The sequence below is a fragment of the Balaenoptera physalus genome (genome assembly GCF_965194825.1).
Source record: "Balaenoptera physalus genome assembly, chromosome: 1".
NCBI classification, from domain to species: domain Eukaryota; kingdom Metazoa; phylum Chordata; class Mammalia; order Artiodactyla; family Balaenopteridae; genus Balaenoptera; species Balaenoptera physalus.
The window spans coordinates 44,504,359-44,792,716 of NC_138882.1; the positions used below are offsets into that span (position 1 = coordinate 44,504,359).

The following is a 288,358-nucleotide window of genomic DNA, read 5'->3' on the forward strand; positions in this document are numbered from 1 at the left end:
AAATTATAGGGATCCCAGAAGAAGAAGAGAAAAAGAAAGGGACTGAGAAAATATTTGAAGAGATTAGAGTTGAAAACTTCTGTAATATGGGAAAGGAAATAGTGAATCAAGTCCAGGAAGTGCAGAGAGTCCCATACAGGATAAATCCAAGGAGGAACACCCCGAGACACATAGTAATTAAATTGGCAAAAATTAAAGACAAAGAAAAATTATTGAAAGCAGCAAGGGAAAAACAACAAATAACATACAAGGGAATCCCCATAAGGTTAACAGCTGATCTTTCAGAAGAAACTCTGTAAGCCAGAAGGGAGTGGCAGGACATATTTAAAGTGATGAAAGGGAAAAACCTACGACCAATATTACTCTACCCAGCAAGGACCTCACTCAGATTTGGCGGAGAAATTAAAACCTTTACAGAGAAGCAAAAGTTAAGAGAATTCAGCACCACCAAACCAGCTTTACAACAAAATGCTAAAGGAACTTCTTGAGGCAGGAAACACAAGAAAAAGAAAAGACCTACAATAACAAACCAAAAACAATTAAGAAAATGATAGTAAGAACACACATATCTATAATAACCTTATTATCTTAATTTTTAACAGATTAAATGCTCCAACCAAAAGACATAGACTGGCTGAATGGATACAAAAACAAGACCCATATATATGCTGTCTACAAGAGACCCATTTCAGACCTAGGGACACATACAGACTGAAAGTGAGGGGATGGAAAAAGATATTCCATGCAAATGGAAATCAAAAGAAAGCTGGAGTAGCAATTCTCATATCAGACAAAATAGACTTTAAAATAAAGACTATTACAAGAGACAAAGAAGGACACTACAAAATGATCAAGGGATCAATCCAAGAAGAAGATATAACAATTGTAAATATTTATGCACCCTATATAGGAGCACCTCAATGAATAAGGCTAATGCTAACAGCCATAAAAGGGGAAATCAACAGTAACACAATCATAGTAGGGGACTTTAACACCCCACTTTCACCAATGGATAGATCATCCAAAATGAAAATAAATAAGGAAACACAAGCTTTAAATGATACATTAAACAAGATGGACTTAATTGATATTTATAGGACATTTCATCCAAAAACAGCAGATTATACTTTCTTCTCAAGTGCTCATAGAACATTCTCCAGGATAGATCATATCTTGAGTCACAAATCAAGCCTTGGTAAATTTAAGAAAATTGAAATCGTATCAAGTATCTTTTCCGACCACAACGCTATGAGACTAGATATCAATTACAGGAAAATACCTGTAAAAAATACAAACACATGGAGGCTAAACAATACACTACTTAATAACCAAGAGATCATGGAAAAATCAAAGAGGAAATCAAAAAATACCTAGAAACAAATGACAATGAAAACACGATGACCCAAAACCCAAAGGATGCAGCAAAAGCATTTCTGAGAGGGAAGTTTATAGCAATACAGTCCTACCTTAAGAAACAAGAAACATCTCAAATAAACAACCTAACCTTACACCTAAAGCAATTAGAGAAAGAAGAATAAAAAAAACCCCAAAGTTAGCAGAAGGAAAGAAATCTTAAAGATCAGATCAGAAATAAATGAAAAAGAAATGAAGGAAACAGTAGCAAAGATCAATAAAACTAAAAGCTGCTTCTTTGAGAAGATAAACAAAATTGATAAACCATTAGCCAGACGTATCAAGAAAAAAAGGGAGAAGACTCAAATCTATAGAATTAGAAACAAAAAAGGAGAAGTAACAACGGACACGGCAGAAATACAAAGGATCATGAGACATTACTACAAGCAACTATATGCCAATAAAATGGACAACCTGGAACAAATGGACAAATTCTTAGAAAAGCACAACCTTCCAAGACTGAACCAGGAAGAAATAGAAAATATGAACAGACCAATCACAAGCACTGAAATTGAAACTGTGATTAAAACTCTTCCAACAAAAAAAGCCCAGGACCAGATGGCTTCACAGGCGAATTCTATCAAACATTTAGAGAAGAGCTAACACCTATCTTTCTCAAACTCTTCCAAAATATAGCAGAGGGAGGAACACTCCCAAATGCATTCTAAGAGGCCACAATCACCCTAATACCAAAACCAGACAAAGATGTCACAAAGAAAGAAAAATATAGGCCAATATCACTGATGAACATAGATGCAAAAATCCTCAACAAAATACTAGCAAACAGAATCCAACAGCACATTGAAAGGATCGTATAGCACGATCAAGTGGTGTTTATCCCAGGAATGCAAGGATTCTTCAATATATGCAAATCAATCAATGTGATACACCATACTAACAAATTGAAGGAGAAAAACCATATGATCATCTCAATAGATGCAGAAAAAGCTTTTGACAGAATTCAACACCCATTTATGACAAAAACCCTCCAGAAAGTAGGCATAGAGGGAACTTACCTCAACATAATAAAGGCCATATATGACAAACCCACAGCCAACATCGTTCTCAATGGTGAAAAACTGAAACCATTTCCACTAAGATCAGGAATAAGACAAGGTTGCCCACTCTCACCACTATTATTCAACATAATTTTGGAAGTTTTAGCCACAGCAATCAGAGAAGAAAAAGAAATAGAAGGAATCCACATCAGAAAAGAAGAAGTAAAGCTGTCACTCTTTGCAGATAACATGATACTGTACATAGAGAATCCTAAAGATGCTACCAGAAAAGTACTAGAGCCAATCAATGAATTTGGTAAGGTAGCAGGATACAAAATTAATGCACAGAAAGCTCTAGCATTTCTATACACTAATGATGAAAAATCTGAAAGTGAAATTAATGAAACACTCCCATTTACCATTTAACAAAAGGAATAAAATACCTAGGAATAAACCTACCTAAGGAGACAAAAGACCTATATGCAGAAAACTATAAGACACTGATGAAAGAAATTAAAGATGATACAGTCAGATGGAGAGATATACCATGTTCTTGGATTGGAAGTATCAACATTGTGAAAATGACTATACTATCCAAAGCAATCAACAGATTCAATGAAATCCCTATCAAACTACCACTGGCATTTTTCACAGAACTAGAACAAAAAATTTCACAATTTGTATGGAAACACAAAAGACCCCGAATAGCCAAAGCAATCTTGAGAAAGCAAAACAGAGCTGGAGGAATCAGGCTCCCTGACTTCAGACTATATTACAAAGCTATGGTAATCAAGACAGTATGGTAGTGGCACAAAAACAGAAAGATAGACCAATGGAACAGGATAGAAAGCCCAGAGATAAACCCACGCACATATGGTCACCTTATTTTTGATAAAGGAGACAAGAATATACAATGGAGAAAAGACAGCCTCTTCATTAAGTGGTGCTTGGAAAACTGGACAGCTACATGTAAAAGAATGAAATTAGAACACTCCCTAACACCACACACAAAAATAAACTCAAAATGGATTAAAGACCTAAATGTAAGGCCAGACACTATCAAACTCTTAGAGGAAAACATAGGCAGAACACTCTATGACATAAATCACAGCAGGATCCTTTTTGACCCACCTTCTAGAGAAATGGAAACAAAAACAAAAATAAACCAATGGGACATAATGAAACTTAAAAACTTTTGTACAGCAAAGGAAACCATACACAAGACGAAAAGAGAACCCTCTGAATGGAGAAAATATTTACAAATGAAGCAACTGACAAAGGATTAATCTCCAAAATTTACAAGCAGCTCATGCAGCTCAATATCAAAAAAACAAACAACCCAATCCAAAAAACGGGCAGAAGATGTAAATAGACATTTCTCCAAAGAAGATATACAGATTGCCAATAAACACAAGAAAGTATGCTCAACATCACTAATCATTAGAGAAATGCAAATCAAAACTACAATGAGATATCACCTCACACGAGTCAGAATGCCATCATCAAAAAATCTACAAACAATAAATGCTGGAGAGGGTGTGGAGAAAAGGGAACCCTCTTGCACTGTTGGTGGGAATGTAAATTGATACAGGCACTATGGAGAACAGTATGGAGCTTCCTTAAAAAACTAAAAATACAACTACCATACGACCCAGCAATTCCACTATTGGGCATATACCCTGAGAAAGCCATAATTCAAAAAGAGTCATGTACCACAATGTTCATTGCAGCTCTACTTACAATAGCCAGGACATGGAAGCAACCTAAGTGTCCATCGACAGATGAATGGATAAAGATGATGTGACACATATATGCAATGGAATATTACTCAGCCATAAAAAGAAATGAAATTGAGTTATTTGTAGTGAGATGGATGTACATAGAGTCTGTCATACAGAGTGAAGTAAGTCAGAAAGAGAAAAACAAATACTGTATGCTAACACACATATATGGAATCTAAAAAAAAAAAAAAAAAAGTGGTCATGAAGAACCTAGGGGCAGGATGGGAATAAAGACACAGACCTACTAGAGAACGGACTTGAGGACCCAGGGAGGGGGAAGGGTAAGCTGGGACAAAGTGAGAGAGTGGCATGTATGTATCTACACTACCAAATGTAAAATCAATAGCTAGTGGGAAGCAGCCTCATAGCACAGGGAGATGATCTCGGTGCTTTGTGACCACCTAGAGGGGTGGGGTAGGGACGGTGGGAGGGAGGGAGATGCAAGAGGGAGGAGATATTGGGATATATGTATATGTATAGCTGATTCACTTTTTTATAAAGCAGAAACTAACACACCATTGTAAAGCAATTATACTCCAATAAAGATGTTAAAAAATAAATAAATACATTAATTAATTTTAAAAAAATATAATAGAGTAAGAAATTCACCTAAGGTTTCCATACAAAAAATTGACTCATGTCAGGACAATCCAGTTCTTATGTTCCTTTTTCTTGATGCATTAGAGGCTTGTTTCATCATTAACTCTCTTGGTAAAGTTATGGATCCTTTATATGACGTGAATAATATCTATTTTGTGAGTTTGGAATTTGGAAGTTATGAGGTTTTCATAATGTAATGTATTAGTCAGCATAGGCTAATTGATGCCAGGGTATCAACCCCTAAATCCCAGGGATTTCACACAATAAAAGTGTATTTCTCATCTTGGCTCAGCAGTAACTGATATCACATCTGCTTGCATTTCATCAGGCTAGGCTGCAGGGGAATGGAAAATGAACAGGAGCAAATTAAAATTTGGGGGAGGATTACTGCCTGCCACAGGAGATATATAGTCTGTTTTTTCGTTTATTAATGTGTATATAAAGTAAGGCTTTGGGATCATTTGGGTTTGCAAAACATTACTGTGCTTTTAATTCTGTTTTGCTTTGTTGTGTTTCTGTAGAGGACCTCAGGATCACAGAATTGTTTTCATCTTCATCCTTGGCTCATGGCTTTCTTATGGATGGTACATGCATGACCCTCTTCTATGTATGTATATATGCCTGCATGTGTGTATTTAATAACGTAATAAGCACCTGTGGACTTAATAGCGAATATGAAAGCTCAGACTTTGGCAATAAGTTACATCCAGCTGTGTGGTCCCCGCTCCATCCATCTGCAGATCAACACACACTCCCTGAGCCAGTGGTGAGTCACCTCACATCTGACAAATGGACCAAGCTCAGTTTCATCTCTGCACCTCTGTTCATGCAGTTTCTCCAACTTAGAAGGTTCTCCTAACTTCTCATGGCTTCCTTGAGAAGGAGAGCAAATAAGCAAATCATCCATATATTGCCACAAGGTAGAACCGAGGGAACTTTATATCATCCAGATCAGCCTTCAGGATTTGTGAGAAATAAGGACTTTCATTCAGTAAGTTGAGGCATTACTGTCCAGGTGAATTGTTGTTTTCCCAAGTGAAAGCAAAAGATATTGGCTATCTCCATTAACTGGAATGCTAAAGAATGCACTGCATAAATCAATTACAATAAAGTATTTGCTTCCAGGGAAAATGGATGTCAGTAGCACATGAGAGATAAGAAAAACAGGGTGTAGAGGAATAACAATGTTTATTGCTCAGAGGTCCTAGACAAACCTCCACCCTCAGCACTTTTTTTTAGCCCATGATTTATTTCTTTGGCTTTCATTCAGTATAGAAAAAATAGGATTTACAGTGATCATCTGTAAGAAGAGTTAAAAGAAAAAAACATGGATATAAAATGAAAGCGACTCATGTAAACCTCTTTAATTCTTTGAGAATCCTCCAACTGAGATTCTGCTGCCAAAATTTTAATTTTAACGTTTTGAAACAGTGCCAAGCTTACAGAAATGTCGCAAGTAGAATTCGAAGACATTGTTTTTCCTTTGTGAGTCATTTGAAAGTAGGTTGCCAGCATGATGTTCTATCACGTAAAAATATTAATGTGTATTTAATACAAACAAGGATAATCTGCTACATAGCCACAATACAACAATCAAAATCAGGATATTAATAATGATAGCTTACTATGATCCAATCCTCAGAACTCATTCAAGTTTCAACAGCTATCCTGATGATGTCCTTCATCGCAATAAGAATTCAGGTCAGAATGAAACGTCTTCAGTTGTCATGTCTCTTTCATCTTCAATCTAGAACAGTTCTTTAGTCTTTCCCTGATTTCCCTGACCTTAACAATTTTGAATATTACAGACAATTATGCTTGAAATTTCTCTCACTTGGGCTTTCATGATATTTATTCAAGAACAAACTCAGGTGATGCATCTTTTTTTAAAAAATTTTTATTGGGGTATATTTAATTTACAATGTTGTGTTAGTTTCTGCCCTACAGCAAAGTGAATCAGTTATACATATACCTATATCCACTCCTTTTTAGATTCTTTTCCCATATAGGTCATTACAGAGTACTGACTGAGTAGAGTTCCCTGTGCTATTCAGTAGGTCCTTATTAGTTATCTATTTTGTATATAGTAGTGTGTATATGTCAATCCCAATCTCCCAATTTATCCCCCGTACCCCGCTTTCCCCCCTGGTAACCATATGATATTGCTTATATGTGGAATCTAAAACATGGTACAAATGAACTTATTTACGAAAGAGAAATAGAGTCGCAGATGTAGAAAGCAGGTGACACATCTTTGACAGGACTACTGCAGAAGTGATTCTGCATTCTTCTCATTGCCTTCTATCAGGTGTGCAAGATTTCAATTTGTCCTGTTACTCATCATATTCATTTTTATTACTTAGCCTGCCTGGTTTCTCCATTGTAAAGTTACTCTTATTTCCCTTTGTAATAAATATGTACTTTGCAAAAGGACATACTTTGAGATGTTGTAAATATCTGATTCCATATTAAACCATAAACTTATTTACCTATTTATCAAGATGGAGTCATGGTTTCCAATATTATTCAACGAGTCATAATCTCTTCCTATCAATGTTTATTTTAATGCTCAATTTCCCCAAATGGAGCCAGTGGGTGTTCCTTCAATCTGGATTCTGTGAGTTTTTGACATGTCCCTATCATTCTTTGAGCACTTCTTTGCTTTCTGACGAATAAAATGGTCTAGGATCATTTTATACTTTTCTTTTCCCAGCCCTGGAATCAAGTTCTCCAAGGAGCCTGGGTTTCTTTTAGTAAATAATGGGATTTAAAGGCCAAGATCTGGGCACCAGTGTTCTCCTTGTTCTTGGGGTGTCACTGCTCCTATGTCTTCTCACCGACCTACCTAGGGAATCTCTCTCTCTCTCTCTCTCTCTCTCTCTCTCTCTCTATATATATATATGCTTTCAATTTCAACCTAATACTACAGAATACATTCTGGTTTTCATTTTCATATTTGTTGAGAACTTCATCATTTGTTGAGAAACCTGGCTTCCACTACATTTAATACATTTAATTATTCGATTAATCTCCATGTGTGTAACCAATCTACATTGTCATTGCTCTTCCTCTGCCTGCATGCCCCCTTGACACTTCATGTTCTCATGTCCTACTTTGATTCATTGTGGTTCCGTGACCACCACCACCCCCGCCTACTTGTCTCTGCCCCACCTAATGGTTTTAGGATCAAATAGTTTAGGAAGTAAAAAGAGAGGAGGGGGGAAAGAAAAGGAAGAAGAACGATTACCAAAATTTTTTTTTTTTTTTTTTTTTTTTTTTTAAAATAAGTTTCTTTTGCTGTTTTTATTTATTTATTTATTTATTTATTTATGGCTGTGTTGGGTCTTCGTTTCTGTGTGAGGGCTTTCTCTAGTTGCGGGCAAGTGGGGGCCACTCTTCATCGCGGTGCGCGGGCCTCTCACTATCGTGGCCTCTCCCGTTGCGGAGCACAGGCTCCAGACGCGCAGGCTCAGCAATTGCGGCTCACGGGCTTAGTCGCTCCGCGGCATGTGGGATCTTCCCAGACCAGGGCTCGAACCCGTGTCCCCTGCATTGGCAGGCAGACTCTCAACCACTGCGCCACCAGGGAAGCCCCCAAAATTTTTTAATGAAGTTTTTTAATATTAGAACAGAAGTATTTGTGTCTAACATTTTCTTTTTCAGAAGGAATGAAATATGTGTATATGTATACACACACACACACACATACATACACACACACTAAACTTTTATCTTAGTGTTTTTATTACTTACCAAAAAATTACCTGAAAATGATCAGATTGCACCAGATTAAGTAAAGTAGGATCCTGGTCATAGGCATGAACAACAGGCAAATGCTTATGTCAAAAAGGCAAAGAACTAAGCCAAAATCACTAAGGCATGTGGATGGTTTGCAGGAAGACTAAGAGGACATTTCACTTACCAGTCATTCATTGAGACAGAGATAGAATGAAAAAATAAATGTATAGATTTAACTTGTCATCAAAATGTATTTTTATAAAATCAGAACTCTAGCAAATTTATAAATGAACAAATTGGTAACACTGAACTAGTTAAGGAGCCTCTGGTATTGGCGTTAAGAAACTGAAAGCATGTGAACAAAGAAAAAGCAAGGACCCTAGATCATTCCAGTTTTATAATCAATAGTCTTTAAAGTGTTCATCTAGTTAGTTTCTGGGAAGCACTGTCAATTGTGATATAAAGGCCATGAGGTCACGAGCATAGGACTCCAGCTCAGACTTTACTAACCTTGGACAAGTCTCTTAACCTCTCTTGGTCCTGTTATTTCACAGGGGTATTTTGAAGGACAAATTAAATATAAACAGTATTGCCATGTCTTGAATAAATAAGTGAAAATTAATTTGTTACCCCTCCCACTCCGCTCTGGGCACATTGGTCTCTTTCCTGTTCCTGGAACATGCTTGGCAGTCCACCTAAGAGCATTTGCATTTGCTATTCCCTCTGCCGGGAATGCTCTTCCCTTAAATATCCACAGGTCCTGCCCCCTCAGCTCTTTCACATCTTTAATCTGATGTAACTTTCTCATTGTGATCTTCCCCTGGGCCCCATTTAAAATTATACACCCCCAATATTTTCCATCTCTTTCTTTCCCTTCTTTAATTTTCTCCTTAGGACTTATCATTAACATTCTAGAAACTTATTTGTATTGTTTATTGTTGGTCACCTCCACTAGAATGTAAGGTCCTTGAAGGCAGGCAATTTTGTCAGTTTTGTCCAATGCTGTATCCCCAGACCCTACAACATGCCTGGTGGCCTGTAGTGGGCATTCATTTGCTGTGTGCATTAATCAACCAATGAAAGAATGAACTTTCAAGTGTTCCCTTCCTGTTACATTTTTGGTCTTTCTTCACAAGTAGAAATGTAAATGAAATGCGAGAGGAAAAATAGACATGAACAAAGAGATTAAAGAAAGGTAGACTCAAAGAAAGAAGAATGAGGAAGCCCTTATATATGGAACACTAACTCTGAAACTTAGCAGTTCAATGGTAACAAACCACAGTCATGCAATACAGATTGTCCCTAAGATAAGCCTTGCAGATACAGCCCTTGTCACTCTTCTGGATTCTTCTCTGAGGTCAACTGCTCTCTGTTGGACAAACAGGGTAATATCAGCAAAGTAAACTAGAAGTGGTTAAATTTTTTTTCTACACTTTGAATAAATGTATGCCATTTGCTCAACAAATTATACATACTTTCTAAGAAAAATCACCATGATTGAAAATGACGTTTCACATTTGAGTTTAGGTTTAACAACTTTTGCGTTTGAAAGCCATGAATCTGAGCATCTGTCATAGCAATGGTGCAATATTTCATTAAAGATACCAAACAAAAACTCAGTTACCTCTTGCTCATTTGTATATAGATGTATTTATTTCATATATGTATCTATGCATATATAAATAAAAAATAGTGTTGTCTCATGGCACAAATAAATCCAGTCAGTGACTTACATTCACACACAATACAAAGAATTACGTATTGAGACTGAACCGTTAAATAGTCTAAAAAAGAAACCACATTTTTAAAAAGGGAACACATAAGATAGTTGGTGAGGAATGTCTAAAAATACAGCATATGTCCCTACATTTGCATCAGGAAATTCATACTGATAGAAAATGTAGCTAAGTATATTTTTACGCAATTGACATCACCTGTCAATCTAACAAACATTTAAGGGTATTATTCTCATGCAGCTAAATAACTGCAACTTTGAGTATTAACCAGTCTCTTGAGACCAGTGCTAATATCTGTCCTGTGCTTTTAAATCCAGTTGTCATGGAATCTCAGACTGCCTCCGCATCAGAAATTGCTACGCTTTCCAGTACACAAACTATGCTGTGGGTTTGCTTAGAAACTCCTTGTTGAAGAATCTTCTTGCCTCAACACTACTGAGGGAAACAGAGCAACGAGATGGATTCTGTCTTCTATATTCAATGCTTTCAACTATGGCATTCTTTATTACCTGTGAATAGAAGCAAAAGATGTATAATTAGTGCTGTTCTGAACTCATTGAAACATTTGTTTGGTCAAAAAATATATACATAATTAATCTTTTTATTATAGTATTCTCTTTGAAATAGAAAGAGAAATCTCTGAGTCATTCATGTATATATTTATTTATTTTATTTTATTTTATTATTTATTTATTTATCTATTTGGTTGCATCAGGTCTTAGTTGCGGCTCGTGGGCTCCTTAGTTGCAGCTTACTGGCTCCTTAGTTGTGGCACGTGAACCCTTAATTGCGGCATGCATGTGGGATCTAGTTCCCGGACCAGTGATCAAACCCAGGACGCCTGCATTGGGAGCAAGGAGTCTTAGCCACTGCACCACTAGGGAAGTCCCGCATGTATATATTTAAATTCAACATCTCTATTACACTTAAAAAATTTTTTTTAAATTAATGTATAGTTGACTTACAATGTTGTGTTAGTTTCAGGTGTACAGCAAAGTGATTCACTTATATATATATATATTCCTTTTTTCAGTTATCTACCTATCTATCATCTATCTATCTATCTATTCTTTTTCAGTTTCTTTTCCATTATAGGTTATTAGAAGATATTGAATATAGTTCCCTGTGCTATACAGTATGTCCTTGTTGTATATCCATTTTATATACAGTAGTGTGTATCTGCTAATTCCAAACTCCTAATTTATGCCCCCCCTTCCCCTTTGGTAACCATAAGTTTGTCTTCTATGTCTGTGAGTCTATTTCTGCCTTGTAAATAAGTTCATTTGTACTACGTTTTTAGATTCCACATATAACTGATACCATATGATGTTTGTCTTTCTCTGTGCACATTACACTCTTGTTCAGTTCATAACCAGGTACTATTCCTTCCCCCAGCAGAGAAAGAACTATTGTGGGAGTGTTTCAGATTTTTTTTTTAATTTATTTTTATTTATTTATTTTTGGCTGCGTTGGGTCTTTGTTGCTGTGTGCGGCTTTCTCTAGTTGCAGCGAGCGGAGGCTACTCTTCCTTGCGGTGCATGGGTTTCTCATTGTGGTGGCGTCTCTTGTTGCGAAGCACAGGCTCTAGGCGCACAGGCTTCAGTAGCTGTGGCATGTGGGCTCAGTAGTTGTGGCTCACGGGCTCTAGAGCACAGGTTCAGTAGTTGTGGTGCACAGGCTTAGTTGCTCCACGGCATGCGGAATCTTCCCAGACCAAGGCTCGAACCCGTGTTCCCTGTGTTGGCAGGCGGATTCTTAACCACTGTGCCACCAGGGAAGCCCCTGTTTCAGATTTTTTGCTGTTAAAATAGGGAATAAAATGTGTGTAACATGGTAAATTTATCTTCGTTCTGTCCTTCATGGGGAAGGTAGTAAGAGGGAAGAAATAAGTAATTACTAAATCTAGAATTTATGTCCTTTATAGTTAGTAGATAAGCAGAAATGAGAGACCACAAGGAAGTACAAGACTTTCCCTAATCCTAATGAGAAAAGAAATTGCTGGAGAATTGCCCTGCTTTCTCAGTGAAACAAATACAGTTATAAAACATGGATATCCTCTATCTAGGAAACACCACACTTTGTGATTTTATTGATGATGGCTATTCTTTATTCAGAATAATCTTTGCATATACCCAAATTAATGGTGAATACAACCTCTAAGAATTGCTATTGTAATTATCATATACTTTTTTGGTATGACGTTAACCTAGTTAGGAACATTTGGAATGAAGAGAAAATCTGGAATTTGGTTGAAGCAGTTATTGCAGAACAATGGGAATGGGCTTTTGGAAGAGAGGCCTGGATAGTAACCTTGGCTCTGCTGCTGTTTTTGAACCCTGACAAAATCAGGTAGACTCCATTCCCAGGATAGGACTATACAATTTCATCGTTTTTTTTTTTTTAATTAATTTTTATTGGAGTATAGTTGCTTTACAATGTTGTGTTAGTTTCTGCTGTACAGCAAGGTGAATCAGTTACACGTATATGTATATCCACTAATGAGATAGAAGTTTCAGGGCCAGAGGCAAGTCACATCGATATGCCACGATTCACTTTATTCCCTTCCCCAGGGATTGTGAGGCCATGTTAAGGTATTAGACACATGATTTTCAGCCCACTGCCATGAGCAGGAATACTTGGCAAGTCTGAGAAGTTTAGAACACCATGGCCCCTCCCACCCAGAGCTGGTGTGGCCCTCGACCTTGGAGATGTGTACACAGTAGGGTTTTCCCATTTCACATCCAATCTAACTCGGCAAGCTGGGTTCAGTACCTGGAGGCGAGAAATGTTTGACTTGGGTGACACTAACATGCAGTTAATATTCTGTGACTTTATGTAAGGCCCAATGGGCAGGGCCCTCTATTCTCTAATGTTAACTTTAAACAAACTGTCATATTCTAGAAAGAGGGACTTATCACAGGAATGTGACACCTTTGTTTGCTTTATGATTTTTAATTTTATATATATTTTCCCCAGAAGACAATTATATATATATTATAACTATATATATATATATAATTGTCTTCTGGGGAAAATATAAAATACACATATTTATTTTAAATAAATATATAAATACTTATATATCTATATTATAAATATATAATTATATTATATATAACATTATGTAAATATAAAATTATATATATAATTATATATATATAATGGTCTTCTGGGAAAAATGGGCTCAAATGTTACTGAGTCTTTTAAGCAAAGCAGATATTCGCTGACCCCATCTTCCCATGAGTAAGGGAAACATAATTCTATGGAGACAGAAGAGGGGGCTTCAAGCCTATGAAGCACACCTTGATAGAGGGCCTCCAGGCACAGTCACTTCTTGACTGTGTGAGATCAAGGGGAATTAACTTATATCCTTAAGCCTGTTTCCTCTTCTTTAAAATGGAAATAATAATACTAATCTTGGCTTTTGTGGGAACTGGAGATCATTTATATAAAGCACTTTGCACAATGCCTGGCACATAGGAAACATTCCACAACTAGCATCTATTTATTGTTGGTATTTTTAAACTGACCACATGTGAGGAAATTTAGGAGCTTAAAATTAGATGTGAGGCTGTAAAGCTTACTAGAAACAAAGGCACCATGTATAGCCAATAGCGGGCTTATTATATGATAAAGTCAGCAAATCAATTCTGCTATCAAATGTGTCCTACTACATCTTCTTTTAATAATCTCCCTGTCTTTCTAGAGACCATGTCAGCAAGTTTTTGGTTGGTTTTTCCTTCTGAAAGGAGCACCAAAGCAACATTTGACACACCAACCCTCATTGCAGAGAAGTACCCAAGTAAAACTAAAAATCATTTCTTTTCTTTCCAAACACCCAAAAAGCTATAAAATATATTAAAAAACAAAACAACAACAAAAAAACTACAGGGGACATTGTACTAATCATGACTGCTGTCAACTCCTTTACAATGAATTCATGAGCACAAAAAGATCAACAATACCAATATTATGAACTAGTGGGTTTATCATAGTTGGCCCTTGGAAGGTGTTTTTAGTAAACAGGCCATTCTTTTAAAGGAAAATGGATATTCACATTTATAACGGAAAAACCCAAATAATATGCAATTAGAATGTGCATTTCGAACCACTAGGTGGCACATTAACACTATGAAACCATTAACCAGGTTTTTCAGATTACCCGTTTGTTGTGATGTGTAACAGCGGTCCCCAACCTTCTTGGCACCAGGGACCGGTTTCATGGAAGACGATTTTTCCTAAGACCTGGCAGGGGGGTGGGGGGGGATGGTTTCGGGATGATTCAAGTGCATTACATTTATTGTGCGCTTTATTTCTATTACTATTACACTGTACTATATAATGAAATAATTATGCAACTCACCATAATGCAAAATCAGTGGGAGCCCTGAGCTTGTTTTTCCACAACTAGATGGTCCCATCTGGGAGTGATGGGAGACAGTGACACCCAAAGTGTGTTGCTTATGTCCAGTCTACTCCGTAAGATGCAGCTGAATTGTCACTCGCTACTCACTGATAGGGTTTTGATATGAGTCTGCAAGCAACTGACTTATTATGGTCTCTGTGCAGTCAGACCTCTCTGCTAATGATAATCTGTATTTGCAGCCGTTCCCCAGCGTTAGCATCAACGCCTCAGCTCCACCTCAGATCGTCAGGCATTAGATTCTCATAAGGAACCTAGATCCCTCGCATGCGCAGTTCACAGTAGGGTTCACGCTCCTATGAGAATCTAATGCCGCTGCTGATCCGACAGGAGGCGGAGCTCAGGCGGCGATGCAAGCGATGGGGAGCGGCTGTAAATACAGATGAAGCTTCGCTCGCTCACCCGCCGCTCACCTCCTGCTGTGTGGCCCGGTTCCTAACAGGCACTGGTCCTGGCCCGGGGGTTGGGGACCCCTGATGTATAATCCTGTGATGTAAACAGAAGTGGCTGAGCTCAGCATTACATCAGTTGCTAAATTCAAACCTTTCGGCATGACACAGGGTACAATAGGATGTGTTCGAAAAGGCGATATGTTATATTTGAGTCTTCCTATTTTTTAAAATTATACTAGGAGTAATCGTCAATAGTATTGACATCTAATTTCCTCTTTCATTCCCCCCAAAAGTCATTGAGATACCAAATCCTTCCCGTCAGTTTTATCCTCGCAGGGGTCCTTATATCTCAACCCTCTTCATCCCCACCACCTATCCCCAAATAAGACTGGTGTCATCTTTCACTTGTGCCATTTAATAGTCTCCCAATTTGCCAGATCCTTTAAATATTTGGCAGTAAAGGCATAAAGAAAAAAAAGAAAACATGAAAAATGTAATCTTTCCCCAAAAGGAACAAATTTAGAGATGTGAGATTGGAAGCACTCCACAAATAAGTATTGGATTTGCACAACAGAAAATTTAAAATGAGCCTTAAAAGAAAGTTACAGTATATTTTGAGAGAGAAATAAAAATTATAAATATAGCAGAATGCAAGAAGATATTCTGGAGTAAATTACTGTGGATTTACTGGCTAATGCCTGCTTCCTAATAAAAACTAAAGTGTCATGAAAGTAGGGGCCTTAAGTAGTCTTGTCATTTTTTATCCCAGCACTTAGAACATGGAAGGGGAAGAATAAAAATTTGTGAAATTAATGACTGCCCAGAAGGTGCTCAGTGGAGGTCAGTTAAACAGGATAAGGCTCAACTCATGGAGACAATGAGATTTGAGTTGAGTTGAAGCACAAGCAGGATTTGATAAGTGGAGTGGAAAGACCGGGCATTCTCAGTAAAAGGATAATCTCATAAAGAGGCTGAAGATGGAAGGTCATGGCATGTATAGGAAACATCTGGGAAGTGGTTTGGCTGGAAAGGAAGCTGTGTTTGGGGTATACTAGGAAATAAGGCTTCTTGAAAGATAGATGGTTCAAAAGGTAGGAAAGAGTGAGAAAAAACCTTTGGCCCCATCTCAGCTCCTCAACATAACAGTGTGACTTCCAGCAATCAGCCTACCTAATCCATGATTCGGTTTCCTCACGTAGAAATAAAAAATACCTACCTCATAGGCCAGTTGTGAATGCTGAATATTTGAAAAGGAAATATCTGGCTTATATTAAGCACTCAAAAGTTTTCCTTGTTCTTTAGGTTTTGTGCATTGTTGTATCCTTAGTTCCTAAGGATACAACACAGTAGATACTCAATAAATATGTATTGAATTAATAAATAAATAAGATACAAAAAGATTATAGGTAGCATTAAAGGTAAATGAATTTGGGCCTGATATAGAAGGCCATGAAAACCAACAAGGACATACTGTATAGCACAGGGAACTATACTCAATATTTTGTAATAACCTAAAAGGGAAAAAAAACCTGAAAGGGAACATATATAGAGATATAGATATAGATATAGATATAGATATAGATATCCATATAGGTATAACTGAATCACTGTGCTATACACCTGAAACTAACACAGTATTGTAAACCAGCTATACTTCAATTAAAATGAAAAAGAAATGCCTAGAGATATCACATAAAAAAATAAGGCTATGATACATAATAAGCTTCTAAATTATTTTGTGAAAGATAAAAACTTTAACTTGTACCTAGACTCTCTTAACATGATGATGAAATATCAGTAAATGAAGAAGTAAATACCAGTACTTCTGGATATACACTTTTCCTCACTTTAATTAACACTTAATATTTAACACTTTACAGGATCACTAGAGAAAGAATTTTAAAAGCTCGTGATTATGCAGCATTGGCATATGCTGTCACTGTCTTTAGAATATGCCAACAGAATGAATAAATTGAATGAGTGAGACTGCATAACAGTACATTTTCCTGTGATAACTGGTCCTGGAAAAGAGACCTCAGAAAGTGTATTTCCTCTAGATCGAGGTGGTAGTTTATGGGTACAGCATGTAGTCACACTACCTGGCCAGGCATACATTGCCTGGAGATTCTCCACAGTCAGGCATCTGCCTCCCACCAGCAGGCCCTGTATCCTGACACTCACCACTCATTCCTCCTATTACATTAAACTCTTCAACAGTTTCAGTCAGTAAGTCGATGACATTTTTTAAACGATTTATGAAAATTTTGTTGCATATTTATTTTAGGTGCCGGGCATTGTGATCAGTACCTCTGGAGGATACAAGGTAAATAAGGCAAGTCATTGTTTTTAAAGGGTTTAAATTTATAATTAAAAGCAGAAGAAAAATATGGACACGGATAATAATTATTATCATTAACATATTACCTGTTTCAATAGAGTGTCTCATACACACCAAGCTCTTAAATTATATTCTTTTACTTAATCCTCATCCCAATCCTATAAAAATCTGTATCATTGTTTCCTTTTACAAATGAGGAAAGTAAAATTTGTAAAGGTTAATCAACATGCCCAACGTCACCTAGTGAAGAGGCAAAAGCAAAAATCTGAGTACCCAATTTGGTTTAACTCGAAAGCCTCTGCATTTTGCACATACCACATGTCTACCAGTGTAAGTCACTATATATTAGGTTTCTTAAAATAAAAAAAAAAAAGACAAAAAAAAAAAACAACATGAAATGTTGCCATTGTAAAAAACACTTGGGCAACGTTCAGTGAAAAGGAATTTGGGAGGACTGAGTAAGTGCAGAAACCCGACACTAATGAGAAACTCAGCCTGCTGTCATGAAGTGAGCAGAAACAGGACAGAAGTTCTCCAAAGATGAACTGGAATTTAGCTTCAGCAAAGCAGGGTTGCTAGAATCTCTGGGGAAAATGAAGCAACAGAAGCACAGCAACAGAGCTGTCAGAGACAGGTTGACATTTTCAGAGTAAAGATTTAAGTCAGAATGTGAATTGAAGATGAAAATTTGCCTTAAGTCATGGTGGTGGTGGCCACAAAGTTGAAAACTGCCTCCATGGGATTGGCGGTCAGATGTCTTTGCATCAGAAGAGTTTATATACACAGTGTCCACAATTGGTGAACAACTCTGACAGTCTGTGGCAAGTAAACATGTGTCGTGTTGCTGCAGCGTGAATACGTCACCTACTCTCGTCAAATCGTGTGAGAATGAGTGATTTGGCTCATGATTGAGCCTCGTGACCCAGCATCCTACCTCAGAGTTTGGCTGTTCTTTATTTATCAGCACTTACCAAGAAGCTTTGTTTCTGATAAAATGTGTTTTCCTGGTTAAAAGCGGGGTGTGGGAGTCATCAAGGGAGAGATAACTGAAGTCTTACCTGGGTATGAGGCACACACACGCACACATATACACAACCAAGAATCACTTGAACAGAAGTCTCAATGGTCATATAATTTAAGAGGAAGCCTACATTCATTCATTCAAAAAATATATGTGTTTACTGCCTAGGCTGCCATTACCTATATTGACTTGTCTATATTCTTAATTCTGGGCATTTGCAAAGGTCTTGAGGTGTATCCATCGCGGTACGGGATATAGACACACATAGTTATGGTTCCCGTGTATTAAGCAGCTTCTGTTTGCAGGGCACTGTTCATACATCACCTGATTCAAGATTCACTACTGCCACTATGATAGGTGCTGACACCTGTTTCAGAGGTGAGGAAACTGAGGCTCAAAAAGTTTAAGTAGCTTATTCAAAGTCACACAAATAGCCCATCTAAAAGCTAAACATGATATAAAGTCTATGACCTTGCTTCTACTTACTGTGTCAGAAAACTTCTTAGGAGCAATTAAAACCTGTTTAATTAAACGGCTTGTGAAAAATCTATATCTGATGAGCTCAGGAGAGTTATTTTGGAATTCAGTCTGGTTTTGTTCAGGCTTTAACTGTTTCATCTATGTGTCAAACAAATTACTTTGAAGAATGTTTGTAAAATATATAAATAGAACTATATCATTCTTTACAGACAATAGCTTACAAGGTTTTACATAAACCAAAACTGAAAACAATGAGAGAAATGCAGTTGTGTAAGTTACATATATATATAGACATACATGTATATATACATGCATGTCTATATACAGATATACTTTTGTGTATGTGTCCTTTTATTTTCCCAAGTCCAATAGGGTATTTATATATTCCTATAAGCTATTTTTTTTCCATTTGAGGACAACTGATCAAGTTTAATACATTTCATCCCAAGGAGTACAAAATATGATTTTGAGTTTATTGGCTTCATACTGGAAATATAGGATTACTCCTGTATTAACCCTTAGTTCATTTCTGTTTTAACAGCATGAGGTTTCATAAAACACAACTCCATTTTGAGAATGCCTGTTTGTTCCCTATGAATCATAGATTAAAATGCTGATTTTCTCTTAATATTCTTTAAATTTTCACCATCACCACAGAAACAATGTAGCATATGGGTTTCAGATTTTCACTGAATAATATAAAAGAGAAAGAAAAGGAATAAATCTATTTAGACAATGATATATGCTATAAATGTTGCTAAGCATGTTTTACTTGAATTATCACATATTCACAAATGAAGGCTGACAAGAAACATTTTAGAGTTGCAGAAACTGAAGGTTATTGGGAAAAATTTTATATGCTTACAAAAATTAAAGACATTGATTAATAAACGTATTATGGTGTAACTGTTATAACTGCACACAATTGATCATTACTAGTTTCAGACCAAACTAAACAAACAAGCAAACTAGATGTGCCAGTATTCTATTAGATCACAAAATGTAATTAAATCTCATATGCACGGAAGACTCATTCGCATGGTACATTCTTTTACTCCATTCATACAGTCTCCAAAAAGACTGACAAATCAGGCATGATACCTTTCTCTCTCCATTTGATTTCTTTCTTTCTTTTTCTTTTATTCTTTTTTTCTAATGTGCAAAATCCAATTAGGCCAATGAACTTGGGCTTTTACGACTGATAACCATTTGTCAGACACTATGATGTGGAACCGCAAGCCAACATGATTCCAATTACACAATAGTGGTCCTAAATGGTGAGTTAGCAGCTAAAGAATTTTACACAGAGACAGAATCTTAGCAGCAGATAAACTAGTGATAGGAATAATACTGAAGAGAATGACTTGTTTCTAATATTTCTGAAGCAAAGCATACCTGATATCTCCAGGGCTAAAAATGGAGAGACTGCTACTTTGAGAGACATTTCCAAGATCCACAAAAATAAAGACATTTAAAAGCATGAGTGTATCCATTAAAATTCATGCTATTTTTGCAGGTTAACTACACTTCTGGTTACACTCACTTTCTCACTCTTATATTTCCATTTTATCAATTTTCTTCCTAATTAAAATTTATTTTTTCATATGATAAATACACTAGATACTTTGGGAAAGAAGCTGAGGATAACTATCCTTCAATCAAATAATATTATAAAATGTGGGCTCTGCCAATTTGGAGGCATTTGTTTTCTTATTTGTGAATGTTATGGGGTTCTTCTGGAGATTAATAGGATAATTCATGAAAAATAAAATGGTACAGTTTGGGTGGTGTCGTTCATAAACCTTATTTTTATTTTTAATTAATTAAAATGAGGTATTGCTATGTTCATGTTATATGGAAGTATTTGACATTGTCAATGATTGTAGGAGATACTTACATTGATGTTGTTCAGGGTATTGAAGTACATCAGATCATGCAGCCTTTTGAATGCTTGATTTGGGTATTGAAAGTTGAAGGTTGAAAACGGTGATTCAGGGTCATCAAAAATATCAAAATCAGCTATTTCTTTCTCTTCCTGAGTTTCTCTTGGAACACCTAATATAAGAGTCTCAAATGGTGTTATTTTGAAAACCACAAATTATCTCTAAAATCCAGGGCATAAAACATACAAATAGCCAGAAACACAACATAGGTAGCCCCTTCAGGGGTCATATAATCCTTAGTATACACTATTAGGCCTCTGCCTATATTTCCTGGACTTGACCATTTTCGTATGTTCTGACTGGGCAACTTCCAATTGCCAATATCAGCATCTCTGTGCCTAAGAGCTTTCTACTCCTCCCTGTAACCGTTCAAGGCTGCTTTGCTCACTAGCATTAGGCTGGAAATTCCAGTAAATAATACTCTGTCCCAGGAAGCAGTCAACCAAAGACTCTATGCTGTTGGTATATAAGTTCCCCAGTTCCCTTGCCGCTTACTGTGTAAGTGGGAAGGATGATTCCAGACCATAGGTTCTATTTCATTTCCTAGAGTTTCCCAGCAGGATCAGGTTCTCCTAGTGGTAGCAGCTTACTAACACATCTTTTGTTGTCTGCCTTTCTTCCCTTTATCAGTTCCCTGCTCTCTTACTAAGGTTTCCTAGCTCACCCAAATAAACCATTTGCACTTGAACCCTTTGCTTGGAATCTGCTTCTGGTAGAACCCAAATCCAAACATTGATTAATTGTCTTCATGTCACAGGAATCCCCTCCACATCCTATTTTTGAGAATTAATAGTGATAGAAAATTCAAAATTTTCTAGGTTTTAAGTATTCCACTGTTCAATAACTAGAAATGCCAACAAATTCTTCCTTCTTTTGTGTTGAAGTATGACTCATAATAATCTCCATCTCTATTGATTTTTTCTCTGACTTCCTCCACTATCTAGAAGAAGATCACTGTCTTCTCTATAGTCTCCATGACTAGTTTTTGTCTTTCCTTTCACAGCTACATTTTCTGGTCCTAAAATAATATGATTTTGAGGCATTTAGCATCTTGCCTGTCAATCTCTAGATCTCCTTTTGTTAATCAATATCTTCCAGGATACAGAAGAGTCTATAGACTCCTCCAGATGTGGCAAAACAAAATGCCTGTGCCTTAAATTTGATTCTCTTTTTTTTTATGAAATATAACATGGCAAGCTGAAATTACTAGCCATATCGTACTGCTAGATAACATTAATTTTTATGGTCAGTTAACATTCCCAGAATTTTTTGCATGATTTGTTCTGAAACAAAGCCTCCCTTTCAAGGGTAGTATTTAAAATATTTAACAATGCCTATGACAAGGGTACCAATCAATCAGAACAAATACAATCTGAGGTTGTGGAGTAAAGCCCCAGAGATTTTTACTGAGCTAGTTGTTCACCCTTCAGTTTCTGAATTATGAGGAGCCAGGGGATCTTGGGCTAAGAAAGAGGGAGAGTACTCGGGGTCTCAGGATAGTAGCCATTTATCAAGGTAAGGGAAGTGTTCAGTGTTGTAATAGCTGGTATGGCAATGTCAGCATGAACCAGCTTAATGTTAGTCTTTATCAGATTTCTACTTTACAGAATATAACTCCCAATGTACCTGGAGCCTTGTACTTTCTGAAGTTGATGTTGGCCAGAACAAAGTGGATGATAGTTGGGCAATCTTTCTCGACATCAGGATTCTTGGGTTTAAAGACATAGCATTCCTTCAGTCCTTCTCGATCAAACACATAAGGATCGATCTTTGGAAAGGGGAGCTTATTCATTTTAGCCCACTTTTCTGCAAGTAGAAGTTCCTATGGAAGAGAGGGAAAGATCATTTGTTCAGTTGGTCTGCACATTATTCAATACTAGTTAGGTGTCTACTATGTGCTAGCTGTATGCTTCTTGCTAGGATGAAAAATGACCCTGTTCTTAAGAAGCTTATCAATCTCAAAAGATATAAAATTACTCCATAAACAAACTCACTATTATTTTGTCAACTTTTTGTATAGGGCTAGTTCCATAGGAGGCATTGAAAAATTATTAATGAACTGAACTGAATGAAATTACGTCGATGCAATTGCTAGAGAAATAAGTATATATTATGAGTTCTGGGCATTTATAAGCCAAGTGAATGCTTTTTAACCCTTCAGAGTCAAAATAAATCTGTTGAAACAGAATGAGGAGCACTCTTGTTACTGATTTTTTACCTGCATCTTCTCCACAAAACTGATTAAAAATTAATAAATTTTCTGAACGCAAAAACATTGAGTTGCCCTGAACTAGCTTTTTTTTCTTTTTTCTTTTTTTTTTTTTTTTGCTTTTGTTTATGAAAAGAAACTGAGCTTCTGGCATCGTTTGTTATTCTATGTGCAGTGGCCAAGAACTGGCCATACAGGGGAACCAAGAGTTAGTTAACGGGCGTGGCAGATTGTCATTGCTTCCACATATGAACTTCCTTCCGGGTAAAAAGGCTTATACATCCCCACTGGAATGAGAAGACACCTGGCACACAGCCACAGCAGTTGATTTGCATCTACTGACATGTAACGTGACCAAGAAATACAAGTTTGCTGTCGACTACTGAGGTTTCAGGTTTGTTTCTGCATCAAGGCTGACTAACACAATGGGTAAGCACAAAAAATAATTAAATTTAAACTAAAGAACATAAATCAATACAGAGAGGTGCAGCGAATAGAGCTTATTTCTACTGAAATGCAGCTGAAGGGCAAAAGGGACAAATAAGAAGCAGACTGTGGTAGTGGGAAAAGCACCAGCTCTGGGGCCAGATTGCCTGAGTTGAAGTGCAAGCTCTGGGACTTTGGGCATGTTCCTTAATGTCTCCACACTCAATATCCTCAAATATAAAGTAAAGATGGCAATGATAGTACATATTTCATAAGACTGCTGTTAGAATTAAATAAATTAATATGAGTGCAGTATTTAGAACCATGCCTGTCACATATTTCATGCTATACAAATATTTGACAAATAAATGCCAGTAAAGAGAAGAAAAGAAATGGAAGGGGAAAAGTGAAGAAAGAAAAGAGGAAAAAGAAAGAGGGATAGCAATGGTATTGGGGAAATCCCTAAAGAGGGGAAGTTTTAGAGAAATGATCACTATCATCTTAAGTTTTTGAACTACTCTTGTCATCACATTGATTCATTCAGTGATAATCATTAGTTGCCAATCTAAGTTCCATGCTAGGAGGTGGGGACATAACACTGAGTGAAACTCTTGTTCTTATGGGATGTACATAACCTGGTAGGTGAGAGATAGTAATCAAATAACACTTCAGGTTTAAAACTGTGGCAAATGCTATGAAAAAAGTATTTATTTGCCATGAGATTTTGCAGTATACCTGGACTATTTCCTCAGAGTGCTTATTAATTCATTCAACGTTATAATTGAGCACCTATGTTCTAGGCATAAGAGAGAGGCTGTCCTTGGATACTTAGGGATTATAAATCAATGGGAAAGATAAAAAATAGATATGATAGTGCAGTATGGAAGAGGCAGGGAACATGATGGATGGCTTCATGCCTGGGCTGTGCAGCCTGAAAGGTCCAGCACATCTTGACTTCCAAGCTCGGTGATCTGAGACAAACCGCTTATCACTACAGCTAAACAGGGAAGAAATTATTTTGTGGGAGGAATTATGCAGTGATGCTCTCCTAATGGCACCATAGGGATCATAAATAACAACAAACGCACATGGACCAGGTTGTGTACTATCCTTGAAATAGCAGGCTCCCAATCCCATTTTATCTACATTTCAGCTGTTTCTTATTTCTCAGCAACTCATATATACATAAATGAGTTGTAAAATAAAGTTAGCACTATTATCTTCCTGAACATTGCTGTGAGGATTAAATGAGATCATGTATTTTTAAAAACTCAGTAATTTATATTTAAGAAAACAAGTACTTTAAAATAGCACCTTATGCTTTGTGACCACCTAGAGGGGTGGGATAGGGAGGGTGGGAGGGAGACGCAAGAGGGAGGAGATATGGGGATATATGTATATGTATAGCTGATTCACTTTGTTATACAGCAGAAACTAATACACCATTGTAAAGCAATTATACTCCAATAAAGATGTTAAAAATAAATAAATAAATAAATAAAATAAAAAAATAAAATAGCACCTTAAATTCAGAGAAAAATATGTTTTTCATTGAACTTTCACTGTTCCTGATGCTTCTAGAATGTCGTGAATTTTAAGTTGATCGACTCTCTCAATGCCATTTACTGAGAAATAAAAATCTGGGAGAACAAAGGATTTGATTTATATTAAAGCGTTTGTTTCATAAACTGTTAAGCTAAATGTGATTATATTTCACTGAAAATCCCATACATATATATGAATAATTGCTTGTTTGAAACTTGAGAAAACTTTTATCTCTAAATCATTTTTCTTCCTGTTCAGTTGAATTATTCAGCCTGTTATTTCTTGTCTAGCACTGTTCACAGTTATTCATTAAGGATTATTCAACATCAAAATAAAACTAAAAGTTCACGCTGTGGAATTGCGTGAGAACAAGGAAAAGAAGGAGCTTTCTAGTGTTTACAAACATGACTCAAGGGTATGACCAGTGATGTGTGGATGTGTGGAGAAAGAGGAAAAGGGGAATTGCGTGAGGTAAAAGACCGAGCTATTTTTAGATAAATATTTTACGCTGGAATCAGGAAGTGATGGAAACTTTCCCTTTCCTTATATGATTCTGACATGGAAAAGATTAAAAACTGATGACTGTAAAGGCAGTGATTACAGGATGGAAAAGCCATCTCCTCTCTGATGTCTTGTTTCTCTGTTTGTAATGGCTAAGAAACAATGACACAACTATAAGTAGAGCAGACGAGTTTGAAAAGAGTATTTTAGAAGAATGCAGTGAGCAAAAAAATTGCTGCTCCACAAATTACAGCAATATGCCAGAACTGTGTTCTAACCAACCATTTTGGTTATTGTTTGACACTGCAGACACTTCAGATTTCCACAGACTAATTCATGGTAAATTTACATAGTACTAACTAAAATGATTTTCTGTGGAGATAAAAACTTGATAGTGTCCTTCCAAGTGATACTTTGTAAGATATTTGTGCTCATTTTTAAGTACTAAAACATCTTGAAGGATAGGAAAAACAATCTAAATAACATAGAAATATATTCAAACTATAGTGTTAATGGCATATATATGCCATTTTATTTATATATGTAAATAAATATATACTTAAATTAAATTTAATCTATATATGTATAATAAATTAGCTTTTCTCTAGAGGAAATGAGGGGTTTTTTTCCTGTATAAACCTAGGCTATGTGTTTTCTAAGATATTTCTCATTATTCAAAATCTATTTTTAGATTGGGGAGAGGTATGGAGTATAATTGTGCAAATAAGTTTACAGAATTTTAAAAAATTATTGAAGCAACAATTGTATAAGATACAATGGATATAAACGACAATTTAGAATTTATTATTTTGTGGTTATGGTCATTCTCACTTCCAAAAAGTGTATTATATTAGGTTCCAAGAGCTTTATAATGCAGTAGAGATGAAATAATTTTCTATATCTAACAGTGTATAGAACTTACAGAGCACTTTGTACTTCTTAGTTCTTTTTTGCTAAGAGGTTACTATACATTCACCAAAATATGTAAGGAGAAATTAATGTTGGGTATATTTCCTCATCACAAGGCATCTGATCCTCCATGACCAATACAGGTGTAATGGGTTGAATGGTGGCCCTTCAAAAGACAAGTCCATGCCCTCAACCCCCAAGACCTGTGAATGCAACCTCATTTGGAGAAGGGGTTTTTGCAAATGTAATTAAGGGTCTGGAGATGAGATCATTGTGGATTAGCTGGGTGAGCCATAAATCGAAAGACAAATGTTCTTACAAGAACACACACGCAGAGGAGAAGGCCATAGGAAGACAGGGGCTGAGATTGGAGTTATACAGCCACAAGCCAAGGAAAGCCTGGAGTTGCTAGAAACTGGAAAAGGCAAGGAAGAATTCTCCTGTAGAGCTTTTGGAGGGAGTGTGGCCCCGAGGACACCTTGATCTCGATTTCTGGCCTCCAGAACTGTGAGAGAATATACTTCTGTTGTTTTAAGCCACCATGTTTGTGGTAATTTGTTACTGCAGCCCCAGGAAACTAACATAAGAGGTAAATCTGTAAATGCTTCATTTAATAACATGCAGTTCCTTTCATCAGCCATGGTGGACTGACGCCCACAGAGCTAACACTTGGATTGGTTTGGCCATGCTGGTTTCATCCAACCTAAAAACTATAAGTACATCATATACAGAGGTTCTAAACCAAGGATCATGCCATAAGGTCAATAAATAAATCAAGTTAGTGTGGAAAAATACAGATTCTTTTTTTGTGTTATTTGTGGGTAACTGAAATTTTGACCTTGAATGAAAATATAGGGAGATAAAGTTAATTTAGATATATTACTTCTATAATTTGTAAAGACTGGCTCATTTCAAATTTTCCTTGCTTCTTTCTTCTTTTTCTCCTTCCTTCTTTGCCTCCTTCTCTCCTTCCTTCTTTCCTTTTATTTTTATTTATTTTTTATTTTATTTTATTTTTTTGGCTGTGCCACACGGCTTGTGGGATCTTAGTTCCCCGACCAGGGATTGAACCTGGGCCCTTGGCAGTGAGAACTCGGCATCCTAACCACTGCACCCCCAGGGAATTCCCCTTTCTTTCTCTTTTATTTTTAAGAGAATGAACCCATTGTTCTGGCTTCTGGTCATTGAGCATTTAAAAAGGCCTGAAAAACAGTGAGATTTATGTCCAATATACAGCAACATAATATAAAATAATATAATTTATGGCATAACAACCCAAATCTATTATTCTCCATAAAATTTTGTAAGGTAAAGGAAAAAACTCTCCAGTAGTAAACTAAATTTCCCTATATTCTTTGTTTTCTCCTCAAGACATCCAAAATTATTTCCCCCTTAAATTTAGTCTGTTTATTTTGCAGACTTGAATATGAAGACCCTGGTTTATTTTTATGACCAAAATTAAAGATAATCCTATTAAAATTTTCCCTGGATGGATCCTACTGGTAAAATGAATTTGGATAGCATATATCTAAGTTCCAAATGGTTAACAAAAAGAAACTTGACAAAATGAAACACAGAGCTGTTTTTCTTAAATCATTTAATAACACTATTTAGAGTCATGAGGCTCTTTATAGTTGGACTATTATTAGGGTGTGTGCCCACTAATCTAAAAAAAAACAAAAGAACTCCAGTATCACTGACATTGACGTCATGACCTTTCAAGGCCAGTTATAAAATATAATATGAACTTTGTTGCCTTTATCAAAAGCCATGATATCCATCATTCTCTATCTCCCTGACAAAATCTGAGATTTAACTATACTTATGAAATAAAGTTAATGGTTCTAATTTTTTGCTCTACTCTTTAATTTCAAATGGTATCGATATTTTAGTCTCAAAAATAGAAAATTATTCACTATTTAATCACCTTAATAAAATCATATTGCTTATATCCAGGTATTGCATTGGAGCTTCTCCCTTTCTATCAAAAACTTTGATGTAGATTCAATTTTTAAACCTTACAATATTATACCTAAAATAACTATTCTACTTTAGCGTTAATAGTATATTTTTATTAATTTAAAAACTATATTTGAGTAATCTTTTAGATCCATATTGAAATGCATATTATTATAATGACACTCTATATAACAACACTCATAAGTTTAAAACATCATTTTCAGTATTCCAAATGAGCCTGAAAAGTTCATTTTGTTCACTTTGAATTTCCTGAAGTTCATTTTTGGAGGAAAAAATGTATTACATATAATATATTGCAATTTCCTTTATATTAAGTCTCTGATTCATTCCAGAATTATAGGCTTTGTGCTATACTAAACCAATAGTTAAAGGATAGTTGAAGGTTAGTTAAGGGATATATTAACCAATAACCAATTGTTATTGGTTAAAGGATATATTAACCAATAACCAATTTAACCAATAGTTAAAGGATAGTTAAAGTATATATTCACATATGAGGAAGAGGGGTAGGATGTAAGGGGTAGGATGACAAAATAATTCTAAAGCACATCTATTAGCATGCACAGCTGTAATATTTTTTTCATGCCAGCAAAGCTGTGTAAAACAAGGGCTTGCATGTACAATCTAATATAGTAATGTAAAACGGTGCAGCTTTTTAAGAAAGTGATCTGGAAATACTTATTAAAAATCTTAACTAATGCATATCTAAGAAGCCAACTAAAGAAATAATAAAAAGTGTGATTAAAGATTCATGCACAAGGATGATCATTAGAGGAAAAAGGTGACAAGATAGCAATAACCTAAAAGGTGAAAAGAGAGCATTGTTAAATAAATTCATGCATACCCACATATAAAGATACCATGCTGTGCTTAAAATTATGTTTTTTAAAATATTTAATGGCATAGTAAAATGCTCACAATGTAACTTTAGGTAGAAAGAAGCAAAAATATATGACCCTAGTGTTAATAAACACACACACATGCACGCACGCACACAGTGAAGAGAGAAAAAAAGTAAAAACCAAAATATCAGTAGCCATTGTCTATGAATAGCAGAAGCACTTGATGTATATTCCAAATTTCCAAATTTTTTACAAGTATTCTTCTTAATTGGAAATAGTGAATCAAAGTATGTTTAAAAACTAGACAAAGTACAATGGTTCTTTTTAGAGGTAGAAAGTAATATTCTAAAACCTTCTTCCAATATCAGTTCATTAATGTAGTGGAGCTTTGATTCATATATAAAATGATGGCTTTGACATTTTACACTCCCATTGGTGAAATGAATAATCAGCTTCTCTTACCACCAGAATGAGCTTCTAAACTATCATGGTAGCGTCATCCATTGAAACTAACCTGCCATTGCTGCTCATGGGTCATCAAATCCTGCTCTTGGTTTTCACAGTCACCTGTCCTGGTTCAGTACTTCACTGTCCTATGCTTGCATTACAGTAAATCTCTCTTAATTTTAATCTTTTGTTCTCCATCCTCCAATTCATCCTACTCTCCATTGCCAGATTAATCATGCTAAAATTCCAATTTCATAAAGTCATTTGTCTGCTGGAAACGCTTCACTGATTCTCTGTTTGCTATCATCCAACCGTAAACTCCTAACGGGAGTGTAATATCTATCACTCTAATCAGATCACTCCTCAGATGTGCTCATTGACATTTCTGTGCCATTTTCATCCTATTTCATTTATTTCCCTGTTCATCTACTCCAGGACACACCAATCTATTTTCGTATGGATCTCCTATAATACACCTAGTTATATAAACCCAAGTAACTATTTAACAATAAGTTACTTAACTTCCTTCCAAATGACTTTGTGTATAAAAGTCTTCGCCCCCACCAAAAGCTAAAATTTTATCAAGATCAAGAACCATATTTTGGGCTTCCTTGGTGGCTCGGTGGTTAAGAATCCACCTGTCAATGCAGGGGAAACAGGTTCGAGACCTGGTCCGGGAAGATCCCACATGCTGCGGAGCAACTAAGCCCATGCACCACAACTACTGAGCCTGCGCTCTAGAGCCTGCAAGCCACAACTACTGAGCCCTCGTGCCACAACTACTGATGACCGCTCACCTAGAGCCCGTGCTCTGCAACAAGAGAAGCCACTGCAATGAGAAGGCCACGCACCACAATGAAGAGTAGCCCCCCCTCGCCGCAACTAGAGAAAGCCTGCGCGCAACAAAGAAGACCCAACGTAGCCAAAAATAAAATAAATAAATAAAAATAAATTTAAAAAATAAACAAAGATATTACATAGTTATGAAAAAAAAAAGAACTATATTTACCATTAACTGCTGTGCACAGCACATAGCACACAGTGCAGGGAAAAGTACACACACAGTGTGTACAAAGGAGGCAGCTAGTGAAAGGAGAAGAACATTACATTTTCATTCTGGAGCCTTAGAATTTGGTCCAACTTGACTACTTCTTAACTAGCACTTTCCTAGCCAGATCCTGAGCTATGCTCTTTTCACCCATTATCTTATTTAATTTGTTGATGTGATGAGATTTCTTATCTCATCAATCCTTGTTTCTTTGTCTGAATACCACTGACTGCCTCAAAAAAGGTAAAATATGAAAGCACTTTTAAAATATGAGGTTTAGGGGACTTCCCCTAGCGATTCAGTGGTTAAGACTCTGTGCTTCCACTGCAGGGAGCATGGGTTCGATCACTGGTCGGGGAACTAAGATCCCACATGCCCTGCGGCATGGCCAAAAATTAAAAAAAAAAAAAACAAATAGAAATTAAATAAAATATGAGGTTTATATATATATTAAAGCATTATTATAACCATTATTAGTCTTGCAAACAGTTTAATCATGTACAATATAAAGGAAAACAGATGTCTGAGACCTGGGTTATCACTGACTCTTCCTGGTTGGGAGATCATGAACTATGTCACTTAATTTCTGTGAGTTTCCATTTCTTAATCTATGAAATTGGAATAATAACTTCATATCTATTATAGCATTTCATTCATTCACCCACAAAAAGTGTCCTACATACTCATAATTTGGGCTAGCACTTATAAAGCAATTAGAACCAAATGATTAACATACACACACACACACACACACACACACACACACACACACACAATGAGTATTCTAGTTCCCAAGGAGTTCACAGACAGTGGAAGCAATATGATGTAAACAAATATGGAGAGTAGAACATGAAAATCGCTGTTAGACGAATTTACTAAGTCCTTTGTACTAAAACTATACCTGTGGAGGTCAAGAAAGGTAACATTTGAGCTGCATCTAAAGAAAGTTTGAGGCAAAAGGAACAAATAACATTCGTGGTCTCACTTGAGTGCTGCCCAGCAATTGTTCTACATTGCCCTAGTCAGAACTTTTCCTCGTTTCTTCATATAGGCAGACTTTTACTATCATCATACCCTGGCTCCACTTCCTCCATTCTCTCACCCTCAAAAGATAATGCTGACTCCTAATTCCTCTAAAAGTTAGAAGTTATCAAGTGAGTACTTTCCCATCTTCCCTTCTCAGTGCCTAACAGCTAAACTCCATCCATAGCCATAATTTCCCCCCTTCTCTCTTGCCCAATACAGACATTTCCAGACTCCTCTCCACCTGTATTTTTGTATCTTCCTTCCACTCCGTACCCCTGTAACCTTCCCAGGGGTGTAACTCTATCATGTATGTCATCTCTCCATTCTCCAATAACATTTCTTCATTCATGAGTCCTAACCATCGAAACATTTAAACACACTCGAGTACCTCCGACACACCCCTCCACACACACAATTTTCTTATTCTCCACATCCTCGTGCAGATATAGCCCATCTCCTTCTTCCTTGAACAGTTTATAGAATTGTCTCCATTTTCTTAACTTCCACTTAACCCTCCAATCACTGCAGTATGACTTCTGCCCTCTCAACCCTATTGAAACTGCTTTTCACCAAAGACTTCCTGTTGCTAAATATCTTGACTTGGTTTTATAACACTGCACATTTCCTTGGTCTGTGTCCTTTTCCCCTGATATTATTGTTGAATCATCAAGATACTATTTTACGTCCTCTTCTCTTCTCATAGTATACACTCCCCGTGCATCGTTTTACTTATCTTTTACCTGCTAACTCCCAAATTTCAGCCTAATTTGCTTCATGAACTTTAGATATATTGCATCATTCTTGTCCTGCTCAGGACTATGAACTTGAACAAGGGTCATGGGAAGTCATTTAAAAGTTTTTTTAAGCAGGGAAGTGACTGAACCACATCTGTGTTTTGGAAATATTACTGAAAATAATGTAGAAAATAGGCTAAAGGGATAAGAAATTGGGAGGACTAAGATAGCTACAAGACAATGCAAAAGAATGTGGCAGATAATGGAATGCTACATAAATTCTCCTTACCTTGAACGGAGGACTGGAGTCACTTGGCCTTGCAGAAAAGTCAAAGGAGATGATGAGATCAACTCCTCTCTGAGGTCTCAGGATCAAGGGGTATGGCAGGTTAAATGTGAGGCCACTGTCCACCACATGAATCTTTTTCCTTTTGACATCCAGAGGCTCATATATCTGCTCAAATTCATCAGGATCTTTAAAAAGGATAGAAAAGAAAAGAATGAATTAAACAATCATTTAACATTATTTAGAATATTAAAACTATTTGTTATGTAAATGTGTGAGAAGAATTCCCTATGGTTAGGCCCTCAGGGCTTGGAGACTTTTGGTTTCTTCATCTGTAATATCAGAATAAAAGATTCTATCAACAAGGTTGCTGTGAGGATTAAGTGGGATGATACATGGAAAGTGCAAGCAAGGCTCAGGCCCTAGTAGTAACCCTACTCTGTGCACCATGATCCCTGTTGTAGCATTACTTCACATTACATAGATCTTTAGTGTTTAAAAACATTTCCTCATGCATTATCTTGCTTAAGTCTTAGAACAGACGTGAGATAGAGGATATCTATAAATGGAGGATGAAATACATTAAATTCATCTCTAAAATGACACAACTTGGGAGTGGCAGAGTCTGAAGGGATCCCACACAGCACCTCTCTAGGTGATGGGAGTCTAAGAGAATAATCCAGCTGACACATTAAGCAAACATGTATTGTCTGCTACTCTTCAGGCACTACTCCAGGTGCTGAACAAGAGAGATGCAAACTCTTCTCCAATGGAGCACACTGCTGGTAAATCAGTAAACAAATATATTAAAAGATGGTTCAGGCAGTGATAAATGCAATGAAGGAAATAATAGAGGGTAATAGGATAAGGAGGAACTTCAGGTAGGTAGTCAGGAGAGACCTCTCTGAGAAGACTTTGAGAGCAGATTCACAAGAGAGAATTGGCCATCTAAGGATTTGGAGGGTGTGGTATTTTTTTCCAGGGAGAGGGAAGAACTAGAGCAAAGGCCCCAAGGCAAAGTAAGGAGTGGTATGTTTGAGGAAGTACAGTGTGACTACAACTTAAGAGGAGAGTAGGATGAGATGGCAAGGGATCTGAAGGAAAGCAGGGCCTAGAGATCATTAGTTTTATGAACAAATAATATTGATAACATGTTTCTGTTCACATTTATGTGTGGTGCTCCTAATCCTCTTCCTAGGAGAAAGAAATGTGATCAGAATTAAATTGATTTGAGCTGAATGAAATGACATGCAATTATTTTGTTCTGTCCCCTTGCCCTCACACTTGTTCCCACTTGTTCTGTTAGAAAGAAGGGCAGCAAAGCTCAAGAGGGAGGTTTACTACAGTAGGATAGAGTGAAGGTGCTCATGCTAGACATGCATTATGACCTCTGAGCAAGATTTTAAATTCCACTGGTGAGCATTTTCATAGAGGAAACAACAAAAACTAGAGGATCAGAGCAATCTGTGTTTATACAATCACCTATAAAATGCAGTTAATACCTATTACCCAGGAAAATGTTCAGTACATGGTAGAAACCCATCACATGTTAATTCCCTCTATATATTTCAAAATAAGAATGATGCTGATTATAATTCTCTCACAGTCGATTTTATCACTACATTGTAAGAGCAAGAGATCAAAGAGGAAAGTAAATCTTTAAATTCTTAATGTCTGATTAAAATCTATAGTCCTCATCATCACTAGAAGCTGAAACTAAAACACCAATGAGATAATTAGCCAGAACACTTATTCAATGTGAATTGAAACAGTTCTCAATTAGACTTTGGTTTAGTTACTTAAGAAAACATTAATATCCTTACAAGTTTCTACAGTTAACAGTCATTGTTTTCTTCTCTCATATCTATAAAGAATTTCTCATCTCTCAAATACTGAATAACAAATGAATGTTAGAAACATTTACTAGTGATGTCTGTAAATAAAGTGGAAAAGAGTTTACATCTGAGGTGATGTGTACTGAAGGAAAGTAGGAAGGTGTGAAAAACGGTCTTAGACGAAAAACACATATGCTAAAAAAGAAAACCAAGAAACAATGGGGGACGGAGGTGTTAAACAAGAATAAGGTCATGTAACTGAATGAAAAGGCAGGTCAAGTTAAAAAGAAAAAAAAAAGTCTTGCTATGTCCAGGGTGAATACCTAGGCCAAAAAGGAGAGAGCAGAGATACCATTCTTTAAATAATTATCTTCAGGTTAATGTTATTTTCTTATCAAGTATCTATGTAGTGACAATGTACTTTGCCACCAGCCAGAATTCTAAATATCTATCTATCACAGAACCTGAAACTTAAGAATTGTAAAATTGAAATATATATATATTATATATATATATATTATCAAACCCAACTGTAACATCTATTCCTCTGAAATTTTTATTGTTTACAAATTACATATGTGAACTTTTTTAAAAGGTGAAGAATTATGAGTCTTTATCTTATATTAGTTTTAAAATATTTTACTAATAAACTAGAAATTTATATTTGGGTACTTTTATTTCTCCTAAAAGCAGCTTTATTTTGAGTATCTATAATCTATTAGAAATTTCATAGGTAAGATTTATCATCCTTAGAAGACAAAAGAGGTATTATTAGTATCATTTTAAAGATAAGGAAATGAGGCCCTAAGAGGTTCAGTTTCACACTGTGAGAGTCAAGGTTCCAAGCCAGGTCCAGGAAGTCTAAACCCTACACACAGTGTCACACTGTTACTTCAGAAAGTGGCACAGCCATAAGACTAAAAGGTTTTGAAATGGGTAATTTAAAAAACAATAACTGGGGATTTCCCTGGTGGTCCAGTGGTTAAGACTTTGCCTTCCAATGCAGGGGGTGCAGGTTCGATCCCTGGTAGGGGAGCTAAGATCCCATATGCCTCACAGCCAAAAAACCAAAACATAGAACAGAAGCAGTGTTGTAACAAATTCAATAAAGACTTTAAAAAAATGGTCCATCAAAAAAAAAATCTTAAAAAAAAAGCAATAAGTACAATGTATAGAGGCAATCTACACATGCATCTATCAATCATGAAAACCACATTGATATGTGTTTTTTATCACAATTAAGAATAAAAAATTAAAAACACATTAATGGGAATTTTTTTTACAATGACATGATTTTCCCTAAAATAATAAAGTACAATAATAATTCACAAATATTTTTCTCTGGTTTTATAAACTGATGCTTTAAATTTTAGCTAAAAGATTAACCAGAAACAGACTATTTCTCTCCTATTCTGTTTGAGTTCCCCCTTCTCATCATGAAGCTGATAGTCTCCTTTTTCCTGTTTTAAATCCAAGATTACATTTGAGAGAAAAATCATCATGTGGACCAATTCCCAGCTCTGGCATGTAGCTAAACACCATGGTTCCAACCTTCCATATAAACTGACGGGAAGTAATGTTTCCTAATTGTGTTGTAAAAAAAAAATAGTTTTGCAAGATATTAACAGATATTCTATATACAAATTAAGAGTTCCATGATCAAATAGGTTTGGGAAACATAAGATTCAACAACTTAAAATAATAACAAATTATAATGCATGTTCCCTATTTTCCTTACTATGCCTTGGACTAATACTACTTTTTAGTGGAGATGCCACTTAATCCTGACAATAACTCTATAAGATAGGTAACAATTGTTTCTGTTTTATAAGTTAACCATTGGAGTAAACAATGAAGATTGTTGCTTCCTCACTAACCTATGGTTCCATCAGGATCAGGTTGTTGGTTTTTAGTTTCATTCTACTTTTCTATCGTTGTTAGCAGAGGTTATGCTAAGTAATGGCTCAGGACTGTCCAGCTAATAAATGACACAGTTGGGATTCAAATGCAAGTGAAGCTGCTTTTAAAGTACTATACTTGAGGCATCTTTAAGTAGGATTTCTCAAACTCATTAGGGTATCCCATGGCATTGTGAAGGGGGGGATGGAGTTGTTAGTTTTTCCAAATTTATTTGAACTTGAACCCTATTTATTAATATCTACTAAAACGTCATAGAAAGTTTGATGAATGCCCCTATGAAAGAACATCCTCCCGTAAATTAAAGTTTACATGGTTTCCCAACCTGTGAATGAGTTAATCAGGTTCTTTGATAGGTACGGAAACAATCTCTGTTTTATAATTATGAACCATTTCCTTAACAGTTCAGCTGTGGAATTTTACAGTGGTTGTTTTACAAATACATCACACAGATTCAATTTATAATGTACAAATATTTGGATGTTTGTGTTTTGAACTCTGTCCTAAATGAACTCATGTCTTGATTTCTTATTCCAGATGGTGTATGTCACAGTAAATAATATAAACACAAAAGTAAACAGGAAAGAAGTCATGTAACTAGTGAGCAGCTTCTCTAAAATTAGTTTCCACAGGTATACAACTATTTTGAAGTAAACAAATGAGGGGAATTTTTTCATCTTATTTCTCTTGTTTTCAAAAGATGGTCTGCAAGGTGAAGCAATAAGCATAAAAGTAATACACTAACTTTTTCTCATTTTAGGTTGAGAGATTATTCTAAATGCTCGAATTTTAATCTGTATAAACAAAATCCATATAAACAAAATAGTGAACTAAATGTAAGATTTTTCCCAACATAATACTAGATAAGATTTTAAAAAATCTCTAAAAATAAAAGAGAAATAACCTTAATTAATGTTTTAATTGTGGTATTTTAACTGTATAATAAATAAAAGTTTTAATGACGATTTTATGAACAACGTTGATAATATTTTATGATAAATCTTTTAACTTTTCATTTCAAACATATAGTTTTATTCTAAAATTTGGAAATAACCAGAGGGAGATAAAAAGGGTCTATTTTGGTAAGGGCTTTGTCTGAAAAAGCACTAATCAATTCAGTATATTCAGTCTAAAATGCAGTCATTTTTAGCAATGTTGGTTCATAAGCAACAAACTTGAATGAACTTGTCACTCACTGAACTGGATTTTTGACTAAAGTCAACATGCTGTATACATTTTTTCAATCAGATAAATATAAAGTGACTGAAGTGTAATTTAATGAGATACACACTGAGAAATAATATTTAAAGTTCCTTCTGAAGCTCATTAATCTAAAACAATTTTAGGTTAGAACATTTCAATATATCTCAACAAAAGAAATATTCAACCTGTGTAATATCATATTTTAGGATGATTAATATTTTCTATCTCTTCATGTCATTTTATGAAAACTGTCCCTGACTCTTTTTTCAAAAGGCACCGAATAAAGAAGTCAGATAAGGTGATGCACAACTATTATCCTCCAAGCACTAGAGGGACGGCAAATGAAGATCATGCATCCTCGCGGACCTACAATCGCATCAGGATCAGGGTTGCTGGCTTTTAGTTTTACCGTACTTTTCTATCATTGTTAAATAAAGTATATAAGTCCCTCCAAGAATCAAATTTTCAAGGAAGGGTCATGAAATGATTTTAATCTTCATGAGGGCAAGGACTGCATGTCTTGTTGACAGCTGGATCCCTAGTGCCATGCACACTGAAGGAGCTCTGTAAATACTGTGGCAATGCAAGAACGAACAAAGGAAAGAAGAAAGATGAAAATGAAGAACAATCTGACATATGGTGAGAATAATGAAAGAGGCAGGCTTCCTAAGGGTACCAAATATATCTAATAAAAACGTAGGATGCCCAGTTAAGTTTAAATTTCAGATAAACAGCAAACAATTTTTATACAAGGATGTCCCAAATGTTATAAGGGGCATACTTATATTCTCTCTCTCTCTCTCTCTCTCTCTCTCTCTCTCTCTCTCTCTATATATATATATATATATATAAATTGAAATTCAAATTTAACTGAGCACTGTATTTTTCCGAGCAACGCTAACACTTCCAAATCTACATAAACTATTGCAAAACCACCAGGAAGCTGTTAAAATGTCGAGTGCAGGACTTGTGCTGTGCAAACCACAGAAGGAGCTATGCTTGGTATTGTGATTAAAGTAATAACATAAAACAGACGTAATAAGTACACACAAGGAAACTTCCATTTTTACATCAGCAAGACGATGACTAATAAAACCAAGGGCTATGAGGAAGAGAATGAGCGGAAGGGAAAGGCTTCTGAGCAATGTCAAGAAGCCTGTTCAAGTGTCCCAATTCTAGCTCAGCTGAGCAATTCTAGGTAAACATGATGCTATCTTCTTTGATCTTCCTTTTCTATGGAGTAAAATAACTAACGGTTCTTTCTAGTCCTAAATGCTCTATGAGGCTGAGTTTTTTTGTTGGTTTGTTTGTTTGTTTAAGCCCATCATAATTCATCCATAAAGCCTGTTTCTAAAGAAGATACATTTAATTGGTATTGTAATAGCAATAAGTTAAATCATAAGTAACACACAAAAAAATAACATCACTGATGGTATGGTCAAGTGTTTTTATTTTGGATGAATTTAAAAAGAGACACTGACTTTATCACAAATAGACTTTTATTATAGTTCATGTGAAAGGGTTTGCATTGCAGGTATATAATCATGTCCTAGACTTTGATGCCACAAACATAATGCAAAATATAGTGAGTTTCTACTCCTCTTGTTTAAAAAACAGGGGTAACTTTTGCTTCTGCAATTTCCCTTAAGCTCAAGCAACAAACAGAAACAGCATTACCTAAACAATAATAAGATCTAAAGCCATGTCTAATTTTTATAGGTAGAATCCTTAAACAGTAGTAGAAAGTTTTTTGGAAAAATTTCCATTTACATTCTCATAGCCTCCTGTCAATGTTCTTAGGTAGAAATGATTGAGAAATGACATTTGGGCAGTTAAGGGGAAAAAGATGGTATGAAGAAGTAGAAAAAATGTAAGATGCCAGGAGCATTATAAGAAAGATAATTATGTAGTGATTAGTCACCAAGACAAATTTACCTTTTAATTTGGAACATGCATGGAACCGAAGAATCAAGGCAAGTATTCTTTGGAGTTTGGTTAAGTGACAAACCTGAAAGTGAGTGGGTTCTTATGAGGTTCTTAAGTGGCCTTAAGAAAGTTACCTAACCTTTCAGAGAACTGGAAGGACAGATTCAGTAGCCTGAGGGACACTGCAGATGGGCAAACTCAACTCCACTCACACCCCTAGGGGGCACACATTACTGCTCTGCACTGGAGACATAGGCTGAGGACCACGTGTACCAGATTCCCTCCCAGCTCTGGATCTGCTGAGACCTATCCTCTGCCAAGGAGAAACACCCACGTGAGATTTGAAGGAGGAAATGAGACAGAGGCTATGTTTCTGCTATTTCTACTGCCAAGCACCGTTGTGGGGAGCGTTTGTGGGGGTGATCCTGAAGTGTTTCTGGAGTCATTCCGAGATGCTCAGCCTGGAGCTTGCTCCTCCAAGCCCTGGAACAATTTTGTAAGCACCTACTTTAAACCTCTTTTGCTTAAACAAGGGAGAGGGTTTCCTGTTTGTTGTGAGTGAACCTTGACCAATATAGAGAGGAGCAAAGTCCCCCTCAATATTTCAATGAAAACTGTTTATGCTGACATGACGATGCCACTTCCTGCCCAATGTATTTTTTCTTCCAAAAAAACAACTCAGAGCCCTTCATACATTAAATGCATGTTTTAAAATTTGATTGTAAATTAATTACTATTAATAATTAAAATGCTCCTCCCCAGAGAAGGAAGAAAGATCTCCTGAATTAGCGTCCATGGATTACATTTTGTGTACTTACCTGCTACAGCTGCATCCAATTCATCTTCCTCCAAGGACTCCTGGGTGGTAAAGTTTCTCAAAGGAGACATCGGATAGGATGTATTGAGATTCAAGCCCAGCATGAAGTTGTGCACCTTCCCAGCTCGTCCTTCTCTGGTATTAAACAAAGCTGAGTCACTCACCAAGGCCATTATCATACGTTGGACCCAACTTGCTTGATTATCATTTTGATATTCTCTTTCTGCTTCTTCATTTTCAGTGCCTAAGGAGAAAGAAAAGATCATTATGCAGATTCCGAAAATCCATAATAACGAAAAAGATCTTTGGGCGATGGAATGTTAACATTAATGATGAAGCTCTACAGCTTTTGATTCAATAAACATTTGTGTAAATTATAGTAAATATTTCCGTTAATCATTTTTGTTCTTAACTTATTTTTACTGTACTGTTTACCGGTAGTCAGTCTAAAGGCTGTATTCTCGGCAGTGTTGCTTGGCCTATTCTTTAATTTCCAGAGAAACTTCTGTTTTTCCCTTTCCCCAATTCTTTTCTTTCTTTTCCCTGGCTACACACACATACACACACACACATACACACATACACACACATACACACAGAGGGAATATCCACAGTAGCTAATCCCCTTCCTTTCCCAAGTTTCCTTCCCTGTCCTGTTTAATAAACGTCCAGAAATCATGCAGACTGAGAGCAGACAACTGAAGGATTCAACATATATTTGCCCTCTGAACTGTCATTTCATTCTTGCTTATAAAGTTTGGGGTTTAAAAGTCTGTAAATTAAACATATGTTTTAAAATGTGTTAAAATTCAGGAATCTTCCAAAAGAAGCCATTTTCAATGATTTTTCCTTAAAATCTATGCACTCATCACTACTACTGGGAAGCCATATTGTGTAGTTATTTAGAGCAGTGGCTCCAGAACCAGACTACCCTGATTCCAATCTTCTCTCCACTGTTTACTAGTTAGTTGACCCTTCTCAGTCTTCATTTCCTCATCAGAAAACCTCATAGGGTTGTTGTGAGGATAAACTAAGTTAATGCATTCATGTAAATTTCTTAGAAAAATTTAAGCCCACGTTAAATTCTCAATAAACACTAGTTGGTAGTAGAAATAGTTGTAATAGCAGCAGTGTCATAATCCTCATCATCAATATTATTCATTCATAACTCAAATCTAAGAACACTGTATGGTAGAGTACAATCTCCCCTACCTAAATCCCTTCTGTTCAGATTTCTGGGAACCCTGGATATAAATATATATGCATATATAAATCTATATGTGTATGTGTGTGTGTGTGTTGAGAGAAGAAAAAAAGAATCTATGTTCAAACTTCATAATTTTCAATAAATGGTAACTAAACATACATAAGACCATAATAAATATTGATTTTTATCTTCAAAAGATTAACTTAACTGAACTCAGTAAATGGAGGGATCTTTCTCTCAATAAACAATGCAGATGACTGCCTAGTCATGAAAAAATAAATATACAGTCTTTTCTACTCCCACATTTTTCTAATGCCAAGTATAACAAAGAAAATCTTTCAATAGAATGAATCAGGCTCTAAAATGAATGATTTATATCTTAGTTACACAGGATATGAATAAGACACTCAATCATTTTCCAAAGGTTTGGAGCTCCCTCCTCTTTTTCTTCTTCTTCTTCATCATCACTGTTGTTGTTATTATTATTATTATTAAATTTATCCCACTTCTATACCAGCAGTGGATCTACTTTCCTTATGATGTATTTGGAAATGGCATCATTTGTGGGACGAACCCAAAAGTCAACAGATAAATCATATGTATTGCTTATTAGCTATAATTCTAATAGTTAATTTCTATTTATTAGCCCTTTACAACTTAAAACCCTTTGTATGCACTTGCTAATTTGATGATTACAGCAATTCTGTGAGCGCAGGTAAAATGACGCCAGCACAGATTTGAAAAAACTAAAGTTGAAAATGCCTAAAGACCTTGCTCAAAATCACGTGACTAAAAATGAAGGGGCATCAAGAGAAGGAGAAGACAAGCCACAGACTGGGAGAAAATATTTGCAAAAGACACATCTGGGGAGATCCCTGGTGGCCTAGTAGTTAGGATTCCGGGCTTTCACTGCCATGGCCCGTGTTCAATCCCTGGTCAAGGAACTGAGATCCCACAAGCCGTGTGGGGTGGCCAAAAAAAAAAGAGAATCGATTAACCCTTCAATTAAAAAAAAAAAAAGACAATTAAAAAAAAGAATTCTATTCAAAGTAAAACATTGTTTAACTAAACTGTTAACTGCTCATCCTCCCCAAAACTGAAAAAAAAAAAAAGACACATCTGATAATGGACTGTTACCCAAAATATACAAAGAACTTTTAAAACTCATCAATAAGAAAACAAACATCTCAATTTAAAAATGGGCAAAAGACCTTAGTAGTCACCTCACCAAAGAAGACATATAGATGGCAAGTAAGTATATGAAAAGATGTTCCATGTCACATGTCATCAAGGAAATGCAGATTAAAACACCAAGATGACACTACACAGCTATTAGAAATGTCAAAATCCAAAACACTGACAGCACCGAATGCTGGTGAGGATGTGGAGCAACAGGAACTCTCATACATTGCTGGTGGAAACACAAAATGGAACAATTACTTTGCAAGACAGTTTGGAAGTTTCTTACAAAACTTTGTTATCACATGATACAGAAATCATGCTTCTTGATTTTTTACCCAAAGGAGTTGAAAACATATCCAGACAAAAATCTGAACATGGATGTTTATAGCAGCATTATTCATAACTGCCAAAATTTGAAAGCCACCAAGATATTCTTCAGCAGGTAACCAGATAAACTATGGTATATCCAGACAATGAAATGTTATTCAGTGCTAAAAAGAAATGAGCTATCAAGCCATGAAAAGACATGGAGGAAACTTAAATGCATATTACTAAGTGAAAGAAGCCAATCTGAAAAGGCTACACACTGTATGATTCCAACTATATAACATTCTAGAAAGGCAAAATGATGGAGACAGTAAGAAAATCAGTGGTTGCCAGGGGCTGGGGGTGGGAAGCAGAGGGATAAATAGAGCACAGAAGATTTTAGGGCAGGGAAAGTACTCTGTATGATACTATAAAGGTAGATACATGTCATTATACATTTGTGAAGACCTGTAGAATATACAACACCAAGAATGAATCCTAAAGCTTGGACTTTGGGTGATAACGATGTGTCAGTACAGGTTCATTGATTGTAATAAATGTACCACTCTGGTATAAGATGCTGAAAGTGGTGAAGGCTATATGTGGGTGCAGGAAATATATGGGAACTCTGTACTTTTTGCTCAATTTTGCTGTGAGTCTAAAACTACTCTAATAAATAAAGGCTATTTTAAAAAAATGAATATTAAGAGCTAATAAGAAATCCTCAGAAACATCCTAAATATCATTCTCCAATGTAGGCTGGCACTAAAACAAAAACAGCCATATTCAGAGGGTCCTTGAACTTCTCAGCCTTAAGATAACAAGCTAGTACTGCAGAGGTGATCAAATGTACTGATCATTTTGGCAATTTACTTAATAATTGATAAACCATTATTACATCTACTTGATAGTCCCCAAATCAATACATAATTAATTCTAGAAATGCTAGGCATATGCTATTTATCCCCTTTGTACTATCTCCCTTCATTAAAAAGAAATTCAAAATAAAAAAAAAAAAGACCGGAACAACTGAAAAATAACAGCCCAGCTATGAAAAGAGAACTTTAATTTTAGTGTTGATTCAGCAAAGATTAAACAGGCTCTTCCAATATCTATACCTTGGCTGGTGGAGTTCTTTAGGTTTTGGACAAGAAAGCATTTAATATCTTTTAAAATCTAGATGATTGTATTCAAACTATAACAGGACATGTTCACCCAGTTGTTATAAAAGCTTCTCTTTGTTTTTTGTTTATTTGTTTTGGCTTTTGAGCTATTAGGAACATTTGTACCAATGGCTGTGTCAAAATGTAAAATCATTCCATTTTACCACATAACAATTGCAACAAATATCCGTGATCCTTGCCTTATCTCTTCCCGACTCCCCATTGACTATCGGGATCCACACAAAGCTAAAAACCGCCTTGTTAAGGTGTAAAAGTACTCACTTGTACTACAAAGTAATATACAAAACAAAAATTTCTCAATAATTCTACTCCACTTCATCACTGATCCCTTCCTGAGAGATAAAATGTTGGCAACGGGATAAGGCTCAGGAATGGAGTGAGAACATCATTTTCTACAGGTTACTTAATAATAAGATTTTAAAAGATTAAATTTTAGTTATTAAAGCCATGTAAAATGTTCCCAAATCACAATTTCCATGTTGAGAAGCCTGGTGCTCTAATCAGACTTGACACAGAATTTGGTATTTCTACCATCTCAGTTTGTTCTCTGTTCAACTGATAATATTTTTGAGGTATTTAAAAGAAATGAAATAAGGGATACTTGTGTTGCATATTTTATTACATATATGGCATTAATTCTTGCTCTGAATTGAAAGCTACCATTCTATAACTCAATGCCTTAAGCAGAGACTACCATTAGCATCTTGAGTGAGAAAATCAGACAAAACATTCATGTCCTTTCTTAATCCACTTCTGCCAGAGGAGGTTCCAGCTCTCTTACCTTTGGGTTCTTGTGATTCATCATCACTATCCGAGCTATCATTACTCACAATATGCTTTGCTGTAATATTTTCTGCAGAAAGAAAACGAAACAATTGAAGAATCTCAGGTGTCAAGACTCACAATGAAATTTACTGTAAGGAAGTAATCGCAGCAAAACCACAGTGAGGTCTATTAGATTTACTGGTATAAATCTAGATCAATTTAGTAAATCTAAATGTCTTAGCTTTACTAGTATTTTCAAATTTCTCATTTGAAAGCAAAATTTCCCAGGATATGAAAAATTAGTTTAGAATTATCCATACATGATTTTAAAGGGGAGAATTTTTTTTGTTTATCTTAATTCTGACAGAAAGAATAACTTGATTATATAATTCTTATTATATCAAAAAATTTTTTCTTCAATTAAATATGTTGAAATGATGTTTATGAAGGTCAATACAGGGTAAAGCCAAAATTTACAAGGGGGCCACAAAATTGTTTCATCAAAATGAATGAAGCTACTAATATATCTTTTGATTTTAATAATACTGAATATTGTCCTTTGAAATGTCTGTTTTGGTATCAGTTTATGCTTCCTCGGAACATATTAAGAGAGCAGTTATAAAAACTAAAATAGAAACCATAAATCCGTAAAACAAAAACAAGAATAAAATCTAGCATAACTTGTTGTCTTTTTTCAAGTAAGAAGCACTCAAATTATGGAGCACACAAACCATTTTATAATCGACATTTGTAGAAAAATCAAACAGTTTTTGGACATGTACATGAAATCTTTATCTGTAGAGTGATTTTTTTTTCCTTCTGTTAGTCAATAGAATTTTTTTTTTTAATCCTAAGAAACTGACTCCAAATTGATAACTTTCAGTAATAGAGAGCCCTTTGGGCTTTTAAACTGAGAGAAATATAAGTATAACATTTGGTTTCCCCATATTATGCTCCAATTTACCTTAAAGTGTTTCTTTGAAAGAGAGGAAAACAAAACAAAAACCACCTTTGAACACCACTTTAAGAGGTAGACTTTAGTCGGCCAGTGGATGAAAGGGTCACCAGGAGTCCTCAGATTCCCCTCAGTCACCACTCTGGTCTCATTTCTGGAAACCCTTACCTAATCTGAGGTAACACGCATCCTGCTGGCCGGTGGTTCTCAAGGACACAATATTCCCCTTAAGTCTGACACACAGAGAAAGTAAATAAGCTGCCAAACCACTGGTCTCAAAGGGGGTGTCTCACAACAAAGAATATTCAAGACTATTGAGTATAAACATTCTCCTTTTCCTTGGCCGTCAGCCATTGTCTCATCCACCTTCAGATGTGTTATTTCAGTCCTATTCTCTTCCTGCCTTAGAAGGAAAAAGCAGCAAACCCTGGGTTTATCTGGATTATTTAACATAGAAGAAAACAGAGAAGCAAGCCTCATAAGAGGTGGTACTTCTGTTCTTTTTCTCTTCTTTTTTTCTGAACTCTTCACATCTTAGAGGAGAGTTAGTTATTCCCACAAAGTTAGAGTTGAGAACAGGTTATTCATCTGGGATATAATGTTCATTCAAATAAATCAAGTCAGAGCTTTTCAGCATTACGCACTTTGCCTTTCAGTTACCCTTAAGAGCATGTGGCTCGGACGGGAATAAAGACACAGACCTACTAGAGAATGGACTTGAGGATATGGGGAGGGGGTGGGGTGAGATGTGACAGGGTAAGAGAGTGTCATGGACATACATACACTACCAAATGTAAAATAGATAACTAGTGGGAAGCAGCCGCATAGCACAGGGAGATCAGCTCGGTGCTTTGTGACCACCTAGAGGGATGGGATGGGGAGGGTGGGAGGGAGGGAGATGCAAGAGGGAAGAGAAATGGGAACATATTGTATATGTATAACTGATTCACTTTGTTATAAAGCAGAAGCTAACACACCATTGTAAGGCAATTATACTTCAATAAAGATGTTAAAAAAAAAAAAAAAAAGAGCATGTGGCTCTGTAGTTAAGGTCAGAGAACACTCAAAAGTTCCACCAACCTTGGCTGCTTATTCACTGAGTGATGCTCGGAGGACAGGAGCAAGTTCAAGGACAAAGTGTCTTTTTGGTTGTTTTTATTTTTATATTAAAATCTTTGGCTCTATTGCAATCATAAGATTACTTCTCCATTATTTACTAAGAACTACCCCCAAAAATTAAGGACTATAGCAAGTTACTGCACTTAATATAAATATCACATATCTAAAATCAATTCTCACAGGAAGAGTGATCATACTACTTGTAAGCCAATTTGTAGTGCATTAATTAAAGTACAATTATATTTTTGTTTTGCATATAAAGCTTAATTAAATAAACTGTCTGTCTGCAATAACTAAGGATGGCTTGTCAGAAAAATCCTACAGTAAGTTTTTTACATGCAAGTATTCTTCAGATAAATTGGTTGTTGAGAAAGTCATTTATGCTGTTCTGTTAAGTCTGTCCTCAAATAAATGTGTGATACTTCACACACAGAGAAGAGGTAGTAGGTAGGTAGTATGCTGATAATCTATAGGACCCTTCTCCCCAGCCTTAGCTAGGCTGGCCCCAAATTCAAATTTAGCATCTCCCTGCTCCATCCCACCGCCAGTCAAAATAGCCATAAAAAATTTAGTGTTGATTGAGCTACAGATGGCAAGACATTTAGGAGATATTGAATGCATGTTTTGTTTCGTTTACTTTAAATCAAATTTATTCATTAAAGAAAACATGTGTTTCTATGGTATAAATATTATAACAAATGAATACTGCTGGTCCTCAATTGAGTTCATCTACTTTTTCAAGCTTTGTAAATATAATTTTTAATTTATTGTGGGGTAGTGAGTTAGATTTAAAGAAAATCATTGGTGTTAATTTATTAGATGTGATTAGAAACATTTTTTCCATCTTTTTTGGTATGAATAAGCTGTGAGAAGTGAGGTAGTATTTAAGAGGTAAATGAACTGGCAAGCATGAATTTAAGTGTTACACTGCGTTCAATCGTTGTTGAATCTAATCTTCAAAAAGCTACCCTTACTGATAAAAGGAGTACAGATCTTCCTCAAATTACAATGGGGTTATGTCCCAATAAACCCACTGTAAATTGAAAATTTTGCAAGATGCACATGCATTGAATATATCTAATCTACTGACCACCACAGCTTAGCCTAGCCTACTTTAGAACAATTACAATCTTTATGATGATTTAATTTTCTCTCAACATATGTGTTAATGAAATTTACCAATATAGTGTAATTATTATCAATGTAAGCATGTTTTTACAATACCTAGTTCTTCTTCCATTGTGGAACCTTTACTTTGTGAGCCAGAAACTCCCAAGACTCTGTTGAACAATATAGAAAAGGCACTCCCCCAGACACCTAAAATAAAGCAAAAACAGAGAATAACTTAGAATGCACCAGGATTTAAAACAGTCAAACAAACTTATGGTAGATTTTTATCACTTACCCATTAAGAAATGCAAGGGGTTTTCTTCATATTTCTTTACAACTGTTCCCATAAAAAATTTACTTCCAAATAAGTCAGGAGCCATAAAAGTACCATATTTAGCCATGCCAATCTCATATGGACTAAATTCAACCCAATCTGAAATCATTTTAAAAAATGCAATCCATTAATAGGGAAATACTACGGAGATGTGCACAAAGATTACTTCAACATTGTCATGATTATTCTCATTCATTTATTTAAAATATTCTTAAAAAATTAACCAAATACCTATTATGCATATGGCATTGTATAGGAGAAGTTGGGAGGGGAAAGCTTACCGATGAATAAAATAAGAACACAAAGGATCCCTTAATTTGCACAAATTGAATACCTTTTCACGTTTAAAAACTCAGACATCTTTTATAAAGTCCATCTTACTTCTAAAGAAGGGAAAACTTTAGACTCAGTTTTAAAACTGCTGGCTCAGATGTTTAAAATCTGTGCAATTTTGGGTAGATTACTTGTATTCTCTGTGTTTTAGTTCCTTAATCTGTAAAGTGTGAATAAAATCAGTAGATAGTTTGTAGAATTGTTGTGAAGATCTAACGAGTTAAGAAACTTAAAGAACTTAGAAGAGGACATAGCACATTCTAATCACTCAATAAATAGTAGCCCCTATTATATTTCATGTATTCCTGTGGCTATAACTATGCTTAATAATTATCTGAATCTTAATCTATCCAAAAAGAATTCCTGGTTTTTGACTCCCATTTCCTTGCCATTCTTTGTCTTCCCCTGTTTGGTAAATGGTACTACTTTTCATATATTCATACCACTATCCATACTTTAGAATTATTCTTGATGGTCCTCTTTCTCTTATATCTCAAATACAAAAAATCAAGTTCTGAAGGCTCCATCATCAGATGTGGTTAGAAGCGGGCTACTTATCCATTTGTTCACCATGACCATACTGGTACAAGCTGCCATACTCTCTCCTGGATCTCCACAATAGCCTCTTAAAACTTTCTCTATTCCCCTACTATCTTGTTGATATCCTGTAGCCAGATGGATTTTTAAAAATATAAATCACACCACACCAGTGCCAGCTGAAAGCTTTCCAATGGCTTCCCATTACACTGAAAATAAAGACATGGCTGAGAAGTCCTCACGATGGTCTGGCCCATGCTCCTTGTCTGACTACATATCTTAACCAATCTCCTATCACATTTTGTCTTACTTATTCCACTTCAGCCACACACCTTCTTCATGTTCCTCCAAGAAACCAAGCTCATTCCTATCTCACAGCCCTTATGCTTGCGATTCCCTTCTGTAACCATAAGGCTTGCTCCTTCCTAACTTTAGGTCAAAGTCTTTGTTGACCATCTTCTATGGAGTCCCACTACCATGCACCCCTGCCTAACACCAAACTCTCTGTCTGCCTTTATTTTTTTTTCAGTTTTCCCCTTTCTAAAATTATTGCATGTCAATAACTCTTTATCCAACAATCCAAAATCCAAATAACTCCAAAACCCACAAGTTTTTTGCTATTCATTTGGTAGTAAAACCTGACCTGAACTCATTTAGCAGAAAAACCAGTCTTGAAAAGATGTGAGGCTTAATCTTTAGATATCCCATGGAATGTGAATATCAATACATTCCATTGGAGAAATCACTCTATTTGATTATAAGACCCCAGTGGGGTATTATGTAATATATAGTATATTTTTTAACTTCAAAATCTAAAATATTCTGAATTTTAAAACATCTGTCCTCAAAGTTTTGGAAAAGGAATTGTGGATATGTATATATTTATTATTTACTCAATAGTATAGGTTAGAACATTCTATTTTTGTGAAACAAGTTATAAAATCACAATTGTGATGAGAACACATTATAATTCATTTCACATCAAAGCCAAATGGTGCATATACCCTTCATGACAAAGTGGTGTGTTTTATAATGACTTACATGGAGTTAGTGAGACATGACTAGCAATGAATCAGAGGCCATTAGGAAAATTTCTATATCACTGTGAGTAATTTCTTATCTCTGAATTTAACACCCCTCTCCAGGGTACTAAAGCGTAAAGACCTCCTGGTTCCTACTTCTCTAGCAATCTCTTCTTGATTAATGTTGTGGTTTGTGTACACAGTAATGAGAGACATTCTCAAGAGGTAGATTTGTTCTCTAATCCTCACTGCAGAACTCACTATGGTACTTTGACTACTATTTCTCTGCTGCTGATTCCTACATTTCAAACTTGAACCTCTCTCCTGAGCCTCCATCTACTCATTTCCATCTTCTTGTTGTACGCTTGAGTATGCTGTCATCATACCCTGCTACACTTGCCTGGAAAGGAGCTCATCACCTTGCTTCCCAGTCTAGCTTACCTGTTTCTGTAAACCACGCTACCACCGCCCAGAAAAAAAAATTTTTCTTAACTGAAATCACTCTTAAACCCACTTACATCGAATCCATCCATCACACATTTCACTGGCAACCTTTAAGCTTTTCACATCCATCTTCTCCTCTCTTTCCTTATCAGTTTCTCCCTAGTTTCAGGACCTTATTTAAAGAAACACAGTAATATCACTGCTTCTGGTTTCCTTCTTACCAATCTACCCATATGAATCACCAAAATACTTTTTTTCAAAAACACTATTTAAATAATTTTATTGCCCTACCAAAAATCATTAAGTATTTCCCATTATCATAACTGAATAAAAACATTTCTGTCTGGAATTCAAAGCTTTCTATAACTTGGCACTAATGGTTTTCCCAAATATACCACTACTCTTCACCAGTTCACGCATGAGACCAAGGCTAGTGTCTCTTTACTGCTCCCCAAAATATACCTTTGGCTTCCCTTCTGAACATTTTCTTATACTGTTCACACAAAGTTGACTTTTCACCCCCAATTGTTAGATCTTTCCAAGTTCAACTTAAATCTGAGTTCCATCACCCTCATGAAGTCTTTCTTATGACTATACTAAATCTCTAATATCTTACAATTTATGTCAGTTCTACATACTCTAAAAGATAGTAGTATTCTATGTGTATGGGCTACTAATTTTTCATGTTTTCTTTTTGTCTCGTTAATGGGACTATAGACTTCTTGAGGAAGTACTATATTTTTACTTCTATAGTGTCTGTTAAAGAACTTAACATGTTGTTAAGTCTATAAATTATGCTCAGTAAATGCAATTTACTGACCAATGGAAACTTTAAAATGAAAGTTTGAAATCCTACTAGAAATGTAGTGAAGTGGAGGAACCAAAAATATCTAACCATTTAAACAACTAATATTTATGTGTTTAAAGTCTTCAAAAGGGGAAAGTGTTTAAAACTTTTCTAAGAGGGAAGATAAACATTCTCTGGTATTGTTGAAGTAAAGTTGATAAAACTTCTGTAAGGTAATTTGGGTCTTTGACTTTTTATAATATAATTCAAATAATATTTTAACTTGTTTTTCTTGAATATCCATTTTAATCTAAGCAAATTTAAAGGCATAAAGTATAGACATGTCTCCTTTTTCTTTTTCCCCAATAACTCAAGCTACCAAACACTCATAACATGCCCCTTTGAATGTCTTATCTGGGTACAAGATCAACATAACTAACGTTTGATGGTTTTGTCCAACTCTGTTGGAAGAAACAGCTTGAACCTCTTCATCATAGAAACTTAACAATGAAGGTTAATGGGGCTTCTCTCATCTCAGTAACAATATTGAAATTAGGCAGTTGGCCCAAATCAGACACATCCAGGTTGAAAGACTACTAACTGCACATAAGACAGCCGTTTCTCACTCTAGATGAATCCAAAATATTCACTCGCTGGAAATATTATTTATTCTTTAATTATTGTAGTCAGATTTTCTCTTGAGAAAGGCTGCTGGCTAAAACTTCAGAATAGAAAGAGACAACTGTGAAAATGCCGTTCACAATCGTAACAGTAACAATAAAACTATTATATTTTTATGTCCCTTTATCATATTCAGTATTATCCCTATCTCATGCAGTTGGCTTAATAGCTCTGTACGATAAAACTGATGTTTATTAATATCCTTCTTTTTAATAATGAGGAAAATAAGAATCAGAGAGATTAAATGATCCATCCAAGGTATTTCAGCTTAGAAGTAAGACAAGGCTTCCAAATTAGTTTAATGCTTGTTTAACTAAATCATAATGCTTCTGGGGTAAAAGAAGCCTTGTTTGGCTATGCACAAATTTGACTGGCATGCTAGTGGTATTTACCAACCAATTTCCAAGCATTCCAAGACCTCATAAGACAATAGCTATGGGAAAGCAAAAACAAAACAAAACCAAACCACCAACAAGAAAAAAACAATTTATCATGGCCCTTACTTTTCATATATGATAGAATCTTAACTCTCCCTATGAACTCCATCACAAAGTGTGGTTCCTCATTGTTGCTGAGTATGCCATGGTTATCCGACACTCTTACTGCATGCCTGAACCCCCCATCCAAGAATTAAATTTGCCTTTCATATACAAATTCTATTCATCTTCAGACCTTTGACTCTTCTCATACAGCTTTCATAGAACACTCCACATTGTTAAGATTTATTGAAACTTGATTTGGGCCTGCAATTGTTTTAAGTACTTTACATACTTTACCTCATTTATTTAGCAAAATACTATAAGGAGAGTCTCATCCTCATTTAACAGATGAGAAAACTGAGGCTAAAAGGTGTCACACAACTTGGTCAAGGAAACAGTGCATAGTAACATTCTGTTCTCTCTTGTGCTTTAACTTCTTTAATAACTATTGTAAATTTCTCAAACATACTATCAGGTCTTACAGAAAAAGGGTAATATACTGTGGAGGGGAAGGGAGTTCATGTTCAGCACCTGGCATACTATATTCTACATCATCAGTAATCAGAGAAGCCAATATTTTTATAAAAAGAACAAAGTATTTCAAGACCAATTCTCAACTCTGCTACTTACTTTCTATGTGGCAATGTGCAAATCACTGAATCTTTCTGAGGTTTTATTTTATTTTTTTCTGTGAAGCAGAGATAAAAATACCTCCTTCCCTCCCTGGGTTGTAGTAAATATTGAATAAGACAATAAATATGATAAGTGCTTTCTGAACCATAAGCATGAGAAACATTTTAGCCAAGATAATTGATAAACACTTGTTGAATGAATGAATTCCAGGTGCACTGCTTTTATAAACTATTCAAAATTCTTGCTTGACAGTAGTCGGTTGAAGAAAAAGTGAGACTTGGTAAAACTGCAAAAGAATTCTAGATATAAATCTAGTAATTACATGCTATTCACAATGATTTTTTTAAGCTCATGGTGTGACTGATGTCACTGAGATACTTTTCATAAAAATACAGTGAACCCTACTAGCCACAGTCAGAAATTCTACCACACTGCAGACTCAGACTGGCAGTGGCCCGGAGAAGTAGGACGTCACATACTTTTAGAGCACCCAACAAGAAACAGAGCTACAGAAGAAATAAATGTTTACCTCTGAGATTTAACAAAATGAGGCATTTTGTTCACCAGCTGCCACAAGTACAGACTAGTACTTTTAAGGTGCTGAATTATAAAAATTAGAATAGTGTTTTGAATGATAAACAGGTATCATGTTACCCAATTTAATGAACAGATAAGCAGCAAACAAAAATATATGCCTTGCCTAAAAGCCCTAGGCATAGTATTTTGTTAAAAATCCTTGAGAAATGAATAATTAAAATTGAATATTGATTATATTCATGATTTAATTTTATATCTTCTTTTCCACTAATTTGAATGAAGATATACTAGTAACTAGTTTCATAGGATAGTCCCTACAACCAGAAAATCATCTAGCTTAAAATATTCTTATATTTTCAAAAGTTTTTATGTTACAGAAAATATATTAAAATAAGCAACTAAAATTGCTTATGATCTTCCTCTAAAGAAAATCATTAGAAACCACAGTTCAAAGTTTCCAGGAAATGTTTTGCAAGAGGAAATTCCATACCTGCAAACATCAGCTCTGAGACATCGGGTTTGACATGGAGACAGGTGAAAAGAGGCAAAGGGCACTGTCCAGTATTGACTTTTTCCTTCAAACTACTCAAGGTAGTGTTCATTCTCTGTCCACAGAAGAAAGAAAAGGTTTTACATATACAAACAGATACAGATTTTAAAAAACTATGTAAAATAGTACTTCTAATCAAGACACAAAATTTTTGTAATAAAAATAGTCTTATGACTTCTAGGAACCTCTGATCCTGAAAAACAACAAAAAGTAAGCTCTATGGAGGTAATTACCTTCATTCTAAAAAGAGCTATACGTCTCGGGACTGTCGATGTTTGGCAGCTAGGGAGCCCAGAAGGAATTGAGCCCCCAGATTCCCTGGCACAAACTCTACCCGCCCTGTTTCATGTTCAGATAAAATGTCGCTCTGTTGTCATGTGTCGAATGGGTTTCTTCCATGTGATTCACTCCTTTTTTTCCTGACTCTCTCCAGGCAAGCTCCATTCTTCTTCTGCTATTTAAATATTACTTGTATTCACCTCTTTATCTAAAAAGATTGCTATTTGGGCAGAATGGGCAGTTAAGGGTTAAAATGTGTATTTTTCCAAAGAAAAGGAATACAAAAGTATTTCCCTATATATCAAAACTGACACGTAGGGAGTTCGCTGGCAGTCCAGCGTTTAGGACTCTGTGCTCTCACTGCCGAGGGCTCGGGTTCAATCCCTGGTCGCGGAACTAAGATCCCGCAAGCCGCGCGGTGTGGCCAAAAAAAACCCAAAAAAAACAAAAAACAACAACAAAACTGACACATAGTTAGAATAAATTAGTAAGCTGGTAAGAACTAATGTAATGTAGAATGAAACGTATTATAGAAGAGTTATGTCTGGCAGGGAGTATGTACTCAGTACATGTTGATAGGATAAGGTGAGTCAACTGACTTTTACAAAATGTATCGTATTTTGTTTTATTTAAAACATTACGGTATACATGGTCTTCTTGTATTAAAAGGATTGTAGACTGAGCCAAGGCTTACATTGTGAATTAGTGTTTCTCCTATTAACATCCCAAAGATATCAGTAAAGGTGACAGGTTGTCCAGAGCTTTTCTTCTTCCATAAAGACTCAATGTATCTTTTAATTTTCTGTGGTGTGAGAAGTAAAAGAGGGTTGTGGCTAACACTTTTCATTAGCTCTTCGTTAATCTCCTCTGGCCCTTTCTCTGGAAAATCAGGGTGAGAATATAAAGTTGACATGTACCTGTAAAGAAAACAAAAGACAATCAGTAACGATAAAGGGCATCACACAGTAAATAGTCTCCAAAGAAAGCAGTCATCTTTGTCATCAGAAAATGAAAGAATAATAGAAATAGTTGGTTAACTGATTTTCTGATTGACGATATTAACTCATTTCAGGAAAGGATGCAACAATCAGAATATAGCTGTTCTACAATGGAAGTAAAGGAGAGGTCTCAGAGGAAACACTGGACTTCTCCTGCACAGTCCAGAGGAGAGGATGCCCTATTGGGCCAACTCTTCACTGTCTAGTCTCCAGGAATGGGTATCCCTATCAGACCATCAGAGACTGATGACACAACACAGTGAGAGCCATGTAAATAAATTGACTTGCTGGATAAAATACTAGCCAAGCAATTTGATAATTTGACTTTCCATTATGATTATCTATAGGTAGAAAATGTGCTGTGCAAACAATTGTGAATGCCTAATTCTCCTGACAATTGTGTGTGTGTGTGTTGTTATTTTTTTTAATTGTCCATTAGCCAACTAGACAGAATCCCAAGCCTTGCCAACTGTAGGTCTCAGAATTTCTGAGCATACAAATCTAATGGTGAAATCATGGAGAGGAGTAGGTCTGAAAGATAAACGCTTTCTTGTGAAGATTCTTGGCCAACAGCCATTTGGCCACTTCTAGTGATGCTGGAAATCACCATATGCCTTGGTATTTGATATTAGATAGTAAACATTAAGTTATGATCCTCCCGGGAACCAATATCTCTAATATTGTAGCTCTCAAACTAAATATTAATTATTAGTTTACTTATCTGTCTCCGCTAATTAGTTGTGACCATCTGCAAGGAAAACTTTGCTTATTTATCTTTTTTAGTCTCAATGATTAGCAAATGCCTAGTATACGACAAGCACAGTATATTGAACTGTTGAACTGAGAGCACAAACTAATGAAAGAAATACTCTACCACTTCACCCAACCAAAGAGAATGTAGCACATATTTAAATCTCCTGTCTCCCTGACATTCATATCAAAATGCCACCATAGTGATTTATCTTCCCTTCATGGAGGGGAGAAAACTAACTGTTATTGAGTCTTGGAATGTTCTAGGCCTGTGCTGGCTAATTGCTCATAAGCTGTTGTCTTGAAGACGTGTGATAGCTTTCAATTCTTCTATTTTAAAGATAAGCAGAGGACTGATGAATTTAAATAACATGTTCATGGAAGCAACCTAAGTGTCCGTCAACAGATGAATGGATAAAGAAGATGTGGCACATATATACAATGGAATATTACTCAGTCATAAAAAGAAATGAAACTGAGTTATTTGTAGTGAGGTGGATGGACCTAGAGTCTGTCATACAGAATGAAGTAAGTCAGAAAGAGAAAAACAAATACCGTATGCTAACACATATATATGGAATCTAAGAAAAAAAAAAAGGTCATGAAGAACCTAGGGGCAAGACAGGAATAAAGACACAGACTTACTAGAGAATGGACTTGAGGATATGGGGAGGGGGAAGGGTAAGCTGTGACAAAGTGAGAGAGTGGCATGGACATATATACACTACCAAACGTAAAATAGATAGCTAGTGGGAAGCAGCCGCATAGCAAAGGGAGATCAGCTCGGTGCTTTGTGACCACCTAGAGGGGTGGGATAGGGAGGGTTTGAGGGAGGGAGACGCAAGAGGGAAGAGATATGGGAACATATGTATATGTATAACTGATTCACTTTGTTATAAAGCAGAAACTAACACACCATTGTAAAGCAATTATACTCCAATAAAGATGTTAAAAAAAAAAACTATCACAGAAAAAATAAATAATAATAATAAATAAATAACATGTTCACAGTTCCCCAATTAATAATAGAACTCAAATTTAAAATCTGTTCTCTCCCCTGATAGCCTTTATTTTTAAAAAATCTTGAAAGTAAGATTTCAGTTCTTAGAGACCAAACTACTCCCACTTAACATTAAATTAGAATTTCTTGTTGGATTCAGAGTTCTTTAGAGACAAACTGAGAATAATTAAAACTTAACAAATGAAGAGTGATGACAGACCTAAAATGGAACACATGTTCTGCAAAAAAAATTAAACATTCTTAAAAGGTCTTTATTATATAAACTGGATTCTTAACATTTCTCACAACATGAGATAATGATAAATCAGATAGACTTACTCTGAACTCAAGCCTGATATAATCACCAAATATCTATTAAAAATACAGCTGAGATTGCTAGAAAGATGCAGAGTCCATCCATTCCTATAGTTATTCCAAGGTCTACCACATGATTCATCTAGATGAACAAAGGTCTGATTCTGGACCTCATCATGCTTTTCAATAAATGCACACATTGGTGTAATGATATTGGTTTACATTTAAGGATACAATAAAAATGGGAAAATAAAACTTCTTTTTGAATCTCTAAGTGATCAGTTCTGGAACTATTCAGGATATGTTTCATTCTTTATGAGAACATTAAGAAATTCTTTACTGGTCTTAGTATCAAGAATAATTTCTACATCCATGGATCATTGGCTTGCCCTTAACTTATTAAAAATGTGCATTATATAACTGTGCATAGTTTGGATTTTGCCTTGAATTCTAGAAACCTGAAACCAAAGTCTGTGTCTCATGCCTCCCAAAGCTACAGGTTATAGCATGAACTTTTAATCTAGTTTCTAGTTTTATACATATATATATTACACACACACAAACATATACTTTTTTCCACTTCTATCTTTATTGTATGCAATCCAGTTTTACTTTATTATTAAGATACATCAAATCCTTTCTTTAATGAAGCAGGATTAAAAACAAGGAAAAGAATCAAACAAACAATGTCAGCAGAAATCAATTTAGCCACAGAATTTTTTTTTTTAAGGTAGGTGAAGAGGAAATGATATGATCATTCTGCTATTGGAAGTTGTCATTTCTAACTGTTCAGCAGAATGATGTCATTACTCACATCTCATCCACGTTATTTAAGACTTCTCTTCTCCATCTCTATTTAGTTGGTCTTTAAAATGAATCAATGTAAGATTCTAACAAGTACCTCAGCCTCATGGATTTCCTCCAGCAAGATCTGGAGGCTCCTCTTTTCTCTTCCCTTCCTCCCAATGTTCGCCATTGGATCTAGACTAAGAAAATCCTTCCTCTGAGGTTCAGAGATTGCTCAAAACCTAGGAATCTGTGCCACAGTTTCAGAGGCAGATCATTTTAAGAGGTCAAGTGCATATGCATGTCAGTCCAATTCTCTCTTTTTTGCTCCATGTAGAACGGTAGCAGTCCATTTCTGCTCTCTAAAGGTTGAAGTAAACTCATTCACTTGGGGAGTCTCTCTCTCCCCCTTTCTCTCTTTCTTTCCCTCCCACGAAGCGGTTGGCTCGAGTATACAAGCCCTATGGAAAGACAGAAAGACCTAGAATACCTCAACCATTTGCATTGGGGCTAAGGTTCTCTGCTTGTTCAGCATGTATGAGCCCATTTTCCTTAGAAGTAACAAGTGTGAATTGGATAGACATTTCATGACATCATTATGGTAACATCTAAGACTTGGATTTTGGCTTTGGTGACAGCTAAAGATGGAATAGCAGGCAATGGTCAGTTTTCCTTAAATTGCTTTTTTTGCTTTTCGTTTGTTTGTTTGTTTCTTTGATTGCACCAAGGCAGAATTCAGCTATCATGAGCTTCTGTGGACATATTACCATCTAAAGCATACAAGCCTCAACTCTGTAGTTAAGCCTTAATTTTCATCTCTTCACCAATAAGTGACTCCCAATTATACCAATCAAGTTTCAAAAACTAAGTGTCTTAGACATAGCAGGGCCTCTATAAATAATTATTGAATGAAAGGGTCTTCAATTTATTTCTCTATAAATCTGAAAATATTCACCTCTAATTTTTCAATATATTTATATGATGGGACACCTCATTCTCCATATGAATGCATTTTAGGCTAAGTACAAAGTTAAAAATAAAACTTTAAATTATGCCAGAGAACAAGGAATTCTCAGTTCACTTCCTGCCTCCAAATCACAGAGTCAAAATTTTAAAATATCAGTGTCTGGCTCCCCAGGACCTTCCTAATCAGAATCTTCAGGGGTAAACATTTAGAATTTCTCTGCTTAAAAAAGTGCCAGAAGTGATTCTCATATGCAGTAAAGGTTTGGAATGTCTTAACAAGACCCTCGACATTGTGAAGCAAATATCCTGAAATCCTAAAGAAATTCCTAGATTAGTTTTTCCCCAAAATGTAGTTGCTTATGCAAGGCTTCATTTAGTCATTAAACACGTGACAAGTGGGAGAGGTTCGTTAGCACAGTCTTCACCTCAAACAACATATTTTCTCTAACATAATCTTGATCTTTTAGCCTATCATTTCTTACAGGTCAGCTCCTACTAAAATTGGTTCATTTTTCAATGTCCCATGAATTCTTCAGATGCTAAACTGAAAGTTTCCATTCTTGAATTCTTTTTTATAGCTTAATGAATTGGGTCCCATTGCCTATAGACACAGAGCTGCTCTCATTTCTCTTTAGACGGTAATGTCATACAAACACAGCAGTCGAAATCCAATAGCCCTGTGACACCACAAATGAACAGCTGTGCTGAGGAAGACAGCTGTGCTCACTGAGCAAAATAACACAGGATTACTGTCACTAGTTCACTCAGGCCAGTTCTCCTGCTTGGCTAATTCTTACATTTAACAAATAACAACTATCATCCAAAAATAATTTCAGAAATAATTATCATAAAGATAGTAGCAATTATAAGAAAAGCTTTGTCTTACATAAAATTCTCTTTTGTGATCACAGAAAACTTTACGGGAGGTCCAAGCCTTCTCCAGATATTTCCGTATTACCTAATTTGTGCCAGGTAATGGTCATGTATCAGCAGAATATAAAAACTTATACAACACAAGAGTGTACTTTCTTTTTCCAAGTGTTTCCGAATTCCTTCCTTTGAACTTTCTACCTTCTCACCTATACTGTTTGAGAGAAAATTGTTAATATGAATCATCCTGACCACCTTTTCTTTTGTCTCAGGAAGTGTCTCTTTTCTCCATGGTTAATAGCTTCACTTGTGCTTTTTATCTTGTCCTGTCCTGTCTCTGCCCGAATCTCTTTATATCCAAGATCCATCTATTTCTTTATCTTCCATCTATCCCTCTATACTATTACCTTCACCTCAGACTTCTACAAAAATGCTCTAGTCTTTTATATTCTGAAAACAAAATAAAACAAAAACATTTCCTGGGTCCTATATTCCCCATCTTGAAATAATAGATGGCTCCTACTAAGGTTCACATTCCCACCTTTCTTTCTTTCATCGCCTATTCATTTCTTATTTGTAATTTCATGATCAAAAGTGCCTTTCATTTACTTTATCTAGTAATTTTCGCTAAAACCATGAAATCTCCAAACCCAGTTCTAAGCGAAGCTTCTCATAGATCTTTCCTCTATTAAAATACCCACTACTTTGTGAAGCACTCCCATGCTTGACCTCTGCAAACCCATCTTCCCTTGATTCTCTTCTCTGATGGCTACTTTGCATTGTCCATTAGGGTTTTCTTTCTCCCTTCCTTCTTCCCTCCCTTCCTTCCTTCCTCTCTTTCTTTCTTTCCTTCCTTCCTTCCTTCTTTCTTTCTTTCTTTTTCTTTCCTCCCTCTCTCCCTCCCTCCCTCCCTCCCTCCTTCCTTCCTTCCTTCCTTCCTTCCTTCCTTCCTTCCTTCCTTCCTTCCTTCCTTTCTTTTCTTTCTTTCTTTCTTTCTTTCTTTCTTTCTTTCTTTCTTTCTTTCTTTCTTTCTTTCTTTCTTTCTTTCTTTCTTTCTTTCTTTCTCCCTTCCTTCCTTCCTTCCTTCCTTCCTTCCTTCCTTCCTTCCTTTCTTGCTTGCTTTTCTTCCAGTAAGTTTTTGGATGTTTTGAAGAACTACAAATTAAATTATTGATGGTAATAACTGAAGTGGTACAAATTGGTGAAATTACCAAGGGAAGGGAGGATGTGTTGATATAATAGAAAAAAGGGGAGGGCCTGGAGGAAAGCTCATTTTAAGGAGAAAAGTAGTGGAAGTAGAAAAGACAGCTATGAGGAGAGAGCAATCAGAGAGGATGGGGGGGAAAAGGCATGGTAGGAGGGATTTGAAAGAGGGACAATTGAACGTGTGAAATATCTCAACTCCCAACTTCATCCTCCCTGACTCCCCCCAAAAGTTGAGGAGAATAAGAACTTCAAAAGACACCATTATATTTGGAAATTATGTGGCCTCTTGGTGAAAAATGATTGTAGGATTTTAGGAGTACATGGATTTTAAGGAAATAGAATAACTAAGAAAAGGCTTCAGCTCAGTGCTTTGTGACCACCTAAAGGGGTGGGATAGGGAGGGTGGGAGGGAGACACAAGAGGGAGGGGATATGGGTATATATGTATACATATAGCTGATTCACTTTGTTATACAGCAGAAACTAACACACCATTGTAAAAGCAATTATACTCCATTAAAGATGTTAAAAAAAAAAAGAGATAGGCTAATTCTAAAGTCAACTTCCTGCAACATTAAAATGTATACATTTTAAAAAAAAAAAAAGAAAAGGCTAACCTTTGAGGAAATTAAACACTGAAGGATAGAGCAGGAATTTAAGGTGGCCTATAGTATTTAAATGATTGGCCTGTAACATCTAAAATTCTCTTAATTACATTTTGTACGACTTGTTTTCAGAACCCTGACAGGGGATCTTTGATGTTTTCCCAAATCTATAACCAAAGCAATGACTGCAGCTGTAATTAAACACAAATATACACTATTACAGCACTAAAATAGCACTCAAGGCCTGGTCTTTCTTTGTTAGATGAATTTAAGGAAGCAAGCTTCTTGCAATATATTAGTCAGTGATGGACCACAGGGATCTAAAAATCAGTGAATACAGATAAAGAAAACTACCTGAAGAGTAATAATAAAATGCTTGAATAGATGAATTAATCTAAGGGTCCAAGTTTTTCCATCACATTCATATTACTCATTAAACAGGCAGGTGCATGCTCTTTCCTTCAAGGGGAAGAATAATGATGGGCTACACCTTTCTTTCAAAAAAGACAAATCATTTTGAGAGTACATACAAAGAAGGTGGCAACCATGGTTCTAAGTTTTTGTTTTTTAACTAAAGAATCTGGTTCAAAATATTTAAGAAACTATAGACTCTTTAAATGTGAATCTCTATGTAGAACAGGGGTCCCCAACCCCTGGGTCGCAGACCGTTAGGAACCAGGCCACGCAGCAGGAGGTGAGCATTAGGCGAGTGAGTGAAGCTTCATCTGCCTCTCCCCATCGCTGGCATTACCTCCTGAACCATCTTCCCCCCAGTGGAAAAATTGTCTTCCATGAAACCGGTCCCTGGTGCCAAAAAGCTTAGGGACCACTGATATAGAATATATAGCTGTCCAAGAGAAGGTTCTGGTTTAGTTGAAAGAACCTAGAGTAGGGGATCGAAATCCTAAGTCTATATGTTGGCTCTGCTAGTGATCTTGGACAAACCACTTGCCTTCTGAATCATATTTTCTTTACTTGAAAGATGAAGAAACTCATAGCCATCTCACAGGATGAGAAGACACAGAAATTTTAAAATATAGACATATATAATATATATTATTATATATATTGTAATTATATGATATATACTTATATAATACATATGTTATATATTTATATATAATAAAATATTATAAAAGATAAGTTTTACCATGGCTGAGTGACTAAAAGGCCTTATAAGCCAATATCAGAAGTTCTATGATAAGGTGATACTTTTATTTGAGACATCTAAGCAAGGACTAAATATTTGATTTTCAATGTGCTTATGTGAGGTAAGCAAACCAAAAAGTACATAGTATTGTCTTTGAAAATGTTTTATAAATATATTCTTGAAAATGCAAATCTACAGTATACAAATATTATACATGCAGATGCTTTAACTCTGTCTCCAAATTTAGCTGAGCTTAGATACATTTAAAGGATTAATTTCATAATTAGATATAAATCAGTGAAATTTATTGCATTTCTTCATTCAAAAGTTGTTTCCTTCTTCTGTATACTAAGGTATCTTGCATTTCATTCTATTTGCCTTAAAGAAGAAAATGAATACCTAGTGAATCATGTAGACTTAGACATGATCGCTGCAAGATTACAAATCAGTAAATTATAGGAAGATTAAATTAATTATGGGCAGAGTATGTTATTCCACTTCTGAGATATTACTATAGAATTATTTCAATTGACCTATTTTTTTGTTTTATGTTTAACTACATTTTAAGTCACAAATGGGCTTAAAGGGAGAAAACTTATGACAACAGTCATCATTAGGTATGAATTTGCCTTAAAAAATATTTTTAAGAAACAAATTATTGCATCAAGCTGGAATATTTCAGTAATTTGAAGTTAATGTCAATTTTCTAAATCCTCATTTCTTTTCTAAGTTTCAGGTAGATAAACGCTAAGCATTTAGGATGACAAAACTAAGATTTAAAATGTATACTAACCACGTAGATCCAGAAAGACCAGCAATGTAGGTAGCGCAATCTAAAATGCCTGATTCATACAGTGCCTTCATCACACCAGAGAATCCTACCATGGCTCGGAACCCCCCGCCTGAGCCCAGTATGGCCACCACAGGCACCTGGAATGATGAAACACAAGAGATCATTTGTAAAGTAAAATCATAAAATATGTCATTTTCATTTCAGTTTTTCTATGTCCCACATTTGGTAACAAAGAATTGTAGGTTCACTCATACCTTGATAATATCTAACTGTTAAAAAAGAAGAAAATAATGTTTCATTTAAGAAAATCAAGAATTAATGTCATTAGAAAGCAGACATTATTAAAATAGCCAACTAACTGTTTGATAACAACAACAATAGCAACAACAATCCTTTGTATTTGCTTGACTCCTCGCAGTTTGGGGCTTGTTTTGGGGTGTAGTATTTTTTTATTTGATCCTCTCAAAATTGCTGTAAAATGAGCAAAAAAGTATTTGCTCATTTTTCAGAGGGAAGTTCTGAAAGGATGCTATTACTTGTATAAGATCTATTAGCTGGTAATCTGCAGTTGAGTAAGCACCTTGCCTTCTTGGTCCAGAATTCTTAGCACTCCTTTATGCTGACCCATTTCAAAAATATGCTATTATTTAAGCCATCAAAAAGAACTTAATGAACTACAAAAAAACCTACAAAATTTATTTCTTCATTCTTTAATTCATTCATCAGTCTGATTAAGTGGTCTCTATGTTTCAAGTATCCCCAGGATGGATCTGGGGAATATAGTTAATTTAAGTGAGGCAGAAATGTAATAATAATTATGACAACAAGAAACACAGGAATAGATGATATTCACTGAGCTCTTATTATCTGGTAGGAACTGTTAGTATTTTACAGAAATTGTCTTATTTAATCTTCACAAAATCACTATGAGGTTTCCATTTTACAGATGAGGAAACCAATGCACTTAAAACCAAGACCTTGATGCACAGTTATTCCATAGGGAGAGATGAGGGCAGGGAAGGCGGCTGTTCTGGAGATGGGAGCAGCATAAGCCAATGAAGAGTTTTTGCAGTAAAATAGGCTGTCTGTAACGTGACTGAAATGCAAGGGTGTTTCTTTGAAGAGGGAGATATTGTCATTTTCCTTGTGGTCCTGAACCATTATTGCCTAAGAGAGCTGGTTGTTTCCCTATACCCAGCAGTTCTCAAAGTGTGCATAGTTTTTAGGGGGTCCACAAGGTCAAAACTATTTTCATAATAGCAGGAAGATCTTATCTTCCTTTTTTTCATTTGCATTCTCTCATGAGCGTACAAAGTGTTTTTCAGAGACTACATGATGTGTGATATAGCTACATTTGAATTTAAAAGCAGATATGAGAATACACCTGCATTGTGTTCCCAGCACTTGGATCCTGACTCTTGGGTGTCACTCACCAATGTGATAAATATATATATATATATATATATATATATATATATATATATATATATATATATATACACAGAATCATTATTTTAGAACTAAAAAGACGAAAAAGGCTATAGAATTCTTTCATAGAGAAAGGGAAGTCTCTAGAGGTTAGGTATTATTGGAGGTAGAACAATGAATAGCAGGACACCTAGCACTAATTTCCAAATTCAGGGCTCTTCTCTAATACTCAGTGGCAAACAAATCAGATGCAAATTGAAGACCACATTAATGAAAACACAGTCTACCAGTTCAGTGCAATGCAGCAATTTAAATGGCTTTGAACCTGTGGATGTTCAGATGAACAGAATGCTCTCAAACATAGTTTTAAAATTGTAAATAAAGTAAAATATATAAGTTCTTAAAAACTTCTATGGAGAGGGAGGAAAGCTAAAATAGGAAACTAAAGTGGGTTATAAAGTGGGTGAATAGAGTATAATATAGTATTAATATTAAGAGTAGATGTAAGGAAGCCAGATTAGAAATTAGGAGAAGGAGGAGGGATTTCGATTAGGCCTTGAATGAAGGGTTGAGTTTATAGGCAATACAATAATAGTGATAATAATAATAATAGTAAACCATTTATTGTTACTATGTGCCAAACACTGGGCCTAAGGTCAGGCCAAGATAGGCACAAATAAGAAAGGGTATGTGATTTTGAGATGAAAAGACCAGCCTTCTTATTGTAGCAGGAGTATACTAGGGAGTTGGGGAAAATAAGACTATGAAGGGCTTTAAGGGGAAAAGAAGTCAGAGGGGATTTTAAGCCTGTTGATTTGGTTACTTGCAACACTAACATTAAACCCAATACAAGTCAGGTAGTTCAGAGTAAAAAAATTCTTAGTAACAGATTACACTGTTTCATGTCAACATATAACACACAACCTGTGCTATTGTTCAGAGAGAGATTTCATAAGAGAAGTTGGAAAATTGAACATAAAGCCTCTTTAATCCTGAGAAAACAACTCCCCAGATGTCCTTCTTCATGTGCCAGTAGCCCAACACATATTTATGGATGACTATTTTATGTTAGGAATTTTATGTTAGGAATTTTCTGGAAACAGCTACTTATTAAACCGGGATTCATGTGTTATGTAACCCATTGTTTTCATTATTGCTTTACACTAATTCTTAAAGAGAGTTTTCAGGTAAGATATTTAAGTCAGAAATCTGGGTTGCTATCAGATGAAAGTGTCATACTCTTTGTACATAAAAATTGAATAATGAAATAATTGAATGATTGTACACATTATAATTTATCCTTTATTTATTGCACATGAATTAATCTGTTTTTATGCATCATTTAATTTTCACAACTCTATGAGATATATATTATTACCATTTTATATGTATAATTTCTGGTCTATTTCCTTTTTCTTTTTGCTTGCAAGATCTTAGTTCCCCAACCAGGGATTGAACCTGGGCCCCAGGAGTGAAAGCCCAGAATCCTTACCACTAGGCTGTCAGGGAACTCCTTATTACCATTTTAAAGATAAAGGAACTGAAACACAAAGAAGATAATTTTTCCGCTGTCTCAAATCTAGAAAGTGGTATCTTGTGGCTTTAGAGCCAGGTCTGTCAGACTCCAAAGCTCTTAATTCACTCTGCTCCATTCTGTCTCTGAAAGCTTCCCCTACAGCTAGGGGGACCTAGGTAAAGAAAATCCTCTTTGGACTCTTTACTTATATGTAAAAATATTGGGTAGAATTAATGAATTTGAAGCTTTTTGCTACTGGTAGCATTCTAAATTCTATAACTCATACAGAATATGAATTATTAAACTATAAAATTATAAATTTTTATTAACTATAAAAAAGAAAGGGAAATTAGACTTATGAAGAAAATTTATTTCATTTAATCTTCTCATCCCTCATTGGGAGATTGGGATTGACATATATACACTAACATGTATAAAAGAGATAAGCAATAAGAACCTGCTGTATAAAAAATAAATAAATAAAATTCAAAAACAAAAAATCTTCTCATCCCTCAAAAATCATTATTATTTTCACATCTCAGAAGAGGAGGTATGGAGTGCACACATATAATACCTTGTTCACATCCGGATTGCTGATAACCAGGATGTGAGCTGAGGTGTCACTGACATATAATTCATACTCTTTCCTTTTCCCCATTATTCAGAAAGAAAAGAGTCATCTTTATTGAGAGAAACCATTTGATATTTAGCTAAATTACATTTCAGATTCATGTATCACTTAAGATGATAGCACAATGTTATGCAATAAATAGACTAACTTTGGATGTTTTAATAGTGATTGTTATTCTGAAATAACTCAAAGAATAACTGAGGACTTATAAGGTGCAGCTGTTAGTCTGGGCTTTAAATCTAAAAAAATCAAACAAATTAAGGTTGCCAAGAGTTTTTAGGTTATACTTAGACTTAAGTGCACCAATATTTGTGTATAAATGATATCAATGAATATTACTCATACTTCTCTCATACGATTACAGGAAATGAATTTTTATTTACCAAAGACGCTGTGTTTTGATTAAATTATCTTCATGCATTGGCTTGCAGATAGTATTAATTTCCTCCCTCACAAAAGAAAATTCTAAAGTGCTCAAGGATTGTTTTTTATGTTTTCATAGATTTTAAGTTCTGACAATTATATAAAGACTTTTGCCTCCCTGGTTCCTGTATTAGTCAGGGTTCTCCAGAGAAATGGAACCAATAAGTAGGTAGATACATAGGAAGGTAGGCTATCTATCTATCTATCTATGGAACTGGATCACACAGGTGTGAAGAATGACAAGTCGAAATTTGCAGTATGGGACAGCAGCCTCCAAACTCTGGAGAGTCAATAATGCAGTTTTAGTCCAAACACCAGCAGGCAGAGACCCAGGAGAGCTGATGCCTCAGATGAAGTCCAAGGGTAGTCTGCTGGAGAATTCCCTCTTGCTTGGTGAGGTTGGTCTTTTTGTTCTACTCAGGCCTTTGACTGATTAGATTGGGGCCCACCCACATTCTAGATGACAACCTGATTACGTAAATTTCACTGACTTAAATATTAATTGCATCAAAAAACATCCTCCAAGTTGATGCAAATTGACCATCACAAGTCCACCCCTCTCAACTCGGCAGCCATATACATCTCCTTCAACCATACTTAATATCCAAAGAAAGACAATAACAAGGTCATACTCCTGGCTAACATGATACAGACATCCTGTGTACAACTGGAAATGCACTAATCCTTTCCCCAGAAAAGGATACAAAGTCCTTAAACAATGCTTATTCTTCTCATTGATACTTCACAACTTAAATATGAATCTGTTTTTGTATTTCTGTGTGTACATGCACACACACACACACACACAAACATATTCATAACAAACTAAGGAAGAAAAAGTCATGGCAAATACAGTCTCATTTCTGTAATTGGTCATCTGGTCATAGCTGGTATTTATAACTACCTTCTTTCACCATCCATTCTGTATTTTCTTTGCCTTCAACAAGCACCTCAGCTGATGAGTAACCAAACCTTCATTCCTGAAGGGTCTGGGTCATTAGTAGTCCTTCCTGGATTGGGTTCTTATAGTTTTCCATTGACTCAACTCATGGCATGATAATACTAAGAGACACCACAGCGGATCTCTTGTATTCCAGACATACTCTTCATTACCTCCACCTTAGAGGAGTAGTCCAATCTCCCTTTAATAGTCAGAATCAACCACCCCAGCCAAGAGAGTAGCTCCCTTCTTTGCCTCTTGGTTCAGAGGCATGAGGAGCCAAAAAAGGTCAGGCAGCAGTATTAAATTACAGTTCAGTAGAATCATTGCTCCACTTCTGGTGGAAGCATTCCTTCCTTCAGAACTAAGACCTCTAAGTCAGAAGACTATAAGGTCACACAGACAGGAAACAAATATTTTGCTAGTGGGTCACTAGGGGTAATAGTGAGTGGTGTCACTCCCACTTCCACTCCTGGACCCATGAATCCTGGGGATAAAGAGCACCAATATTGGATGCTGAGTCAGAGCATTTACAGCCTCCTGGAAAACCGTGTTCCAGCCCTGCAGGATATTGCCACAAAGCTCGCACTATAACTGAGTCTTCAAAAGGTATTCTACCATTCTATCAAGCTAGTTACTTCATGATGGTGGAGAACATGGTAAGGCTGGTAAATTCCATTGCCATACTTCCTTTGCTGTGAGGTGAGTTCCTTGATCAGAATGCTGTGTGGAATATTGTGACTAAGGCATTTTGTATATCTATAGATGGTAGTTTTGGCAGAATCCTTGAGTGCAGGGAAGGCAAATCTGCATCCAGAATAAGTGTTTATTCAGGTAGAAACAAAGCATGCCCCTTCCAGGATGGCAGAAGTCCAGTGTAATCAATCTGCCACCAGGTAGCTGACTGATGACCCATAGGAATGCTGCTACATTGGGGACTCAGTGTTGCTGGGGACTCTGGTGCCGGCCAATTGAGTACTCAGCAGCTGCTGTAGCCAGCTCAGCCTTGGCGAATGGAAGACCACGTTGCTGAGCCCTGCAGCTGTCCTCTTACAGGTGGTGCCTAAATAGCGTGTACAATCACCTCTAACAAGGCCCAAGTTTTCTCTCCTTTTGTCAACTGATCGTAGGGCTCTCCCCCATGAGGCTCTGGGTGGAGGATGGAAAAGAGAAGGCAGTGTAACAGGAATGGGGAACATGGACATTTGGGCCACTTCTTCATGGAACTTATTTGTATCTTCAGGGCCTGTTCAGCCCAATTTCATATACTCCACTTCCACCTGATGATGGAGTGCATCTGTGCACACCCAATTTTATGGCTTGGTGGGTCAGATAACATGATGGTCAGCTCAGGTCACCTGATAACTTGGTCACCCATGGTTAAGCATTCAATCTCTACTATGGCCCAGTAAGCAGGCCAAAAGCTATTTTTCAAAGGACGGTAGTTATCCACAGAGGATGGCAAGGCCTAGCACCAAAGGTGCCTATGCTGCAATTCACCTACCACAGCATCCCTATCTGCCACACACACTTCAAGCATCAGTGGATCTGAATGGTCACATGGCCCAAGGGGCAGAGCAGCTTACGCAGTAACTGAGTCCTGTTGGAGAGCCTTCCCTTGCTCTGGGTCCCATTCAAAACTAGCTAAGGGGAGTTCAAACTGTTTGCCCAAAAATGTTTACAATCTAAAAGGAATAAGATTTGACACAGCAAAGTGCTATTGTCATAATGAAGGTGGAAGCAAGAGGAAGAATATTGTAGATGAAGAAAACAAAATAAACAAAGGAATAAAAATTCTTATTGACAACTCAAGGTCTATTTCTATTACCTCCTGCAGAAACTATTTTGCTTGGCCTCCCCCTCTGTCACTAGACAGTCTCTTTTTTCTCTAGTTTTTCACTTAATTTATCTGACAAACTTAAGTACAGAATAGCAGTCTATATAATAGATTATATTATTTAAGGACCACTTTATACTTCTATTTTCATCCAAAGCTATCTAATTGTATATCCCTTATATTCTGCCTTGACAGGAAACATTTCCTCCTTTATTCTTTGATGAAGGTTGGAGTAAAATTTCCTTCTCTCATTTCCCTGCTATTCTAATTCCAGATCTGAGTCCCCCAACCAGCTTTGCTCCCTTTATGGTCAGTTATGTGGAGACATGAAAACTGTAAAGCAGCATATCACTTCACAGAAGAGACTGTAATCTGGAAACTACATCTGACCAAAAGCTATTTTGGAACAAGAAAATTTAAAAGAAGTGGCCTCAAAAATTCCCATGCACAAAGTGTTACAGATCTTACTATAGGAATGATCTCAGCCCTTTATGGAGAAATTATACTAATCAGAGACACTGTTCTAACAACAAGCTTACTTATCAGATTTTAATTCCACAACCATAAAGTTGAAAGAGAAAGGGGTGATTTGAAGAAATTACTTCAAGGGAATATATAGAGCATGGAGAAATGGCAGTTGATTGCAAAGGCCACAGACATGAGAGCACTTAAATCAGTTCAGTCTGGGCAAAGGATTAAGTTTTTTAGAACGACTTCCATCCAAATGATTAAAATCAATACATTTTAAACTTTTTTTTTTTTATTGAGAGTAATTTTTTTAAAGTCTTAGTACTTAAGAGAAGAAACTCTTGGATTACTAGAAACCTTAACTATTTAACTAATTCATTATCCAAGTAGGAAAGCTAAGGTTTTATTGAATTTGACATTGCCCTGGGGTGTTACATAACAGCAACACCCATGTATTGGTTTAATAGCTACTATCGTATTGAGTAACTAAGATGTGCCTTACACATTGTTCGGGCTGCTTAGTACTCATCCTTTTAACTGAATGAGACATTGTCTCCATTTCACAAGTGAAGTAGAGGAAAGAAGCAAGGCGCCCAAATGCCTACTGCCCAAGTTCATTCAACATTTTAATTTGACACTGATGTCCTAAACTGGATGCTGCAAACCATTTGTTGAAAATTGGGAACAAGACAGGCACCGTCTCTGCATCGAGAATTGAGTAGGGCTGTTCCGTCTTAGACAAGGTGTCGCTCCTCCTTACCTTCAGGAGGCCAACCAGCCAGCACTGAAAGTGAAAGGGAAGAAAGTGAAGATCTTGGCAGGGAGCAAGGGAAATGGGAGTTTAAGAGGCCCTTGGCCAAGGAGAAACACAAAATAGGAAAACGATATTTGTGTTATGGGAATGGGCGGTGCTGAATATATCTAAACAGATGATTTCTGCCAAAAGAAAAAAATGGCTCGACCAAATCCAAAACAACAACATCAAAAGTTTTAATTTGAGGAATGACTTCCAAAAACATGAGTTTAATATTTTTGAAGACTAGTCCAGAGAAAAGCATAATTACCTCATTCTCCATCTGCTGCAGAAAAGCCAATCTGTATGAATATTAGGCCAAATTTCATTTTCCCAGAAAGATTCCTTTTCACAAAAGGAGGAGTGCCTGGGAGGTGAGGCAGAAACTTTCCTTTCGAAAAGGAAAACCTAAGACCAAAGGCTACTGGACATCTGCGCCAATATGCCCCACAGACTTTCTAATGCAACCATTCAAACTGGGATCTTTTCATCCAAGCCTTCTCCTCAACCTGTCTCCTCCCTAACAACCTGATGCAAGTGTTCCCCAGTTGTGAGCCCCTGATGCCTCTCTAGTGAAGCCATCCCCTGGCTGAAATGTCAAGCCACTGCCTACACTTGTGCTCTGATCCTCACAACACAAGATTTCCCAAGGCTCTGCCACGAGTCAGGAGCTGAGCTGGTGCTGGGAATATAAAGGTGAAAAACACAGACACTGCCCTGGTCCTCATGAAAATTATATTCTAATGGAGAAAAAAAGACGTTAAATGAGTATCTATACAAATATATATTTTTTTATATACAAATATTTTTAAGTATGATTGTGGGAAATGCGGAGAAGATCACGTGCATATTTGTGCTATGAAAGAACATGACTGAGAGACCTAACTTGGACCTGGAGGGAGGGAGGAATGGATGAGGAAGACTGTCTGAATAAGTGACATGTGCACTGGTTCAAGAATGGGAGGCTGGCATAGCATAGGGAGATCAGCTGGGTGCTTTGTGACCACCTAGAGGGGTGGGATAGGGAGGGTGAGAGGGATACGCAAGAGGGAGGGGATATGGGGATATATGCATACGTATAGCTGATTCACTTTGTTATAAAGCAGAAACTAACACACCATTGTAAAGCAATTATACTCCAATAAAGATGTTAAAAAAAAAAAAAAGAATGGGAGGCTGTTAGTTAACTGAAAAGGGGGTGGGGTGGAGGGAGGGAGGGGAGGGTGAGGGCTAAGCAGAGAGAAGCAACAATGCATGCAAGAGCGTCACCTGGGAAGGGTTCTGCAGAGACCTGGAACCAAGAGGCACTTAGAGGAGGGGGCGTGGGAGATTTGAGATGAACCAGCAACACATGAAGCTGTAGAGATGCTGTGAGGCCAGTCCTAAGAGCAGTGGAAGGATTTTAAGCTTGGCTTGGATAGAATCAGATTTGTGTCTTGAAAAGATCACTCTGAATTCAGTGTGAACAGAAAGTGGAAAGAAAGAGGACAGGCGTCGGTAGAACTATAGAGACCAGAGGATTTTGTGTACAGATTCAGACATGCTGAGGGTGAGATGTTAAGAATACAAGTGAAGGAATCAGAAAGAAGAGGTATAGATATTCGGGTGTGAATCTCAGAAGAGAGATTCTAGGTTGTTGATATACGTGTGAAAGTTCTTAGCCCAAATGTGCTGGGTGACACATGGAAGGGAGAGAAAATTCTTGAGAGGGGCTAAGGCTGAGTCTTGAAGAACTCACATTTAAATAATGCACAGAGGAAGAAGATCTGGTAAAGAGAACCAGAAAGGCATGATGAAAATAAAGGGAAGACGGTAAGGGAAGGGTAGCGAATGATTAAAATAGTAGGAAAACATGAGTCATTTGCAGCTACAGAATTAGGGAACACAGGGCCAGAAGATCCTTTGCATTTGTTAGCTGGTACCTGTGACTAGTAAAGCAGTTGCTGTAGAGTCATGAGGGCAGAAGCCTGAGGAAAGCAAGGAAGTAGAATGAGATTGTCTACGAAACTCTGGAAAAGTTTGTGAAGATAAGGAGAGAAGCAGAGCGGAAAGGAGAAGGGAATGTACATTCCATGGGGATTTTTTGGGTTCCTTTTTTCTCTCTCTATATCAGAGTTTAGAGCAGGAAAATTTCATACAAACATGGAGGCAGACAGCAGAGGTGGGGAGCAGCCCTGGGAGGACTGGACAGAGTTGCTATGTTGGGGCTCGTAACGGGGGTTTGCAATCCATATCTGAGATGATGTGACTCTGGAAAGAAAAGGAGCTGTTTCCTCCATTGAGCTCAGAGGGAAGTGGCAAAGGGTAGGCCCGGGTTATGAAACATGTCAATCCTATGGCAAGAAATGAAAGATGTGTCACCTGACGACTTTTAATCTCTCTAATTAGGAGGCAAGTCTATCAGCTGTGAGGGAGGCAGAGGGTGGCTCAGCACCTGGGAGTGAAACAAAAAGAATTTTAAATAAATGGAAAGCAACTAGGCTGGGAAACGCTGAGACGGCCAGCATGGGTCTCCCAAATGAAGTTGATGACCATGAATTAACAGAGGTATCCATTTCCATCACTGAGTCATCTGCTGAAATGGCTTTCTCCCCAGCTACGCTTTAAACTCACCAAGGAAAGTGACTGTTTGGTATCACCCATTTCAGTTTTATTCACCTCAAGTTCCCAGCACAGTGTCTCAACAAATGAGAAATGACAGAAATCAAAAAAACTTGAAATATCATTTCTCTGCTCCAAGGGCATAACAATGCCAAACAAGGATGGGGACAAAAAGATGGTGTAGAATTGTTGATGGAAGGTTTACTGCAGAAAAACAAACCAACAAACAGAACACCCAAAAAGACTTCCCAGGAAGCTAGAAACTTCTGAGTAATACATACAGAAGGATGTGTCTTCAAGGACTCATTAGCCGGAGACAATAAGCAACCACAAGATGCATGATTGAAGAGCAGTCTCTTCTTTTTAAAAAGAAGCTTCAATGGAGGTTTTGCTTCTCCTCCAAGCTTCCTTTTAGCAAAAATCCCCATCAGCAATATTTTACCTTAGAGTTTGCTCCCATAGTACCAAAAGCCACTCTAGAAGCCCAGACTGGCTTTCGACCCCTGCTACACCCACCTAGAAACACATTTAGAAATGTGCCATCACATGTGGGACAGGGGTACCCATCTGGCCCCGTTACTCAGAATTTATTTCTTATTTCCAGTGACATTTTGTCCTTAATCTACAGTAATCTTTAATCCCTGGTCTGTGTGTACATGTATGGGGGTAAATATATATGCTTATAAATAGATATAAAATATATATTGACTTACACATTTAATGAAAATATCTTTCTAAAAATAAATTATGTTCATCTAAAATATTTAGTTAACAGAAAAGCTCAAAGAAATAAGTAAAAAAAAAATTACCTGATATGCCGCTAAGAAGAAATTTCATTATCATCTGATGAGCATCATTGCAGCAATTTATTTTTTAAATTTTGTTTTATTGAGGTATAATTGACATACATTATATTAGTTTCAGGTGTACAACATAATGATTTGATATGTGTATGTATTGTGAAATGATCACCACAATAAGTCTAGTTAATATCTGTCCCCACATACGGTTACAAAATTCTTTTCTTGTGATGAGGACTTTTAATATCTACTCTCTTAGCAACTTTAAAATATATAATACAGTATTATTAACTATGGCAGCAATTTATCTTTGTAGATTTCAGAAAGAAGGATAGACCTTTGGATGGATGGATGGGTGGATGAATGGACAGGTAGGTAGGTAGATAGGCAGATAGATAGGTAGACAGACAGACAGATACATGAGTGAAGGGATAAATGAATAGACAAATAGACAAAAACTGGATTGTATAATACAAGTTACTGAATAATAAATGACATTTACTTTGCTGGAATTTAAGGGAAGAAAAAGAAATTAAAGTACAATTGAAGGATTGTACTTTCAATATTTGTTGACGAAAATATTTCAATTTTAACATCTCTCTATAATTAGGATTATGAAAAATATTAAAATGTGGAGGTTATTGTTTTAACTAGTTGGCCAATTTTGGATGATATCTTTTCACTCCCTGCTATGAAATAGTAATAATTTGAAACATTTCTTTTTATCTCCCTATTCACATCTTTTAAGAAAATTTTTTGTTAATTGTTGTCATTAAGATTTATAACACTTTGTTCTTGTTCAGTAATGATAAGTCCCACAATTGTTTAATCTTAGTCTGTATTAAAATGAATTCAATGATCATTTTATATCCTTTTATAGGTTAAACTTTTGTTACTTATGAAATGAACATCTTGTGTGTGCATCAGTCCTATTCCTCTTTTAAAATCTATATATGATAAACATTACCAAATATGGGCAGCATTTGTGATGATCTTCCTCAAAGAGTTTCTGTTTATGAAAGACTTACCTTATCTTAAAAAGATAGAGAAATAATGCTTAATCACAATATTGTCACATTTGGGTGGAATTATTTGGGAGAAAGTACAAACAAAATTATTATTAAGTTGCAATAAAATTTGAAAAATTTCCAACTCACATCACGTGTAGAATACAAGCCTTCACTATTCTTTGGACCCAGGAGTTTCTTCATGTTTTCCTTTATGTTTTCTTTTCTCTGTTGTCGGAAGACTTTCTCCTGATCACACAGAGCCATACTAAATCGGAGGTCTGGGGATGAACTGTATATAAAATAGAGATCATGAACCAATGTCCCCAGTAGCCTTGTATTTTACATTACACATTTAGGTCTAAATAATATATAGAGTCACTTTACAGGTTTTTAATTTTCGTATAAATGCTATCAACTGTATGTATTCTGCAAAACATTTTTTTCCATTGAACATTTTGTTTTTGAGATTCATCTGTGTTTATAAGTAGAACTAATTCAAATATATTTACTATTATGGAGTATTTTCATTATATAATTAGAGCACAATTTATGTATCCATAAATATTGACATTATGTCCAATTTTTTTAAACTACTACAAACAGTACCACCACAAATATGTGTATACATGTGGAAAAGTTTCCTATAATACATGCTCTTTAGAAAGAACACCTCACTATATCATCACAATAGATATAAAGTACTTTTCTTATTTTACAAATGAGTAAAAAAGTAATTAGAAATCTTTCAACTGTTAACAAAATTAGCAAGTAGGTATTTAAATCCAGGGCTTCTCATTCTGGAACTCATGTTCCTTGTAATGTACTATGTTGATCATTATCCTACATTAAGCACCAGAAGCATGATTTTTAAAAGATCTACAAATAAAGCAATGAACATAGATGTTTAGAAGATATCAGTACAAAACTATCTAAAAGAAAATTCAAAATATGTTGAGCAATTTTATAAATATAGTAACAGACATATGGCTTATGTGTGTCTTCTTTTATGTACTATCTTTAACTCTCTAATTACTTTCCTGATTTTATTTTATATTTAATGGAAGACATTCCATGAAAAATTGAGTTTTCCTTTAATGAACATTTCATTTTATTTACTTTATTTTACTTTATTTTATTTTATTTATTTATTTTTTTGGGCTGTCTTGGGGTCTTCGTTGCTGTGCACAGGCTTTCTCTAGTTGCGGTGAGCGGGGGCTACTTTTCATCACAGTGTGCAGGCTTTTCATTGCGGCGGCTTCTTTTGTTGTGGAGCACAGGCTCTCGGCACTCGGGCTTCAGTAGCTGCAGTGCATGGGCTCAGTAGTTGTGGCATACGGGCTTGGTTGCTCCATGGCATGTGGGAATCTTCCCAGACCAGGGATTGAACCCATGTCCCTTGCATTGGCAGGTGGATTCTTTTTTTTTAAAATAGATCTCTATTGGAGTATAATTGCTTCACAATACTGTGTTAGTTTCTGTTGTACAACAAAATGAATCAGCCCTATGTATACATATATCCCCATATCCCCTCTCTCTTGAGCCTCCCTCCCACCCTCCCTATCCCACCTCTCTAGGTCATCGCAAAGCACCAAGCTGATCTCCCTGTGCTATGATGCTGCTTCCCGGTAGCTAACTATTGTACATTCGGTAGTGTATATATGTTGATGCTACTCTCACTTCGCCCCAGCTTCCCTCTCCCCTCCCCCGCCATGTCCTCAAGTCCATTCTCTACGTCTATGTCTTTACTCCTGCCCTGCCATTAGGTTCATCAGTACCTTTTTTTTTTTTAGATTCCATATATATGTGTTAGCATATGGTATTTGTTTTTCTCTTTCTGAATTACTTCACTCTGGTAGGCAGATTCTTAATCACCACGAGGGAAGTCCAACATTTCATTTTAGAGTCAAGACAAATTAATATATAAAAATAGAGTTTGATTAAAGTTCACTGTAAATATATAGTAAATTGCTTCTGGACCTATGTATACATTTAGCTGAGGTTTTCTTCCCTACATTTTTTTGATAACTCTGCTTTATTAAAGCATAATATTGTCCTAATTACACCAGTGGAGATCATTTCCCATTAAGACAAATGGCATTACTTTCATAGTCAAGTAACAAAAATATTTCTAATCTCATGCCAAAATATACTACTTGTAAGCAAGAATCGATGTAATTGAAAATAACACAACTAAAAAAGTTGGACTGTCCTTTGATACATGCTGACATATATTGAATGATAGTAGTAATTTATGTAATAATTTTTTAAGTTGAACCAACATTTTCTGGGGATCAAAATAAGAGAAGAAATACCTAAACCCAATGTCAATGTATCCATCATCATTCATTTAGCAAATCATAAGAAATGAGAATGCTACACTAATTTTGTGATGTTCGTCTAAATAAAATGTGTACTAGTAACTCTGGTAAAACCCACTTCAGGGCTTCCCTGGTGGCGCAGTGGTTGAGAATCTGCCTGCCAATGCAGGGAACACGGGTTCGAGCCCTGGTCTGGGAAGATCCCATGTGCCGCGGAGGAGCTGGGCCCGTGAGCCACAGCTACTGAGCCTGCGCATCTGGAGCCTGTGCCCCACAACAAGAGAGGCCACGACAGTGAAAGGCCCGCGCACCGCGATGAAGAGTGGCCCCCACTTGCCGCAACTAGAGAAAGCCCTCGCACAGAAACGAAGACCCAACACAGCCAAAAATAAATAAATAAATAAATTAAAAAAAAAAAAAAAACCACTTCAACAGGGAGTTCAAAGAGATGCAGAGAGGTTGAGGGAGGTGGGATCTATCAACCTCAGCATGAGGTCAGAGATGAGCTAATTCTCAAGGCAGGCCTGACTCCCCTAAGACTCACCATATGAAAATAAATAAATGAATTTCCAACATTCATTTATGGAGACCACTTTGAAAGAGCAACACACATCATGGAACTTAACCATTTATTTTCCTGATGATCATTATGAACAAAGACAGTCTCAATTTTCAGTTTTTCCTCTTATCGTTTCCTGTGTATGTTCACTGTCATACTTTTTAATACCTATCTGAATCAGCAATGAAAATAGGCTTCAATAGCTGTATTTATTTCTATGGGAATATATATTTAACTTGAGGAAGAGCCCCTTCTAAAGGCTCTTCTTCTGACATTTATGATTTAACTACCAAACTACTGGAAAACTAAACAAAGAATATTAGTTGTTGTTTTTTTTTTTAATGCTGTAGTTATTAGGAGAGAGCTAAGGAAAACCAAAGTACATTTAATGCATTTTTGATACTCAAAGGTGTCAGAGTTATTTCATATATTAAAAGTGCACTCTTCAACAATTAAAATCAGTCAGTGGATCACTCATAATATTTTCCATCCAACGAAATAAATGGACTTACCAAACTTCAAGAGACATTTCCAGAATCATTTCAGTGACCTAGTATAGATATATTAGTCAGATTAGGGTCATAAAATGGAAGTGTATTATATATAATGCAAACAAAGTCAAAATAATTTTTGAGTGACAGATTATTTTTAACCTAAAAATATACTAAAAATAAAAGTAACATAGCTCCATGAAGACCCGAAATTACAGGTGTATTTCAATAAATAATTTTTTGTTATTTTTCATGAGATAAGCCTACTTTATACATCATTTGCACCATGCGGCATGTGAGATCTTAATTTCCCAACCAGGAATTGAACCTGTTCCCCCTGCAGTGGAAGCACAGAGTCTTAACCACTGGACTGCCAGGGAAATCCTATACGTCAGCGATCCCCAACGTTTCTGGCACCAGGGACCGGTTTTATGGAAGACAATTTTTCCACAGATTGGCAGGGGGGGATTGTTTTGGGATGATTCAAGCGCATTACATTTACTGTGCATTTTATTTCCATTATTATTACATTGTAATATCTAATAAAATAATTACACAACTCACCATAATGCTGACAGGAGACGGAGCTCAGGCAGTAATGCGAGTGATGGGGAGCAGCTGTAAATACAGATGAAGCTTTGCTCACTCGCCTGCAGCTCGCCTCCTGCTGTGCGGCCTGGTTCTTAACAGGCCACAGACTGGTACTGGTCTGTGGCCCAGGGGTTGGGGACCCTGCTATACATCATTTTAACAAGCATAAGGATTGTCTTGGCATGGTTGTTTTCCTTCTTCATTAAAAAGAAGCAGTGCATACCAAAATCATTACTCAAAAATCGTAAAAACTTCCTGAGATCTAAAAACTATGAAGATGTGTATCATTATTCTGGGGCTGTCCCTGGGCCTCAAAATCAGAGGTCAAAGTTAAAGAAAACCTGGGTGAAAATTAACACCTGTGCATTTGTGACAAGTGCAGGCTATAGTAAACTGAAGACAGAATGCCTATCCAAGGTGGACAGCAGGGCCCAGGGGCCAACCCACTGTGGTCAGCTTAAGAAACATCTACAAATGGGATGTGGGGCTCAGGTTTTATTTTTTCAACACTATATGAACCAACCAAACTTATGGGAGGAATCCATCCTGTCAGTGGCCCAATTTGTGTTTAATGAAAAAAAGAATGAGTAATATCCACAGAGAAAAGGGGTATTAAAAGATGTCTTTCCAGAGGCTATAAATCTGTTGTATAGAAAGGCCTTCTCAATACTATCCCTGCCATTAGTTATGAATAATGTAACTTTAGATTGTTGTGAGAACCAAATGAGGAAATGTTTCGAAGTTTGCTGCACAAGTGTAAGATGGTGCTATTATTTTTATTACATCAGTTACCATAAGAATATAGCTAGAATGAACCTGTTGAATACCTTCAAATAGAACGGAACTAGGATATGCCTCTTAAATTGGGAAGAGGATATTTTTTGAGCCAACAGAAAATGCTATAGATTATTGGCTTTTTCTTTTTTGGTTTCAGGGGATGGAAAAAAACAAACTAGATGGAGCTTTACAAAATGTTAAAATAAGCTCATGAATAATTCTTAGTACTGAATTTTATTAGTAAGAAAAAGGTATGGAAATTAACTGTACAAAAATTTGCCTTTCCCACTAAGTCATAAGCTCTGTCTTAAATAGGTCTCTATTACAAGTTCATTGCACAGTATTTGGCATACAACATACAATCAATAAGTATCCGTTGAATTACTGTGTATGTGTGTGTGTGGAGCGGGAGCACATCAGGCATCTTTTCCTGTCAAGAAATATCTCATTGGGAGATTGGTTCAAGATGGCAGAATAGAAGGACGTGTGCTCACTCCCTCTTGCAAGAGGACCAGAATCCCAACTAACTGCTGAACAATCATTGACAGGAAGACACTGGAACTCAACAAAAAAGATACCCCACATCCAAAGACAATGGAGAAGCCGCAATGAGATGGTAAGAGGGGTGCAATCACAATAAAATCAAATCCCATAACCACTGGGTGGGGGACTCACAAACTGGAGAACAATTATACCACAGAAGTCCACCCACTGGAGTAAAGGATCTGAGCCCCACGTCAGTCTTCCCAACCTGGGGGTCTGGCAACAGGAGGAGGAATTCCCAGATAATCAGACTTTGAAGGGTAGTGGGATTTGATTGCAGGACATCGACAGGACTGGGGGAAACAGAGACTCCACTCTTGGAGGGCAAACACAAAGTACTGTGTGCATCAGGACCCGGGGGAAGGAGAGTAACTCCATAGGAGACTGAACCAGACCTACCTACTAGTGTTGGAGGATCTCCTGCAGAGGTGGGGGGTGTCTCTGGCTCACCGCGGGGACAAGGACACTGGCAGCAGGAGTTCTGGGAGGTACTCCTTGGCATAAGCCCTCCCGGAGTCTGCCATTAGCCCCACCAAAGAGCCTGTAGCCTCCCACACTGAGTCGCCTCAGGCCAAATAACCAACAGAGAGGGAACTCACCCCACTCATCAGCAGAAAAGCAGATTAAAGTTTTACTGAGCTCTGCCAACCAGAGCAACACCCAGCTCTACCCACCACCAGTCCCTCCCATCAGGTAGTTTGCACAAGCCTCTTAGATAGCCTCATCCTCCAGAGGGCAGACAGCAGAAAGAAGAACTACAGTACTACAGCGTGTGGAACAAAAACCACATTCACAGAAAGATAGACAAAATGAAAAGGTAGAGGACTATGAGAGAACAAGATACAATCCCAGAAAAACAACTAAATGAAGTGGAGCTAGGCAACCTTCCAGAAAAAGAATTCAGAATAATGATAGTGAAGATGATCCAGGACCTCAGAAAAAGAATGGAGGCAAAGACTGAGAAGATGCAAGAAATGTTTAACAAAGACCTAGAAGGATTAAAGAAAAAACACTTAGAAGAATTAAAGAAGAAACAAACAGAGATGAACAATACAATAACTGAAATGAAAAATACACTAGATGGAATCAATAGTAGAATAACTGAGGCAGAAGAATGGATAGCTGACCTGGAAGACAGAATAGTGGAAATCACTGCCACGGAACAGAATAAAGAAAAAAGAATGAAAAGAAATGAAGACAGACTAAGAGACCTCTGGGACAACATTAAACGCACCAACATTCACATTATAAGGGTCCCAGAGGAGAAGAGAGAGAGAAAGGGCCTGGGAAAATACTTGAAGAGATTATAGTCGAAAACTTCCCTAACATGGGAAAGGAAATAGCCACCCAAGTCCAGGAAGCGCAGAGAGTCCCAGGCAGGATAAACGCAAGGAGAAACAGGCCGAGACACATAGTAATCACGTTGACAAGAATTAAAAACAAAGAAAAATTATTAAAAGCAACAAGGGAAAAATGACAAATACCATACAAGGGAACTCCCAAAAGGTTAACAGCTGATTTCTCAGCAGAAACTCTACAAGCCAGAAGGGAGTGGCATGATATATTTAAAGTGATGAAAGGGAAGAACCTACAACCAAGATTACTCTACCCAGCACGGATCTCATTCAGATTTGATGGAGAAATCAAAAGCTTTACAGACAAGTAAAAGCTAAGAGAATTCAGCACCACCAAACCAGCTCTAGAACAAATGCTAAAGGAACTTCTCTAAGTGGGAAACATTAGAGAAGAAAAGGACCTACAAAAACCAAACCCAAAACAATTAAGAAAATGGTAATAGGAACATACATATCAATAATCACCTTAAATATGAATGGATTAAATGCTCCAACCAAAAGACACAGGCTTACTGAATGGATACAAAAACAAGACCCATATATATGCTGTCTACAAGAGACCCACTTCAGACCTAGGGACACATACAGACTGAAAGTAAAGGGATGGAAAAGATATTCCATGCAATTGGAAATCAAAAGAAAGCTCTAGTAGCAATACTCATATCAGATAAAATAGACTTTAAAATAAAAATGTTACAAGAGACAAGGAAGGACACTACATAATGACCAAGGGATCAATCCAAGAAGAAGATATACCAATTATAAATATATATGCACCCAACATAGGAGTGCCTCAATACACAAGGCAAATGCTAACAGCTCTAAAAGAGGAAATCGACAGTAACACAATAATAGTGGGGGACTTTAATACCTCACTTACACCAATGGACAGATCACCAGACAGAAAATTAATAAGGAAACACAAGCTTTAAATGACACAATAGACCAGGTATATTTAATTGATATTTATAGGACATTCCATCCGAAAACTGCAGATTACAGTTTTGTCTCAAGTGCACATGGAACATTCTCCAGGAAAGACCACATCTTGGGTCACAAATCAATCCGTGGTAAATTTAAGAAAACTGAAATCAAATCAAGCATCTCCTCTGACCACAACACTCTGAAATTAGAAATCAATTACAGGGAAAAAAACGTAAAAAACACAAACACATGGAGGCTAAACAATGCGTTACTAAACAACCAATAGATCACTGAAGAAATAAAAGAGGAAGTCAAAACATACCTAGAGACAAATGACAACAAAAACACGACAATCCAAAACCTATGGGATGCAGCAAAAGCAGTTCTAAGAGGGAAGTTTATAGCAACACAATCCTACCTGAAGAAACAAGAAAAATCACAAATAAACAATCTAACCTTACACCTTAAGGAACTAGACAAAGAAGAACAAACAAAACCCAAAGTTAGTAGAAGGAAAGAAATCATAAATATCAGAGCAGAAATAAATGAAATAGAAACAAAGAAAACAATAGATCAATAAAACTAAAAGCTGTTTCTTTGAAGAGATAAACAAAATTGATAAACCTTTAGCCAGACTCATCAAGATAAAGAGGGAGAGGACTCAAATCAATAAAATTAGAAAGGAAAAAGCAGAAGTTACAATGGACACCACAGAAATACAAAGCATCCTAAGAGACTACTACAAGCAACTCTATGCCAATAAAATGGACAACCTGGAAGAAATGGACAAATTCTTAGAAAGGTATAACCTTCCAAGACTGAACCAGGAAGAAATAGAAAATATGAACAGACCAATCTAAAGTAATGAAATTGAAACTGGGATTAAATATCTTCCAACAAACAAAAGTCCAGGACCAGATGGCTTCACAGGTGAATTCTATCAAACATTTAGAGAATAGCTAACACCCATCCTTCTCAAGCTCTTCCAAAAAATTGCAGAGGAAAGAACACTCCTAAACTCATTCTACAAGGTCAGCATCACCCTGATACCAAAACCAGACAAAGATACTACAAAGAAAGAAAATTACAGACCAATATCACTGATGAATATAGATGCAAAACTCCTCAACAAAATACTAGCAGACAGAATCCAACAACACATTTAAAGGATCATACACCATGATCAAGTGGGATTTATCCCAGGGGTGCAAGGATTCTTCAATATACACAAATTAATCAATGTGATACACTATACTAACATATTGAGGAATAAAAACCATATGATCATCTCAATAGATGCAGAAAAAACTTTTGACAAAATTCAACACCCATTTATGATAAAAATTCTCCTGAAAGTGGGCACAGAGGGAACCTACCTCAACATAATAAAGGCCATATATGACAAACCCACAGCAAACATAATTTTCAATGGTGAAAAACAGAATGCATTTCCTATAAGATCAGGAACGAGACAAGCATGTTGACACTCGTCACCATTATTCAACATAGTTTTGGAAGTCCTAGCTACAGTAATTAGAGAAGAAAAAATAATAAAAGGAATACAAATTGGAAAAGTAGAAGTAAAACTGTCACTGTTTGCAGATGACATGATACTATACATAGAGAATCCTAAAGATGCCACCAGAAAACTACAGAGCTAATAAATGAATTTGGTAAAGTTGCAGGATACAAAATTAATGTACAGAAATCTCTTGCATTCCTATACACTAACAATGAAAGATCAGAAGGAGAAATTAAGGAAACACTCCCATTTACCATTGCAACAAAATGAATAAAATACCTAGAAATAAACCTACCTAAGGAGGTAAAAGATCTGTACTCAGAAGACTATGAGACACTGATGAAAGAAATCATAGATGACACAAACAGATGGAGAGCTATACCATGTTCTTGGATTGGAAGAGTCAGTACTGTGAAAATGACTATACTACCCAAAGCAATCAACCGATTCAATGCAATCCCTATCAAATTACCAATGGCATTTTTTTACGGAACTAGAACAAAAAATCTTAAAATTTGTATGGAGACAGAAAAGACCCCGAATAGCCAAAGCAATCTTGAGGGGAAAAAAACGGAGCTGGAGGAATCAGGCTCCCTGACTTCAGACTATACTACAAAGCTACAGTAATCAAGACAATATGGTACTGGCACAAAAACAGAAATATAGATCAATGGAACAGGATACAAAACCCAAAGATAAACCCACACACCTATGGTCAACTAATCTATGACAAAGGAGGTAAGGGTATACAATGGAGAAGACAGTGTCTTCAATAAGTGGTGCTGATAAAACTGGGCAGCTACACATAAAAGAATGAAATTAGAACACTCTGTAACACCTTACACAAAAATAAACTCAAAATGGATTAAAGACCTAAATGTAAGACCAGACACTATAAAACTCTTAGAGGAAAACATAGGAAGAACAGTCTGACATAAATCACAGCAAGATCTTTTGTGACCCACCTCCTAGGGTAATGGAAATAAAAACAAAAATACGCAAATGGGACCTAATGAAACTTGAAAGCTTTTGCACAGCAAAGGAAACCATAAACAAGACAAAAAGACAACCCTCAGAATGGGAGAAAATATTTGCAAATGAATCAATGGACGAAGGATTAATCTCCAAAATATATAAACAGCTCATGCAGCTCAATATTAAAAAAAACCAAACAACCCAATCAATAAATGGGCAGAAGACCTAAATGGACACTTCTGCAAACAAGACATACAGATGTCCAAGAGGTACATGGAAAGCTGCTCAACATCACCCATTATTAGAGAAATGCAAATCAAAACTACAATGAGGTATCACCTCACACTGGTTAGAATGGGCATCATCAAAAAATCTACAAACAACAAATGCTGGAGAGGGTGTGGAGAAAAGGGAACCCTCTTGCACTTTTGGTGGGAATGTAAATTGATACAGCCACTATGGAGAACAGTAAGGAGGTTCCTTAAAAAACTAAAAATAGAATTACCTTATGACACAGCAATCCCACTACTGGGCATATACCCAGAGAAAACCATAATTCAAAAAGACACATGCACCCCAATGTTCATTGCCGCATTATTTACAATAGCCAGGTCATGGAAGCAATCTAAATGCCCATCGACAGACGAATGGATAAAAAACATGTGGTACATATATACAATGGAATATTACTCAGCCATAAAAAGGAACGAAATTGGTCATTTGTAGAGATGTGGTTGGACTTGTCATACAGAGTGAAGTAAGTCAGAAAAAGAAAAACAAATACTGTATATTAACACATATATGTGGAATCCAGAAAAATGGTGCAGATGAACGTGTTTGCAAGGCAGAAATAGAGACACAGATGTAGAGAAGAAACGTATGGACACCAAGGGGGAAAAGTGGCAGAGCGGGATGATGGTGTGATGAATTGGGAGATTGGGATTGACATATATACACTAATACGTATAAAATAGATAACAAATAAGAACCTGCTGTATAAAAAAATTAAATTAAATTTAAAAAAATTTCATTGCTGCTAGTGATAAAATCATGGGCTGGTCCCACCCAGACAGCAGTTCCTGTGTATGGAATTCTATGAATAGAAATATTGCTTTGAAGTTAATAAAATAATCAAGAATCCTAGTACAAATGGAATTTATACATGCCCAGATGAACTGTAGTTCAGTTTTAAGTCAAAAAGATAATTGGCTTCTAAACAATTAATGTAATTGCTGTGCATTCTATCAATGAAAGCACTGCTCAGACCACATCCCAGCACATCCCCATTTCCACTTTCAAATGGAGTCTTTCCCAAAGAGGGCTTGGAAAACATTTTATATTGAATGAGGTCACTTCTTCAGATATTTAGTTAGAAAAATGAGACATGGGTAAAACACAGTCTGCTTGTTTTAAAGAAATACATGAAAGCTGCTATTAAAATGAGACTAGATTTACTGTTTTTATCTCCAAAGGGCAAAAGCACCAAGGAAGAATGGAAATTAAAAGAACAAGAATACAGCTCAATATGAAGTTTGAGCTGAGTTTGAGCTCAATATTTAGTTTCCAATCTAACAAATGGAAAGATTCAAAGATGGAATGGCCTTCCTATTCCCATGTGTGCCATCTCATGACAGAAAATGGTTGGGAAAAAGCTGGCTTCTCAACTGGCAGATCCCTAAACATTTTACATTTTAAAATATCTGATGCCTCAGAATTCCCTGGCAGTCCAGTGGTTAGGACTCTGTGCTTTCCCTTCTGAGGGTATGGGTTCAATCTCTGGTTGGGGAACTAAGATCCCACAAGCTGTGCAGCACAGCCAAAAAAAAAAAAAGAAAAGAAAAAAAATCTGATGCCTGAATATGTCTAATGCCTACTTGTTCCAACAATTTAACAAAAGGAAAATTAACTGTGCTATGTTTATGGTCATATTTGTCTTCTCCATAAGAATATCCCTTCTACGTCCATCTGCAACATTTCTTGACTGAGACATTCATGATCCTAGACAGACTGCTAAGACTCTTTAAATGAAAGCAGGAGGAGAGAAGAGAAAACACAGGATTTTTCTGCCATTCGGAGTGTTATAGAAGGTGCTGCCATGTTTCTTGTCACATGGATTCTGATCTTTACTTCCATGTGTTGCCCAAGTAGACCACTCACAACATGGAGGAAATTTAAAATTTTCCCTCTTGATGCATTATGTTCAGACATGCTATGAAGACGGACATTCACAATCTCTCTGCATCTTTCACCTGGAACACGTCATTCAGATAAAAGTGCCACAAAAATATGTGCTTCCTGTGAGACATTTAACAATTATTGTAAACTCCTTGCCACACACTCCATGAAGCATCTCTGCATCGCACTCTTCCAGGTGGCTTGCATTATCAAGGCAATTAGAAGGAAAGGTGATCAAATTTCCCTGGGTCTCCCCCACCCCATAATACTTAGCCAGGAACAAGGACAATGAGGAGAGCTCCACCTCTTCTAGGAATTATTAATGTGAGAAGCAGGCTGTACTCATTGTATGTTCTTGGGGGGGAACAACAATCTCTTCTTTGAATTCCACAGTGGAATGCAATTTTAGATGCTTACAATGGGAGATGTTCAGTTGGGGCAGGGGAGGAGAACTATAGGAGAGAAACTAAAAAAAAGCCATTTCAGACTTAAAAATAATTTAAAAAGTATCTAACCCACTAATTCTCTTGCAAACTTCCCAGGGTCATTTTGAAGTAATAAAGCTAATGCAACAAGCATAGTGCCTGGCATTAAGGAAGTCATTTAAAATTATTATTTCCAAAAGATGCACACCGTCAAATAATTTTTAACTTGAAAATCTATCCTATTAGTAAAGAGCTCATCAAATATGCCATGCCTTCTCTTATCAAAATACTCCAGTATTTACAAACTTTACTTTCAATAAAACTTTTATTTTGAATTCTGATCCCTCCTGAGTCAATTTACTCTTTTTTCCCTCCTTGGTAGAAACAAAGAGCGACTTATGACCATGTTGATTCAATAATCATTTATATTTTTCAAGAGAATTACATAATATTTTTTGCTTTGCCTGTATTTACCTGCCCTATGCAAGATAGCAAATAAAATTATATCCAAAAAAGGGCAACTTTTGCAAAATATCATGTTTCCATAAACTGTAACTTCATCCTATGAAGAAGTAATCATATGTGGATCTAACAAATAGGCAATTCAAGTGCAGAGTAGAAGTTACAATCCCACCAATACAAACAGGGTCACAACTAAATAAATTTTGCATGTTTAAAATTGAATGATACACTGCTAAAATCATCTTTTTAAACACATGTGACTTTTTGATAACACTAAAAACTAACATTTTTTTGACTGATATAATTTCCATATAACATATTAGTTTCAGGTATGTAACATAATGATTCAATATTTGTATATAATGCAAAATGATCACCACAGTAAGTCTAGTTAATATATCTAATTTCTTAATTAATTTAGGCTTTATTACCAAGAATCATATAATCCATCACCCAAGAGTTCAGGATAATTGTGTCTCCCCAGATATCCCAGACAGTCTTAAAAGATTTGAAATATTAAAAAGTACACTATTTTCCCTGTAGCCATGTTTCACTCTATCACACAGAGTTTTCTTCCTTTTATTTGACAACAATCTCTTTGTTCTTAATTTAAGGTCCCTTTTCTTTATGTGGACATTGGAAATTCAGAAAGAGCTGTGTAATCATCAGCTATCATACAATAAACCAGGTTTCCTAGAGCACTAGTACCAAGCCAAAATACTATCTTTTTTTCTCCAAATGGAAATCTCTCACATTCTTAAGTTTTTCTCTTTTTTAAACTTCATTTACTTTCATTATGCCCGTCTGAGCACTTCCCAGATTTTCTATATTTCCCATAAGTGCATTCAGAAAAGAAAGTGTCTGATGTGTGTCAGGCTGGGTAACGACAGTAAATAGGCTGAAAGTGTTCTAGTCCCTGACGGAGCTTAGGTCCAGAAGAGAACCCCAAGGATACAAGAGCACTCTAAAATGCCCTGTAATTTAAAAGTTATAAACTGTAGAAGTATGAAAACAGACTCACTTGAGTTTCCATTGCTAGTGTTCCAAAATAAAAATGCATTCTCTCATAAAGCCAGGAATTGTTTGACCTACGTCTGAACTCTGCCCTGCATCAATGTAATGGCATTCACATCTTAGCCAAAGATCTCCCAAGTTTCTCACAAAATTATATATTTTTCTTGTTTTCCCTCCAAAGTCTGCTTGGTCTCATTCACTTTGCTAAATTGTAGTCTTTGCCTTCACACATCAATACATGGTTTTCCAATGAAATCATCCTGATACTGACTCACCATCAAAACGCCCATTTTTTACAAGTTTTGTCACTATCTCTTCTATAGAACTCTCTCATTCATTTTCAAGTTGCAATCAGGAATGAGCAAAGATCAAAGAACGCATTCAGCCAAAATTAGATACCACAGAAACCATGAGACATGGCTATTTTTAAACAATAACACTAACTTCTAAATAAATATGTCAAATTAAAACGCTACACAGTGGAAAATCAGAGGCTACCTTCCTCAGAATATTGGCCAAGATAAAGATTCATCTAGAGAATAAAGAAGTGTAATTTTTCCCTGTCTTACTTCAAAATCTTAGCATGTTCATGATTTTCTGGAAGTGGGCTACTTTATTTACACAAAACACACTAAATTTGGAAGAAACTCTTTCTGCTTTAAAATGGGATATTGCAACCCAAAACCACACTTAATATATTCAGTAACGGGTGACTAGAGCATTCTTGATTTTGAACTGTGTTGAAACAAATGATTACTAAATTTATAGGCTCTACCCGTATATAAATAAGTTGATTTCGATCAGTAAGTTCAAACAAATAAGTAAGTGTAATAGTCAGTTAAGTTAGTTTCATGAAGCGCTTGACAAATAGTTCAATCTGGCCAGTATAATTAAATGAGAATATCTAATATTTATTTACTGTTTACTGGGCCAGGCACTGTTCTAAAACTCTCCATGTATTAACGCATTTAACCATAACCACAACCTTTAGAGGTAGGTATGATACACATACAGCTCTGTTTCACAAATGGGCATGCAAGGTGAAGAGAAAAAAAAAAATAACTCGTCTGACATCACACAGTGAATAAGTAGTCGAATCATGATTCCAACCCAGACGGTGGCTGTCTGACTCTGAGCCTGGGATCAAAAGCTGCACGTCCCACCAGGTTCTCTCAAATGACAACTCTGACACTCTCTAAACTTAGGATTCCAACAGGCACAACCTAACCCGGATTTTATAAATGTTAGCTGGGAAACAAAACTGTGGACCCAAATTGGCTTTCTCCTTAAACAAATAAAATAAATAAAAATTTAAAAAAGAGAGAGAGAGCATTCTGAAATTGAGTTGAATGATAAATCATAGTCTCAGGAAAAGCTGAAAAAATTCCTGCTTTCCAACTTTAGCTGATCTTCACTGCCACTAAGCAATCATTCCATTCCACTCTTACTGACACATTAAAGCTAATGCTACACGTTGTTCAAGTCGCCCCGTATTCCTCATACCTGCCACTTTCGACAGAGGTAGTCTGCTAAAGCTGCATCAGCCTTCTTATTTTCAATATCAAACATTCTTTATCTTTACCTACCAACTTTTGGTTTAGTAATACGTCTGAGGAAAAAACCAAATCCTGTTTGCTCTAAATTCCCCATTACCTGGTCAAAAACCTTCCATGACTCACTGCTGTCAATAAGATAATATCTAAATCCAGCTTCCTGAATTTGGGCTCTGCTAAAGTTTGATCCCCATGTACCTGTTCTTCCTTCACGTACAAATGCTCTGCTCCCCTGGCACTTGTCTAGACACCATTTCCTGAACATGCGTGTCTTTTCTAGTCTCAGAACTGAGAGCAAAGGCTCAGGCTGTTCTCTCCACCAGAATGGCCTTCCACCCCTTTAGTGATCCAACCACATCCTTCCTTTAGGAACAAGCCCATACCATTGATATCCACTGTAACCCACAATGGTCCACTGTAACCCCATGCCCCGTCCTCATCTCCTACTACTCTCCCTACTACTCTCTGTGTTCCAGCCATGCTCTCCTCCTTGCTGTTACTCAACAAGCCAGGCAAACTCCTGCTTCAGGACCTTCCTACTCAGAGTGGCTTCTCCCCTCAGGTATCATCAGAGATGCTTTTCTCAGCCACAGTTTTGGAACTGCATTTGCAACCCTCTTCACACACATATGCATACTCTCCTCTCCTCCTTCCTCGGTTTATTTAGCACTTATCTCTATCACTATCCAACACAGGCATCCTTTACTTATTTATCTTACTAAGTAGAATATAAGTTCCAGGAGGGTAGGGATTCCTGTTTGTTTTATTTATTTCTGAATAGGTAGTGCCTAAAGACTGTCTGACACACAGTAAGTGCTCAATAGTTATTTGTGAAATGAATGAATGGATGAATAATTCCTTCTTATAACTCTCATTGTATACATTGTTTACACGATTTATTTAGCACTTACAATTATAAATTTGTAAATAATGAACTCTAGTTGATGATATGCTGAAGTCTTTAGGGATGAGGCATACTATTGTCTGCAGTTTGTGTTTCAATGTATCAAGATGGGGAATTCCCTGGCGGTCCAGTGGTTAGGACTCCACAGTTTCACTGCAGAGGGCCCGGGTTCCATCCCTGGTCGGGGCACTAAGATCCCACAAGCCACACGGCACGGCCACAAAAACAAACAAACAAATAAATAAATAAATAATGTATCAAAATGGTTTGATGGATGGACAGATAGAAAGATATGTGAAAAGCAAGTAGAATAAAATGTTAATTGTAGAAACTAGGTAGCAGTTATATGGGTAACCAATGTAGAAATATTTCAACTTTGTATATGCTTGAAAATTTTGATAATAAAATTTGAAGCAAAATATAATACCTTAGAAAGGCCTTTTTTGACTATTTAAACTCACTTGCCCACCAACTGTTCTCTACCACATCCCTCTATTTTATTTTTTTCATAGTATTTATCACTAGCCAATATTGTGTTGATTATCCTTTTGCTTCCTGTGGCCTATTTACTTTCCCCATCAGCACGCAAGCTCCCTGGGAACCATCATCCACCATGTCCTCTGCTGTTTGCCCATCACCTAGAATATTGCCTGGAACACACGCAGTGTTTAATAAATAACTCCGAAGTAGGTAAATCAATGAATAGATGCCTCATGAGACTGCTTATTATATTACTTACCAGCTTATACGTGAATGCCTACTCCTTTCCAAACAGACTATTAGTTCCTTGAAAATGAAACTTGTCATAGCTTTCTTAATATTAATCAAAGTTTTAGGTACACAATAAAGGCTCAAATTCTCATATTAAAAAATAATCTATGGATAGGTCAATAATAAAATTGCATAATAAAGATTTTTTTAATACATTATCATGTTTTTCCATATCTGTAAAATGGGAAGCATTGAAAACTTCTGGGTAAATATAGTCAAGTGAAAAATAAGATATTCTTTCTAAAGCACAGAATTTTATAAATTAAAAAGCATTTAGAAATAAGTTAATGGAGGGACTACCCTAGTGGTCCAGTGGTTAAGACTGTGCACTTCCACTGCAGGGGGCGTGGGTTCCATCCCTGGTCTGGGATCTAAGATCCCACATGCCTCCCAGTATGCTCCCTCCAAAAAAGTTAATGGAAACCTTCATTTTAGTGATGAAGCAAATAAGACTCAGAGAGAAAGAATGACAACTCAAACACTCTAGAGGGAGGTTAGTAACAGACAAAATGAGAGCCCAGGTTTCCTGGTTCCCAGTTTCTACCCTGAGTGGGTAGAGCAGGACCCTGGGAATCTGGAAATCTCCATTTGGAGGTTCCTGTTCTTTCTCCAGCTGGCTCCTGGCCACAGAAATCCCTCTATGTTGACTCAGTACGAACTTCTGGATGACAAAATTTTGAAGGAGTTTTTGCTAATGTCTTGGCTTGAAGCATAAGTCCTTCCTTTGCCAAACTCAAGTTATACCAGATTGCCTTAACCATCTCCAAGAACTGTTTATAAATCTCCTCTCCCACATGATTCCCTCGCAACTTGTTTTCTCTTATAACCTCTGTGAACACTGTAGACAAAAGACAGTCCTCCTCTGAAAGATGGGGATTCAGGGATGAGGAGAGGCTGGATGGCTTGCTTAGGGCACACCACATGGTCTGGGGGGGGACAAATGGGGGTTCTCCCCAACCAGCCATTATGCATTTACTTTTCTCCCACTACCATCACGGGTCACCAACTCAAAGAATTGTCATTCAGATGAAAACTACAAAGGACTCTTGAGAACAGTGTAATGAAAGAAAGCTGTTTGGCCAACTGTTTTCTCAAGCACACTAAAGAAAATAATTATGTAAGTTACTTTAAATTCAGGAATGTAGAAAACCTTTTTTAGAGCCCCAGGGTTACACACCTAAGCATAGGAAATGACAGGAGGAGAGGAAATGCATGTTTTCCTACAGTATCTTCTCTTAAAATCAGTCTTTGTGTCATAGACTGAAGGGCAGAAAAAAAACATTATATTTCAGAAAGGCCAATTGTGCTTATGAAGCCCTCAGCAAGGGTTTATTGAGAACCAATCCTAGCAACATGCCATAGGTAAGGTCTGCAGATGTCATAACATTTAGCCACTTCTAACTCTCTATCCCAATGCTCACCAACATGTACTTGCCAAGCCATGTAACTTGTCATACCTTAGCTTGTTTTATTCTTTCAAAACTCCATGCCTTTGCACTTTCTACTAGAAAGTAGAATGCTCATAACTGCTTCTCTGCCTACTGAAATTCTATTCTTCACAAACATTTATATGCTGCTTAAGCACTATATGTATGTACAGATACATCTATGTGAGTATTATATATATTACTATAATCAATTATTGTTATATGTTTTATATGTAATGTTATATACTTAATATATAAACTAAGTAATATATAACCATATTTTATATAAAATTATATAAATTATAATTAAATAATTACATCTAAATATATTTAAATGTAATATACATTATAATCTATAATTATATGGATATATTATATATAAATATAACTAACTCATATAATCATAATGATTCTCCTGTGAGATATAATCTCCATTTTACAGATGAGCAAATTGAGATTCAGAGGAACTAAGTGATTTCCCCAGGATGAAACAAATGGTAAGAAACAGAGCTGGGATTTAAACACCAAACAACCTGGCTTCAAACGACAAAGTATTAACCACTATGTTCACTGTTTGACCTGCTCAAAATCATCTACTGCTATGGAGCCATCTCTGGCCTCCTCTCACAACATAATCTTTCTTTATTCTGTCTTCCCCCTGCACTCTGAACACACCTCATTGATACTTATCTTACCGTACAGTGGTTTCTTTTCATCACATGTATCTCCCTATGTTCATTTCCTTTTCCAACCCCTACCTCACCTCCACCCCAGATGAAGATAATTGAGGGAAGAGCTTCCTGTACCATATTCTTCTTTATGTGCCTTGAACACAACACAGTGGTTGGTAGACTCCAATAAATATTTGAAAGAAGAATGAATGAAATAACTTTAAAAGAGGTAAACAGAAATGTGGGCAGTGTGTCTCTTAGCACTGGGTAGAAAACATACAGAAGACATGCTTCCTGGAGCAGCTAAAGGTATGAGCAGGGAGTATGTGACTGGAGTGTCCTCAAGGCAACTGGGTCACTCTGATTACATGAACTGGTCAGGTAGTCCTTTGGGCTTAAGTCAGTTTCTAAATAGGTATATGCTCATGGAATAAATATAAACTATGTATTAGGTCTGTAATTAGGCATGCATAACCAGTATTCCAGTTTCCTGACCAGGATTTGAGTTTGAACAGTTTAAATGATTCAGTCCCAATGAACAACACATAATTATCACGGGGGTTCAGGAAGAGGTCATTTGGGATGCTAACAGTTAGGAAAGGAGGTAAGAGTTAAGGGATAAGCAGATGTGGGTGAGGGGAGAGATTTGAAAATCATTCCAAGGGACAAAAACACCAAGCTGCTCCCAAAAAGAAGAAATTAATACATTAACCAGCTTTCTGAATCCTGGTCTACCAGTTGCTTACATTTCTCACTGTAAACTACTACACTAGTTTCCTGTAAAATTCAGAATCCAATGTTTGCTCTGTATAAATAATTTCTCTAGGGTTTTATTAATCTTAAATAAATTATTGAAATTTCAGAAATGCAGCAAACCTAAGAAAGAAAGAAAGAAGGAAAGGAAGGCAGAAAGGAAGAAAGACTAGGAAGGAAGGAAGCAAAGGAAGGATTTCCAAACATTAAACTCCAACTTTCCAGGTTAAATAGATTTTATCTGACATAAGGTTGAAAAATAATTCTGTTGTGCTGCTTACTTCGTTGAAAGTAAAAGGAACCTCTTTCTTCTCTCCCACTTTCATAGAAGATATGGGAAATATTGCTGTCCCGAGCGTTTCATCCATGACGTAATTGGCATCCATCAACGTGATCTATAGAGAGTAAAAGGTAGAGCAGAGGTATCAAATTTTTCTGGAATCTTTGGAAATTATATCTATAATCTCCATCACACTTAAAAAATGAAAGTTCTCAAGTGATATTTAACAGTCATTTGAAATCCTCAATATTCAACTGGTAACAAGACTTTGTCTTTTGTTTCTGAATGCCACATTTGTTTCTAACATAATAATTAATTTTTCACTTTCCTCATTGACATTATCATACTTTGAAAAATGAAACTTTATCCCCTCTCAGGGGAAATGCTATTTTTGGAATATGAGAAAGAAATTAATGTAGAAAATCCATGCAACTATTTTGGAAAAGATCTATGTGAACTTATTTTAAAGCTAATTATTTGAACTTTAAGCCAATAAAGTTAATTTATTTTAAAGTCCTAATCAATTGACAATATTTTTATTCTATTGTACTTGGATCCTCCTCTTTCTAACAGAACGAATATTTTCTCCAAAGCACTTGAGGAGGATAACAGATTCTTCCCAGCCCCACCTAACTCCTGTATTTCCCACTGGACACTCACATAGCTTGATGTGCAGTAGCTAGAAGCTCATCTACCATATACTGCACAGCGGGACTCCAACTACATCAAACTGAGAAGAATGAAGGCAGTGAGGGGACAAACTCAAGCATCAACCTCAACATGATGATGGCCATCTCACTGTCCCCAAATGACTCACTTACCTCCAAAACATTGTCCTGATTAGGATCCAAAATAAATTCAAAGGTTTCATTCCACACAGGGTTTATGTCATTATTGAAGTGTTTTGTTCTCTTCCTGCTGTCAGGGGTTGAGGAGATGAAAAGTTCCACATAGGGGTCTGGAGTGTCAACTATAGACAGTAAACACAAATGAGAAGGGGGGCAAAAACGTGATTAATTCCTAATTTGTTTTTATTAATATGTGTTATCAGATTATTTTCAATGAATCTGCAATAACATATTCAAAATGTCTGAGACAAAATGATATATAATAGAAGAACGTCATAGGTTATATACTTTTTACATATTATGTCCCTGCACTTCCCAACAGTCCTGTGAGAGGGAATCATTTATTTGGTACTTTATTCAGAATTCCTCTGTCCACCTAGAGGGCACGGTCACTGCAATCAACAACTCAGTCCAACTGCTAGACAATGATAACAATCTCACTCAGCTAACCACAGCATAACCTTTACCCCAGGACTATGATGGCAACAAGATCATGAGTTCAGGATCATCATGATTGTTTATATTAGAAAAAAAATTAACCTACTATGTTATTTGCCAAACAAAATAATGAAAGTCAGTGTGGCGTAAGTATTGCTTGTAGTTATAAGGCTGCCTTGTATGGTTGTACAGGTTGTGCACTGAAGAACTCTAAAGGGAGGCATTTACATTAGTAGTCAACATATATTTCTCTGTTTATTATGGTGGTATTCAATAAGATGGAAGTGGACATCTCAAGGAAGTGACAGCTTTTTCTGTTACACATAAAGATCCCCTGAGGGCATGATATGGGTGCCATTTTAAATAGAAAGGAACAACTGCAAATAATGGAACTATTTAAATTTCCTCCCACTATACACATACTTAACAACAAGGCAACTGACCCTGAATGTGGAAATATTGATTACTCCCCCTTTTTTTTTTAATAGATCTTTATTGGAGTATAATTGCTTCACAATACCATGTTAGTTTTTGTTGCACAACAAAGCGAATCAGCCATATGCATACACGTCTCCATATCCCCTCCCTCTTGAGCCTCCCTCCCATCTTCCCTATTCCGCCCCTCTAGATCATTGCAAAACACCGAGCCGATCTCCCTGTGCTATGCTGCTGCTTCCCACCAGCTAACTATTTTATATCCGGTAGTGTATATATGTCAATGCTACTCTCACTTCGCCCCAGCTTCGCCCTCCCACCCCATGTCATCAAGTCCATTCTCTATGTCTACTCTTTATTCCTGCCCTGCAACTAGGTTCATCAGTACCATTTTTTTTTGTTTTTAGATTCCATATATATGCTTTAGCATACGGTATTTTTCTCTTTCTGACTTACTTCTCTCCCTTTTAATGGCTCCTTTGAATCCTTCATCTGACAGCATTGCACATACTATATTTTATAAAGGAAACTACACATCTATCTGTCTTTTCCTACAAGACCGTCAACAACTTGAGGTTAGGAACCAAGTCTTACTCATCTTTATATCTTCAGAACCTAACAACTATCACAATATTTAAGGTCTCCTCACTTAAGGACTCGACTTTTCTCTTTAACACATCCTTTCCCATGTGGCCATTACAACTCATAACCACAAAAACCAACCATCAAGTGATGCCTGATAGGATCTCTGTTGAGCACTTCACATACATGAGTCTCATTCTAATCTCACAACAGCACTATAAGGTAAGTACTTTTAGTGTTGAGGCAACAAGAACTGAGAGATGTTAAGCAATCTGTCCAATATCACACAGCTTGTAAGTATCAGAGCAAGATGGGACTGCAACACTCATCCTCTCAATGACATCATGCTCCTAAGTGCTGAAGATGTGATCATAAGGTATGGCTTGTTATGGAAAGAGGAGATGGAAAAGAGCTTTGGAGAAGAAGAGGAAGGGAGATAAGCAGGAAGAAAAGAGGAGGGAAGGGGTAAGGATGGAAAGAGAGAGAGGAAGAGAGAGAGGTGCAGAGGTTCATAAAAAAAGATACAAAAATTGAAAACAAAGGAAAAGCAAAAATAATAGTTCTTAAATGATTGGCTTTCAAAGAATAGTTTTTAAAAAAATAATTTAAAACATATACTTTGTCCTTTCACAATAGTTATGGTCAAATAATGTCATCAATGTCCTTCACAGCTCTTCTATGTGGTCATCAGATTTTTTAAGGGCTTTTTTACTGTTAAGTGGGAAGATCTACAAATGAGGTATTAGCATTTGGGATTGTCGTTTAGTTAATTTTTCCACTTGCAGCTTATGCATCATTGGTCAAGGGCAGGGGAGTCTCAAAAGTGAGAGTGCAAGGTAAATGCCTAGGGAAAACTAACCACCACACATTTCAGGGCCTCTCGCCTTCTGAGATGGCCCACACTCTGTCTGTGGAGTGTGTTTTCCCCCAAGGCCCTTCTCGCCTTTTGAGATGGACCTCATTGTGTCTATGGAATGTGTATTTCTCTAAATAAACCTACAAGAAAAAAAGAAAGGAAGGAAGGAAGGAAGGAAGAAGGAAGAGGGAAAGAAAGAAAAGAAAAGAAAAGAGAAGAAAAAACATAAATGCCTAGGGTTCTGATTAAAAATACAGACCCTTGACCCACATCCCATAAGACCCATAATCAGGAGATCTGTAGTGGGACTAGGGATCTGCACTTTTCAACAATTATTCTAGTTGATCTGATGTAGGTCATGTTCTGTTCACACTTTTGATATCTTATTTTAGGGGGAAATAGCTAGTTATTCCCATTTCATTTATTTATTTATTCATATTGAGATATAATTGATATATAACATCGTGTAAGTGTAAGCTATACAATGTGTTGGTTTGATACATTTACATACAGCAATTTCTAACTCAATGTTTTTCTCTCTCAATGGGACCATGGAAGACAAATTAGAAAACAAAAGACTTGGCAGGAAGGATGGCAAGAGGAAATGGGCTAAAGAAGAGAAGGACATGCTACAAGGGGACTCAACTCACTCCTCAACCAAGAGGTGACTGTTCCTTTTCCTTAACCATGTTTCTGCCACGTCTCCAGTACTCAGGGTTGCAAACCACAAATAAAACTACATGTTTAGAATAGCAGGTAGTAGAAGACTATAAAGAAAAATATTTTTCCTTTTTTGAATGGAGGTAGATAGGTGCTTTTAAAGAGAATATTCAATGGCACTTCACATTAAATGTAGAAAAATAAAAATGTTGCCCTTCCTCATCTCATAAGGCTGGTTCTTTCTTACGGGATTAATGCCCTTTTATATGTTTTCCCCAAAATATTAGAAAACACAAAACCAAGCAAAAGCTAATCTAGAAAACAGAAAGTGTGCCAGGAAGGAGAAGCATGCAGATGGTAAACATCATTCATTCATTCAACAAATATTTGGGTGCCTACTATATGCCAGGAACTGCCCATCAAGAAGCAGTTTGGCCAGCACATCTATGTTACTTGACTTGGATCACACAGCTGGTGAGTGTGGAAGCTGGAATTATATTTGTTCTGAGGAACTGCCTGCCCTGGGAACCAACCCTTTAGGGACCATTATGACAGTTTGCACAAAAAAGCATCCCATGGACTCCTACTTGTTCCAAAAAATGGCCCGCCACAAAAAGCCCTTGCCTCTAACTCAGAACAATCCTTCCTCTATTGAAATATTCTAACTTGCTTGTTTATACCTTTGCAGCCAAAGACTACCAAATGTATCTAAAGGCCAAAGATCATTTCCAAAAATCTCACCTTAATAGAACGCTTGCAGATCACTGATTTTCTCAGGAATTCCTCTTTTTAATCTATAGCACTTACACTCGCTCTTCTAACACCTTGGAAGTCTTGCCAAAACACAGCAAATAGGTTCACTTGCTGCAAGTTTATGAATAAATAGCCTTTGTTAATTGTGTCAAAAAAAGAAGGGAAAAAAAAAAAAGCAGTTTGGCTTGGCTTGGCTTGGCTTGGATAGGGAGCCAAACACAAAAGTGCAGATTTGAAATATGGAAGTGAGTCAAATGCTAATAGCCTAATTTTAGAGGCAAGAGTAAATGGAAGACAAGCAGATACACTCCACCAATGACTAATAACTCAGTCACCCAGGTTATTACACACACATAAAGTCAAATCGTAGGTGGAGAAATGGCCTTTTGAGGCTTAATCTTCATTTGAATCTTTGAACAAGAGGAAAGACAGGTTTTCTTGGGTCAAACAAGAAAGAGAAAGTAGAAAGTAAAGTTCCTTGGGAGGAACCAGATACGGACAGGATGCAGCAAATTGAAGTGGTATAAGTCAACCAGTGATATTACCATCTTCTCAGCCATTTTGGACTCTCAGTGGGTCATATGCTTTTCCAAATTCTAACTGACAAAATAATAAAGAAATTACCATACAGCAAGATGCCAACCTTATGTTTATATGTCAAAACATCAACAGACTTCTTTTAAAAATTGGAATCCAGTCCAAAGCTGTCATTTTAGTTTCTTATTTTTACTTCTAAAAAAAGTCAGTACTCTAAAATTTTTCTCAAGACTGGTGGTTTTTCTAGTTTCTCCTCTTGCTTCATTGATAAGAGACACCAAAGGGTGCTAAACAGTGGAAAACCACTGACGGCTGTGAACTGTGATACTGCAATCTGCATCATTGCTAATCTTTGCAAGTTAAGAAACAGCTGTAGCAGTGGTAGATACCACAGGATGAAAAGAAGTTTTAAGAAGCTATTTTAAAATTGGATTAAGATAATCACATATCTCTGTTCAGTTTTTTTTTTTTAACATAATCTATAATCTTCATTGGCATGGTAGCGCGTGGAAACTTTGAAAGGGGAAGGCAGTCCATTTTGACAGCAAAACTTAGCCCAATGCTTTAGAGAAGTTCCTAGAAATGCATTGAGGGAAAAAAAAAAAAGTCAAACACAGGAAAAGAAATTTTTTTTTCTCGCCTTTGTACTTATTTCATGCCTTTGTGAATTAATGCCTATAGGGTAACTGGGTGTTGAGTCACTGATCCAGCTTCACCTTGATTAGCTCCAGCGAAAACAGGTGGTAAGGTAAAGACATAATGTGTGGGTAAAGACTTACATCTTATCCTTTTATCTAAATCTTGACTAACAAAAATGTTGGGGGTGTGGGATACAGATCTGATGTGTGTAGACATGAAATTACAGGCACCACAAATAGCTTCAGAGTTCCCGGGTTATAAAACTTCTTATAAATTTCAGTAGTTGAAGGAGCGCCCGCCTAAAGTCATAACAGGTCCATCTGTCATTTTGGCTTTGTCTGAGTAATATATTATATGATTCATCACAGGAGCTGATGGCAGCTTCTCAACTCCAAGTTCGATTTAAAATATGCTCCGTTTGCTTTCTCATATCCATTTTGCTCAGTAGCAACTTAAACCCTTTGCTTCACATAAAGACCACCCATAACCTGTTACAATTCATGCGATATACAGCAAAAAAAAACCCAAAGGAAAAGTCCTCCCAAATCCACAGTCAAAATGTCTTATTCTGAATAGCTATGTCCACTGATGGTGAGCATAAAGCAGTGTTTTCCAAAACATAGTCCACTAGAGTATCTTCACAGTATCATCTGGAGTGTTAAAAATGCAGACACCTTGCATTTTCAGTCTTCAGTGAGGGCTTGGGAATCTGCATTTTTAACAACTTGACCAGATGATATTTATGCACACAAGTTTGAAAAATGGGATTTAAAGTATATTATGACAATCAAATACAGAACAATGGTATAATAACACCCACAGAAGAGTAGAAACATTTCGGCATTGAGAAGTCAACAGCCTTCGTCGTGGATAGTCTGCCCATAGACTATATTAAGCACAATCCAGTAATTCACGTCTGTTTCTCTGAAGCCATTAAATACATTTTCAAGTGACCACACGAAAACAAATCCAAGAATAAAGTATATGTGGGTGCATGAGTTAGCAATCTATTTAAGGTGATGGACTGATATTCAAGTGTTCTGCTTCATTATCACCAAACTAGGAATGCCATAGTAAGACCAAAAATTAAATGATAATTTGTTGAAAGAATGCCTCTGAATACTATTTTCCAATGTGGTCACTCCTTTAAATGTTTATGATTTAGTGATAATGATAATTACACGGTGAACTTAAAGCTTTTAAACATAAAGGCTGAAAAACTTAAATGTTTTATGATTGCCAACTTTTTCACTATCCCTGCCCTATGCCAGCAGAGTTGCTGGTATAAACCCTAGGAAAGTGATGGTTAGCCCCACTATAAACGTATGAATTTCCATAACAGTTTAGTTCTTTTCTTAATGTAACGTTTTTATTGAAGGATAAGATACATGTAGAAAAATTAGATGATTTTAACCATACAGTTTGTTGAATTTTCATAAAATGAACTCACGCAGGATACCACCACCCAGATCAAGATATAGAACATTGCCAGCACTCCAGAAGCCTTCCTCACCTCCCTCCAGAAGGGTGACCACTACCCTACCTTCTACCACCAAATAATATTTTTACCTGTTTTTTATCTTTATATAAATAGAATCAAGAATAGTATATATTCCTAGGTCTGGCTTATTCTGCTCACCATTAAGTTTGTAAGATTCATCCATGTTGGCATGTGCAGAATAACACATTCATTAATTACTAATATAAACTGTTTCACTGTATGAGCATTCCATAAAATATTTATCCATTCCACTGTTAGTGGACATATGGATTGTTTCTAGTTTGGGCTATTACTAATGGTGCTGCTATGAACATTCTTGTACATGGCATTTGGTGCACACATTTTTATGTTTCTGTTGTGAAATTCCTAAGAATGGAATTACTTGGACATGGAATTATAATGCCATTGTACACCCTGATGTTGATATTTACATGGCAGCAATCATTCTTAATATTTAATAGTCAGTTTTGTAATTTAAACATCTGGTGGCTATGTAATGGTATCTCAGTATGGATTTAATTCACACATCTTGGATGACAATATGAGGTTGTATATTCCTTTATGTATTTTTATTGGATAGTCTCTTGTGTGAAAGGCATACTCAAATTTTCCATTTGCTTCTTTTCTGTATAACTGGTTCCCTGGTAAAATTCTCCACCTTGCCAACTATATTCTTGAACATATTAATCTTAGTTATTTTAAAGTCCATATCCAGTACTTGGGGATCTATTTATTTTTCTTGATCTTACTTTTTTGGTCTACCTGGCAATTCTTGACTGAATGCCAGAACTTTTCATGATAAATTGTTCGGGAGCTAGACCTACCTCCTCAGAGGACCCATCTTATTCTCTGGCAGGCAGTGTGAATGGGATGGATCTACTCAGTTTAATCAAAAATTGAATTGACTTAAAACTTTGTAAAATTTAGTCTACTTCTTATTCACTCCCACCCAAAGCTTTTCAACTGAGAGCCTGGGGTGTTTTCTAGGCCCCTTTTATCTGGCAGTTCTGATATCCAATTTTTTCCCCTCTTAGCACTGTGAGACTACCAATAACTCTTCTTTGCTTTTCTCATATTTTACGTTTGCTTCTTAGTCTGTTGCCCTGCACAGGTTACGAATTTGGCTCCTGCACATGGTGAAGGCACTGACTTGCAAGCTTCTCTAGGCTTCCCTTCTCTCAGGGATCTTGTCCCTCAAATTCTAACTGACTTGGTTCTGAAATCCAGTTTTTATGTCCACAAGTCCTTTGAGATTGCCAAAGCTCTAGTAGATTCCCTGACTCTTCACTGCTTGGCCACGTCTCACATCCCCATCACCCCCAAAGCCACCTAGATTACACAGTGGATTGAGAGGAAAGTGGCTTGCAGAATACGGGGCCTACTTCAATGAATTCTCTCCTCTCTGAGATCCTGGTCCCTCAAATCCCAGTTGACTCAGCAGCTTTTCAATCCTTCAGACATTTTTAAAACTTAATTTAATCTGTGTTTTCTAAATTTATCTTAGGAGAAAGGAATGCTCTGCTATTAGTTACTTCAGCATAGTCCAATGACCATTTAACTGTTAACTTGACCAAACATATACTAATCCCTATTCTTTTTTATTTCCATCCTCCACATGGCTGTTCAAACTTTTACTGCTTTTCTCAAGTCACTACTCACTATTCCTCATCTAAGAAAACAACTCAGGTTCACACTTCACTAGGAAAACAAAAGGAGAGGATTAAATGTTCTCTTCCAGTTTCTCTTCCTTATACTTCACAATTTAAAAAATATATTTATAATTGAAAATTGTATTTATTCATACTTAAGTTCTTTTCTGATGTCTTAGAAGAAAAAGTTTCCATACACTCTTCTCTCAATTTCAAACTATTACACCTCCTCTCAGAGATTTCTCATTTATTTACCCCCAACCCGAAATTTAATCTGTAAATATTTGCTTGGGCCTGGCTACTTCCTCTCAACCAATAAATATAAACAAATATTGATTATCCTAAAAAATAAATACAACTTTAATTAATTCTGCCAATTCCTCAAGATCTTTCCTCTCCTCCATTAAAGCTTTTGGAAAAATAAATACAGTTTATATTTACTGCTTCTAAATCCCATCACCTATAAATTCCTAACCTACTATGCTCTGCCTTATTCTAGTACCATAATCAGTCTATTCTCTCTATTGTAACTTTTTTTGGTAGCTTTATTGAGATGTAATTGACATATCACATTGTATAAGTGTGAGGCATACGACATGATTATTTGATACACTTACCTACTGCCAAATGATCACCACAGTAGAGTTAGTTAACACCTCCATCACCTCACATAATTGCCGTTTCTTTTTTGTGGTGAGAACATTTAAGACCTATTCTCTTGGGACTTCCCTGGTGGTGCAGTGGTTAAGAGTCCACCTGCCAATTCAGGGGACACGGGTTCGAGCCCTGGTCTGGGAAGATCTCACATGCCACGGAGCAACTGGGCCTACGCGCCACAACTGCTGAGCCTGTGCTCTAGAGCCCACGAGCCACATCTACTGAGCCTGAGTGCCATAACTACTGAAGCCCAGGAGCCTAGAGCCCATGCTCCACAACAAAGAGAGGCCACCGCAATGAGAAGCCCGAGCACCACGACGAGGAGTGGACCCTGCTCGCCGAAGCTGGAGAAGGCCCGTGCGCAGCAACGATGACCCAATGCAGCCAAAAAATAAATTAAAAAAAAAAAAAAAAAAGACCTACTCTCTTAGCAATTTCAGGAATATAATACAGTATTATTAACTGTAGTCACCATGCTGTACATTACATCCCCAGAACTTACTCTTCTTATAACTGGAAGTGTGTACCTTTTGATGGACATCTCCCTATATCAAACCCCTCCCCTCCCCAGCTCCTGGCAATCACCATGCCCCTATCATAACTTCAGTATAAAATTCAATGAGCTTTTTCTCAATTTTCATCAGATTTGGCATATATGCAATGCCCTTTGTGCAATTATCTCCTTCTTTTGTGCCCAAGGTATCATTTTTTTTCTGATTCCCTAACTACCTCTCTAAATGTTTCCTCATTGTATCTTAATTTTTCCCCCCAAAACTTGCCACTAAATTGTAGACTTTCTCTTCATAGCTGTTACAAATCTCCACTAGAATGTTTCAGAAGGAAATGAACACTTTAAAAAATTTAGTGCTCATGTAGTCAAAACCAATTTGAAAAGGAATTATCACAGTTATTTATACGGTCTTTTTTTTTTTTTTTTTTTTGGCCACGCCACGCAGCATGTGGGATCTTAGTTCCCCGACCAGGCATCAAACCCATGTCCCCTGCAGTGGACGCTCAGAGTCCTAACCACTGGCCCACCAGGGAAGTCCTGTATAGTCTTAAGAATATTCGATGTGCACCCTTCAAGTCACATGGCACACATCAATCCTATAGTATAATTATTCTTGGATCCTTTAAAGCTGATCATATTCAGGTTTAAATGGTAGCCATCATGCATTCCTTCATTTCCTCAAGGCTTCAAGGAGGAAGCAGTACAAACATGACAAATATAAGATTCTTGATTACATGTCCATATATAATCTATTGCTAAGTAATCCATTTTGAATTTTTCCCTAAATGCAAAAGAAAAGAAAAACAAAGCAAAACAAAACCAAAAAACTAAAATAAAAACATGTTCTTCTTCCTGACTTTCTTATTTTATTTCATGGTACCATATTTCTTGCTGTCTGAGCCAGAAACGTGAGAGTCATTCTCTTTTCCTCATAGTTCCTGTATCCTATCTGTCTCCAGCTTTTACCTATTTCACCTCTAACATGCTGGTTCCTCAATTCCTCTCAAAATATCACTTACCCAGTTCAATTGGACTATTCACATAATTTCGTAGTTGCTTATTCTCCCACGTTCAAGCCACTCTCCATAATGCTGCTATAGTCGTCTTTGTGAAACACTTTTGACTCTTGCTGCCTACAAAGGCAGGCCTAATCTCTGTGATAAAAGGCCTACAAGTCCCCCTCACCCACCGGACCCTGGGTTTCCTTCCAGGCAGTGACCCTCCTCCACCAGGCATGGGAACATCGCTCTCGCAAGTCAACATTCAGGCCACGGAGCATCTATGAAATCCACACATTTCAAACATTCCGCACCGTCATACTGGTGGCAGAAGTATCTGTCCTGTCCAAGAGAACATTGCTTCTCTTTTACTTATGTGTATCATTATGTTTTCATTTGACGCTTTAGCTGATAACTAAACACGGGTAATTCATAACTAAATGTTATTCAAGTTGTTGTCCTTGTCCTAAGACTACCCAAGATAAGGGTCCAAAGACTGTACACTTAAAGGATGAGTGGAATGAGATGTTCTCTCTATGCTTCCCTTATCTAGTTCATAAGTCAACTAGTTGTTCTATTTTCCTATCGGGTTAAATTGGTCACTGCCAATCGTGTCTCCTAGTAGCTTCATCTACGTAAATCTGCATAAAAATAATTCCACTTCAACTTGCTGATTTAGGTATTATTATTCTCAACTTGTAGGTAAGGGAATTGAAACTCCCTTGAGGCATTTAGTAAGTTGAGCAAGGTCATTTAGGAACAGGAGTTTAACCTAGTCTTTCTGAAGCCAAATTCCTTGTTCTTTCAAATATACCAACACTAACAACTCTTACCTATTTTTGCCTCTATTAAACTGTAAACTTCATGATAGCAGAAACCACATCCTTCCAAATTACTATTGGATCCAAGAGTCTAGCACAAAGTCTGAAACATTATAGGGACATAATAAATATTATTGAAGTAATGGGCAATGGACTAGCCCTGAGCAATACTGTAGAAGAGGTCACCTTTGTTATAGGCACAACAATCTCCCCTAACTTCTTTTTACTCTTTGTTAGTATGTCTCAACCTTCCTAGTGCTTTGTCCCACCCCATTTATTTGTATTTTAATATACAAATATCATTGTCAATCATTTAATATATCAATGTCAGTTATGTTTTTCCAAGTGCATTTGTATTTAACCTTTATTTCCAAGTACTAAATGTGAAAGTAAATAAATGAACAAACAAACAGATCTTCAAATCCCAATGTGCCTTCCTTAATAACTCTATAGGGTAAAGTGCCAAACGACTTATTTATGAGTAGCAGCCCCTGCTCCCTCCAGAATGGGCTCAAAATTGGAATTGTTATGGCTATAGGTGCTGAAGGGCAGTCCCTGCAAATTGCTGGAAATGCAGAAGCTGGAAACGTTAGTGAAAAATTCAATGTGGTTTAGTGAAACAGAACTTTGGCAGTAATTCTCTGTATATTGGAGAGAGAAGTGCAAAACCCTTATACCAAGGCAGCATTCTCTAGGAACTCAATCATAGAATACCTTTTCCTCATTTGAAATTACGAAGCTGTTTTGTTAACACTGTTTTGGGATCCCTTTATCAGGCAGAGTGTCCGGTTTGAACGCCTCCTATTTTTCATTTTCCTTTTGCTCACAGCCTCTGATCTAGCACGGTATTTTCTCAGTGTCACATGTTTCCTTTTGTAAATGAACATGAAGCTATCAGAATGTACCATCAGCCAAATGAATGCCAGGAAGAAAGTCTATAGCATCTACTCACAATCGACTTGGTACATTTTGTACTAACAATTGACTTACTACAGTAATGAAGCAGGCTACCACCCAGCATACAGTAAAAGTGACTTATTATAAAGAATGCTGATATTCATGAGAGAACAGAGAAAGATACATGGAAAATGACCCAAAGAAAGTTAAATGAAGATCTAAAACAGAACAGAAAATTTTGTCGTTGCCTGCATTGCCCTTTTACTTAAATCTCTATGATACCTTTTTGGAAGGAAACAAAAATACTTCTGTTATCAGTGTTTCTGCTTGGAATGGTTTAAAGATTTATAACCTAGGGATGTTTTTTGGAATCCCTTTAGGTTGGAGAGAAAGTAATTCTCCAGAAGTTCTTATGTAGTATTATAAAACATATTAATTTATTTATATTATTAATTTTAGCTATATGGATTTAGCTATATATTTGGATTCCACTCTATGCAAGAATAATTCTTTTTCATTAAAACAGGAGTTCTTAACCTTGACAATATTGACATTTGGGGCTAGACAATCCTTTGCTCTGGGGTACTGTCTGTGACCTCTACCCACTAGATGCCAGTAGGATCCCCCAACTGTGACAACTAAAAATGTCTCCAGGGACTTCCCTGGCAGTCCATTGGTTAAGACTCCATGCTTCCAATGTAGGGGGCGCGGGTTCCATCCCTGGTCTGGGAACTAAGATTCCCACATGCCTTGCGGTGTGGCCAAAAAATAAAAAAATAAAATAAAATAAAATATAAAAATAAAAAATGTCTCCAGATATTGCCCAATGTGCCTGGGAACAAAATTGATCCCCAGTTTAGAAACACTGCACTAGAGCAGGGCATTATCCCTGCTACCTGACATTTATTCCTAGGGCAAACCATTAAAAATTAGCTAAATTCCCTAAATAATATAATTAGAAGTGTTGTATCAATCCCATTTTTAAAATATTTTCTTATTTTTTTTTCCAAATTGAAATGTCCCACATCCATTCCATACATTAGTACTCTACTTAAGTTATAAAACCCATCTCAGTCTCCATTCAAGCTATAAAGTCTTCTCAGAAGCTTATTGTCAACACTTTTCAAAATTAGTAATACTGTATAATCTAAACACACAATTACTGAGTAGATACTCTCTTGGATTGACTTTCCAAAGAGTTATTTACACTCATTTCATCTTCCCAGCTAGACCATAAGTAGCTCAAAGGCAAAGGTGCTGCACGAGTAGACACCGGAGTGAGACAGGCTTGAGTTCTAGCCCCAAAACAGAAGAGCTGTGTGATTTTGGACTATTTATTTAATGTCTTTAAACAAATCCCTATATTGGTAAAATTAAAATAAAAAGATCACATATCTCGTAGTGTTACTGAAATGAGTAAATGAAATATAAAGTCCTAAGACCTCTGCTTAGCATTTTTGTTTATTCATTTAACAAACACACTGTGTACATTATGCATCAATCACTTTTCTAAGCACTTATAATCTAATTTAGTCCTCATTAAAAAATCTAGGAGGTAGGAGGGATAAATTAGGAGTTTGGGATTAACATATACATGCTACTGTATATAAAATAGATAACCAACAAGGTCCTACTGTATAGCACAGGGAACTATACTCAGTATTTTATAATAACCTATAAGGGAAAAGAATCTGAAAAAAAACATATATATGTATGTATAACTGAATCACTTTGCTGTACATCTGAAACTGACACAATACTGTAAATCAACTATACGTCAATTAAAAAACAATCTAGGAGGAAGGTATAATTATTACCCTATATTTAATGTTGAGGAAATTGAGACCTAGGAAGGCTAAATAACTTGCCCAAATTCACATGGTTAATAAAGGAGAAGGGAGATGTGAATCCAAGTAAGCCAGTTCCAGAGTCCTTGTCCTAACCATTAAGCCATGCTTCCTTGTGGGTATGAAACAGGCACTCACTAAAGTTATCTACCATAAGTATTGCATTCATTTTTTTTTTTTTTTTGTACTTCTTCAAGGCACTGAATGAGTACTAAGAAAATGAGAATATTTGCAACTCCATAATGAGCCTTGCTGGGATAAGCACTGGGTTTTATTTCTTTAACATTTCTTTTCCAAAGTTAAAATTTCAAAACTGTTATTTCATTTTGCATCTGGAGGCTTAGATTACCCTTGTACATCAAGTTAAAATAATTTTGTCTAGGATTTTATCTAAAATATTTTATTAAAAACTTACTGATACATCAAATGAGGAGTAAGAATGGAAAAGTGCTTCCAAAGAATCAGTAAAATTTACAGAACCCCTCAGGCTATACCTCAGCTAAGTTTAACTAGTCATTTCAATCTCTATGTCATATAATTTTATTTTTAAGAAAACAGTTAAAATATTAAAATATACTAAAATAACATACATGATAAGAGTTTTCCCATAAATTTTAGACCAGCAGAGTTTTTCTCTTTGAAATAAAAACTTTAATAGCATACTTTTCTTTGGAAATTTAAGAAACATTTAACCTGTTTTTTAATTTAATTCCATTAGGTATTAATTGCACCTGTTCAATATAGAAGTGGTACATTGATTTCTGGCAAAGAGCATTTACTTAACACATGATGAGAAGGTGGCATATCACTCAGCTTTAAAAAAGTTTTTTAAATTAAGTTTGTTTTCTTTAATTTTAGAAAACTAAAGAAACTATAGAACATTAACATGTTAAAGTATATATATGAAAAATATGAAAACTATTTTAAGATGAAGAAGCTCAAGTGTAAGATATATGCGATAAAGAATTCCCTGGCAGACTAAATGAGTAGGATCCATCACTAATAGGTCTTGAAAAAATAAAAAGAGAGGGGGCTTCCCTGGCGGTGCAGTGGTTGAGAATCTGCCTGCGAATGCAGGGGACACGGGTTCGAGCCCTGGTCTGGGAAGATCACACATGCCACGGAGCAACTAGGCCCGTGAGCCACAGCTACTGAGCCTGCGCGTCTGGGGCCTGTGCTCTGCAACAAGAGAGGCCGCGATAGTGAGAGGCCCGCGCACCGCGATGAAGAGTGGCCCCCGCTTGCCGCAACTGGAGAAAGCCCTCCCACAGAAACGAAGACCCAACACAGCCAAAAATAATTAAATAAATTAATTTAAAATAATAATAATAATAATAAATTTTAAAAAAATAAAAATAAAAAAATAATAAAAAGAGAATATGTGGATTTTGTCCCTATTAGTACTGGTAATGTACTCTTCACTTTGACGGGAACCTGCATTACTGCCAAATATACCACTGGAATATAGCTCCATTTATCTTATTGAATAAATGTGGTGAAAATCCACACAAGGATCAATTGATGTTAACAAAATATAAAATAGTATCATTCACTACATTTATCAGAACTAAAACACACAAATACATACATGTAAACGAACAAAAAAATCTACTGAAATTTAAATAGAAAGGAAAAAGACTAACCATACTCACAAAACCATTTGACAGCTTAATAAACTGCATGACATTCTAAATGAGTGAGGAACAGGAGTGCCTTCCTAACACATTCTATTTCCCTACCACATAGAGAATACAAGACAAGATATAAGAGACAGACATGCATTCTGGAATATTTTACTCATCTTGAAATTATTTTCCATAAAAGCCCCCTGGGAAGTTATTTCAGATTTTTTAGAATTGTGGGTGGCTACTCAAAAACATTACAAAAATATTTAGTAAACCAAAATTCATGTTCAGTCACAACTGACCTCAGGGAAATGTTTGATTCAGAAAAGATGACAGCAGCAGCGCCATTTATAAAAAAGAATATTTGCAACTCCATAATTAATCCAAGAAAAGATCAATTATGTTATAAATTAATCCAAGATCTTATAAAATTTGAAACCCATGATAATTCTAGATAGCTTATGGATAGAAATCACAGAGGTATTTATAATCTACAAAAATGGAGTATAAAATTATTTTTTTAATTCTCTCTCCATTGAGGCAAAAAAGGAAGCAATATCCTAGAAGAAAGGTAAAGTTACACATATTTATGTATTTTATTCATTCATCCAAAATTCTCTGAGATTTTCCTACTATACCAGGCTCAAGACTAAGCACTTATTTTCTAAAAAGTGAAGAATAGGCCCCAAAGTACATGTGACAAGTGTTTCATGGGGCATTTTTTGTTTTGCTTTTTTTGTTTGTTTGGTTGTTTTTTTGGGCTGCACCGTATGGCTTGAGGAATCTTAGTTCCCAGACCAGGGATGGAACCTGGGCCCCCACCACCCCTCAGTGGAAGTGCGATCCCTAACTACTGGACCACCAGGGAAGTCCCACATGAGACAGGTGTTAAGCAGAGGTCTGGATAGCTGTCACGGGAGCAAAGGAGTGAACTGTGCCCAAGAGTATCAAAAAGACAGTGGAAGTACCATTCTACTGTTTCTCTCGAGCTGAAAAAATGAAGGATCCAATAATCTGCTCAACACAGAAATTCAGAATGGAAATTTCTTGTTTCCAAGGTAAAAAACTGAAAATAATCTCAAGTGCCCAAACTACCTAAACAGAAAATACTTTGGCTCATATAAAGATTATATGTAAAAAATAAATGTCTTCTTATGTTGATATCTGAAATCATGTTAACAATAATAGATAATATTCATTGAGCAATTACTATGCATGAGGAATGTAATGCTTCACATATGTCAACTCATTGAATTCTCTCAACGTCTCTAAGATGAGAAAAAAGAAGACGGAGAGAGGAAACTTGCCTGAAGACACAAGACCAGTGAGTAGTGCTTTGCCTCTGAAGACCATGTTCTTTCATAAATATATTCTGCCTCCTCCCTGGAGATTCTGATGACTGTGGAATTCAGGAATGGCTACAGGAGTGGATAATGTATTTTCATAGTAATTTCTACATTGCCCTTGCTGCTAACACAGATTCTCAGAAGATTACATAGATGATGTTTCTCTACATACAGACTCAACACTATGCCTCTTGCCCCAACATGTGCAAATAGGAAGGATGAATTCTAACTTCCTTTCCCAAGGAATTATTAACACTTTGTGTTGAGAGTCATGTCCTCCGAAGAGGCTTAATCCTCTGGATGGTCTCGAGGTGAGGGGATTTGAGACTGCTGCTTTGGAGAGACAAGACTGGAGGAAACAGGGCTACCTTTCTTAAAACTCAAATGTGTTTGGGTTTTCTTAAATTTCTACAAGTGTTGGAAAGTCACGCTTCTGGTGCACTGTGGGTGGCGTGATGTCTACAGGATGGTCATGGAGTCTGGACTCTAAGCACCGTAGCCTTGAGCTCAGGGCTAGAGTCTCTCTGGCGTGGCATGTGATCTCTGGGAAGACTACTCTGAGAGGTGTCCCAGTGCTTGCCAAAAGTGGAAAGCCAGGATCCATGCAAACAACATTTAGCCAAAGGTTGGATGCCAATGATTGCAGCCACCAAGGCTTATGGCAGGACCCACTCCTAATTTACAGGCAACTCTAAGTGCCTAGAATACCTGTAGGACCCTGGGGAGGGGGAGGTCACCCACACTCCCCCACCTATTCTAGTGAATGGGGGCTCAGAATCAAAATTAATGCGATTTAGAAAAATCATATAGGTGAGATTTCATGGACCTGAGTAATGTGGAGAATATTCATTTCACTACACAGTGATGTGTGAACTCTTGCAGTAATTACTCCATAGGACTGAAAGACATAAAAAACAACACAGAATGATTCAAAAAGAATCGGACACTTGCAAATAATTAGTATCTGATGCCTGGTTTATATATGAATAGGTAGTAAAAATAGGTAGTCAAAAAAAAATTTGTAAACGAACTTTCATGTTTAGTTTGCACAGTCTTAGAGATTGGTAAGATGGTCCACATGCATCCCCCAGATCACAAGTCCCCCATCAGTACTGATGCTGATTCATCCTCAACCCCACATCACCTCTGAAGGTAGGAGTGAAGCCACAGTGTGTTTCTTCTTTCCTCAAGACCACGAAGGGGTACAAACCCAAGGTTCTTCCTGAATCCCCACCAGAAGTCAGGTGGTCTAGAATATTTTAAAAGTCTTCCATTCTGTTTGAATCACCCTGTTTTTGTACTTACATTCTTTGACAATATGTGAAAGATGACAACTTAAACTTCCTTTGTGAAGAACAGCCAGTAACAATAAGCATTTATCCAAACTTCTTTCAGTCAACACACTTATAGTACACAACTCAACCAAAGCTCTTTGCAGGGGAGAGGGAGATAGTATTTCACAATATTAGAGTAATGAAAAGCAGGGTACGTAGAGTTACCCTGCCTGGGTTCTTAGAAATGTCCTAAATAAAATCACAGATTAGTAAGTTGAGGGAGCATTAAACCATATTAAAATATTTATGGAGGATATATCTATGTATATGAGAGGAAGAGTATATTTATGTACATGAGGGAAAGAGTACACTATATTCATATGGGTATATGCAAACTACTTCTTTTTAAAATAAGACTATGGTGAGTCAGATGTAAATTTGAACTTCAAACTACCTCTTCATATGACGTGAACATAAGAATACAGGGAAGGGCTGGCACCGGGGCACTGGGAAAAAATGTACATGATATATTTGAACAAACTGAGATTAGCAAGGATGTCTCGGAAGGGGCTGTTCTTGTTCTTGGCTTGCCCAGTGCTCTGAAGTGAAAACAAGGAAGTGAGTGAGATGTTATGATTCAAATGTCAGCTCTGACTCCTCTAAAGATAGTTTATGGGGTGCTGCTGACGGTATTATGATGTTCTAGCAATGCAGTATGGTATTTCTAAAAGAAGCTAGTTAGAATAGGATGAATAATAAAAATAAAATAATCTTGGTATTATATTTTTTAAAAAAGCAGATATAGGACTTCCCTGGTGGTCCAGTGGTTGAGACGCCACGCTTCCACTGCCGGGGGTGCGAGTTCGATTCCTGGTCAGGGAACTAAGATCCCACAAGTTGCGCAGTGTGGCCAAAAAAAATTTTTCAAAAGTAAAGCAGATATAGGTGTCAACACTTTGATTCATGTGGCACCCTTGAGAAAGCCCCTACATACACAGGTAAAGCTGAGAAACCAAATAGTAATCTGTCATTCTTTACCAACATGCAAAACTTTATGGAAATTTGCCTTTTTAAATAAATGTAGACACTATCAACAACAGAAGAGAGTGTAGTTTTCTGTCATCCTTTTCAGATCTTAGGACATTGTTTATCGTTCTATCCTTGTCTATCTTTAGAGAACTTCTGTATACAAACATCCCAAATTCTGCTTACTTGGTAATCTGTATAGATCAAGCTCACCAAGTAATATCAAAACTCCTCTTAGAAAAGTGACAGCTAACACCCATGCCTTTTCTCACTATAATCGCCTACAACTTCTCAAAAATAAATTGTTTGGCACTGTATATTGTCCCTCTACTTTTTCTTACCAACCTTATCATTGAATTTATTTCTCTAAGACTCTCTTTTGTTCTTTTTATCTCCTCCTGATTTCCTGTAAAGTCAACAAGATGATATCAAGGGCTGGCAATGATCTCCTCCTCCCCCCAAAAAATTTAATTCAAGAAAAATAAAATCAAATTACAAATGCTGAATAGAAATGTTAACAGAATGTCACAACACTATCCTTTCTCCAACAGTGATTAACCTCCAGTGGCTATTCCTTCCAAGCATCCTTCACTTTAAAAAGGAAGCTTTCGGGAATTCCCTGGCAGTCCAGTGGTTAGGACCCCGTGCTCTCACTGCCGGGGCCGGGGTTCAATCCCTGGTCTGGGAATTAAGATCCCGCAAGCTGTGAGGTGTGGCCAAAAGAATAAAAATTAAAAAAATATAAAGGAAGCTTTTTGGAAATCAAGGGTCCAACCTGTGTTGTGTACACTGTGGGGATCCAAACTGTTCCCTATTTCATTAGATGAATTAATATCTCATGTTCATTTTTAAGTAATATTATCAATATCAACTCAAATAGATTTAAAATGACACTTGCAGCATTACTCTCTCTCTTCCCTGTCCTAATTACAATAAATAAGCACGGGCAAAGTGCCTGGGGCCTATGGGGAAAGTAGCTAAGAAATGAGATTCATACCAGTTGAAGGTGACTCAGCATAGAATTTGACCTGCTGTAGGACTCATCTCAAGCATGGTAAAAACCATTCTCTCTCTGAGACAGAGCTCTGCACTGATAGTCAAATTAAAGTCAAATTAGGTCAGTAACTTGCATGGCTGGCGAGTCACTGACATAGCCTTTAGCTGAATTATGAATGGCTTTTCTAACTAACAGTACAACCTCTAGAGTTGTAAGGCATGCCCTTTTCTCAAGGTCATGGGGGTACCACTTTTTTTTAATCTTTTTTTAACATCTTTATTGGAGTATAATTGCTTTACAATATTGTGTTAGTTTCTGCTTTATTACAAAGTGAATCAGCTATACATATACATATATCCCCTTATCCCCTCCCTCTTGCATCTCCTTCCCACCCCACCCCACCCCACCCCACCTCTCTAGGTGGTCACAAAGCACAGAGCTGATCTCCCTGTGCTATGCGGCTGCTTCCCACTAGCTAGTTATTTTACATATGGTAGTGTATGGCTTCCGATTTGGATTCTCTTTCTTCTTTTTTTTTAAAATAAATTTATTTATTTTATTTATTTATTTTTGGCTGCCTTGGGTCTTCGTTGCTGTGCGCAGGCTTTCTCTAGTTGCGGCGAGCGGGGGCTACTCTTCATTGCGGTGCGCAGGCTTCTCATTGCGGTGGCTTCTCTTGTTGCGGAGCATAGGCTCTAGGTGCATGGGTTTCAGTAATTGTGGCACATGGGCTCAGTAGTTGTGGCTCACAAGCTCTAGAGCGCAGGCTCAGTACTTGGGGTGCACGGGCTTACTTGCTCTGCGGCATATGGGATCTTCCCAGACCAGGGCTCGAACCCGTGTCCCCTGAATTGGCAGGCGGATCTTAACCACTGTGCCACCAGGGAAGTCCCTGGCTTCTCTTTCACAGGAGCCTTTCTTCCAGTGAACTCTCGTTTAATTGATGAAAATGCAAAGAATTATAAAAAGCAAAAGGATAACTTAAGAAAAGCTTTGGCAAAGGAGTGATTAAATGGGGTAGATTGATGTATGAGATAAAATTTAGAAAATAAACCCCTGGTTCAGACTAGATGTGAAGAAATTGTCCTTGTTCCCGTCACCCCTCCTGAGAAGCACTGTTCATCAAAAACTCTTGCCATTAGATTCCACCTCCTGGCCCCCTCCTTCCGACTTTTACCAATTTCCTGGACACCCTTCATTCACTGAAGGCTTGAGCCCAGAGCCCAAATTCTTCATTCCTTAATATTTAACCTCTCTCTATTGGTCCATTTTCATTGCGATTTCAACAAGCTCAAGTCCCTCCTATTCTTTTTTTTTTTTAACATCTTTATTGGAGTATAATTGCTTTACAATGGTGTGTTAATTTCTGCTTTCCCTCTTATTCTTTTTTTTTTTTTTTAAGGAATTCCTTTTTATTTTTATTTATTTATTTTTGGCTGTGTTGGGTCTTCGTTTCTGTGCAAGGGTTTCCTCTAGTTGCGGCAAGCGGGGGCCACTCTTCATCGCGGTGCGTGGGCCTCTCAGTATCGTGGCCTCTCTTGTTGCGGAGCACAGGCTCCAGACGCGCAGGCTCAGTAGTTGTGGCTCACGGGCCTAGTTGCTCCGCGGCATGTGGGATCTTCCCAGACCAGGGCTCGAACCCATGTCCCCTGCATTCGCAGGCAGATTCTCAACCACTGTGCCACCAGGGAAGCCCCCCCTCTTATTCTTAAATATAAAAAGCATATTCTATAGTCACCTCCAATATATTTAACATACTATGGCCAGAACAAATATTTTTTAAAATAAAGAGCCAATCCTGTGACTTGTGACTCAAACGCCATCAAATTCTTCCCACTGCATTTCTGATAAAATCTCAATCTCGTTGTATGCGTGCTTGTCCTCCTTCACCTTTGCTGTGTGTCTCTAACAGTTTGGGACCTCACAAGCAATCTGCCCTTCGCTCGTCTTTGAACATGCTGTTTTCTCTGCCTGGGATTCTCCCCGCTCTCAGCACTAAGATTTTCTTTCAAGAACCAGTGTAAATGCCATTTCAGTCAGAAAGACTTCCCTGTTCCCCAGAATGGTAAATTGCAATCTCCGTTCTTTCCCCCAAACCCGTTATGAGGGGTAAATTGCCATTCCCATATTTTAGCAATAATCTACAACTTTACCCAATTCGTTGTCACAATACTTATCCATCCTTCTTTGTATTCCCACCTCCATTACCCTTAGTCATCTGCATGGTAAGATTAACCAGGAAAACTGCATTTTAAAACGTAGAAGGATACTGCCACCAAATTAATTCAACATTATCCTCAGGCTTTGGTTCATATCATTTGAAGCTGTCCCACACCAGTTTCTATAGCTATTTGCACACATAATAAACACACTTAAAGCCATAAGAATTAAACTGCATTTTTAAAAAATCCAAAGGCACAATACCTCACAGAGGCAGCTAGTTTAAAGTCTTGACTCAGCCGTCTTTCCAAAATAAAATGGAAATGTCTTTGAAATCCAAAACTCTATCCTAGGACAGTCATTTTATCTGATCCCAAGTACTCCCAATTAATGTAAAGTCAAGGTAAAACACTATTCTGACAGATAAAAGAGCATCAGAGAACCATTCAAAATGTTATCATTCAAAGATGTAGACAAAGATTATCACATCTGAAAAAGGGACAGCCCCTGGTTTGTCAAGGAACACAGGCAACTAAAGAGTGAATCATAATGACATATTTTCAACAGAAAAGCAAATAAGGGCACTTACGCATGTCACCAAAGGCCCCCTTTGTCACTTTCGTGGCACCTAACACCACTACTGTGAACTTGTGGGAATAATGGTGCTCCACCTGGAAAAAAAAAACATAATGAATTTAAAATAAGCCTGTAATATAGGATCCAGGTAAATTGTTTTCATAGTTTCCTTGAGACTAATTGAAAACATTCCAGTTGAAAGGAAGTAACATGCATACCAGAAACATTCTTTGATCATGAGGCTTTTCCTTTTTTGATCCTTTCCTCTCTCCGGCACAGAATGATTGAGAAGTTTATATCATGCTTTAAAATGTCACTGCAGCTTGACTGTTAGGACTTCTTTGCAGTCCCTGCTTTACAGGATTTACCAAGCCCTTGAGAAAAATGTAAATCAGGACTGCAGGCTTTCTAGGTGCACAATCAGGCTTTGTACTAGGTGAGAAGCAAGACCTGCCTTAGAAAGGTGAAGTCAGAGCAAGATGTTTGCATTATCTAAATGTGTTTGTTTTTATTGTTACTGTTCAATGAAAGTCTTTTTTTGGTATAACATTTCCAGAGCAGTTTTCAAAATCCTTTGGATCCAAAGCAATAACCAGCAAGCTACTTATATTAATTTTAATTTATTTGTTAAAACCATATGTGACAATGTTAAAAGTTTCTATTAACCTAATAGCTTGCATGCACATAAGAAGTATTAACAGGTAGAAGACTTTATTAAACACTTCACGTAACTGGATATTAGTTCTCAAATGATTCTACTCACCAAAACAGAATGGGAAAGCAGAAACTCACAAAGTTCTCTGAGCAACTGAAAAAATTACAAACTCTTTATCTAAAGCTCAAGCATTTTTGTTTAATCTTAGGAGAGGCCCACATTTATAAGTTACTCCTACCTTTCATAATTTTAATAGACTTGCTTAACTGGTTAAAAAGTCCATAACTAATTAAAAAGAAGCTAAGATACTGACAATACTGAGAAGTGAGTCTAAAAGTAAGGAAGCAGAAAAAAATTATAAAAATGGACTCATAAGGACCAGCAGTAGTGGGATATAGGAGCAAAAGTTATACAGCATTCAACAGTTTCTGAAGATATCACTCTATGAACAGAGTAATTTATGTCCAGATTTATAACACAGCATTAAGAAGAGGTGAAGTCATGAATACTGAGCATACCTTGTTTAAAAAGGCAGAGAAGCATATAAAATCTTTCAAGATAATTCTTATTCAAGTTTATTGTCAAAGAGAAATGCCTTCTGTATTCAGAAGGGCTCTGAATAGCCAAAGTTTTATTCTACATACATGAAATTATCAATCATAAAAAAAATGAATGCTTAAAAAATGGCATATTGCCTTATACTACAACCAAAAATCACATGCACTCCTCCCACCAAAAAAAAAAAAAAAAAGAGGGAAAGAGAGAGAGAATCCAGAGAATTCCCTGGCGGTCCAGTGATTAGAACTCCATGCTTCCACTGCAGGGGGTACAGGTTCATTCCTGGCTGGGGAACTAAGATTCCGCATGCCACGCTGTGGCAAAAAAAAAAAAAAAAAGAGAGAGAGAATCCACTATCATAATTAGAAACTTCAACACCCCTCTATCAGAAATGAACAGATGCAGTAGGCAAAAAATCAGTAAGGACAGAGTTGAACTCAACAGCACCATCAGTCAACTAGATATAATTAACACTTATAGACTAATTCATCCAACAACAGCAGAATACATATTATTCTTAAGCTAACATGGAACAAAACTGCAATGTCTACTCTCACAATGGAATTAAACTAGAAATCAGTAACAGAATAATAGCTAAAAAAATCACAAAGTACTTGGAGATTAAACAACTTCTAAATAACATAAGTGTCAAACAAGAAGTCTCAAGAGAAATTTTTAAATATTTGGAACTAAATGAAAATGCAACTACAACTTATCAAAGTTTAGCGGGATGCAGTGAAAGTAGTGCTTAGAGGGAAATTTACAGCACTGAAACATATGTGTGTGTGTGTGTGTGTGTGTGTGTGTGTGTATATATATATATATATATATATATACATACATACATACATACATATATATGAAAGACCTAAAATCAATCATCTAAGTGTCTACTTTAGGGAACTAGAAAAAGAAGGGCAAATTAAATCTCCAGTAAGCAGAAGAAAAATTGTAAGAACTTGAGGAGTGAATAAAATTAAAAATGGAAAATCAATAGAGAAAATCAATGAAACCAAAATTTGAAAAGATCAGTAAAATCGATAAGCCTTTAGCAAGGCTACATAAGAAAAAACCAGAGAGAACACAAATTATAAATATCATAATTGAATAAAGGAAGTTAATTACAGATCATATGGACATTAAAAGAATAATAAAGGAACACTATGAACAATTCTAAGTCCACAATTTCAAAACCTAGATGAAATGGGCCAATTCCTTGAAAGACAAAATATGCCCAAATTCACACAAGTAGAAATAGACAATCTTAATAGGCCTATGTTTATAAAGAAATTGAGTCAAAATTTAACCTTTCAAAACAGAAAACACCAGGCCCAGATGGATTCACTGGTAAATTCTACCAAACACTTAAGGAAGAAATTACACCAATGTTCTCCAATCTCTTCCAGAAGATAGTAGAGAGAATAGTTCCTAATTCATGGTATGAAGCCAGCTTTATCCTGATAGCAAAACCATACAGAGGCACTGCAAGAAAAGAAAACTGCAGACCAATATCTCTAATAAACAAAGATATAAAAATTCTCAACAAACTATTAGCAAATAAAACCCAACAATGTATAAAAGGAATTGTAACCACAACCACATAGGATTTATCCCAGGTATGGAAGACTGGTTCAGCATTTGAAAAGTAATTATTGTAATCCATCATATTAACAGTCTGAAGAAGAAAAATCACATGATCATATCAATAGACACAAAAAAAGTATTTGACAAAATTCAATACCTATTCATGATGAAAACTCTCAGCAACCTAAAAATAGATGGAAACTTTTTCAACTGGATAAAGAACACCTATAAAAATCCTACAGACAATATCATAGTTAATGGTGTGAAACTAGAAGTTTTCCTGAAAAGATCAAGACAAGGATGTCCCCTCTTACCACTTCTTTCAACATTGTACTGGATGTCCTAGCTAATGCAAGAAGACAAGAAAGGGAAATATAAGATGTATGGATAGTGAAGGAAGAAATAAAACTGCCTCTGTTCACGGATGACATGATTGTCTATGTAGAAAACCCAAGTGAATTGATTTTTAAAACTCCTGGAATTAGAAGTGATTATAGCAAGGTTGTAGGATATAAGTTTAATATGCAAAATTCAATCTCTTTCCTATATACCAACAATGAATAGGTGGAATTTGAAATTAAAACACAATACCATTTACATTAGCATCCCCCCCACACACAAAAAAAAATTGAAAAACTTAGGTATAAATCTAAAAAAAATGTACAAGGTCTATATAAGGAAAACTACAAAACTTTGATGAATGAAAGCAATCAAGAACTAAATAAAAAGAGAAATATTCCATGTTCATGGATAGAAGACTGAATATTGTCAAGATATCAGTTCTCTCCAAATTGATCTATAGATTCAAGGCCATCCCAATCAAAATCTCAGCAAGTTATTTTGTAGATATCAACAAACTGATTCTAAAGTTTATATGGAAAGACAAAAGACCCCAGAATAGCCAACATAATGTTGAAGGAGAAGAATAAACTTGTAGGACTGATGCTACCTGACATCCAGACTTACTATAATGCTACAGTAATCAAAACAGTATTGCATTAATGAAAGAATAAACAAATAGATCAATGGAACAGAATAGAGAGCCCCAAAATACACCAACACACATATAGTCAACTGATCTTTTACAAAGGAGCTAAGGCCATACAATGGAAAAAAGATAGCCTTTTCATCAAATGGTGCTGGAACAACTAGACAGCCACATTAAAAAAAAAAAAAAAAGAGAGAGAGAGAGACAAATGATATCTGAGCCTGAAAGAGAATAAGAAAATATTCTTGAAAATCCAATTTAGGGATTAGCTTTCTCCACTAAAGAGAACTTTTCAATAATTATCATATATAATAGTACCTACTCCCCAAATCATCTATGCTCTTTTTCCATATCCTAGAGCTTTTAATACCATATGGGTTTTCAAATGCCTAAAAACTCCCTCATAGAATAAAAATGATTAGCAATGCTCATCTATTATTTAACATTTTTTGAAACTGTTACAAATGTATTCATATGTCAAATGTTTATTAATAACATGTACAGAAAGATGAAATTTTTATTAGAAGGATTCATTGAGTATGAACCATCTGTTACACATTCTAATAGATGCAAATTCTCATTTTCACAACAACCCGATAAAATAGATGTTATTATATGTATTTATAGATGAGTAAAGTGAGAGGTTAAGTAATTTCCCAGTATCTCACAGACAGTAAAAGTTAAAATTGAATTAGAATCCAGTCTTCCTGTCCCCAATGTCTTTACTCTTTCTATATTCCTTTACTTATAGAGAATAATAATATCAACATCAATACCTAATAGCAAAAAAGGTTATTTCCATTTATTAAAGTTGTACAGATATTTAAAATCTAGTGCATTATATCTGTAGTTGATCTAAAGTCTCTCTAGAGGAGACCTTCAAGATGGCGGAAGAGTAAGAAGTGGAGATCACCTTCCTCCCCACAAATACATCAGAAATACATCTACATGTGGAACAACTCCTATAGAACACCTACTGAACACTAGCAGAAGACCGCAGACTTCCCAAAAAGCAAGAAACTCCCCACATACCTGGGTAGGGCAAAAGAAAAAAGAAAAAACAGAGACAAAAGAATAGGGATGGGACCTGCACCAGTGGGAGGGAGTTGTGAAGGAGGAAAAGTTTCCACATACTAGGAAGTCCCTTCACTAGCGGAGATGGGGGGCGGCGGGGGGGAAGCTTCGGAGCCATGGAGGACAGCGCAGCAATAGGGGTGCAGAGGGCAAAGCGGAGAGATTCCCACACAGAGAATCGGTGCCGACCAGCACTCACCAGCCCGAGAGGCTTGTCTGCTCACCCGCCAGGGTGGGTGGGGGCTGGGAGCTGAGGCTTGGGCTTCAGAGGTCAGATCCCAGGGAGAGGACTGGGGTTGGCTGCATGAACACAGCCTGAACGGGGCTAGTGTGTGACAGCTAGCAGGGAGTGAGTCCGGGAAAAAGTCTGGAACTGCCTAAAAGGCAAGAGATCATTGTTTCGGGGTGGGCAAGGAGAAGGGATTCAGAGCACTGCCTAAACAAGCTCCAGAGATGGGTGTGAGCTGCGGCTATCAGTGTGGACACCAGAGACAGGCATGAAATGCTAAGGCTGCTGCTACAGCCACCAAGAATTTTGTGTACAAGCACAGGTCACTATCTACACCACCCCTCCTGGGAGCCTCTGCAGCCCACCACTGTCAGGGTCCTGTGATCCAGCGACCACTTCCCCAGAAGAACACATGGCACACCTCAGGCTGTTGCAACGTCATGCTGGCCTCCGCCACCGCAGGCTCGCCCCACATTCTGTACCACTCCTTCACCCTGGCTTGAGTGAGCCAGAGCCCCTGAATCAGCTTCTCCTTTAACCCCATCCTGTCTGAGCAGAAAAACAGATGCCCTCAGGCGACCTACACGCAGAGGCGGGGCCAAATCCAAAGCTGAACCTAAGGAGCTGTGCGAACAAAGAAGAGAAAGGGAAATTCCTCCCAGCAGCCTCAGGAGCAGTGGATTAAATCTTCACAATCAACTTGATATACCTGCATCACTGGAATACCTGAATAGACAATGATTCATCCCAAATTTGAGGCAGTGGACTTTGGGAGCAACTGTAGACTTGAGGTTTGCTTTCTGCATCTAATTTGTTCCTGGTTTTATGTTTATCGTAGTTGAGTATTTAGAGTTTATTATCATTGGTAGATTTGGTTATTGATTCGGTTGCTCTCTTCCTTTATAGATAGATAGATAGATAGATAGATAGATAGATAGATAGATAGATAGATAGATATAGATATATAGATATTTTTTCCTTTTCCTCTTTTTGTGAGTTTGTATGTTATGCTTCTTTCAGTGATTTTCTCTGTATGGCTTTGCTTTTACCATTTGTCCTAGGGTTCTGTCTGTCCGGTTTTTTTTTTTCTTTTCTTTTCTTATTTATTACCTTTTAATTATTCTACTTTTTAATAATTTTTTTATTTTAATAACTTTATTTTATTCTTTCTTTCTTTCTTTCTCTCTTTTCTTCTGAGCCGTGTGGTGCACAGGGTATTGGACCTCCAGCCGGATGTGAGGCCTGTGCCTCTGAGGTGGGAGAGCTTAGTTAAGGACATTGGTCCACCAGAGACCACCCGGCTCCATGTAATATCAAATGGCAAAAGCTCTCCCAGAGATCTCCATCTCAACACTAAGACACAGCTCCACTCAACGACCAGCAAGCTACAGTGCTGGACACCCTATGCCAAACAACTAGCAAGACAGGAACACAACCACACCCATTAGCAGAGAGGCTGCTAAACTCATAATAAGGTCACAGACACCACATAACACACCACCGGATGGGGTCCTGCTACCAGAAAGACAAGATCCAGCCTCACCCACAAGAACACAGGCACCAGTCCCCCCCACCAGGAAGCCTACACAACCCACTGAACCAACCTTAGTTACTGGGGGCAGACACCAAAAACATGGGAACTACGAACCTGCAGCCTGTGAAAATCAGACCCCAAAAACAGTAAGTTAAGCAAAATGAGAAGACAGAGAAACACAGAGCAGATGAAGGAGCAAGGTAAAAACCCATCAGACCAGACAAACGAAGAGGAAATAGGCAGTCTACCTGAAAAAGAATTCAGAATAATGATAGTAAAGATGATCGAAAATCTTGGAAATAGAATGGAGAAAATACAAGAAACATTTAACAAGGACCTAGAAGAACTAAAGAGCAAACAAACAATGATGAATAACACAATAAATGAAATTTTAAATTCTCTAGAAGGAATCAATAGCAGAATAACTGAGGCAGAAGAACGGATAAGTGACCTGGAATAAAATAGTGGAAATAACTCCTGCAGAGCAGAATAAAGAAAAAAGAATGAGAAGAATTGAGGGCAGCTCAGAGACCTCTGGGACAACATTAAATGCACCAACATTCGAATTATAGGGGTCCCAGAAGAAGAAGAGAAAAAGAAAGGGACTGAGAAGATATTTGAAGAGATTATAGTTGAAAACTTCCATAATATGGGAAAAGAGATAATCAAGCCCAGGAAGCACAAAGAGTCCCATACAGGATAAATCCAAGGAGAAACACGCCAAGACACATGTTAATCAAACTATCAAAAATTAACTACAAAGAAAAAATTTTAAAAGCAGGAAAAACAACAAATAACATACAAGGGAATCCCCAAGGGTTAACAGCTGATCTTTCAGCAGAAACTCTGCAAGCCAGAAGGGAGTGGCACAATATATTTAAAATGATGAAAGGGAAAAACCTACAACCAAGATTACTCTACCCAGCAAGGATCTCATTCAGATTCGACGGAGAAATTAAAACATTTACAGACAAGCAAAAGCTAAGAGAATTCAGCACCACCAAACTAGCTTTAAAACAAATGCTAAAGGAACTTCTCTAGGCAAGAAACACAAGAGAAGGAAAAGACCTACAATAAAAAACACAAAACAATTAAGAAAATGGTAATAGGAACATACATATCGATAATAACCATAAATGTAAATCGATTAAATGCTCCAACCAAAAGACATAGACTGGCTGAATGGATACAAAAACAAGACCCATATATATATGCTGTCTACAAGAGACCCACTTCAGACCCAGGGAAACATACAGACTGAAAGTGACGGGATGGAAAAAGATATTCCATGCAAACGGAAATCAAAAGAAAGCTGGAGTAGCAATTCTCATATCTGACAAAATACACTTTAAAATAAAGACTATAACAAGAGACAAAGAAGGATACTACATAATGATCAAGGGATCAATCCAAGAAGAAGATATCACAGTTGTAAATATTTATGCACCCAAAATAGGAGCACCTCAATATGTAAGGCAAATGCTAACAGCCATAAAAGGGGAAATCGACAGTAACACAATCATAGTAGGGGACTTTAACACCCCACTTTCACCAACGGACAGATCATCCAAAATGAAAACAAATAAGGAAACACGAGCTTTACATGATACATTAAACAAGATGGACTTAATTGATATTTATAGGACATTCCATCCAAAAACAGCAGATTACACTTTCTTCTTAAGTGCTCATGGAACATTCTCCAGGATAGATCATATCTTGGGTCACAAATCAAGCCTTGGTAAATTTAAGAAAATTGAAAACGTATCAAGTATCTTTTCCGACCACAATGCTATGAGACTAGATATCAATTACAGGAAAAGATCTGTAAAAAATACAAACACATGGAGGCTAAACAATACACTACTAAATAACCAAGAGATCATTGAAGAAATCAAAGAAGAAATCAAAAAATACCTGGAAACAAATGACAATGAAAACACACGACCCAAAACCTATGGGATCCAGCAAAAGCAGTTCTAAGATGGGAGTTTATAGAAATAAACTCCTACCTCAAGAAACAACAAACATCTCAAATAAAGAACCTAACCTTACACCTAAAGCAATTAGAGAAAGAAGAACAAAAAAACCCCCAAAATTAGCAGAAGGAAAGAAATCATAAAAATCAGATCAGAAACAAATGAAAAAGAAATGAAGGAAACAATAGCAAAGATCAATAAAACCAAAAGGTGGTTCTTTGAGAAGATAAACAAAATTGATAAACCATTAAGTACACTCACCAAGAAAAAAAGGGAGAAGACTCAAATCAATAGAATTAGAAATAAAAATGGAGAAGTAACAACTGACACTGCAGAAACAAAGGATCATGAGAGATTACTACAAGCAACTAGATGAAATGGACAAATTCTTATAAAAGCACAACCTTCCGAGACTGAACCAGGAAGAAATAGAAAATATAAACAGACCAATCACAAGCACTAAAATTGAAACTGTGATTAAAAATCTTCCAACAAACAAAAGCCAGGACCAGTTGGCTTCACAGGTAACTTTTATCAAACATTTAGAGAAGAGCTAACACCTATCCTTCTCAAACTCTTCCAAAATATAGCAGAGGGAGGAACACTCCCAAACTCATTCTACTAGGCCACCATCACCCTGATATCAAAACCAGACAAAGATGTCACAAAGAAAGAAAACTACAGGCCAATATCACTGATGAACATAGATGCAAAAATCCTCAGCAAAATATTAGCAAACAGAATCCAACAGCACATTAAAAGGATCATACACCATGACCAAGTGGGGTTTATCCCAGGAATGCAAGGATTCTTCAATATACGCAAATCAATCAATGTGATAAACCATATTAACAAATTGAAGGAGAAAAACCACATGATCATCTCAATAGATGCAGAAAAAGCTTTCGACAGAATTCAACACCCAGTTATGATAAAAACTCTCTAGAAAGTAGACATAGAGGGAACTTACCTCAACATAATAAAGGCCGTAGATGACAAACCCACAGCCAACATTGTTCTCAATGGTGAAAAACTGAAACCATTTCCTCTAAGATCAGGAACAAACCAAAGTTGTCCAATCTCACCACTATTGTTCAACATAATTTTGGAAGTTTTAGCCACAGCAATCAGAGAAGAGAAAAATATAAAAAGGAATCCAAATCGGAAAAGACAAAATAAAGCTGTCACTGTTTGCAGATGACATGATACTATACACAGAGAACCATAAAGATGCTACCAGGAAACTACTAGAGCGAATCCATGAATTTGGTAAAGTAGCAGGATACAAAATTAATGCACAGAAATCTCTTGCATTCCTATACACTAATGACACTAATCATGAAAAATCTGAAAGACAAATTAAGGGGACATTCCCATTTACCACTGCAACAAAAAGAACAAAATACCTAGGAATAAACCGACCTAAAGAGACAAAAGACCTGTATGCAGAAAACTATAAGACACTGATGAAAGAAATTAAAGATGATACAAACAGATGGAGAGATATACCATGTTCTTGGATTGGAAGAATCAACATTGTGAAAATGACTATACTACCCAAAGCAATCTACAGATTCAATGCAATCCCTATCAAACTACCACTGGCATTTTTCACAGAACTAGAACAAAAAATTTCACAATGTGTATGGAAACACAAAAGACCCCAAATAGCCAAAGCAATCTTGAGAAAGAAAAACTGAGCTGGAGGAATCAGGCTCCCAGATTTCAGACTATACTACAAAGCTACAGTAATCGAGATAGTATGGTACTGGCACAAAAACAGAAATATAGATCAATGGAACAGGATAGAAGGCCCAGAGATAAACCCACGCACATATGGTCACCTTATCTCTGGCAAAAGAAGAAAGAATATACAATGGAGAAAAGACAGCCTCTTCAATAAGTGGTGCTGGGAAAACTGGACAGCTACATGTAAAAGAATGAAATTAGAACACTCCCTAACACCATACACAAAAATAAACTCAAAATGGATTAGAGACCTAAATGTAAGGCCAGACACTATTAAACTCTTAGAGGAAAACATAGGAAGAACACTCCATGACATAAATCACAGCAAGATCCTTTTTGACCCACCTCGTAGAGAAATGGAAATAAAACCAAAAATAAACAAATGGGACCTAATGAAACTTAAAAGCTTTTGCACAGCAAAGGAAACCATAAACAAGATGAAAAGACAACCCTCAGAATGGGAGAAAATATTTGCAAATGAAGTAAGTGACAAAGGGTTAATCTCCAAAATATACAAGCAGCTCATGCAGCTCAATATTAAAAAAACAAACAACCCAATCCAAAAATGGGTAGAAGATCTAAATAGACATTTCTCCAAAGAAGATATACAGATTGCCAACAAAGACATGAAAGGATGGTCAACATCACTAATCGTTAGAGAAATGCAAATGAAAACTACAATGAGGTATCACCTCACACCAGTCAGAATGGCCATCATCAGAAAATCTACAAACAATAAATGCTGGAGAGGGTGTGGAGAAAAGGGAACTCTCTTGCACTGTCGGTGGGGATGTAAATTGATACAGCCACTATGGAGAACAGTATGGAGGTTACTTAAAAAACTAAAAATAGAACTACCATATGACCCAGCAATCCCACTACTGGGCATATACCCTGAGAAAACCAAAATTCAGAAAGAGTCATGTACCACAATGTTCACTGCAGCTCTATTTACAATAGCCAGGACATGGAAGCAACCTAAGTGTCCATCAACAGATGAATGGATAAAGAAAATGTGACACATATATACAATGGAATATTACTCAGCCATAAAAAGAAACGAAATTGAGTTATTTGTAGTGAGGTGGATGGACATAGAGTCTGTCATACAGAGTGAAGTAAGTCAGAGAGAGAAAATCAAATACCATATGCTAACACATATATATGGAATCTAAAAAAAAAAAAAAGGTTCTGAAGAACCTTTGGGCAGGACAGGAATAAAGACGCAGACGTAGAGAATGGACTTGAGGACACGGCGAGTGGGAACAGTAAGCTGGGATGAAGTGAGAGATTGGCACGGACATATATACACTACCAAGTGTGAAATAATAGCTAGTGGGAAGCAGCTGCACAGCACAGGGAGATCAGCTAGGTGCTCTCTGACCACCTAGAGGCGTGGGATAGGGAGGGTGGGAGGGAGACGCAAGAGGGAGGGGATATGGGGATATATGTATATGTATGGCTGATTCACTTTGTTATAAAGCAGAAACTAACATACCATTGTACAGCAATTATACTCCAATAAAGATTTTTAAACAAATAAGTAAATAAATGATGAATTAATAAATGAATGAATAAATAAAGTCTCTCTAGTAATTGGGTTATTTTTTCTAGCATTCAACTCTCCATTTTTAATCTGCTTTTATTTCCATCAGCCTCAATTCTGTCTGCCTAACTACAATGAATGTGAACTTGCATACTGTTCACAGGAAATAAGGAGCAAATTGACCACTTCCTTGTTTTTTTTTTTTTTTTCCCTTGGTTTTTATAAGTTAATTTTGGAAACATTAAAAATCTTCAGGTGACGTGTAAACTACTTCAAAACAGGATTATCAAAATCATGCCCCTCTCTTTCTAAGTGCTGTAAAGAGCCATGTTTCCTGGAGCCAATATCACATATAATTTCAAACTAGTATGGACTGGGCTAGCTTCCGACTTGGATAAGTGACTTATGGTTATGTCTCAGGGATGGTGCCAGAGGAAATAATGTTACTGAATACAAAACCAGTGTTCCCTAGGGGGGAACCTAATGGCTCAGCACAATGCTACTTGGTAGTTGACAAAAAGAGATGCCATATTTAAATTGAGATGTCAAATATAAGCTTAATACCCTGATTTAGTCAACAAGATTAAGCCTTGCCTTCAGGTCTTGAATTACCTTACTCTGAGTGTCTTTCTTTATCCATAATCTTTTTCATGGTGAAAATCATGACCCTTTTTTTTTTCACAGTTACAATTTCAAGTCATCATGAAAACTGCTACTGTATTAAATTCATTCTGGAGAATTATATTGACGTCAGTAACTAAAATGATTGGTCACTGGAAAAAAGAACCAGTCAATTTATGCAAAATCAATTTGATGATTGTCCTATTCTGTTGAAAGTTCTACTGTTACAAAGAAGAACCAAAGAACAATCATAAAACAAATCTGATGGAAGAGAAGGTAGATTCTGCATACAAATATTATTTTTCTATTCAACTGCCATTGCCTAATTTAACTCAAATTAAAACTAAAGACTGTTAGTACGATAAGGACTACAGAATCTCATTACTGAATACAGAGATCACCATAATCACCAACAGGCAGCTTCAAACAGATATCAGCAATTTTAAAAAGAACGGCTGCTTTGATGTCATCCAAGAGTGAAGATACTTTTTTAGATAAGATACTTATTTTCAGTGTCACTTCCTGGTGTGGTTTCATTCTAATACATTTAAGAGGCACAAACATCATGCTACTATTCTCCCACATTTTTTAAAGAGCAATCAGTTTTTCTACTGAAAATCAACAGCGCTATCTAAACTTGCTTTAAGAACTGTCAGTCATGGATTGGCTATATGTACAAATGTCCAAAATTGGCTATATGTCCAAAACACCCACCTAATTTGGCAACAGAATTTAACTTTAGCAAATATCATTAAAGAAAATTATAATCAGAAATATGACTTAAGTTTCTTCTCCCTTGTGAACAAGAAATTTTCCATTTGCACAATAAGTACATCTGTCAAATATAGTAATAACATTGTATTATAATATATGTATCTTTAAATATTCAAGTAAACAGAGAGTTCATTTTCACGGAAATTAGAAGATTTTAGGTCCTATTTTAATCAGGATTACTGGGGCTGCTCTAGCAGTGAAACCAGTACCAAAAAAAAAAAAAAAAAAATTGATGGTGATAACTTGGGTCTAAAATACTCATTTAATGACATATTCACCATGAATGTGACTTTAATATCTTCAAGATACCCAAAATAAATAATCACCCAAATTTTTAACACCTAAATTTTAATTGATATAGATTCTAGTCCAATGGTAATTAAGCAGCTATACTACCACAAAAAAAATTTTTTTTAACATTAGCTTTTTTCTTCCCTCAATACTGTAAGCAGATAGGGTAGGGGGTCCCTGAAGGAAAAGAACTAGGTATGGCTTTCATGACATAAGAGAAGCCATTTTTGGCCTAAGCCATTTTGAGATCTAAGCCTGGCCACAATGCTTGTCCTTGAACAGGTCTCAGTAATTAATGATCTTAAGAGAAAAAAAGAATGAAGAGACAAAGGATTGTCATCAGGCAAGAGAAATAACAAAAGCAAAGATAATATATCAGTTATTAAGTACTCCCAGTTCTGTTTCAATGGTAAAGATAAGCCTGAAGCACTCAACCACCAGATCAACTAGAACCTAGGGGAAGATGATGTTGACCTTTTCTGACCTTCGTGACTTCAATCAACTAAAGCTTGGACTCTGTTGACCTCTTCTGCAATTCTATACTGAATTCTCCTCTGCTTAAGCCCCTTCATGAAGATGCATGCACCCTTAGCTTAAAACTTCCCTGACTTTGTTGTTTGGGAGACAGCTCTTTGGGAAAGATCCCCTGTGTTCTCCTTACTTACTGCAAGTAATAAATCCTTTCTTCTCTTGATCTTTTGCTTGGTTGTGTCTTTTGGTTCGACACCCACCAAGAGGTGAACCCAGTTTTCAGGTCACAATAATCCTGAAAAAACCTACACCCTCCTAGGAGTAATTATGGCTGAGTTAAGGCCTGTGAAGTATAGGTATACCTTCGCCCTCCTGGAGGGGCTCACTAGAACACATGAAGTAGCATGTGCACTTGAAAAATTCTCCCCATACATCATTAAAGTCCTTTGGGTGGCAGAGATACTTACTTGGTTTAGAATTACTGACCTAGGTGATATGTCATGTTCATTAAAATCTAAGATGTCTTTGCATTGATGATTTTCAGATATGAGTTTTAAATTAGTAGATCTAACAAACTTGGAAATATGGATATACTTACTATTTTGGAGAATATATCCTTATTTTAAGGGACTTCTTAAAAACCTCTTTGTCTTACTTGTTCTTTTCATTAAGTGAAAAGTGATTAAAAGACACAGACATGAGTCAGAAGGGTATTTACAATACAGTGCTTTATATTCTCTATCTCGGTTTTCTACCCTTGCAATACTGTGATTTATAGGAAAAATATATATTTGGTTATTCAGATGATCAAATATATATCAATATATTTTTTTATAATATAATTTTATAATTATATATTTTATAATTATAGAATTGAGTTGAATTCTTCATCACTCTGCCAGTCTCCAAGAATTGCTTGTTGGTGTAAAGAAGGCTCCACGCACATGTTGGAATTGGGTCCAGGAACCCCTTTCAGCCTTGGTTTCTTCATCTGTAAAATGGCAATTATAATATTACCAACTACATGGGATTTTTCAAGGGTCTCCTGATACAAATCCAGATTCCAATATTAGAATTTCACATAAGGCAATATTGAACATCAATTTTGGGGGATAATTTTACCATCTGTGGAAATCTTTTAAGATGAGATGATTATCTATTTTCTTGGAATTATCTAGAGGCATTAGTGATTTAGAGCAAAAGAATTAGTTGAATTCCACTTGTGATAATGGCAGACTAAATAATCTGGGTTACCACTTCCCACAGAAAATAAATAAAAACTGGATAAGGTTTTACAAAATAAGTAAACATTTTCCTAAAAGTAACTGTGATGGTTAATTTTATTTGTCAGCTTGACTGGCCACAAGGTGCTCAGTTTAAACATTATTTCTGTGTGTGTCTATGAGGGTGCTTCCAGATGAGATCAGCACTTGAATCAGTGGACTCAGGAAAGGAAAGTACCATCCCCAGTGTGGGTTGGCCTCCAATCTGTTGAGGGCCTGAAAAGAATAAAAGGAGGAATTTGCCCCCTTTTTTCCTGTCTCACTGCTTGAGCTGAGACATCTCATTTTATCTCCTGACTTGAACTGAATTACACCCTTGTCTGCCCTGGGTCTCCAGTTTGCAGATGGCAGACTGTGGGACTTCCCAGTCTCCATAACCTCATAAGACAATTCTTCACAATAAATCTCGTGTCTAGATCAATCTATCTGTTATGGTCTGAATGTTTGTGTCCTCCCAAAATACATGTGGAAATCCTAAGCCCCCAAAGATGATGGTATTAGGAGATGGGATATTTGGGAGGGGCAAGGAACCCCCATGAATGGATAAGTGCCTTTATAAAAGAATCCAGAGAGATTCCTTGCGCCTTCCACCTTGTGGACACCGTGGCTAAAGCCCTCATCAAAAGCAACCATTCCAGTGTCTCAGTCTTGGACTTCCCAGACTCCATAAGTATGACCAATAAATTTCTGCTGTTCATAAGCTACCCAGTCTGTGGTATTGTTACGGCAGCCCAAATGAATTAAGACATTATCTATCTATCTATCTATCTAACTATCTATCTATCTATCTACCTCCTACTGGTTCTGTTTCTAATCAATCAGAGAACCCTGATTAATACAGTAACACAGAAGTAACAAGATGGGAAGGCCTTAACTCCCAGGACAGAGATCAAGGGGAGCAAAGAAACACAGGTTTTGCCACAGGGGCATTTGTTGATCCAGAGAGGAGGAGGCTGAGGGATTAGGACCCTTCTAAGGATAAGGACCCTAGTAAGCCACTCCCTTGTTTCAAGCCTAAAACTCTACAGATTGCACCATAGGAATAAGTATGAACAGCCCCTCCACATACTGGCAGCCTCTTTTAGTGTCATCCAGGGGACCCAGAAAACAACTGACTTGAAACTAGGAATATATTTGTCCCAGACTGCTAGCTTCCCGAGCAGCCTGACAGAAACCAATAAAATTCTGAAGAATTATTTCTATAGATAATTTTTCATTATAATAATGTTAAGCAAAATCAAAGATAATTAGGAACACAAGGAGGTATGACACCAAGACTACAAACCAGCACAATTAATTAACAGGCACAGAAACAGCCCCTTCCATGAAACAGCCACACTACACTTAACCATGTCTAAGGAAATGGAAGTCAAACTTAAGTATGACTACATGAAACTGGAAACTATAAAAAATGGCTCAGAAGTTTTAAAAGAGAACCAAATCGAAATTCAAGAACTGAGAAGTAAACTTGGTGACCTTCTAGGGATCTCTAATCTGTGCTCTGTGTTGAAGAAGCAGAAATATGGACCTTACTTTAAATGTGTGTACTTCTGCCTCAGGTTAGAGGCTTGTGGCAGGGAATGGCTGGTATCAGGAAAAGGTTAGAAGCTTATTCCTAACTGCCCTGTTCCTCACTTGTCTAGAATTTGTTAGTGCTCACAAAAAATATGCTATTTGCCATAAAACTCATTATTCCTTTGTGCACAGTGCTGTGATTTTGTAATAGTTTTGTCACCTTTATATTTCTGATTTCCCAGCAGCACTATCTCACCTTCTGATGCCCCCTAGAAATATCCTACCTTATTAAGTTTCTAAAGAATGCTTGTGTACATAATGATTTATTATTTATAAAAGCCCCGTGGAACAGACACAGCAGGTACTACTCATACTCCATATGAAGCAGCTAAAAGTCAGTTTAAGTGCTCAAGAGCACGTAACTAAAGTCTGGAACTACCACTAAAACACTAGTTCTTTGATTACCTACTCCAGTGTTTTTTTTTTTCCCCCCCCCCCATGTTTCCATAATAATCTAGAATAATAGCTTTCTACTTTTTTGGTAACATTTCCAGTCATCCTACAATGACCTTTTTCAAATGTCCCTGTATTTTAGCAGGCAGTCATGCTCGCATACCCAGGTGGTTGACCTCAGTGTGGACACAACCTCAGTTTTCCGTGGATGTGGGGCAGTGGCCCTCCATTGCTAATTGGTGGTGGGAAGAGCTCTAGATTTTTTTTCACTCCAGGGAAGTGACTCATCTTTTCAGAGTAAAAAGATGGAAATTTTTTATAAGTATTTTATATTTGATCTATCTTTGCAATATTGATATCTTCCTGGTCCAAAAGAACTTCAGTAGATTCTGGAGACACAAATACCCTTCAGAATGGAAAGTACCTCAGAACAACTCTAGACCTATGGGAACTGCATTGTGCCATATATGTATTACTCCATTTTCTCCTACATTCTTAAAAGCTGGCACCATTGGAGACAAGAGAACTTGCTGCATCAGCCCACAGGATTCTCCAACATGTCCCTGCATTACAGGTGTGGTGAGGATGAGTCCAGTCTTCACCGCCTTGAGGCAGACAAAACTGCGTCGGCCTGTCTGGCACCCTTCATTACTAGTAAGTTGGCTCAGTTTTCCCCATCTTTCCTTTTTAATAAAAGTATTCTCGGTTATATATTTTGAAAAGTATCCTTCTGTGAAAACTAGAGCAGGAAATTTTGTCACTAAAACAATTTACACACACATATGCACAGTTTTTTTCCACACACACAGCAAAAACAAGCATGAATGAAAGTATAAAGCTCGTAGGACCCTCTCACTGAAGAGGGCTATACACCGGAACGCTAATTGATTGTCCAATTCTGATGCTGGAGAAGGTCAAGAAAAATGTGATACAGATATGTGGTTTTAGCATGCTTCATCATATTAAGATGCCACATAGGTAATTATTATGGCCTAAATATTTGTCTATAGTTAACAAAATTTGCAAGAAAAGGTGACAGAAATGAGTCTTAAAACGTCCAGATGCAATTTGGTTTTAAATATGCTCTGCCGTGTTAAAAAAAGAAACTAAATAGCCGGTTAGCACAGTCATCTGACATGAGACATGTGAGGCCTGCATAGCAGTTAGTAATAAGGCCTGGTCATATTAGGCAGAAAAGTGAAGATCATTTGAAATAATAATTTCTTTGAAATGTATTATGCTCCAGCCATACGGAAATTCTTTCATTTCCTTACATCATGTACTTTCTCACCTCCAGACTACTTCACATAAGCTTTTCCCAATCCAGAAAAGTCATTTTCTCTCTCTTCACCTAACTTCTACTAAACCTTCAGGTCTGTGCTTCCATGTCACTTCCTTTAGGAATTCCAGAAGGATCCCTGTTATTAGTTATTCATGTTGTATATTCCCAGAGTAATCTTCATTGTCTCCTATCAGAGCCCTTACGGTTATTATAAGTTATTTTGCTGCTAGACATAAGCTCAATTCAAGGATTATTTTGATTTCCCAGCGCCTACTGACAGGGAGTAGTACACAATGGGCATTCAATAAATGGTGATAAGTGCTCAGAAAAAAATATTAAAATAGATTTGGAGATAAACTGAATTGAAAGTATAAATGTTAAGATTTAGAATTATTATTGGTCTTTGTCTCAAGCTCAGGGCTATACACCTTAACCTTATCTTCCTTCTCAGTTTCAAGTGCCAGATTTCATGTTAAGGTTTAAGAATGAACACTTTGATTGAATTCTCTGAGTTATAGAAATTATCCATCTCTCTTGAGGTGGTAGGGTAAGAAAAAACTAATCTGCACCTGCCTTCATTGTTTAAATTCATCTACAGAACACCATAACGGAAGGAAAACTGGAATTATTCACTGATAACAGGAATGTGTAAGTTGAAAATCTAAAAAAACTTCAAACTATTAGAATTAATAAAGAAATTCTGTAAGTTCACTGGATCTATAAAAAACACTTGTATTTCCATATAAATACAACGTTAGTTTTTTAGTTTCTAGTGAAACATTAGTTTAACATTAGTTTCATGATTGTAAATGGATTGGAAGATTCAATATTACTATCATGTCATCTCCCCTAACCCATCTACAGAATAATTTCAGTATTAATAAAAATCCCAGCATTTGTGTGTGCGTGTGTATGTTGACAAATTGATTTAAAAACCTATATGGAAATGCAGAGGCCTAAGAAAAGCCAAGACAATCCTGAAGAAGAAAAAGTTGGAGGATTTACACTACCATACATAAAGACACATTTCAAAGCTATAGACATTAAGATAGATTGGTACTGGGGCAAACAAAGACTAATAGACCAATAGAACAGAAAAGAAACCAAGCCACACATATATGGTTGCCTGATATTTAGCAAAGGCACCATTGCCATTTGGTGAGGACATGAGGGTTATCAGTAGACTAGATAAATAGTTTGTGGTATACCGTATTCAGATAATGAGATACTACATGGCAACGTAGAAGTGTGGAATTCTGCTACTCACAATAACATGAATGAATCTCGCAGACAAAATGTTGAATGCAGACATCTACATGAGGGTCAAGAACAGGAAACCTGATCTTTGGTAATAGAAGACAAATATTGGTTAGTTTTGTGGAGTTTATTGACTGGAAGGGACCTGAACAACTCTTCCAGGGTACTTATAATGTGTATTTTTATCTGTATGATGGTTTCATGGTTGGAATACATATGTAAAAATCCATCAAGCTGAACAATTAAAATTTATGCACTTTATATATGCTATGCCTCGGTTTAAAAAAGGAGTCAAACGTTAAGAGAAGCTTGCAAAAAAAAAAAAAAAATTTTTTAAGGAGTTTTAAGAAGAGCAGAATGACCACCAGAGATGGGGGTGGGGGAGGGGACCTGAAGAATCTATTTGATTCAGCACCAAAGAGGCCCTTGATGAGACCTTTTCATAAAGTAGAAAACCTGAGTCCAGTTTTCAACGATTCAAGTTGTGAAAGGAAAAAAGAACTACAAAAAATTATAGTACATTAATCTTTGCTATCCAAGCAGGGAAAGAAAGAGGATGGCACCTCGAAAGGGCTGTAGGGTAAGAGAAGAGTGTTTCATTCTGAATAAAAATGAGGCTTTGTATTATTCCTCAATATCTATAAAAACTATTTCTAGTCCATATAAATCTAACTGGATCTCAAGTGTTAAATTCAGCAAAGAAATTTTTCTCCTCTGCTTTTTTGATCAGAAGAGAGAGTGTACACTTCCAACGGAGTTTGGAAAATTACATACCAAAATTTGAATTATTCAACTTTTTATTAAAAATTGCCCACCTATAAAAGAGTTTCCTTAAATATATCTAACTAAGGGAGAGTTTACAAAATTAATTACTCTGAAAATGCATACCAAAATATAGCCCTTAACTCAATAATTATTTTATCTTCTCTCTTTCAATTCATGTGAAGTGTGCAGGCTGATAATTGCTGAGTGATAACTACACTTTTTACTGTTCCATGAATGTTCAATACTGTTACATATGTTTTGGTATTATTTCCCTCCAAGTCCCTCTTTTCTGTAAACTTACAGTGATAAAAAGAGGAGATGAGTTACTTTTATTACAGATTCTACCTTATTTGAACCACACTAAGTTCATATGATTTTCATAAAAAATGCAAGGCTTTTCATAGAGTTTTATACTTTACTAGCAACAGCACCAATACTCATGCACAAAAGTATGTCTGCCCCCTCCCAGAAGAATATATAAACAGTAAATGACTTACTATAATGTGCTGATAAGGATCTATAAATGACATGTTGGTTTCAATTACAGGAAATCTCTTCACACTTCAAAAGTCTTCTCTGGCACTCTAGCTTCTTTAAAACCTACAAAATAAACAATCCTTATTGTTAAGCCTTCTCTTGGATGTATTCCCAAGATTTAGACGATAATGGGTGTGAACCTTAGGAAGTAAAACTCTACCCAAGGGGACCAGTTAGATTGAGCTCCCTAATTGTTTATATGCATGGGTATACTCACATAATTTAAGAAAGGATAAACATATTCTGATAGTACTTCTTAATTTCCATATTTCTTTGTTCAAATTTATTCTGTGAGTAATTATTGGGAAACTCCAAGATTTTTTTTTTTGCATTTGCCAAGTATTTCATGAGAAATATATTGAAATTACAGAAAATTAAAATTGTTTTTGTACTATTTATAATTTAAAAACCACATGCCACTGTTTGTTTTCTTAACTGGATCAGTATCACACAAATTCACAATAAAAAAGGAACATTTTTCGCTTTAGCTATTTGTTAAGAATTTTAAAAACATATTCATGTTAAATTTTAATTTTAATGCTGATGTTTTAAAAGAAATGTTTGTTCATTCTGAAGTACCAGTTTAACTTGAAAGAAGCTAAATGAAATATTAAACAATTAGAAACAGTGCTGTACAAAATGATGGAAACAAGCAAAAAAGTGGAACTAGAGAATAACCTGAGAACTGATCTCTGGAAAGGAGCTAACTATAGACGGTGAGGCGGAGTGAATTTAGAATATAATGTTCCAGGCGGGCAATTTGAGGAACTGAGAGAAGACAAGTGGCTAGTGAATGGTGAGCAAGAGTGAAAATGGCTTATGATGAGTTTGGAAATAATAGGCATGGACAGATCATGTACAGCCTTGTAGGCAACTGTTCATCTAGATATAGCTCACCCATTCTCCAGGACACAGCTTAAATGTCACCTCGACAGAGAAGCCTTCCATGACTTTCAGAGTATGTTTGGTCTGCCTGTTACTGGTTCCATTTATACCTTGTACTTCTCTTTCAAGCCTTTCATTCCACTTATACAATGTCTGCCTTTCCTGAGAGAATTAAAGATGCATAAAGTCGGTGACCACATTTATCTTGTTCATAGAGTTATCCATCCCTACTGCCTAGCACTATGCCTAAAAATATAGTAGGTTCAGGATAAGTATTTGTTGGATAGATGGGTGGATGGATGGATGGATATTACATTATGTCAGGTTTATATATGAAGGAAATTCACAGACTAGCACTGACACTCTCTTTTGATGTCTCTCTTTTTCATTCCTAACTATCCTTAATGTCAAAGGATGTTAAATATCACTCTCTAATTAAAAAAAAAAAAAAAAAAAGCAGAATAAGTGAAATTCCAGAAGGTGAAAGACTAGTACTCAAAGTGTTTAGAGGAAATTTGTTACTGGCGCCCAAAGTTTGGTGTCAGCAACTTTATTTCCTCTTCTCATTTCTAGCAACTCCATTCATAACCCCTGTGTTTACCACCCAACTATTCACCACTACTACTGTCACTACCATATCCTGCATCAAGACCTGGATAGAGGCTCTCTATATATTAAAGCCAAAAGTAGGAAGCATGTGTACAACAGCTAACTGCCCAGGTCGATTAGGTTAGAAACTACAAGGCAAATAGATATTTAAAAACATCACTCATGGCACTTAATCCTAGAGCAACATCCTTTTGTTCTTTAAATCCATTCAGGGGTATCTCTTTTCCTACCTTACTAAGCTTAAAAATAAAAACAAGAATGGAAAATAACTGAGCTGACACAGAGTCTGAACGTTGTAGGGGAAGACTCCATAGAACAAGCTGAGGAAAGTCACTAAAACAAACAAATAAACAGCAACAGTAACCTTCCCAGAGAAAGGATCAGAATCCATGAGTTGCTATAATATATAATCTAAAATACCCAGTTTCCAGCAACAACACCACTAAAAACAAAAAAGAAAAACAGGAAATTGTGACCTCTTGAGCCACACACAGGAAAAAAAGCAGTCAAAGTAACTATCTCTGAAGGACCCCAGATTATGAACATCAGAAATATTTCACACCATCTGTTATACGTTCACAGAACAAAAGGAAAGCATGAATTAAAGGAAAGTATGATGCAATAACATATCAAATAGAAAATAGCAATAAAGAAATATAGACATTAGAAAAAATAACCAAATGGAAAATCTGGAGTTAAAACATAACTGAGGACTTCCCTGGTTGCACAGTGGTTAAGAATCCACCTGCCAATGCAGCAGACACAGGTTCGAGCCCTGGTTGGGGAAGATCCCACATGCCGCGGAGCAACTAAGCCCGTGCACCACAACTACTGAGCCTGCGCTCTACAGCCCGTGAGCCACAATTACTGAGCCCGTGTACTACAACTCTGAAGTCCATGTGCTTAGAGCCCGTGCTCCACAACAAGAGAAGCCTGTGCACCACAATGAAGAGTAGCCCCTGCTTGCCGCAACTAGAGAAAGCTCGCACGCAGCAACGAAGACCCAACACAGCCAAAAAAAATAATAATAATTAATTAATTTTAAAAATAACTGAAAATTTTACTAGAGAGGATAAACAGATGTGAGCTTGTAGAAGAATCAGTGAATTGAAAGATGCCTCAATAGAGATTATTCAATCTGAAGAACAGAAAAATAAAATTAAAATAATGAAGAAAAAGCCTCAAAGACTGGGGACAACATCAACTACACTAATGTATATGCAAGTGGAATCTCAGAGGGGAGAGAAAAAAAGGAAAGAAAAAATATTTGAAGAAATAGTGGCTGAAAATTTCCCAAGTTTGATTAAAAACATGTTGAAAAGCTCAACCAATTCCAAGTGGGAAAAATACAAAGAGATCCAAACCTAGACATATTCTATCTGTTGAGTATCCAAGACAAAAATAAAATAAAATCTTGGAAGTTACAGAAGAAAAAAGGTTCATCACGTACAAAGTAACCAAAATAAGATTAATAGATGACTTCTCATCAATGGAGCTTGAAGGCAATTGGATGACATATTCAAAGTGCTGAAAGAATAAAACTGTCAACCAAGGATACTATATCCAATAAAATTATCCTTCAAGAAAAGAAGGAAAAAAAAAGACATTCCCACATCAATACAGACTGAGAATATTTTTGCTAGGAGATAGGCATTACAAGAAATAGTGGAAAAAGTTCAGGTTGAAAGGGAGTGACACCAGATAGTAACTCAAATCCACACAAAGAAATAGAGAGCACTGATAAAGGTAAGTATATAGAAAATTTTAAATGATTGTATAAATACATTTTTTTTCCTCTTCTCTTAACTGATTTAGAAGTCAATTACATAAAATAATAATAATAAAATTGTGTTGTTGGACTTAAAGATGTAATATATATGAAAATAATAGTACAAAAGAGGGGAAGAAATTGGGGCTATAATGGAATAAGGAAAGAACACAAGATGGTAATTGAATCCATAGGAAGAAAGAAATTGTAAATAAATACATCAATATAAAACATTTTATAAAAACAATTTTTCTCTTTTCTTCTTAATCTTCTTTAAAAGAAATGGAATATGTAAAGCAATAAATTACAATACTGTATTGTTGGGTTTACAACATATATAGAATTAATATATATGATAATAATAGCACAAAGGAGTGGGGAGGGATTGGAACTATATTAGAGCAAAGTTTCTATATTTTACTGGAATTAAGTTATTATTTGCATAAAGTAGATTGTAATAAATTAAGGTGCACCTAGAAATAATTCCTAGAGTAACCACTAGGAAAATCACTCAAAAATATAGTTAAAACATCAACAAAGGAACTAAAATGGTCTGCTAGAATATACCAACTTAACACAAGAACAGAGGAACAAAAAAAGAAATGAGACATATAGAAAACAGAAAGCAAAATGGCAGATGGAAATCCAACCATAACTATAATATAGTAGTCCCTTCTTATCTGCTGTTTCCCTTTCCAAAGTTTCAGTTACCTGTGGTCAACTGAAGTCCAAAAATATTAAGTGGAAAATTCCAGAAATAAACAATTCATAAGTTTAAAATTTTGCACTGTTCTGAGCAACATGATGAAATCTCATAATATCCTGCTCAATCCCACCCGGAATATGAATCATCCCTTTGTCCAAAGTATTCTACCCATTAGCCACTTAGTAGCCATCCTGGTTATAAAATTGACTGTTGCAGTATCTCAGTGTTTGAATTCAAGTAACCCTTATTTCACTTAATAATGGTCCCAAAGCACAAGAGTAGTGATGCTGGCAATTCGGATATGCCAAAGAGAAACTGTAAAGTTCTTCCTATAAATGAAAAGGTGAATCTTCTCAACTTAAGGAAAGAAAAAAAAATTGTATGCTGAGGGTGCTAAGACCTACAGTAAGAAGGAATCTTTTATCTGTGAAACTGTGAAGAAGAAAAAAGAAATCCGTGCTAGTTTTGCTGTCATACCTCAAACTGCAAAAGTTACTGCCACAGTGCAGATAGGTGCTTAGCTAAGATGGAAAAAGTATTAAATTTATACCATAAAATACTTTGAGAGAGACCAAATTCATATAACTTTCATTACATATATTGCTATAATTGTTCTATTTTATTATTAGTTATTGTTGGTAAACTCTTACTGTGCCTAATTTATAAATTAAACTTTATCATAGGTGTGTATAAGAAAAAACATAATATATGTAGGATACAGCATACCTGAGATTTCAGTCATCCACCAGGAGTCTTGGAACATAACCACTGCAGATAAGGGGGGATAACTATAATATTAAATGTGAATGAATTTTACCCTCCAATCAAAAGGCAGAGGTTGTCAGGCTGGATAAAATCTAATACATACAAAAGACTAATAAAATCCAAATAAGGTTTGTAGTTTAGTTAATATCATTCTACCAATGTCAGTTTCCTGGTTTTGATAATGTACTATGGCTATTTAAGATATTATATTGGGGAAATCTGGGTAAAGAATATATGGAAGTTTTTTTTGCAATTTTTTTTGATGTGGACCATTTTAAAAAAGTCTTTATTAAACTTGTTACAATATTGCTTCTGTTTTGTGTTTTGGTTTTTCGGCTGTGAGGCATGTGGGATCTCAGCTCACTGACCAGAGGTCAAACCCACACCCTCCACATTGGAAGGCAAAGTCTTAACCACTGGACCACCAGGGAAGTCCCATATTTTTGCAATTTCTTACCTTAAATTATTTCAAAATAAAAAATTAGTTTAAAAGTCCAATACACGAGGATAGATGTAATTTATATGTACAATTTTCATTCCAAAGTTATGTTCAAAAGAAGTAACAAAGGAGTCATATGGGAAAATTATTGGGTAAGGTCCACTTTCTTCAGAATAAAATCATTGGTCATTATTGCCAGACAGTGATGACATTTTCAGTTCCAGTTACAAATGGGCACCCATTCATCCTTTTTCCCCCTAAACTGTTAATAGTAACAGTAGATATTTTAGGTTTCAGTGAAATTAAGGCATTTCTGTCCACCTAACCACATTAAATACTGGGAAAATATCTTCCCCCAAACAACTAGCTTAGCCTGGAGACATTATTGCAACGAATTTGCATAACCACTATCATGAATGATGTATCATGAATGATATCATGAATGAATACTCATAGAACAGCAGTTTTGGGGTTTTTTGTTTTTTATAACTAAGCTGAATAACCAGTCTTGGTGAGTGTACAGTCTTTTAAGTCTGAAGCAAGAGATATGAAGCTCATAGTTTCTTTTTTTTCTTTCTTTCTTTTTTTTTTCCTTGGCTGCCCTGTAATTTGAAACTTCCTGAACACTAATGAAAGGGAAATGCAGATACACTTTCCAACACACACTGGCCTGTGCAATGCAACTGTTGACTTTCAGTGAATGCTTCATATTGTGTGGTCTGTCCAAAACCCTGTTAGTCACATTGTCAGGGCAAGATGGACTTCTCTGGGAAAGGTGAAAAACAAACAAACAAACAAACAAAAACACAGACTAGAGTGTTTTGTCATTCTCTTTCCCTGCCTAGAGTTACAGGACAACAGGAAAATAAGAGGTTATCACAATTATACCACAGAGATATTGCAGGTTTGGTTCCAGACCACCACAACAAAGCAAATATCTCAATAAACAGAGTCACAAAATTTTTTTGGTTTTCCAGTGCATATAAAAGTTATGTTTACATTGTAATGTAGTCTATTAAGTGTGCAGTAGCATTGTATCCAAAAGAACAATGTACAAACCTTAATTCAAAATACTTTATGGCTAACCATCATCTCAGCGTTTAGCAAATCATAATCTTTTGCTGGTGGAGGGTCTAGCCTCGATGTTGATGGCTGCTGACTGATCAGGATGGTGGTTTCTGAAGGTTGGGGTGACTATGGCAATTTCTTTTTTGTGTGTGTAGTAATTTCTTAAAATGAGACAACGATGAAGTTTACTGCATCAATTGCCTCTTCCTTACACGAAGAATTTCTCTGTAGCATGCAATGCTGTTTGAGAACATTTTACCCACAGTAGAACTTCTTTCAAATTTTGAGTCAAGGGACTTCCCTGGTGGTCCAGTGGTTGAGAATCAGCCTTCCAGTGCAGGGGACATTGGTTCGATCCCTGGTTGGGGAACTAACATCCCACATGCTGCGGGGCCACCAAGCCCACGCACTGCAACTACTAAGCACGCAGACCACAACTAGAAAGCCCACGTGCCACAACTACAGAGCCTGCATGCTGCAACTACTGAGTCTGTGTGCCACAACTAAGACCCGACATAGCCCCCTCCAAAAAATTAAATAAATAAATATTAAAACAAAACAAAATTGGAGTCAATCCTCTCAAACCCTGCTACTGCTTTATCAACTAAGTTTATGTAATGTTTTAAACTTTTTACTGTCATTTCAACAATCTTCACAGCATCTTCACCAGGAGTAGATTCGACCTCAAGAAACCACTTTCTTTGCTCATCCATAAGAAGCAACTCGTCATCCTTTCAAGTTTTATCATGGGATTGCCAAAATCCAGTCACATCTTCAGGCTCCACTTCTAATTCTAGTTCTCTTGTTATTTCCACCACATCTGCAGTTACTTCCTCCACTGAAATCTTGAACTCCTCAAAGTCATCCATGAAGGTTAGAATCAACTTCTTATAAACTTCCTTTAATGTTGATATTGTGACCTCTTCCCATGAATCACAAATGTTCTTCATGGAATCTAGAATGGTGAATCCCTTCCAGAAAGTTTTCCATTGCCTTTGCCCAGATCCATCAGAGGAATCATTATCATCTATGGCAGCTATAGCCTTACAAAAATGTATACTTCTTAAAGAATAAGACTTGAAAGTCAAATGAATTGATGTTGTGTCATCAGGCATAAAAACATTAATTTCATTGTACATCTCTGTCAGAGCTCTTGGGTGACCAGGTGCATTGTCAGTGAGCAGTAGTAATATTTTGAAAGGCATCCTTTTTTTTGAGAAGTAGGTCTCAACAATAGGCTTAAAATATTCAGTAAATCATGTTCTAAACAGATATGCTATCACCCAGGCTTTGTGTTTCCATTTATAGAGTACAGGCAGAGTAGATTCAGCATAATTCTTAAGGGCCCTGGGATTTTCAGAATGGTACATGAGCACTGGCTTCAACTTAAAGTCACCAGATGCATTAGCCCCTAACAATAAAATCAGCCTTTCCTTTGAAACTTTGAAGCCAGGCATTGACTTCTCCTCTCTAGCTATGAAAATCCTAGATGGCATCTTCCTCCATTAGAATGTTGTTTCATCTCCATTGAAAATCAGTTGTTTGGTGTAACCACCTTTATTAATGATCTCAGCTAGATCCTCTGGATAACTTGCTGCAGCTTCTACATCAGCATTTGCTGCTTCATCTTGCACTTTGACGTTTTAGAGATGGCTTCTTTCCTGAAACCTCATGAAACAACCTCTGCTAGATTCAAACTTTTCTTCTGCAGCTTCCTCACTTCTCTCAGTCTTCATAGAATTGAAGAGAGTTAGAGCCTTGCTCAGTATTAGGCTCTGGCTGAAGGAAATGTGGCTAGTTGGATCTTCTATCCATTCCACTAAAACTTTCTCCATATCAGCAATAAGGCTGTTTCACTTTCTTATCATTCATGTGTTCACTAGCGTAGCATTTTTATTTCCTCAAGAACTTTTCCTTTGCATTTACAACTTAGCTAACTGTTTGGTACAAGAGGCCTAGCTTTTGACTGATCTCAACTTTCAACATGCCTTCCTCACTAAGTTTAAACTTATTTCTAGCTTTTGATTTAAAATGAGAGACACATGACTTTTCCTTTCACCTGAACACTTAAAGACCATTGTAGGGTTATTCATTGGCCTAATTTCAATATTGTTGTGTCTTAGGGGATAGGAAGGCCTGAAGAGAGGGAGAGAGATGGGAAACAGATAATGCGTGGAGCATCAGAACACACACAACATTGATCAGTTAAGTTTGCTGTCTTATATGGGTGCAGTTCATGGAGCCCCAAAACAATTACGATTGTTTCTTTCTCTATAAAATAGGGGAAATGGTCCCCGCACCTCACAGAGGCAGTGGGGGGATGAAATGAGAAAAAGTATGTCAATCATTAAGCATCGTACCTAGTGGGTCATAAATATACAAAATTATCATTTGTTATTGTTTTTTAGGAAACTGATGCTTTCCCCCAAGTTCCTGAGACTTATTTGGTTCTATGGAGATTTCTAAGAAATTCAAGTAGGCAAATTTGTTGAGCACATTTTATAAAGACTGTGTACTTTATCACACTCAACAATGAGTTTTAATAGAGATTAAAGATCCTGCTGTTCCTGATCCATTACATTTTATATATATATATATATATGTATATACAAACATATGTGTGTGTGTGTATATATATATATATATATGGCTCTGATTTATCTGCTTCAAAATTCAAAGCTTTCTCCATTATTCTGGATATAGAAAGATGTTCTAAAAGCATGAAGGCATGAAGTGCATTATTGTTTCCATCATCATCATTCATATATACCAAGGCATTACTAAAGTTACTAGGGCATTAATAAAGTTTTAAATTCTTAAATTATTTTGCTGTTGCTTTTTTAAAACCTAGGCTAAGCAAAGAGTGTGATATCATCCACAGGCAGAGAGGAATGAAGAAACAATAAGAATTAAGTACATGAGCTGCTTTATATTAGAACTGTCTCTCAGGCTGTACCCTAAGTTTAATACAGAAAACCTGTTAAGAGAACTGCCCTGTTCCCAAGGAAATAGAGAAGCATGCCATCAGATACAAAGGCACAGATTAATGAACTGGGTCTATTTCTCAAGCCAGGAACCCAAGAGTATGGTACATGCCTCTCAGGTCCCACAGTGAGATGTGTGGTCCCTCACTAATGTCCATCCACACTATTCCTTTTGAATTGAATTTTTCCACTCTGTTTTTATTCCTAGGCCACTGACACTGCTTCTTCATCTCTCAAATTTGTATTATTGAAAGTTCATTATTTAACTTGACAAATATATATGGAATATCTATATATTCCAGTTTCAGAGCAGAGAAAGATTCAACTGGTTTAAAATAAACAAGGCTTGCTAGAAAAGGCAAATACCTGAGCTGATATTTGAAACCACAAAAGGGCCTAGATGTCTAGAAAAGGGGGTAGAAACATGTGCTCTAGGAAAAGGCCATGAGCAGCAAGCTGCAGCCACAGTGGAGATGCCCCATCCCATCTCAGGCTCTCACCGGTGCCACCCAGCCACCCAAAACCCTCCTTACCTCTCTCCCACATACCTTTTCTTTTTTGGCCACGCTGCGTGTGACCTGTGGGATTTTAGTTCCTGGACCAGGAATCAAACCCAGGTCTTGGCAGTGAAAGGCGAACCACTGGACCACCAGGGAACTCTCTCCCACACACACCTTCTGTGCAGGATAGTCTCTTCCTGTCCTTGAGGATTCTGTATAAACTCACTCTCTGAAGTAAACCATCTCTTTATCTACATGGTTAGGACCCTTGTATTTCTCCTTGATATCTCCTACCGCAGTGTTATGTACTCTATTACCATTATTTAGAGGCTCTGTCTCCTCTAGCTGTGAACGACAAGAGGGAAGTTTTGTCTCCTTCTCCCTGTATTCTTGTTGGGCCCTGAGTGATCACCCAATTACTATTTACTAAAGGATGAATGAACAAACTTGGAATTTATATGGATTACTGGGGAAAACTGATTAGACCATAGACGAGGTTTTGGGTTGAGAAATAATCAAGGGGAAGTACAGCGTAATTATAGAACCTGGAATGACAAGCTGGAAGATATCTCAGCAATTACTAATCTGAACGCTTAATTTCAAAAGTTCACATTATGCGTTTCCCAGATGCCAGTGTTATTGTGCTAAGTGATTTATATACGCCATCTTGTTTTGTCTTCGTAATAAGAGAGGGATTATTATGCCATTTTAGAGATAAAGCGTGAGTGATTTGTCTAAAAATCACTGAAAACTCAAACTGAGGCAGATGGTCCCCCTTACTCACACTTTACAAGAGAATATTGCCTCCCAGAAAGACTAAGCAACATTCCCCAGGTCATCTGGGTGAGAAACGTTGAGTTGGCCCTAGAATCCTGACCCTCTGACTCATACCAGGTTTTCTTTCTACATCATTCTGTCATTCTGCCATTCTACAAAAGCCTCTAAAGGACAGGAAGAGAGAGGGGGCAGGGTGGAAGTGACACTTTGTATTAGTTTGCCAGGGCTACTATAATTAAACACCACAACCTACATGGCTTAAACAACAGAAACATTTTCTGACAGTTCTAGAGGCCAGAAGGCTAAGATCAAAGTGTCCAGCAGGTTTGGTTTCTTCTGAGGCCTTTCTTCTTGGTTTGAAGATACTATCTTCTCCCTGAATCCTCACATGGTCTTTCCTCTGTACCCATGCTCCCCTAGTGTCTCGTAGGGTGCCCAAATTTCCTCTTGTTATAATCACACCAGTCAACTGGATGAGGGCTCATCCTAAGGGTCTCATTTTAACTCAATCACCTCTTTAAAGGCCTAATCTCCAAATACAGTCACATTCTCAGGGACTGGGGGTTAGGACTTCAATATATGAATGGGGAGGGGCACAATTCAGTCTATAACACAGTTCAATAATATAAATATAACAGTTAAACAAAGATGCATACAGTTGTTAATGGAGAAAGGTGGCATTTGAGGAGGGAAGGGCAACCAGCCAGAGGAGTCCAGATATCATACAACAGGCACCTAAACTAGGATTGTGAGGAGATAAAGAAGAAGAGAGAGCACAGCATTATTTAGATGGACCAGCCTCCCTCATCCCCATCTGGTTATTTTGAAAGTGCACAGAAACACACACACACACACACAGCGTACATAAATGAAACACAATGCATAATATAATTTATTTTACCACTTCACAATTGGGAAGTACAAATCCAGATAAACCTATTTTAAGGGCCAGAAAACTGGCTGGCCCAGTTTCATACGTTGCATGACAGACAAAGCAAGAATGTCTCCTCAGTCCAGAGACAGTTTTCTGGTTTTCTTTCTCTGACCTTCCAGTTTGCTGTTATTTTCCATCGTTTCACCTCTTCAGTGGCCAAAAACAAGCAGCCACTCTGGCTGTATTTTAAGGTCAGAAAATTTTGGAGTTGGAAGAAACAGTCATAATCACCACCTAGACAGACCTTGTGCAAATTTGTAAGCTGAGGTCTAAAGATATAAACAAACCTAGAGAGTTCACCCAGTTAGGGAAACAGCTGAACTCGTCTCGCCACTCTCAACCAGGTGCCCTTTCTTTACACCCTCTCCTCTCCCCGCCGCCATCCCCAACCAGCATACTTAGGCTAAAAAGGGAATTTAGCCAAAATTAAAAGAGCATTTGTATACAATTTAGTTTGACCAAATGGCCAAGTTATTGTCTGGTGGTGTGAAGTAGGCTCAAGATATGAATCTGAAGGAAATGAACAACTGAATTTCTCTCTGTGATTGGTCAAATAAAGCTTAAAAAGAGCCATTTTCATCTTTTAGATTTTTCTAGATGTGAATCATAGTTATAAGATGTTGACTTACAAATGCAACATGGATTGTTTTTAAAAATTCCTCTTCCCCCACAGACCACTACGGAATAATACCACATTGACAAGTGTTTATTATGTTCATTTTCAGAAAGTGGAAAATGTTTTACCTTCTACTTAAAAGAAACTGATAATGGAGAGGTATCAGTGTTAACGCTTTTGAAATATACCTAACAATGTGGCACAAAATGCCAGGAAAAGGAATGGGCTTTGAAAAGTGCATTTACTTCTGCAACTTTCTTTCTCCAGACCAGATGGTTTGCAAATATGCTCCCCTAGGGAGTATTTGTGTTTTGTTGAGGGTTCCACTCCCTCCTTAATTGCTGCCTCTTTTTATGACGTACCCAAGATTGCCACAGCAGGGAAAGCCATATCTTTTTCTAAAGAAAACAGTCCAGGGAAAACCCCCAGGAAAACCGTCATGCTGGCTTAAGTGTTTCATGAGAGCCATTTTATTACTGGGTGAGTTATAACATTTTGAAGTTGTTTTACTTCTCAACTAACATGATAACTATTTCAAGCAGCCCATGAGGTTGATCTTGTAATTAAAATATGAATGTTGACTATGATCTTGAAGTGGAAAAAAATGACAAAAAAAATAGCAGGAGCTGTGGAAGATCAGAGGCACTGTACACCCACCCATCTCATGGGTTACTGGGAAGTTAAACCACTAACCATGACAGGAGCATTCTACAAGTCCTGGATTGTGTAATGTACAATAGGAATTCAAGTTCATCATTCTTTTTTCAGGTTGTAAGAAGTTTTAGAAACGTGCTTCTAGACACTGTGAATGGCAATTCACTTTTGAAATAAACAGGAAATTCAGTCTTTTGCAGGATTAAGAACTCTGTACATAGAAAGTATGCATTTGAGGGGAAATTCTCAGGAGTTCTTAATATGTTTTATGCCTTGGATCCCTTTGGCAGTCTGATGAAGCCTACACGCCCCATGATATAGTCTGACACTATAAAGTTCTTAAAATAAAAACTCTGGATTACAAAGGAAGCCAATTATATTGAAATGCATGGAATCTATGCAGTGTAGTAGACCTCTTAAACGGTCTCAATGTATGCATTGAAGGGTTTTCTCTCTCTACTTCTGTGGAGTAGTACATCTATGCAAGTCTAAAGTTCAATGTAAAGTTTTTTAAGACAGAAGAACTTTCAGCACTATAAAGGGTAAAGCAATAGAAAACTAAGTTATTTTTGTACTATCTACCTCTGCTAGCACCATAATAAACATGTAAGCCCAACCTGAATATTTAGGTGTTACATATAATAAACACAGGTTGAAATGAACTAGAAATACTCATTTGCTCCAAATTGTGAAATATACATTTCCTCAACCTTTGATCAACAATGGAGAACAGTGCCAAGGATATTAATAAAATCTGTAAGAATGTTTCAGTTGAGCTTCTGCTGATGAGATATAATGCCTCAATGGGTTTTGTAAAAATAGGAAATTAACAAAAGCAATGTTACACTCTCCCCTTCATTTTGGAGAGGAAGAAGTTCGATAACTATATCTATACCACAGCCTAAGGAAATATGGGCAGAACCAGGAATAAAGCGTAGGATGACTTTCCAACACATGATAGACATGTCTTATTGAGGTAGAGAGGGAAGGAGGACAAAGAGGCATCTCCTGAGTGCCAGGCAGCGCATCTGGGAAACATCTGAGCCAGAAGCAAACTCAAGTGCATCTGATCACAAGGAGTTTCCCCTCCCCACCTCCCTGCCCAGCCTGAGCCACACAGACTCACTGCTTCCATTCATGGAAGCACCTGGCCATCCACAGTGTAAAACTAAAGCACTTCAGTAGAAGGATTTATGAGAAATGGCTAATGAATTAAAAATTTATTAAAACAAGATATTTTTAAACTTCAAGGAAATACGAGAGTCCGTATTTCAATGAAATTGTTTTAGTTCTTAAAAAAAAATATCAGTTTGATTATGGTGATTATGATAACCAGCTGTTCTCTAAAACTCTAAAGATTGAAAAAAAAGAAGGAAATGACTTTTAGTTGCAAAATGAAGGATTTTTGTCAGGTTGAAGAAAGAATATCCTGCTAACAGAGCTGTAAAAGAAAGACCCTCTTTTTCGATGGTTGATTATTACTACTGAATGTTTCAGCCCTCTTTACATTGCAGAGTTGTAATGGTTCCAAGTCTACAAAGCACTGTCTTTCAGGGAGCACTAAGGTGGCCTTAGTGCAGGAGTAAAGTAGGCAAAGTTGAGGGGTAAGATATAAACTCTACACAAGAACTTAGCTAGATATCCAAGAAAGGCAGGCAAGGCCACGGTTAAACATTCAGAACTGAAAACAATTCTAGCAACTAGGAAGGAAACGGAACCTAGCATGATGGCTCTTGGAACAGGTAAAGGCATTGAGATTCGCTCAAGTGTAGAACTGCGCCTAGCAGTTGGCTAGGCAAGGAAACCAAGAGTTTGAAAGGAACAAAGACTGAATCCCTGCTGACTAAATGCTGGAAATCAAGCCAATTTGTGACTGTTCCTTACTAGTTAATAATTATCCTAGATAAAAAGATCTGTATTCTACAAGTTCATGAATTTCTACGCATTTTTGTTTTAGGTGTTTTGTTTTGTTTGCTTAGTGTATTGGTTGTTCATTTTAAGGGTTTCCAGATTTTCTTTCTTTAAAAACTCACACTCAAAAAAAAAAGAAAAACAAAAAACCCCACTCTAGCAAAACTCAGCCATTCTGGCTTCTCTGGGTTTGCTCCTAGCATTTAAACATAGCTGGAGAAAAACGACCTAAACTGGCAGACTGGTTTTTAATCTTAGGTTTACATTCTCAGAACTCAAAGAGGCTCTCACCACTACACAACGCCTTTCTAAGTTTTTCTGGTGCCCTTGAGGTCCCACGCTAGAAAGACTTTCCTCTCCCCCTCAAGTCTCTTGCCTCACCCCACCCTCACTATTGGCTGTGACCTCATCTCCCTTCGCTGAGAAAACAGAAGGCACCAGGGGGAAGTTCCCATCTTCCCACCAGCAAATCTGCAAACTCCTCTGCCCAGGCACTTGGGTTCTCCTTCTCCCTGGCACGAAGGAGGCAGAGTTCCTCCTTGTGTTGCGGACCTAGCCCCACACGTGGCTCTCTAGACGCAAAATCCCTCTATCTTCTTCAAGTACTTCCCTCTGACGGCCATGCCTTTTTTTTTTTTTTTTAATTTATTTTATTTATTTTTGGCTGCGCTGGGTCTTCGTTTCTGTGCGAGGGCTTTCTCTAGTTGTGGCAAGCGGGGGCCACTCTTCATCGCGGTGCGCGGGGCCTCTCACTATCGCGGCCTCTCTTGCTGCGGAGCACAGGCTCCAGACGCGCAGGCTCAGTAGTTGTGGCTCACGGGCCTAGTTGCTCCGCGGCATGTGGGATCTTCCCAGACCAGGGCTCGAACCCGTGTCCCCTGCATTAGCAGGCAGACTCCAAACCACTGCGCCACCAGGGAAGCCCAATGCCTTTCTTTTCTGAATCATCAACCTTTACCATCTACTGGAAAATCTGATTGGCTAGCTTTGTTACAGTCTTCCTTAACTCCATATTCCTTTTCCCTCCATGTCTCCATTTTTATGCTGGGTTTCACTGACAGATTTCTCTAAAGGGCCATTTGTTCCCACTGTACCTATCCATGTCCCCAGAGTCCTCCACTCCTATCCCTTTTGCCATCTCACTGCGTCCCCACCTCTCCACTGGAACTGCTCTTATCAAGACCACTAACGAGGGACTTCCTTGGTGGTCCAGTGGTTAAGACTCCATGCTCCCAACGCAGGGGGCCCAGGTTCGATCCCTGGTCAGGGAACTAGATCCCGCATGCCGCAACTAAGACCTGGCGCAGCCAAATAAATAAATATTAAAAAAAAAAAAAAAAAAAAGACCGCTAATGACCTCCAAGTTTTCAAATATGGTCGTCACTTTCCTATCCTCTGTTTCTCTGGAAGCACTTTCCCTCCTTTGTTCCCATGGCATCATCCTTACTACTGGTTTTCCATCTGATTTCTTGGTTGTTCCTTTGCAGGCTCATTTAAAAATGCTGTTCTCTGCCTGGAACCCCCATCTGAGCCACACTACCCTCACTCTAGGCACCTCCCACACCTGGCTTCTCATCCCTCACATCTCGGCTTAAATTTTACCTCGCAGGGAAACCTTTCCATCCTTCACCTCCCCAGGTTAGCCTGTACTATTAAAGTCCATTTGCTTCTTTTATTATTTGTTTATTATTTGCTTAATTATCATCTCTCTCCTCCAAGAGGGAATTGACTCTTTATTCACCCATGTGTGCCCTAAATGTAGGACAGTGCCTAGCATGTAGTTAGTATTAATTAAAACATACTGAACTGGTGAAGGAATAAATGCACATAGCCCAGTGATCAAAAATTCCTGGATTATATTAGCATCTGCCTTTTTTTTTCTTGGCCCAACAGGTAAAATTCTTAAGTGAAAAAGAGAGTACAGACTATCTAAATTGCTTCTAATACCTCTTCTTTTTCTAAGTATTTAAAAAGGTACATTTTTCCTACTCTTTTCCTAGGCATGCTACATATATTCATGAAATAGTATCTAGAAATTCTTTTCTTCACAGAAAATTGTAATTTATACAAGAATGCTCTTTTCATTGTGACAATAGCTCATAAGGTATTAATCAACCAACCCAACTTGTCAATTTAACACATAATTTAAGCAGATAGTAAAATTTTCTGCAAACACTGAATGAGTTTCACAAAACTGATTCTTTTATTGCTTTTCATTGACAACAGAGGGATCGTCAGTGATAAGGATAAGAAAAAAAAACTCATATAAACATTGTGGACTTCTATATATTTTAAATATAAATCCCTCATTGTCACTACCTCAAAAAATAAGTACCAAGCAGCAGATTATAAGCAACCATCTTAATATTTTGCAACTAAATTTTTAATTAATTAAGAAATCTCTTTAAATTAGAATTTAAATTTGCTGTGAGAAGTCTTCCTAAAATGTTAATAGCATCTTCTACTAATCAATGATATAATGATACTTTGAAGTTATATTTGAACATGAATTCCCATTGTACACTGAAAGTAGTGATTTTGAAGACTACTCCATGAAATGCCCTAATGTTACCTCTTTGAGATCTAAGTTCATGACCTCAACCAGTTTTAAACTCATCTGCCTCTTCTTCATGACAGTTAAATGGAAAGGAAGTGGATACCTGTTTGAGCTTTGTGGTAGATAATAACAACGGACTGATGGATATTAAGATATCTTAATTATAGATGCCAGAATCTACACAGCATATCCTCATAACCACATGCATCTTTAGATACTTTTCCCCAGAGTACTTTTCTATAAATTCTTACTTAATTGCTCTAAATTACTTTTCTTACTACTTTCATAATATTGCATCAACTACATGTAAACAGTCCACAAAATGGATTACCCTTTTGTTTCAAGTAGTAAAAAATGAGAGCCTGGGGACTTCCCTGGAGGTCCAGTGGTTAAGACTCCGCACTTCCACTGCAGGGGCACTGGTTCGATCCCTGGTTAGGGAATTAAGACCCTGCATGCCATGCAGCACGGCCAATAAATAAATAAATAAATAAATAAATAAATAAGAGAGAACCTGAAGAAAACTTAAAGACACCATTTTCCTGCCCGTAGACTAACCCAGGCAGACATTGTCTCTTCTACAATTACAGATCCAGGAATCCCACAAGAATACATACGGAGTCTAACATCCCAGTTTATTGCCGAGGTACTGCGCCCAACTTGCTTATCTTGTTAAAGCTGTGGATGTAAAAGTATGGGGCAAATAGGAAGTGTGTCAATTTACTGACTGAAATTCAGAAGCCATTTGCTGACCTAACGTTTCTAGTGGTGCAGTTGCATCACAGTCAAACATGACTTTCTATGTATTATTTATTATGAAGTTATACATATGTGTAATAAGCCAACGTTATAACTAAAGTTGATTTTTACTCCTGAAAAGGAATATCTGGTATACCATAAGCTACTGGGTTGTTCAGAAAGGTAAAATAATAATTTTTTTCTACAAATGATAAATCCAAGGTCAGAGTAACCATTTTGATACAAATGCTTTATGCCAACCACCAGGATTAATAAGAGCCAAAAAGAACCCTAGGCTCTGTAGGTTATACTCAGCATATTCTAAAAAAATGCTCTATTACCAAATGAAAGTAAAACTGTTGGTAGAATTAGTGTTTCTTATACAACTCAGAATACGTCTCTTTTGTATTTTTGGATTAAAGTTCATATACTTTATTGCCTTAAAGTGGCATATATCTTTATAAAATTCTAAATAGTTTACAAAATAAGAAATTCTAAATCATATGCTACTTCTTCAATCATTCTTAAATTTGTGCAACTTCCTCTATTATGTCAATCAGTAATCCAGTTATAAGAACAGAACAATTGAGTTAATATGGAAACGTGCATTAGGATGTGTACTTTCTGGTTCTTCCCCTATAATTTTTCTGATATTAACAAATAGGAGGAGATTGACAGTCTTAAATAACACGCATCAAAACTGGAAATACAGGGCTTCCCTGGTGGCGCAGTGGTTAAGAATCTGCCTGCCAATTCAGGGGACACGGGTTCGAGCCCTGGCCTGGGAGGATCCCACATGCCGCGGAGCAACTGGGCCCGTGAGCCACAATTACTGAGCCTGCGCGTCTGGAGCCTGTGCTCCGCAACAAGAGAGACCGCGACAGTGAGAGGCCTGCACACCGCGATGAGGAGTGGCCCCCACTTGTCGCAGCTGGAGAAAGCCCTCGCACAGAAGCGAAGACCCAACACAGCCATAAAATAAATAAATTAATTAATCAATTAATTAATTAAAAAAAAAGAACCTTCCTTGAACTTAAAAAAACAAAACAAAACTGGAAATATAAACCAATCAATTAGTTAATTGAAGCATACAAAATGCATCAAAATGGAAATCATAAGACTCGGATATTAAATAAGCTATTTAACTTTCCAACACTTCTCTTTTCACATCTACAAAATGTGAATATCTGCTCTGCTAACCTACATGGTTATTATGGGAATATAGTTCTTGAGCAATCTCTTTATAAACCACAAAATGCTATGCAAACGAAAGGGATTATTGTCCCTCTGATTTTTTTTTTCAAACTAGGTAATCAGAAAACAGATTGTAAATTAAATAATAAAATGAAAAACTAACCTGAGTGTTATAAATACCTGAGTTTTTCGTACTATGGAATACTGAAATTACACATATTATGGATATTTGTTTTCTAATTCAAAACACTGTTACCTAAAATACCTAAATTTCCCTATAGACTCCAGAAGTCAAACAAATGAAGAGGAAGATTAAGGAAAAGGGAGCAGCTGATTTACAAGTGCATTCCCTTCCCCCTAAGAAGGGAATGGAAGGAAAATGAGTGCACCTTGGTCTCTCAGCCCTTCATCTTTGACTCAGTGGTTACTGAACTCTGACCGGGATCACTTACAGGTGATTGCTGAGTTTCTCTAAAGCTATTTGAATTCATTCAATAAGTGATCAGACTGGTGGTGCAGCTTCATAAATCTGCTTATGGCGAGCACTGAATTATCAATATTTAAGCTTATTTTATATTTGTATAGGGGAGAGATAAACTGTATTTTCAAAGAACTGTTCTGAGGGTAGACTAAGAATCACAGAGAATCCAAAAAACTGAGAATCACGGAGTGGCAAGAGTAGCAAAATTTGGGCACATCTCTTTTTCTCAGGCAAGTAGTGGTATCAAAAGGCAGGAACAATATCTGCTCTATTCAATGTCTTCTTTGGAAAGAACCCCTGAACCAACCTTTTGGTTCTCCCAACTGTCACTGCCCTAGTCGCCAAGGAGTACAAGATGAACGGCCTAAAGCTTATATTCATTTTCTCTAAGTTGGTTCTTGACAAACATGGACACCATTTTTCTTACAAAACCTTTCAAAAGAATCATCCTGTAACCTTTAGACCTATCTCTAGCTCCATCTTCTTGCATTAAGCAAGTCTGGATGTTCCTAAAGCTGTGGGAGATTCTACAAGGGTTTTGGCCCTCTTCTCGGAAACCTCTTTAAGTTCCCTGAATTTTGTAGAAGCTGACAGACTGTGAGAATAAGAATGACTTGCTTTCATTTTTCTATACATCTCACCCATTGTTAAAGAAAAGGTATCAGGAAACAATAAGAACAATCCTCTAAACTTGAAAAAAGCAATGTTTACAGAATTTCTATTTCCATTTCAAAATTTAGCCTTTCATGTTAAGACCCCTAACACTCTTCAGAATTATTGAGGACCCCAAAGGGCGTTTGATTATGTGAGTTATATCCATTGATATTTACCATATTAGCAATTAAAACTGAAAAAAGATTTAAAAATCACATTGAAAGATGCAATTCGTAAACATAGGCATACAAGTGTCCACCATGAAAATTGTTCAACCTTATTCCTGAAAAAAAATGCGAATTTAAACAAGATACCATTTTCATATAACAATTGTCTCAGTTTTTGGATTTGTTGTTGTTTGTTCTGTTTGAGTGATAACACAATGTTGGCTTAGGGAAATTCTACTCTCTTATACTACTGATAAATGGATCCAATCTTTCTCAAGAGCAAAATGGCAATAACAAGTACTCTACAATATTTTGCTAAATGCTTTTTAAATCCTCCAGATACTCAATTATTATTATTATTATTATTATTATTGTTATTATTATTATTCTTTTACAGCTGAGAAAAGAAAATTTTGATAAAGCATTTGGCTTATGATCTCATAACCTGTAATTAGTGGAACTTTTGTTAGAACTTGAAAAATGCATTTTAAGAATCTATCCAAAGGAAATAAACAAAGATGTATACAAACATTTATACTGAGGTCCTAAATGAAACACTATTTATAATAGTAGAAAACTTTAATCCACCTAAATATCCAGCAATTTATAATCAGCCAATACAACATGTCCATAGACTAAAAATTAGATCTTAGAACCATACTCTCTTGCTCATGGCTAGATTGCCATCACTTGCATAGTGCCTGACACATAGTAGGGACTTAGTAATATTTAAGATATGAATGAATATAAAATAAGGCATGAATATAAAAATATGTTTTAAGAGAAAATCTCATGATTGAGTGGAAGCATGTTATGAAACAGCATCAGCAGTGTGCTAAATTAATTAAACAAGGAGGCCATTAGACTAAGGTGACTCAAATGCCACTGCAGCCTACATCAGCAAACCAAACTCTAAACCAGTAAATGCCTCGAAGGTACAAAATTGAAACATAAGGACAGTCATTCACAAACAGCCAACTAAGCTTCTGTAGCCAATCCATAAATTCCTTACTTTGCTTCTGCTTTTTCTCTATAAAATTCTCTCCCACATATCATGTCAGTGAAGTGCTCCTGACCACTTCTGGTTGGGCACTGCCCCATGCCAATCAATTTTTGCTCAAATGAACTCAAAATTTTTAATATGCCTCAGTTTATCTTTTAACAAGTGTGATCACAACTTTGTAAAATCTACATGTGAGTGTATGTGTAGAAAAATGTCTAGAAGCATAAATAGATGTATATACATGAATTCCTTGTCTCTGTGCTGATGCATGCTAGTTACCCAATAAATATTTTGATTGAATGAATAACATTTTAAAAGTAGTTACCCCTTGCAACTAAGAGTTCGCATGCCACAACTAAGGAGCCCGCCTGCCTCGACTAAGGAGCCCATGTGCCACAACTAAGGAGGTCATCTGCCTCTAACTAAGGAGCCCACGAGCTGCAACTAAGGATCCCACCTGCCACAACGAAGACCCAGAACAACCAAATAAATAAATTAAAAAAAAAAAAAAAAAAAAAGTAGTTACTGGGCTTCCCTGGTGGCGCAGTGGTTGAGAGTCCGCCTGCCGATGCAGGGAACACGGGTTCAAGCCCTGGTCTGGGAGGATCCCACATGCCGCGGAGCCACTAGGCCCGTGAGCCACAACTACTGAGCCTGCGTGTCTGGAGCCTGTGCTCCACAACAAGAGAGGCCGCGATAGTGAGAGGCGCGCGCACCGCGATGAAGAGTGGCCCCCACTTGCCGCAGCTGGAGAAAGCCCTCTCACAGAAACGAAGACCCAACACAGCCATAAATAAATAAATAAATAAAATTTAAAATAAAATAAAAACAAAATTAAAGTGAACTAAAATTAAATAAATTAAAAAAAAAAAGTAGTTACCCCTTTTGGGAACTATATGTTCAATTTTCCTTTTCTTCTTTGCAATTTCTATATGTAACAGGATTTAAACAGTAAGCATGAATTATCTTTGTAATAAACAAGAATGTTATAAAACATAATTATGCTGGGAAATATCATTCGGAATTTTGGAACAAAAGCAGCAAATATAGACATCCCACAGTCCAATAAAAAATAACTTGTATTAAAAAAAAAATAAATAACTTGTATCTTACTTCCCTATTATGTTTTACTTATTGCATTCAGCAATAAAAAATATAAGATGTTATAGAAAAATGGCAAGCTTAATATTGTACAGCTAATTACTATCGGGGTGGAGTCTAAAATCTAGGTCATTTGGTTTCCAGGCAGCAGTTTTTCCATTACACCAATTACTTAGAGTTCCAGAACACTAACTGAATACATGCAATATTCACTGTGAGGCAGTTCTTTACTCATAAGTAAAATAATTTGCTAATTATTTGAAATCGTCAGAAAGCTCTGAAATTCTAAGAAATACTATGTTTTCACACGACATGAATCGTTTTGGGGGATTTGTGAAATTCCTAAAGGTGTTTCAAAATTTGTGCATGTTTGAGGAGCAAAAGTGTCATTATTCTAGGAAGGAGTCTACAGCTTTCATAAGATTTGTAAAAGGGTCTGTGATAAACAAACAAAAAAGAAGAAGCTGAGAATAACTAACGCTATAAAATCTGCAAGCAAGAGGAAGAAAACAACTGATGGTAAATAAAAAGGCATAAAAGAGGAAAAGGAAACAGCTAATTCTGTCTTCCTCTTTTTTATTCCTGGAAGATATTTTTTTTTAAATGCAAATGATTTCATTTTATGACTTTGCTTTCTAAGCAGAGACACTAGGAATGATACTGATGGGTTAAAAATTTACACAGGCCAAAGTATCTCTGTGGGATGACCTTTATCAGGTACTATTAGCAAGAAACTGATAAACGTAAAATGTAAAAAAAAAAAAAAAAAAAAGCATTTTAATATTGCAAGTCACTTTTGAGATATTTTTCATTTATGTTTAACTGGGACAAGGAAAATTACTAAATAGGTTTCATAGTTTCTTATCCCATAAAATGTGCTTCCCCTACAGGAAGTTTGTAAAGCTGCTTTGAGCAAATGCAGATTAAACACTTCTCTATGCATTTCACAATTATTGCTTAATTTAAAATTTAACTCTTCCTCTGCTCACTGAAAGAAACAAATACCTGTTGTTTAATCTCAATATCAAACTTGACTGGAAAGGTCTAGAGATCTCTAGAACATAATTTTAAAACTCTTAACAAGGTTTCTTTCACTACTATTCCCTGCAAACATCTCTTAGGCTACAATTCCAAATTTATGCAACAAACAGACACAAAACAAAACAGAAATTCTCCTTGAACCCAAAGGGTCATATATGTAAATGTCATAACTTAGAAATGACACCCATCCAAATGGTCCGCCTCTAGTATTCTCCATCTGCCTTAGATGAATAAGTGCTTACATCATCAACCAACATAAAGAGCATTTCTTGTCCTAGTTTTTGAGGTAAAAATGACTAATTTTAAGATTAAAATGAGTACAAGTTATAGGAAACTTAAGTTAAACCACTATTATTTCAAATCCAAATGCCTTTTTTTTTTTTTTTACAAATGCTTCCAATACAAAATTACTAAAATAGTATTCACACTCAAAACTTAGCTTTCTTATTTGAGCAAATCTTTTCCAATATCTTGTTTCGATCTCTGTTCTCCTGGCATGTCAAATAACTTAGAAGGACGAATCAGAATACCAGTCAGTATACAATTAATTTTTCAGTGTTGTTTGTTTTTTCGGATAACACTGCCACACATTTGCATAAGTAACCGAAATGACTATTTTTTAATTAAACCTTAAATTAGTTGATAAATTTCTTCGCTAAAGATCCTTAGGGCTGTCAAAGATCAAGCTGTTCAATAATGGGAATAGGCAACCACCGGGTGGCATCACGTGGAGCGCTAAGTAGAGCCCCCTTACTGCCTTTCTGAACGTTCGCTTTCTTTCGGCGCTGTACATGAAGGAAATCCTTATCGTCGGATTCCACAGTGCATTTAGACCCCGGAAAGCAAACTGGCATTTCTTAGAAGGAAATTAAGGTCCCTGATCTGTATCTCATTTCAAAACTCAGAAGACATGCAGACTTTTCACAGCGGTGAATCCTAGGCTTCCCTTCGTCCTTTCTTCCTTCCAAGCAAGATACAATCTAAAAGCTAGGGAGGGCGGGAGAGAGAAGTGGAGTGAGCGAGGGAAGAGTAAATATATTGCTTACAGTTCCCAGAGTTACAATGAGATTCCTCAGGCTCCTTTACGCCTCTAGCTTTCTGTCAGGATCCTTTCTCAGCCCGGGACCACAGAGAAGTTCAAGTCTTATCCTTGGTAGGAGGGGCTAAAATGTGAGCTGGTTTCCTTTCGTCTTTGCAGATGTGTTAAGGTGGAATTAAGGAGGAAGGGAGGAAAAGCGTTGTTCTCAGAGCAGCTGAAATCTTAAATGTACATGTTTACTTATTAGAACTAGGAGTTTGAAGTCAGAAAACACGCTTAAATAATATGTAAGTTAAACAGTCCTAAATTACATGGAGTCTATGTATGCGTGTGTCTGAAAATACTTCTTGTCCTTAAGTAGTTACTGCTTCCTCCTTTTTTTCCAAACAAGTAAGAACTCAATTGAAAAGATGGATAACCCAGAGCATACTAGAGAATGTAATACATATGTTGAGATTTAGGGGGAAAAATCAAATCAGGTTAAATTAGAAATATGCTAAGTAAATTCAAATACCTGATATCACTGTAACCAAGAAGGTATATTGTTTAAATTTATCCAAATTCTGCAAGAATCAATTAGTGTCTTTACAAGATGACTTCTTTCTTTTTATTCTTTATCAATCATCCATGAGATGTTATAATGCAATTAACTATGAATTATAACAGAAACTTGAGGGGTTTTTTTGTTTTTTGTTTTTGCAAAGTTAGAATAAATGATCTGGGACTTCCCTGGTGGTCTAGTGGTTAAGACTCTGCACTTCCAACTTCCACTGCAGGGGGCATGGGTTCAAACACTGGTTGGGGAACTAAGATACCACATGTCACAGGGCGCAGCCAAAAAAACTTATATTACTTATATTACTAAAATCAATTTCATGTATAAAAAAAAGAATGTGACTGTTTAATTTAACTTTTTACTATTAATCTGTAGCTAATATGAACACCATAATAATTAGTCATTACATTTAGCTTTTTCTGAATATCAAACTCTGAGCAACTAAATATATTTGAAGATAAAAAATTTAAAATGTGGTGGTTACCAAGGGCTGAGGGGAAGGGGTCATGGGGAGTTACAAATCAGTGAGCATAAAGTTTCAGTTAAGCAAGATGAGGAAGTTGGAGAGATCTGCTGTACCACATTATATCTATAGTCAACCATAATGTGGGGTACACTTAAAAATTTAAGGGGGTTGATTTCATGTTAATTGTTCTTACTGCAATAAAATAAAATTTTAAAACAAAAACAAACAAAAAAAATTAGTGTCTTTAAAGACTGACACACTAATTTAGTGTGTCTTGTTTTTCAAACACAGGATCTTCTAATTTTGTCTTTAATCTAACATTGAGCACACTCTCCTATCTCTCTCTCTTTTTTTTTTTTCTAAAGTATTTGTTTATTTATTTTATTTATGGTTGTGTTGGGTCTTCGTTTCTGTGCGAGGGCTTTCTCTAGTTGTGGCAAGTGGGGGCCACTCTTCATCGCGGTGCGTGGGCCTCTCACTATCGCGGCCTCTCTTGTTGTGGAGCATAGGCTCCAGATGTGCAGGCTCAGTAATTGTGGCTCACGGGCCCAGCCGCTCCACGGCACGTGGGATCTTCCCAGACCAGAGCTCAAACCCATGTCCCCTGCATTGGCAGGCAGATTCTCAACCACTGCGTCACCAGGGAAGACCCTCTCCTATCTCTCTTATAACATTTTCAAAGAATATAATTTCTGCAGACCCCATCATTAAATCTTCTGGATTATCTGCTTTCTGTAGCTCAGAATTCAACTCCTTTTTGTCTTGATTTTCTCCTATAAATTCAACCTGTTACACTATCAATCTCACCTTCCTAAAAAAAGGCCTGTGGTGTCTCAGGAAGTCAAGATTGTTTTCTTTCCAAAGCAGATCCTGAATTTCTGAAAGGTTAAGTGTGCTAAGTAGAGGAACAGAGAGCACACTACTATTTTTTTTACCTTTTTCCCCAGGTAAAGAAAGAATATGTTTTGCAGGGCACATTCATCCTAAGACCCTGGTGAAGAAAGACTCCTTTGAAAAGCAGCTTCACAGTGCTCGGGTCAGTTTGATAATAAAAAGTTGTAGCTCGGTATTTGGAGGGGATATCCAATAGTGTGTAACCTGTTAAAGATAAGAAAAAGTTTTGATTAAATACTTTCAAAGAGAATTTCAGGATATGTTATGGCTAGGGTTAAAACATATGAGGAGATATTTGCCTCTTTTCAGCCTTACTAAATTGGGCTGACTTATCTCCATCCTTATAGTGAATAAAATCTACTGCAGGTATGTCTGTCCCTCTCTGGAACGGATATCCGGACCACCTCCCATTGCCCACATTCAGTTCAGTTTGGCTCCCTACCTATGATCTCATTGTTTACATAGACCCCTAGATGAATGATACCTATTCAGATTCACTATCCTCACTTTGTCCTAATTCCTCCAAAAATATTTCCAACATTAACCTACTAGTTCAAGAATCTCCACCTTAGGTAAGAAAGCCCCTGCTTTCATAGCCTGCCTCAGTCTGTAGGATGAATTGGTCAGAAGACCCCTCTTTTCCAGGCCTATCCATCAAGAAGATCTGTTAGGAGAAGGAATACAGGTAGGACCCATCTGAAACTGAGTATGTAGCAGCCTCTTTGAGTCCAATCCCACCTTGTGCGTTATTGCTAGTCAATAAGTTTCAGACCCTTTACCATTAATTATCAATATTTTCAAAAATTTAGATGGAGGATAACAAGCTAATTTAAGCACTGGATAATTAAGCAAAAGGAATGGCCTAAAAACTGGCCAGATTAACTACAACTGGCCAGATTTGACTACTTACTTGTCAAAACCCATGGCTTAAAAAGCAGAAAAGAAAAACCTGAAGTTTTCATGATTGATTTTTCTTCCTCTATATGCAGTTGCTTTCTATTGTCTTTTTCACTGCTTCCACTTCACCTATCCTGTATTCTAACTATATGAAAGTGATCTGTCTCCCATAAACTTACTTGGACTTGAGGAATGAGGTACTGCTTGGTAGTTAAATCCATACATCCAATGAAAATTATTAGCCGGCATGGTATGCTGAACGGGGAAATCTAATCCAGATTGCAGATAGAAACAGGGAAGGTTCTCAATGGTCACCAATTAACCAATTTACTTATAATAATATGTCCCTCTTTTCCACTGCTACACTTGCATGTTCTAGTTCATAATGCAACTATAGTGATAGTAAAACAATAAATTGGTATTCTTACTATTTATCTGTCTGTGAATACAATTAATATGAGTCATTCCTCTCTTTATGTATTAACAAAATCAAGTTAGTATGACACCCTAATCAAAGAAAAGGAAAGTAATTCTCACCTGTGAATTTTTTGGCATCCAGCTAATTAACTCTCATCTTTCATTCAGACTACCACAGAGACTAATCTCCTTGCACACCTTTCCCTTAAATTCTACTAAAATAACCCTACTTACTCTGCAAGGCTTAGCTCAGTTATACCTTGTCTGGAAAATTTCTCTACCCACTCCCCTTTCCAGCATAATTAATCTTTCAGTTTCAGTAAGAACACTTATTAAAGGAAAAATATTTTATGCTACATGATGGTAGGAAACAAGCTTTCTTAATTTTAGTAAACCCTCTTGGCACACAAAGTCCATAACATATTAGGAGTTCAAAGGATGTTTGCTGAATTTGTTATCCATGGTATGAGGTTCAAAGATATCTTAAACCTGACACCCAAATAGCACCCTACTGCCACCTTACTGCCATTTCCATCTGTACTAAAGAAGAGGAAGTTTATTTTTTTATGCCCTGACAGACACTAATAAAATTCCTGGAAATATGAAGCTAATCAGAGATAAGGGTGAAATGGACCCTAATTAAAATATATTTACAATTAATTTAAAAATTAGATGTCATGGGAGTTCCCTGGTGGCCTAGTGGTTAGGAATCTGGGCTTTCACTGATATGACCAGGGTTCAATCCCAGGTCGGGGAACTGAGATCCCGCAAGCTGCACGGCATGACCAAATAAATAAATAAAATAAAAAATTTTAAAAATAAATAAAACTTAGCTGGGTTGAAAGCACAGATCTAGAGATAGCATATTTATGAACAATAAGAACTCTATTTTAATAGCTAGATATCTACTAGGACTCATCATCTGTACCTTCAATATACATTTTCTATACCCATATGTTTGCATCAATATTTTTGACCTGAAAAATGGAAGCAATAATTTTCTCTTAATTATTCTTTTTTTAATAGTTCATTTTTTTTACATTATTTATTTATTTATTTGGAGTATAATTGCTTTACAATGTTGTGTTAGTTTCTGCTGTACAATGCAGTGAATCAGCTATATGTATACCTATAATCCCTCCCTCTTGGACTTCCCTCCCACCCACCCCCATCCCACCCATCTAGGTCGTCACAGAGCACCAAGCTGAGCTTCCTGTGCTTTTCTTTTTTTTAATATAAATTTATTTATTTATTTTTGGCTGCGTTGGGTCTTTGTTGCTGCACACGGGCTTTCTCTAGTTGCAGCGAGCGGGGGCTACTCTTCGATGTGGTGCACGGGCTTCTCATTGAGGTGGCTTCTCTTGCTGTGGAGCACGGGCTCTAGGCGCGCAGGCTTCAGTATGTGGTGCACGGGCTTAGTTGCTCCGCAGCATGTAGGATCTTCCCGGGCCAGGGCTCGAACCCGTGTCCCTGCATCGGCAGGTGGATTCTCAACCACTGCACCACCAGGGAAGCCCTTCCTGTGCTTTATAGCTTGTTCCCACTAGCTATCTATTTTGCACATGGTAGTGTATATATGTCCATCTTAATCTCCCAATTTGTCCCACCCTCCTCTTCCCCACCCTGTGTTAATTATTCTTCTTTTAATTGAACATGTTAGGCAGATTATTACTACTTTATTAAACTTTTTCCTCCTCAGTGTTTTTTTTAAATATATTAAGAGGACTATACCAAATAAAGCAATAGTAATATCATTGTTGCTCCTTATATAAAGCCTATATTGGGCCACATACTTTGTATTATCACTACATTTGCAGTATCATTAACCACTATATTCATGAAATTATGCATTACTCTCTTTATTTAGAATCCTAAGCACACAAAATCAGTAGTGAAGCCAGAATTTCAATCCAAGTCTGTCCGACAATTTTTTCAGTGTATTTTTTTTGTTTTGTTTGACCATCTTTTCAGCCTATCCCAAATCAGCCAAATCCCTGACTTGCAAATTTATATTATACAAATGGAGTCATATTGTCAGTGATTTAACATGACTTAATACACAGTAGAATATTTGACTACAAATACACCATGTTCAGGAACTTTTGACAAAACCAAGTTGTCCTAATTCATTTTACTTACTTGTGGCAATAATGTATAGTTAGCTAGTGGGAAGCAGCAGCATAGCACAGGGAGATCAGTTCGGTGCTTTGTGACGACCTAGAGGGGTGGGATAGGGAAGGTGGGAGGGAGGCTCAAGAGGGAGGGGATATGGGGATGTATGTGTGAATGTGGCTGATTCACTTTGTTGTGCAACAGAGGCTAGTGCAGTATTGTGAAGCAGTTATACTCCAATAAAGATCTATTAAAAAAAAAAATAAGACCCTTGACTTTAGGGGCTATAATGAATGTAATTATTTTCAAAAAAAATAATAATAATGTACAAGCTGTTTTCTGCTCTCCAAGATCCCTCTAAATTTGGTAAAGCAAGCGCATGTCTAATTTCAGCAGTTCTTCAGAATGGGCACAAGCCCAATCACACAGCTCAGAAACTGACTTGCAGACACTTTATAGGGTTTTAAAAATTCCTGTGCTCTTGGAATTTAAATGTACTGGCAACCATGCAAGAGGTTGAGCACATGTCTTTTGCTTTGAAGGCAATCCTGATTAGGAAGAATTACTGCTAAGCAAATGTCCAGAGTTCCTCAACTAACTGAGCTCCAAAGATGTCAGTAGAGGAATTCCATTAGAGGATGAAGATAATAGCATTCCTATACTTATGTTTATAAAACCAGTGACTAAGTATCTCAAAAGCACTTTTGTTATTTGACTTTTCAAATACGTTGTCAGGACCAACATGTTCTCTTTGGAAAAATCTGTTTGGAAAAATCTGTTTTCCTTCATTCCATATATATATATATAAAATCCATATATATATAAAATCTTTCTCTGATTGGAAACACAATAAAGACAACTCTTAATCTTCACCCAAATAACAAAAATAGTCACATAACAAAATTTAATTTCATTACATTTATAATCTAGCCTTAAATCCCAGTTCGTCCCAAATTTATGTTTTAGGATAGAGTAAAATTTGATAATTTATAACCACAACAACAAAAATCCAAAAGCTGCTATAAAAAATAAAAATTTCTGCTAATCTAATTCATTCCAAATTAGCAAAATGATCCAACTGTTTTCTACATATAGATAGGACTATTAAAGAAAACATTGTTGACTCAACAAATTAAATATTTCCTAATTAATATGCTACTGAGGTATTTTTACTTTCCTGAAAATAGCAGTGGTCCAAGAACTGAAATAAAAATAAAATATTAGACTAATATCCTAAACAGTTGTAAGTCCATTACTGCTTATAACTTGCTACATTTAAAGAAAGCACTGCAATAACATATAATACTTTGATTTATCACTAAAATAGGGAGAAAGAAGAAGGTATGATTATTTTGCTATAAATCATAGTTCTAGAAAAACAATCTCCCTTTCGTTTGGCTCTCTAGATATTTCTATTTCCCTTAACAGCCATTCTGCTACTTGTAATAAATGCATGGTAAAGTAATTCAATTTTATATATATATATACACGCACACACACACAAATAGGACCTACCTATACAGTAGGTCCTTGTTGGTTACTACTACTACTATATATAAAATAGGTAACCAACAAGGACCTACTGTATAGGTAGGTCCTATTTGTGTGTGTGTGTGTGTGTGTGTGTGTGTGTGTGTGTATATATAAACTTGAGTTACTTTGCTGTACACTTGAAACTAAGACAATGGGACTTCCCTGGTGGCGCAGTGGTTAAGAATCTGCCTGCCAATGCAGGGGACATGGGTTCAAACCCTGGTCCAGGAAGACCTCATATGCTGTGGAGCAACTAAGCCTGTGAGCCACAACTACTGAGCTTGTGCTCTACAGCCCACGAGCCACAACTACTGAGCCCGCATGCCACAACTACTGAAGCCCCTGTGCTTAGAGCCCGTGCTCTGCAACAAGAGAAGCCACTGCAGTGAGAAGCCTGAGCACCGCAATGAAGAGTAGCCCCCACTCACCGCAACTAGAGAAAGCCCGTGCGCAGCAACGAAGACCCAACGCAGCCAAAAATTTAAAAAAAAAGAAACTAACACAACATTATAAATCAACTACACTTCAATTAAAAAAATAAAATTTTAAAAAAAGAGAATAAATAAATGTAATGGCAAATTTGAAAAAAAAAAAGAAAGAAATTTCCCAGCTATCAAAGATGGTAGTGGTTAGTTGCGCTATTCTGTTTTGAATATGGTAGTTGATTGTCAGAGATGGGTGTTGGTTTCTTGGCTCTTAGCAAGGGAATGACATTATTAACCTGGTATTTAGTAAGATAGCAGCATAGACTGAAGAATGGAGACAGTAATGTGAGGAGGGGGAAAACCTGAGTGATTACTGTGTCAAGAAGGAATGGTGAACTCCCTGTATGGGAGGAGACTTATCAAGATGAGAAAGATGAATTGGAAGGTTGAGACAATTTGACAAAACTCAACTACAGGAGTAAACCAAACCACATGGCATAAGAAGATAATCTGTAACAGAATGATGATTCAGAGACTCAATCTAGAGTTAGAGACAATGTCTTATACATGGTATGTATTTAATGTTTTATTAAGATTTAAGATTGAATCTTCAACTTGCTGCTTACCTCATATAGTTATGTCTGAACAAGTCAGTCAGTTTATTCTTAGTTGGGATCAGTTTTGCCAACTGAAAGTTGTGAAAAACAATTTGGGGAAGCAGATTTGGGATTATAAAATGTGTCCTCTGCTTTTAAGTCCGCGGAGAGGCAGACATGATTCCTTAGAGAAGAAACTCTTCCCAGTGTACTGGAGTCATCTGATGGAGTTGCATGCAACCTCTGGGATTAACTGGCCATCCTGGTAGCATTGCCCCAGCCTTGCAGAGTAGGTGATTTACCCAAAAGTGAACATCAGAGTCAAAGTTTAAACCAAACCTTTGACCTCAAATTACATATCTCTTTCTATAGCTCTTTCCCATCGCCTATTTACAGATAAACTAATTGAGCCTTAGAAGTCAAGAAAAAGCTCCCAAGTAAATAAGAAATGGGAAAGTTTTGAGTTTTTATAAACACATGCTTTGTTTTGTTGCCTGATAGCTGTTTTTTTTTTTGGAAAATTCATATTAGAAAGGTAAAAATTTCACTGTTGAACATTTTGAAAATGCATGTGCCATCATTTTGTGTTTAGTCCTCAGGGCTGTGGGTATTTTTTCTTCTCTACTCCAAATCATGGTATTGCGTTCCCTTAACAAATAATCTTTTAAGAAGTATAACCACTAAAGCAGCCACTATAAAGCATGGAGAAGATTACTCCCCTGTACTCCCCACTTTCCTCCATGTCTTTTCCCAATATGTTTGCAAAGTGCAAGTTCTTATAGGGAATTATGAAAGGGAGCAAATGTGAAGACAAGGTAGAAAGGATCCAGGTGATTTGTGTATTTACAGAGTGCTGGTAACCCCATCCCTCAGATCAAGAGCAGGTAGAAAGACTTCTGGGGAATGGCTACCTGGTCGCATGGTAGAAGATAATTTGTATAAGATTGATGGTTCAGAGACTCCATTTAAAATTAAGGATTCTAGTGTCTTATACAATAATAATACATATTATTACATAGTAGTATATAAGTAATACATAGTGCTACATAATAAGTATGCATTTAATAGTGTATATTTAGATTTCATCTTCGAATTTCCACTTACGTCATGAATTAATACCTGAATACGGAAGCTAGTTTATTCTTAGTGGGAAACAGTTTTGCCATGTGAAAATAAGAAAAACAATTTGAGGAGGAATGAAAAGATTTGGGATTACAAAATGCACAGTGCCTAGGGTAACATTGGACTATATCTGCAGGAGTTTGTAGGACTCAAGCTGGGCCCAGAAGAAAGAGAAAATTTCTTAGATTTAAAGGCATGATGTGGCTTGGGCATGGGCTTATCATGGGTAATGGGGATACAACAAAACGTGAAGATTCTATTTAAATGTTTGGAACTTTACAAGATCCACAGGACACTTGCACAAACTTGGACAATTTTAAGAGGAAAGAAGTTTCAATAGTGCTTGAAATTAAATGTCCTAGCCAGATGGGGACCAGGAGCAGTTTAATTTTGACTAGGAAAATAAAAGAAATGTCACATTTCTTACATCCTGTCTCATAGAAGTCATAGCCACTGGCCTAGTTATTTAGAAGAAAGAGAATAAAAAGTCACACATCCCACCATCCAGAGATAACAATTGTTAACATTTGTTGTATATCATTCCGGTTTTTTATTCTATGCATGTACATATGATTTTTCATATCATTATACTGTATACATTGCTTTATTTCTATTTTTCCCTATCCACAGCATGTTGGAAATATTTTTCCATGCCAATAAGATATTTTTAATGGTTGTGTAACATTACAATATATGAGTACACTGGAATTTATTAAAGGATAACTTATTTTAAGATATTATGCTGTTTCCAACATTTTCCACTATTATAAACAAAATTTTGTTAAATATTTTTGTAACTAAAACTCAGTTCAAATCCACAATTAATCGAAAAGGCAAACTTTGATTTGAGAAGCAATGGGAAAGTTAACATTTGTATGTTTCCCTGTGGAGAACACTCTAGATCAGGCAGATGGATATCCAACATCCAGGACATCCAAAGGGACCTAGGTGGAAAGGGAGGGTTGGATACTAGAATCAGAAGAATGAACATGAGAAGAGAATAGTAATCATTTATTGAGGGTCCAGAAAACATATTGATGCTCTTTCATTCACTTTCAACTGCACTATAACAGGGTATTAGCCACATTAATTAATAATTAATAATATTCTCATATAAATGAGAAACTAAGGCACACGTTCACTAAATTGCCCAAGGTAAGTTACTAAGTGTTAGAGCAGAGATCCAGACTCAAGTCTTCCTGATTTCGAAACTCATGGCATTTTTATTGTTTTTTTTTTAACATATGTAACTTAAAACAAGTTTGACAAATATCACATTGTACATAGGCAGGATTTTACCTAGTAATAATAGCATTTATTCTGCTGTAAAATATCTAAGGAATGATGAAGAAAGCAAGAAGTTCAAGTTTCTGGAAATACTCCTCTTGATGTGCTAGTGGGAAGTATGCTAGTGTCATTCCTCTCCAGGTTAAGACTAAACTCTCAGACCTTCTTAAGCCTGCTTTATATAGAGACAAAAATTACATTTTCCTGTTCCCAAAGCTTTTTTCCACCAGATGAACTACTTTAATTAAGAATAAAGTGAAAGCAAAAATACAGTGTCTATGAAACAAACATTTTCAGAGATGCTCACTCACTGGATCTTTATTTTCTAAACATTTTCAATATATATTAATATATATGCAGCTATTTTATTGTATGTGTATGTTCCTTAGAAAAATACCACAAGTCAGGGAAGTCTTAAAATAAGAGGTTTTAAGTTTCTGTTCCTATTCTGAGGTTACTTTTCAGAACCCTTATATGAAAGCACGATGACTCATCAGAATTGTGTTGTGTCTTCCAGGGGTATATTTACAAATCTAGTAGTTATTAAACAAAGGAAAACTCTGAGAAACATCTGCTCTCCTCCAATGAATAAACAACTCTACCACTTTCTCGGTAAGAGAGGTTAAGCCCCTTCTAGTCTATCCTAAAAGACACAGGTGTGGAATTAAGGCATTTTTCAAACTCTTAAGTGACTTTGGGTATGTTTGATTCACAGGTAAAGGCAATACCAGTTTTTATCCTGTCTTTGTGGTAGGTAGGGCTGAGGTTTACAAAATTCAGTCTTTGGGCTACTGTGAACAAGACAAAATGTTATAGCTTTGTGAACTATAGAACTAGAAAAATGAGGAAAATCTTATGCACAAAAATGTTATTAACCATCCTTTCAGAGGAATGAGAAGGCTTACCATTTCCTGTGAGATTGTATTCTTTAAAGTTTGGTGTTAGAATGGCAATCCAAATTTTTATTTGGGTTATTGTTTTGTTTTGTTTTTTTGCAGGGCGAGAGGGAAGTAATTTTTGATCCCTGATATACAAAGGTCTGGGAACCATAATTTTGCACCCTATCCAGAAAGGCTAGGGAACACTTCCAGCAGCACAAATGTTTGCAATCTCATAACGAGTGTTGTCATCAAGAAGGAAAACTTCACCAGACTGCATAAATGTGATAAATCATTATCCCAAACTTCCTCTTGCTCTTTCTTCAGTTAATACAATCTACCTTATTGACTGGTAGACATATTGTCTGAGAGGCACATATAGATATACACATATATGTTCCCAACTTTCACTCATTTCCCCTCCAAAGCTTTCTCTAATAGCAGCTAACATGATCATGATCACTGCAGTACACAAATCTTTTGTCAATTCCCTTCAATGTCTCCCCACTTTTGGAAGGCTACCCATTCTCTTTGACATGGTCTCAGAATATCTTGACTCTATAAGTATCGTCTGTTTCTCTTTTCTCCAGAGCCAACTGGACTTTTTTCAATTCCAAGAATATCTCATACTCTTGACTGTCTAATTACCTTCCCACAAATCCCATTTCTTTCTCAACATCTCTGCCTTGCTGACATCTACTTAACGTCAATTTTCAATTTAAAGATTCCTTTTTCCAAAAAGATTTTACCAGGCCAACACCCGCCTTCCTCTGCCCAAGCAAACCAGGCTCCTCTCCTTTTCCTTCTGTTTCCCCTGAAATTCTCCATCTTAACACTTCAAGTCATTTATGCAGTGTCTACATTTCCTATAGTTTCATGCTCTAGACTACACTCTTGGGGAGGGCAAGGACTGTCTATTTTGTGTTCTGCTGTATAAACTATGTAAAACATGGTGCCGCAAAGTTAATAACTGGTATGCAATAGATCTTTTCAAATGAATGAATTCCCTCTGCTTAGCTTTCTAAGCTCTTTTGTCTTGTTATTTTTTATTCTATTAGTTTCAATAACTGATCTTAATTAATTCAAGAAACAGTGTGATAAATCAATATCTTAATTTCCAAGATTCCACAGCTCTGCATTTTATATATGATAATAACATGTTTTCCTATAACATTTCTTCTTTGTGCTACCAAATTCTGAATTATGCTCCCCAAATTCTGGTTGAATTTTTTTTTAAGATAAGGCGCAATGAATTCAGGACCATAATTAACACAAACTAGTATGCTTCTGTTTCTCATATTAAGGTTCTAGAATGAAATTTTAAGACTCTGCAACATACCTCAACTGGATAAGTAACGTTTCTTAGCCATTTCTGAGGGTGTGCTGCAGTGAAATGAATGAAAGTAAGGTAAACAGAAGAAGAGTTTTATCAAATGATTACTGCGGAGGAAACCATAATAGAAAACAGCCTCATAACTGTGGGTTAAATTTTCGTTTAAATTTTAAAATTTAAATTTAAAAAAATATAAATTTCATTTAAATTTAAAAAAGAAAGAAAAGCAGGTGGTTTTGTGGAGCAATGCTTACCAAAGACAAGACGCAGTCACAGGGGGACCTTCAGATGGCAGAGGAGTAAGACGTGGAGATCACCTTCCTCCCCACAAATACACCAAAAATACAGCTACATGTGGAACAACTCCTACAGAACACCTACTGAACGCTGGCAGAAGGCCTCAGACTACCAAAAAGGCAAGAAACTCCCCACATACCTGGCCATGTGGCTGACAGGGTCTTGGTGCTCTGGCCTGGTGTTAAGCCTGAGCCTCTGAGATGGGAGAGTCAAGTTCAGGACACTGGACCACCAGAGACCCATGTAATATCAATCGGCGAGAGCTCTCCCAGTGATCTCTGTCTCAATGCTAATACCCAGCTCCACCCAATGGCCAGCAAGCTCCAGTGCTGGAAATCCCATGCCAAACAACTAGCAAGACAAGAACACAACCACACCCATTAACAGAGAGGCTACCTAAAATCATACTAAGTTCACAGACACCCCAAAACACACCATCCAACACAGCCCTGCTTACCAGAAAGACAAGATCCAGCCCCACCCACCAGAACACAGGCACCAGTCCCACCCACCAGGAAGCCTACACAACCCACTGAACCAACCTTACTCACTGAGGGCAGACACCAAAACCAATGGTAACTACGAACCTGCAGCCTGCAAAAAGGAGACCCCAAACACAGTAAGTTAAGCAAAATGAGAAGACAGAGAAATATACAGCAGGTGAAGGAGCAAAGTAAAAACACATCAGACCAAACAAATGAAGAGGAAATAGGCAGTCTACCTGAAAAAGAATTCATAGTAATGATAGTAAAGATGATCCAAATCTTGGAAATAGAATAGAGAAAATGCAAGAAACGTTTAACAAGGACCTAAAAGAAATAAAGAGCAAACAAACAATGATGAACAACACAATAAATGAAATTAAAAATTCTCTAGAAGGAATCAATAGCAGAATAACTGAGACAGAAGAATGGATAAAGTGACCTGGAAGATAAAATAGTGGAAATAACTACAGCAGAGCAGAATAAAGAAAAAAGAATGAAAAGAATTGAGGACAGTCTCAGAGACATCAGGGACAATATTAAATGCACCAACATTCTAATTTTAAGGGTCCCAGAAGAAGAAGAGAAAAAGAAAGAGTCTGAGAAAATATTTGAAAAGATTAGAGTTGAAAACTTCCCGAATATGGGAAAGGAAATATTCAATCAAGTCCAGGAAGCTCAGAGAGTTCCATACAAGATAAATCCAAGGAGACACCAAGACACATATTAATCAAATCTTTAAAATTAAATACAAAGAAAAAATATTCAAAGCAGCAAGGGAAAAGCAACAAATAATGTACAAGAAAATCCCCATAAGATTAACAGCTGCTCTTTCAGCAGACTCTGAAAGCCAGAAGGCTGTGGCAGGACATATTTAAAGTGATGAAAGGGAAAATCCTACAGCCAAGATTGCTCTACCCAGCAAGGATCTCATTCAGATTTGACAGAGAAATTAAAAACTTTACAGACAAGCAAAAGCTAAGAGAATTCAACACCACCAAACCAGCTTTACAACAAATGCTAAAAGAACTTCTCTAGGCAGGAAACACAAGAGAAGGAAAAGACCTACAATAACAAACCCAAAACAATTAAGAAAATGGTAATAGGAACATACATATCAATAATTACCTTAAATGTAAATGGATTAAATGCTCCAACCAAAAAACATAGATTGGCTGAATGGATACAGAAACAAGACATGTATATATGCTGTCTACAAGAGACCCATTTCAGACCTAGGGACACATACAGACTGAAAGTGAGGGGATGGAAAAAGATATTCTATGCAAATGGAAATCAAAAGAAAGCTGGAGTAGCAATTCTCATATCAGACAAAATAGACTTTAAAAAAAAGACTATTACAAGAGACAAAGAAGGACACTACATAATGATCAAGGGATCAATCCAAGAAGAAGATATAACAATTGTAAATATTTATGCACCCAACATAGGAGCACCTCAATACATAAGGCAAATGCTAACAGCCATAAAAGGGGAAATCGACAGTAACACAATTATACTAGGGGACTTTAATGCCCCACTTTCACCAATGGACAGATCATCCAAAATGAAAATAAATAAGGAAACACAAGCTTTAAATGACACATTAAACAAGATGGACTTAATTGATATTTATAAGACATTCCATCCAAAAACAACAGAATACACTTTCTTCTCAAGGGCTCATGGAACATTCTCCAGGACAGATCATATCTTGGATCACAAATCAAGCCTTGGTAAATTTACAAAAATTGAAATCATATCAAGTATCTTTTTGACCACAATGCTGTGAAAGTAGATATGAATTACTGGAAAAAAATCTGTAAAAAATAGAAACACATGGAGGCTAAATGATACACTACTAAATAACCAAGAGATCACTGAAGAAATCAAAGAGGAAATCAAAAAATACCTAGAAACAAATGACAATGAAAACACGAAGACCCAAAACCTATGGGATGCAGGAAAAGCAGTTCTAAGATGGAAGTTTATAGCAATACAATCCTACCTCAAGAAACAACAAACATCTCAAATAAACAACCTAACCTTACACCTAAAGCAATTAGAGAAAGAAGAACAAAAAAATCCCAAAGCTAGCAGAAGGAAAGAAATCATAAAGATCAGATCAGAAATAAATGAAAAAAGAAATGAAGGAAACAATAGCAAAGATCAATAAAATGAAAAGCTGGTTCTTTGAGAAGGTAAACAAATTTGATAAACCATTAGCTAGACTCATCAAGAAAAAAAGAGAGAAGACTCAAATCAACAGAATTAGAAATGAAAAAGGAGAAGTAACAACTGACACTGCAGAAATACAAAGAATCATGAGACATTACCACCAGCAACTATATGCCAGTAAAATGGACAACCTGGAAGAAATGAACACATTCTTAGAAAAGCACAACCTTCTGAGACTGAACAAGGAAGAAATAGAAAATATAAACAAACCAATCACAAGCACTGAAATTGAAACTGTGATTAAAAAACTTCCAACAAACAAAAGTCCAGGACCAGATGGCTACACAGGTGAATTCTATCAAACATTTAGAGAAGAGCTAACACCTATCCTCCTCAAACTCTTCCAAAATATAGCAGAGGGAGGAACACTCCCAAACTCATTCTAAGAGGCCACCATCACCCTGATACCAAAACCAGACAAAGATGTCACAAAAAAAGAAAACTACAGAACAATATCACTGATGAACACAGATGCAAAAATGCTCAACAAAATACTATCAAACAGAACCCAACAGCACATTAAAAGGATCATACACCATGATCAAGTAGGGTTTATCCCAGGAACGAAAGTTTCTTCAATATACGTAAATCAAACAATGTGATACACCATATTAACAAACTGAAGGATAAAAACCATATGATAATCTCAATAGGTGCAGAAAAACCTTTTGACAAAACTCAACACCGATTTATGATAAAAACTCTTCAGAAAGTAGACATAGAGGGAACTTACCTCAACATAATAAAGGCCATATATGACAAACCCATAGCCAACATCGTTCTCAATGGTGAAAAACTGAAACCATTTCCTCTAAAATCAGGAACAAGACAAGGATGCCCACTCTCACCACTATTTTTCAACATACTTTTGGAAGTTTTAGCCACAGCAATCAGAGAAGAAGAAGAAATAAAATGAATCTAAATTGGAAAAGAAGTAAAACTGTCACTGTTTGCAGATGACACGATACTACACATAGAGAATCCTAAAGATACTCTCAGAAAAGTACTAGAGCTAATCAATGAATTTGGTCAAGAAGCAAGACACAAAATTAATGCACAGAAATCTCTTGCATTCCTATACACTAATGATGAAAATTCTGAAAGAGAAATTAAGGAAACACTCTCACTTACCATTGCAACCAAAAGAATAAAATACCTAGGAATGAACCTACCTAAAGAGACAAAAGACCTGTGTGCAGAAAACTATAAGACACTGATGAAAGAAATTAAAGATGATACAAACAGATGGCGAGATATACCATGTTCTTGGACTGGAAGAATCAACATTGTGAAAATGACTGTACTACCCAAAGCAATCTACAGATTCAATGTAATCCCTATCAAACTACCAATGGCATTATTCACAGAACTAGAACAAAAATTTCAATTTGTATGGAAACACAAAAGACCCCGAATAGCCAAAGCAATCTTGAGAAAGAAAAATGGAGCTGGAGGAATCAGTCTCCCTGACTTCAGACTATACTACAAAGCTAGACAGTATGGTACTGGCACAAAAACAGAAATATAGATCAATGGAACAGGATAGAAAGCCCAGAGATAAACCCAGGCACATATGGTCACCGTATCTTTGATAAAGGAGGCAAGAATATACAATGGAGAAAAGACAGCCTCTTCAATAAGTGGTGCTGGGAAAACTGGACAGCTACATGTAAAAGAATGAAATTAGAACACTCCCTAACACCGTACACAACAATAAACTCAAAATGGATTAAAAACCTAAATGTAAGGCCAGACACTATAAAACTCTTAGAGGAGGGACTTCCCTGGTGGTCCAGTGGTAAAGAATCCACCTTACAATGCAGGGGACACGGGTTTGATCCCTGGTTGGGGAACTAAGATCCCACATGCCACGGGGCAACTAAACCAGCGTGCCACAACTACTGAGCTTGCCCACCTCAACTAGAGTCCACGAGCCACAAACTACAGAGCCCATGTGCTCTGGAACCCACGCCACAACTACAGAGTCCATGTGCCCTGGAGCTTGCACGCCACAACTAGAGAAGAGAAAATCTGCAGACCACAACTAGAGAGAAGCCCTCACACCACAATGAAGATCCCGTGTGCTACAACTAAGACCCAACTTAGCCAAAAAACAAATTAAATAAATAAATAAATAATAAATAAATAAACCTTTTTAAAAAAAAACTCTTAGAGGAAAACATAGGAAGAACACTCTTTGACATAAATCACGGCAAGATCCTTTTTGACCCACCTCCTAGAGAAATGGAAATAAAAACAAAAATAAACAAATGGGACCTAATGAAACTTAAAAGCTTTTGCACAACAAAGGAAACTATAAAAAGACAATAAGACAACCCTCAGAATAGGAGAAAATATTTGCAAACGAAGCAACTGACAAAGGATTAATCTCCAAAATATACAAGCAGCTGATGCAGCTCAATATCAAAAAAGCAAACAACCCAATCCAAAAATGGGCAGAAGATCTAAATAGACCTTTCTCCAAAGAAGATATACACATGGCCAAGAGGCACATGAAAGGATGCTCAACATTACTAATCATTAGAGAAATGCAAATCAAAACTACAGTGAGGTATCACCTCATACCAGTCAGAATGGCCATCATCAAAAATCTGCAAACAATAAATGCTGGAGAGGGTGTGGAGAAAAGGGAACCCTCTTGCACTGTTGGTGGGAATGTAAATTGATACAGCCACTATGGAGAACAGTATGGAGGGTCCTTAGAAATCTAAAAATAGAATTACCATATGACACAGCAACACCACTACTGGGCATATACCCAGAGAAAACCATAATTCAAAAAGAGTCATGTACCATGATGTTCATTGCAGCACTATTTACAATAACCAGGACATGGAAGCAACCTAAGTGTCCATCAACAGATGAATGGATAAAGAAGATGTGGCACATATATGCAATGGAATATTACTCAGCCATAAAAAGAAATGAAACTGAGTTATTTGTAGTGAGGTGGATGGAGAGAAAAACAAATACTGTATGCTAACACATATATATGGAATCTAAAAAAAAAATGGTTCTGATGAACCTAGGAGCAGGACAGGAATAAAGATGCAGACGTAGAGAATGGACTTGAGGACACGGGCAGGGGGAAGGGTAAGCTGGGACGAAGTGAGAGAGTAGCATTGACATATATACACGGCCAAACGTAAAATAGATAGCTAGTGGGAAGCAGCTACATTGCATGGGGAGATCAGCTCTGTGCTTTATGTCCACCTGGAGGGGTGGGATAGGGAGGGTGGGAGGGAGACGCAAGAGGGAGGGGTGAGATGTGACAGGGTGAGAGAGTGTCATGGACATATATACACTACCAAATGTAAAATAGATAGCTAGTGGGAAGCAGCCGCATAGCACAGGGAGATCAGCTCGGTGCTTTGTGACCACCTAGAGGGGTGGGATAGGGAGGGTGGGAGGGAGGGAAATGCAAGAGGGAAGAGATATGGGAACATATGTATATGTATAACTGATTCACTTTGTTATAAAGCAGAAATTAACACACCACTGTAAAGCAATTATACTTCAATAAAGATGTTTAAAAAAAAAAAAAGAGGAAGGGGATATGGGGATATATGTATACATATAGCTGATTCACTTTGTTATAGAGCAGAAACTAACACAACATTGCAAAGCAATTATACTGCAATAAAGATGTTAAAAAAATAAAATAAAATAAAAAATAAAATGTGAACTACCTCAAAAAAAAAAAAAAAAAAAAAAAAGAAGCAGCCACAAACATTTCAGGCCTTGCAAACTTAAAAAAAAAAAAAATGCACTTTATGTGTATACAACCTGGGAAAAATTTCTAATTATATACTTGTTTTTAAATATATTTGTTCAGCTAGATAATGATCACTTTCAGGGCCATTATTTTGAAATAAGAAGAGGGAAGGAAAAGGAGGTGCATGTAAAAGAAGGAAATTGCTTCAATTCACAAGAAATTTACAAATTCAGAGAGGACAATGACCCTCGAAATCACCTAGGAAAATTCTTACCTATTTAAAGATGAGAAACTGAGACATGACTTGTGCACTAATTTGCGTTCATCCGTTCCATGATTTTTACGTGGACCATTAGGATATCTAAAAACTGTAATAAATTTTAAGCAGCATTTAGCACATTCCTCTAATTAGATGATATCCCAAATTCCCCAGTGCTCTTAAGATCCATGGGCTCATAATCCTAGAGTTACATTTGAATTAACTCTCTCCTTGTTATCCCACATTTAATGAGATCTTAAGTTCTTTCATTTTTTCCCCTGCTCAATATCTCTTACATTATTATTTTTTCTTTTCTAGTTCTAAAGTTACAATACTAATTCTCCATAATTCCCCATGTGGAAGAACTCTGATAGACACCAACTGGTCTCTCTGTAATTCAGCCTGTACAAAGTAGCCAGAGCAGTGAAAATATTTATCTCAAATATCATTTCCATCATAGCATATTACATTTATAGTATCATTCAAAATCTCAAATAGTTCTCCACTGCCTAGTAAATCAAAAACATTCATAGCAATCAGTAACTGTCTGCTCCTGCACAGAAAACTTTCCTTCTTGCACGGGTCTGTGATTTTAACACCCTCTATGCTGTGATCTTGGGCTAACTGGATAAGATAAGCACAGTGGTGGAAAGAATCCAGCATTGTTTCCCAGCCTTGCCCATCACCAGGGGTATAACCTTGCTGCTGCTCTTTATCGATTCTGAGCTGCAGTTTATTCACCTCTGAAAGGTAGATGATTTCACTCTTCACCACAATGATTTGCTATGAGAATTTACAGACATAATGCAAGTATAGCACCTGGCATGTATTAAACATACTCACACGTTTAACAACTATTATTTTATATATTTGCCCTGCCTAATTTCACAAAGGATTTAAGTAAGCCATCATCTACTCATTTTTTCATTCATGTATTCAACCAAAATTATATATTGAGCACTTCTTTGTGCCAGACCTTATGTCAGTTACTTGGAATATAAAGGAAAAGAAGTAATCCCTCACCCTGAAGAAACCTCACATAGGAGCAAAATATAAAAATATAAAGATAAAGCAATGTGACTATGTGGGAATAGTAATACACTGTGTACTAGTGGATCCCTGAGGAAGGAATCCTAAAGTTGACCAAAATTTGGGAGTTGGGTCAAGAGGATGGGATGACTGATTTCAACCAATAGGCGAAAATGAGTTAAAGCTATAAAGGCAAAGAGAGAACAAAAGGCTGCCAGAGGTATACGGGTAGATCACTATAACTGTGGTTATTATTATTATAAATACCTCCACCAGAAAACACTGCCTCAGATCCAAGTTAATTTCTGGTTCCTTACTTACAACAAACTGTACTGAATTCTAACTTTGCCCAGTTTATCAGTGACTGAATCCCACACCTTCGCCCATACCCAGCTCTGGACACGTTCTCTCTGACCTAGTTCTCTGCTTCTATATACTTCAGAATTGTGGTTTAAGTTCCTGAGATCCTTCCATTTGTTTCTTTTCTACTCCTTCTTGACCACATTGGCCTCCCGGGGTGTTGGATTTAGTCCGTCCGCTGGGAATTGTTCCACCAGACTGTGTTCATCCCAGCCACACAACCCTCAGTGTATGTGCGTGGCTCCTTCTTGACATCAGGTCTTTGTTTAAATGTCACGTCTTCAAAGGGCCCTCTCCTACTCACCTCCCTTCCCCACTCCCAGATTTGAGAGAACAACTCAGTCTCTCTTCCATATTATTCACTGTAATTTCGGCATTGCAATTGTTATCTGGTATTTTTTCTCATGGTTTGTTATCTGTTTCTGCCTCTTTCCACTAGGATGTAAGTTCCATGAGGTTTGAGGTCATGTCTGTTTTACTCCCTATTGCATCCACGGGGCTTAGACCATTTCTTGGAACATAGCAAATTATCAATAAACACTAGATTAATGACTGAATAAACGAATATCTCTACTCTGTCAGTGGGCCATAAATTCCTGCTTCCCTGACTCTCACAGACAATAGATTCCTCTGCTTTCAGCTGACTCCTAGTATTAAACTCTTTTTTTGTTTGTTTATTTCTAGCATATTCTCTGCTTATTTGCCTAGAGGAAAAAGCATTTGCCGGATAAATAAATGTACCACAAATATCAAGGCATGTGTTTGGTTGTTCCAATAAAGAGACTGTATCTTTTTTTTTAATTTAATTTAATTTTTTTTTAATACAGCAGGTTCTTATTAGTTATCCATTTTATACACATCAGTGTATACATGTCAATCCCAACCTCCCAATTCAGCACACCACCCCCACCACTCCTCACATTCCCCCCTTGGTGTCCATATGTTTGTTCTCTACATCTGTGTCTCTATTTCTGCCCTGCAAACCAGTTCATCTGTACCATTTTTCTAGATTCCATATATATGCATTAATATACGATATTTGTTTTTCTCTTTCAGACTTACTTCACTCTGTATGACAGTCTCTAGGTCCATCCACGTCTCTACAAATGACCCAGTTTCATTCCTTTTTATGGCTGAGTAATATTCCATTTATATATGTACCACATCTTCTTTATCCATTCATCTTTCGATGGGCATTTAAGTTGCTTCCATGACCTCGCTATTGTAAATAGTGCTGCAGTGAACATTGGGGTGCATGTGTCTTTTTGAATTATGGTTTTCTCTGGGTATATGCCCAGTAATGGGATTGCTGGGTTATATGGTCCTGGTTCTAAACTCTTATGATCTGCTCCACTGGTTTCCACATAAGTCCCTAGATCCACATGAGCCTAAAATTGAAGGTCGTCCATTATCTTCCCCATACCAAACCTTAACTAATATTTTATTAATCATCAATTTGACCCCTCTGCTTTAGCCAACAACATTTAATTGTCATCCTTCAACCAAACTTACTAATGTTTGTCCTCACCTAGACTTAGCTATAGGATAAGAATTTATTTTCATCATCACCTTCAGGTTCTGGTTAAAAACTACTCTCAAAGTCATTTCTAATCATCTTCAAATGAGCGTACCCTGTAATCATGTCCTTTATTAGTTTTTTCATGCTGTACCATATTGTAATTTTTAGTATTGATTTTAATTTTTTTTATCTCTAACCATATGCATTTATTTTTCCCTTGCTACACTGCAAGAGTTTTATACTAATTATTATTATCTCTCTTTTTTTTCAATCCTTACATTCATTTCCATCACAGTTTTACGATTTCTCCTTAGGAGACAAAAAGTAGAGTTTCAAATAAAATAGGAGCCCAATTATTACTGATATTATACAATTTTGTTTGTTGTTGTGACTATTCAGAGTGGCCAAATTTCATGAAGTCCCAAATCTCTTCACTCAATCATTGTTTTTTTTAACATCTTTATTGGAGTATAATTGCTTTACAATGGTGTGTTAGTTTCTGCTTTATAACAAAGTGAATCAGCTATACATATACATATATCCCCATATCTCCTCCCTCTTGCGTCTCCCTCCCACCCTCCCTATCCCACCCCGCTAGGTGGTCACAAAGCACCAAGCTGACCTCCCTGTGCTGTGTGGCTGCTTCCCACTAGCTATCTGTTTTACATTTGGTAGTCTATATATGTACATGCCACTCTCTCACTTTGTCCCAGCTTACCCTTCCCCCTCCCCGTGTCCTCAAGTCCATTCTCTACGTCTGTGTTTTTATTCCTGTCCTGCCCCTAGGTTCTTCATAACCATTTTTTCTTTTAGATTCCATATATATGTACTAGCATACGGTATTTGTTTTTCTCTTTCTGACTTACTTCACTCTGTATGACAGACTCTATGTCCATCCACCTCACTACAAATAACTCAATTTTGTTTCTTTTTATGGCTGAGTAATATTCTATTGTATATATGTGCCACATCTTCTTTATCCATTCATCTGTAGATGGACACTTAGGTTGCTTCCATGTCCTGGCTATTAAATAGTGCTGCAGTGAACATTGTGGTACATGACTCTTTTTGAATTATGGTTTTCTCAGGGTATATGCCCAGTAGTGGGATTGCTGGGTCATATGGTAGTTCTATTTTTAGTTTTTTACGGAACCTCCATACTGTTCTCCATAGTGGCTGTATCAATTTACATTCCCACCAAAGAGAAACTTCTCTAGTAATGAACTATAGAAATGATCCCTGAAAGTATAGTCTTTCAATCATTTTTTAAATGTATCACCACAACTCTTTCTCTTCTCCTTACCCACCAGGACAGTGAGCTCCTTGAGGACAGAAACCCAGTCCCGTTCATCTATGAAGTCCTAATAGCTAGCACATAGCTTGGCATATAGTAGGTGTTCAGGAAAACCTCACTGAAGACCAAAATAAATTAATCATATTTCCAAAGGTTCTTGTGGAGCACAGCTTAGAACTTTCACTTCAACAACAGCTTAAACTGTGACCCTGAAGTGCTGGTTCAACTGCTTTGGCTTTCATGGAATTGTCAGAGTTGGACTGTGCTTGCTCAGTGGGTCAGTTCTATATAACTGTGCTTGTGGGTCCCATGCTTCAGCAGCAAAATATCAAGAGTTCACCGTTCTTCTGAACTTTCTACTTGTTATTACAGAAAGTCCATTCTTTCCTCAATGGGAAGACAATCAAATTTATATTTTAGGTGCTTTTTCAGCATATCTTGTTTATAGCTTTGTAATTTATTTTCCTATATTGTGTAGAAGGCAAAAAAGTCCCCCAGACTTAGAAGAATCAGTGGTGTGTTTGTGACAAAGAGAAGTGGTAAAAAGTAACATGTTACTGCACAGGACCCCAAATCAGCCAGGGCATAGTTACAGAGGAAACAAAGGAGGGACTCACTTCAATCATAGTAAGAGGCAGAAGATGAGAACTAGGTAAGGCTCAAAGTCAGAGAGAGATTAGTAACATCTTTTACTTGAGGCTGAGCCAACAAACTATTAACTTAGGGCTTATTATGTTTTACTTGATTTGGTTCCAGAGTCTGAAGCAGAGCTGAGCAATTCCCATAGCAGGTCCAACTATAAATGTTGAAGGAAGGCAGTGAAACAGAGACAGGCAGGACATTATCCTCTTGGGTGCATCCTCTGGTTTCATCATACTCATTTGATCCCTCTGTTTATGAGGTTCATTTTCTCTATTTCTCTCTTCCCACATACATACACATGTATGGTGCTATATTCCTTTTCTTACCAGCCTATTCTTAACCTTGAACATTCTCATTGATCAGAATTTAATTTTAGTTATAGTATATGGTAACTCAAGACAGTATTTTTTTTTAATTAATAGCTACTCTATTTATTATTTTTTTATTTTTTATTTATTTTTAGCTGTGTTGGGTCTTCGTTTTGTGCGAGGGCTTTCTCTAGTTGCGGCAAGCGGGGGCCACTCTTCATCGCGGTGCGTGGGCCTCTCACCATCGCAGCCCCTCCCGTTGCGGGGCACAGGCTCCAGACGCGCAGGCTCAGCAGTTGTGGCTCACGGGCCCAGTTGCTCCGCGGCATGTGGGATCTTCCCAGACCAGGGCTCGAACCCGTGTCCCCTGCATTGGCAGGCAGATTCTCAACCACTGCACCACCAGGGAAGCCCCCGACAGTATTTTGTTATTAGAAATTTAAGAGCATTTCTTATAATTCTGAAAGCACTGAAAATGTATTCGTCTAACACTGGTTTCCTTATAGTGCCATAATCCTTCATATAAGCTGCCAATCATTCAGTTGATTGAATTTTAAGAGTTTAACTATATATAATCTCTTTACATTATTTTATGTAAGAGGTAAGCTACTGTCCCAGAATTTAGCTAAACTTATATTCTATTATAGTTTTATTTTTCATGTTGATTCATACTCAAATCTCCTCTTTTTTGGTTCATTCTTTCCCTGTAGAATTTTGACCTCATTCTCCCTTGAGAAGCTATAAATTACTTATCTTGGAATCTTTTTAAAATTCTTGTGGCTCATAAGATTTCAGTAGTAAGACTATTTTCGTCACTGTGAGACAATCCCTCAATGAAAGCAGTGTAATCTTCACATTGCTAGCCTCGCACCCTGTATTTTTTCTCTTAACAAAACAAAAATGTATTTGTGGATTACCACAGCCCTCTTAATTCTCTTGTTGGTAAAAATTTATTTATGCATTCAACGAGCCTTATTCAAATCTTTATTACATACTAGTAACCAAGGGGGAATTCAGAAGTAAAGAATGACTCAACACTTCCCTTCCAAAGGCTTATAATCTAATTGGGGATATAAAAATACATACATGCATGAAACAAAAACAATAATAATAATGACAATAATAATAGCAGTAACAATAACATTCTCATGGAGCTTTACCATTTTTAAGGAACATTCTCTTATTCGATCCTACAATGATCCTGTGAGATGGATGATATTACCATGCCCATTTTACACATGAGGACTCCAAATACATAAAGCTAATATGACTTGTCAAAATTCCCTTACCCAAAACTGGAGTTTGAAATTGGTCTTCTAACTCCAAATCCTATTGCTTACCACACTATCCTTCAACAACTAAAAAAAATATACAGTATTCTCTGCCTCAGGTCACCCATATTACCCATATTTCATAGCATTGAGGCACTCTAATCATTTTATTTACTGATATTTTTGTTTATAAATGATATTAGAAAGGGAAGAGTATTTCAAAAAAGAGTTGGGACTTGAACTTTGGATAAGGAGTGAGAATGGGACCTGTAACTAGAGGAGGAAAGAGGACATTCCTATGTCCAGGGTAACACATGTAAAGGTCTAGTTTCAATAATAGGCATATCTTATGCAGGACGGTGGGAAAGCTTCCTCACCTGAAGTAAAGGGCTCATGATGAGCTGTCGAGAAAGATGTTTTGAACATATAGTCTGGGGACAAATAATTGTGTTCCATGTCCCTGCATGTTGGGCTGAGGAACTTTATTTTATGGGAAATGGTGAGCCTCCAGAAGGTTTTATGCTCAGAAGTGGAAAGATCAAATCACTGTTTCAGATTTTTAATGTACCCAGAAGCAGAGTGATCAGCTAGGAAGCGGCTATAGAAATCCAGGCATTGGGTGATGACCACCCAACTAGGGGAGGGCACTGGGGATAGAGAAGAAAGGAACACATGTGAAACAACTTTAGAAAGAAGTGACAATACAATTTGGCAGCTGATTAGAAATAAAGTAGAAAAAAAGAGTCAAAGACTGCATGAGATTTCAAGCCTGGGTAAAGGCACTGATTAGAACAAAGAAAGACCATAGTGAACTTACTCTGGTTTGTAGAGTATGGGGGAAATCTAAGAAATTACCATTATGAAGCCAGAGGTAATGGGCATGGTCTCAGACACATTTAAAAAATAAATTTTTACTTGCGAAGATCCATATCTCTCCATGTTAAAAGATAAGAGTATCGCCACTAGGGGAATTCCCTGGCAGTCCAGTGGTTAGGACTCTGAGCTTCCACTGCAGGGGACACAGGTTCAATCCCTGGTCTGGGAACTAAGATCCTGCATGCCCTTTGGTGCAGCCAAAAAAAGAAAGAAAGAAAGAAAGAAAATGAATATCACCATTGGGCACTTTTTAAGATTATAACTACCCTCGTATTTACAGAAACAGTAAACTGTAGCTTAACAACTTTCCAGTTGAAACCAAATCATAAATATCCTCCCCAAAACATTTTATTCATTAATCAGTATATACCTTTAATCACAACAAATTGTCCCTTTCTCCTTATTTCAAAGCAAGCAATTTCTAAAATCATGTCTGATGACCATATTATTGCCCTATTTCCATTCATTTTATGCAGACAATTTTAGTTCTCATCCTACCTTCTAGGCTCCTAGACTGAAGAGATTATATGGTGTGAAGGAGCCACACAATAGACACCAGTGATTCTTAACCTTCGTGGTCTCAGGAACCCTTTATGCTCTTCAAAATTATTGAGGACCCAAGAAAGCTTTTGATTATATGGCTTATAGCTACTGATATCTACTGCATTTGCCATGGAAACAGAAACGTTTAAAACAATTACCTACATATTCATTTTAAAATAACAATAATAGGTTCATTATATGTCAACACAAGTATATATTTTAATGAAAAATAACATTCTTCAACCAAAAATAATTTAGTGGGAAGAGTGGCATTATTGGGCATTTTTGCAAATTTCTTTAATGTCTGGCTGAAGAGAGGATATCTAGATTCTCATATTGTCTCTATAGTCTATCTATTGTAATATTGCTTCAGTTAAAGTATATGAAGAAAATCCAACCTCACACAGATATGCCATTGGGAAAAGAGGAATATTTTAATAGCTTTTTAACAAGTATCTTTGATACCACACCACAAGTTAACAAATAGTAGTTTCTTAAAAGTGAGTTGAAATGTGGAATCTGAAACCAAATATCAATAAACTTTTTGTACTTTTCTATATTCAAATTCATTGGTCTGTCTTATGCTTGAATCAATCTTTTACACATGCATGATTTTGTAGCAAATATGTTTGTCATTTGAAAAATATTGGTTCACTGAGTTACACACTCTTTAAAACGTTGACACATTTCATTGTAGAAAATGAAAGGTTACATTTGTTACTATTACTACCAATCTCATCAGAAAAGTGTTTAAGTATTTGGAAAATGTAAAGTTCACAGTGCCGGATATAAGTTTTCCAAAATTCTAATTTTCATGTGAAACTTCAAATGTTATTGGCAACAAACACTGTTGGTTTTTTTCCTTGAAGTGACAGGTACACTCCACTCATTTTTGAGAGAATGAATGCCAAAAATTAAAGTCAAAATAACCATAATCTGTCTGTCAGTTGGCCTTTCAATAAAAAATAGTATTTCATAAAAAATGTGAGTAGTTTAACCCACAACTCAAACAACTGCACACATGCTTTTTTCTCAAGACACCACCATACTTCAGGGCATAGAAATGTTTTATGTATTCTCTTTGCATCACACAGAATATTAAAAATATATATACTCAGTAGTTGAGATTTAATAAAATTATTATATTTTACTACTTTATAAAGGACATTCTTAAGTGATGCTGACATTCTTTTTAACTGAGATTGCATGGTGGTAAAGGATTCAATGACTATAATATGAGTATCAGTACTAGCAGTAAAGAGTACAATAACTTCTAGTAATGGTTAAATAAATAATGGGCAATTAATACCTTAGCATTGTTATGAAAATGTTTTTCCTTGTGGATCTCCTGATAGGATTTTGAGGACACCCAGGTGCCCATGTATTATATTCTAAGTACTGTTGCCCTAGAGCATCTGATAATAGTTGATGTTTATGGGCTTTTCCTATATGCCAGGCCCTATTCCAAGCACTGAGTTACTTTAAATCTGAATGCAACATCTTTTTTACTTTAATAAGAAATGTAAATGTGCCAGAGTGGAAGAATAAAATGTTGTGGAAAATACTTTTTAAAAGAACATATCCAGTAAATGCTGTCAGTAACATTTTTTCCTTACAGTTTTATTGAGATAGTGGACGTACAGCACTGTATAAGTTTAAGGTGTACAGCATAATGATCTGACTTACATACATCCTGAAATGATTATTACAATAAATTTAGTGAACATCCATCATCTCATATGGATACAAAATTAAAGAAATAGAAAAAAATATAGATTTTTTTCCTTGTGATGAGAACTCTTAGGATTTACTCTTAACTTTCATATATAACATACAGCAGTGTTAATAATATTTATCATGTTGTATCGATACATTACATCACTAGTACTTGTTTATCCTATAACTGGAAGTTTGTACCTTTTGACCACCTTCATCCAATATCTCCTCCCCCTACCCCCAACCTCTGGTAACCATATATCTGATTTATTTTTCTACGAGTTTGTTTGTTTGTCTTTGAAGTATAATTGACCTACAAGACTATGTTGGAGCCTAGTACACAACTTAGCGATTCAATATTTCTGTACATTTCAAAATGATCACCGTGTTAGTCTAGTTACCATCTGTCACTACACAAAGATATTGGATAATTATTGACTATATTTCCCATACTGTACATTTTGTAACCATCATTTGTTTTGTAACTGGAAATTTGTACCTCTTAATCTCCCTTACCTATTTCTCTCCTCTCCCTACCCCACTCCCCTCTGACAACCACCTGTTTGTTCTCTGTACCTATGATTCTGTTTTTGTTTAGTTATGCGTGTTTGTTTGTTTTGTTTTTTAGATTCCACATGTAAGTGAAATTATACAGTATTTGTCTTTCTATGTCAGACTTATTTCACTTAGCAAAATACCCTCTAGGTCTATCCATGTAGTCACAAATGGCAAGACTTTTTTTTTTCAATGACTGAGTAATATTCTAGTGTGTGTGTGTGTGTGTGTGTGTGTGTGTGAGTGTGTGTGTGTATATATATATATATAAAATCTTCTTTATCCATTTATCTATTGATGGTCACTTAGATTGTTTCCATATCTTGACTACTGTAAGTAATGCTGCAATGAACATAGGGGTGCACGTATCTTTTAGAATTAGTGTTTTTTTTCCTTTGGATAAATATCCAAGAGTGGAATTGCCGGATCAATTCTTTGGCATTGGTCTTAACAATGCATTTTTGGATATATCTCCTCAGGCAAGGGAAACAAAATCAAAAATAAAGAAATGGGACTACAATAAACTAATTTTTTGAGGAACCTCCATACTGTTTTCCATGGAGGCTGCACCAACATTCCCACCAACAGTGTACAAGGGTTCCCTTTTCTCCACATCCTCTGCAGTACTTGTAATTTGTTATCTTTTTGATAATAGTCATTATGATGGGTGTGAGGTGATATCTCATTGTGGTTTTGATTTGCATTTCCTTGATGATTAGTGATGTTTAGCATCTTTTCATGTGCCTGTTGGCCATCTGTATGTCTTCTTTGGAAAAATGTCTATTCAGGCCTTCTGCCCATTAGTTAATCAGGTTATTTGTTATTTTGATGTTGAGTTGTATGAGTTTTTGGTATATATTGGATATCAAACCCTTATTGGATATATCATTTGCAAAAATCTTCTCCAATTCAGTAGGCGGCCTTTTCGTTTTGTCAATAGTTTCCTTCACTGTACAAAAGTTTTTTAGTTTGATATAATCCCATTTTTTAATGTTTGCTTTTGTTTCCCTTGCCTGAGGAAACATGCAAAAAAATACTGCTAAGACCAATGCCAAATAACGTGCTGCCTGTATTTTCTTCCAGGAGTTTTATGATTTCAGGTCTTACATTTAGGTCTTTAGTCCATTTTGAGTTTATTTTTATGCATGGCATGAGAAAGTAGTCTTGTTTGATTCTTTTGCATGTTGCTGTACAATTTTCTCAAGACCATTTCTTGAAGAGGCTGTCTTTCCTCCACTGTGTATTCTTGCTCCTTTGTTGTGGATGAATTGACCTTGTCTGTGTGGGTTTATTTCTGCATCTCTGTTCTGTTCCATTAATCTGTGTGTCTGTTTTTGTGCCAGTACCATGCTGTTTTGATTACTGTAGCTTTGTAGTATTGCTCTCAGTAACTTGAGATCTAAAGTATGTACTTTTAAATGATATGCATTGGCAAACTATAATAAAGTCAATATTTTTGTAGGACTGTAAATAGAATGAAATTTCCCCAGTTCTTAACATCAATTCTTCCTATTGGCGAAAGGATTAACCAAAGATTTTAAAGAAAATTATGCCTACTTGGTGTTATAGCAATTTTAGGAAGACCCAGCTCCTATCTTCAAGAAGTTTATTTAACCCTGGAATCAGATTCTAGTTCAAGCTTTGCTATTTTAAGTGCTGCATAATACAAATCACTAACTTTGGGGGTGCTAGAGAATTAAAGGAAGATTTTAAAGTACACAGAAAAAGCCTTAGGTCTGTGGCCATTAAGAGAAAACTCAGAGCCTGCTGAAATTCTTTTTTTTTCAAAGATTTTTCTTTTTAATATTTATTTATTTAGGCTATGCCAGGTCTTAGTTGAAGCATGAGGGATCTTTTAGCTGTAGCGTGTGGACTCTTAGTTGCAGCATGCATGCAGGATCTAGTTCCCTGATCAGGGATTGAACCCGGGCCCCCTGCATTGGGACTGTGGAGTCTTACCCACTGGACCACCAGGAAAGTTCCCAGAGCCTGGTCAAATTCTAAGCCAAGAGTTATTCAGAAGGACTGTTGGGTCAGACATTCTCCTATGGAAACGGCTAGTAAGTGGGCCTTTGGTACCCACTTTTAGGCATTGGAAAATAGAAGACTTTTAGATCCTATGGGAACACCAGTGCATACCAATCACACTAATCTAGATAGTCTAACTAATAATGAAAAACCAAAATTTTATCTATCTTGTTTACTAAACTCAGTCTCTCTATCTGTAAAGCTGGTCTAATAAAACTGACCTAAATGATTTAGGATTATCCAGAGCTGTCAGTACAGTATAATTCCAAGACAGTGCGTTCCTGGCTAGAACTAGTCAAATTATAGGACAGTTTTGGTGTCATAGAATCTAAGAGTAAAGGATCAGCATGTGCGAGGGTCCCAAATCAACCTCTAAACTTTCCTGCAATTACCGATTTTCATTGTAATCTGGGAGGAAGGAACATAATGTGTCCTCACTCATCATAATCTCCAGGAAAAAGGCCTGGAGATTTGGCCTGTCAGAGTAAATGTAGGGAAATGACATAGCATTCTCTTACAGGTCAGCAGGGGGTGTCACTTCACCAGCCTTCTTGTTGTCCTTTAAGCTCCTATAGTTGGAGAAGAGATCTTTAAATGAACAAAGCATTCAAATGAAATTCATCCATGACAGTTGTGACTCTTCTCACTTTATTTCCTTCTATTCATTTAATGTTTTGTTTTGGTTTTCAGAACTACCTTCCTAGACTTCTGTAGAAAGTTAATATATTGCTGCATAAATAAATTAGGTTCCTGGACTTAGTTCCCTCTTGTGTGTGTGTGTTGGAGGGGGAGGGGTGCTCTGCCACACCAACAAGCAATTCTCAGACGCAAGCAAGGTGTCTGAGAACTCACCTCAATTCTGGCACTAGCTAACTGGAGATAGAATCAGATTCCACTGGTAAAGAGCTCAGTCCCGCAAGACCCCCCTCCACTTTGGATGCCAGTCTCAGGTCCAGCTTGTTACCTGTGCTTCTGACCCATTGGCTATAAATAAAAGGTTCCCACGACCCCCTCCTTGGGTTTAATTAATTTGCTAGAATGGCTCACAGGACTCAGGAAAATCCGTTTACTCACTAGATTACCGATTCATTGCAATGGATATTAAACAATATGAACCAGCCAGATGAAAAGATTCATAGGGCATTAGGGAGGTTGGGAGGGGGATCCCGAACAAAGGAACTTTTGTCCTTGTGGAGCATGGGGCCCAACACAGTGGTACGTGGAAGTGTCCAATTTCCCAACATGGTGGTTCCCCACAAAATCCTCATTTGGGGTTTTATGGAGGCTTCATTAGGTGTGCCTGGTTGGTTAACTCATTGGCCATTGGTGACTGACTCAACCTCTAGTCTCTCTTCCCTCCCTGGAAATCAGGGGTTGGGGCTAATAGTTCCAACCCTCTGTTCATGGTTGGTTCCCCTGGCAACCAATCCCCATCCTTAGGTGTGTTCCAAGAGTCACCCCATTAACATAAACCCAGTCCGGATAGTAAGAGCTTGTTGTGAATAACAAGACACACATTTCACCTTTGTTTCAATGAAGCATTTTCAGGAACTGAGCACAAGAGACCACATATCATAACAAAGAGACTCCCATTTCTCTTACTGTTCAGGAAATTTCAAGGGTTTGGGGACTGTGAGCCAGAAACTGTAGATGACCAAATATAGATGCGAAATGTGTTTTGGTCAACTGAATGACCAAATATAAATATTCCTTATAAATCACAGTATCGCAACAAAAATATTTAAAATTCTCAGCCTATATTTTACAACGTGTCCTTATTTGTTTGTCACCATCACAAAAATCAACTCATTTTAAAATATAATTGAAGTAAGTTTCTCATGCTTTTCAAAAAAAAAAAACAAAAAAAACAAAAAATCAGAATCAGCTCAGGAAAAACTAGAATTCCTCACGTGATAAGGAACATTACAGACTGTAATGACAGAAGAACTTTAGAAAAGTGGTTATGTTACTAAAGAATAGGCAAGGTTTTCCTCAATGAAATTCAAGTCAAGCATTAAGAGACACAATCCATACTATAGAGTTGCACCTTGACACAACATATGGAAAGCAGGTGAAGGCTCACACAGTCAGGGCAATTGTACCAAGTCAGGTAAGGAGTGAGTGAGGAACATACGACTATAGGAGTTTTTGCCATTTAATTGTTAAAAAAAATTAAGAACAAATTTAAAATGCTTAGCTAGAGGCAAATATGAGACAAAAACTTGCAATTGTTTTCTTTTATTTTTATTTAGTTATTTAAAATGTAGTTGAAGTATAGTTGATTTACTATGTTGTGTTAATTTCTGCTGTACAGCAAAGTGATTCGGTTATACATATATATGTGTATATATATATTCTTTTTCATATTCTTTTCCATTATGGTTTACCACAGGATGTTGAATATAGTTCCCTGTGCTCTATAGTAGGACCTTGTTGTTTATCCATCCTAGATATAATAGTTTGTATCTGCTAATCCCAGACTCCCAATCCTTCCCTCCCCTACCCTGCAATTTGTTTTTTTAAGCCTTAAAAAATTAGTGGGAGAACAAAACTGTTTGAGGGGGATAGTGGGGGGGAAAGTCTGCATTCTTCCTATTCGTTTTGTGTACCAGTGGAAACCAGGAACCTGGGCTCGTGCTTTCTCTGTTGTCACGGCTAGGATCTGGGCACTTGTCCTCACTGACTACTGATTCCCCCAGATGATTGCAACTCAATCAACTTTAGCAACTCATGTGTTTAAGAAGTGGAAAGTAAGCTAATTACATAATGTCTTTTGCATTAATAGACAACACAGTTCTGACCCATTCATGCTGTACTATGACTTTGGAAGTAGTTTTCATCAGCTTGGTTATTTTCCTCCTCAAGTGGGCCAGGCAACCTGGATCCAGGGGACAGATTAGGCTAATTCATGAACTTTTAAATTGTCAGGGAGGAAGAAATATTCCTCTCTTTTTCTAGGTTCTTCTGGCTGGTCTAAGAATTAACATGACATGAGACAAATTAATAGGAGGAAATCAAACAAAAGTTTAATAAGATGTATACATGAGAAAAGCCCCCAAAACTGAGTAAGTCACCAAAATGGCTGAAAACCCCTAAATACCATCTTCAGCTAAATACAGAAGAGGATGTTGGGAGTAGTGGTTTGGAACTTCAAGTAAGAGGAAGGTAATTTACATAGAGATGGAAAAGCAAATGTTTGGCAAACAGATGTTTCCTGGGCCACGGAGAGACAATGAGACACGAGTGGACACTCATCTCCAGGCCCTGCCTGGAGTTTCTCCCACCATATTTAGCCCATATTCTTTGCAAATATATCTGGTGACAGCTCTATCAAAGTTTCTTCCTGAGTCTTTTGGCCTTGATTATTTTCAGCTCAAAATAATCTCCATACCAGAGAGACATTTTGGGGTGGCAAATCTTGTTTCCCCACAGAACAAAGGAGCATGTTTCCAAAGGAAAGGAATCTATAAACATGGGACAAAGTTGTTTTATTTTTAACCTACCTTTGCATCCAATAATTTACCTATATACACAAAGTCAACACAAGTAGTAATATATGTTTTCTATCCATTCAACATAGACAACAAGACTTGAAAGACTGTGAAAATATAAATATTAGGTACTTGGGTGACATTTTAATGACAAGTTGATTCATTATATGTTTCAAAGAAGGCTCACATCATGGGTAATTTATGTTTATGTTGCTGGAACATAGTTATCTCAAAGCATTTATATTGCACTAAAGATCTCCACTCTTATGGGTGTTCAGTGTGAATGGTGGTTAAAAAACAACGACTGGGAGTTAGGGAGAGCAGGTAATCAAGAGGCAGTGGTGTGACTAACCTTGCATGCCCTTCAGAAAATGACTGCGTAATAACCGTGTCCTGCCTTGAAACAGCATAGTTCATTAGGTTTCTGAATACCCTATTCAATCATTTCAAAGCTTGCCCATAGTTAAAGAGTAACGACGTGATTATTTCCCTTTCCCCAAGGGAATTACCAAATTGCAAAATCCTGTTATGAGGACCCAGGCCTCTGACAACATACTGAATAGGAAAACCTCACTCACTCAGAATAATTGTGCAGGCGGCTCCCTTGTTCTGAATGGGGTCTCTGGTGCACTTTCGTAAGTACTTTAATTTATAGACTATTTTGAAAAAAATGTGGCTTGTTAGTTTCCAGTACATTTTATGAAACACCGAGACATCAGTGAGTTCTCATACTCATAGTTCATACCATGGTTTCAGCAATATTGTCTCAGAAGAGCCAGAAAAACTGATTTTAACTCCAAAAAATAACAACCAACAGCAACGAGCAAAATTGCCAAATTTGAAGCTCTCACATGTTTGTTTGAAAGGATCTCCAAACTCTCCTTCATTATTATCCCCTCACCTTCACTAGTATTTACTCTTCCTTTGATGCTCACTGGGACCAAACTGTTTAATCTCATCACTCAATAAAGAAAGAGGAGTAGACCTGAAAGTAAGTAAATACGGACACACACTCATTCACATCAATCTCTTCACTTTTATGAGTAACCAATTTAATACACAGATGGTCCCTTCTTTGAAAAGTCACTGTAGGCCATAAAAAGCAGAATGCAAAGGAACTAGAATGAAAGCAGTCAATGACTGCATACAAGTTTCCTCTGGGCCAATGCCTTCCTCTTCTCTATCCACCCCTACTATCTCTTCTGCCCTAAGGACTTCAGACTCCAGGAACCCAAAATCTGCTCTCATTTCGTTCCCATCCCTGATCTATTCATCCTTGAATAATCATATTTTCCAATTTACAGAGTATTACAGTATTCCAGGTGAGAAGTGGTCAGGAGCTGGACCAGGTGGTAGCAGTAGGAATAAAGAGATAGTCAAAACTAGGTACCTGCCTTTAACTGAATGATCCTGGTCATTGGAAAAATGTTGCCCCTGTCCAACCAGTACATGTTAGACACTCAGAATAGCAGCTTCTCCCAAGGGGTTAGTACAGAGGGGTAGAAAAGTTACTTTCAAAACTTAGATTGGGATTGACAAATACACAGTACTATATATAAAATAGATAACTCACAAGGACCTACTGTATAGCACAGGGAACGCTACTCAATACTCTGTAATGGCCTATATGGGAGTGAAGTCTAGAAGACAGTGGATATATGTATATGCATGGCTGATTCACTGTGCTGTACAGCAGAAACTAACACAACATTGTAAATCAAATAGACTCCAATACAAATTAAGAAAACAAAACCCCAAAAAAAAGACTTCCCTCATGGAGAGCAGCTCAAGGCAATATGAGCAGTGGCTGAAAGCTAACAAAAGAGTCATTTCACAACATTACTGCTCAGGAATGTCTAGTCTCCACATCTCTGAACTGGGACATATTCCAGAAGACCCTTAGAAAATTCTATCGAGTGGGTCTATAGCAATGGTCTTGGCCATTCTCTAGACAAGTTCCTTTCATGTGGAAGAAGAGGAGCACTGCAAGTTGCCACTGGTTGCTCTAATATTTCTGTCAGAGAAGAGGAGAAGCCTGCCTCTCAGAACCAGAAATGAGAAAGAAAAGCTGTAGCTGGTGGGAAAACCAGGAATACTTCCAGTAAAGAAAGCAACCTCACAGTCAGAGAGCTAAGGAAGCAGTAGGGTGATATTTGATAGTAAAATATAAAAGAGACAATGGTGAAAAATATTTTTGTTTGATACATTTTTCTTGGAGTTCTTACTATTTTGTTACCTTTAAAAAAAAATAAAGCAAATATATTCCCTTTGAGTTCAATAAAGAGAAGAGAGTCTCCCCTGACCTTCCTCGAATATTCCATCAAAAAGGAGATTTAGAATATATCACAAGTTAAGTATTCTTTTGGTCTACTAGGCCAAGTAAAAAATCAAAAGAAAATACATCGGGACTTCCCTAGTGGCGCAGTGGTTAAGAATCTGCCTGCCAATGCAGGGGACACGGGTTCGAGCCCTGGTCCTGGAAGATCCCACATGCCGTGGAGCAACTAAGCCCGTGCACCACAACTACTGAGCCTGTGCTCTAGAGCCCGTGAGCCACAACTACTGAGCCTGTGTGCCACAACTACTGAAGCCCACACGCCTAGAACTCACGCTCTGCAACAAGAGAAGCCACCGCAATGAGAAGCCCGCGCACCACAATGAAGAGTGGCCCCTGCTCGCTGCAATTAGAGAAAGCCCACACGCAGCAACAAAAGACCCAATGCAGCCAAAAATAAATAAAATTTATTAAAAAAAAGAAAATACATCATCAGTATCTTTTGGCATTTTGCAATCAAGGTCACGTAGGTACTTTATTTAGGCATTTCTTGTGTGTGTGTTTCCATGTTTTGCCTGTAACAACTTCCTCTCCATTCAAGATTTTTTTTTACTATATTAGTAGCACAATAAAAGGAAGAAAACAAATTGATTGACTGTGTGGATCTAACCTCATTAGTCACTGATATGTTTTTAATTTACTTTAAAATATTTTTCTTTTGTTGCACCAACCATGTTCCATAATTTTTTTCTCATTTATTTATATTCCTTTTTATTTTATTCCATTGCTCAACAGTGGGCTTGTTCAGACTCCAGAAGGCAACCAAAGAACAAGTTGCAATAAATAATTTTAATGTTTTATAGTATATTAATTTTTATATTAAAATGTAATAAATTATAAGAGTTTTCATCAGAGGGAAAAAAATATTTTTTCTATTTCTTTAACGTTGTATCTATATGAGATGATGGATGTTCACTCAACTTACTGTGGTCATCATTTCATGATGTATGTAAGTCAAATCATCATGCTGTACATCTTAAAGTTATACAGTGCTGTATATCTCAATAAAACTGGAAGTATGTATATATATATTACATTTATATGTAATATATAATATACATATTTATCTCTTTATATACTATAATATTTAAATATTTGTGATTTTTGTATAGCTTAATAAAACCACCTTACATCTTATGGAAAAATACATTTAAAAATACTAATTAAATAAAATTAATTTGATAATCTTCCAGGTCTGGAGTATTCAGGTAACTGCTTCAAGAATCAAATATCTTTCCAAATCTCTAAAAGACAAAAGTCAATGTAATAGGACTCTTAGGAGTTCATTCTTTGTTGTCAGTTTCTAATACTACCCTGAAATAGTGTCTGCTGTAAGCCAGAGTTAAGGAGGAAAGGGGTTTAAAGGTAGGGGAAGGTATGATATAATATCTTGTCAGAATTTCATCACATTAAAGCTGTGTATCTAGATATCTCCCATCAAACTAATCAGTCAAAAAAGTACGAATTAAAAGTCATCTAGTAGATAAAATCTTATCTGGCAGGGACAAGAAAATCATGAGAGATATTGTCTTAAAAATATTTTTTAATTGAACACAATAAATGTGATAACATCTTTAGGCTGCTCAGCTTGGAGCCTTTTGTGTGAATTCAGGAATGTGGATGTCTGCAATCCTAAAATCAATGTGGAAGAGAGCTGGAGAATACGAATAAAAATTAGATGAACACAACAATAACATCTTATATGCATAATAAATCTCTACACTTTTCCTCCAGTCTAATTGTCCTCAAAACAATAACCTGGTAACAGTAACAGCAACCGCAGTGAACCAGTCTTTGTCATGCTTTGATACATAACAAAGATTTGCAAGTATGTTGACCAAAGTCTAGCATGATGATATACATTGCTATACTTTGAATCCCATGCAGTATTACATAATATTGCAATCACCATTATCTTCATCAATCAAGTACTATTTATAGAATATCTTTATATCTATGGATTGTGCTAAAGTATTATAAATTCATTAGGTGATAACATCCTTGCTTGCATTATAACATGAAGATACATGAAATAAGAATATTCATGACTTTTTATAAAGCTGGAATACAAACAAAAAGTGTTTCCTTTATTTTACTATATTTCACAAAGGATATTTTCTAAGCATAAGAAGTGGAAATGTAGGCAAAAAAACTAGAGTCCATGAGTAGACAAATAACTTGACTCATATTGTGATTGTAAATCAGTTCAGGAAGGGAGAGAAGGCAGGAGAGACCAGGAGGGAATAAAAAGGGAAGGAGAGGAAAGGGAAAAGGAGTAAAGAAAAGAGGGATAGGACAATTCAGAAACAATCAACAGGAATATTTTTAAAAACAGGGCAGGAATTTATAATACTATAAATTATACTATTATTAATCTTATACTATGAGTAAATAAAAATGTATTATTTACTCAATGGCTATGGTCAACTTTGAGAGGTGAAAAGAGATTAGGTAACTCCTGAATCTTCCAGCTCAGTAATTAGTGGAATCATTTGGCATTATTTTAATTATTTAACAGTAAACTTACGGTTACTGGGGGAAAGGGGGGAGAGATAAATTGGGAGATTTGGATTGACATATACACACTACTATATAAAATTAGATAACTAACAAGGACCTACTGTATAGCACAGGGAACTCTACTCAATACTCTGTAATGGCCTATATGGGAAAAGAATCTAAGAAAGGGTGGATATATGTATATGTATAACTGATTCACTTTGCTGTACAGCAGAAACTAATACAACATGTAAATCAACTATATTCCAATAACAATTTAAAAATTATTTAACAGTAATATCATCAATGACTCCAGATGAATATTTTTTATTTACTCCACTTTCTTTTCTATTTCATCCTTCTTCTAACAGTTAAACATGTTTCTCATGTCAATGAGGCAGAGTTAAATCATAGCCTAAATGTATAAAATCTCAGTTGCTTAAAAGACATTTCCATCATTACCAAATCAGTTATGGGAACAAAAACAAAGGGTAAGAACTCTGGTTCTCTGACTGTGATTTCCCCTCATAATAAAAAATCTGCTCAAAATGTCCTGTATTTCTTAAATGGGAAGCATGTTTCACCCAACATTATCTACGAGGTCATACTTGAGAGATGTTTGCACAGAGCGTATCTGTATTTGTTTTATGAATTGAGTTATCTGTGAAACTGACCTTAATTGGAGGTCCTGGAATATTGAAATCTGTAAATAAAAAGATGATTAAAAGACTTGTGGGGAGTGTGCTGTATAAGAAAAGTAAAGCCCTGGTTTGGGGCAGGATTAGTATGAAGACTGTTTCCAGTCACCTGAGCCCCTCCTCACTCGTCCTCAGCTATGGTGTCTCCTCCTCTGATCTGGCTTCCTCATCACCCCAGTAGACCCTTTTTACCATCTGGTGGTCAGACAACCCCATGAGGAAATTATCTGATTCACAGAGTCACACAAAAGTGTATTTGAAAGATAAGTTTTATTAATTACCATTCCCAGAAGTATTTGCAACAAGAAATATATACTTTTTAAAAAAATTAAAGTACAATGTTGTGTTAGTTTCAGGTGTACAGCACAGTGATTCAGACATATATATATATACACACATATACATATATATATTTTTTTCTTTTTCAGATTCTTTTCCCTTATAGGTTATTACCAAATATTGAGTATAGTTCCCTGTGCTGTACAGTAGGTTTTTGTTGGTTATCTATTTTATATATAGTAGTGTGTGTATGTTAATCCTAACCTCCTAATTTATCCCTCCCCACCCCCCTTTTCCCTTTGGTAACCATAAGTTTCTTTTCTATGTCTATGGGTCTATTTCTGTTTTGTAAATAATTCATTTGCATCTTTTTTTTTTTTTTTTTAGATTTTACATATAAGCAACATCATATGGTATTTGTCTTTCTCTGTCTGGCTTACTTCACTTAGTATGATCATCTCTAGGTTCATCCATGTTGCCGCAAATGGCATTATTCCATTCTTTTTATGGCTCAGTAAACCAATTTGTTGTAGAGTTTTATCAGTTCCTACAAAGAAAAGACAGATCCTGAGGGAATAGCATTTGGTGCAATGACATAGAGAAGAATAGGAAGTGAATAATACAGAGAATATTTACAATTCCTTTTGCTGTTCAGAATTTATTCCCCTTTCCTAAGATCATCCTCTTATTTGGGAAATTTCTCTTTCCTTCAGTGTGTGTGGTTTCATGGGAATACATATCTGGGAGGCTGATTATCCATCTTGGATTGATTCTGGGAGTGTTGTCTGTCTTTACAATAAATTTCTCCTTGCTTAATTTAAGCAGAATCTATTTCCATTTCTTGCAATCAAGAACTCTGATGGTGACAGGAAGGGGCAATACACCAGGATGCTCTGGAACTGTGGGAAAGAATGTGAAAGCATTCAACAAACTTCTGTTGCTGGGAGTATGGAGATGAAAACAACATGACTCATAGTCTTGAGAGAGAGTTTTTGAAGGGAGATTAGAGAGAACCTGAGTAAAAGAGTAAAAACACGGAAGGAACTATAACTATTGTCTGAAGGGCATTAGAGGTATTGCTTCAGAAGTAGTAATATTTTGAAAAGCAGAAAGTTGCGCATTGGAAGATAAAATAAAAATATGCATGATTTTCTTCAACTTTTTAATTGTGTCTAGAGCAACTCTCTTTTTTAGGAATTACATATATTTCATAGCAGTTGTTTATTGCATAAATATGAAGAATGTGGAGAAGCAACACATCATTCTTATCTTCCAGGAGGTCATAATTGTGAGTGGAAATAATATTTTAAATACTATGTGTTTATTTGTAAATCATATATCTGATAGGGACTTATATACAAAATATATAAAGAACCCTTACAATTCAATAATAAAAAGTCAAATAACCCAATTTAAAAATGGGCACAGATTTGGATAGATATTTCTCCAGAGGTGATATTAAAATGACCAATAAGTTTATGAAAAAAATGCTCAAAATCTTTAGTCATTTGGCAAGTGTGTGGAGAAATCAGAACCCTCATACACTGCTGGTGAAAATGTAAAATGACGCAGTCACTTTGGAAAACAATTTGGCAGTTTCTCAAGATGTTAAATACAGGGTTATCATATTACCCAGCAATTTCACTCACAGGTATATATCAAGAGAAAGAAAAACAAATGTTCACCAAAGACTTGTACATGAATATTCATAGTAGTTTTATTCACTACAGCTAAAACATGGAAGAACCCCAAATGCCCATCAACTGATAAATGGTTAAACAAAATGTGGTATACAATGAAATATTATTCAGCAGTAAAAAGGAATGAAGTACTACATGCTACAACATGAATGAATCTTGGAAATACATTAAGTGAAAGAAGCTGATCACAAAAGACCAAATACTGTATGATTCCATTTAGGTGAAATGTCCAGATAGACAAATCCATAGAGACCAAATTTAGATTAGTGGTTCTAGAGGATGGGGGGGAAGAGAAAAATGGAGAGCGACTATTTAATGGGTATGGGTTTTCTTTGGGGGGGGGATGCTCAAAATGTTTGAAAATTAGATTTTAGTAATTGTACATATCTCAGAATGTATGAAAAACCACCAGCATGTACATTTTAAAGGAGTGAATTTTAGGGTATGTGAATTATATCTAAAAAACTGTTTTAATAATAAATATAATGTGTTAATTCATGCAAATCTAATAATATGTACAAAATGTAGGGGTGCATGGACTGGAGAAAGGAGTGGAACAGAGAAGATTTCATGGGAGAGATGATGTTAAATCTGTGAATTACTTGTCTTTCACCCAACCTTACCTGTCAACCCCTTGGGAGTCAGTTTTATCAGGCTTTGGCTGCCCAGATACATAAATATTAAAGAATAACAATTGTATTTAATGTTGAATGGAAAAACATGTTCCAGAACTCTCAAGCATACCAATCCCAAGAGATTAAGCTTCAGGCAAATCCAATCTCCCCAGCTAGATCTCTAAGAGAGGTCATTATGGCAGGTCAGCTACACCTGAATTTATCCAATGAGGTATTTTGTTTTTTCTCTTCAAAGACTCATAAATACAAGAATTGTCAGGAGACAAGAACCCCTCAAGCATTTTATTCTTACAGGATGTTGAATGAGTAGTTATTAGAACCCACTTCATTTATCTGGTTGTTAAGTGTGTAACCAAAACAATTCAGGTCTCCAAATGTTTGGTCACATACTAAAAACCTAAACAATATTAAGCAGCCCACTAAAGACAGGAAGTGCCTCCTGGAAACTGTTGTAATACTGAGCGCTTTGGTACCACAGTCAAACTTCCCCAGTAAGAAAAAGTGTGCCTCTTTTTATCATGCATATACTTAGAAATTACAGCAATCAGATTCCTTATCTTCTCTCTATAGACTACATGTGTGTAAATTGAAAAAAAAGTTTTAGACCATACGTCCCGAGTTCATATATACCATTAACCTAGGGCACAGTTTTTATGGTACTACTGGTTAGTTATTAGCACTATTCCATCAATCTCACACAAAGAGTAAATAATAACATGGAAAACGGAATAAAAAATTTGACAGGGTACTAAAGTAGAATTTTTAGAATTTTTATTGTAATGTAGGAAACTAAAAGCTTGTCAATCATTTCTCCTTGTATACCGCTGAATCAAAGAGAAAGTGACCCAAACGAGTTGTGGTAACAAAAACCTGCATCACAAATTATACATAAGTCTTATGACCTTAAAAAAATTTCTGGCAGAAGAAATGTCATGTCAAAAGACCACTGTGACCGCAAAAGAATAGCAATCTATGGACCAGGAAGAAATGTGTCTTAGCAGACTCAGTGACCAATCCCTGGATAATATTGGGAAATCACATTTTGTAATATCATAGAAGCGTACTGAGTCAGAGTCGAAGTTAGCCTGTAATGATAGACTAGTAGAATCAGAAAGCAATATGAACAAAGGAGGTAATCCCCACATTTCCACTGACTCACTAAAGTAGACTATATCTCGACCTCCAGCAAGGATGTCAGTCATTCTCTGCTCTGCATAGATCTCCTACTGGATGAGAAAAGAGGAAAACAAGATCCTGAAGGGTCTGGAGTGGGGAGGGTCAAGGAAGGGCATTTATGACAGTCTGCCGGCCTGGTAGAATATCTACAGAAAAAATTAAGTATCTTGTATTGTGAATATTAGTTTCCCATTAGTATTTGCTTCGTGCCATTAAAAAAATTTTTTTTATTGAGGTCAATTTTACTGCAGTGAAGTAGATAGACCTTAAAGACACAGTTCTGACAAATGGGTAAACTCATATAATCTACACCCTATCAAAATATAGAACATTTTCATGGCTCCAGAAAATTCCCTTATGCCTCAATCTAGTCAATCTCTTCCCACCAAGGAATAGCTTTGCTCAGATTTTCCATCACCATCAAAAAATGGTGACTTTTGGACTTCCCTGGTGGCGCAGTGGTTAAGAATCTGTCTGCCAATGCAGGGGACACGGGTTCGAGCCCTGGACCGGGAAGATCCCACACGCTATGGAGCAACTAAGCCTGTGTGCCACAACTTCTGAGCCTGCACTCTAGAGCCCACGAGCCACAACTACTGTGCCCACGTGCCACAACTACTGAAGCCCATGCACCTAGAGTCCATGCTCTGCTACAAGAGAAGGCACCACAATAAGAAGTCTGTGTATCGCAACAAAGAGTAACCCCTGCTTGCTGCAACTAGAGAAAACCTGCACATAGCAACGAAGACCCAATGCAGCCAAAAATAAATTAATTAATTAATTTTAAAAAAATTATGTATTGATGGCCTACAATGAGCCAGGTTTTAAAATATATATATATATATATTTTGTACTACCACTCCATACAAATATGTATTTCGTTACATCAGTATTCTTTCACTCTGTATAATGCTGCTGCATGCATCTGTAATTTATTCCTTTTTTATAACTGAGGGTTAGTCCATTGTATATTTGTATATTCCTTCTTCTGTTAATGGAAATCTAGACTGTTTCCAGGTTTGGTTTACTAGAAATAAAGCTGCTGTGAACATTGTTGTACTAGTTTTTTTAGGCATTTATTTTTATTTCTCTTGAATAAAACTGGACTTGCTGGATCATAGGGTAGAAGTATGTTTAAGTCTTTCAAAAACTACCAGTTTGGGGCTTCCCTGGTGGCGCAGTGGTTGAGAGTCTGCCTGCTAATGCAGGGGACACGGGTTCAAGCCCTGGTCTGGGAAGATCCCACATGCTGCGGAGCAACTGGGCCCGTGAGCCACAACTACTGAGCCTGCGCGTCTGGAGCCTGTGCTCCGCAACAAGAGAGGCCGCGATAGTGAGAGGCCCGCGCACCGCGATGAAGAGTGGCCCCCCGCTTGCCACGACTGGAGAAAGCCCTCGCACAGAAATGAAGACCCAACACAGCCAAAAATAAAAAAAAATAAATAAAAAACAAAATACATTCCTTTAAAAAAAAAAAAAAAACTACCAGTTTTCCAAAATAGATATACCATTTTACACTCCCACCAACAGTATTCTATTTGCTTTACACCTTCGTCAACATCTGATTATGTCTTTTCATTTTAGCTTTTCTTAGTGGCTATGTAATTATTTCACATGGTAGTTTTTTTTTTTTTTAAGATTATTATTATTTTTTTAAATTTTATTTATTTATTTTGGCTGCACCTGGTCTTAGTTGGGGCACTCAGGATCTTCATTGCAGCGTGCGGGATCTTAGTTGCGGCATGCATACGGGATCTAGTTCCCTGACCAGGGATCGAGCCCAAGCCCCCTGCATGGGGAGCGTGGAGTCTTACCCACTGGACCACCAGGGAAGTCCCTCACATAGTAGTTTTAATTTGCATTTTTCTAATGATTAAGGATGTTGAACACATTTTCATGTGCCTATTGGCCATTTATATATCTTTCTTTGAGAAGTATCTGTGCAAGTCTTCTATTCATTTTTATAGTGGGTTGATTATCTTTTTATTTTTGAAATGTAGGTATTTTTTCTATATTCTGAATACCAGTCCTTTCCTCAGATATATGTGTTCCAAGTATTTTTCTCCTTGTGTATGGTTTGTATATTCATTTCCTTAGTAATGTCTCTTGCTGAGCAGAAGTTTTGAATTTTAACATTCAATTTATCATTTTTTTCTTTTAAATTTATCTTTATTTCTGTGTCATTTCAGAAAATATTTGCACAACACAAACTTGCAAATATATTCTCCTATTTTTTTCTAGGAGCTTCATAGTTTTGGCTTTTGCATTTAGGACTACCATTCATTTCAAATTAACATTTGCATATGACTTGAGGTAGAGGTCAAGTTTTTTTTTTTTAATATTTCCCATATGGATGACCACTGGTTTCAACACCATTTATTGAAAAAAATTTTACTTAAAAAATTTGTTTTGCTTCTTTTAGGTTCTTTTGAATTTCTACACAAATTTTACAGTTATCTTGTCAACTTCTACTTTAAAAGTGTGCTAAGATTATGATTGCAAAGATCAATAGACCAATTTGGGGACAACTGAACATTTAATCATGTTGAGTCTTGCAATTCATAAGCATGATATATCTTTCCACTTATTTAAGGTCTTCTTTTATTTCTCTCATAATATTTAATATTTTAATGTAGAGTTTTTACTCAAATACTGTTAAATTTATTCCTAAGTATTTATGATTTTGAGTGTTATTATAAATGCTATTTTGAATCTTACTTTCAAATGTTGGAAATATAAAAATACAATTTATTTTTGCACATTGGCTTTGATACTAAAACATTGCTAAATTTACCTGTAAGTTCTAGTAGATCTTGTATAGATTACTTAGCAACGTCTACGAGTACAATTATGTCACCTAGAAATTGAGGCAGCTTTATTGTTTCCTTTTTTATCTATATGCCTTTTATTTCTTTTTCTTGCTGTATTGCACTAGATAGGACCTCTATTACAATTTTAAATAGAAGTTATAAAAGTGGACATCCTGCAAGAGAATAAGAAGACAAGTTACAGATTGGGAGAAAATTTTCCAAAAGACATATCTGATAAAGGACTATTATCCAAAATATACAAAGAACTCTTGAAACTCAACAGTAAGAAAATGAACAACCTGATTTAAAAAATAAACAGATGAGGGACTTCCCTGGTGGTCCAGTAGTTAAGAATCTGCCTTCCAATGCAGGGGACACGGGTTTGATCCCTGGTCGGGGAACTAAGATCCCACATGCCACAGGGCAACTAAGCCTGTGCACTCTAGAGCCCACAAGCCACAACTAAAGAGTGCTGCATGCCACAACTACTAAGCCTGCAAGCTCTGGAGCCCGTGTGCCACAACTAGAGAGAAGCCAGTGTGCCACAATGAAGAACCTGCACACCACAACAAAAGATCCCCCATGCTGCAACGAAGATCCCGCGTGCTGCAACTGACGCGGCCAAATAAATAAAAAAATAAATTTTAAATAAATAAATAAAAATCAACAGACAGCTCACCAAGGAAGATATACAGATGGGAAATAAACATAAGAAAAGATGCTTAACATCAAATGTCATTAGGGAATTGCAAATTAAAACAATTAGATATCACTACATACCTATTAGAATGGCCAAAATCCAAAGTACTGACAACTCCAAATGCTGATGAGGATGTGGAGCAATAGGAACTTTCATTCACTACTAGTAGGAATACAAAATTGTACAGCCACTTTGGAAGACAGTTTGGCAGTTTCTTACAAAACTAATATGATACAGCAGTTGCACTCCTTGGTATTCACCAAAATGAGTTGAAAACTTACGTCCACATGAAAACCAGCACAAGAATGTTTATAGCAGTTTTATTCATAACTGCCAAACCTTGGAAGAAACCAAGATGTCCTTGTCCTTCAGTAGATGAATGGATAAATAAACTGTGGTACATCCAGACAATTGAATATTATTCAGTGCAAAAAAGAAATAAGCTATCAAGCCATGAAAAGACATAGAGGGATCTTAAATGCATATTAGTGAGTGAAAGAAGTCAATCTGAAAAGTTTACATAGAATATGATTCAGACTATATGACATTCTGGAAAGAGTAAGACTATTAAAACAGTAAAAGGATCAGTGGTCTCCAGGGGCTTGGGGGAGGGGAGACGGATGAAGAGGCTGAGTACAGAGGATTTTTAGGGCAATGAAACTATTCTGGGACTTCCCCGGTGGCACAGTGGTTAAAGAATCTGCCTGCCAATTCAGGGGACATGGGTTCAAGCCCTGGTCTGGGAAGACCCCACATGCCGTGGAGCAGCTAAGCCCGTGCGCCACAACTACTGAGCCCGCGTGCCACAACTACTGAAGCCCGCGTGCCTAGAGCCCGTGCTCCGCAACAAGAGAAGCCACCGCAATGCGAAGCCCGCACACCGAAACGAGGAGTAGCCCCGGCTCGCCGCAACTAGAGATAGCCCATGCGTAGCAGCGAAGACCCAACGCAGCCAACAATGAATAAATAAATAAATAAATTTATAAAAAAAAAAAGAAACTATTCTGTACAATGCTACAATTGTGGATACATGTGATTTTACTTTCATCAAAATTCATAGAACGTACAACACCAAGAATGAACTCTGATGTAAAGCTTGGGCTTTGGGTGATAATGATGTGTCAATGCAGGTTCACGGATTGTAACAAATATACCACTCTGGAGGGGGATATTGATCATGGGGGAGGCTGTGCATATGTCAGCACCAGGGGTGTATGAGTCTCTATACTTTCTTCTCAATTTTGCTGTAAGCCAAATTGCTCTAAAAAATGTCTATTAAAAAAAATGTGGACACCCGTGCCTTTTCCCTGTGTTTAAGGAAGAACATCCAGCATTTCATCAGTAAGAATGATATTAGCTCTGGAATTTTTGTGTATGCCTTTCTGACTGAGAACTTTTTCTTCTATTCTTATTTTGCAGAGAGTTTTTATCATAATTTGGAGCTGAAATTTGATAAATGCTTTTTCTGTATCTATTGAATTATATAACTTTTCTCCTTACATTAATATTTAAATCACATTGTTGAACTTTTATGTTAAACCAATAAAGTATTATGCTTTTTCTATGTTGCTATATTTGATTTGTTTATATTCTGTTAAAAATTTTGTATGTATATTTATAAGGAATATTAATTTATAATTTTTCTTTTCTTGTAATGTCTTCAGCTTTTTTGGTAACAGAATTGCACAGACTTCACAAAATTAGCTGAGAAACATTACCACTATTATCCTGTATTATCTGAGTTTGTGTAATATTAGTAATATTTTTATTATTTTTTTCTCTTTTGTTTTCTCCTTTCCTGCTTTTAGTTAGTACTTTACAAAAAGCCATCTACCTTTGCAACTAAGAACTCTAGCTCTAGCTCTGGGTGATGGCAATGGGTCTTTGAGATGTAAGAGGGAACAAACACCAGTCTTGCGTTCATATATATTTTTTTAAGTTTTTAAATTCTTTAAACCTCTATCATTTAAGGGGTGTGTATGTGTGTGTGTGTGTGTGTGTGCGTGTGTGTGTGTGTGTGTCTCATGTTTAGGTGAAATTCTAAATATTTCCACACATCCAAAAACAACAACACACACACACGCACATGCACACACACACAGAGGAATAGATTATTTAAAAGCCTAGGTTTTGAAATGCCTTACCTCTGCTGGTATAATAAAGATAACCATTTATTCGCTTTAGGTATCTTCTTCTTGAAAAGAATGTTAGTTATGTACGTCCTGAGGGCATACTAAAGTCATACAGAAAAAATTTGCTATGTAGTAAAAGGAATGCTCCAGACAATTATTGTTTACACAGATGAGAAATTAACATTGCATTGACACTCGTTGTAATGTTGGCATTTCTAAGTTTTCTACACAATTGAATCTCAAGTGAAATTATTTTTAAAGAAATAAGGAGATAAAGAGACCACATGAACTAGGGACATTGACTGTATTTAAGTGGCAATTTTCAACACACGGGGAGAGGCACTGACCTAGCCAAGTCACACAGCAAGCAAATTGCAGACCTGAGATTCAGACTCAGGAGTTCTGACTCTAAATCCAGTGTTCTTTCATGTGCAGTATCTCCCTATTTTAAATTATTAATGAAATGCTTAAAGCATTCAGTTGGTAGAAGACTTTGTCTATTATATGTTCTACCTTTTTATACCCAATCTCATATCTAAGCTTTGTCATATCTATGTAATATTATCAATCTGCTTTTAAAATACTTCATTATTTGTTACCACACTGAAGGAATCCATATAAAGAAATGAATAATTATACATCAAAAAAATTATACATCAAAAATATCAGTGACAATTGGAACATGTTTATAACATATAGTATGAAAGTTTGCTATCTTTAATACATAAAGAACTCATTTAATAATAAAGAAAAGCACGCAGTAGAAATATGGTAAAGGGTATTGACAAGAAGCTTTTTTGGGGGGGGACGCATTCGGCATGGGGGATCTTAGTTCCCTGACCAGGGATCAACCCCGTGCCCCCGTTCCCCGACCAGGGATCAACCCCCTCTGGAAGCGCAGAGTCTTAACCGCTGGACTGCCAGGGAAGTCCCAAGAATTTTTTTCAGAAGATTGATAAATCCTTAAAAAGGATTAAGTTTTTATCATGTGATTATAAAATAAATGTCATGGGTTTGTAATGTACAGCATGGTGACAAGAGTTAATAATACTGTTCAGCATATTTGAAAGTTGTGAAGAGAGTAGATCTTAAAAGCCCTCATCACAAGAGAAAAAAATTGTAACCATGTGTGGTGACGAATGGTAGCTGGGCTTATTGTGGTGATTATTTTGCAGTCACCTTTGACTCATGCTATAGTTAGAAGTTAATTTCCAAATATGTGGAGATTACAAAATAGTTGTTATTAACTATATCAATAGCTTAATATAAGGTCAGAGGATATATTTTAGTATTTGAAATTTTAAGATTCTTTATGACCTAGAATATAGTGAACTTTTTGTAAATGCTTTCTTTATGTGTACTTACAAACATGTTATTCTGCAGTCATGTTCAGTGTTCCATATTTTATCATTAGGTAATTTTTAACTTCATTATTCAAATCTTGTATTTCCATACTGATTTTTTGTGTGTGCCTGTTTGCTCTGCCAATACTGTGAGAAGTGTGTTAAAATGTCTCACTATGGTTGTGGATTTTCCTATTTCTTTGTAGTTCTGACCTTGTCTGTTTTTTCTATTTTTAAGTTACAATTTTACTTGACATGCAAATTAAATATTATTACATTCTTCTGATGAATTAAATGAGGAAATTAATTCTAATCAGTATAAAATGAACGTCTTTACTCTCTAGTAATATTTTGCCTTAAAATGTTACCTGGGGCTTCCCTGGTGGTGCAGTGGTTGAGAATCTGCCTGCCAATGCAGGGGACACGGGTTCGAGCCCTGGTCTGGGAAGATCCCACATGCCGCGGAGCAACTAGGCCCGTGAGCCACAGTTACTGAGCCTGCGCGTCTGGAGCCTGTGCTCCGCAACAAGAGAGGCCGCGATAAGGAGAGGCCCGCGCACCGTGATGAAGAATGGCCCCCGCTTGCCACAACTAGAGGAAGCCCTCTCACAGAAACGAAGATCCAACACAGCCATAAATAAATAAATAAATAAATAAATAAAAATTTAAAAAAAAAAAAAAGTTATCTGATGTAATATTAGTGTAGCTATATGTGCTTTATTTTGTTGTTTGCATATTGTTATATATAATTAGCTAAAAAGATTTGTAAGAAGTACTCATTAGATTTATTTGGTTCATTTTAAAATAACTTCTAAAACTTTGACAAAATTAAAATTAGGCCTTTTGACCTAATAAAGTTTACAATACATTAATGAACAAAACAATACCAAATACAATAAATAGCATATTCTCGTGGAGGGAGGGGTGAATGTATGTTGTGTGTGTGTGTGTGCTCATAGTGAGCTGCATTGGGTAGTTTGTCCTAGGTAATGGAATGTCAGTGATTTTTGTTTCTTTTTGCTTCTCTGTATTTTCTAATTTTCTAAAATGAGATTTGGGGTTTTGTTTTAAAGAAAAGCTTTTTGGGGACTTCCCTGGTTATGCAGTGGTTAAGAATCTGCCTGCCAATGCAGGGGATATGGGTTCGAGCCCTAGTCCGGGAATATCCCACATGCCATGGAGCAATGAAGCCTGTGTACCACAACTACTGAGCCTGCACTCTAGAGCCCGTGAGCCACAACTACTGAGCCCGTGTGCCACAACTACTGAAGCCCGCATGCCTAGAGCCCGTGCTCCGCAACAATAGAAGCCACTGCAATGGGAAGCCCGCGCACTGCAATGAAGACCCATTGCAGCCAAAAATAAATAAATAAATTTATTTTTTAAAAAAAGAAAAGCTTTTTTAAAAAAATCAAGAGAAAGGGAACAGTGTCAAATGGTCAAAGAGAAACCAAGTTGTAACTTGGTTGAGACTCATTGACTTTGGCAATAGCAGTGTCTTCAATACCTAACAAGGAGAGTTTAGTAGAGAGTTTGAGGCTGAGGTTAGAGTATAATGGACTTCAGAGTAGGAGAAACAGGGGAAAGACACAAACGAGATGACGTATGAATGATGTGTGAAAGAAAAGGGAAGGTTTAAGTTTATTTTTGCTTAGATTAAGAGAAAAGTTAACGTTTATTGGCAAAGGGGAAGAAAAAAGATGAAAACAGAAAGGGCAGTTCATGGAGCTAGACAGAGGAAGGCCTCCGGGCCCGGGTGGTACTGCCTACCAGTTCTGTATCTTTTAAGAAACAGAAACTGAGCTGAAACAGGTAAGGATTGTATTCTGGAAGTTCCTTTCAAATCAAGAAATAATAACCTAGTATCCTATGTTTACAAATGAGAAGCAGGCAAGACTACAGGCATACCTTGAATATATTGTGAGTTCAGTGCCAGACCACAGCAACAAAGCGATTATTGCAATAAAGCGAATCACACGAACTCTTTGGTTTCCCGGTGCACATAAAAGTTATGTTTGCACTGTACTGTAGTCTATTAAGTATGCAACAGCATTATGTCTAAAGAACAATGTACATACCTTAACTAAAAAATACGTTGTTGTTAAAAAAAAAGCTAACCATCATCTGAGCCTTCAGTAAGTCTAATGTTTTGGCTGGTAGAAGGTCTTGCCTCAGTGTTGATGGCTGCTGACTGATCAGGGTGGTGGATGCTGAAGGCTGGGGTAGCTGTGACAATTTCTTCAAATAAGACAGCGATGGAGCTTGCCGCATCCGTTGACCCTTCCTTTCATGAGCAATTTCTCTGTAGCATGCTATGCTGTTTGAGACCATTTTACCCACAGTAGAACTTCTTTCAAAGTAGGAGTCAGTCCTCTCAAACTGTTGCTGCTGCTTCTCTGTCATCCAAGTGTATGTAATATTCTAAATCCTTTGTTGTCATTTCAACAGTCTTCACAACATCTTCACCAGGAGTAGTTTCCATCTCCGGAAACCACTTTCTTTGCTCATCCATAAGAAGCAACTCCTCACCCGTTCAAGTTTTATCATGAGATTACAGCAATTCAGTCCCATCTTCAGGCTCCACTTCTAATTCTAGTTTCTCCTGCTACTTCTACCACATCTGCAATTCCTTCCTCCACTGAAATCTTGAACACTTCTAAATCATCCATGAGGGTCGGAATCAACTTCTCATAAATTTCTGTTAATGTTGATAATGTGACCTCTTTCCATGAATCGCAAATGTTCTTCATGGCATCTAGAATAGTGGATCCTTCCCATGAGGTTTTCCATTGAATTTGCCCAGATCCATCAGAGGAATCACTGTCTATGGCAGCTATAGCCTAATGAAGTGTATTTCTTTAATAATAAGACCTGAATATTGAGATAACTCCTTGATCCTTGGTTTGCGGAATGGACTTTGTGTCAGCAGGCATGAAAACAACATTAATCTCATCGTATGTCTCTGTCAGAGCTCTTGGGTAACCAGGTGCATTGTCAATGAGCAGTAGTATTTTGAAAAGGAATCTTTTTTTCTGAGAAGTAGGTCTCAACAATGGGCTTAAAATAGTCAGTAAATCACGTTGTAAACAGATGTGCTGTCATCCGGGCTCTGTTGTTCCATTTATAGAGCGCAGGCAGAGTAGATTTAGCATAATTCTTAAGGGCGCTGGGATTTTCAGAATGGTAAATGAGCACTGGCTTCAACTTCAAGTCACCAGCTGCATTTGCCTCTAGCAAGAGTCAATCTATCCTTTGAAGCTTTGCAGCCAGGCATTGACTTCGCCTCTCTAGATATGAAGTCCTAGATGGCATGTTCTTCCAACTGAAGGCTGTTCTGTCTACACTGAAAATCTGTTGTTTGGTGTAACCAACTTCATTAATGATCTTTGCTAGATCTTCTGGATAACTTGCTGCAATCTCTACAACAGGACTTGCTGCTTCACCTTGCACTTTTATGTCATGGAGACAGCTTCTTTCCTGCAACCTCATAAACCAATCTCTAGTAGCTTCAAACTTTCCTTATGCAGCTTCCTCACTTCTCTCAGGCTTTCTAGAATTGAAGAAATTTAGGGTCTTGCTCTGGATTAAGCTTTGTCTTAAGGGAATGTTGTGGCTGGTTTGATCTTCTATCCAAACCACTGAAACGTTCTCCATATCAGCAATAAGGCCGTTTCATTCTCTTACCATTCATGATTTCACTAGAGTAGCACTTTCAATCTTCTTTAAGAATTTTTCCTTTGCATCCACAACTTGACTAACTGATTGGCACAAGAGGCTTAGCTTTCAGCTAAATAGGCTTTTGACATTCCTTCCTCACTAACTTAATCTTTTATTTCTAGCTTTTGATTTAAAGTGAAAGACATACCACTCCTCCCTTCACTTAAACACTTAGAGGCCACTGCAGGGCTATTAATTGGCTTAATTTCAATATTGTTGTGTCTCAGGGAATAGGGAGGCCTGAGAAGAGGGAGAGAGATGGGGGAACAGCCAGTTGGTGGAGCAGTCAGAACGCACACAATATTTATGGATTAAGTTCACTGTCTTATATGGGAGTAGTTTGTGATGCCTCTTTGATGATATTAACATCGAAGATCACTGATCATAATCACCATAACAAATATAATAATAATTTAAAAGTTTCAAATAGTTTGAGAATTACCAAAATATGACAGAGATGTGAAGTGAACAAATGCTGTTGGGAAAATGGTACCAATAGACATGCTTGACTCCGGGTTGCCATAGACTTTTGTTTTGTAAAAAATGCAATAAAGTGAAGTGCAATAAAACAAGGTATGCCTGTAGTTTCAACTTGCTTAATGTTGCCTTTTTTTCTGGGAACAAGAACACAAACACCCAACAGATAGGAGCTTATTAAAGGAATTAGAAAAATCTAGACTATGTCTTGTGTTTTTACCTGAATAATTGAACCATTCCGGTTGCCTTTTGTAACTAGACTCAGGGTCACTAATACTACGAACTCAAGTGAAAAATAGAGCAAGAACATTTTCTTTCAGCCCTGCCTAAAATGAAAATGTGCGTTAATTATTAAATGATTATTAAAAGAAATTCTTACACCCAAGGGTAACCATATAAAATGATATATTCATAGCATTAAGTTGTTTTGTTTCAAGGAGCTGTGACAAAAGACATGGAACTTCATGGAGGAAAACAAAGGGAGGCAAGGAACCAAAAAGATACTGAGTATTCAGGACTGGGTGGGAATAGTAACTCTCTGATGTTTCTATTTTACACATGATGAAACTGAACCTAAAGTGATAAAGTTATTTACCCTAGCTCACACAGCTAATAAGCAGCAGTGCTGGGATTTTACTCCAGAATCCATGGTTTCCACTATGCCTGCCTGGCTGCAGATCTGAATTTCCAGTGGATACAATGATGATCCTAGAGCTCAGTCTCCCAGAATTAGGAAGCCAGCCAATGCATCATTATAGAAGATGAGTGAAGGAAAATGGCAAAGGGGGAGAAGACTAGCTTCCAGAGAGGAAAGCTGGCCTCTAGGCTCACGTTGGCCCACATACTATCTATGTGGCCGTGGGCAACTCATTACCTTCTCTGGATTGCGGTTTCCTTATCTGAAAAATGGAGGACTTTTACTAAATTACTCTGAGATTCCTTTCGAGCTCCAGAATGCAGGATCTCATGGTAAGTGCTCTGTGATGAAGGTTCTGCCTGTTTTCTAACACTTTATGTGCTTCCTAAGATCCCTCAGGATAGAAGGCTTACTTACAGTGTGCAGAAAGCAAGGCAGGACAAGATGCAGTCCATCAGGTCAGATTCTGGCTGCAACCAGCCTTAAGTAATCAGCAAGAAAACATCCAACTTCTGACTGCCTCTCCAAGTCAGGAACTGTGTTTGTTAGAGTGGACGCCCTTTTTCATTTAAAGGGATTTTTATTGCCCTGGTCTCTACCTTATTTTTGAGTATGCATTTTGTGGCAATTCTCTTAGGAGACTGTAAAGAAAATAACATATTTTTAAATTCATAAGGCAGTTATAAAATATATATTAAAGTAAATGTTGTGTTCTAAAACCCAGTAAGAAGCTTTAAAGAAAGCACATATTGTGAATTTAAGATGAGCATAGACACATACATTGAATCAGAGATCATTATAACTAGAAATGACAATGCATCGTCTGGTCCACACCTCTCACGTGCACTTCAGTGCACTTCCAGATGATCTGCAGAGCAAGGAGACTTCTTTCAGAAACTCTGCCTGTGACTACTCGTGCTTGTGCTTGCCACTGCAGCACAGATAAAGCAGGAAGAGATTACACAGGCCAAGGGATGTGAAAACATCCTCTCTTCGACCCAGTCAACTGTGGGTCTAAAGAGAATTTTTAAAGTATCCAGAACATTGTAAGAGCAGAATCAACTCCGAATACAGACATTTTCATTGCTTTGGTTCTCCAAAGATGAAATATTTCCTTCCTCTTTTCCAAATGTGCTGCCCAAGTTGCTGGTTTACCCTAGATATTTTTACTTCAAATTTCCATGTATTCCAATAACAATTGTCCAACTTCTATATTCTCTACCGATACTGAATGATATAATGAAGAGTTTTCAAATAAGAGAAATCTGGTGGATGGAGGCTGTTTTACTTCCTGTATCACTCAAACAATGCCAATAGTGGCTCTGTCTTTGTCTCAGTTTCAGCTTGGCTTAGCTGCTGCTGAATGCCTGTGCGTATTGCAGTAAAAATGTTCATGACATGCTTGGCTGCTTGTTTTTACAGATTCACAAATAAACACTGATAGAACAGAAGACTGCAAATTATCTAATCTCTTTATTCTGATTGTTTTTTAAAAAAATAGATAAAACTTGTATCTTGAAATATGGCCAGGATAGTATGGATAACTGTGGCAGGATTCTTTGAATGGCTAAGAATTGTAGTACTACCCATAGAATAGAGTGAGGCAGGCAGCAGGTAGGAAGTTCGCCTATGTAGGCAGAAAATAGTACAGAAATGTATGGCAAGGGAAAATAGAAGGTAGTTGAAAGATAAACAATGGGGAGACAGATTACAGCATCAGTTGTGGGAGGAAAAGGCTGTGATGCCAGTATCTGATGGAGCTAGGTAGACACAGGATGAGATGCAACTTGGAAGTTCATTGAGGGAGATTAACGCGCTGTCAGGGGCGTTTATTTCATCGGGTTCAGGCAAAAGGCTCCAGTCCAAAGAGGAGAACTGTAAGGACCAAAGGAAGTCCTTGGCAACAAAGTGATTTCAATACTTGGAAGGTTGTCAGAATTGGGAAATACGGAGGGGCCAGCTCACAGAAAGTAGGTAGAAGCCCATTGTGGAAGATGAGAAACGAGGGGTGAGAACAGAAAGGCTAACTTGCTGCTGAGCCTGAGACAAGTTGGTCATTTCTTCAGTCCCCTTGGCTCCAATGAGGGTGACACTGAGGGTTTCCCTGGCTACAGCTCCGTGGAGAGGAGGCCTGGAAAGCCAGAACACAAAGAGACTATAACCGAGCAGAAAGTTAGAGCAACCTTTTCTAAAAATACGACTTTGGTTTGGTTGTTTTTCCACATGGAGAACAATTTGCACAATTTGTGTGAACGCAAACCTTAAGGAACAAATAAAATTGTAGTTTTCAATAAAAAAAAATTTAAAAAATGAAAGAGCTAGTTACCAAGAAATGAAGAGGCACAAGAAATACCTGACCCCAGATTCCATCTCTAGCACTCTTTATTTTTTAAAACCTCACAAAGCTTTCCCCTGACTTATAAATATATATTTTTACTTTCAAAAGTAACTACTTTATTATTACAACTAAGAATGTAATAAATTTACAGAAGTTTTTCTGCATATCTACTTTTCTAAAAGGCGATGGTATCTTAATAGATTTTAGTTCCATCTGATCTGAAAAGGGAGGACACTCCTTTTAGAATAGGAAAAAAAAATAAATGATACATATATCTTACTTTATTATTTTACCAGAAAGCACAGTAATTTCACACAATTCATTTGTGAACGTAGAGACCTGTATTTGACCAGCTTAGACTGATGGAATGCGTCCTGCTCTTTACACACTTTATTCCACCCATTTATTCAACAAGTATTTTGAGTACTTACTGTGTTCTAGTTTCTTGTGATGCAGCAGTGAGCAAAATAAAGACCCCTACTCTGCTCTTGTAGAGCTTTCATTTCAGTGCGGAGAGATAGATAATAACTATATATATATTTTACAAGATAATTAGCGATATGGAACAATTTTTTAACTGAGTGGAAGAAGGATGATCCGGAGTGTGATGTAAGAAGTTGCAATTTTAAAAAGTATCCTGGGCTTCCCTGGTGGCGCAGTGGTTGAGAGTCTGCCTGCTAATGCAGGGAACACAGGTTCGAGCCCTAGTCTGGGAGGATCCCACATGCCGCGGAGCAACTAGGACCGTGAGCCACAACTACTGAGCCTGCGTGTCTGGAGCCCGTGCTCCACAACAAGAGAGGCCGCGACGGTGAGAGGCCCGCGCACCGCGATGAAGTGTGGACCCCACTCGCCGCGACTAGAGAAAGCCCTTGCACAGAAACGAAGACCCAACACAGCCAAAAATAAAAATAAAATAAATAAATAAATAAAATTAAAAAGTATCCTCAGGGTAATCTCAAATGAACTTAATCATAAAGATTTGAGTGAAGATCTAAAAGAAGTGAAGGAGGGGACGTATGTATACGTATTTAAAAGAAATGAGGGAGGGGATATATGTATACGTATAGCCGATTCACTTTGTTATACAGCAGAAACTAACACAACATTGTGAAGCAATTATACTCCAATAAAGATGCTAAAAAAAAGTCCTTCCCTAAATTATTATTAAAAATCTCAGAAAAAAAATTTAAAAATTAAAAAAATAAAAGAAGTGAGGGAGTTAGCCAAACAGACAACTAAGGGGGCATGTCTGGTGTGTTCCAGGAACAGGAAGGAGGTCAGTGTGACTGGAGTGGAGATTGAGGCAAGGAAGGAGGGAAAGTGGAAGGGGAAAACGGAGGAAGAATAATAGAAGGGAAGATTTTGTTTCAAAAGTAATTGACATAACTGAAAATGTAATTTACATTGACCTGAATCTGGAAGGATTACTTCCTCCAAAGCAGCAGCTGTACATAAATAGATGTGTACTACAGTATTGCAGTACTCCAGATAAATGAAACATAAGCTCAAATAGAAATTTTATATTTATATTTTTGGTTGGAAAGCTATTTTGGAAAGGGGAAGTACACTTAACTGGCATAAATAGCTTAGTTCAATAACAGACCTGAAAATCTATCTATCCCTATCTATCTATCTATCTACCTATCTATCTATCTATCTATCTATCTATCTATCATCTATTTATATTTAATCCCTCATGGCAACAGATATCTGTTCACCTACCTGGCACATTGCAGGAGATTGTAAAAGAACAAAAGCACCAGATCTGGAGTAATTTGAATGAATCTGGGATACAGCACCAGCATCTATCTGATACCCCTAAGACCAAAATATTAGTTTCAAGAATAGGAAAATGTCAGTTTCTAGAAACAAAGACCTGCCTCCTAGTGAGGGGTGAGTAACTATATATGGAATGCTAGTTTAGTCATTGGTGGTTTCTTTCTGCTGCTTCTTTTTGCTTAGAGTAAGGTCAATAACTTTAACTGGAGTTTAGTAAATGTCAACAATAAAAATGATAAATTTATTTGAAAACATTGGAGTTTATTTAAATACACACATATCGACTGCCAACTGCAAAGAAAACAACAAAATTGGTCAGGTTTAACTATTATAATGAGTACTCAACCCTGGAAAAAATCTTGAGTGTCTCCTCTAACAGGAAGAAATTTTCAATTAACAACTTTACTGAGCATTTTACAGGCGTTAAGCTCATTTATTCTACACAAGAATTCTATGAGGTGGGTACTATTTTTTTTTTTTTTTTGCCACACCAGGAGGCTTGCAGGGATCTTAGTTCCCCAACCAGGGATGGAAGCAATGCCCCCTGCAGTGGAAGCACGGAGTTCTAACCACTGGATCGCCAGGGAATTTCCGAGGTGTGTACTACTGTGGTCCCAGTTTTAATACATGAAGAAACTAAAGCATAGAGAATTTAAGTAAGTTGTCCAAGGTCACAGAGGTAGTAAAAGGTAGAGCTGGGATTTGAACCCTAGTTCAAATGATTTTAGTTCACGGATGAGAAACTGTCCAATGGAACTACGGGTTGACCAGATTCTGCTGTGAGGACACACGTTGTATACTTATATTTGTTGAATTCCAGATACTCCCGAATTAATTCATTAATTAGAAGGTTTCATGAGACAATGATGGTCAGAGTTCACTTTCATCATCAACGGCATTGGAAACTTCAGTTTGAATCCTTGCTTTTAAATGCCCTAATACTCCTCTTTCTTTCCAAGGTGTCTTTTAAAACGGCCTTCAGCTCAGCGACAGTCGCCATTTTTCAACGACCGCCAGGGGCGCACCTACAATCCATTTTTTCTTGATGACATTTGTTTTTGCTTCCAAGAGAACTGTTTCACTAAATGCTGTGTGGGACAGCGGTATCACGTGGGATTTGATAACAAAATCAGTTATCAGATTTGAGCTTTGAGATAACACTAATGGGAAAATGATTTGGGGAAAATACTAGTTCCATCCCTAGTTACTAATGGGATTGTTTTGTAAAACCAAAAAAAAAAAAAAAAAAGAAAAACCAACCAAACAAACACATTAATACATGTAAAATAGTTCTTAAGACACTATACAATTATCTACTAAGCTAAATTTTATTAATACCTTTTTTTTTTACGAGAAAGTTTTGAGTCAAAATAATTAATGTGTGGTGCAAAAGTACTTTGTAAGCTCCAAGTTAACAGAGATCTACAAGGACGACAAATACACAGAACTTTCCCATGGGGTCAAACACAGGACATAATGTAGGCAATTTATAGTGCCACAGCCAGGTAAGATAAGAAAATAAAGGATCAAGAAGTTGTCCTTCTTTTTAGAGACTTATCATGAGAAATTTTTATTGAAGGATGAAAGGCTCACTAGTCTGAATCAGTGCAAGAACTCATAAGATCAGAGGTGGTTAACAATATGCTCAGAGTGGAATAAAATGGCATAACGCTGTTGGTCATTCACTGATTTGTTGAATATTTATTGAACAATCGCTCTGCCTGGATTGTATAAAACATCAAGTTAGGATGTGGGAGATAAAAAGAGATAGATGACTTAGATTGGTCCTAGCCCTTGTAGATAGAAGACAGGTATAAAAAATATACTTTCATGCCAAAGCTGTCTATGAATGGTATCATACTGGAGGAGAAGACACTGAATATTTTGTAGCATTAAGATAGGAAACCCCAGGTGGATTGGGAGAAAAAAAAATTTCTCTTAAAGAGAGACCAAATAAGCTAAAGGCCAACTGTGGATACCTGACCATTGGTTGCAGTTGATACCCTTTCAATCTCTTTTTCCAAGACTTTCCTGCACCTACATTTATTATTGCTTCTGGAGTTCATAAGATGATAAATAGCCCTGTATAGTAATTTCCCAATTTTTCCTAAGTTACCTAAAGCCAGTATTATTTACAGCCAAAGTATTCTAACAGTGGTAGGGAGAAACAGGTCATAGGAAGACAAGGCAAGAGGTTATTGCAGTATTCCAAGTGAAAGATGGTGATACCCTAAACAAGCTTAAAGACATTGGGAAGGAGAAGAGGATAGTTACTGATATCCAAGGCAGAATCAATAACTCTTACTAATCTATTTGATAGGACAATGTGGCAAAGATAATTGCTATATGTTCACAAAACTGTTACATTCTCCTGGGCACACTGCTAGACCATGGTACTCCCAAGTATCGAGGTGGTGTCATATGACGAATTCTCACCAATGGAATATAAAGTAAAACTTATGTGTCAGTCCCAGTCCAAGGCAATTAAGAGCAGATATACTTTCTCCACTCTCATTCCCGTCCATACAATTAGAAGAAAGGACTCTAAGAAGGCAGTGTTTCGAGATAGATGAAGCTTGACTCCTTTAGTCACAAATCTGTGGTTTGTTACTTTTATTGTGAAATCGTCTTCAGTAGGGTTTGTTTTCTAAGGAATCCAAGGTACCCCTAGTTTTTGAAATGTGGCAATTTTTTTCTTGTTTTTCTGTTCTGGAACCAGTTTTTACTACTTTTCAGCTAAGATATTACCACACCATCTGTGTTCCATAACTATGCAATCACAAACCACAAGTCTACAATTCACATGTGTGTTTTTTTCCTATCTAGTGCTCTCTACCCTTTCTCATTGAGGAGGTAGTCTTTGCAGTGTCCTGCTTATATGCAGGCATCTCAGTTTCAACTGCTTATCTCATGAGGGTTCCAGGCTGTATCTGCTTTCTTCACATAGATGTGGAAACCACAACTACTTAGACATTAAAGCAAACATTCAGATTCAAGATCCTTTAAGGACATAAAATGGAAAAGGCTTGAGCCTGTTATTACTGACTGTAAATGCCCTCTTTATTTCTGGGATTTTCTTTTTATTTGTTCTGAGCACAGTCATGTATAACATATGCTGGGGTTTTTTTAATGTCTATTTGTATACTTTGCCTATTTTATTATTTATTTATTTATTTTTGGCTGCATTGGATCTTCATTGCTGTGCGCAGGCTTTTCTCTAGTTGTGGCGAGCGGGGGCTACTCTTTGTTGCAGTGCGCGGGCTTCTCATTGAGGTGGCTTCTCTTGTTGCGGAGCACGGGCTCTAGGTGCGTGGGCTTCAGTAGTTGTGGCACATGAGCTCAGTAGTTGTGGCTCCTGGGCTCTAGAGTACAGGCTCAGTAGTTGTGGCACAGGGCTTATTTGCTCCGCGGCATGTGGGATCTTCCCAGACCAGGGATCAAACCCGTGTCCCCTGCATTGGCAGGCAGATTCTCAACCACTGCAGCACCACGGAAATCCCTAGAGTATGCTGAATGTATTTTTATATTCCATACCACACGTTTTTTTAAATTAAGGGGGTTTCCTATTAACTCAGTCTGCTATGTCATCAGAAACAAAAATACAGGAAGTCTCTTTTGGCTATGTTTTCCTGAGGGCTCCATTGGAAATATAGGTGGATATGTTTAATACTTAGTGGGCTATATGGGCCTGAAGTTTGGAAAACAGGTCTGGGATTGATCCATAGAATCAGAATAAAAAGAATAAATTCACCTGGATTGACCATACAAAGTAAGAAAAGAAGATAAAAATAATGGGGACTTTGAGAAAAATACCAATATTTAATGAGTAGAAAAATAAGGAATGATTAAGGGAGGGTTAGAAAGAATAAGAGTAAGTGAAAGTACCAGGAGAAATAGGTTGTAATCATTAAATAAGTTTCAAATGCAAAGCCAAGCCCTTCAATTTACAACAAATATTTAAATGAGAAATCAAAAATGATGCAGATTTGAATAAATCATGTGAGGTGCTTGGATAGAAGGAGGTCTTCAGCAGTGGCAGTAAATTCACTAAGGAAGATAATTCCAATGCCTTTGGCTATAGGTAGTATAATTTCTCTGTGGTTTCCATGATATCATGATGGGGGTCATAGTGGCTTCTGTTGTGGCCCAGTGGCATTCTACTGGAGCATTCTTTGTGAGCAAAGCACCCTTTGCTCACGGTCTAGTCTTATAAATGGAACAGAGAATGACCTCACAAATCACACATGGGCGCTCAGTTTCCCTTTCCCTCTGCCAGCTTCTCCTTCTTTCCTTCTCCTCAGTTCTCTCCTTTGGGAGCGTGAGATCAACTTGAGAATGAGAGGATGGCTTAGATGCTGCACTGCCGCACTAGGACAGATCGCCCTGCAGTCCTCTGTATGGTTTTCAAGTGTGCTGTTTTGCCAGCAACCGTTTATCCTACCATTCCTGATGGGCCTGAATCCAGATGCACTGGCTTGGTTTTACCATTTCAAGGGCAAAAATCAAGAAGTACAGATGTTATCAGTGGTATCAAGTGCTGCTGAAGGCAAAAGAGGATTGAGATAAATTTCCTAGCTATAGTAATAAAAGGTTTTCAGTTAAATTACTGACCTTAGTCTCAGCAGAAAAACCAGTGAAAGGCAGACCGTAATGTGTCAAGAATAAAGAAAATTTGAGGAGATACAGAAGACTGGGAGATGTTGCCATTTAAATAAGTTTGGCTGAGGAGAAAAGAGAAATAGGCTGGTGGCCAGAAGAGGAAGTAGTGACCAGGAATGTTTGTTTGTTGTTCTTATTTGATGAATAAAAAATGAATAAGGTCGGTTGTACATGTTAGCAACTAAGGGGAAAGAGTCAAAACAGAGGGAAAAACGGTGGAAAGGGGGATAGGTGAATTAAAAAGGACGCTAAAGGGAGATGAACAGCAAGAATACAACTTTGAGAAAGACTCAAAATGTCATCTCGTCAATACTCTCTTCTTTCAAGGTTAACAAACCAAATTCTGAACACAATTATAGGTTTGGGGAGTTCCCTGGTGGCCTAGTGGTTAGAATTCTGGGCTTTGATTGTGATGGCTCTGTTTCAAATCCCTGGCTGGGGAACTGAGATCCCACAAGCCATGAGGTGCAGTCAAAAAAAAAAAAAAAAAAAAAAGGTTTCAAATCTAGTTTCTTAGTGAGTCAGTTGGCTTTAATTTCTCACCTAATAAGTTTTCATAAATTTCCCTTTGACATTATTTGTGTAATTTGTGTCAATTAATGGAATGATTTTGATATTTATTAGCAGAAAACCCCAAAATATACTGTTTTGAAGAATTTATTTTTCCAATCCTAAGTTCCTATAACCACTTTTCTCCTATCACATATTTTCCTCTCATGTAAAAGTTTTGTTTAAAAATAGGTTGTACATAATAAAGGCCATATATGACAAACCCACAGCCAACATTGTCCTCAGTGGTGAAAAACTGAAACCATTTCCACTAAGATCAGAAACAGGACAAGGTTGCCCACTCTCACCACTATTATTCAACATAGTTTTGGAAGTTTTAGCCACAGCATTCAGAGAAGAAAAAGAAATAAAAGGAATCCAAATCGGAAAAGAAGAAGTAAAGCTGTCACTCTTTGCAGATGACATGATACTATATATAGAGAATCCTAAAGATGCTACCAGAAAGCTACTAGAACTAATCAATGAGTTTGGTAAAGTAGCAGGATACAAAATTAATGCACAGAAATCTCTTGCATTCCTATACACTAATGATGAAAAATCTGAAAGTGAAATTAAGAAAACACTCCCGTTTACCACTGCAACAAAAAGAATAAAATATCTAGGAATAAACCTACCTAAGGAGACAAAAGATTTGTATGCAGAAAATTATAAGACACTGAGGAAAGAAATTAAAGATGATACAAATAGATGGAGAGATATACCATGTTCTTGGATTGGAAGAATCAACATTGTGAAAATGACTATACTACCCAAAACAATCTACAGATTCAATGCAATCCCTATCAAACTACCAGTGGCATTTTTCACAGTACTAGAACAAAAAATTTCACAATTTGTATGGAAACACAAAAGACCCCAAATAGCCAAAGCAATCTTGAGAAAGAAAAACAGAGCTGGAGGAATCAGGCTCCTGGGCTTCAGACTATACTACAAAGCTACAGTAATCAAGAGAGCATGGTACTGGCACATAAACAGAAATATAGTTCAATGGAACAGGATAGAAAGTCCAGAGATAAACCCATGCACATATGGTCACCTTATCTTTGATAAAGGAGGCAAGAATATACAGTGAAGAAAAGACAGCCTCTTAAATAAGTGGTGTTGGGAAAACAGGACAGCTACATGTAAAAGAATGAAATTAGAACACTCCCTAACACCATACACAAAAATAAACTCAAAATGGATTAAGGACGTAAATGTAAGGCCAGACACTATTAAACTCTTAGAGGAAAACGTAGGCAGAACACTCTATGACATAAATCACAGCAAGATCCTTTTTGACCCACCTCCTAGAGAAATGGAAAGAAAAACAAAAATAAACAAATGGGACCTAATGAAACTTAAAAGCTTTTGCACAGCAAAGGAAACCATAAACAAGATGAAAAGACAACCTTCAGAATGGGAGAAAATATTTGCAAATGAAGCAACTGGCAAATGATTAATCTCCAAAATTTACAAGCAGCTCATGCAGCTCAATATCAAAAAAAAAAACAACCCAATCCAAAAATGGGCAGAAGACCTAAACAGACATTTCTCCAAAGAAGATATACAGATTGCCAACAAACACATGAAAGAATGCTCAACATCATCAATCATTAGAGAAATGCAAATCAAAACTACAATGAGATATCATCTCACACCGGTCAGAATGGCCATCATCAAAAAATCTACAGGGCTTCCCTGGTGGCGCAGTGGTTGAGAATCTGCCTGCCAATGCAGAGGACACGGGTTCGAGCCCTGGTCTGGGAAGATCCCACATGCTGCGGAGCAACTGTGCCCGTGAGCCACAACTGCTGAGCCTGCATGTCTGGAGCCCGTGCTCCACAACAAGAGAGGCCACGACAGTGAGAGGCCCACGCACCGCGATGAAGAGTGGCCCCCACTCGCCACAACTAGAGAAAGCCCTCGCACAGAAACGAAGACCCAACACAGCCAAAAATAAATAAACAAATAAATTAAAAAAAAAAAAAAATCTACAAACAACAAATGCCGGAGAGGGTGTGGAGAAAAGGGAACCCTCTTGCCCTGCTGGTGGGAATGTAAATTGATACAGCCACTATGGAGAACAGTATGGAGGTTCCTTAAAGAACTAAAAATAGAACTACCATACGATCCAGCAATCCCACTACTGGGCATATACCCTGAGAAAACCATAATTCAAAAAGAGACATGTACCAAAATGTTCATTGCAGCTCTATTTACAATAGCCAGCACATGGAAGCAAGTGTCCATCAACAGATGAATGGTTAAAGAAGATGTGGCACATATATACAATGGAATATTACTCAGCCATAAAAAGAAATGAAATTGAGTTATTTGTAGTGAGGTGGATGGACCTAGAGTCTGTCATACAGAGTGAAGTAAGTCAGAAAGAGAAAAACAAATACCGTATGCTAACACATATATATGGAATCTAAGAAAAAAAAAGGTCATGAAGAACCTAGGGGCAAGATGGGAATAAAGACGCAGACCTACTAGAGAACAGACTTGAGGATATGGGGAGGGGGAAGGGTAAGCTGGGACAAAGTGAGAGAGTGGCATGGACATATATACACTACCAAATGTAAAATAGATAGCTAGTTGGAAGCAGCCGCATAGCACAGGGAGATCAGCTCGGTGCTTTGTGACTACCTAAAAGGGTGGGATAGGGAGGGTGGGAAGGAGGGAGATGCAAGAGGGAAGATATATGGGGATATATGTATATGTATAACTGATTCACTTTGTTATAAAGCAGAAACTAACACACCATTGTAAAGCAATTATACTCCAGTAAAGATGTTAAAAAAAATAGGTTGTAATTCAAAATCAGATAAATTAGCTTAAAGGAATAACGGAGATTAATTTATGTTTCTGTATTTATATTATTAGTCCCAATGATGTAACAAGACATGAAATGTTAAATAGACTGAGTTATCTTTAAAAAGCACTTTGGAATTAGTGGAACCATTGTTATTTCCAAGAATAGAGATGTTAAAATGTCAAGTTAATTCTCAGTTATTCAGAGTTTGAAATTGGCTTGAGTCAAGAATCCAAAAGGGTAAAGGAATTATGCATTTAAGACACAACTGCTTCTGGAAGATGATAGTGGAATTTACCTTTGTATATAGAGATTCTTTTTTTAAAAATTAATTTATTTATTTATATTTGCTGTGTTGTGTCTTTCTTGCTGCACAGGCTTTCTCTAGCTGCAGAGAGCGGGGACTACTCTTCATTGCGGTGCACGGGCTTCTCATTGTGGTGGCTTCTCTTGTTGCAGAGCACGGGCTCTAGGTGAGCAAGTTCAGTAGTTGTGGCTCACAGGCTCTAGAGCACAGGCTCAGTAGTTGTGGCGCACGGGCTTAGTTGCTCTGTGGCATGTGGGATTTTCCCGGACCAGGGCTCGAACCCGTGTCCCCTGCATTGGCAGGCAGATTCTTAACCGCTGCGCCACCAGGGAAGCCCAACTTTTGCATATAGAGATTCTGATGCTTGAGAGCATTTAAATTTTCGCCCCAAAATGAACCTACAATGTAAATATCTACCTTTTAGTTAGATTCACTCTAATGCTGCTGCCAAAAGCCAGGCTTAGCTGGAACTACATCTTCCTTATTTCAGGGAAGCAATTGTCTTGCTTGTTTATACTGGTACCTAAGGTAGGCAATTGCATTGGCTAAAAAGGGAGTTGGTTTACTGTTTAAAAAGTGTTTGTTTTATTATGTCAATGAAGAATCTACCTAATTAATTAAGTACAGGAAGTATTGGTCAAGATTTTTAGGCAATGTTGAGAATTAATTTTATATTACTATTGGATTCATACAAACTCCCTGCAGAGTTTTCTATGTTCCCACTAGATCCTAAGCATTTATCTATTATTGTATTATCAATATATGTGGAAAGTTCCTCAGGAACATGTTTTTATATAAGCGATGAAAGGGGACACATAGCTGCTATATGGAGCACACAGGAAAAACAAAACAAAACAAAACAAAAAACAAACAAACAAAAGAAACAGACATGAAAGGTAAGTGAAGACTCTTAGAGGAAGTGCCCTCTAAAGTGGGATGTGAAGGATTAGTTTGCACTTTAGAAGAGTTTCTTTTTTTTTTTTTTCTGGAGTAAATACATTTATTGATACCCATTTTATATAGTTCAATGAAATAATCTATAAATATAAAAGCATTTTTTTTTTTTGGATATCACCATGGTCTATGTAAATACTCAACAGTCAGAATCGTCTGCAGGAAGCATTCCAAGTCACACGGTTAGGTTTACAGACCTGAATATACATATTTCATTAAACAGTCTTACTTATGTACTCAGGTGGTCCAGTGGCTTTGGAATATATGACTACTGGGCATGTGGAGTAAAAATAACATGTAAGTTTAAGTCAATGGAAAAGGGTATCAACCATCAACAAAAAGAAACAATTATGAATTAATATCTTAGGTGAAGAAAGTACCACAGTTGACACTTGGCGTCAGAATACTGAAGACGAAGTATGTTTAACGACACGTCGTGGTGCCATATGCTCTCTTCAAGTCCCAGTGGGCAGCCCACCAGCGCCTTAGGGTCATTCAGGATCAACAAAACAGCAATTCTTAAAGGATCTCGATAGCTTAGAATAAAAGGAATGTGAGGGCTGGTATCAAGTTTAAAGAAAAGTGAGCTACATAATTCAGTGACATAATGAGTTTCCCTCCTAAGAGGAGGAGATTGCGGGGAAAACAAATTTTTTTTTTTAATTCCCTTTGTTACAGTGATGAGAATCATTTATCTAACGTGGGAGCAAGAACCCAGATATCTGGTACCCAAAACACAGGTGCAAAAATTTTCTTCTGTTTTAAAGTTTGTTCTTCAACACTTCCGAGGGAACTAATGTAGCGGCCACTGTTGAGCCTTGCTCTCGACTTGATGCAGCATAAAATTTTTTCATTTCTTCAGAAACAAATACAGGAATGTCCTTTGCTGCAGTCAGACCATGTGTCTTCTGAGTTAGCAAGCAAATGCATTTAGAAGGTTTGAGGTGTGCAAGGTCCAAAATTGAAATCTGAGAGGCAGTGTTAGAACTTAAGCAAGGCAGGATTTTCAGAGACTACTCAAATGAAAATCTAAGAGAAGCACATAAAAACTCAGTCCTTTCTGTTATTTTCAACTGGTAATTGACAGCAACATTCTCTGGTAAGGATGGGTAAGTGATGTTATCTCCAGGTCCAAAATATCCCAACTACTTAAAGTAGGACCCCCAAGAGGAGAAAGACACTTGAGGTCTGTGGTCTATAAAATTCTTTTTTGCCATTTTTTTAAAAAAAAGAAATAGTAGCTTCAGTTGCACACCACCGGTTGAAGGGGTTTTCATCCAAATGAGAAACTCTACCCCTTGTCTCTAGTGCAACAGGCACCAGATTCCCACAAGCGGCAACTTCCATGTCCTGTAGCACGTGGCATCTGACCCTGGAGTGAAGAATAAGCTGGCACAGACCCCGACCACCGGCATTCAGGCTAGATGGCATTTCGCGGCGTGCCGTTGTGTGTCAACGCTTTCAGGCTGGGGGCACTGGTCTGGTGACCACAGCTCCTGTGAGAAGTCACACCCACCTCAAAAACCTCATGAATAGCTTTTCGGAAACAATGGAGTTGTAGTCTATTAAAGCTTTTCGTTCAAAACTTTCTTCCCTAAGGATGCAGACCAGTGCCAAAAATTTAGTCACCTCCTTTAAATACAGGACCGTTGTGTTATTCAGCTTGATGATGGCCATAGATTCTTTGTCATAAGCACTTCCACTTCCATCTTCCTTTAACCCATATATACAAGACACATCAATTACAACATCAATCATGTCACAGCAAAGTTCATACGACTGTATATCCACAGGAGAACTGTCTGTTGCAATGTAGATTTTGCTGACGACATCGAAGAGAAAAGCTTTTTCAATACCTGAATTTGATATAAAGATATTTAATAGATTTTCCAAGGTCGGTAGTTGTGGGATAAGTTTCTGCACCACCTTACTAAAGGCTTCAAATATTGAATGGTCATAGATACTAGTCAAATAAAAGCTAAGGTGGAGTTTTTCTAGCCCACCATCTGCAAGGTCATCACTGGCCCTTTGATGAATGTCCCTCTGTGTTTCTATTTTGTGATCATCAGACAGACCATCAACTTTGTGAATAAAAACCTCAAAATTCATGTCTGGGTTAACTTTGTAGGCTTTAGAAACAGTAAGAAGTCTTGTTAAAGCCTCCATGTTGTTATCCTGTGCATCAGTGACATATATCAAAGCTCCTGTTCCCCTGAAGATCATCTCGTAGTCAAAAGTAGGGTCGAAAAAGTCCATTTGCCCAGGAAAATCCCATATTTGGAAATTCACAAAGGAGCTATTTGAAATGTCATCTTTGTAAATCTTGTTGGTACTTTCCAAAAAGAGGGTCTCGTTGGGTGACATTTTATGAAACACCACCTTCTGGATGGAGGACTTGCCGCTGCGCCTGAGCCCCACGAGCAGAATCCTAGGCTTGGAGCTGTCAGCGCCACCCCCACCCCGCCCGGGCCACAGCCTCGGCCGGCCCCCGCCCCAACCCCGCCGCCCGCGGCTGCCGCCTCCTCTTCTTCCTCCTCCACGCCGCAGCCGAAGTCCTTTGGGAACGAGTCCGCCGGGCCGTAACTGCCGGCGAGGGGCGTCTCCTCCGCCCCGTACTGCAGGGACATGGTGCTGGAGCCGCCGCCGCCCGCGCCCTGACAGGCCACGCCAGGCCGAGCCACGCCGCCGCCTCCCCAGGCCGCCGCCGCCACCGCCCCCGGCAGCCGCCACCGCCATGCGGTCCCTAGAAGAGTTTTTTTTTTTTTTTTTAAATAAATTTATTTATTTATTTGTTTTTATTTTTGGCTGTGTTGGGTCTTCGTCGCTGTGCGCGGCTTTCTTTAGTTGTGGCGAGAGGGGTTGCTCTTCGTTGCGGTGCACTGGCTTCTCATTGCAGTGGCTTCTCTTGTTGCGGAGCAGCGGCTCTAGGCGCGCGGGCTTCAGTAGTTGTGGCTTGCGGGCTCTAGAGCACAGCCTCAGTAGTTGTGGCGCACGGGCTTAGCTGCTCCACGGTATATGGAATCTTCCCAGGCCAGGGCTCAAACCCGTGTCCCCTGCACTGGCAGGTGGATTCTTAACCACTGCCCCACCAGGGAAGTCCCCCTAGAAGAGTTTTGGTGTTTGGTTATGGTGGCTCTAGGAAGGGACAGTGGAATTCATGGCACTGGTGTGGTAATCTGTAATTAGACACAGCTTTCAAGCTAATGTGCCTTAGTTATGCTGCTAGGTTGTGAAAGAGTTACAGATATGTTTAAATCTTGATTCTCTCACCCTTGGGGGTGCTAGATGAGATCTCAGGCCAATTGCCACTAGACACAAGCAAACTTGTTGGTTTACCCCAGTGTGCCATTGCACATATTATCATTTTCTGTGTGTTATAAAGTAAAAAGCTTCTTGGGAAGCACAGCCTTAAAGTAAATAAAGTAATTTAAAGTGTAGCTACCACATGGAGTGAGAATTGGTGAGTGGACAGAAATGAGAATAATAAATAAAGGTAAGCATGAGAAGATCACGAAAAGCCTGTAAACCATTATAAAGATTTGGGGGAAACCGTTTAATGGATTTAGGCAGAGAACTGATACGAAGAGATTTGCATTTTTGGAAAAACACTCTGGATGTGGAGAGAGACTAGACTGGAAGGAGGTCAGCCAAGGAAGACCAGTTAATATGTTATTGTAGCAAAGACTAGTTAATATATTATTGTAGCAATCTAGAAAAGAGAAGTGGTTCCTGGCCTGGGAAAAAAGGTAAGGGAATGGAGAGTGTGAATCAGTTCCAGAATGTTAAGGAGATAGAAACTGTAGAACCTGGAAATTAAGTAAACACCAGAGAGAAGGGAGAGGTAAGGGTCAAGGATGACATGCAGGCATTTGGTTTAATCGATTAGGTGGATGATATAATAATAGTTGATGTTTACTGAGCACTGTTTTGATAATTATATCCATGTGCCTGGTACTGTTTCAAGGATTATCTCAACTCATTTAATCCTCACCACATTCCTATGTGATAGATACTATATAATAATTCCATTTATGGATAAAAAAATGAGGCCCAAGGGCAAATTTTTAGTAAAAGATAAGAATCTGGATTTGAGCCCAAGAAGACTGGCTCTAGCACCCGTTTTCTTTATTTCTGCATTGTACTGTCTCTGGTGAAATTCCTTAAAATTGGAACACAGAAAATGGAACTGATTTTAGTATGAAGCTGATGAGTTCAATCTTGGACATTGCTTTGGACTGAATTATTCCCTCCACCAACCCAAATTCATATGTTGAAGCTCTAACCTCCAAGGTGGCTGTATCTGGAGATAGGGCTTTTGTGGAGATATTTAAGGTTAAATGAGAACATACGGTAGGACCCTAATCTGATAGGACTGTGGCCTTATAAGAAAAGGAAGAGAAAGATTCCCCAGACCCCCACCACATGAGTACACAGTGAGAAGATGACCTTCTAGAAGTCGGCAAGATGGCATCACCAGAATCCAATCATGCTGGCACCCTGATCTCAGACTTCTAGCCTCTACTACTATGAGAAAATAAATTTCTATTCTTTAAAACCAGCTATTCAATGGTAGTTTGTTATGGTAGCCTGAAAAGACTAAGGCCAATATGTACCTGTTGGAAATCCAAAAGGAGCTGTATGCATGAATCTGTTACTCAGAAGAGCTGCTGGAATAGACATGAGGATATGGCAGTCATCAGCATATGGTGGGAAAACTGAACCATGGAACTTAATGAGATTGACTGGCAAGAGAATCTACAGTAAAGAGAGCTGAGAATAAAGCCCATAGAGATACCAACATTTAAGAAATGGATGACAGAAGACAAGCTGGCAAAACAGACTGATTAAGAGGAATCAGCAAGGAAAAATAAAGAAAAAAAGAAAAGAAAACAGGAGAGTGTAGTATCACAGACACCAAGGAAAGAAAGATTCCAAGGGACTTCCAGTGGTTAAGACTCCATGCTCCCAATGCAGCAGGCATGGATTCAATCCCTGGTCTGGGAACTAAGATCAGCATGCCACACAATGCAGCCACAAAAAAAGAAAAAGAAAAGATTCCAAGAGCAAAGAACTGCGGAACAATGTTAAATCTACAGAAAGTTATATGGAATAGTAATTATCCATTGAATTTAACTACAAGAAATCACTGTAATCCTTAGTGAGAACAAATCTATTGTAATAGACTTGTAAAGGCAGAAACCATATAGAAAAGTATGAAGACTAAGTGGTTGTTGGGAAGTGGAGGGGTGAGAGTGGATGACGCATTCAAAGAGGTGTCCTTAGTAGGAAAGAAAGATGAGAGTAGAAGTTTTTGTTGTTCTTGAGACAGGAGAGATATAAGCAAGCTTAATGCTGCTAGGAAGGAGAGAATAAAGAATGTGATAGGAGAGAGATGGAACCATTAGTAGGTGAAGTCCTTGAGAGGGTAGGTGGAATAGAAATGCAGAGAGCTCAAGTAAAGACATGAACTTTAAAAAGAGGGATGCTGGGACTTCCCTGGCCATCCAGTAGTTAAGACTCTGCATTTCCAGTGCAGGGGGCACAGGTTCAAACCCTGGTCAGGGAAATAAGAGCCCACAGGCTGTGTGGCATGGCCAAAAAAAAACAACAACAAAAAAAAAGAGGGATACCATTTCTTTTAGAAGAGAAAGGTGAGTATGGAGTATGGATGCAGGTGAATCTTTAGACTTAGACACAGATGTTGAGAGGGCTCTTATTTGATGGTCTATATTTCCTCTTCCAATTAAGTATTAAAGTGTTCTAAGAATAAGGAGGAAGTTGGGGAGGCATTGAGTAGAAGTTTACTTTGCTGGTGCTGTGCCGGAAACGTAGTATTCATCCATGCTTGGAATTTTACAAGGCAGTAGTAAGAGTAGATTGGGGTGTAGATTACTGGTAAGAGAAAAGGTTAGAATGTGAACCATGGAATCAACTGGAGGGAAAGGTTGAATTATTGGGAGAAAAAAAAGAAAAACCCGATAGGTGAAGATAAAGAAAAAGTGTCCTGGAATTCCAAGTTCTCTCAAGATCACAGAATAGAAAATGAGGGTGAAACTAAGACATTGTTGCAAAAGAGTAGGATAACTGAATTGAAGATTTCAAGTATAGCAGGTCTCTGCATGGTGACAAGCTCTAGAGTATGGCATCGGAAATGGAAATAAGGGGACTTCCTTTGTGGCACAGTGGATAAGAATCCACCTGCCAATGCAGAGGACACGGGTTCGAGCCCTGGTCCAGGAAGATCCCACATGCCACAGAGCAACTAAGCCCGTGAGCCACAACTACTGAGCCTGCGTGCCACAACTGCTGAAGCTGGGGTGCCTAGAGTCCATGCTCCGCAACAAGAGAAGCCACCGCAATGAGAAGCCTGCGCACTGCAACGAAGAGTAGCCCCCGCTCGCCGCAACTAGAGAAAGCCTGCGCACAGCAACAAAGACCCAACAGAGCCAAAAAAATAAAAATTAAATTAAATCTTAACAGAAAAAAAAGGAAATGGAAATGAGTTGTTTTTACTAAAGAAATAAGGTAATGAAAGAGTTTATGAATAAAGTCCTTTTAAGCAAGTAGTCGAAAAGTAATCTGAAGCTCTCAGATCAAACTCATCCTTTTCTAGATCAAGCATGATAATAAACAGAGAAATCAATCATTGTCCTCTAACATGGTAGGAGGGAGCCTCAAAAGGAAATTTCAAAATCAGGACACCTGGACCCACATCCTTGAAAAATGTCTGGCAATATCCACAGTTTCCATGTCTTTAGCACTTTTAACTCCTGCCAAACATAGCCTTCCCTTAGCAATGAGATAACTCTGCACCTGTAGTTGAGGAGTCCTGTGGAGATGAAAACTCAATGAAATATCTGCAGCCATTTGTCCACCACCTCAACTAAGACCCCCAACGTGTTGACACCTCCAGTGACAGAGAACACCAATGCCTTCGCACTGTTTCCTATTATTAAAAAGACTCTATCTCCTGACAGTTTTGCAGCCTATAGTTACAAGATAGCAATGTGTCCAAAGATTCTTTCTATACATATATGGAATATCATTAACATCAATGGAATGATTCCAACCCAAACTGAAAAGTTAAAATCAAAGTAAGGAAACTATATGGAAGAAAAACTGGCTTTTATTAAATTTTATTATATCAGAATTGTGAATACAGACTAATGAACCATTCTTCCACCACCTTCAAAAGATGGAAAAGATAACTTCTGCTCTTTTTCCATTTCTTTTTTTTTTTTTAATTTATTTATTTAATTTATTTATTTCTGGCTGTGTTGGATGTTCGTTGCAGTGCGTGGGCTTCTCATTGCGGTGGCTTCTCTTGTTGCGGAGCACGCGTTCTAGGCGTGTGGGCTTCAGTAGTTGTGGTGCACTGGCTTCGGTAGTTGTGGCTCGCGGGCTCTAGAGTGTGGGCTCAGTAGTTGTGGCACACGGGCTTAGTTGCTCCACGGCATGTGGGATCATCCTGGACCAGGGCATGAACCTGTGTCCCCTGCATTGGCAGGCGGATTCTTAACCACTGCGCCACCAGGGAAGCCCTCTTTTTTCCATTTCTAAAACCACCACCAAATACTCACTTTTCCCTGTGCTCCTTCCAGGATATGTATCACCCCTGTCTTGGAACTCTAAATATCTTCTGGGTCAGACTTGAAGAATATCCCCTCTAGAGCTTCTACAGGGATCATCATTCTTGCCCATATTTGAAGTTTAGGTTTTGTGAGCTGCTCATCTTCATGAGCAGGTCTCCTAACTATCATTCTCTATTCTTACATGGTGACCATTTTTCCAAACATTATTCAAGATCCACTTAAATCCTGTCTCTTTCCTGAAGTCTTCTCTGGCCATCCTAAGCGGCAGAGAATTCTCTCTCCTACAACATGAAATACATAGTTCCACACATATTTGCTGGATGTCTAATAGATGAAGGCACTATGCTAGGTTCTGGTAATACCTTGTTGAATAATATGGCTTATATAAACAAGGGGCTAAATGCATACTAAAGAAATAAGTACTTAGTAAAGAAACTTTCTGGCAGAGGTTCAAGGTAGAATAAAAGAAGGTGAGCTTTTATTAAACCTCCTCTTCTACAGACCAGGACTTTAATTTTCACAGTATCCCTTACAGTTTTACATATGAAAAACTGGCCAGAAGAGTTCACAGGGAAGGAACTTATATAAAGATCATGTGATAGAACAGAAATCAGAACTCATCTGGCTCCTTCCGAAGCCAAGCTTTTACCACTTTACTGAAGCTGCCTCCGTAGAGTAGAATGGACGGGGCTGATTACATTAGCAAACATTTATTGAATACTTATTATAAACCAGGCATTGCATAAGTGTTCATTTAATTCTTACAACCATGCTATGAAGTGGACACCATTATTACCCCTATTTTAAAGATAAAGAAACTGAGTGATGAAGAGATTAAATACCTTGTCCAGTGCCCCCAGCAAGCAAAAGACAGCCAGTATTCTAACCCGTTTTCTTCTGACTGCAGAACTCAAGATCGTCACCATTTTATTTTATTAACACTTAACAGTTAGAAATCTAGACTGTAATCATAGCTCCGTCATTACAAGTTGTTTGAACATGCAAAACTTCATGAGCTTCAGTTTCTTGGTTTTTCAAATGAGAAAAATGATATTGTCCTTCCCGACATTTTGTGGAGAAGTGTGAGGCTCCCATGAGAATTTTTTCTTAGGTGCTTTATTAATAGTAGTTAACAAAGAGAAAGTCAAATTTTAGAGTAGGTTACTGGCTTGGACCTTCTGAAGAGCTGTCTATTACCAAATCTACTAGTCAAGAAAAGTCTCTTTACTTTAAAATTTACAGAGGATGACTTATTTATAATGAACGGCACCTCACAAATTTAACAAAAGATCCAACAACTTTATTTTTAATGTGGATTATTTAAAAAAAGAAAACTCAATGGTAGATAATATGGAAAGTTATTTAACTGGGAAAGTTAATTTCTAATGTCATTGTCCTGAGATTTATCCTTATGTGTGGTTTCCTACTCATTTTAACAGAGATTTGAAAAATTAGAACAGCAAAGCACACCATGCTACCATTGGCTCCAAGTACAGTGAGGGTCTCAGAGTAATTAAAAGTAATATATTGAAAAATCCAGACCATGTAAGGCTGAGCAGGAGGGGGCTGGGGTGGAAGTGCTGGTCAAGTGCAAAGGCAGAGGTGGGCCTGAGGGGTTCTTCCTTACCCAGGGCCTCCCAAGGGTGTGCCCCGCCCCTTTGCATGGAATCCTGGGGCAGTGGGACACCTTGCCCAGAGGGAACTAGCTCACCAAGCCCAGGAAGGGCCCAGGGCTTAGAGGCCGGCAGCGTGGGCAGCAGGACCCTGCTGAGCTCCGGATCCCCTACACACTCATGCCTGTGGGCACCAGGCTCTTTGCTGAGTGCGGGGACTGATGCAGAGGGGAGTGGACTTGTACCCAGGCATCCTGGGTTTCAACTCAGAGATTCCAAGTTCCAAAACCGTTCTTAGAGTGGTCTGGCATTCAGGGTCTTGCCTGCAGTGCCCAAAGTGTGGACAATGATTAAGCAAGAGTTTTCTAGTTCTGGGGGAGTCAGGTAATCATCGTGGGTAAGGGCACGGGCTGCAGAGGCCAACAGCCCCATGTTACAGATAGGAAGCCAAGGAACAGTGAGACTAAGGTGAGGTGCTTACAGAAAGTCACCCAGGTTAGGTGTGGGATCCATCCCATGTAGAAGTTACCAGACATTCCCGACCCAAGATGGTCAGGTCTGGGGTGGGTATGCTTTCAGCATAAGCTAGTCTTATGGGGGAATTAGTCCAGGGGCTGATGACTTCTGACCAGCACCTTTTCAACTAAACTGAGGCTGCAGGGCACACCAGGCGACTCAGGTAGCCACCTTTCAGGCACCCAGAATCAATGGAGTGACAACAAGGCACTGTGTACCCATTCACTGGGAGGTCATTGCCCCATGGGAGGCAGCATGGGGGAGAGGAGCGCAGGCTGGGAGACGAGGATGAAGCCGACTCTGTGTGACCTCAAGCAAGTCCTTTCCCTCTTTGGGGCTTTGAATCTCCAGTGGTAAGTGGAGGGGTTAGACAGGAAGTCCAGCCCCGCGATGGGCCGCAAAGATGGGCCGCAGTGATGGCTCTGGCCTTGTCCCTGCCTTCAGTGCAGTGGGAGAGGAGACTGATGTGTAAACAGACTTACAGTCCTAGATGACTGAGGTGGTGACAGAAGTCTGTGCCTGGGCCTGAAGGAGCCCAGAGGAAGGTCAATAACGTCATCTGGGGGTCATTAATGACACCAGGATAAGACTGGTATGAAGGAGCCCAATGTTGGGTATATCTGGTCTGAATGGTCTGAATCTTTTCACCACCTCAGCCTGAGTCTGGCCTGGAGGCAGCTCAAGAAATGTTTTATCGCCCTAGTGCTCATCCCAATCCTCAGGAGCTTTCCGGTCTTGCTGAAAGGAAGTCTTTCCTCCTCTGAATTCCTGTTGTTTATCGTGGGAGGTTGGGGGGTTGGGTGGGGGTTAGGTCAGAGAGACTAGGGCTCAGGCTGCCCTGATTGCCCTGAGTTTCCAGGCACACCTAGATCTTCTCTTGTCCCATCTTTGCTTAAAACCTTTCAAGCCTATCTCTTTGCCTTCAGGATAAAGTACAAATTCTTTAGCACATCAAGACCTTGCACAATCTGACTTTTCTTCACTTTAGACTAGGTTTCCTTGACCTTGGTACTATTGACATTCGGGCTTGGATGATTCTTTGCTGGGGGTGGAGGAGGGGAGCTCTTCTGTGCATTACAGGACATGTAGGAACATCCCTGGCCTCTGCTTACTAGATGCCAGTAGCACACATACCTCTCCCCAGCTGTGACAACCAACAATGTCTCTGGGTATTGCCAAATGTTCTCTGCAGGTCAAAATCACCCCTGTTTGAGAACCACTGGCCTAGAGGAGGTTCAGCCACTCTGGACCTCTTTTATTTCCAGGAGTGTGGCTTACTATCTCTTTCCTCATAGTAGCCTTTCACATTTCTCCCCTCTACCTGGCTGATAACTTACTGCAGCAGATCTCAGACATCGTCTCCCCTGGAAGCCCTCTCTGACCCCCTCAGATTGGGTCAGGTGCCACCTCTGGGCTCCTTCAGCCCACCCGGCTCCCCTGACCCAGCCCTGCCCACCTGTGATTAACACCGTCAAGGGACCACTTTTTCTGTCTTCCCCACTAGACTAGGAGCCCCAGGAGCGCAGAGCCTTCATCAGCACTGTGTCCCCAGTGCCGCCCAGCTCAGGGCTGGATGCAGAGCAAGAGCTCAGTGTTCATGGAATGAATGGACTTTGAAACAGAGGCTGGGCTGAGGCGGAATTCCCTGATGCAAATAGTGGGTGGATCCTGGCAGTCAGTTGGGACATACTGGAAAGTCTGGCTGCCTCCTGGTCTGTCTGGCCCTGTGAGGACATGCTGGAAAGTTTGGCTGCCTTCTGGCCCCTGCCTGGCCCTCAGGGTCTCAACTGCTTCTCAGCCCTCATGCACCCCTGAGCGGATGTTCCTGGGGATTGTGTGAGATTGGACATGCAGATCCAAAAGCAAGAACAGTGTCTTAGTGACGGCTCTGTTCGTAGCCACCACCGCCCTCTCCCCACCCAGGGGGCCTATCACAGAGCAGGCGCCCCAACCAGCCTGTTCCTCCTCCAGGGGCTCAGATACAGGGCCCAGAGATCCTTCCTTCAGCTAATGTGTCTTGAGTCCCTGCTACATGCTAGGCCCTGTGCTAATGCTGAGGCTACAGCTGTGACAAAACAGAGGCCCCACCCACTGGGAGCTCTGTTGTAGTTGAAGGCAGGGGAAGGACAGACAGAGACACACAGTGAACAAGGTAGATAAGAAAAATATACCGCAGGTCAAACGGCAATAAGGGGGAGAAAGAAAGAAAAAATTTGGGAAGGGGGATAGGAAATGAAGGGGACTGGGTAAGAGGGTTGTCGTTTCAATAGGGAGTCTGGGGACTCCCCTGGCGGTCCAGCAGTTAGGGCTCCACTGCAGGGGCCACGGGTTCGATCCCTGGTCGGAGAACTAAGATCCCACGTGTTGAGTGGCATGGCCAAAAGATAAAAAATAAGTAAATAAAATAAAATAGATAAGGTGGTCTGGAAAGGCTTCCCTGAGGAGGTGACATCTTAACAGACCTGAAACGTGTGAGAGAGGGAGTCATGCTGTAACATGGGGAAGAATGTTGCAGGTGAAGGGAACAGCCAGTGCAAAGGCTCTGAAGAGGGAGGTGCCTGGGACGATGAAGGAACAGCGAGGAGGCCAGTATGGGAAGAGCGGGTTGGTGAGTGACGGAAGAGGAGGGAGCACAGAGAGGGAGGGAGGGTGGGGGCCAGATCATGCCAGGCCTTGGGGGCCATGGCGAAGACTTTGCCTTTACAGTGAGGACAGGGGAGCCGCAGGAGGTTTGCCTCTTTATCAACGTATAATTTAGATACCATTCTTAGAATAAGGTTCAGTGGCCTAAAGTACATTTATGCAGCTGTGCAGTGGTCGCAGCCCCATCTGAGAACGCTTCCATCCCTGCAGAAAGGTCCCCTCTTCCCTTTTGCAGTAACTCCTGCTCCCAACCCCAGCTCCAGGTAACCACTAAGGTACTTTCTGTCTCCACAGTTTTGCCTTTTCTTTTTTTTAATTTTTAAATTTTATTATTATTTATTTATTTTTGGCTGCATTGGGTCTTCGTTGCTGCGTGTGGGCTTTCTTCAGTTGCGGCGAGCGGGGGCTGCTCTTTGTTGTGGTGCACGGGCTTCTCATTGCCGTGGCTTCTCTTGTTGTGGAGCACGGGCTCTAGGCACGCGGGCTTCAGTAGTTGTGGCACGCAGGCTCAGTAGTTGTGGCGCACGGGCTTAGTTGCTCCACGGCATGTGGGATCTTCCCAGACCAGGGTTTGAACCCGTGTCCCCTGCATTGGCAGACAGATTCTTAACCACTGCGCCACCAGAGAAGCTCCCCAGTTTTGCCTTTTCTAAAGGTTTCTTATAAATAGAACAACAACAACAACAAATTCATACCTTATTTAATATGGCTTTTTTACTCCTTTGCCTCTGGTAGTGAACCTCCAAATAAACAAAGATATAATTCAAAATCACAGCAGTATTGTCTTCTGAGGCATGAAGAGGCCAAATGAGGCACTACATTGTAAAATAAGTGAATCACAGTAAGAAAAGAAAAACAGAGGCTGTGATACTGAGACTTCAAAATCCTATTCTGCATTGCTTCTTACTATTTAAACTTTTCACCCTGTTGAAGCTCTCTCTAATGAAAACAGCCTTAGGTAGGAAACCCCAATGTTTGTAGACTCACTGTGGAAAAGAATGGCTTGTATGTTTGTGTTTGATAACATTGTTATAGTTACTAAAATATCAGCGCATGTTTCCAGAATTTTGTAGGATTCCCCATTGTGGAGGCAAAGATATTTGTGGGCACAAGCTTCTCAGTTCAATATTTAATGTTGGGTTGCTATGGAATAACAAATCAGTGGATTTCCTTGATATTCAAGCTATTCTAAATTGGTTTTCAATATGATTAAATGTGAATGAAAAATATTGTGCAGCAATTTTTCTTATGTTCTTTGCATCTATTAAAAAAATTTTTTTTTTTAATTGAAGTATAGTTGATTTACAATGTTGTGTTAGTTTCAGGTGTAGAGCAAAATGATTCAGTTATATATATATATAACTGAATATATATGTAAGTATATATTCTTTTTCATATATATTTCATATATATATTTCATATATTCATATTCATATATAAATACATGTACATATTCTTTTTCGGATTCTTTTCCCATATAGGTTATTACAAAATATCGAGCATAGTTCCCTGTGCTATGCAGTAAGTCCTTGGCAGTTTTTCTACTGTCAGTTGTTTTACAAAATAACTGATTTCTCAGTCTTCATCCTTCCACTTATATTTTTTGGTACATCATAAAGTTTTACAGGAAGTTTTGAGACAAAAGTTAAATTCTGGTATATAGGGTCTATTTTCAAACATTCATAGAATGTTCAAGATATATTAATCTCACAGCAAGAGGGAGACAACTCACTGATCAAATTGTCAAGTCCAAATGGAATAAGATCTCATAAGAGTTCTGTAGAAACAGCACATGAATAAAGATTAGCCGTATTTAAAGAAAACATTAATGGACCATGCTGTCCAATAAATTTCAGAATGTTGGAGCAATGAAATTTGTTTATGCAGAATTATCTGTTACTGATTTTGATACAGTCCAGCAGGAACAACACCAAGTGAGCATCGGGGTAGAAGACAGTTTGTTGTTAGGGTTATGAGAATTTTCATATTTGAGTAAAATGGGATGATTAAGACCAGAGCAAAACAGATTCATGTACATGTTGCATGTTTCATTCACATTTGTTCTAGTGTTTTGTGGTCCTGATAGAATTATTTTTTAATTGCAGTATAATTGACTTACAATATTATATTAGTTTCAAGTGTACAACATAGTGATTCTGTATTTTTATACATTAAGAAATGTTTACCATAAGTCTAGTTACCATCTGTCACCATACAGGGTCATTACACTATTATTGACTATATTCCTTATGTTGTACATTACATCCCTGTGACTTATTTGTTTTATAAATAGAGGTTTGTACCTCCTAATCCCCTTCCCTTATTTCACCCATCCCCCCACCCCCTCCCTTCTGGCAACAACCCGTTTGTTTTCTGTATCTACGAGTCTGTTTCTGTTTTGTTATGATTGTTCACTTGTTTTGTTTTTTTGATTCCACATGTAAGTGAAATCATACAGTATTTGTCTTTCTCTGTCTGAGTTGTTTCACTTAGCCTTATATTCTCTAGGTCTATCCATATTGTTATAAATGGCAAGATTTTATATTTTTAATGGCTGAGTAATATTCCACTGTGTGTGTGTGTGTGTGTGTGTGTGTGTGTGTGTGTGTGTGTGTGTGTATACCATATCTTCTCTTCAGTCATCTATCAATGGACAAGTATTTTACCTTAAGATACTGAAGACCAGATCAGTGATGTATTCCTAATGGAGAGAGGTGCACATAGCACACCTGCAACATGTGATTTGAGACATAATATCAAATCCAGGGAGCACACAAAGTAAAATTGAGACCGTCTTTGGGATGTTTATTATACAAAATGAAGAGTGATGTCTAGTACTCAGTAGGCAGACATTTAATCATCCTATTAATAACTATATAAATCATACCAACAATGGATGCATAATACTGGTTGTTTTTTTCAAATTTTCTTTCTTTTTTTGCACCTGAAAACACAGAGGGTACACTACAAAAACCATCAAGACTCACACAAGACATTTAACCAGAAGGTAAATCTATTTGTTTCATTGAAGATATGACTTTCCACTATCCCAGAGTTCCCCCTTTCCTGTAGCTGTATCTGTTTCCCTCAAGAGGCAGGATCGTTTATTAGGTGAGATCAAAGGATTTGGCACCAGCGAAATCTACACTCAAATCCAACTCTGCAACTTGCCAGCTGAATTTCCAGTAGCCTGTTGTACAAGTCATTTCATTAGTATGACTCAGTTTCTTCATCAGTGAAATGGAAAAACTCAGAGTTGTTGAAAAAATAAATTAACTAGTTCAAAGAGCATAGAATAGTGGTTGGCTTATGGTAAATAGTCAATAAGTCATGGTCCAAATATCTAGTAAAATTAATAATCATAATTCTAGTGAGACTAAAGTTACAGCAAATGGACCAGAGGAATACTGTCCCCAGGTTAAAATACAGTACAGAGACTCATCCTTTTTTAAATAGAGAAAACATGATCTTCTGAGAGATTGGAACATTTGTATCCACCAGAAATAGTTGGCCTCTCTCTGTTTTCTTGTTTGTTTTTTTGTTTGTTTAGTACTGTATAAAAATGGACACACTTTGACTCTTTAATCTCCTTTTGTAAACAGTACATAAAATGTACTACAATACAATTAAGGTTTCATTTTTTTTTTTGCATAATTTATATTACATTCTTACCTTCCTGATGGTAAGAATGTAATACACACTTACACTATTTCACTCTGACTGAATTTGGAAAATGCATGCCCAACACATTTGCAAATCATCCCTGCAGTAGGCCAAGCTCTTTTGTTTTCATTTTTACTCTCACTGACTTTAATATGAGAGGGTGACATTTTTCTCACTTTGCTTTAGCTCCTGCATGATCCAACACGGCTCCATTTAATTGTGTTTTAGGTGGAGCATCTCTAAATAACAAATGGTTAATTTCCTACCACACTGTTAGATTATTTGACAGAGACCAGCTAAACTCTTCTTATCTCCAACTAGACTTATTTTTTGGACACCTTTATAGTTACATGTGGCCATATGACTTCCTCTGGTAGTGAAATGAGGGCAGAAATGTTGCAAGTCATCCTTCCCCCATCATTTGGCAGAATGCCAGCGCCCAGGGAGACTTTGGATACTGTGCATTGAAGAAAGCAGAGCACAATAGACCTGGGACGGGGTTGACAATATGGGGCAGAATCCCTGCCCCTCCACAGATTGGCCTCAACATGAACAAGAAACAAACTACTTACGAAGTCTATGAGATCTTAGGGTTTATCTTTTATAGCCTTTAGCATCCTTAAGTCATAGAGAAATTGTTATTAGACATGAGGTACTGTCACAAGAGAAGCTCAACCGTGTGGCACGGGTTAGAGGTTAGGCATCTAAACATTTGGTAAAGCCGTAGTCTGTAAGTTCTAAGGCAGCCCTGTAGCTCTAGTGGAGGAGGTTGGATAACAGAATGTTAAAAATGTGTTGATCATTCATGGCCATATGTAGCCTGTTATGAAAAGAAAAATAAACTTGGGCAAGAAGTGGCTCTTTAGCAAGTCAGACATAAAAAGGAATAGAGTACCATTAGATGGAGTTTCAAAGTGTTGGAAAGCTGGGTGTTTCTAGAACCCAAGCAGTGGAAAGTTTCCATGCTACAGAGGTACAGTAAGACTAAGTCTTGTTTAAAAACAAACAAACAAAAAAAGGAATATCTAAGAGTTTGGCCTCTTCCCCAAGCTTGATGTCCTCTGGATTGCTGCCATTCAGTTGAGAGAGGTATGGGGCCAGGAAGCAAAGAAATTAAGTTTGACAGTTCTGACTAGGAATGCTACTGGCACATGGTACTGACTGGAAGCCAGTGGGCTTGAAACCTACATTCTTAAGGGACTTGCATAGCCAGGAAGCACGACCGCAATCTACACATGCCTCTAACTGCTCAATGCGTATAACAATCTTCAAGTATCCAACGTTGCACCACCATGAATTGAACTAGGAATGGTGTGGAGAGGGCAGAATTTCCAACACCCCTTGCAGAGGTGACTAGGGAGGAGAATGGACAAGGAATAACTTCCAAAAGGCAGAGCCAAAGACCAGTGGACAAAGTCTTTTATCCAAATGAGTAAAATCAGTTCCTAATCAAGGAATTTTCCTGCCTTCATGGAATGGTACATTCACAGTGCATGCACAGCATGCATTTCATAATTTTTATGGACTCTCTGACATTCATTTCTTCTTTCACTGAGTGGGAATTTTTATTTCTGGTTGTTATATTGTCCTTGATCCACCACTGTGTGTTGGGCAGAAGGAATGTTGCAGATAACTCATCCTTTTTAATTTATAGGTTACCAGAACTTAAGGATCCACAACCAGACCAGATGCAGAGGAATTAATATTACCCAAAGATCCTGGATTTAGATCTGAAAGCAGTGTCTGAATAATATCTTTTAAAATTTTAAAACAACTTTATCAAAGTACAATTTATGTCCAATAAAATGTACCCATTTACCGGATACAATTCAGTGAACTTTGACTGATATGTACATTCATGAAACCACAGTCACAATTGAGATGTAGAACATTTCCATCATGAGAAAAATTCTCTTGCATCTTAGTGAAGTCTCATATCTCTCTCTCTACCCCTAACCCTAGGCAACCACCAATCTACTCTCTGTCACTATAGATTAGTTTGCATTTTCTAGAATTTAATCTAAATTGAATCTTTTAAGTCTGGATTCTTTCCCTCAGCATAATTATTTTGAGGTCCATCCATGTTGTTGAATGTATTGGTAGTTCATTGATTTTTTTGTTGCTGAGTAGTATTCCATTGTGTGGATAGCTCACATTTAGTTTATGCTGATGGAAATTTAGACCACTTACCTGTTCATGCATATTTAGGTCATTTCAAGTTGTTAGAATCTGCAAGAAACTTCAAAATAGTTGTGCAAAGAGTCTGTACCATCTGTAGCATACGAAAGAGTTCCGCTTGCTCCAAATTCTTACCAACAATTAGTATTGTCTGTCAATCTTTTTATATTTAGCTATTATAATGTGTGTATAGTATGATCTCATTATGGTTTTCATTTGAAATTCTCATTTGATTGATGAACATCTTTTCATGTGCTTGATGACTATTCATATATCTTTTTTGATGAGGTGTCTCTTTAATCTTTTGCTAATTTCTTAATTGGGATGTTTTATTTTTCAGTTGCAAATGTTTTTTATAAATTTGACATACATGTTCTTTGTTAGGTATGTTTTTTTCTTCCTAACCTGTGGCCTTACTTTTCTTTCTTTTTATTTTTAATAGTGTTAACCTCCAAAATATATAAACAGCTCATTCAGCTCAATACTAAAGAAACAAACAACCCAATCCAAAAATGGGCAGAAGACCTAAATAGACATTTCTGCAAAGAAGACATACAGATGGCCAAGAAGCACATGAAAAACTGCTCAACATCACTAATTATTAGAGAAATGCAAATCAAAACTACAATGAGGTATCACATCACACCAGTTAGAATGGGCATCATCAGAAAATCTACAAACAACAAATGCTGGAGAGGGTATGGAGAAAAGGGAACCCTGTTGCACTCTTGGTGGGAATGTAAATTGATACAGCCACTATGGAGAATAATATGGAGGTTCCTTAAAAAACTAAAAATAGAATTACCATATGATCCAGCAATCCCACTACTGGGCATATACCCAGAGAAAACTGTAATTCAAAAAGACACATGCACCCCAATGTTCATTGCAGCACTATTTACAAAAGCCGGGTCATGGAAACAACCTAAATGCCCATCGACAGAAGAATGGATAAAGAAGTTGTGTTACATATATACAATGGAATATTACTCAGCCATAAAAAGGAACGAAATTGAGTCATTTGTTGAGACGTGGATGGATCTAGAGACTGTCATACAGAGTGAAGTAAGTCAGAAAGAGAAAAACAAATATCGTATATTAACGCATGTATGTGGAACCTAGAAAAATTGTACAGATGAACCTGTCTGCAGGGCAGAAGTTGAGACACAGATGTAGAGAACAAACGTATGGACACCAAGGGGGGAAAACCGTGGTGGGGTGGGGATGGTGGTGTGCTGAATTGGGCGATTGGGATTGACATATATACAATGATGTGTATAAAATTGATGACTGATTTAAAAAAAAAATAGTGTCTTTTGAAGAGACAGTGTTTTTAATTTTCATAAATTAGAATTTATCTCTCTTTTTTTTTAAATGATTTTGCTTGTGCTGCCCTAAGAAATCTCTGCCTGCTTCAAGGTCACTCAGTTTTGTTTTGTTTTGTTTTAAGTTTTATAGTTACAGCTTTTACATTTAGCTCTAGAATTTATTTTGAGTTAAATTTTGTGTAAGGGAGTAAGATAAAGGTTGATGATTTTTTTTTCCATACAGATATCCAGTTGATTCAGCACCATTTGTTAAAAAGGTTTTTCTTTCCTATTGAATGTATGTCGCATTTTTGCCTAAAGAGAAAGGATTATATATGTGTAGGTGGAATCTAGTCTGTTCCACTGATTTAGATGTCTATCCTTTCCCTCAGACCTCACTGTCTTGATTACTGTAGCTTTACTGTAAGTCTTGATACCAAGTGGTGTTATTTTTCTAACTTTATTCTTCTTTTTAAAAACTGCTTTGGCTAGACTAAGTTGTTTGTATTTTCATATTCATTTAGAATTAACTTGTCAATTTCTATTTTAAAAGCCTGCTGAAGTTTTATTGGAACTGCATTAAATCTCTACATTTAGGTAGAATTTACATCTTAACAATATTGAGTCTTCTAATTCACAGACATGGTAAATCTCTCCATTTATTTATGTAGGTTTCCTTAAATTTAATTCATCAAGGATTTGTAGTTTTCAGTATACAGTTCTTGCACATATTTTGTTAAATTTATCCCTAAGTAGTTTCTGTTTCCTCATGCTATTGTAAAGGAAATTGTTTGTTACTAGTATATAGAAATATTATTGGTTTTTATTTAAAAATTTTGAATATTGTGTCCATGCTAAGTTAATTTAGTTTTAGTAGACATCTCAGAGTTTAATCAGTCATCATGCATAAAGAAGGAGGGCTTTTACCAGAAGCACAGTGGAAACTATAGCACCCCAAGCAAGACAGGACCCCAACCAAGACAGGACCACAAAGATCTCAGATCCTACTGGAAAGAAGGTTTGGGCACCCCCATCAAGTAAAGTTCCTGACCAGCTGAGATCCTGGCAGCAGGAATAAGTGGTGGAAGAAGAAATAATCTATCAACTTAAATCAATTAGTGAACTTGTGGCCAGCTACAATACAAAGCAACAATAGTTGTTATCTTTTATGTTAATTGTTTCTTCACACCCCTCCACCTTTTTTTAACTACTTTATTTGAATAGCACTAATGTAGCTAATATTTTAGATTTGAGATGAGAATATGACAAAATAGCCATCATCCTACACTGATATGGTAATAGACTTTTCTATCCTGTAGGTTGAGGATGTAAATTCTTCACCCAGACAAGAATTGATTATGAGCAACAAAAGGGGTTGGAATGGACACCTTCAGCTACAATCTATATCCTACTTTTTGCCCAAGGAATCTGACCCAAAAGGACTGGCTGGGTGGAGCCCGTGGGAGGCACTGGCAGAGATACAAAGGGCGTGAGAAAAGTGAATTTACAGTAGTTTTCTCTTGGGTTTCCTCCATGCTAAGTGGCCTCAAGGAGACTGCTTTCCTTTAAAGAGGGCCAAGCTTCTCTTGAGTGGCCATCTCTACGTAACTCTCTCGGGGTCCTGATAATTCCTTTTATCCCTTACCTATCCCTTCAGGCTGAAAGATGATAAAGGTTCCCCACAGTATTACACACACCTTTTTGCTTTTCTGAAACACTGCCCACATATTTGTAACTGGTCCCTTTATTAGACTCTCCTTCAATCACTCACTTTTATCAGGTAATCTCTTACCATGACCCAGCTGATATGCAAATTATAGTTTTGTGCCTTAACAACAATTCCTACACATAGTTCAGCTCACAGGTGTCAGCGTGTGTGTATTTATGTGTTTGGGAGTCTGTGGGTGTGTTTAGGGGGTAGCCATGGGTCTGAAGCCAATATTCAGCTGCTTCATCTCCTAAAGGGCAGGTAATTCTGAGCCCAAGAGGTGAGAGCTGGCAGGTCAGTGGGACTCTGCTAGACTCTGCCTCTGTTGAGGGGTTTTTGAGCCCAGGTTGCCCTTGCAGGGAGGCCCACTGCTGCCAGTTGCCAGGAGGTCTCAAAGGAATAAAGCTGAGTAGTCAAGGCTTTCTAATATCCAGGGATTTCAGTGCATTGGTTGCTTTGGTCAGTTTTACTGCTGATACAAATATAATAGTTTCTATCATCTTCTTTAGAATAAAGTTAAGAGTTTATTGAACAAAAATTTAATTATTAAATAGGTAAATAAAGTTATGCAAATAACCAGAAAACAGCCAAAACCAAACCAATAAAAAAGCAGAAATACAACTAAGCCTCAAAGTTCTATTACGTAACTGATGCATAAATGCAACAAGGCCAGAATGGGAAACTATTAGAAATCTGCTAGTGCCTATCCCAGTTTCTGCAATTGCAAATAAGCATAGTTAGCATTTATTGAGCATTTATTACATGCCAGCCACTTGTTGTAAGCATTTTGTGTTAGCTCATTTAATTTTCACAACAAGAAACTGGGACTCAGAAAGGGTTTAGTAATTTGATAAGTGGTAGAACTCAAATTTGAACCCAGGTAGTCTGACACTAGAGCCTGTGTTCTTAACCACTGCCCCATGCTGCTTTTTTCACCTGAACAGGGAGATGGTTGGTGTAATGACCTTCCAAGTTCTCTTTTAGCTTGAATTTTCTGTGCCTCTGAGTCTGTTTCATTCCCTACCCAGAAGGTTAATCATTTCCCTTTAACATCAAGAATACCCTAATTTCTCACATCGCCAATACACAATACTGTGCCAGTGAGTGCATTGGGCCCCCTACTCTTCCCCTACCTCTATTGGGGTCATCCATTACACTGTGTGGTAATTTGCACTTGAAATCACTACTACTAGATTGTGAATCTCTGTGGTCAGGGACTGTTTATCTTCTCTGAAGCTCAATTCAGAAAATGCCCTTAAGCACTTACCCCAACTCTCCTAAAAACCTTACCATTCTCAGAGGGAGACCTGATATGACACCAAATTTCCACTGGAACCTAAAGGTCTACTAATTCCATTATGACACAAATGTCTGTCATACCTGTCATACTTAGTCAGTGTCCAAATGTAGTTATTATGGAATAACCAAATCTTTCCTGTTTACTTTATCTCTTCCTCTTATAATGCCTTTCCACCTGCTCCATTCTTCCATTATTTCCCCCTCCAAACTTTTCCACAGCAACCTATAAGATTCTCCACTCAGGTGAACAAACTCTCCTGCCTTCTCAATCTCAGTGGAGTAACTAATTTTTTGAGGAGATCATCTTTGACCCAAAACTATCCATACGCTGTAAAAAGTGATAGCAGAATTTCTGGAGAGGTGAAACTAGCATTACTGATGGTAAGATTCAAGTGTAGTGGGCCATTTTACGATGAATGCAATTGTTCTTTAGAGACTAGATGAAAAATAACTAGCTCATAGATTAAAATAACTCAAATAGGGCTTCCCTGGTGGCGCAGTGGTTGAGAATCTGCCTGCTAATGCAGGGGACACGGGTTCGAGCCCTGGTCTGGGAAGATCCCACATGCCACAGAGCAACTGGGCCTGTGAGCCACAACTACTGAGCCTGCGCGTCTGGAGCCTGTGCTCTGCAACAAGAGAGGCCGCGATAGTGAAGAGGCCCGTGCACCGCGATGAAGAGTGGCCCCCACTTGCCGCACTAGAGGAAGCCCTCGCACAGAAACAAAGACCCAACACAGCCAAAAATAAATATTAAATAAATAAATAAATAAATAAAATATTAAAAAAAAAAACTAGTATTAAAAAAAAAAAAAAAAACCTCAAATATACCTCTTTCTTTAATAGGGCCAGCCTTTACACAAGTGCCCCAGCTGAAATAGCACTTTTGAACTTGATACTTCCTGGAAAATACAAATGAGCAGCCAGATCTTCAGTCTGATCATACTTGAGATAAAGGAAGCATATTTAAATGTGAACAGATGGATCTGTTAGCAGAGCGTCATGAACAAAGGCTATCATAGATTTTAGAATGATTAGTTTACATTCTTCAAGTTTCTTTAGATGTGTGGCCAGTGCTAGGGTACTCATCTTCCAACTCTGGTGGAAAAATACGTGCAGCATGTGCTGTTACATCCAAAATTTTGTTCAAAATAAAAGTTCAAGAAATGATGGTTTCTTGCTGAGACCTTTCTATTTTGGAACCCTTGATTATGACTGTTAAAGAAAAAAAATTCTTTGAGTTCTATCAAGAATTATAAGGGTTTTTTTGGTTGTTGTTTTTGTTTTGTTTTAAATTTATTTATTTTTGGCTGCGTTGGGTCTTCGTTGCTGCGCGCGGGGTTTTCTTTAGTTGCGGCGAGTGGGGGCTTCTCTTCGTTGCGGTGCGCGGGCTTCTTATTGCGGTGGCTTCTCTTGTTGCAGAGCACGGGCTCTAGGTGCACGGGCTTCAGTAGTTGCAGCATGCAGGTTCAGTAGTTGTGGCTCACAGGCTCTAGAGTGCAAGCTCAGTAGTTGTGGCACACGGGCTTAGTTGCTCCGCGGCATGTGGGATCTTCCCGGACCAGGGCTCGAACCCGTGTCCCCTGCATTGGCAGGCAGATTCTTAACCACTGCGCCACCAGGGAAGCCCCAAGAATTATAAGGTTTTAATTAACAGTCTTCACCCATTTGCGTCTTAGCTTAGGTGAAGTGTGAATTCCTCGAGAAGTAATTTAACTTCATTTCATTAAAACAATGTTGTTAAGAGTATCCTGAACTCTAACTCTTTCACTAGACTCTTTTCCAAAGCATAGTCCAAACTTATGGAGTATAACATTTTATTGATCTACTACATTAATGGGCATATATTTAGTGGCACCCATTACGGTTAGGAATGATTCTAGGACCTAAGAACACAGGAGTGAATAAGCCAGGATGTGAGGGTCATGTTGGAAGAGACCTAGCCACACTTATAATTGCACACGGCAATGCGTGGTGAATGGGCAACACCAATGGATAAAGAAAATGGATTAATAAGTCACAATGATTACTTTAGGTAGATGCAGGGGAAACTAGAGAAAGTTGCACACAAAACTGAAATGTTTTAGGTAAGTTTTGAAGGATAACTCGGAGCTCTCCAGTTGGACAGAAGGGCTAAGAACATTTCAGATGGAGAGAATCCATGCATCCTGTGAAAGTAGATGGCCCTTTGAAACCAAACTTTTTGATTCATCCAATCAGCTTTCCCCAGCATGAAACTAGGTATTCTAATAAGATAAAACACTTGGCCCTTGTATTCCAGTTCTGTGAAATCAAGGTGGAAACAACTCAAGGGAGTCGGAAAGCAAATGCTTGCTTGTTTGTACAAATTGTTTATCTAATAGAAATTAAAATTATTTGAGACTGGGTGCTCCTTTAACCGAGGGCTGCATTGTGACTTCCATTACACCTAAGCACTTGTCTCTGTGGACCCCTCCCTCCATTAAAAAAGTGCTAAAAATTCTATTTTACAACAGTGCTGGTAAAAAGACAAATATGTTAATATTATATATTAAAACATTTTTCTAAAAATTCATTTTTTTCTTCTGATTTTAGAGGAAATTAAAACATTTTCTTGGGACCCTAAGCACTGTGGCTACTGAGCCTAGTGATAAATCACCTTCAGGTATCCTCTCCCATATTCCATTCTGCATTTCGTTGCCAAAAACACTTCCAAAATTTTCCCTTTCATTGGATCACAGAGAACCTTCCAGGACAGCCATTCAATGTCGTGATCCCAGATCCTCTGCCTTGAACTCAAGGCTTCACTAAGTCCTGTTTTGCCTGGCAATTCAACCTGACTCCCAAATGTACCTTTGACTTCATCAGGCCAGTCTTCCTAGTCCAATGCTGTGATTTGAAGTAAACTAAAGAGGTGCTTTTTAAAATTTTGTTTTGTTTTAAATTCTGATTCCAAAACCAATCAAATCAGAATCTCTGGATGTGGAACCCAGAAAGCCATACTTTTTAAAGCTTCTCAGTGATTCCAACTCGCATACAGGTTTGCGAACCAGTGCTCTGAGTAACAAAAAAAGATAATTGTTCTCCTGTAATGTGCTCTATACATGTATGTATGTATCATATTGCATTGTAATAGCTTGTTTACACATGAATCTCTTTAGATGGAAAGCTCCAAGCATCATTTCTCAATCATTTTAGTTTGACCAACCACCTAGTTCAATGACTAGCATCCAGTAGACACTCAGTAAAGATTTTTATTGAATGAGTAAATGGGTGAGTGAAATGACACAGGCACTTAAACTGTTACTTTCCCTTTTCCTTTATTCTTCTTCATTGTCTTACTCCAAGCTTCTCAACCCTGCCTGCACGTTAAAATCACCTGAGAGCTTTGTAAAACAATCCTGGACCCCACCCCAGGCCAATTAAATCAGAATTTCTGAGGGTGAGGCACAGGGAGTCTTTAAAATATCCTTAGGCAATTCAAACGCACAGCCAGGGTTGAGAATCACTGACTAAGATTTACTCACTCTTTAAGGCACTCTGTAAGATCCAACTTTTTCAGGAAACTATCTGTTACTCTGCCGCATGTATCTTTCAATTTCTTAAATTCTGGTTCTTAAGAGAAAACTATGTAATTTCAGTCTTCACTACTTTCTTGGTCCATCCATGTGTATGTTTTCACTTTCAAGCTAGCATTTGAGGGCAGGACTCATGCTTTGTATAGCTTTGCTTTCCTGGGAGACATGAGAACTGTGCTGGGCCTAAATTCTAATACTTGGTGACTCAAGGCAGGGATACAGGGATTTTATGTGGGAATATCATGTTTCTTAGATCTTTAGGTGATCAATAAATTGCTTGACATTTTCAATGTGTTGTAATAACCAATTAATTTTTTCAACTTGTCCCTAGTTTAAAAAGCTTTGATTTAAACTGTAACTTGAGTTTGATACCACACTGATGGACAACTCCCTCAAAGGCATTAATTCAACTTACTTATCAAATGAGGATCAACAGACTGATTTCAGTCTATGAAGGAATAAGGCAAAGAGATTCAAAATTCAAGTTACATAGCTATCCTTGATAGTTCTAACCCTTAACATATTTTCCCAGGGGAGAAAAAGGTAGTATAAGAATTTGGGAGGCACCTTTTAGAACTCACCTTGGGCATGTGAACACCTGATTATTTTTATGACCAAATCAGAGAATACATTAACGCTTATTAAAAATGCTGATTTTTTTATTAGTCAGCATTACTGTGCTGAGTGGTATGAATTTGGTAACTTAGCAGTTGATGGATATACATTTTTTAACGACTGGGAACAGTTTCAGTGCAGGATTTTATATACATATTTCAGCTATATATTTTGTAGGACTCTGATGTTTTGAAATTTCCCTTCTCTGGTTTTAAATTTAGAAATAAATATTTAACAAATAAGTGGTTTCCCAACTAGGAAAAATGCACGTGCCTCATCTGTATTGGAAAAGCAAAAGGCAGACAAAATGAATATGGGGATTACGTCATTCTGTGATGAATGGACAGTATCTGACTCTTGAGGGGAAAAGTCATACATTTATAATTGCATAATGTAGCTGCAAAATCTGAGTTAATTTTAGCATTCAAAAATTTAACTTACATGAAACTCTTGCTAAATAAAATCACTAGAAATGGTGACTTTCATAAACCTCTGTAGTGTCTATAAGTTCTCACCAAAACCAAAGAAATTCCAACTTTTCAAGAGGAATTCAGTGAGACATTTCTTTTTACAGTAAAGATACCTCTTTTCCATTCATAAATGTTGTTCTTAAAGTTAGTTTAATCGTAATAAGTACAAACTCTTGGATGTGGTTGATGAACATCCGCTTGGGAAAAAAAAAATCTGCTAAGTACCAAATATTTGTAAAACACTCAAACCCACACAGATATACACAGACATGCACAAACACAACCAAAAGAGGGGTTTTGGTTTATATTCTGAGATCCAAATGAAGAAATGAATATATGATAAAAATTCCAGTTTGGCACTAATTATGTAGAAGTGTTTGAGTGGACATACTAATTCAAATGCCTTGTATTAAGTTAAATATTTAGAATCCTGTGTCTGTGCAAAGTTTCAAGTTTTCTTGAAAGAGATTAACAATAGATGGTTTTATTCATAATTAAAACAATTCAGCAATCTTTTTTATTGGTATTGTACTCATATGGGTTAGGTGGCAATAGTCAAAAAAGAAGATGAAAAGACGATTTCTTCATCCTTCTGTATCTACCAGATAATAAGAAGACCCAACATGTGCTTTACATTTTTAATAGCATTTAATAAACATTGTTTTTTATTTTCCTTAAGGTGACTTATAAGATTTATATAATTTTTCCTTATTTGTCAGAGGTAAGGTAAATTAGATTCACAAAGTTTTAATGACTTTCCCAAATTTTCACAATCTTCAAACTCAATGGCAGTTAAGTTTATATCTATTATGTACACAGCAGCTTTATAACAGACAGATAAGAAGGTAACATATTTTACTTCTCTGTCATAAGAAACACACTACTGAGACTTCCCTGGTGGCGTAGTGGTTAAGAATCCGCCTGCCAATGCAGGGGACACGGGTTCGAGCCCTGGTCTGGGAAGATCCGACATGCCGCAGAGCAACTAAGCCCGTGCGCCACACCTACTGAGCCTGCGCTCTAGAGCCCACGAACCACAACTACTGAAGCCCGCGCGCCTAGAGCCCGTGCTCCGCAACAGGAGAAGCCACCGCAATGAGAAGCCCGCGCACCACAACGAAGAGTAACCCCTGCTCGCCACAACTAGAGAAAGCCCGTGAGCAGCAATGAAGACGCAAGGCAACCATAAGTAAATAAAAAAATAAAATACTGATGAATTAAAAAAAAAAAAAAGAAACACAATACCGTTTGCTTTCAGATCACAGCCTGGCCACTTTATTATATAGTCAGTACCTCTCACTACTTTCTGAAATACCTTGCGATGAGAAAAGCCTTTCACCAAGATTCTCAAACACTCCTGAAATGTTTAGAAAATACTGGCTGCCTTAGCTCTCTCATGAACTAGTAATTGCTGTAGTCACTCCTGAATTAAAGTCTAGGTAACTCCGTAGGTGAGAACAAAGCCCATTCATACTTAGTGCCAACGAGTCCCTTCAGCCTCAAGAGTTGGCATGAAGTTGGCAGTATTTCTACACAAAGTGGTTTTTAATGTGTTGGTTCCTAACATCATGGTGGTTGTAAATGCTAATAAACTTCCTACAAGGGAAGTAGAAGTGGAAAATTTTATTTGTTAAACAGTTTATCGCTGTACTTGGTTAGCATGGATAATTACCCCAGTTCCCTGAGGCACTTATTCCCTGAGTGTTTAGCAGTTAATGAATATAAATAGTAGCAAACCAGCAATTTTCAAAACCATAAATAATTTTTCCTCTGAAAGCTCCTGCCAATGGAAAAAAAATTAAATGACAAAGAACTAACATAACAAAAATATTACTTATTAACTTAAGGCCAAAACTGAGGTTCAAAACCTTTCTAATTGTACCATCCCAGGACACTATAAATCTATTCAATTAATTCACAGATGAAGCTTTATAAATGTAAGTTTCTTTTCCATCTACAATATTTATTCTTTATGTAAGTCCCTAAAAAAATAGACTATAATAAAATGTCCATCAGCAGGATAGTGTTCACTGATGATCAATAAATTTTGTCTGGATTGATATTTCTAAAATCATTCTTTATTACTTTTTTGAATTAAAAATATTCCTTTAAGAATACAAGTTCATGGGGAATTCCCTGTTGGTCAAATTGTTAGGACTCAGCGCTTTCACTGCCGTGGGCCCGGGTTCAATCCCTGGTCAGGAAACTAAGATCCCACAAACCGCTCGGTACAACCAAAAAAAAAAAAAAAAAAAAAGGAATACAGGTTCATGTAGCAAATTGAACAAAGAAGTAAATAAAGAAAAGCTAACAATTTCCCACTTCTTGATTCTCCATCAATAAATGCAGTCATTCAGGGAGATCAGCGCGGGGCTTTGTGATCACCTAGAGGGGTGGGATAGGGAGGGCGGGAGGGAGGGAGATGCAAGAGGGAAGAGATATGGGAACATATGTATATGTATAACTGATTCACTTTGTTATAAAGCAGAAACTAACACACCATTGTAAAGCAATTATACTCCAATAAAGATGTTAAAAAAAATAAAAATAAAATAAAAATAAAAAAAAATAAAAGCAGTCATTGATTTAACACCCTACATTAACATAGCAAAGTATCAAAAGCATATTAAAACAGGACATTAACTCAGGATATTTTTTTGAATTTTTGAATTTTATTTTATTTTATTTATTTTTTATACAACAGGTTCTTACTAGTTATCCATTTTATACATATTAGTGTATATATGTCAATCCCAATCTCCCAATTCATCCCACCAACGCCCCACCCTGCCCCACTTTCCCCGTTGGTGTCCATACGTTTCTTCTCTACATCTGTGTCTCAACTTCTGCCCTGCAAACTGGTTCATCTGTACCATTTTTCTAGGTTTCACATATATGCGTTAATATACAATATTTGTTTTTCTCTTTCTGACTTACTTCACTCTGTATGACAGTCTCTAGACCCATCCACGTCTCTACAAATGACCCAATTTCGTTCCTTTTTATGGCTGAGTCATATTACATTGCATATATGTACCACATCTTCTTTACCCATTCGTCTGTCAATGGGCATTTAGGTTGTTTCCATGACCTGGCTATTGTAAATAATGCTGCAATGACTATTGGGGTGCATGTGTCTTTTTGAATTATGTTTTTCTCTGCGTATATGCCCAGTAGTGGGATTGCTGGGTCATATGGTAATTCTATTTTTAGTTTTTTAAGGAACCTCCATACTGTTCTCCATAGTGGCTGTACCAATTTACATGCCCACCAACAATTCCACTCCACACCCTCTCCAGCATTTGTTGTTTGTAGATTTTCTGATGATGCCCATTCTAACTGGTGTGAGGTGATACCTCACTGCAGTTCTGATTTGCATTTCTCTAATAATTAGTGATGTTGAGCAGCTTTTCATGTGCTTCTTGGCCATCTGTATGTCTTCTTTGCAGAAATGTCTATTTAGGTCTTCTGCCCATTTTTGGATTGGGTTGTTTGTTTTATTAATTTTGAGCTGCATGAGCTATTTATATGTTTTGGAGATTAATCCTTTGTCCGATGATTCATTTGCAAATATTTTCACCCATTCTGAGGGTTGTCTTTTCATCTTGTTTGTAGTTTCCTTTGCTTTGCAAAAGCTTTGAAGTGTCATTAGGTCCCATTTGTTTATTTTTGTTTTTATTTCCATTACTCTAGGAGGTGGATCAAAAGAGATCTTGCTGTGATTTATGTCAAAGAGTGTTCTTCCTATGTTTTCCACTAAGAGTTTTATAGTGTCCGCTCTTACATTTAGGTCTCTACTCCATTTTGAGTTTATTTTTGTGTATGGTGTTAGGGAGTGTTCTAATTTCATTCTTTTACATGTAGCTGTCCAGTTTTCCCAGCACCACTTATTGAAGAGACTGTCTTTTCTCCATTGTATATCCTTGCCTCCTTTGTCATAGATTAGTTGACCTGGGTGCATTGGTTTATCTCTGGGCTTTCTGTCCTGTTCCATTGATCTATATTACTGTTTTTGTGCCAGTACCATATTTTCTTGATTACTGTAGCTTTGTAGTATAGTCTGAAGTCAAGAAGTCTGATTCCTCCAGCTCCATTTTTTTCCCCTCAAGACTGCTTTGGCTATTAGGGGTCTTTTGTGTCTCCATACAAATTTTAAGATTTTTTTGTTCTAGTTCTGTAAAAAAATGCCACTGGTAATTTGATAGGGATTACATTGAATCTGTAGATTGCTTTGAGTAGTATAGTCATTTTCACAATATTGATTCTTCCAATCCAAGAACATGGTATATCTCTTCATCTATTTGTGTCATCTTGGATTTCTTACATCAGTGTCATAGTTTTCTAAGTACAGGTCTTTCACCTCCTTAGGTAGGTTTATTCCTAGGTATTTTATTCATTTTGTTGCAGTGGTGAATGAGATTGTTTCCTTAATTTCTCTTTCTGATCTTTCATTGTTAGTGTATAGGAATGCAAGAGATTGCTGTGCATTAATTTTGTATCCTGCAACTTTACCAAAGTCATTGATTAGCTCTAGTAGTTTTCTGGTGGTATCTTTAGGATTTTCTATGTATAGTATCATGTCATCTGCAAACAATGACAGTTTTACTTCTTCTTTTCCAATTTGTATTCCTTTTATTTCTTTTTCTTCTCTGATTGCCATGGCTGGGACTTCCAAAACTATGTTGAATAATAGTGGTGAGAGTGGACATCCTTGTCTTGTTCCTAATCTTAGAGGAAATGCTTTCAGTTTTTCACCATTGAGAATGATGTTTGCTGTGGGTTTGTCGTATATGGCCTTTATTATGTTGAGGTAGCTTCCCGCTATGCCCACTTGCTGGAGAGTTTTATCATAAATGGGTGTTGAATTTTGTCAAAAGCTTTTTCTGCATCTATTGAGATGATCATATGGTTTTTATTTTTCAATTTGTTAATATGGTTTATCACATTGATTGATTTAAGTATATTGAAGAATCCTGAATCCCTGGGATAAATCCCACTTGATCATGGTTTATGATCCTTTTAATGTGTTTTTGGATTCTGTTTGCTAGTATTTTATTCAGGATTTTTGCATCTATATTCACCAGTGATATTGGTCTGTAATTTTCCTTTTTGTAGTGTCTTTGTCTGGTTTTGGTATCAGGATGACGGTGGCCTTGTATAATGAGTTTGGGAGTGTTCCTCCCTCTGCAATTTTTTGGAAGAGTTTGAGAAGGATTGGGTGTTAGCTCTTCTCTAAATGATTGATAGAATTCACCTGTGAAGCCATCTGGTCCTGGACTTTTGTTTGTTGGAAGATTTTTAATCACAGTTTCAATTTCATTACTTGTGATTGGTCTGTTCATATTTTCTGTTTCTTCCTGGTTCAGTCTTGGAAGGTTATACCTTTCTAAGAATTTGTCCATTTCTTCCAGGTTGTCCATTTTATTGGCATACAGTTGCTTGTAGTAGTCTCTTAGGATGCTTTGTATTTCTGGAGTGTCCATTGTAACTTCTCCATTTTCATTTCTAATTTTAATGATTTGAGTCCTCTCCCTCTTTTTCTTGATGAGTCTGGCTAAAGGTTTATCAATTTTGTTTATCTTCTCAAAGAACCAGTTTTTAGTTTTATTGATCTTTGCTATTGTTTTCTTTGTTTCTATTTCATTTATTTCTGCTCTGATCTTTATGATTTCTTTCCTTCTATTAACTTTGGGTTTTGTTTGTTCTTCTTTCTCTCGTTCCTTCAGGTGTAAGGTTAAATTGTTTATTTGAGATTTTTCTTATTTCTTGAGGTAGGCTTCTATTGCTATAAACTTCCCTCTTAGAACTGCTTTTGCTGCATCCCATAGATTTTGGATCATCGTGTTTTCATTGTTGTTTGTCTCTAGGTATTTTTTGATTTCCACTTTGATTTCTTCAGTGATCTCTTGGTTGTTTAGTAACGTACTATTTAGCCTCCATGTGTTTGTGCTTTTTACGTTTTTTTCCCTGTAATTGATTTCAACTCTCATAGCGTTGTGGTCGGAAAAGACGCTTGATATGATTTTAATTTTCTTAAATTTACCAAGGCTTGATTTGTGACCCAAGATGTGATCTATCCTGGAGAATGTTCAGTGTGCACTTGAGAAGAAAGTGTAATCTGCTGTTTTTGGATGGACTGTCCTATAAATATCAATTAAATCTATCTGGGCTATTGTGTCATTTAAAGCTTGTGTTTTGTTATTAATCTTCTGTTTAGATGATCTGTCCTTTGGTATAAGTGAGGTGTTAGAGTCCCCCACTATTATTGTGTTACTGTCAATTTCCTGTCTTATAGCTGTTAGCAGTTGCCTTATGTATTGAGGTGCTCCTACGTTGGGTGCATATATATTTATAATTGTTATATCTTCTGCTTGGATTGATCCCTTGATCATTATGTAATGCCCTTCCTTGTCTCCTGGAACATTCTTTATTTTAAAGTCTATTTTATCTGATATGAGTATTGCCACTCCAGCTTTCTTTTGATTTCCATTTGCATTGGATATCTTTTTCCATCCCCTCACTTACAGTGTGTATGTTTCCCTATGTCTGAAGTGGGTCTCTTATAGACAGTATATATACGTGTCTTGTTTTTGTATCCATTCAGTGACCTTGTGTCTTTTGGTTGGAGCATTCAATTCATTCACGTTTAAGGTAATTATAGATATGTATGTTCCTATTACCATTTTCTTAATTGTTATGGGTTTGTTTTTGTAGGTCCTTTTCTTCTCTTGTATTTCTCACTTAGAGAAGTTCCTTTAGCATTTGTTGTAGAGCTGGTTTGGTGGTGCTGAATTCTCTTAACTTTTGCTTGTCTGTAAAGGTTTTAATTTCTCCTTTGAATCTGAATGAGATCCTTGCTGGGTAGAGTAATCTTAGTTGTTGTTTCTTCCCTTTCATCACTTCAAATATATTGTGCCACTCCCTTCTGGCTTGTAGAGTTTCTGCTGAGAAATCAGCAGTTAACCTTATGGGAGTTCCCTTGTATGTTATTTGTCGTTTTTCCCTTGTTGCTTTCAATAATTTTTCTTTGTCTTTAATTTTTGCCAATTTGATTACTATGTGTCTCGGCGTGTTTCTCCTTGGGTTTATCCTGCCTGGGGATTTCTGTGCTTCCTGGACTTGGGTGACTATTTCCTAACCATGCTTGGAAGTTTTTGACTGTAATTTCTTCAAATATATTCTTGGGTCCTTTCTATCTCTCTTCTCCTTCTGGGACTCCTATAATATGAATGTTGTTGCATTCAATGTTGTCCCAGAGGTCTCTTAGGCTGTCTTCATTTCTTTTCATTCTTTTTTCTTTATTCTGTTCTGAGGCAGTGAATTCCACCATTCTGTCTTCCAGGTCACTTATCCGTTCTTCTGCCTCAGTTATTCTGCTATTGATGCCTTCTAGTATATTTTTCATATCAGTTATTGTATTGTTCATCTCTGTTTGTTTGTTCTTTAATTCTTCTAGGCCTTTGTTAAACGTTTCTTGCATCTTTTCGATCTTTGCCTCCATTCTTTTTCTGAAGTCCTGGATCATCTTCACTATCATTATTCTGAATTCTTTTTCTGGAAGGTTGCCTAGCTCCATTTCATTTAGTTGTTTTTCTGGGGTTTTATCTTTTTCTTTCATCTGGTACAAAGTCCTCTGCCTTTTCATTTTGTCTTTCTTTCTGTGAATGTGGTTTTCCTTCCACAGGCTGCAGAATTGTAGTTCTTCTCACTTCTGCTGTCTGCCCTCTCAACTCAGGATTTTATTGATGTCCTAATAGCTCCTAGAGAAAGAGCAGCAATCAGCTAAATAAAAAAACCTGGAATGATAGCTAGACAACCCTTGTAGAATATTTAAATTTGTTCACTATTAAAGGACATTTGATAAAGTATGTGTACCAGACTCTAATATTAGTTATTATATCACCAGAAAACAGATTTCAATTATGATTACCAAAGAAACAGGGTTATAATATTTTGACAAATATCTCTGCAAAGTTTTAGGAGACATCAAGCTAGAATTCAGTGGTTTTTATTTAACATAATCTTTTTAAAATTTTTTAAATAGTTTTAGTGTTACATAAAAGTTGCAAAGATAGTGCAGAGAATTTTCATATATAACACTTCCAATTTCCCCTATTGTTAACATCTTACATAACCACAGTACATTTGTCACAGCGAACCAACATTGATATGCTACTATTAACTAAACTCCAGACATTGTTCGTATTTCACTAGTTTTTTCTTAATGTCCTTTGTTTCTGGATCCCATTCAGGGTACCACATTGCATTTGGTCAACATGTCCCCTTAGTCCTCCCTAGTCTATGGCAACTTGTTTTATTTTGATTTTGATGACCTTGGAACTTTCCCTGGTTAGGTATTTTGTACAATGTCCCTCACTGTGGATTTGTCCAGTGCTTTTCTCATTGTTAGACTGGGGCAATGGGTTTGGGGGAAGAATATCACAGAAGTCAAGTGCCATTCTCATCACATTATAGCAAGAGTACATACTATCAACATTGCATCACTGAAGATGTTAACCTTGATGTTAAACTTAAGATAGTGTCTGTAAGGGAGTTCCCCAGTGGTCCAGCAGTTAGGACTGGGCACTTTCACTGCTGAGGCCGCAGTTCTATCCCTGGTTGGGGAACTAAGATCCTGCAAGCCTCAAGAGCATGGACAAAAGATAGCATATGCCAAACCTTTCCACTCTAAAGTTACTTTTCCCTTTTCCCACACTCTATTCTTTGGAAGCAAGTCACTAAGTATAGCTCACACTCAAGGAGAAAGGTGGGATGAGGGGTGGGGTGGATTCAGTATCTTTTTGAAAAACTCTCCAGATATATTTGTCCAGTTTTCCTGTAGCAAGCATAGGCAATAGAAATCAAGTTACTAATCTTTGTCTCTGATTAGGAAGTTGGAATTCTCTCCCCATACTCTGATGAAACCTTTATTTGCTGCCTGATTTTGAAGAGAGATGGAATGATCCAAGAGGAGATAGGCATGGAAGGAAGGGAGAGAGGAAAGAGAAAGAGGGGAAGAAAATTGAGATATTGGCCTAATTTTACAGCTATGCAATGCAAACCTCAGTACATTGAAGATGCTTTTATTAGGGAGTGTGTTTAAAATGGAATTGGAGAGGTATTTGGGAAAGGAGATTGGGAAAAGTAAGCATTGGCTGATGTAAAAAAATCCTTGAGGTTACTATGTGACTACAGAATTTTATTGCTCTCTAGTATTATTTCAGAAGCCAATAGCATTATGAAAGAAGCAATAATGTATGTAACATTTTATTTTGTATATAATTTGAGTATTTATTTATTCACATCCTTATTCATTCAACTCGTATTTACTGAACACTCAGTGTATATTAAACATTATTCTGGGCACAAAGCATAAAGGCGTGAACAAGAGATCACACTTTCCTAAAAAAATGTTGCTTTCATGAAGCAACAATCCTTGGGAAAAACAAAAGTAGGAGGACCACAGAGACAGACAATAAACAAGCAGGCAAATAGATGAACTAATTTTGATGGACAAAAGTCTGAAAAAGAACTCCATAGATCAGCAGTCGCCAACCTTATTGGTACCAGGGACTGATTTTGTGGAAAACAATTTTTCCACGGATGGGGGTCGGTGGGGGATGGTTCAGGCAGTAATACTGGCAGTGGGGAGCACAGATGAAACTTCACTTGCTCACCCACTGCTCACGTCCTGCTGTGCGACCCATTTCCTAACAGTCCTCGGACCGGTTGGGGGTTGGGGATCCCTGCCATAGATAATAAAACAGGGATGGCTATTGGGGAGAGGCTACTTCGTGTTGAGCGATTTAGATTCTGATAATAAGTTCACAGTTTGTGTTGTTTTTGCCAGTGTTCTGGTTTGTCTGTTTGTGTTTCGGTTTTCAGATGTTGTCAGTCTTGTCTCGTCCACTTCACTGTGCTGTGGCACAAGTTTTAGAAAAGAGGGGAGGGAAGTAGGAAAAGGCAATACAAGCAGAGTGGATCCTAAAGTGAATTCTATCATAAGATTTCTCAACCTCATGTAAATGAAATGATCAGAGATTATGTTCTCAAACTGGGACCCCACTATACAGATATTTAAAGAAGTCTGCATAACCATAAAGAGGTAAAAGGATTTTTAACACTAGCACCAATGCATTCAAGTGAATATTTTGTGGTACATGAATCCCCTTAGCATATTAAACATTTACTGAAATGATACGGTACTACTCAGAATTCCCAAACAGGACAGAAAATTTTGAACAAGCAGTGAATAAACTCTATAGCCACCAAATTTACTTATTTGGAGGGACCAATATACATTTAGATGAGTAATTTCTGGTAATTTGCTTTTTAAAAATGAGTCATCTTACTTTGAAGTGACTCTTCATATTCTTCTATAAACCACTCCTAAGACATTTTAGAGACCTTTTGCTTTTATATTTTGTTATTTATGTCATGCTGTATGGCTATGTTCAACCTAGCAAGAGTTTTTATAGTTTTAATTATTTTTTAATTAACTAATTAATTTATTTACTTTGGCTGCGTTAGGTCTTCATTGCTGCGCACGGGCTTTCTCTAGTGTGGCGAGCGGGGGCTACTCTTCGTTGTGGTGTGCAGGCTTCTCATTGCAGTGGCTTCTCTTGTTGCGGAGCATGGACTGTAGGTGCCCGGGCTTCAGTAGTTGTGGCACGTGGGCTCAGTAGTTGTGGCTCGTGGGCTCTAGAGCTCAGACTCAGTAGTTGTGGCACATGGGCTTAGTTGCTCTGTGGCGTGTGGGATCTTCCTGGACCAGGGTTCAAACCCATGTCCCTTGCATTGGCAGGTGGATTCTTAACCACTGAACCACCAGGGAAGTCCTTATAGCTTTAATTTTTAATTTATGTATATATATAGTCTCTCCCGTTTGGTGCAGTCTCTCCAGTCTGCTCCAACTGTAATGGTCTCAGTGCTGTTCCTAGAATTATATATGTCAGGTCTTGTCAAATACATATGACATATATACATATATAATGTGAGAGATATTGGTGTAATTGCACAGATATGTAACGTAAACCTTAATATGTTGAGGATGCTTTTTTAAGAGAGTAACAGTAATTTAGAAAAGTGTAGTCTGTTAAAAATTAACTTAGTATATAAAAGTTCAAAATTAAAGGTCTGTTTTTGCCTATAGAGATAAATTTAACTTAACCAGTTTTCCATAAATCCTATAAGCAAGACCTGTAGAGTTAGGATCGTTTCCATTATTACTGTATACCACTTACTTCCCTTAAAATTAAAATGACCTACTACAATTACTATTTAATCTTGTAATTATCAGTAACATTATTGTGTAATTGCTAATTTAATTAATATTGCAATGGCCCTACAGCCTATTTCTAGAAATATTACCACCTTAAAAGGAAATATGAAAAATATTATAGGGACTTCCCTGGTGGTGCAGAGGTTAGGAGTTTGCCTGCCAATGCAGGGGACATGGGTTCTATCCCTGGTCCAGGAAGATCCCACATGCTGCGGAGCACCTAAGCCCATGCACAAAAACTACTGAGCCCACGCACCACAACTACCAAAGCCCACGTGCCCTAGAGCCCACGTGCTGCAACTACTGAAGCCAGCGTGCTCTAGGGACTGCGTGCTGCAACTACTGAGCTTATATGCTGAAGCTACTGAAGTCCGCGAGCCTAGAGCCTGTGCTCCACAACGAGAGAAGGCCCCGCTCGCCGCAATTAGAGAAAGCCCACACGCAGCAACGAAGACCCAACGCAGCCAAAAATAAAATAAATTTTTAAAAATATTATATAAATCTTTAGAAAAGCTAAGGAAACCAATTCATACTTCTTGATTCCAATAAAAACATTTGGTTTCAGTGAAGCCTTGGACAACTTTTCAGTTAGTAGATGTGTAGAATTGAACTGTTCACATCTCATTCCCTTAGTTAAGAACTCTTCCATGAAAACCTTAGGAGAATTACAAGCTATCCATTGATAAGCTATTGTTGAGGTGGGCGTGGCTGACAGCTGCTCACTAATTTGCTTACATGGCTTTGGGCTGTTCTTCTGCCCCCAGGTAACCGGCACGCCTAAATATTCTATTAGAAGCTCATTTTGGATTGTCCTAACAAGCTTCTCTGAATCTTAGGTAAACCAAATGAGGTAAAAACATTACTCTTTGTCATCCAAGGATGCGTCACTGTTACTTGCTAGACCTGGCTACTCCCTGTTATATCCTTCCTCTTTTTTTTTTTTTTTTTCCACCTGGCCTTCTGGCACAAATGATAGGCAATTCAATTGAATTCATTTGGCAAATATCATCCCTGCTCTTTTCCAGCTACTGTGCAAGGTACAGCAGTGATCACACTCAAGTCTGTCTTTGAGGCATATATGGTTTAGAGGAGAAGACAGATAAGTAAAAGGGCAACTTCAAAACCTTAGGATGAGTATAAAATCACAGGTATGATATAGCGTACATTAGGGGTCCTTAATCCAGTTTTGTAGGATCATGGAAGACTTCCGAAAGGAGGTAAAGTCTAAACTGAGACCTTAAAGTAAGTAGAATCTGACTAACCAGGATCGCCATTATCCTCCATGGTGCTAAACCTGAAGGTCAGTTCTCAGTCTTCATCTTACTTGACCTATCAGCAACCTTGACATAATTGCTTACTTCCATATCTTTGCAAAGCTTTCTTCACTTTACTTTTACAACATCACATTCTCCTGGCTTTCCTACTATCTAATCTCAATCTCCTTTGTTCCTTAGATGCTCTGAGAAATATTGGTGTACTTCCAGGCTCAGTCCTTAGACTATTAATCTGTTATTTCTACACTCAGTCCCTTGATTATGTATCCAGTTTCATGATCTTATATTTCATCTATGTGCTAGTGATTTCCAAATTTATATTTCCAGTCGTGAATCCAGACTTGTCTACTGAACAGTCTACTGAAACTCTCCACTTAGATTACAAATAGACATCTTGAACTTAACATATTAAAAAATAAACATCTCACACGCCCTCCCCAAATCTGCTCTTTCTGCAATCTTTCCCTCTTAGGTAATGATAACGCTATACTTCCTGTTACCCAGGACCAAAACCTTGATGTAATCTTTGATCCCTTTCTCTTTCATCTCACATAAATCTATTAACAAATAATATCCTTAAACATATATCCACAATGGAATAATTTCTTACCAGCATCATTGCAACAATCTTAGACCCAGCTACCTTCATTGCTCATCTGTATTATTTTAATTGCTTCTTAATTTGTCTGCCTGCTTTCGTCCTTGGCCCCCTTCAGCCTATTATTTAAAAAGAAAGTAGATCACATTATGCCTTTAAGACCTGCGGGCCTTCCCGTGGCTTCCCATTTCATCAAGGGGCCTTTGTGATATGGCCCTTCCTTACCTCTCTGACCTTACCTCTACCTAGTCTCCCCTTTGCTCACTGATCCAGCTATAGGGATCTCTGTGTGCTCGGAATTTTTGACAAGACCTAATGGTTGATTTGGATATGGATGGACGAGGGAGAGAAGGAATTAAGGATAAGACTGAATTTGTGGCTTGGGCCACTAGGGGTATGGTGATGTGTTCACTAAGGAAGGGAGCATGGTTGCAAGACTGGCTTTGGAGTTGATGGGAAGAGAGACAATGAGCACTTTTTGAAAATGTTGAATTTGAGTTGCCTCTGAAACACCTGTGGAGATACAATAGTCATTTTAAATATGAGTTGAGCTCAGAAGAGAGATCTGTGTTATATATTTATATTTTGAAGTCATTATTATATAGTAATTGGGGCCATGAAACTTGATGAGGTGACTGGGGAGTGGACCTAGCAGTTACGATTCCCTATAAGCCAAGGGGTAGACAATGCTTGAAGCACCTTCAAATATGACAAAGAGGAGAAACCAAAAATACAATAAAAGAAAACTAGGAGGGGCTTCCCTGGTGGCACAGTGGTTGAGAATCTGCCTGCCAATGCAGGGGACACGGGTTCGAGCCCTGGTCTGGGAAGATCCCACATGCCGCGGAGCAACTAGGCCCGTGAGCCACAATTACTGAGCCTGCACGTCTGGAGCCTGTGCTCCACAACAAGAGAGGCCGCGATAATGAGAGGCCCGCGCACCGCGATGAAGAGTGGCCCCCCGCCACTTGCCGCAACTAGAGGAAGCCCTCGCACAGAAACGAAGACCCAACACAGCCATAAATAAATAAATTAATTAATTATTAAAAAAAAAAAAAAAGAAAAAAGAAAACTAGGAGAGTGAGAAGGGTAATTTAGGATGCTTTCAGTGGAAAATAACAGAATATCCTACTAAATATAGCTTTAAAGTTAGGGGTTTAAATATACAGCTAAAAGGGGTTTAAATATACAACTTTAAAGCTAAATATAGCTTTAAAGGTAGGGGTTTATTATCTACAAGACAACTTATCTGGAAGTGGGCATTTCAGTGGCTAATGATGCCTCCAGAACCCAGACTCTTTCCCTCTGTCTACTCTTCACTCTATTGGCTTTTGTCCTCAGGTATTTTTTAACAAGTACCCTATACCAGTCCCACTGTTTCAGAAAAATTAACTTATTTAAGCCTCACTTTAACCCTCTTAGCCAGTTAGAAATATTATCATCATTTCCAATTTACAGGTGGGAAACTGTCAGTACAGAGAGATTAAATAATTCACCCAAGTTATAAAATAGCATACTGGGGAGCTGGAATTTGAACATCGGACTCCACAGTTCATACTCTCAACCACAGTGTCATACTGCCTCTCCTTTTTACTTATAAGATGACTATCAGACATCACTTCTTCACACAACTCATCTCAGGGCTGAGAGGGCTTGCCAATAGCCCTCTACCACAGATCTTCTTATACCTTATAAGCCAGAACTAGGTCACATGTACTCTCCTAAATCAATCACTGATAGTAGAAAATGGGATAACTTTGCTTGAATACAGCACCAGCAGATATTTGGGAAAAAATTCAGGTTCTGTTGAAAAAGAAAAGGTATGTGTTGGGGAAGAGACACTAATATTATGGAAACCTAGGGAGGACTGTGCTTTAAAAGGAAGGGAACATTTAAAAATTTGAAATGTTATGGTGAGGTTAGATAAGGCTTTAAAAGTGTTAAGAGGATTAAGTGGCAAGAACCCTTCACTGGTGACCTTTTTGACAATAGTTTCTAAAGAGTTTGGGGGTAGACCAAATTGGAGTGCTTTGATGGGTGTTGAGACTGTAAAGAGAATAAAACTATTCTTTGAAGTGAAGTAGGAAAGAGAAGAGGGCAGTAGATATTGGGGCTAAGAAGTTAAAAGGAACTTTCTTATTTTGATGAGATGAGAAATTGATTTGAGTATACCTAAAGTGCAATAGGAAGGAACTCAGAAAAAGAAGCAGGAGGAATGAGCTTCCTGCAAAGAAGGAGAGACTGGGATCTAAAGTACACGTGGAGGAAGTAAATGTCAGGTAGTTACTCTTCCATTGATACAAAGGAAAAAAGAAAACATATGTAGTTTTAAGAAAATTTGAAAACATAATATTAGGACTTTGAGGTGGCTCCTGTTTAATGACTACACTTGCATCCAGGTGGCAGTTTTTAAGGTGGCAGGACTTTTCCTAGACTTGGTCCAAAAGTAAGTAAGTATTGTGGGAGCCTACTAAGACCGCTCATAAAAACACCCACAGGGGAATTCCCGGGCGGTCCAGTGGTTAGGACTTGGCGTCCTCACTACTGGGGCTCTGGGTTCCATCCCTAATCGGGAACTAAGAGCCCGCAAGCTGCATGGCCAGAAAAAAAATCCCTACAACACTTATAAGATTGATTTCAGTGGAATGTAGCACCTCAGATCTCAGTGACTTGCTTTATCACAGGTAAGTCTTTAGACACGTTCATTTAGAACTTAATATAAAGATAACTGTATTGTCATTTTCACTTTTTTGTATTGTGTGTCATGTGTTCCTGATTAGATTTTCATCTCCTCAAAAGTAGGATTTCTTTCTGTCAGTTCCTAATACTGGACTATGTAACTAGTGAATGGCCAATAAGGGTCAACTGATGAGTGACAGTGATAATGATGGTTTCAGAGTAAAAATATGACAGACTTTGTAACCCTTCTTTATCATGCAGGAAGTAATGGAGAGGAAATGCCCAACTGACCTTCATATTTTATTTATTTATTTATTTGGCTGTGCCGCATAGCATGTGGGATCTTAGTTCCCCAACCAGGGATCGAACCCATGCCCCCCCACAGTGGAAGCACGGAGTCCTAACCACTGGACCACCAGGGAATACCCTGACCTTCATATTTTTCAACAACCATTCTGGGTTGTCCACATAAAGGTTAGAATTTTATAAATTAATTTTACCATGTGCAATAAATAAATTCCTACTGGCCAGTAGCCATAATGCCTGTGACTTATGGGCAAACAAAATTAGGCAGTGTCAGAACTGGAAAAGGTATTCCAAAAATGATAGGTCATCTGGGTGTAGCACATCTCTGAATCACCTAAGGGTGCCCACCTGAATCATCATCAACCAAAAGTCGAATTACGCCCAAATAGAAACAGTAATCTTTAAACAAGTAGGATAGGTGGGAATGAAAGATGGATGAAACATACAAGTAAAATTTCTCCTTATGTAAAACTAATCATACTTCATTAAATGTCATTGGACAATTGATTGATTCCAGCCCCATCATGTTCCGAATTTAATTTTAGTCTAACAATTGGAGAAGACGCTTATTGTTTTGTTCTACTGGCAAGTATGCCACTTCCAACTCTAAAACAGACAGTAAGCATAACATTCATTCATTCCCTTACTCATTCACTGATGTGTTGTTGATTCAGCAGACATTTATTGAACACCAAGTTTACACCAAGAACGAGGAATTCAGACAAACATGGTCATGAACTTTGTCTTCAAGCAATTCACGAGCCAGTCCCGTACCTCACAGTCCTGTTGTGAATGATTTTAACTGGACAGTAGCCATTTAGTTAATAATTTCTTCTTAAATGATTCGTTGCTCTGAGCTTAATTAGTAAAATTCTCCAAAATTTCTGTTCTTTTCATATTTATATAAAGTGCAGATAAAGAAAAATAAAAAGCCAATGTAGAATGTGGGTTTTAAAAAAGAAGGGTGTTGCTCTTTCAATGATTGTATAATTAACTAAAAGGCATTTGCATTCCTTTTCTGAAAAGAAATGCATAAACCACTGTGAATGATGTACATGAGTTATTTTAGGTATGAGGCAAATCTCATATATATAAAGATTCCTAAAGAACAGTTAAAATATGCAAAGAAAGAAAGAATTAGATGAATGGCATTGGCAGACCTTGAGATAAAAAGCAACTGCACATAGTCTTAATACTCTAGCCTATTCCTGGAAATGTTTTCTAAAATATGTTAAATATAAAGAAGAGTATTTCAATGAATTAATTCATCTAAACCAAATCCATTTAGTTTGATGTCTCGTATTCTAAGTGAATTCATTAATTTGAGTATTTTTTCTGCTTCTGAAATTCAAATAACCATTGATATTTTCTGTGCTTACCAGTAACCATAGCTAATTAGCTATGAATTAACAATCAGGCACGGTGATAATGTTCCTCCTATTTTTGTTCTTAATTATTTACCTAAAAGTGCAACTATTTTACAACTTTTTTAGCTTATAATCCTCATTCATTTGTTTAAACAATATTATTGAGCATAAAATATATGCAAGGTGGTATGTTAAGCCAATTTAAGAAATAAGAGATGCTTTGTTTTCAACAAGCTTATAATTTAACAGAGGCCATAACTCATGCAACCACATTGCCACAAAACCAAAACAGAAAATGCAGGAAGTCATGACAGAGATTTAATGTATAACTTGAATTGAGGGGAAGGGAGATTTATACTGAAAGGGAAGCAGGAAAGAGAGAAGGCTCTGAAGAAGCTGTCCTTGAGCTTGATTTGATGGAGGTGGATGAAAGGATATCCCAAGTTGAGGAAAGAGCATGTTGGGAAAAGATGAAGTGTTCCAGGATGGCAAGAGCATAATATAAAATAGAAGATTTGGAAGGCAGGAGTGGGCCAAAGAATTGATTATATGAATATTAAGTACTAGAATTTTGAGTCTAGGCAATAGAAAATAAATTATAATTGAAGAAGAGAGAAAATTCTTCCAAGTTCAATCAAGGAAAACAAGTAGGGCTAAAAACATCATTTTTCCACTTTGCAAATAGGTGTCTTGGCATTAAAAATACAGTCTTTCTTATTGCCCTCCCCCTGCTTTTGAATCCTACAAAACAGTAGACAACTACACAGGGACCATCATTAATCACCCAAAAGATGCTGCTGAAGGTGTGGTTGGGAGGGGTTATCGTGTCTTTTTTTTTTCACAGCATACATTCATACTAAAATTATTCTAAATCGTTGCAATAACTACATGACAAGACTCATCTCAATGATTCAGTGTATGAGTCATAGCAACTCATTTCATGATCGGTGTGTTTTTCATTGCAGGTAAATGAAAATTTTCATCAATAGGGGGTATTCCATGCAATGGTACATCCATACAACGGTTTATTATGTAGCCATTGAAAATAATGATTTAGAGCTATACAAATCGATTTAGAGGGATTTCCTCAAGGTGACATGGTAACAAATACTAATAATAACTAATTATTGACTGCTTAGTATATGGCAGCATTTTCCATAAATTATCTTGTTTAAAATCTTCAACCAAATCCTACTGTTGTTATCTCATTTTAAATTTAGAAATTATGGCAGAGTAAGGTTAAGAAATTTGCCCAGGATCACACCCGTAGTAAGTGGCAGAACCAGGATTAGAACACAGGCAGTCTGCCTCTATAGAGTCCAACCTTTCAACTACCACCCACTTAACTACACTGTTTGTCCAATCTAGGGTCGTGTTTGCTAAAATTTTTATGAGGCTTGTCATGTGTTTTGTTTATTTACTACCAAATGGCACTATAATAGCAGTAAATATCAGGCAATATCAAGAAGACATTCTGTTTTTATGAAGAGCTTTATAGTTTTAACCCTCACATTTAGGTCTATGATGCATGCTGTGAGGTTCCATAGGGTTAGGGTTAGGGTTAGGGTTAGGGTTAGGGTTAGGGTTAGGGTTAGGTTCCATAGGGGTATACAGTTACTCTAACACCATTTATTGAATTACATTGGCAACTTTGTAAAAAAGTCAAGTAATGGTATATGTGTAAATCTGTTTCTGGACTCTCTGTTTTGTTCCGTTGATCTATTTTTCTATGTATAAACCAAAACCAATGACTTCATAGTAAGTCTGAAAATATGGTGGTATTAGTTCTCAACTTTATTCTTCTTCAAGCTTATTTTGCCTATTCTAAGTCTTTTTATATTTCCATATAAATTTCAGCATCTGCCTGATAATTTCCATTAAAAAGGCTGCTGGTATATATATCAATATATATGTATAAAATCTGCTAGGATATATATCAATATATCTATATTTCTAGTTCTAGATCTTCCTGATAGATTGTCCAGTTCTATTTTTCATCTTCTCATCCTCTGAACCACATCTTCTTGGTAGACACTCCTAAGAAAAGAGAAGCTCCAAATGTTGGAATTATTTCTCTGTGTTTTCTTCTCCCAAATGTTGGCCTTACATATTTTCAATGCTTTGTTAGCTTCCTCATGTCATTAAATTAATAATTTTAAAGTATTTTGGCCATGCTTTCTTGTTGTTCTCAGTGAGTAAGTTGGTTCCGTTTCCTACCCCATTATTCCTGAAAGTGGAAACTCCTCCCAGAATGTTTGTTTTCCCTCTTCCATTCACTAGACTGCCTCTGATTCCTTCAAGGTTGAAGAAGGGATGGATAGAAAGCAGAAATAAGAGGTAGGAAAAGTCTTACTTGACTGACACCAATATAATCTATTAGTTTCTTCTGTCTGATGCCAGAGTTACAAATTGTTTTTTTTTTTCCCTCTTGAGCACTCTAGAGGACTTATTATATTGCACCTGCCTTTGATTTAGGCAACACTCTTCAGCTAATAATGCATGACCCTTTCAATTTACGATTTTTCTGCTGAGGCTGCCTGGCCCCTTATAAGAAGCCTTCTTCTGTGGGATCTCTTTCAAAATAATTCCAGGGTAAAATTTCTACTTCAGATTCCACATCTGCTCCCTAAAAAAAAACCCCATCAGTTGTTGACCCATTTTCAGGGAATACACTTCCCAAACACTCCTCAATTCCTTTGCCATTGAGAGTTTAATGTTGGGTAAGAAAATTAAGAAATAAATAAATGTAGAAGGACTAAAATTAAGAAACACAGTAAATTAAGAAAATGTGTTTTTTATATTTGACTTAGAAATAGCATATATTTTGAAACTTCTTCAAACTATTTCTTAGGCTGAAAGTGAATTTTCTGCCTGCAATCTAGTCTAGTCTAATGCACATTCTGCATTAACAAAGTAACCTCTTGGTTGATTTCCAGTTCTAGTATTATCCTCTTTCAATTGTCCCTGAACTGAACGCTGCTTACAAGACTAATCTTAGAGCATACTGTTTTAATCATATCACTCTTTAATCCAAAAAATATACCAAGACATCCTCCTTTTTTTGTTTTTTTTTTTAGCTGCACTGCACTGCTTGTGGCTTGTGAGATCTTAGTTCCCCAACCAGGGATTGAACCCAGGCCCTCAGCAGTGAGAGCACAGAGTCCTAAACTCTGGACTGCCAGGGAATTCCCAAGACATCCTACTATTAGTTTTCTCTCCTGGGAGAGGTAATTAAGGATAAAGCCACTAATTTTTGACTAAGCATTTGCTAGATACCTGCAAAATACATAATACAGACCAACAAAATGTATTCTACATTTTTATCTTGAGTCTTGGATCAAGTCCCAATTTCAACCTACCCTAACGTAGTTTTGTTCCATTTAGCCTAGACAACTCAGGTCCACACAGTATTTCTCTTGGCCTCTACTCTTTTCCTCCTTAGTTTTGCGAGAACAGGAATCATCACTCTGAACAGGAACCTACCCATTGACTGCCTACAATTCCATAAGAATTCCATGAGACAGAAATGCAATAGAAAGACTTGGGGAAAAGACACTCAACTCAGTTCTCTTTGTAATTCCCTTACTACTCACCCCCCAAAACTCCAGACTTAACAGAGGCTCATGTTTCCCTAAGCTCCCCCTGAAGTTCAGAGCATTCATTAGCATTTGTTATCTACCAAAACAAATTCACAACTCTCATTGCACTTAGAGAGCAGACCATGTTAATCTCAGCATCATTTGCTTGCAATAGAATAATAGAAATACAAGTCGAGTACAGAAGATATTTAAAAGTCTTCTTCTAAATTTTAAAAAGTATTTATTTATTTATTTGGCTGTGTAGGGTCTTAGTTGCAGCGCGTGGACTCTTTGTTGTGGCGTGCAGACTTCTCTCTAGTTGTTGTACGCGGGCTCCAGAGCACGCAGGCTCAGTAGTTGTGGTGCGTGGGCTTAGTTGCCCTGCGGCATGTGGGATCTTAGTCCCCCAACCAGGGATCAAACCTGCGTTCCCCTGCATTAGAAGGTGGATTCTTAACCACTGGACCACCAGGAAAGTCCCAAAAGTCTTCTAAATAATTAGGGAAAGGTTTGATTGATTGTTTCATCATTCATTCATTCATTCATTCATTCATTCAATAAATGCCTTAGGCTGGAGCATAAATACTGCCTTTCAGTTTTAGCAGAATTGTCTTTCCAATAGGTATAAATTATAGGGACCAGTAGAAATAAAGGGCACATTGTATAAGTATCTGGAAAGGGGAGTGTACCAAAGAAAAACATCTTCAAACAATAAAGACTCAAATTGCCTGTTTAATTCATTAATTTATTCATCCAGTCAATATATTTTAGTGCTTTTTTCGAAGTCATTTGACATGAGGATTGAACAATGAACAAGATATGGCATCTGCCCTCAAGAGATTAACAATCCAGTGACAGCTGACAGATGACAAGAAGGGCACCACGTGAAAGATAGCAGAAAGCAAAAGGAGGCAGGTGTTTCAGAAGAACGTGACATTTAATTGAAATTTAAAGGATGAATAGATTTAGAATAGTTGGCAGTAGGGGAAAAGGTTACTGGGTAAGGTCATGTAAATGTATCATTGATGTATTAAAGACCAATAAATAAACTGGAAATTTACATTTTAACTCCAGTAAGATTTTTATTACAGATTTTTTTTTTAACTTCCGAGAAAAGTTAGGAAAGAAAAATCTCTCAAGTGCCTCTCCAATGGCCCCAAATGATCTGAAGCAAAATAGAAACTCAGAGGAAGAATACAGAGAAGGAATGGGGTACATTAACAATAAAATTAACAATAAAATTTTCCTATTTAAATTATGATTTGGGACATCTTTGATTATTGCTATGTTATCTTAAGGGCCTCAAAAAAAAAAAAAATCCCAGTCAAATTCAGTTCATACAATAAACAAGTTTTCTTCCACCCATACAACCTTGTAAATAAGCTAATTCCTTGTATTTGTAGAGATTTGAAAGGTCACAAGGGTCTTACCTTGCACATAAGAAAACAAAGACCCAGAGAAATTAAGTAAACAAAGTTACACAGGAGTTGGTAGCAGGGGCAAGTGAGATATAATTCAGTGCTTCATCTACCATACCAGACTGAAAAAAATCAAAATATGGCAAGAAGGAAAAATTATGCAGAGCTTCATTAGTACCATTTTCTTTCCACAATCGCTATGTTAAGCTAAGCTTTAAAATTTCCCTCCACTACTTATAAGATCTGCTAGAGGATGTCAGCAGCAATAAATCTTTGAGATTTTTAAAAGCACACAATTTTATTAATTAAATAGTTTTTTAAGAAACTATCTCTGAAGATTTGGAATTTTCCACTTTCCAAGTTCTCACCATGTTCAAATAAGAATGGAAAAACACAGATTCATTAAAAATCTCTTCACAGAAAGAATGCATTCTCATTCAAAATATATAAAGTTGGGCTTCTTTCATGTAATTTTTGTAAATTATAATTCAACAAAGATTTATTGAGCACTCAATGTGGGTAAGGATTATACCAAATGCTAAGGATAAAACAGTAAAAACAAACGTAAAATGGACCTATATCTTATTCTTGTGGCAAAAACAATCTTGTGAATAATGTGTCTCAGAAACAGTATGTTTTGAAAACTATTTATTTCAAGCATAAGTCTATGTTGCCTTTGAATGTTTTAATAATTTTTACTGAAATTAAGGAAACAGGTTCTCTAATCACAGATTATATCCTTGCCCTCAAGATACTGACTTTAATTTTTGACAATCTGATGACTATAAATGGTATAACATTGGGTTTGTAATTTGCATATACCAGATAACTAAAGAGCTGGAGATCTGCATACATTTATTGGCCATTTGTATTTCTTCTGTGAAATGTCTGTTTGTCCCTGTGTTTACTGAATTTTTTTTTTTATAAATTTGTTTATTTATTTATTTTATTTTTGATTGTGTTGGGTCTTCGTTGCTGTGCCCGGGCTTTCTCTAGTTGCCGCGAGCAGGGGCTACTCTTCATTGTGGTGTGCAGGCTTCTCATTGTTGTGGCTTCTCTTGTTGCGGAACATGGGCTCTAGGCATGCAGGCTTCAGTAGTTGTGGCACGTGGGCTCAGTAGTTGTGGCTTACAGGTTCTAGAGCTCAGGCTCAGTAGTTGTGGTACACAGGCTTAGTTGCTCCACGACATGTGGGATCTTCCCGGGCCAGGGCTCAAACCTGTGTCCCTTGCATTGCCAGGCAGATTCTGAACCACTGTGCCACCAGGGAAGCCCCTGTGTTTATTGAATTGTTGATCTTTTTTTCTTTTTGAGGTTTAAGCAGTCTTTATATATTATGGATATTAACCCTTAGTTATTATTTATATTCTTATGTATGACACAAAAGGCTGGAAGGCTTGATTTTGCCTGTGTTCTTTAGTGAATCCACTCTTGCCTATATGTTAGTCTAAACTGCTCTTACCTTTACATGCTCAAATCACATTTATGTTCTCCCCCAAAGTTCTTGTCCTGAATTTGCCACCTACCATTAAGGGACATTCATCCTATTCTAGAAGTCCTCATAATATTTCAAATCTATTATGACATTACTGTATCCCCAACACCTAGAGGAGTGTCTGACACCCCGTGGTTATTTAATAGCTTAGATGAATGAATGAATGAATGAATGGCACTAACTGTCCAGGATCTGCATCTTCCAACGTTGGGGCTACTTTATCATTTTTTTCATACAACAAACATATGTTTATTATTTACTTATAATAAGTAATTCAGAAACTAGAAAGATAAATTTAAAAATCGATTCAAAGCCTTGTAGAAGAAATAACACATTAAAAATTATTCTTGGGGGTTCCCTGGTGGCTCAGTGGTTAAGAATCCGCCTGCCAATGCAGGGGACACGGGTTCGAGCCCAGGTCCGGGAAGATCCCACATGCCGCGGAGCAACTAAGCTCGTGAGTCACAACTACCGAGCCCATGCACCACAACCACTGAAGCCCACACACCTAGAGCCCAGGCTCCACAACAACAGAAGCCACTGCAATGAGAAGCCCGCGCACTGCAACAAAGAGTAGCCCCCGCTCACCGCAACTAGAGAAAGCCCGCACAGGAACGAAGACCCAACTCAGCTAAAAAATAAATAAATGAATAAATTTATTTAAAAAAAATTATTCTTAGAGTGATAAGAATGATAGTAGGATGGAATCATTTGCTTAATTATCTCCTACTTCTTCCTGCAAAAGATCCAAATAGGGTTTTCAGGAAAAAAAAAAAAAAAACTAGAATAAAAGT

The 288,358-nt window shown here is 37.2% G+C and overlaps 1 protein-coding gene and 1 pseudogene across 6 annotated transcripts; both read right to left on the reverse strand.

The window, feature by feature from the left end:
- Positions 1-10,161: 10,161 nt before the first annotated feature.
- Positions 10,162-167,537, reverse strand: PLA2G4A (phospholipase A2 group IVA). Of its 5 annotated transcripts, XM_082472964.1 has the most exons (19): positions 166,710-167,535; positions 143,009-143,158; positions 142,072-142,174; positions 120,980-121,061; positions 98,155-98,303; positions 97,335-97,448; positions 80,233-80,270; positions 76,991-77,132; positions 64,397-64,533; positions 55,653-55,875; positions 54,620-54,734; positions 48,638-48,775; positions 48,457-48,549; positions 45,175-45,246; positions 40,516-40,758; positions 32,820-33,004; positions 22,490-22,685; positions 20,818-20,975; positions 10,162-10,775 (listed from the first exon to the last, which is right to left on the reverse strand). In XM_082472964.1, exons 3-19 carry the CDS (start codon positions 142,102-142,104, stop codon positions 10,644-10,646), a joined length of 2,250 nt encoding a protein of 749 aa, XP_082329090.1. In that variant the 5' UTR covers positions 142,105-142,174; positions 143,009-143,158; positions 166,710-167,535; the 3' UTR covers positions 10,162-10,643. The 5 variants fall into 5 exon arrangements, with proteins under 5 accessions (XP_082329090.1, XP_082329089.1, XP_082329093.1 ...); XM_082472963.1 differs by lacking the exon at positions 143,009-143,158; XM_082472966.1 differs by lacking the exons at positions 10,162-10,775; positions 143,009-143,158 and adding an exon at positions 10,788-12,065 and having other exon boundaries at positions 166,710-167,537.
- A 68,849-nt stretch (positions 167,538-236,386) lies between these two features.
- LOC309666157 (ras-related GTP-binding protein C pseudogene) lies at positions 236,387-239,247 on the reverse strand (annotated as a pseudogene). The gene has a single exon. The product of its transcript is annotated as a ras-related GTP-binding protein C pseudogene (transcript).
- Positions 239,248-288,358: the final 49,111 nt, after the last annotated feature.

Coding starts and splice junctions, on each gene's coding strand:
- PLA2G4A (XM_082472963.1), bottom strand. CDS start 142,104: ATGTCATTTATAGATCCTTATCAGCACATTATA. Junction 98,304..120,979: donor GGGGGCCTTTGGTGACATGC/GTAAGTGCCCTT, acceptor TACTGTCTATAG/TTGACACTCCAGACCCCTAT. Junction 33,005..40,515: donor ATTGGATGCAGCTGTAGCAG/GTAAGTACACAA, acceptor TCCTTTTTAAAG/ATCCTGATGAATTTGAGCAG.